This window comes from Aulonocara sp. 'chitande type north' Nkhata Bay, linkage group LG11 (genome assembly GCF_057382095.1).
Source record: "Aulonocara sp. 'chitande type north' Nkhata Bay isolate Kocher_YH1m ecotype deep benthic linkage group LG11, A_spYH_male_GT1.1, whole genome shotgun sequence".
Classification (NCBI taxonomy): Eukaryota; Metazoa; Chordata; class Actinopteri; order Cichliformes; family Cichlidae; genus Aulonocara; species Aulonocara sp. 'chitande type north' Nkhata Bay.
The window spans coordinates 35120688-35385734 of record NC_141354.1 but is presented as its reverse complement, the minus strand read 5'-3'; the positions used below and the strand labels follow the sequence as shown (position 1 = coordinate 35385734).

Sequence of the window (265047 nt, the reverse complement as noted above, 5' to 3'; positions counted from 1 at the left end):
AGCCTTGCAAGCTGCAGAGTTAACGTGTGAGTAATGTGTGCGGGCAGCGACGTTTTCGGGTCCACTTCTGAAGTTTGTCAATCAGAGTTTAGTGCTGACGTACAAAGAGAAAACGAAAGTCGGAGTATCAGGATAAGGTGATAACTAATAAGAGATTGATTACTGGTAATTTAGTGCAAAATACGTGGGAGGGATTTAGCCACGGCTGTCTGCTGTAACTGGGTGGAAAGCAACAGGGAAATTTTCACTAACTTGAAAAAGATGAATCATTGACAGAGACAGAGAGATGAGAGAGAAACCAAGGTAACTCCATGTGCTAATATTTTAGGGGGATTTTAACTGTGAGTCATTTCAATTCATCGTCAAGCATAAGCTGTTTCTGTCAAGAAATATTATTTGCTACTCAGTAGATTTTTAGTTGAGGAAAGAAGTAGCAGAAAGATGCAGAGTTGCAGAAACTCAGTTAAAGTTTGAACTCTCTCTGCCCTTGCATCTCCTCAATTTGATTGTGCACTCATTAGTCAATCACAGACAACCTAGACATGCAGGGCAGCGCTGCTTAAAACAATGGTCTGTCTATGTCTGAGTGAACCGAGGGCTTCTAATGAGCCACTGCAGGTAATATGGCTCTGATATCTAACTGGGTGGATGCCAGTTCAAATAATGAGGCCTCTGGTAGTTTCTTAAAAAGTTCACCAAGTTTAGTTCAATTAAATGACTCCTTTAAAACCCTCGTCTTTCAAAAATAGCAGAGTTCCCGTAGTTGAATTTTTTCCACAGGCTTCTCGGGTCAGGCAGTTTCAAAACGGTATAAATTCATCTACACACCGTCCTTAAAACAACAACTGTGTCATATATTTCCTTTCATTTATTATTTGTGTCGTGCACTACATTTTGTCACTCAAAGGATCCGAGAACAACCAATTCGGTACATTCAGGAAGCATCAAGGTGCTAAACTCCTCCTCCTCCTGGATAGTGTTTCTCTAACCTGAAGTGGTGTGCTTGGAGGAATATTTGACACCCAGAGGGACTGTGTTTGGGCTGGATTGGTGACTCAGTACCAATATTTTTGAATCTTGCTATCTCAGATTTAAAATTATTAAAATATAAAATGCTTTCTGGCAGAAGTGACCCTTGGTAAGGTTACTTACCAAAGTTTAACCTCAGTATCTTCATGACTTGGTTTGTTTTTAAAACTTGCTAACTGTAGATATGAAATGGTCTTTATATCGAAAACAACATACTGCTTTCCTCTATCTCAGCTTCTTCAATATGCAATAAAATCAGAGTAGGTGGATAGTAGCAACCTAGCATATGTTACAGGTATGGTAGCCTCCGCAGTGGCACCCTGCAGAATACACAACACCAGCGGAAAACACGAAACACCAATAGTTCGATGTGGAGAGTTTAGTGTTAGCCGAGGGGGTAAAAGCTGATTAGGAATTATTTGCATCATGACAAAAATAAATCTGATGTCTGGGTGGAATTTTGGCAGCCTCATGTAGCAGGGTGCAGAAACCATACTGGTCAAACCTGAACAAAAAGAGCATGGGGGCTTATACCATAACAACCTGTGAGCCTGGTTTACCAGCTGCTGTAAAAATGTTGGACATCATGATATTTCTTTAGCTGAAGAAAAACACGGACAGCAACAACAAAAAATAAATACACAAAAGTGGGAGTTTTTTGTGTGTGATCTAATATTTACAAACACAATTATGAAAAAGTTGAGACGCTGTGCAGAATGTTATTCACGATAACACACAGAAAACATCAAATGTCTGAAGAGAGAAAATGCACCATTTTAAGAAAAATATTAGCACATTTTGAATTTGATGCAGCAAAGGTGGAGGAGCGTATTACAACTGATTACGGTAATTGGCAACAGGTCTGTAAAACGATTGGGGTGTATAAAGAAAACTTGGAGAGACGGGCAGAGGTTCACTAATCTGTAGCACACAAATTGTGGAAGAGTTTCAGAATAATTTTCCTCAATTTAAAATTACAAGTCTTTTAATATTTAATAATTTAAACGTTTGGAGAATCTGAAGAAATCTCTGTGCGCAAGGCTGAAAATCAGTATTGGATCCCTCTGATCTTTGGGCCCTCAGGCATGAGTCTGTGATGGAAATCATGCACTGCATGAGCTCAGGTAACCTCCCAGAAATCACTGTCTGTGAACACTGTCTTCACGGTGCTGTCCACAAATGCAGGTTAGAGCTGCAGCTGACCCAAAGCTCATTTAAAAGGGAATGAAGCAAAGTGGGAAACTGTTCTGACGTCAACATGTGAAACATGGGCGTTGCACCCTCTGGACTAAAGAGAGAGGACCCATTGATAATCATCAATCATATCACAACAGTGAGAGATACAATGTGTTTCTCAATTATTTGTCCCTCTCCTGCAGTTACTGCCCTTTTTAACAGTAGACTCTCATCCAATAAATCATTCAGCCTTAACAATTTTGTCACCTCTCAAAAGTTGGATATTTTCTTTGTCACTGAGATCTGGCTCAAACTTGGTGGCTGTTGTGCCCTCTCACCAAGGGAAAAGTTCTTGAATTCCCAGAGGTGCTCGTCAGCTCTTTCAAATTATTGAAGGAAACATCCAACCCAGTTACAACCACAGCACTGAAACAGCATATTGAACATTACTAATGATATCCTTATGAGCTTGGATAATAGTGAACATTCCACTTTAGTCCTGCTCGACGTATCTGCAGCCTTTGATACTGTTGATCATGCTGCTGCTATTAGCAGATTACAAAACTGCTTTGTCATCACTGGTACTGCTCTCAAATGGTTTTCTTCATACTTATCAAACAGACACTTCAGAGTTCATATTAATCTATGAATGTCCTCATTTGCACCGCTCATATGTGGAGTGCCCAAGGGCTCAGTCCTTGGACCAGTTCTGTTTTCTTTAGAAATGTTGCCTCTGGGCCAACTAATCAATGGTTTTAATGGAATCTCCTACCACTGCTATGCAGATGATGCACAGTTATATTTTTTCTGTGAAGCCCAACAGCCTCAACAGCCTCTCCTGCTTCAATAAGTGTTTCTCTGATATTAGTAATCGGATGTATCCTAATTTCCTCTATCTTAATTCTAGTAAAACTGAGGTTCTAGTGCTAAGCCGAGGCAGTTTCTCCAAGGAAGTTAGTCAAGCACATCAGCCCCCTCAGCAATAACCTCGAATTATCGGCTAAAAACCTTGGTATCACTTTTGAGCAGCATCTGAATTTTGGAACTCTTATCTCAAAGGTTACCCAGTCTAGTTTATTTAATATGAGACATACTGCAAAAATCAAACCTTCTCTGTCAGTCAACCATCTTGAACTGCCCCTTACTCTGACTTTAATACCAGAGGTCATTGTGCTTTTGAGGTTGTAATGCCCAAACTGTGGAACAGCCTTACTCAGGCTGGCTGACGCTGTTATTTTTTTTAAGCCAATGCTGAAAACTCAGTTTTTCAGGTTAGCCTTTCCTTAAACTGTTGCCTTTCGTTTGTTGCCAAAGTTTGAAACCACACATGCAGGTATGTGTTCATGTTGGAGTGAATGTCCATCAGTATGGCTGAATATGTGTGTGATTATGTGTCTGTATGTTTTAACATGTACACTTATGTTCAGTTTGTGGCTTTTTAAAAAACAAACTGTGAAGCATTTTGTAACTCTGTGCTTTGAAAGGTGCTGTATAAATAAAGTTATTATTATTATAAGATCATCATCTTCTATTAAAACATTGTGCTCATTTAAGGCAATTTTATTTTAAAAAGGTAAAACTATAGATATATTTTTCTAAGCTGATATGGCTCATGTGACACTATATAAATATTACATATTGTTTGGTTAATCTCCTCCCTACAGTCATTTTCTTAGAAAGATTAAGAGAAGACACTCCCTTCTATATCGACAAAGAAGCAAACAGGAAGGATGGAGGAAGTATTTACTCTACTTTGTTTTGTTCAAGAACAATGTCATGGTACTCTACATAATTACATAGGGCAGGTAGGCATGATGAATCCATGGCAACATGTACAGTTTGTCGACACCAGGGAACACCTGTAATGATGTGAAAGGGAGCATTTGTGTGTGTGTGTGTGTGCGTTTGAGAGTGTGATTTAAAGAACATTACAAACAGCGTTAGTTTAAGCTTCACTGGAGACATGAAAACAATGAAGTAGCAAGAATGATTCAATTAACTTTTTGTCCAAGCGAGCGCTACTTTAACCACGGGAATGTTAAACTGCAGTGCGGCGAATGCGTTAGCTGCACTGTATTTATTAATTATTAACACATATCTATTCTGATTCATACCAACCACATAAATATGGGCTCAAGAAAGGTGGTCTGCTGCTAATGATAAATTAGCAATACACAATTTCTCTATGACTTGATGGTATTTATATATAGTGATTTTAAGAGCAAGATAAAGAGATTCAGCAAAGTTTTGGTGACCTCAAAGGACTTGAATGAGCTCTGGCAAAACTTTCTCCGCTTGTCTTCATTAACGTGGAACACAGAGGCAGGTTTATCTTGTAAGGGGGCTATATCTGTACTCAACCATTTATCCAGGCCTGCAACGCCATTTTGTACTACATCCATCACATCACCATTAAGAATTGGAATGCCTTTAAGCCTCTTATGCACATTTCCATTTTAGCCACCATGGCTTTTTTGATACCACTGCAACCAGAGGAATCTCTAATTCTGCATAATTTTTCAGCAAAGCTTGGCTAACCTAATTGTGTTCTTAATGTCTGGAGCTGTTCAAGTAAAGACACCGCCAGCTGTGCGAGGTTAAGAATTTATGGTAAGTTATTGTTTTGTGACTGAGTTGTAATGGCACCTGTGCAGGAATTCAAGTCCAATTTAATACCCACTGTTGAAATCGCTTCATTTCTGTTAGCGAGGCCGTGAACAAACCTACATCACTGTTACACTGAATGTGACGGGATGCGGTGGAACAAACGCTAAAAATGTAACCGTTTACAAGCTTAAAGCCTACAATAAAAGTTAATGCAAAAGAGCAGTTCAAAATGAGCACTGAGCTGCAGGATCGATTCACCCAAATTTCACAAATGTGTCTACTGATGTCACCCCATAACAGCGAGGTAAATTGAGTTTAAGATGAAAGATAGAAACCATGTCTTAGTATGTTTTTATGCCAGTGAAGCCCTTTGAACCTTTTACATGTGATATTAGACTAGACAAATCAAATTGAAATGAATTCTATGAACGTCTCATGTTTACAGCAACAGAAAAAAAAGAAAGCTGCAGAATTTCTAGAAATCATGAAGTTGTTACTCAAAAAGGAATCCACAAACCTACATCTCGCATGAAACTCACATGAAACTACTCTTAACTAGGTTTGAGCTGTTTTTTCCTTTCTTCTTTTTGAAGTAATGAAGTTGTGGTTTCAGGACATTGTTGCTGAGTTTTTCAAATGTGTTCTTCTGGCATTTGGCGGTCACCAAGTTTCGCTGAATTCAAGAAAATGCTGAGCTGAACCTGGGAAAGTTTGGGCGTAAACTGCACCTCTAAGTCCATTATTTAGCTGCAGCTTTAAGCACAAAAATAATACTTGTAATAGTAATCTTAAGAGAGTGCATATTATCGCTCTATTCAGCACTTTGGCTGACACTTGATGTCTTTTAAATGTGCTATATAAGTAAAGCTGACTTGACTTGACTTCTTTATATTACTTTTTGAGTAGTGATTTAAAGGTGGATGCTGAGTTTGCTAACCTCAGTTCCTCTGCTAAACCGCTAACAGAAAATGCCCAATTTCCTTCAGTAATGAGATGGTGCCGGGAGCAGTTTGGAGAATCTGACCCAGGCGGCATCTCGGTTCATAAAGAGTGACTAAATCTATAATGTAGTTAATAAGTAGGGAGTAAGGCCACGTAAGGCCTGAAAGGTAATTAATAAAAGTTTAAAATCAATTTGAGGTAGCCAGTGTGGAGACAATTTGTTAAGTCTGACAGCTGATTTTTAAATGAGATGAAGGCCGATAGGGACTTCTGGCTGAAGTTCAAGGAGAGAAGTTCACAGCAGACTTAAAGTGTGATGAGATGAAAGCATGGAAAGCAAGCTTGGTCCTTTTTTAATACTACATAGTGACTTTCACTGGGCTGTTTATACCTGGTAAATGTTTAGCTTGCATACAAAAGAAGGGCCTAGTCTGTGAATCACAGTTTTTGAAGCCTCAACCACAATATGGTTGTTAATTTTAGAAGTTTGGGCTGGCTTTAACCTCTAAACCAAAGGTAAATGCAGACCCATTAAGTAGCGAGTTATAAGGTAGGCCTGCTTATTGTCATGCTGACTGTTACAACCCCCAGCAAAATCCATCCTACGGATCCTACAGCTGGTTTTTACCAGCCTTGAGGTACTTCATGTTGCTCAAGTCTGTACACAGACATATATGTAAACTCATCATGTTATAGTTTTTATGTTTATTTTATCACTGTACATAGTGAGATGGCAAAATGAATAGTGATATCGTGTTGGTGTTGTTCCTGCGTTATCATAAAAATGTTAGTTCAGAATCAACATTGCAACTTATTGATCATGTTGTTTTCATGCCACAGTTGGAGGGGAAAAAGGCATTTTCGTTATTAATTTATTTAATGTACCAAATGTATCATCACATGGGGTCTATCGTTAGCCAAATTAAGGTTATTCGTGTCGGTTTGCTTATGATAGTTTTTAATAGCATTAGCTAACTTCTTGGCTAATCTCTTTAACAAGCTCTTCCACAGCCACAGAAGACATAAGTCATTAGATGAGGGTGGGAAGTCCTGATGATGCCAAGCAAACTGATTTTTAATATGTAAAATTTGTGCTAATTCAACGGGCGAAAAATACTTGAAAGGAATCACCCAGAAAATGTCAAAGGAGTCAAGTTTTCTAACTGCACATGGAAGCACTTCTCCATTTTTAAGTGTACGTGGAAGTGTCAGCAGATCATCCATCAATCCACAGACATCTCCATACGCTGTAATGCATCACTTCACTCCTAACAATCACTCATACAGTAAACCTCTAATCCAGCTCGTGCTCTCCAGTTGCCTTTGACAGCAGCTTAGCCACCCTGCCATCCAGTGTAACACAGCGGGTGTGGAAAAGCCCTCAGGGGGGAGATATCCTACGCCACCCCCTCGCCCCCTCCACCTCCTTCCCTGTTGCCCCCGGTGACAGTGACAGAAGTCTGTAATTGCCACCTCGTCAGACGGCTTCATTAAGACGAGCATTGTCTGCGCAGCTGAACGGCGGTGGATGGGGAAGAGAGGAAACTGAGCTGAGGAGAGGAGAGAGCCCACAATGCAATTACTGCATCGCAGTGACAGGTGGGGCCTCCAATCCTCTGCGTCTGTGGGGCCCTGATGCATGTTGGGGAGCCGCGGCAGGCACACATCATTTTTCACCCCCCCGTCATTAGTTGGTAATGATTGGATTATTTTGCAGATGAATCGCTGTACATGTCTTGCTCACAAACATTTCCTCGCCATATTAATCAAAACCATCAAGGCAGTGTAGTCAGAGCGAATTAAAAAAACAACATGTCTACATTAAAAATTACCGTAATCCTTCATCAGCGAGCTTTTAACCCTCTGATTTGAGGTGTGTTGTGGTGTGTGCCATCTATAATGAATGCCTTTGACATCATGACAGTTTTTTATGAATTGAATTTATGAAAACTCACAATGTTGACAATGTTTGAGGCTGATGACACTTGAAGAGTAGAAGGAGTAATACAACCATAATTTTGGTGTCTTTTTCCAGCCATATATCTCTGATATCTGTTCATTTTAAATTACACTGCCCAGCTTACATCCATTGCCAGTTATGTAAGGCTTGATTCACAGTAATTCATAGCTCTATACCATAGCCTACACTGTAGGCTAATGTGTACCTACCTTCCTTCCTGGTAGTAATATACTCTGTAACCACAGTATTGATAAAAACAAGAACAATACCTCAGAGAAACAAAGTGTAACTGGCTACAATTGTATTTAATTTGCTCACTTTGCTAATAAATAGCAGACTTCCTCCCAGCTCAGACAGTGGATGTATAGATCATTTCTCCTTCTTGTGTTTCAGTAAAAGTAACTGTTTATAAAGATCTTTTAGCAACAAGTCCACGTGATCAGCTTAGTTTCAGTCATAATGTGGGCACACAAGCCCACAATGAGGTCTTCCATTGCATCAGTCTCTATAGTTTACTGAGATTCAATGTAAGCTTGTAAGTTAAGTTTAAGACCAACATGTGTCCAACTCTGATAACAAATGAGATATTGCATCATCATAAACATACTTTATAATAATTGGCTGTTGTTTTAAGATCTTAGTTCTTGGTCACCTTTTTTAGTCTGCAAATGTATCTGCACTTGTAAACTGTGGCTCCTTAATTGTGAGCTAGAATTAGCTTGCCTAGTTTAACCAGTGTTTTCACTCATAAACTTTTTGTTTCTTTTTATATTTGAAACGTTATTTTCTTAACTGCAATTGAATAAACAGAGAGAGAAAAAAGTGAATTTGCTGTAGGTTTATGTGCTTTTTTGTCTTTTGTTTTTACAGGTAACTAAGTACAAGTGACCAAGATTCTGGAGAAATAGGCCTTTTAACTCTTTTGATGATAGTAATGAGCTCTCAAAAATTCCTCAAAGTTAAGTCTCAAAGTAAAGGTATGGAGCCTTCTTGACTCTCGGAGAACACATTCCCACCATGTGAACTTCAGGGGATAATTACTATTTCATTTATAATTCTTAAAACCATTTCTGCCTGGATGTAGTCAAAAATGGATCATTTATAATATTCTGAAGTTTTGTGAATATCACTGATGTTTTGTGTAGTGAATGTCCAATGAGAAAACATCTACCTCGAATAATATTTTAGCAAAAATGCAAAGAGCTTGTGGTAGTAACACCACAAACAAACCTTAGGTGGTTTACAATAAACAGTGAAAAAGTTTTTTACTCTTACAAGAACTTTTGCACAACCCAGACCTTTCAACAAAGGAGTAGAATGTTTTAATATGATTTCTATGAATGACCCTTGAAATCTTTTTAGGTACATTTCATTAAAAAAGAAGAACGCCTTGTTGTTTCGACTATGAGATGAGGTAATGTGTGAAGGCAGCAGTCTGATTCTCTCCTGCTCAGTCCACCCCCGGCGAGACACATTCTTTTCATCCATCGAAATTCCACATGATTGAAATTGCCCTCGGTGGAAACATATCATAGCCATCCACAGCTCTTGGATGGCTCCCATTGGGCGGTTCGGCCCATGCCAAGCATCTGGGTTGGCCGAGAGCCTCCAGGGAGGCCGGGGCTTATGTCTCCATGGGCCAGTAAGCCTAGAGGCCCCGTAGCCCTGGGAAACGTAGCAAATCATGGGTGCACCTTGGCAATGCTACCCCCCCCCCCCCTCCCCCCCATCTTTCCCCTTAGCCTTAGGACTGTCAAAGCTAAAAGAAGGCTAATGGTGGCCAACTGTGCAGCGAGAGGGTCTGGGGTGTTGGGAAGCATGTCTGTAGGTTCATCTGGATTGGCGTCGATAAGGATGTGCGCTCTTCGTCCTCTGCCTATCACTACCCTGCACAGGGTGTGATGCGTTTATGTTTTTGTGCGTTAGACAGTGTATGTGTGTTTGTGTGTGTGCAGTAGTGGCACAATGATGAGGGACTGGCAGACCATCTCCTGAATGCCAGCAGTGACTGATGCCACACCAGACATTCCTTTCAGAAGAAACAGCAGTGCGGTCAGCACCATGCCAGCTTCCAGGGGCCCTCAGGACAGCCCCTCCTCTCGTCTCTCCTCTTCTTTAAGCAAAGACCATGGCAGTGATGGCATGAACTTCCAACGAATGTGTGGAACCATGCAAAAGGGAAAACAAACTAAAAAGATGTGCTTGGTTTCAACTTCCCTTTTTTTGTTGTTGTTGTGCTGCAGTTTTACTTTGATTCACTTTTAATCAAACACATTTTACTGCATGCGGACCAAAGATTAAAAGAAATGTTTGATAAAAAAAAAAAAACTACAATTAAAAAAAGTGTCCGCTCTTAGAAATTCAGGAATCTTATTGCATCCGTTTGCCAGATTCAGCATTTGTGAACTTTAGTTTTTGACAAAACTAATCAGGACACTCCAACTTTCCAGATATTTGTGGTGTAACTTAAAACATGTGCATTTGCTGGCTTCTTGTTTTAACTGTACTAGTAGAAACCCACCCTTTACAGGGTGGAGTAAGAAGTAGGTTGGGCCACAGGTGTAGCAGCAAAACTGGACATTTTATCCAGGTTTTTATGGTTGGTGCCAATTATCAGACTAACAATATATCTGGATGCAGTTGATTTTATTACTGATTAAAATTCTTTATTAACATGTTACAGAAGACTCATTAGTAGGCATATGTCTTTGAACAGTGCAGCCATGCAGTTGGCAAAGTTTTTTAGGATTTGCTGATAACTTTTCCACTTTCTCCATCTAATACGGTCACTTCTAGGTCACAATTTATTGCTTAGGTTTTCCCAGGCCAAGGGGTAATATCATGGTGGCTACACCCATTTTTTTTTTATACAGTCCAAGTTATAATCACATGAAAAGCTATTAAATCCACTGCGACCTTTCTGCCTCTCACAGATAATGCATTTTGCATTGGCATTGAGTTGGACATTGCATGTGAAGTTTAATGTGCAGATTCCTTCTGATGTGTGTTATAAGACATCTCGGTGGGACTGATTGAGTCCAAAGACAAAGTCATTAAAATGCTGAATGAATATATTTAGAGATGATTGCAGTTAACAGTGTTAAAATTGTTGGGTGCAAACTCCTTACAAGCCATACAAAGTTTGAGATCAACTGTAATCACTGAGCTGGTTTTTGGATTTTTTTTTTTTTAAATGAATGAGTCTAATGATTACAACATTTGAGTTTTTGGGGAAATCCATTTTTATATGAGTGGTTTCTATGGGTTGTGGGTTTCAGTTATTTGTAGCTTCATCCTCGGCTATAAAATTTCTCTGATTACAGTCAATCAACAACCCACATCATTCAGGGGTGTTGAGCTAAATATCTGAGATATTTTAAAAACTACAATGTTAAACAAATGTTGAAAAATAAATGCTTTTAAAAAAATATTTTGGAGGTAAATTTTTTCATCTTTTCTTTTCCGAAAAGTAAAATTTAAGTATTAAAGCTAAACTCAAACCCACACAGCAGAAGATATCGTGAGCCACGGCTGAGCACTCCTGTCATACGAGTCGCTCCGTCACGTACCACAGATTATTACAGAGGTTAAGGGGGTATTCAATCGCCAGAGCCCCTCATGCTCCACCAGGGCTTAAGTGATGACACAGAATGATTATAGCACAGTTAAATACCTGGTCTAATGAGCCAATTAGCCCTATTGACATCCGTGGCTGTCTCAGAGGTGGAGCGAGCGCCATGTACATGCTCCTTAATCAGAACCGATAACACCATTTAGCCTTCAGACGCTAATCCTGACTCGCAGGCTCTCTCTGGAATCCACTGTGATTTCTCTATACTCACGCTGAGAAACTTCACGCCTGATTCATTTTCAATTCCAATCTTCCTGCACAGTTGTGACTTCGCTGTGGTTTTACAATCATTATGACTACTCAGTTTAGTTATGATTTTTTTTATTACTTGCTCAATAACTTCTAAAATAATTTGCGCAGAGAAGATCTTTTTGCACTCTTTCGGTCCAGAGGTGTTCACGTGGACATAAAAATATATTTTCTTTTAATGAATATGTTTTTAAGATGTAAAAGCAGGCAGTGGAAAACCTTTATTCTCTGATTTCCGTTTGATGTACAAAAAATGAAACTGAGAAACAGAAAAAAAAATGCACTTCAGGTAAATTTGGGGCATTTCATTAAAACGTGTGCCACAACAAAGACTCTGAAAGACAAACTTTTAGCCACGGGCACTTGTTGAGTCATAATGGAGTGAATGTTTTGATATTATTCATGTTACTGTAAAAATTATGTGTCCTCAGCCTTTCAGCACCGTGAGAATATGTCATATGAAACTTTCTTTCTTCTCTCAGTGTCGCAGTTTGTTTCTCAGGTTTATTTAAAAAACTGAAAAGAAAATCAGTTTGTCCACAGGCAGGAAAAAAAATCCTACTCCAGGGTCTCTTACAAAGCACTGAAATGTCATATTCGAGGAAACGTGCTGGTTTTATATCGAGCGCAGACAGGATGCAAAGACTTCAGTTTGACATGGAAGAAACAGAGCACCTTCTTCTGTGTCTTTGTGGTTGGAGTGAAGCGAGGAAAGAACGACTGAGGTGACAGTCTGCCGCTTGTCTGCTCATCCTCACTTCTGGGTAACAAACATCAAGGTCAGTTGCAAAAACACACATAAACACCAGACATGGGCAGATAAGCACACTTACAGACACACGTGACCAAAACAGAATTTAGGGCATTTTCCATCTGCTACATGTGTTGCACACAGTCCCTCCAACCTCCAAAGGAAGCAGTTGTGTACATACGTTCAAAAAATGCACACGCATGCAAGGAGTCAACAAATCTTACTACAGTGCAGTTACACACCTACATGAACTTTACACATCACCAGACATACAGTGCATGGGCACCCGCTATGCCCACAACAGAAACAACCTTTAAATCATCCTACACTTTCTCTCAGTATCGCTTTGTTTTCACAGTTGTGTCGCTCAAACACGTTCATACACACACACACACACACACACACACACACACACACACACACACACACACACACACACACACACACTTGTACTTCTTGAATTCTGAGGTCTAAGATTGAAATAATATATTACTTATACCACAACCCCCCCCCCCCCCCCCCCCAAAACCCCCATCACTCCCCCAAATATAGATCTGCATATTCCAACATTGTGCACTGTTTCAAAAAACAGCTTAACCCCCCAAAAGAGCCCTGCAAACTAAAACTGCTTCTGCTCCCTTTCTTAAATATTTGCACGTTCAAATTGCTTTCCGACTTTCCAAAAATGGCTTCACTTTTGAAAAGTGCTACAAAAATACCTTCACTTTTTTTTGTTTTAAACATCCCCGTCACATTGCGCAGAACCTATTATCACTCTTCCAAAATGTATCTGAATCAAAATATTCTAATTTTGCAAATATTTTTCACAAAGATAAGCACAAAAAGTCCTTTGGTGGCCTTGCTCAGAACCATCTGAAACAATTTGAGCTGAGAAGATTTCAAGTTGTTTTAATAAGTTTTTAAGGTGTAAAAGAGACATAGTGAAAAGCTCTGATGTTCTGGCATCACAAAGCTATGCACAAGATATCTTTTGGCATCACAGCCTTGGTGAATATTAGCAGCCAAGAAATAATCGCCCTGTTTTAAAGAGGTTGAAGGGACGGCACTATGGTTCATGCCATGTTTAAGGCCTTGTTTCTTCTTATTTTCTCCTGCTGATTTGTATCATTTGAGTTTGTTTTTTATTTGCATGCTAGTTTAGGACAGCTGGATAGGCTCCAGCGCCCCCCGCGACCCTGAAAAGGATAAGCGGAAGCGAATGGATGGATGCTAGTTTAGCTTTAGACACCAAAACTTTTGTATTCTACTATAGTGGAGTAGTTGCTTAAAGACTGCTTTAATCTATATGATAATTTGGGTTAACCCTACACGCTGAAAAATGATGCTTACCCATTGTGTTTAAATCTGGGACTTTAACTTATTTTCCATTGTGGACCACATACAGCTCATTTTGATTTCATTTTAGTTTCCTTTCCACCAGTATATAGAAGTCTAACCACAAATGTAATCCCTTCGATATAATATAAAAAAAAGAAGTGCTTTAACAGTAGGTCTCAGTTTTTCAACATCATAAAGAAATGCTCTTGTAGTAAATGAAAGTTGGAGTCTTTATTGGTCTGATTCTGGTCTCTGGGCCTTATGTTTGACACCCCTGGTTTAAATGAAGTGCTAAAGGGTTAGACAAGTTGGGAATGTGACAGGCATGTCACTATTGCCACAACTGTCACTTCTGTTAAAGGAAACCTTGTTCGTGCCTTTAACAAAACAACAGTATTTGACATGCTCATGTCTTCCTGTAGTTTACAAAAAACGCCCACAAGTATCCTTCATTGCATAAATGGCTCTGAAAAGTCTATGACTCAATTTGGACCTCAGAAAGACAAGAGCACATGCACGCACCAGTTTGAACAGAGGTGTTATCATCTAAAATCATGTTTCATCATGTTCATGAGTCTCTCTGGTCCCGATCCGTTTGTCAGTAAATCTGGTGTCCAGATGGTGAAGGAGGGAAACATCATACTGTCGTCCCTAAAGAAGCGATATACAGAGCCGCGTAGCTGGCGTGAATCTCTTTTCCACCAGTACCTCTGTGGACCCGCAGAAGTGTCTATCGGGCCACGTCTGCCTGCTTATCCAAGTGGCCACAGGGGAGGGCTAATTAGCAGTTCCCATGGAGAGACACTGTGGCCCTAATAAGAGACGGAGGGAGAAGGAGAATCAATTAAACCTGCGCTGACCCCTGGAAACATCATGGGAGAATCCGTCTCCACACAACCTTTAAAATGAGACAGCAATATGATGGCGGGAATTTAAGCCTCTTGCAGATGAATTTGACCACTCTGGCCTATTTGTGGAGGACAGGCAGTGCAATGAAATGAACACGAGAAAACGGCTTGTATGTGAAAGAAGGCCTGATCCTTATCCCATCTCCAACCTCAGTTTCCTTCTAAGACCTCGATGATATTCTGCTGTGGACATGGACAGCTGGAGATCACCTGTAATACTTCTATGAAGTCTGCTTCATAGAAGTATAACAGGACTCCACATGCACCCCAGTGGACATAGCCCACCTGGGGCTCGTGTGTAGTTGGTGCAGTGTAATGTACGTTCATTGAAGAGATGTCCTTAGGATCACGATATTCAAGCAGAACCTGCACTGATTCTCGCACATCTTCTGAACACAAAATGTATGCTAACTGGACTTGAACAGACTCCCAAACCCAGCCTATTTCTAACAGGTTAGACAGGCTACCAGTAAATGTAGAATCATGCTAACCTAACATAACAAAAAGAAATAAATCTTACATATTTGACCTAGGTCATTAAGTGAAATAGGTATGTAAGCATTCAGGACAGCTGACAGTATAAATAGGGATAAAGCGACTCACTATTTAGCAGTTAGCAGTTGCTGCCATGCTAGCTTTGACTTACGAAGCTAGCTATCAGCCTGTGGCACTTTTTCCTGTGTCATTTTTGAGAGCTGTCCAGTGACAAATTTGTTGCCACTCCTCACATTAGCACGAGTTGCATTTAAACAAACACTTAAAACAGATGCTGTTGCCAAAGTCCAAACCACAAATACATTTGTAAGTGTTAATTTGACTTGAGACAAGTGCATTTTCAGTTTGCCAGATCCCAACTGCTTGTTAAAGCAGTCAAACATGCTGCCTTACTTTCGTTTAAAAGAATGTTGTATCTGTATGAGTTGGTGGTGCTACATGGTTAACGTGCAACAACCTTTCACATATAGCCAGGAGTTAAAGTGACACCTTCAGTTAGTGAGCAATTAAATCTAATAGGCAGGTTAGTGCATATTACTGTTGAGTTCATTTTAATCCACCTGTTGTTGCTTCCAGTGGCAACATGGAGACACTTGCTCAGTAATCAGAAAATGATGACATCCCAAAACCTGGTTACATGGTTACATGTCAGCACTGGTTACATGTCAGCACATCTTTTTTTTTCTTCCTTCTCATCTTAGTGATGCGTTAAAGGTCCTAGTGCAACAGAAGATTTTTCAGTTTTTCAAAAAGCTCAGCAAAATATCACCAAAGAAAGAAATGTTGGCAAAGCTTGTCACACAGTGTGTTGGTAGCTATGGCTGCTGTATTTTCCAGATGTAAGAAATACAAAACAGGACTGGAGAGGAAGATGGGTGATTGTTTTTAAAGGTATGGACTATTCAAGTAAAATTTTATAAGCTGGAACTGATACTGTAAATGAGGCAAAGCATGAATCTTTATTTTTTTTGGAAGTGACTTCCAAAAAAAAAAAAAAAAAAAAAAAAAAAGCATGAATCATTTGCTTATATCTTGTTGTTTTCAGTTGTATACAAAATCTACTTCAATGCAGGTTTTTACACAACTTATTTCAGAATCATTTTAATTCCCACGCTGAATTGTTACACCCGATCTTTGGGTTCACTCACACATAATTGCTTGACACCAACAGCTTCACTTTTAGGAATTTGGTTTGTTCAAAATTTGAAACTGTCAGCTAAATCAATGGTGCATACACACTGGTACCAATACTGCGATACTAACCAGTCTGATACTGGAAACAATTTAACAAATTCTCAATATACAAACATAAAGCTGTTTCTACATTTCATTTATGCCCTTAAATTTCTGAAAGTGTCCTCAAATATTTAAAAATGTTTGCATTTTCTAAGTGTTACTGCTTATAAATGTGCTTTTACATTTCAAAAACGTTTCTTTCAAAGTATGTCTAGATACGGTCAAAAATACCTTCACTTGTGACATTTTATGCAAAAATGCACAAAATGCCACAAAATTAATTCCTATTTAAACTTTAAAGAACAGATTTTGTTGTTTGACTTGGATGCGCTCTAATGCAGAGGTCCGGTACCAGACCGTGAGTCGTTTGGTACCGGGCTGCGAGAGTTGAGGCTCGAGTGTGAAATTTATAGTTTTCAGGGTTTTTATCGTTATTTTTTATTGTTAATTTGGGTTCCCAGGGTCTTCTCCTTTGTATTATGAATAAATCATCTTTTTTTTCTACCGGTACTGTTTTTTCTTTTTCTATTTATCTGCAACACCTATGTTAAACATAATCCGGTCCGTGGCGCAAAAAAGGTTGGGGACCGCTGATCTAATGGTTATATTAACATATATCACTGATAGCAACAGTGATGTTGTTATCAGTGGTGTGGTGTTTGCTGAAAAACAGAAACTTGTGGGATCAATATGCAATGCATTGTGGGTAGCTTCCTCTCATTTATGTTTTGGGAGTTGAGAAACAAAGATCTAGAGCGAAGCAGCAGAGGCACCTCAGGAGGGAGGACAGGATAATGAAAAGTTTGATTATCTGAGTTGCACTCTGTTTTCAGCAGTAATTCATACCAGAAATTAAATTCTGCATAGAGTTCTCTTAATTTGACTTTAATTAAACAATACTCTATAAATGGTACTTTCAATGACCAAATGTTCCCATGTAGCCCGGTGGAGGTCCCCAGGCATTAAGACTGCTGTAGTTGGTCTCATGGGGGTGGACTTGAGTCTGATTTGCAAGAATGACAGCTGATGACTTCAAAAAGTTAATTAACTTTTCAATTAAGTCTGCATCTGACATCAAGTTTTGTTTGCTATAGAACAGCTAGACTGCTGTTCAGGGAGAAACAGGCTTGTGTAATGTAATAGATTGATGCACTTCAGTGTTTGAGCGATCGAATAATGGTTTGTAATGTGAGCACGTGAAGAGATTGTACTCTGGATTTGTTTTAATTTTGTCGTTAGATTGGTGCTATCGTTGTGCTTGAGGAAGTTTTAGATGGTGTGAGCTCAAATATCATGCAGTTCAATTTGACTCCATGAATATTTGTGTACACCGAAACGTAACAAAGTGAATTATTCTTGATGCAGTTATGTTGTTCGTGATCTATTATCCATTTTTCCTGTGTTATCCAGGGCACGAAAATATTAGCAACATGCTTGAAATTCTGTAAATAATCTTTTAAAACATTTTATTACTATGATTATATTATTAAAATTATGACTATTCAAAAAAAGTTGTTCAACAAAAATATATTAAAGAAGTTTTTTGTTAGTCCCCTCGTGTCCCAGTTTGGGTTCAAGGGGGCAAATTGACCTCTTTACTTACTTAGTTAGTTTAAGATTAGGCTTAAAACCTGCTCTGGGCTCCATCCCATATTGTGATACAGAGCTATTTAAATGAAATTGTATTGAAAATCCTTTGCAGTCGATGACTGCCTGAAGTCTAGAGCCCATGGACATGTGTTTCCTCCTTTGAGATGCTCTGCCAGCTCTTTACTGCAGCTGCTGCTTGTTTTGTGTCTCTCTGCCTTCAGCTTTGTCTTCAGTAACTGAAAAGCATGTTCTATTGGGTTGACATCAGGTGACTGACTTTGCCATTGAAGCATTTCCTATTTCTTTGCCTTGCGAAACTCTTGGATTGCTTTCCGTCATGGTGGATGGCACCTAGGGATGGGTATCGTTTAGGTTTTATCCAATACTAGTACCAAACCGGTACTTTTGAAATGGTGTCGGTGCTTAAACGGTGCTCGAACCAGTGCTTAAAGAATGAAGAACACAAACTTTGTCCAAAAACCTCTCATGTTCAGCTGGTTTTTTTGTAAAATGATAACAATATTAGCCTTTTCTGCAGCTATAGGGGATTTATGGTATCACTCTTGGCTGGAAGCAGTGCTTAAACAATGGGGGAAAAAAACACAAACTTTGTCCAAAAACCTCTCATGTTTAGCTGTTTCCCTCTTTTTCTTTGGTCATTTTAGCCTTTTTGGTCAGGGTGAAGGGAGTATCTGCCATCAAACAAGAAGACAGCCGCATGTAACTACGACGGTGTTTGCTAGTTCACCTTACATGCATTAATTTAATAACGTGGTGAGCCTACTCAACGTAAATTATACATGAACAACATTAAGCTACTGACCCAGAGAAGAACGGCTGCTGCTGCTGCCATCATCCATCATCATTTCTGCTACACTGGCAGGGCTAGGGGCCAGGACTCTACTCTTCGGGTTTTTGGGGGATGTTGCTAACTCCGGGTCTGATAACAGGCACCACACCTGCAGTAGATGTGCTCGATGTGAGGTCTCACAGCAAGCTATCAAATACGGTACATTTCTCGGCTTTTAAAAAAACGCTATGCGTCGCCAGGTGTTTCATCAGATTCGAGGAGTTACTTCCTTTGCACAGTATCACCTTAAAGCACTTGTTGCAGGCTGCTGAGTTTGCATATTTTGCTGTGAAGTACAGCCAGACTTTTGACCGCTTCGCCTTGGGCGTTTTTAATCTGTAGCTCTGCTCTAAAAGAACGTACGTACCTGGGCCCGCCTACTATCCTCGGAAAGGTAAAATGATTGGCTAGAATCCAAAGTGTATGACATCTCAGGAAAAAAAGCACTGAAATAAAGCACCGAAATGTGCGCTGCTTTTCGGTCTGGTTACTACCGCTTATGTCAGAACCGGTGCCGGATACCGGTACCCATCCCTAATGGCAGCCACACATGCTGAAGCCATAATACTGCCTCCAACATGTTTGACAGATAATGTGTGCTTCGAATCATGAGCTGTTTCGCTGCTTCTCCATCCTTTTCTCTCCCTGTCATTTTGGTGCACGTTCATCTTGGTTTCATCTGTCCAAATATTTCTTTTTTCAGAACTGTGCAGGCTCTTATGCGCAGTTCTGAATCTGGCCTTCTTGTTGTTAAGTGAAACCAGCGGTTTACACCTTGTTGTTTCCATTCACAAAGGCGGCTGTTGATTTTAGACCTTGACGATGATACGCCTACCCCCTCGAAAGCGTTAAAGACTCGGTTAAATGTTGTGAAGCTGTTTTTCTTTGCCATGGAAATAATTCTGTCATCGTGCACTTTTGTTGTCTTCTGTGGTTTTTCAGACCCTTTGGGTGTTGCTGAGCTGGCCATTGCATCCATTCTTTTCATTGCTGATTTGTTGATTTTGCCACTCCTACAGTGTTTACTTTCTCTCTGACCTGATAGGCCCTCATTTCCACTGACATCTCTTTGAGCCGTGTATTTAACACTACAGTGGAAAATATAAGTTAAACACATTAAGTGAACAGGCCTCAACTTGTCCAAATAATTTTGAGGATCTGAAAGTGTCTTTGTTCACATTATTGCCACTTAATATCCACACAGAAAAGCAGGTTTTCAAGGAGAATTAAAAGACTACAGCACATATTAATATGAGAATAAGTGATTATCGTATCCTTCTTGATATTAGATCAAATATGCTTCACCATTTGCTTACAGCCACTCTCTCTTTGAATACAGTATTTTCAATCAGTGCACGATTCCTCAATTTTCAGCTAATATTAAGGAGTGCACCAGGCTCTAATTGAAGTGGCTGTGTGCGCTGATGTGAGGACAATGTGCTAACGGAGAGCTACTCATTAGCCAGACAGTGCCTTACACCTGGGGTTCATTCAGAGCACAGGTCAGAGGGCACGGGAATTTGTACGATAATTATTGACAAGCAGATGTTATAAAATCATTTATGGTAATGCAGTCATAATAAATGGGCTGTGTGCAGCCGGGCAGATGAGTGTCGGAGGACAAAGTTTATGCAAGATGGAGAGAAAGGAGGGAAATTGACTCTAGTAAGCTTTTGTGGATGATGAAGAAAATCTATGTCGTAACGAGCACTTGCTTGCATCTCACGGCACACACACACACATACAAATCATCTGTACACTCAAGGATTTGACTGGTGAAGAATGGGGATAAAGCTATTTTAAGGTGTTTTATTGTGTGTAAATTTAGCAAAATAAAATTGTAAAATTTGAATCTTTCACTGGAGGCACATTTGAGTGTTATGTTGCTAAAATAGCATTTTCCGTATGGTTGCAGGCCGAGAGTCACACTTAAAATGTGCGCTTAGGTGTTTGCTACATGTCTAGTTGCTCTTGATCACAATGCCTCCATTTAATTATAAAAATAACCCCTATCCTTGGTGCAAGGAGGCTCCTCACAAATAAAATATTAGGAACTAAAAGGGGGGAGAAAGCTAGGTGTCTTTACATATATTGTCATTTGCTATAAGACACCCTATCTGTCTCTCGAAATGTGTCAGGAATTACCACCAATTCCAAAAACATGCATTAGCCCCCACCTTAGGTGCAATAGTTCTTTTTACAGCGGGCAAATATCGCAGCGAAACATGGCTGTGCGAGGCAGCTAACCTGGCAGCTGGCGGAGAATAACCCAGCACAGGAAGAAAGCAACCATGTTATCATGCACACACATGTGGCCTGGGTAAAGATTAAGCCGTATTCATCCCTGGCTGCTTCGCTCTCTCCTGCCTCAGTCCATCACAAGATATGGCAACCGTTCAGCCAGGAAGCCAGGAGAGGTGCCATGGATTTCACGGCGTTCCCAAATCAGGCCGTCTGGAGACTCGGGCGAGGTGCTCTGCCGCTCTGCAACTCGCCTTGGCTTTCCCACAGATCATAAGCTCTGTACTGATGCTGGGGGTTTGGAATTTTTCTGGATGGGAGTGTCTGCTAACAGAGGCTCCCATCCACCCACCCAAACACACACGCATACACACACATTGACTAAATACAATCCCCTGTTGTGTGCATGGAATTGGGAATCATCTGCTGATTCATGCTTTCTGAGGACTATTGTTTGACAGCGTGTTAATATTTTCTGGGAATTTCTTTTTAGGGGAGTGGATTTACGTGAATGAAAGAAAGAGTGTAAGAAAGGAAAATGATTATTTAGCATGGAGAAGTGAGGGATCATTCCATGTCCCTGCTGACATGTACATTATCACTGAATGGGACTGAGGGCTCAGAGTGCTGTTGGCCTTGACTTGGGAGAGAGGCTTACACCCTGAGATCTACTTAGAGGCCTCTTGTGGTTAAGCCCCTAATAATTCCTGCAGTTCCCTTAAAAAAAGAAGAAGAAACACAAAGGGGAAACAAAGTGATGAATGCAAGCTGTAGCTTAATATATCAGGAGGTGTTCTCAATGAGCTGGAAGCTTTGAGTAAGAGGAAAGGCCATTAACATGGGTCAACAAAAGCAAAGATTAAAAAGATATTAAGCAGCACTTTGATGCACTTGAAGCAAGTGCTGAAAATGATAGAAAGCAACTCTGCATAAGCAAAAAAGTGTCATAATCTACAAAGGCTGAGAGTAAATCTTCTTTTCATAATCAATCTGTCTCGAACTGTAGCAGCAGTCAGTTGTGTCTAACTCACACACACTTGCTTTGTTTGGCCAAGAGTCCACAACCCTAAATATCCGGTTAAATTTCATTCATAAGGGAAAAAAGTTTTGAACCTACTCAAAAATTTGTGTTAAAATCTTAGTTTATTTGTGTATATTCTGTGCTATGTTTGAGCGTGCTTTAGCAGCCTAAAGGCAATCACAGGAAATCTACCCCAAATTTCTCAAAACATTATACAAACAATTACTTTACAGGTGTTTGCAGGAGAGTATAGTGGGGAAATGTCCCTAACAACATCCAGCACCTTTGTATTTTCCATCCCTAGCAATAATGATAATACAATTACAATATTGTCCACTCTTAATTCAAATCAGTGATATAGCTTCTTTAGTATTAATATTATTATTTGGCCATTTTGCCTTTATTAGACAGAATAAGGGAGACAGGAAACGTGAGATCAAAAAGCAGACATGCTGGCCAAGAAGTGAGGCGCACAATCAGTGCTGGTGACATTTGTGTGCCTGCTTTACCCAAGTTAATGTAGGTTAGTAAAAACTACCGGGTATGATAACTGACACAGCTAACCTCTATAACAACAGAGCCACTTTGTACATTTACTGTGAATTGTGAAGCATATGTAACAATGTAGTGTTGAAACTGTATGTTATTTAATGAATTTCAGAGTATTCTATAAATGGAATGTACATTAAATTTGTGTGTGTGTGTGTGTGTGTGTGTGTGTGTGTGTGTGTGTGTGTGTGTGTGTGTGTGTGTGTGTGTGTGTGTGTGTGTGTGCAATACTTTCCAGTAAAACAGGTAGCTCATTATGCAACTGTTTTACTGGTCCAGTGCACTTGAGATAGACTAAAATGAGTCTGCAGTCATAATCTCAGAACTTCCCACTCATCTGGAATAAGCCACGACAATAACTGTTCACCAGATTTAATCAGTATTGGTGATTAACTTGTAGTTATTCTGGAAAGGTTTACTCGGAAATCTAAAGTCAGAAACAGGATGTGTTTGAAAAGTAGGCAGCAGAATTTACACATTATTTTATATTTTGCTTTCAAACTAATATATTCCGTTAAAGTTTAAATGATTTGCATGGGTTGTATTTAACTCCTTCCAAAATCCTTTTTACACTGAATAAGAAGATTTGGCAAAACATCATCAAACACTTGCTCATTTTCTGTTGATCAATTAATGCATTAACTGGCTAATTTGAGCCGGAAATTGGCAAAACAAAGAGCTCTGCAGAGCTGCAGCTAATGAAATAAAATTTGAAAATCACAGATAAAAATATTTATGAAAAGTAATGTGTGTGTGTGTGTGTGTTTTTTTTAAATAAAGTCATCCATAAATCAAACACTATGTATGAGTAACAAGAACCAAGTGATAAAATTGGTGTAAAAGTCTCAGAAATTTTGCTAATTTGCACCAGCTGTTAGGTGGTAAAATCAATCTTTTAAGGCACACCCCTCATTTAGGGTGTTTGCCACAAAAAAAAGTCAAGAATCAAAACAAAAATGAAGACTTGTTCGCACAGTAATCACGGGTTGCTAATGCAAAAGAAAAAAAAAGTCATTTATTGCTCTGAATTCATGCCGTGAACTTCAGTAATAAAGTCTCATTTTGCGCTCTGAAACTTTTTAATGGAAGCGCATGGAAACAAAAGGCACTCTGCATCGCCTTGAGAGAGCTCTGAAGTGAAGCCAGGTAATGACAACGGGTTATCCAGGCATAAACAATTAGCTTACCCATCTGAATATTCAAGGTGATGCCCGAGCCATTTGTGTTGTACTTCCTACATCTTCGCTTCAGCACACACAGATGATGGGGGGAGGGGCACAGCGCTGCAGTAGTGGATCCAAAGTGGTTTCCCTGTGTCAGTAATTTTTTATTTTCCAAAAAGCCACTGGTGCAGTGTATTAGTCATAATTTATGTTTATCATCCCTTGTACCCCGACTGACTTCAACAAACCGTTTAACGCTCCAAGCATATGTGCATATGGCTGCTTTAATAGTTATTCTGCATGGAGGAGCACTTTAAAGACTCTAAATCACTTCTTTGGACAAACACTAATGAATTATGTCACCACAAGTGCAATTGAAAAGTGCAGTGCGAACCAGTGGTAATTATTGGGACTCTTGGAGATTTTAATTATCAGGAGGAAGCTCCTTCAAAGTGTAACTAACAGGATTCAGAAGGAGGGAGATGATGGGACAAATCACTCCGAAGCACTTTGGTTACAAAAAAAGAGGACGGGCGAGACAAGTGGGTCCCAAAAAAATGTGATTTTTTTTTTTAAAGTTTAAATTAAAAAAAAAACCAACTTGCTGATTCTTCTGTAATTTAAATAAAATCATGCAGCCTTTTATAAATTAACTGCCAAGTGTTTTTTATTTAGTTTATTCATGAATGTGTTTGAGGTGAAAAAGTCATCCTCACCAACTGAAGGAAAAGCCCAAAAAGCAAATACAGTGCTGAGTTGATGCTCATCATGAATTATTTAATGCGTTGTTTGTTCCTTGCATGCGGAGCCTTGCGTCCTCATGCATGTTGGCTTTTAATAAAACATGACCTTTCCTCCAGTCTTAATCTCACATCTACTTTTTGCATTTACTTTTGAAATGTGAAAACGAGACAAAGCTGCATAACAGACTTTCTTATTTATCCACCATCATCTAGGCTTATTTTGTCATCAGCAGCACCTGATTTGTATTTTTTAAAAATGCTAAAATTTCAGTCTTTTCCTAATCTCTTTTCCCATGTTTACTGACATGTTATAAAGTTTGTTTACAAAGTCAGATGCAGCCGGTGTCATCGCACCGAGTGTATTTATGTCTGAATACGTAAGCACGACCATTATGAATGTCCTGAAATCAGGTTTATTCTAGTAAAAATATCCTCATTCCAAATCATTAAAAAATGGCAACGAGCTGTGTTTTTTTCTCCACACAAAAAATAGCTGAAATATGGCGTGTGAGAAATGTGCAAGGTGGCCGTCTTACAGAAGGTGTAGAGGTGGGATAAATTTAATTACAGCTTCAAATATTCATTTGGCAAATATATCAAGGTTGGAAACACAGGCCCAGAAATGGCAAGCCAGCCTGGCAGGCGCTCACAATAGTGGATGGCAAATGACAGTAATCCATGAAAAGAGACCAGACATTTATAGAATTTATAGAGAAGGACTCGCCATCCCAGATCTCTGATGTTTGTGGGATTTACTCACTGGCATGTTAAACGTAGGAGAATATATATATAATAATCCAAAATCCACTACTTTAGTTGCTACATTTCCAAACTGATTAGGGTTTAATTATTGAGATGTTTGAACACATTTTCAAACATCTCACCTGACTTTTCATGGGATTAGTCTAAACACTGAGAATATTTTCAGTTAAATGTGCAAAGCCCTCATTTTATTTTCATTTCAGCCTAATGAGCACATACTGACACTCTCAAAGAGCGGTTGCTAATTTCAGTTATGCCAGAAAAGAGCCGCAATCTCTGTGAGTCTTTTGTTCTGAGGCCTCAGACGGTCACTCGACACCGTCGCGGTAGCAGGAAACGCAACATGTGAGCTTCGCTGCTCTCTGATCTAACACGCTTGCCTTCTCGTCTCCAGCTGTGCAACGGGTTGTAGCAGCAGCAGCACCAGCGAGGCATCGAGCACAGGTGAAGGTACACTAGGGCACTTCCTCTTCCTGTGACAGCGAGCAAAGGCGGCCTACTTTGCCTCTGTTATCTCGCTTTGCCCTGCTTAGGGTTGATTTAATCAGCAGGTCGGAGCGGGTGGTAAAGGAGGAAGACGGCCTACCTCACCTTTCCCAAAGCCTGGAAATGGAGGAGAGCACGTGGGCGCTAAGTGGTTCTCCGAAGACCACACAGTCACAGAGTCCCAGTACCGGTGCCAAACATCCACCCTCCTCCCTATCATCTGCTCCTCCCACCCACAATCAGATTAGAGCAGTTCAAACCTCACCCGCCTCACCTCCACCTCCAGGGGGCTCTTTCTTGGGCACGGTTGGGGCTCGGAGCAGGAATCGCTTTCAGGAGGGGAACATGAGGCATCGGTGGGAGCTCAGGTGCAGGGTTTGGTTAAACTTTAATAACAAACTGGTGCAAAACAGTTTAGTCAAAGTTGGAAACTGACACTGACCTACATAATGGAAAGCCACAAAACATCTTCAGTTTGCTGCACGCAACATTGTTATTTCATACTAAAGTCACACAGACACTTCATTGTAGGATCCTGGGTAATAAATTCCGACGGTGAATATTTCTCACCTTAAAGTAAAGACATCGACTGTAAATCAAAGTTTCCTTAGTATCTCGTGTCACGCAACCTTCGGCTTATATTGCGTTTCATACAATATGAGCCAATTTCCGGGCAAATTAGAACAAATCAACATCTTGACTGTGTCATAAATCTGAACAGAAACTTTTGTTTGAGTAAAAACAAGAAGTTATGATGAGCTGTAAGAGAAATCCCCCATACGGGCTTATGTTTACGTTCAAGGAAGTCGCGTGAACAACAAGGAAACCGCTGTTCGGCAGTCGCTGTTGTTTTGTTTTTAAAAGATGACCAACATGATTCCTTAACCGTAACCGAGGGTTTATTACTGTAAAAGTTTAACCATTTGAAGCAGTCATATCAACCCACAGCACAACCTAAATATTATAAACTTAACCAGAAAACATGGTAACTTGCAAACTACTTTCTTTTCAATGGTTTTGAAGCCCAGACAAATTGATTTAGACCTGCTTTTAAGAAAGGACGATAAGGAGGATTGATGAATATAGAAAACTTCTTTTGGACAGTAGTGAAAATTTTTACTTTTAAGGCTGTGGTTCTGAAAACATATGTGTGATAGGTCTTGCCAAAGAAACCTGTCACACAGCAACATCAGTGTTTGTTTGGGATGAGATACAGAAACTTGCTAATGACTGCGCCCGAGCACCACCTACAGAGATTTGAATGTCATCATCGACAACAACAACGAAAAAGAAATCTAAGGAAAAAGATGTAGAAGTGTTGGACAGAGTCGTCTGATTCATGTTTGGTTGGTGCCATGGCAGAACCAAAGAAACAGACGAGGCGATGGGAACTTCTTGCAAAATCAAGACGCTGAGTTAAAATCGTAGTAGTCGGGCTGCTGCACCTTGAAGTTTTGAACAACTCCAACGTCTACCTCCACGTCAGCCCCTGCGACGTTACCACTACTGCTCAAATCAAAGACTCGTAAGAAGCGAGTAAATTTGCGAGCCAAATCGCAAAGCGACTTTCAGCTCGGCTGCTGCACGAGAACAGCCTGTGTGGAGGTATGGGAGACGGGAGGAAAGTAGAGGTGGTGGCGGTGGGGTGGAAATCAGGGAGGGAAGGAGGGATGGATGTAGGAGGAGGATGAGGGGGAAGAGAGGGAGGGAGGATTGATAAAGCCTGATCTGTGCCACGGGGCATTTATGGCTGTTGGGGAGGCAGGGGGACGGGGATAGGGGGAAACGGGTGGGAGGAGGCATTGTCTGCTGTGTCCGTGCGTTTATAGGATTGAGCTCAAGTTTCCTTTGTGTTTCCATTTTGTTGAGGGATTATGTTCTTTGAGAGAGTTGTGCAAGCAGGCAGGCACACAGAGTGGAGGCGGAGAGGGAGAGAGAGAGAGAAATGGGTGAGGCAGGGAGGGGGCATGAGGGAGGGAGGATGTCTTTGTTCAGAGCGTTGATCATGAACAAGACAGATAGCGGAGGGTGTGTGTCTGCAGGAGTGTGTGCATGTAAGTGAGCGTATCTGTGTGTGTTTAAATGCCAGAGAGAGAGCGTGTTTATGTGCGTGTGTGTGTGTGTGTCAGAGAGAGCAAAGCAAGATGTCAGGACATGTAACCAGCCATGTAACAATTTAAAATCAATTTGCCTCCCAAGAAGGAATTGCTCTGCGAACAGTTTTTCCCTCCGAGCGTTCTACAGGACTTTCATTCTATCTAAATAGATATCAATTACATAATCGCTTTTCTTCCCTCTGCCCGGCCGCCGGCTGCAAAGTTTGTCACACCGAGCTGCGGTGTAATTGCCCCTCAAGTCGTAATGTTTTGTGATTGCTTGTGACATTTGCAATGTCATTGATCAAACAGGGCACAGTTCTAATGAAGATGCAGAAAAGCTCTGACTGAAGCGAGGAAGTGGGGTGGAGGGGTGGGGTCGGGTGGTGTCTTATGCTTCTCGTGAACTATGTCAACTGAAGCAACAGTTTCATGTTGGAAACCACCTCCTTTCCCTCGAACCGTCACATCCAAAACCACTTTTCCCTCATTAATCGATTGGTGGCGGATGAAAGTGTGTGCCTCTCCAGCATTCATCATAAATTCAAAAAAAGAAAAAAGAAGAAGTAACTGGAAGTCTTAACTGGTGATAATCTGAGCACTGAAAGTTTTCCAGCTAAATACACTTACCTTGTTCCAACCCCACTGGGTAACCACGCGCCCATTGTGTTTTCCTCAACTTGTTAAAACACCACATGGTACATTTACATAGGATAACCAACATATAGCGAATCATTTGCATGCCTGAAAGTGCACTTGAGTAACCGTAATTACACGTGACACCAATTACTCTGTTACTTTGTATTAAATTATAATGGAAAATTCCACTAGAGAATTGGAGCCTAATTGCATCTTAATTTGCATAATTTTGCATATTAATCACATCTCAGATGAATAATAAATTTCAGCCGATTTTTTTAATTTATGCGCAGATACAAAAACAAGTTGAAAAATAATTTGTGAGTGAAAAAAAAATAAATCAGAAACTATTACTAAGAGCATTTGTGCTAATTTCTCTCATTACCCGACGTTTAAGTTAAAGATATCTGCTCTCTTGATCAACGAGTTCTGCATTTGGAAATTGACGGTTCACTCCGGCAGAAAAAAAGACACAAAAGAGGTGCGGAAATGTGAATTTTGGAAATGCCCGTGCGTCCGTTTTAAATAAAAACTTTACGACTCTATTTAAAGCTTTTTCCGCTGCAGCCATGCCAAATGTATTCTGCAATGATAATTCAAATCACTTTCCACCTCTACCTTTTCTTTCTTTCTCTTTCACTCTGTCTCTTTTTTTTCCTGGTCAACACCTGTGCCTGCTATTGTGTGTGGCTCCCTGCCAGCTCACACAAAATCCAATACCTGTGGCCCAGATTAAATTCAAATTTACAAAAACAACATATTTTCAGATTTAACACGCTATCCTTTCCAACACAAAGTTGACCAAGTAGTTCTAAAAACCGGATTATGAAGAAATGTAAAAAATAAAATAAAATTTGAAATTGCAAAATACCACTTTTGTAAAAAAAAAGAAAATGTAGATATAAATATATATATGAATCGGTTTTATATGAGCCAACGCAACCTCTTCTTGTGGCACAATGGTACAGGTTGTATCTGGCTTTTTTGGTTTACTGATTGCATTTTAAATGGCAAAGATTAAAAAAAGGATACATCCAAACACCTCAGCTTTACAAATATTAGGCGATAATGTGACACACTTATAAGTCATTACCATTTTGACTGTAATTTCAGCTTCTATGACTTTTGTTTCGTTTTGTTTCACTGAAACAATTTTGAGGGACTGCATATTTAAATTTCACTCGGTATACAGATAAAGTTCACTGGCATGCATGGCTGTGGGTGTGAATGCCAGAAAAATAAAGAACATATAAAGAAACTGATAAATTTGGCTTGTACAGTATATCACTGTGTGTGGTCAGTAGGGCTATAGAAGCACTGTAAATACCAGCTCAAAAAAATAATTACAGTATATATTGTGCGTTATAGGCAGCAGTTAACAGGTACTTATTTGGATAGCGTCATCATTTTCTTGAGCTGAGAAATGTTTCTGCTTTCTTGTCATTATTTGTTTTAATCCCCAGGTTAGAAACCACTGAGTTAAAGTGAGACGTTTCACCTCGTCCTCCCACGTGAACAGCAAAGCTAAAGTGCCATTTACATTCATTTTGTGACGTCTAAGATGTGCTATAGTTGTGATTCCACCCAGACAGCGTGCCCTTATATTTTATATCCACATGTTGTTTATTGATGGAGTTGTCTCATTGCCTCTGATGAACCAGTGTCCATATTTACTCTCAGTGACCTGCCTCATGCACTCTGGAGGGTTTGTTCAGCACGGTATGTTAGAGCACGTTACACCAGCGTGGAGCTCAGCCGTGGACAACAGTGCCTTTCAGTGGCACAACAGAGGAACGGACCCAGCGAAGACGCAGGCTGCAGTGTTACAGCTCACACACTGTGATACTGAGTGACAATAATAACACCCTGAGGGTCCGACACTACAACATTATAAGACTAACAGGAAATTAGATTGAATGAATTCAGAAAGAGCAGAAATACTGCTCGGCCTCGAAGGCTATAAATCTGCCAAATATTTTGGAGGGAAATTACCTTCATTTATTAATTTAGTAATTATGACTCATTTACAGTCCCATTTGAAGATACTGACGCCCGAAAATCTCAAAACCAACCTCAACTGAAGAAGGTACACTACCTTTAAGTCAAGTTCAGCTCTTCAAATGACCCCAAACGATACACAAGACTTTGATATGGCTGTATGTGATCACCTTTAAACAACATCACAATTACTTACACTTGCAATACAACAACATGAGGAGAGACCTGGGGACCTAAAAGTTTCACTAATGTGAACTTTACAAGAATTTGAGCAGCTTCAGATTTGTTATTTTCAGCTAAATAACACCAAAGTCCTTCTACAACCCTGCAAAGCTTACAGATTTATCTAAAAGAACATTTTTACCATCAAAATCTCCAGTGTTAAATTAACACTAGAGAGTGTCTATATGGGTCCACTCCTCTGAGTGTTAAATACAACACTGTTGAGTGTTAAATTAACACTTTTGACAGTGTTATATGTTTAAAAGTAACTTAGTCAGTTTTGAAGATTAACAAAGACTAACACTGAGCAGTGCTGATTTTCTAACACTGGAATATTTCTAACATTCTGAGTTATTTTCCAGTGTTAGAAAATCAGCACTGCTCAGTGTTAGTCTTTGTTAATCTTCAAAACTGACTAAGTTACTTTTAAACATATAACACTGTCAGAAGTGTTAATTTAACACTCAACAGTGTTGTATTTAACACCCAGAGGAGTGGACCCATATAGACACTCTCTAGTGTTAATTTAACACTGGAGATTTTGCTGTGTACAAGTGCAGGTATAGAATCTGTTCTAAATCTGATGAAAATCTTTCAAACTTAATGAACCCTGAATTTGCCCTCAAATAAGGCGAAATTTGCCCATCTGAATAATACTTCCACTCCAGTCTTTGCTACTTCTCCCACAGATTTCAAGTCCAGGATTCATTGAATTCCACAACTTGCTCTGATAATGTCTCTGATCGTGCCCTGCATTGTTAGTGAATAGCGTGGCCCTGTCTTGGGGACCTTCCCTGTGTCAGTTCAGACTGTGTATGTTTAATTTACCAATGGTGCAATAAACAGCAACCCGGACTCTAACTCTTCCTCGCTTGTGTATTAAACTGCAGATTCTCCAACAATTAATCCCACCCAGCGAGGAGTCGTTAATATTCTGCTCCACTCCACTGGCAGATGTAAAAAGCATTCTCAACTGACACATATAATTACTATGATACATCCCGGAAAGGTTTCCGTGTCTGAGCGCAATTTCAAATAACCAAGTGCTGCGCGGCTAATTATTGATAAATAAAATTAGTTGGGAGAACTTCAGGTGGGCGGGGCCGCGCGCAGGTGTCTGCTGAATGCGTGCGAGCGCGTGTGTGCACAGAGGAGGGAGAGCGCGACGATACAGCGGAGCTGACCTGCAATCACCGAGAACAGCGGGGACTTAATGATGTTTTGGTCTGCTGATCAAATTTCACATTTTCGCACAATCATTTTGGGCACCTGCTCAGAAAACAAAAGCCTGGCTAAAACTGCTGGCCCGTGTGAACAACTCAGTGTGTGTGTGTGTGTGTGTGTGCATGTGCGTGCGTGCGTGTGTGTGTGTTGCTGCTGCTTTTTTCTTTTACATGTTCTCTTTTATTGTTTTTATAATAGACTACATGCGGGCAGAGACACACGTAAAGTTTGTTTTCTAGTTCCCTTATTCGACACACACACGCACACACACACACACACACGCACACACACACACACACACACACACACACACACACACACACACGATAAATGAGTATTTATCTCCCTCTACTGGATCCTATCAGTAAAACCACTTTGCTGCCTTTAAATACCCCCAATGAGTGCCATTCACGCATAGAACTCTTACGCAGATCCAGTCTAGTTTTTAAAAAACAATCTGAATTCAATCTGAAGGACCGACTGTGTAAAATACGGTATAAATATGTAGTCACACATTTTGCCAGAAAATACTGAGCATTATCTGTCTGTGCTCAAATCGGTAATGAATATTATATAAAAAAACAGGAAATAAAATGTAGCAGATCGTTATTGAAAATGTTGCAGAAGTTGAATATGATCATTATATGTACTGTTTAGCATACTAACTTGTAGGATAGCATAGTTCAAGAGTCTAAGACTTCAAAGCAATAAAAACATATTTATAAAAATGTAACAATACTGTAGTGATTGTTCAAAGTAAACAGCAGCAGACCGAGTGCTAGAGTTCTGTGAAAGCGAAGACGAACCCCAGCACAGGCAAGGCCAAACACACACAGTCATTGGGCCTAACTGCTCCGATTGTTAAAATTTCCAACAGTTCTTGAAAGCAGCACTGTTATGTGTACGTCGTTTTCACCATAGGCATTATGGGTACAATATGGGGTGAGTTGCATAAGGTTAGAAGAGGCTGCAGTGTGGATGGAGGCTGTCGCCCCGGTCTGTGGTGGACACGGAGCCTTAACGCTGTGTCCTTCCCGCTCTGATGCAGCGGATCAGCAGCCTCGCCGCATGCCGGGAGTTCGGCGGCCTCGTGGCCTGTACAGCGGGGGTCTGTGCCCGCAAGAACAGCTGCAAGCAGCCGGCTGCGCACCGGCAGTGGGACGGTCCGGTTGTGCGTTCCGTGCGTCTTTACACCGTGGCGCCGGGCCGGAGGCTCGTGTTCGCCGGTGTGAAACACAGACTGTTCTGCTCGCAGCATGGAGCTGACGGGCCCAAGGAGAGCTCCGGCCGCCGGCCCGCTATCTCCGTGGTCGGCATTCCAGACCCGATCACATGGATCAGGTGTAAGGTCATCATGTTTGCACTTGATCTGTACTTTGAGTTAGACGTCAACTCTGAGGAGTTTGAAAGAGGTGTGAAGCAGGTAAATACCGACAGGCCGTTTTACTTTTTCATCAGTACTGTCAATAATAAAAAGCAAATTTTTCATGCTTCATATGGACCATTGTTTGAAAGAATTACCTTTAGTAGTAAATACACGTTTACATCTGATACATCAAGAGGTCATGGATTGGATAACGTAGGTGGGACAACACCACATTAAACTATACCTCGCTAAATAACATTTTGCTCTGTGCTAAAGTTTGCATCACATCACGTGACCTTCATCCGCCTGTTTATCTTCAGCTTTACTTTTTTTAATAGCAGTGTTGTCCCACATGTGCTTGTCCCCCCCCCCCCAAAAAAAGCATTCCCCCCATAAACAAATGCTTTCCACCTTCAGTGAATGCACACGCAGCCAGGGATTGAACCACCAACCTTCTGATTAGTGGATGACCTGCTCTTCTATCTGAGCTACAACCACCCCTACTGAATGAACCTGCCAAGGTGAAAACTGGGCAGGTTCATTGTGCTAATGAAGAACACATAACACGACTGAAAGCAGCAGAGCAGTTACAGTTTCAACTAGAGACTTTTAAGATTGTGTATTTATTTATTTTTCTGGTTATTACCCAGCCTGAGGCAACATGGCAGGTTGTAAACCCGTTTTAAAGATGCAAACACACACTTGTACCATCAGGAATCGCGGCTTTTTATTAAATACTGTGGTTAAAGAGAATAAGCCACCTTTTTGTTCCTCATCCATTCCAGGCCTTGGTTCATGTCTCCAACAAGATGTCCAACGGCAGATATCATGAGCTAAAGGGGATAGTGTCCAATGAGGTAACACATCAAAGACATAACAAAGGTGTATTTAAAAAAAGCTGACTTTGTTGAGACTGTCTCACACAGACAGTACAGGACTGTATCAAACTGTTAGTGTTAATAAAATCTAACATTTAGTATTTATGTCAAATTAAGACTTTTTTTTCCCACTTTCCGTCTTTTTTTTAGTAATGATCGTCTTGTTTTTCCTTCCAGATGTTGGAATATGTTGAGAAGAGGTGTGGGTCTCTCACTGATGCTCAGAGGAAGCAGCTCGGTGTCCAAACGGATGATATTGTATTTGTGCTTCCAGAGGACATCTCTGTCGTCTTTGATCAGTATGGTCAGTTTGTGAAATCAGAACATGGGATGAGGAAGTGATATGAACAGCAGGACGGACTCTGATTTCTGTCTTTTTTTCTTGCAGGTAGGAAGTTTTGCTATATCGTCATGAGATTTTGGATCCTGTCATCACATGAAGGACCCGATGACCCTGAGGGTACAAAAATCTTCAAAGTGGGATCCAGTGAAGACGGCGGCCCACAGAAGAAAATTGTAACTGCTGTTTATGAGTAAGCACTCATCTCGTCATCTGTCAACATCACAAACAAGCCAATCATCCAGAAGCATGGCTTTGAAACAAATATTTCCTCATTCAGCTCTGGCATGTTAGCAGAGCTGAAGCTATGTCTGCTCTTTCTTTGCTTAAAGAAAACTTTTGATCATTAATTTGCTGAAATGTGCCCAAATCTTTGTTTGTTTTACTTCTCCATATAGGCTATGCTGATGCAAAATTAAAGTGTACAAATATTTGCTTAGAGATAATCTTATGTTGGCAAAAGCTCAACGCTACCTGCAGGCCTTCCAGCATACAGCAGGTCTGTTTTTGTTGGGAGGGGAGCAGAGCTGCTGGTGGTGAGTTGAAGGTTTTTAAAGTAAATGCAGAAAGAATAACAGTGAAATGTTCAGAAGGATCCCATGGATGAGGGTCTGTGTTGTATTTAATGCCCCTCTTAAGGAAAGTGGCAAAAGTGACATGTATATTTCTACTGCTACTTCAGTCACTTGAAAGTAAGAAACAAAAATAGTACTGGTAGGAAAAAAAGGGTAAAACAATTATTTCTGCTTTCAATTTGCTTTAAAAACTCTTTTTCATTTTTGTTTTTAAAAACTTTTTAGAATTGTGGAATAAGACTATATAACAGATGAACATATTCACTGGGATGTCACCCATGGGTTGGTTGACATATTTTGAAGCCTTTTTGTTACCATTTGGGGGGGGGGGGTTAAACCAGAAGTGACCATATTTCATTGAGAAGGTGGAATTTTGCTTACTAGCTGGGTTAGCAGGAATATTTATGTAATATAGTTGTTAATAATATTTGACAGATAGAAGCTTCTTTTGTAGCTCCCTTATGATCGCCATAACAAATGGATCTAAATGTTTGATTTGGCTGATTTTTTTAGGCTGGATGTCCAGGTGTGCTTCCTCCCAGGAATTTGTGTGTGATCTTTCATTCATTAGGTGAATGTGTTAACCACTACACTAAAATCAAACCTGCCCCAAATCACCCACACAGTTAAATTTGAGCTTTACCAGCATCCAGAGATATATGAAATGGTAAAAATGGCCTGCATTTGTATAGCGCTTTACTAGTCCCTAAGGACCCCAAAGTGCTTTACACATCCAGTCATCCACCCATTCACACACCCATTCACACACCCATTCACACACTGTTGATGGCAAGCTACATTGTAGCCACAGCCGCCCTGGGGCGCACTGACAGAAATCTAATATCCCTGGGGTCAAATATCATGTTCTTTTGGAGCCAGCCACAGTGGCCATGTGAGGACCTGAAGTTTATTAAGTTTCTGTGTTGATTCATTTTAGACTCTGAATTTGCAGGTTGGTTTATGACCAACAGCCACACTACTGCGGTGCTTATGGACCTTTAAAACTGAGACTTTTGGAAATGCTGCTAAGCTACTTGGAGTTTGAAAATCTTATCAGCGTATTACGCTCTTTTCACAGTCATCATCTCCTCGTGCTTCTAGTCACTTTATGTAACCATTCTTTAAAATCATGCATCTAGGCAAAGGAATTCATTTATACCATCATGGTTCTTCCTCCCCATCAAGAAATCAAACAGTTTCAGCTTCCTGTTTACGATGGCAGATGCATGTTCAGTGTACTTGAATGGTCATGTGACTGGTTCTGCTATCACACAATGTGTGCAGGGATGATGTGTGAAAAAACAAACTGAGAGGCAGCAACTTTTAGTCCTCTGTCACTGTTGATATATGATGCATTCAGGCACAGTTGTGTCTGTTGGTCAGTGTTTAGAACAACACCCACTACCGTCACATACCTGAAATGAAGCAAATCAATCTTTTTTTTTTTCTTTGAAAGCAACCTGGCTGTGCAGAAATCTGATGCCACATCATAAACCTTTGTTATTCTGTGCTTGATCACTGACTGACTGTAAAAGATAAGCAGTAACTTGTAACTTTATTTTCTATTATTTCACCAAATATCAACAAAGAATTGTGGCTTCTTTTTTTTTTGCCTTAAAGTGTTAAGAAACGTTGGCATAACTGCAATTCCTTCACTGCAAAGGTCTGCTAACTTCCTGTAGTTTGGAATCCAGCTCTGAGTATGTTAAATTCTTCAATAAAGTTTGCTGGTTAAACAAAAAGACAAATCATTCCACACCCACACAGTGCTAACAGTCAAAGCCTCTTTCTGTTCTCAGCCAGTAATCCAGTTGTTGGACCACAGTGTGTGGCTATTCTACCTAATACCCACCTATCTAGTTAGCCAGATTCTCTGTCCTATTGTTCCAGGTCTTAAAATCCTCTCTGAGAAATCCTGTTACACTTCAAATGTTATCCTGAAGGCTCACATGAAACCGACAGTTTGGCATGAAACAGGCGCCATTTTCAGAATTATATACAATTATTTTCAAGGTGAGACAAGAACCAAAACTTAGTTTGAATGTCAGGGTTAGTCGGTCCATCTTTTCTTTCAGCACTTTCAATAAACTTGTACTACTAATCTAGGATGTGCATGATTAACAGTGTGGGAAGTTTTTAACCATCTTTGCTTCGTGTCGTCGCAGATTCCACCGAGAGCTAACGAGGGGAGCCTCTTCTGACTGGACTGTTACCACTGTTTGGCACTGGCACTGGAAACTAGCTGAATAATCGGACTCAGCTTTGCTCAGATTTGTCATTTTTTGCTTTCGCATGGAAGGCAACCTTCAAAGTGAGAAACTGTACTGATCATTTTCCATTTGGATCACATTAAATGGGACCCAGAGTGCTGGAGCTGTGCAGACACTGAGTACTACTTGATGGTTTTTCTTTGATGCCCCTAAAGCCTTACATGTCAGACTAGAAGTAGTGGTACTGTACAGTCTCTCTGATTCACCTGTCGACCCCCGTCAGGCGTTTTTAAATGAGATTCTGTATATGCTTCACCATTACTGTTCTTATGGTCTGTTGACTATCTCGTTTGTGTTTTCTTATTGAAAATGTTATCCCTTTAATAGACACTCCAAAGACAAAAACAGTATATGAACAGATTGAAGTTATTTTCTGGATCATTGACCAACTTCATGTACATGCTTATTTTTTTGGGACCTGTCAAGTACATGCTTTATTAAATTGAGTTTGGTCATTTGTCATTGTATTACAGCTGTAACCATGATATCTTTTGTCACGTTCCAAAAGTTATTTTTATTAAATCTGAAAAAGAAACTACAAATTATGATGGAGATACACAGGTATTTTTTCTAGAAACTAAGAAGTAATAATGATCTGATTGGTGTCTGAGTACCAGTATGTTCTATCTATAAACTGCATCACCAATTTCTGTCCTTTCCCTGATGAAAATCAGGACCCAACAGATTCCATTTGTTCTACACCAGAGGTGTCAAACTCCAGTCCTCCAGGGCTGATGTCATGAAACTTGTAAATGTCTCCCTGCTGCAACACACCTGAATAAAATTAGTAGGTCATTAGCAAGACTCTACAGAACTTGACTGCATGCTGAGGTGGCAATTCAGTCATTTGATTTATGTTGCAGCAGCTCATGAGTGAATGAGCATGGTGCAATAAAAGTACATTTTTACACTTACATTAGGAGCTGCCACCTCAGCATGCATTCAAGTTCTACAGAGTCTTGCTAAAGACCTGCTACCTTTTTTCAGGTGTTTTGCAGCAGGGACACATTTACAAGTTTGACATGACATCGGCCCTCAAGCACTGGAGTTTGACACCCCTGCTCTACACCAATGGTTGCCTCTGCAGTTTCTTATCCCCACATTAAAAAGCCTTAAAGAAAACCTAAGGGCTTATGCTCCTTACTTCCTGCCTTATATATACTGCTAGAGTGGCCAAAGTTTAAAATAATAAAGTCAGTGTATGTAAAAGTAATCCATGTGAGCTAATAGCTCAGGTTTCACACTGCAGTTCAGTTTAGCATTTCTTTTTCTTTATTCATTTCTGCTTGCAGCTTCATCAGCAACTAGAACAACACATTGAAATCCCACCTGTTAGTGGTTAAATTATTGCTAAAGTAGGTTTTGAATACTTGTGCAGACATGCAGTGCCAAATTTGTGGAGTACTTTGGTACTTTGTGGAGCACTGCAGAATAGTTTTTCCCACAAGTGACTATTATAAAGGCCAAGAGAAAACTTTGTTAATATTAGATCTGTATTCTGGTATTCAACTAATACCGGAATTCTGTTAGTGATAAAAAAAAAGCATCAGGGAAGAAAATCCACTTTCTGTAGCAAGCAGAAAGGGACATATGTTCTAGTAGATGGCTGCCAGCGACAAAGTTGAAGCCAGTTCTTGATGGGCCAAAGAGAGCATAACACAAATCTTGTACAAAATGAAAATAGTTATAATAGTATCGTTTTGCTCCAAGCAAGAATGACTAATTCTGCCATAAAATTCTCCACCTTAGCTTGTGTTTGTGCCCACAGTCACTGCCAGCAATGTGTCACTTGTCGAAGACATCACATTTGACAGGCTCGTGAATGTTGCGTGTCATCCAATTCTGTTAAAGCTTGCTGCAGTATTATTAATGTTGACAACATATCTGACAAACAGAGAGGATTCTGTCATTAGCGTCCGCTAATTCATGCATAATGAAACACGCTGAGGATTAGTCTAATTTTCCTGCATGGTAATACGCGGGGTCTGCGGAAGTTTGCGTGGGGGGGGGGATTTTTTATTTTTTTTATAGTTCCAGTCAAGCATCTCACCGAGTCATAATGGGATTAAATGAGTGTGGTTAGCTTAGTACGTGTCAATATGCTCATGGATATGGTGAGAGTACATTAAACAATTTAACATGCCTGTGCATCACTCACTTTAATGGAAATTAACAAGAAAACATAAACAAGTGGTGAATATACAAAAGCTAATGTTTTTATTAGTTATTTTATTGTTTTTTTGTATGTTCTGACGTGTGAATCAGTCCAGGCTAGACGCCAACTAGTTCATTAATCTGGTTAGCGAAGCAGATTGCAAACAATTCCTCATGCTTTCTTTAATGTGTATTTGTATGTTTGCATGTGTCCCAGCTCCAGGACGCTTCAGATTCATTGTGCTGTCTCTGTCAGAGTCTCATTATAAGGTTGATTAATAGAATTACGGGATAAATATGTGTGGAAATCAAAGTTAATACTACTTCTAGACAGAAAAAAAGAGATAAGATTCAGAGAACATACTTAGTATTTACTGACAGCTGAATTTTAATCATAACTGAACACTGCTTCACAGCAGCTTATTATATGCCAACAAAGGATGGCATGTTGTTTCCAATAAACAGAAAATGTTTGCTCAAACAAAGCACGCCTAAAAACACTAAACTTGATTTTCATTCACTTATTCATATACTGCTGCCATTTGAGAGGGTTGGCAACTACTAGGAGCAAGTTGCAATGTAGTAGTCACGTCAGCACATGAAGGGTCCAGGGACTGAAATACTGAAGCACCTGAACACTCTGATCAGTGGATAGAAACATCACTACAAACTTTTGACATAATACTGAAATGCTGACGTGGCAAATGTGCTGTTCCTATTAATGATGGGTGACATCAACTTCATACGAAGCCCAAAACATGATCAGTGTTTTTAAAACAAAAATCAAAACAAATTAATTGAACAATGAAGTATTTTTGATTAAAACTGTTTATGCCACTCAGCATCACAATTTCTCTGATATTCATTTGTGTGTGTGCACTTTTGTTATACTGATACAGACACGATATTCAGGCAAGATAAACAAACTATAGATCAAAACAAGTTTTGAATGGGACCCAAAAATCTGTGATGTTTGGTATGAAAAAGTACACCTGTGTGTGCTCTCTGAGGAAATCTCAAGAGTGCCTAAAGTAAAAAATGTGCTTAATAGCTGTAAAATCTGCTCTGATGCATAAAGGAGATAAGTTGTTTGTTGCTGTTCCCAGTGATGAAAATAGAGCTTCAAAGAACATCTCAGGTCTTCAGCGTAACATTGCATACGACCAATTCAATGACGCAAGAAATAATTCCATAGTGAAAAAAATAAAATACCACAGCAAGTGCAGTATGTCTCTTCACATAACCTCCTTTTTGAATGGGTGTTCTGCCAGAAACTGTTAAGTGGCTTCCAGCAAATTCATTAAATAACATAAAAGGCAGCAACCTACAAAGCCTTAATCCAAAAAATAGGTCAAGATTTTTAAAAACAGTTTCATTTCTTGCGTCCTTTTTATATATTTTTACATTTTAATTTTAATTCAGGTAAGTAGATCTTTATCCATAAAATATATAACACGCGACTGTGTAGAAGATGCAGTTTTCATCAGCAGTAGTTTTTGTTTTGTTGAAGACTGTAGCAGCACAGAAAGGATTCAAATTTAACTCAGTCTCTTTGGAATATTTTCATATCAATGCAGATCTTTCATAGCTGACTCTGAAATCATTTAAACAGCCTATGCACTGCAAGTTCCCCTGTTGCAAAGACAGAGGAAATGCAAACAGCGTTCTTTCCTGCTCTTAAAAAAGACTTTAGCTGACAATAAGCTGTGAGAATTATGAGAATGGTGGTTTAAAAAAAAGCTTTCCTAACAAACTAAAACAAATTTTTGTGAGAAGGACAAACTTCTATGGATGAGGAAAATTGTTAGTGTTAAAAAAAAAAAACCCTTCGGTATTACATTGCTTTTATTTCCCTGAGAACGTTGCGGAAATTCTCCACACAAACCTCCCTGGTCGGTTGCTTCATTGACGCGAGTTCCCAGGCTTCCTCAAACGTCTCCTCCGAAATATTCACACCAGCATTCCTGAAGATCGTTGCAATCTGTAAGAAATATGTCAGTAACAGTAAGAAAGATTCAAGCAATGAAGTCAAGCAGTGAAGCTGCTCAGGCACACTGTTGTCTGCCATTTCTTACTCATCACTGTCATCGCTCTGTTATTCTTTCATAAATGGAGTCTGGCAGCCCCCAACTCTCTATGGTAAAATATTTTTAAATCTGGCAGGCTGATAACAGAAAGACCATAATATGTATAAAAGACTGGACTGGACTATAGACGGTAACTTTGACGGATTGGGGTTGGTATTTTGTTTGTTGAATCTTTGGTTATGTGTTTGGAACCAGAATGGCTCGTAAATGGACAAGAGTGAGGGGGGGCTACGCTATTAGCTAAGGCTACCAACCTGACTTAGTAAGCTGCATCCACAGATTGTTAATTAGTGCTAACATAAAAAATTCTTGCTTCAATTTAACTGAAAACTCATGAGTGGTCTCTTGGACAGTCTTGTTCAGTAACTTGAATTAATTGAGGTTAGAAGAGTGTCTTGGCACCTACGTGACACTCAGAGCAGCCATGCGCTTAATTATTCCTACATTTGGCGTTTACAGTTTAAACTAGTTATTTTTAAAAATGTTCTAATAAAGCGGGAAATTAGCTGTGGACACCAAAATGGTTTATATCTGCTCTACTTTAAACATGAGATTCTAGAGGAGCTGACACACTTCTGAAGCCAGCCTTAAGTGGTCTTAGAGGAACTGCACTTTCTGGTACTTCTGTTCTGACTTTATTTTTCAGCTCTCTGGAAGGACTCCTGATTACTTTCACCATTTCATTTGCATTTTATACTGTATTTCTACACCTTCCAGGGCTCTAGACTAACTTGTTGCCAAGGTTGTGCTGGTGCGACTTTTCTTAGGCGCACCAGCACAAAATTTAAGAGCACCCAAATTTTTCAACTGCACCGCTTAACACCGCAGTTTTATACTTCGCACTTTTTGGGGGGGAAATTTTCTGTCCATACAGACAATATTGATTTGCAAATGATTAACTAACAATCTTGTCAACACAAAGTTCTTTATTTGGAGCACAGTTCTACAAGAAAGATAAGTTACTGAAAAAGTGCTTGTGCTTAAAATGCTTTGGCAATATTGTAGACAATGTTAAACTTAATCATCACATTGGCCTCCTTTGACGACCTGTTTGCTGCTGCCTGTCACTGAAAGGCAGTGGGGAGAGGGGACACTTGGACAGTGCATTTATCGCAGCATATAATGTGTTTTCTGGATACACTGTGCTTTTTCAGCGTTCAGAGATTGATGGCTCCGTGTCAGAGCACTGGCTATGAATTTCAGGCGGATCAGGCCTTAACTTAACAAAAAAGTTATCAATAGTTCTTTTCATCTTTTTTTATTACCCACACCTACATCCACTTCTGTCAGGCCTAGGCTACTCACTAAGGCTGGGCATCGTCACTGATTTCTATAATCCATTCGATTCCGAATTACAAGGTCCCGATTCGATTAGATTAATTTTTACCCAGACAGTCAGAAATATTATAATTCTGATCATTTATCAGTACTGATACATGTGAGGCTTTATCAGAGGTGTAGCATCACAGCAGCAGATGCCTTTGTATCAAAGTAACTGAGGATAAAACACAGAAAAACATGAAGGAGATTTTCCTGGCCTGGCTATATCTGGCTATATCTTTCAACGTAGCACTCTTAATTCTTATTCTCATGTATATATCTCATGTATATCTCATGCACATATCTTCCCACGTAGCACTTTTAATTCTTATCCCTACTTTTATTTTTTTCCATGTCTATTTAAGTGCTATTTATGACACTGTGTTTGCACTGAAGCACCGCAGCAATTTCCTAATGTTGTAAACCTGCTCAACATTTGGCAATAAACCCCATTCTGATTCTGATTCTGATTCTAGCAGATAACCTTGAAAATATACTGCAGTAGTAATTATGCATATTTTGCATAATTTTAAAAAGTTTAAATTTCTTCAGTATTGAACAGCAGAAATTAAATGACCTCTGATGAGAAAGCCTAAGTAAAAAAAACCCCCAAAAAAACAACAACAAACAAACAAACTAAAAACAACAGCGTGATTTTTATCGTGGTGAAAGCAAAACAGCAAAGGTAAGAGGGAATTCATGACGACATTTATTAAATGTGAAGCGTAGTTTGGGTCTTGTTTTGCTGCTGGTTCAGTAAATTTGGTTGGAGAGAGACAAAACCTGCAGCTCAGAATCTAGCACAAAAAAGACGTAAACACAAAGCAGACCGATGCTTCAGAATCAGCGAGCTGTTGGCTTTCAGCCCCGACGGCATGTCCATGCTGTCAGGTGAGAAAGCCGAGAAAGAGAAAGCTGATTCTGATGCGTCGGGTCCAAGCTCTGTGTTTACATCTTTGTGTGGAATCCGTTTACCTGCTCTCATTTACTGTTTGGTGGTTGTTCAAATAGTTTTGTGAGCTTTAACCTGAGATTCTGCCGCAAAATACATTTATATTTAAAACTCGATTCAAGATTTAATGAATTGATATCGCTTTATTCCAGCTACTCACCTCTCTCTATCCACCTGTACTTTCAAATGTACACACGAAATTGAAAAATTTGGTTGCTGGTCGCACTCTAGAGCCCTGCCTTCAGTAATTTCACATTTAGACGTATTTATGCATGTAATTCTTCCACCATTGTGGGGGGACACCAAGTCATTCCTAAGCCAGCCAAGACATGAAATCTCTCCAGCAAAAACTGTCCATAAAAACTGAACAGAATCAGTGACAAAAGGCAGCCCTGGCAGAGGTCAGAGTTCAGCATCCATGAGAATGAGTTTGACTTACTGCCAGCAAAGATTCTGAATTGATCTTTAAAAAAACAAAGAAAAAAGAAAAACTCAGACATAAGCCTTTCTTAGGCAGATACATTATATGGGCCAGACTTTGATGCAGTAAATGAGATTACCCACATCAGTGGTGTTTATTTTATGGAACAGACCCCATTGTTGTGCATCAACTGACCTATAGTGTAATAACTTTTTAAACGCTTATCTCACTTATCCTAACTTCAAAAGCACAATGCTGTAATAACTTTTTTCCTCTGTGTCAGAAAAAAAATGTAAAATTGTTTCTGTTGGCAAATAATAATAACAATAATGTTCTTTTTCATACAAATAATAAAAGATGGTGAGATTTGAAAGATAGACAGTGCCACCCCAGTCTCATCTATAGGCTGTACCTCCTCCTTGCTGCGAGGACAGAAGAAATGTTCCTCATAAACACCTTGCAGGGCATGAACTGATGGATGTAGAAGATCTCCAGCTGTGGATGTATCGCCATAATTGTTTTTGTCACTGACTCTTTTAATGCGAGGAGCTGGAAGATCTGAGCGCACAGATGGGATCCCGTATGTACGTCCATCTATTTAAAGAGAGACCAGATGATGTACAGGGAAGGGAGTAAAAAGTAAGCAAACTACGTAAAACATTTCTAAAATACAAAAGGATGTTTTTAAATATGCACAATCTAAAATATCTCATGTATTTGATTTTATTAAAAATGGCTGGTTTTGATGAGTTGGTACGACAGTGATTTGAACTGTGTCATGAGGAAGATCTGTGTTTAAGAAGAAGTGAATGACAGTGGATTCCTGGTATATTCCTTCCTTAATCTTGTCCAAAGCGAGAAGCAGCTTTAATAGCGCAAAACATATTTGTCAGCTTAAAGTCTCCTGACTTACCTGATGGGAAACGACCAGCGCCTGCAGCCCCGATGAGGGAGGAGGTAGTTCTGAAGTGGTCTGGGGCTGCCCTTGTCTGCCTAAGGCTTCTAAGAGTTTTCAGTGAGCTGCCTGGCTCAACAGGCTGCAAGTCCTCAAGATCAACCAACCGACAGGCATGAAGCTGTGCTGTCACTCTTTCTATGTCACCTGGAGCTGAGCTGGTTTGACGCTCTGCAGATAAATTAATCAGACCAAAATATAAAAACTACTTAAATCTGTCGTCTTTTGGCATTCCATATTGTCGGTGGTATCAGTGCAGTTTTAGTTCTGTGATGAAGCATAAAATCAACCGATAGATTAAATTGCCTTCTTCTTACCATTTGCAATAATGCACTGCTCTCGAATGTTGATGGGCATTTTGTCTTTCCAGTTGAGAAAGTTGGCAAACTCCAGAAAGTTGATAAACCCGTCCTTGTCTGTGTCACAGTAGTCCATCAGGTCATCCAGGACCGACTCACTGACGTTCAGCTGGAACTGATGACACACTGCACGCAGGTCCTCTTTGTCAATCATCCCCTTTCCTTTCTGGTAATTAACATAAAAAACAGATTCATAATCCCTATAAACACATTTTGAACATGTAGAATCTGTAGGCAATGGGCAAAATATTTGGTACTGGTTTCTAGTTTCATAAATAACAACCCTTTGAACCCATACAGACTTCGGTATGTGTTTAGAAGTGTGACACAAGTCTGCAAAATGAGAATTAAAGCTCTATTACTTTGAAAATCATCTTACCACAGAGTCACACATCACTGGCTTTATCTTAAAACCAACAGCTTGACTTCCTTACTACCAGCACTTTGACTTATCAAACACAAGTTGGCAACCTGTTGTGAGTCTATTCATACCTTGTCATAATGTCTGAATGCCTTTAGCAAGGAGGGGAAGTTTTCAAAGTTGACCTTCTTGAGGTGATGCCTCACTGCATTCACCAGGCTGCGCTGTCTGTCTGGGCCTCTCGTGTACTGCCGTGGACCTGTGGAGTAGATCAGCTCTCCAATGCCTGCAAAGGAAGTATTTGTTGTCTTCAACTGAAAAAGCTTTTTCTAAGGACACACCAAATATTCCCGTATGTAAGGCGGGAGAACATTTTTATACAAAATTTACCAAAATCATCCGGTGGTAAGACCATTCCAAACGTGTGATCAGGCAGAACAGGCAACGTTTTTTCTCTCCTGAAGAACATGAAAAGAAATGGGAAAATTTAATAAAATCTTAGTGAGATAATTACAGGTCTCATATGTTTCATTACAGACAGTTTAAAAAAAAAAAAAAAAAAAAAAAAAAAAAGTACTTGACGATGGTTTTGCCCATTTGTTGTGCTATCTTCTCTCTGTTCCCAGATCTCTTCCAAGCAGCTGGATTGTAAAACCTAAGAAAAAAATATGAACAATTCGAGTTGGCTTTCACTTTTTAAATTAGAAGGACAAGGAGCAGATATGCAGTGTTAAGGAAAAACAAAAGAATTTGCTGCATGGCCACTTTATTTCGGTGCTTACTTCTGTGATTCACCCAGCCAATGAAGAGTTTTGCCAAGATTACGGCCATCGTTGAAATGAGGTGTGAGGATCCCAAACCTGCTGTCTTTACTGTAACGAGTCCTGTCATAATTTCTATTAATTTGTTCACCTGGAATAAAGTAAGATAATCACACTGTGGTGAAAATGATGAAATGAATTCCAGAAATAGACCGTTAGTGGAAAGAGTAAAGACAGCATCAATAGTATGATTTTCTTCATTCTTACCAACAAAATAGGCATTACGGCTACGGATGTAAGCATCATGTGCCACCTCAGCTTCCCTCTCTACCTCCTGTGCTGTTTTTGCAGGGTTAATAATCTCACGCACACCCAAACCTTGATGAAAGGAACGGGAGATAGTCAGAAAATATATAAAGAAATATAAGAAAAATATATAAATATAAGAAAACTTAGAATGTAAAACAAAAAATGTAAAAGTTTTAAAATGTTTCAATGACAGCACACAACCATTACAAACTTAGCCTCCTGGGACCTGGTGTCCACATATGTGGACATCACATTTTGGGTTGTCTAGACCAAAATACTAAATTTTGCCCTACAAGAGCCCGATATCCACTTACAAGGACATTATACTGCCACTGTTCTATCAAAATTTAAAGTGAATGTCCTCATATGTGGATCACATTTTTCTTAGAAACAAAACTCAGGTAAAAAAATAAAAGAAAATCACGTAATCCTTTGTTTTTACATTCATCAGGTCCCAAATAGCTCAAATAGCAAAGAGAAATTAAAAATGCATGCCATGAGTTTCGGTCTTAGGAGGTTAAACCAACTTTCTTGTTGTTTTATTAGCTTTTGACTTATTTAATGTTATACATACCTTTTACTGTTTTTATGCCAAATGTAGTTTTCTCATTACACAATGGGGGGAGTTCAGAACGTTGGACACATGATCTGCCTAGAGGAGCCTTCTTATTTGAGGCATATACAGATTCACTTAGTTCTTGTAACTTCTGCTGGAACAAGGTCTTTGGGGATGGATTTAGCAAGCTTTCACTCTGTAGGAATGATGTAAAACGATTATTGTCAGTCAGTATTCTAAATGTGTCATTGTATACTTTAAATTTTCTACTCAAAGCAACATTGTGCACCAGCTTCCAAACACGGTGACATCACAAAACAGATGTGAATACAGAGAAAACTCCAGAAAGCAAATAGAAAAACCATCATCAATGTCTGCTTCTTAGGAAAATTCAATTTGAGGGGTAACATAAAATCATGAAAAAAGCAAATGACTTACTTAGGGAAACCACTATAATACAGCAGTACAATAAATGCGTCTGACAGGGGTAGATCGTTTTTACTTCCAACATACAAACGTACAAATACATCCTCTTGCACCGCTTCGCCTCTAATGCCATGTGCACACAGGCAGGTCAGAAAAGAAGGAAAATGGAAGAGAAGGTCCAATATTAGGCTTTTTCATTCTACGACAAAGCCAGTAAGTAGTGAGCCAGTGCTTTTTCAAGTGTTGTTGATCATTTCCTAAGTAATCCTACATTAATATTTTCCATCCCTTATAATTTGTTGATCATTATCAATCTCAGTTGATATGTGCTCAAGTCCAAAAGAGCATCCCAAAACACAGATACTGTATGTGTGTCTGTGAAGGTTCTCAGTCATCCAGGTCATTGTAGTCAAAGGAGCTTGGAAAGAAAAGGGTCTGGACTTCTTTAAGTTGCTTGAAGACGTTTCACCTCTCATCCGAGAAGCTTCTTCAGTTCTAAGGGTCAAATGGTGGAGAGTCCCAGATTTAAACCCAGTGGGAGTTTCCCCCCAAAGAGGGACAAAGGACCCCTGATGATCCTCTACCTAATCACATGAGCCAAGGTGTGAAAGCGGGTGTGGGTCACAATCAGCCAGGGTTTCGGGTGAGCTCATTGTGAAACCTGGCCCCACCCTATCATGTGATTTCCTGAGGTCAGATGGCCCAGGATGTGAGTGGGCGTTAAGGCGTCTGGGAAGGGATCTCAAAACTGGATTATAGATGGCAGACAGTTGGTGTCGTAAACCACCGCCTCTGTTCAAAGATGGTCGCTCACAGGGGACGTAAATGGCTTCTTTCACTCCTCTTTCAAACCATCTGTCCTCTCTGTCCAAAATGTGAACGTTGGCATCCTCGAAAGAGAACGCCCAATTAAGATAACCGCATGTTTTAAGTGCTTCCTTTACATGTGTGTGTTCCTTCTTTTTCCCTTCAGGCTTAGAGGGAACATGTTCTGCCCGGTGGTGTAGGGTCCTAATTACCCCAAGTTTGTGTTCCAGAGGGTGATGGGAATCAAAGAGGAGGTACTGGTCCGTGTGTGTGGGCTTCCGGTAAACTTCAATGTTGAGGTTGCCATTCTCTTCAATGTGCACAGCGCAGTCCTGTATACTGTATGTGTGTGTTTTGAATGTGCACAAAAGTAGCCTTATATCTGATATCTGCACTCTAAAGCTTGTCATAAATCATGAAGAGTACAAACAAAAGTAAATCATACACATTTGAACACAAACTTAACAGGGATAACAAAAACAGAATAAGTGAGAGCCTCACTGTATTTTAATCCAGGATAGTTTGAACTTTTGCCAATGTTTTTGACATTTTTTTTTATCATAAATTGATGTACAAAAGGTAAAAATTCACATATGAGCATCCTCCAAATCTTGAAATGAAATCTATTACTACTTTATCAACTGTAAGGTGGTGAGACTTCCTTCCTTCCATACTTAAGTCACTAAAGTCAAAGTCAAAGTCCAACTTAAACAACAGTACAGTTGTACACAGTTACATACAGGATATTATTTGTAGCAAGTGCTAGTTTAAGTGCTAGTTCAAGTGTAACTTTTTATTGTGATTGCACAGTCATACTTTGTAAAATAGTGAAGGAAATTGTAGTACTACCATACATCAAAGATGTACAGCAGTATAAACAAAACAAAATAAATAAATTCCATATATATGGAATAAAAAATATACAGTGTGTCCAGAAAATTTTATATACTATATTATATTTAATTTTCTGCACTGTATAAATGCCATTTCATTTATTGTGTCAATTCCATTTAAGTTATATGAGCCTTAAATCCACTCCCAAGCAGAGCAATACATGAGTCATTGGTCATGATCTAAACAAAATATCAACCTATCAAATTTCAGTTTAGTTAAAAACCTTCCCTGTTGTCCCTTTAACAACCACAGGAAGCTCATACTCACAGTGAGGGGTGCTTTGGTGATGACACCATGAACAAGAGTGCTGCCAACATCTGGGTCATTTGCCTTCCCTGTGTGGACTCGGATAGTTCCTGGTCCGGGCTGGTTGCTATTGCGGAATTTCCTCACCACCGGTGGAGTCGTGGGCTGAAATTTACAGGGAAAGAGTTAACCCACAATTTCACACATTTTGTCTAAAAAAATAAATAAATCTGATTAATAATCCCAACAGATGTAAAACAACTGTTTTAAACTGAGATAATAGATAGAGACATCCAAAGAGCTTCAAGTGATTTTTCGGGGGGGGGGGGGTTTCACTTGGAAGTTATACTTTCCAACAATTATCCCCACTTCCGGATGCTCTGAATGCCATGTCTAAACACATAAAAATGAACTCACTCTTTCCACTTCTCGTAAGCAGATTTTGACACTGTCTCCTGGAGGTATTAATTTCCCGGCCTGCATTAAAGAAAAAAAAAAAGTTCACTATGGTTAATATTAGAGAAATAAAGGTCTATTTTACTAAAACAATACAATAGCAGTACGATAGCACAGGATAAGCTATCTTAAAATAGACTTACTTTCGGTATATTTCGGATTCTGTCAGTACATTTCACTTCGCTAGACGTGTTAATGTCAGTCATAATGAATTTAGATAGAGCCTTTGTAAAGTTTGTCTCTAACTAGGTATGGGAAGTTTTTAAGGCCAAACGGGTTTCTGTCGTGCTCGGACGCAGAGCTGTGCACCTGTTTAAGTACCGTTGCCTAGCAACATAGTTCAGCAATTCAACTTAATACTCTGGTTTAAAATACCTTTCAAGCGAATCAAAGATTGTGATAACCAATGGGGAGACCATGTGAATGACTAACTTGTCCAAAATAAAACACATTGTCTAATGTATTTATTGCTTTGAGTCAGTGGCATTAACCTTGAACCGCAATCCCTGCTTTTAGCTCACTAGCTTAAAGATAAAAAAAAAAATGTAAATACTCTCTTTTGTTATTTTGGAGACAGACATATTTCAATAAATTTGGTATGAATCCTGGCGTGTGATTGGTTGGCCACCCTGATACGCAGGCGGATTGTGAATTCCAGTCATACGATCTGTCATCATCCTTCGTACAATGCGAAAAGGGAAGTTGAAAGAAGTGGGAGAGCGAGATCGCTGAGCCTTATGAAATCTAACGTTTCAGCAGCTGGTTGGATACTCGACACACTGTGAACATACGTTGAAGTACTGCAAATACTGTCCTGGAGATACCTTTACCATTAACTACGCTCCTGTTTTTGATAGGTAAGTAGCTAATATTAGCTTTAGCTGACTAGCTGTAGGCTATCTGGAGGGCTCCTCCCGATGCGGCCGCAGCTGAACAACGTTAGCCTGCCCAGTACCTATTATTTGGCTAGCTAACATTAGCTAGCCGACACTGGAAGGGCCGTACAACTTAGCCTAGTTAACGTTGTTCTGCTGATAAATCTGAAGGTATCATCACGTTTAGATCACCCACACATTAGCATTAATCCACTTTTACTCTCACAAACAGTTGCAGTTCTCTTTCAAACGCTGCTTGATAAGCTACTTCACTAATTCACCGTCACGGAGCTAACGTTAGCTAGCTGTCACTAGCTGTACACACCCAAATCTCCATCATCTGAGTTTGAGCATTTTCAGAACTTATGTAAGTGTCATATTTAGTGCGTATAAGCTTGATTGGTATGCTGCTACCCGCACTCACGCCAGCGTTAATCAAGCGAAATCATGCTTTATAACAAACGCAGATTGGGTTTTGGACTAGGCATTTTGAACTTATGAGCTAGCTATGTTGCTAACGCTAGCAGTTGCTACCAACTAAAACGATCCACTCGGCAACAACACAACAAGTTATTTGTGGTGATCTCTGTGTCGTAACGCGATTTCGACGCTCGAAGTTGACAGCAATTATTTTTGGAGCGATGTTCTGTGTTTAGTTTGATGGTGGAAATGGTTAATGTCTAGGTTACAGAGGTAATCTGTTGTTGTGGCTGTTGTTTGACTACAAAATCATGAAAGACAAACAACAAAACCACTAAATTGACCCAAATACTTTTTCCCACACATGTGTCCAGACTGGTGGACATGTGTCCTCTTTCTGTCTGCCTCACGTAGTTGAAGCCACACACACACACACACACACACGTTGTTTGTGTGTGAGTGTTGGGGTTTTCACTGCCAGAACAGTTGTTGAACTTGCCATTTGTAATTGTTGTTGAACTGGTACAGGGTAATAACGTTAGAGGCACAAGTATAAATATATGTATGACATCAGTTTCCGAAACTTTGAACATGCTGTCAGGCAAAGTTTTCTCTCTCTCTCTCTCTCTCTCTCTCTCTCTCTCTTTAAATCTGGTATTGCTGCTTGTTACTATAGCGGACATCCAACTAATGTTTGTAGCTGAATGAGAGTCCGGTAATTTGAAATTATGTGTAATGTGTCAATTTGTACCAAACTAGAGTAAGTTTCCATTCATGTTTACGGGATTAGCCGTGGCATTTTGCCTTTGGATTTGGACTTCTTATTTTAAAAGAAATATAGTTAAAACAACATTATAAAATTTAACAGATCAAATATCAATTGCCCTGATACGCAGCTCTATACGCATCTCTATGCATTTAAAAAAGTAGTTTCCAGGAGCTTTTTATGAAGAGTTCTAAAAGCGGTATTTTTAGATTTAGGAATAGTGGTGTGGGTCATTAACCAAAGGCTAAAGCTGAATAATTTAAAACACTGATCAATTGCAGGGTTTGTCCTGGTTCACAATCTGCCTTTTAGGGTTGACAGTTGGTCTGTGTATTGATAAAATGAGCATGTTACATTACTTAACCAGGGGGATGCATTTCCCTTTTTCTTTTTCTTTTTTTGTTTTTATTTTACTTTGGTGGCTTCCAGAGATTTTGTCCTCTCCCCAAAGTGTATTAAATACAGGAAAAACCCTGAACTGGCACTTTGGTTTTTGCAGGGACTAAATGTTTTGCAAAGGCAAAATTACCACATAAATTCTTATTATCTTTCATTTTTGTATCAGTTAATAAGATCTTCTTTTATAATGACACCTTGCTTTATTTTCTTTCTCCTGCTCAGGTGTTTTTCTACAGTTTTTCACATCCCGGGGACGAGACCAGACAGTGTGACATGGCAAGTAGAGGCGGAGCCACGCGACCCAATGGGCCAAACGCAGGCAACAAGATTTGCCAGTTCAAACTCGTGCTTTTAGGAGAGTCCGCGGTGGGAAAGTCAAGCCTTGTACTTCGTTTCGTTAAGGGTCAGTTTCATGAATTCCAAGAGAGCACAATTGGAGGTACGTAATCCTTACGTCATCATAAGTCAGTGTTGGCGTGTTTGTTTTTGCTCTGTGAACAGGCCATCTCTGAGACTTCCAGTAAACCACATAATGGAATATTTACTAAATGTTATGCTAGATAACATAACGGCTACATGCAGATAGCTGTACTAAGAGTCATAGTCCCAGAGCCTAAAGTTCATTTAAGAAGTAAGGCTATAGAATCATCAAGGTGTGTTGGAGTAAAACAGAGAAAGTATCACCAGGGGAAACTGGAACTCCTCAAAAGAGCATGTAGCCAGTATGAGATTCAGTTGGGAAAAGGGGGAATGTGAGGAATTGTCAATATAAAAATGCCTTATTAGAACAGGCAGCTATGCAAATATTTTGGTCCATTAGGTTACTGCGTTTTGGTTATCTTGATAATCTCACCCTCAGCGCCAGGTGACACCTTTACTGTACTCACTACTGAAAATAATCCAATCATCCTGCCATTCCACCACTACTAGTCTGTGTCCAAGGCTGTGTGTTAAGATAAAAAAAAAAGTCCTTTACAGTCAGTGGTCTGCTGGCATTAGCTGATTGGGTAAAAACAACATTTAAGTGTTATTCACAGTTCTCATTTCAGTTAAAACAGAGCATAGTTTTCAAACTAAGGTTTAACATGTGGTTTAAAAGTGCCTTTGAGCAAATCACACCCATTTTGATTTTGGATGTTTAATGTCATCCCCAAAGTCATTCCTTTGGTTTCCAACATTGGGCCATGTCACCTTGACTGAAACACATTTGTGTAGCTCAGTATTTAAAGACCCACTTGTCACTGGTCTGTCTGCTTTGTACCCCTGCAGCTGCCTTCCTGACTCAGACGGTATGTTTGGACGACACAACAGTCAAGTTTGAGATCTGGGACACGGCCGGTCAGGAGCGCTACCACAGTCTGGCTCCCATGTACTACAGGGGTGCACAGGCAGCCATCGTGGTCTATGATATTACAAATGAGGTTGGTCAGATTCCAGGCTTATGTCTGTGTAGCTGTTGGCACACCTGTTTTCATTTACCTTTGCTAGCTCAAACAACTTTGTTGTCGAAGATGAGGAAGTAGTGGGGCTTTCCACCTTAATATTTCTAAGCAGTGGTTAAGCTAAAAACAGAACCTTATTTTGGTATCCTGACACATTAAGAAATGACTCATCACTCAACAGACAATGTTTTGCAGACAGTGCTTAGACCTTAGATGTCTCCCGGGGGCAGCGTCAGGGACGCGTTATATGTCAGCATATTTTCATGACAAAGAGAACATATTATTCTCTGTTTAATATGTAGACAGTGTGCAGGTTAACGATTTGTCCTGTTTCCAATGTTTGTCTGCTTCAACAGCCCTAGAGGGAACCTATTATGCTAATTTCCAGCTTCATGCTCCTATTCTTAACTCAGAGTAGCTTTGTGTGATTCATAGTTCCAGATCCTCCTTGTTTACCTTCTGCGGACATTAGTGGGTGTAACCTCTCAGCTCTTGTCTAGTCTCAGCTGAGACGAGCTCTTTTAACTTGCTTCCTCCGCCCTTTAACAATAAGAACTTAAGTTGTGTAGCACCTGTAAATGCAGAGTTTACAAAGTGCTGTGACAGCCAAGCAAAAGCAGAATACCAAATTCAAACAGAAAGTTGGACATTAGGTGGAAAACGTTAACCTTAAAAATGGAAGAATTCTAACAAAAAATATGGAAGAAAATTAAAAAATGAATCTCAAACAATTCTCAGTCCTTGTAAACAAAACGTTCTAACAGCAGGTGGGTGGAGTTTGTGTTCAGTCAGAGCTGTGGGCCTGATGTGACCATAAGGCTGATTAATACTGACAACATACAGGGCCAAGAGTAGAACAGAGTGGCTGAAAGAGAGTAGCCTGAAGTCTGAGATTTGGGCTCACAGGGATTACTTTCACAAATGTCGATGTTGATTTTTGTGTGTACTGTGGAGATCCAGCATAACAATATCCAATGAGAGAAAAAGGGAAAAGCACGATAGATAGCATTTTAAACAAACTGATAAATAAATGAAACAGCTGCCAGTAAGAGAGCAGCTAATCTAGTTTTATCGTACATATCATATTACCTGAAAGTTGCATTGCTTCCTGGCCTGCATGACTAAAATGTGGATGTAGAGAGATTATTTTTCCTTTCATCTACTGTATGTATGTGGATAGGTGTGAGTCATTCTTGTGTAAAAGCTAATACAAGTCAAATCGAATATAGAACAGAGCAGAGTTTAAAGTCAGCATTATTCTCTCCTGTAGGTTTTACTTTAGTGACAAAGTCAGTAGTCGTTCCCCTTATCTTTTAATAAAAGCAAAGCACAGAAAGCTATAAAGCGCTTTGACATTTCTTTATTATTATTAAAGGTGGTAATCTTTTAAAGCACAGGTGTCGAACTTCAGGCCTCGAGGGCTGGTGTCCTGCAGGTTTTAGATGTGTCCTTGATCCAACACAGCTGATTTAAATGGTTAAATGACCTCCTCAACATGTCTTGAAGTTCTTCAGAGGCCTGGTAATGAACTAATCATTTGATTCAGGTGTGTTGACCCAGGGTGACATCTAAAACCTGCAGGACACTGGCCCTTGAGGCCTGGAGTTGGACATCCCTGTTTTAAAGAGATCGGGCTGAATGCAACATTTGTTTATTGTGCTGCATAAGTCATTGTAGTACAGCCTCTGCACACTGTGATGTTTACTGTAATATCTCATCAAAAGCATCACTATAATGATTGTGTCCCCTGGAACTTTTTTTAAAAGATAGACAAATCGGACATCATGGGAAAGTCTCCCTGTTATCGTCCATCACACAGGCCTTATTGCTATTTTCACTAATTGAGCCCCTCCACTTACCCCTCCCTGATCTGTTTTCCAGGAGTCATTTGTACGGGCAAAGAATTGGGTTAAAGAGCTTCAGAGACAAGCCAGTCCAAATATCGTAATAGCCCTGGCTGGGAACAAGGCTGATCTCGCAAACAAGAGAGCACTGGACTTCCAGGTTTGTCTTCTTAATTAACTTCAAGATGTGCGCAGAGCCGCAAAGTCATCTTCAAATAAAGTAGACTTTGTGGCAGGATTTGTTGAAGCTAACAGTAAATAATTCTTGGAATAATTGTCGTTAATAATCTGCCGAGAGAAAAACATCCTCTGCTTGGAACATGCCTACTTGGCTTTCTCTGCTGCTTCCTTGCTTTGTCAGTTCAAACTATGAAAAACTAATAATTTTGGTGTAACCTTCACAGGATGCACAGTCATACGCAGATGACAACAGCTTGCTTTTCATGGAAACATCAGCGAAGACCTCTATGAATGTGAATGAGATTTTCATGGCCATTGGTAAGTGTCTCCGCCGCAGGACTTCAAATATGAAGTGAAATACTGCTCGTGACCTTCAGAGCCAGTCACTAGCTGTAGTATTTAAGCACACTGAAATGTCTCTGAAGTATCCTTACTAACAGGAAATGATAGTGGCTGTGCACCTGTCGTGTTGTGTAAATATAATATTGTAGGATTCATCTCAGGGTGTGCATTTGTATGATAAAGTGCACAAGAGGCTCTTACTGCCTTCATCCAAGTGTGCATTTGAGTGCAGGTTGTGTAATATTAGGCTACCGGAATGCACTACTGGGCAGTCGGTTGGCTTCAATCCATAAACCTGGCAAATATTAAATGAGTGTGTGCAGTATTTATATGCAGGTGATCATCTGTCATTAATGAGCTGGATCAGTGAAAAAAAGCCGCTGCAGAGTGTTAGCAAGAACCGGCGGGTTTTAAAGTGAACTGTGTGGTTTGTTAGCAGCTGCTAAATCACTCGTGTATTCACAGATAAATGGTGGATACTTGTAACGCGGGATGTTTGCAACTAGGTCCATAGCAGTTAATCCATCAGGTTCTGAAATTATATGTTGTATAGTGCTCACTCAGTCGTCCATCTTTATCCCCGATTGTTGAAACTTTGTCAGCAACCTCGAGTAATGTTGCATTTGAACAGATATTGTAATCTGAATCTAGTTTTGGTCTCAGAGAGTTGACGCGCGGCTAAGCTTTCATGTTGCTGAAGGAAGTTTGAGAGATGCAGTCGGGACTGTGATGCAGCTTCTGAAAGCTTAACTATATTTAGTTGAGTTTTGTATTTATTTAGTCTACTCGGTGGAATGTCTTGCAGAATGTGGTGTGCCAGCTGGCACTGTAAAATGCAGTTTGAGGTGTAATCACTGAGGCAGTACACAGTTTGTCCACCAGAGAGCGCTGTCAAGTTATTTTTAAATTGCGAAAGGTCTTGATTAGTTGCTCTCAGTTCTGTGGAAGTGCTTTTTGCTTTTTCATCCAGATGTTTTAACTGATGATGGACACACACTGTGTGAGAAATTCTAAACATTTAATAGGCAAAATAATATATTATCAGAAAGTATTTGAGAAGACTATAAGCGGATCAGTCTTTATAAAAGGGAGGGGGAAAAAATGGAAACCATTTGGCTGTGAGAGCGCCACTGAGGTGTGGGGCCACACCTATCTTCCGACTAAACCTTCATTTTGATCCTAGCCACACTCCTCTAAAGTGTCATGACTAGGTCATGGCAAGTTATGACATCGTGTTGACAAAATCTATCCCTGGACAAATTAACACCCGCCAAAGTACTTAGAGACCTATTGTAAGAACTAGCACAAAGGTGGTTTTCACATGTGGCCATGATGAGACAATGACTCACAGAGTAAAAACAATACCAGTCATGTCTGCATGGCTGGTAAGAGCTGTTAGCTGCATTCCTGCCCTGACATTAGCATTGTTGCAACAGTTGGGGTGTGACTGTTCACACAGACATATAGGCTGTGCCAGAAATCAGTGCTAGATACTTTTCAGGGGTTTTCAAAAATACATTTTAGGGCTCATATTATTTGCTTAGTAAGTTAATTAATATCTCAAAGCGACTTCTCATAATGGTTCTTCACCCTGACACGCTGCTTTGGGAAGGAAATTTGGACTTTTGTGGAGGGGCAAAAACAGAGAGGGAGGTCGTGACAGCATTATTGCAAAACCGACTCGAACATGAAAGACATTTTATCTCGAATATATCTCTGAAAGCTAAAATTACAACTGGAAAAAATTATTAGGTATTATCTAAAATGTATCAAAAATAATGGGCTTATTTGAAGTTACTCTTCAAATAATTTTTGATGTAATCACCTGTCAGGTTGTGGTCTTTGCTTGTCTAAAATTTCTGTAGGTGCATTACTGATCCGCTGTCTTTCTCACTGCAGCAAAGAAACTACCCAAGAATGAGCCTCAAGTGACCGGAGCCAGCACCGGACGGAACCGGGGAGTGGACCTGACAGAGACTGCTCAGCCCACCAGCCGCCCATGCTGCGCTAACTAACCCAGCTCTTCCTGCTCATGCTCCCCACACAAATGCACTCTCCTCCTTCTGGCTCCTCCCTTCCTTCTCACCTGAACAACATCTGGACATCGGGCTTCTTGGCTTTCTGACGTCAGACCTGACTTCAACCTCACTCCCCTGGAATAGCTAAAAGACTCTGTATAGCTGCATTTCTAATACTTTTTTTTTTTTTTTTGATGTTCTCTCTCTTTTTTCTTTTTTTTTTTTAAACTTTTTTTAAGAAGTGTATATCAGTATAATGGATGCATGTATCACTACAACGCCTAAAGGAAAAAAAAAAAGACAAAAAAAGAAAAACACATTTTTATCTCATATTCACTTGGAAGACTAACCCTGGTTAAGAAAGATGAGCGAGCGAAAAACCCGTGAGCGTGTGATTATGTTTTGTATGAGTTTCTGATGAGAAGGTGTTGCCACTTGGCAGGGTCGGCTTCTTGTTGCCCGTGTGTGTGTGTGTGTGTGTGTGTGTGTGTGTGTGTGTGTGTGTGTGTGTGTGTGTGTGTGTGTGTGTGTGTGTGTGTGCGCGCGCGCGCGCGTATGTGTGTTAATCTTTTCTTTTTGGTTGGGTTTTTTTTTTTTTTTTTTTTTTTCTGTGCTCACTATTTGGAAAAAAACAAATTGTCCCCATCTTGAGGTGCCTGGATTCTCAGACTGTTTGTTGTGAGCCACTTGGGTGTCTCAGTGGTGCCAGGAAATGATTATCGTGCAAACCAACAACCCTTCCCTCCCTCTTCACATCTGTTACACAAGAAGATGCATCCCTCCAGGACTTCATTTAAGGGAGACTGTGGAAAATAAATTTGGGTACTGTTTGGTGTTTGAATAAATTCTAGCATGAAGAAGAAGAAGGAAAAAAGAAACTGTCTTTATAAACATGTGACTCCTGAGTATGTGCAACCATGCATAGAGCAACGCTTGTCAGATTTCTGTACATCATACCCAACAACAAGCCTTCGTGGTGCTGAAAATGTGGAGTTTGACCTAAAATTTGACCTAAAGAAGGCTCTTATGTTGTCATCACAGTGTCATAGTAAAAACTTGGAGTGACATAGAGAGAGAAATCAACAGGAAACCGTAAGAGTGCCGAACATTCTGTTTTGCAAAGACTTGAATGTATGACTAGCGATATGTTTAAACTTTCAGCTTATCTAACCTGCTCTGTTTCCATTCAGGCCAGTAGTCAACCTGCATCAGTTTGGGTAATGTAGATGAACGGAGGGGCGTGGTTTTAAAAATTCAGACAGCATACAAACAGAAAATTGGACTATCACCCCATGTCACGAGTCTGTGGGGGGGAAAAAACGAAAAACTCTAATGTTGTTATAGGGTGCAATGTCGCAATGTTGTCTTCTTCCTTTAGTACAGCTTGCAGAGCTCGCAAGCTCACCAGGAAATTTATCTAGAGATGCCGAACAATTGTACAGTTCAGTATAGGTCTGCATTTTTTTTCTTCTTTTATTTACATTCTAGACCTTGTCACAAACTGGTCAAATGTTAAGCAGTGGTGGTCTTTTTAGGTATATGTAGTGTTATTAACAAAATCCCTCTCTGGTGTCTTGTTACTTTTCTCAGAAATGGTCCATGGTCGTGTTTGAAAGGAACTTTTATTGCATTGCACAGTGTTGATCATGTTTTAATTATTGATGACTGCCCTTCGATTTTATATGATGGACTGTATTGGACTTGCTAACCTTATGGCTATAAGGAAGTAGCATAATTAACCTAACTGGTGGTCTCTCTTACAGCTCAATGAATTTTAATGATGTAAAAACAGCATTACTAGTGATGGGCTGATCATTTTGAGTGTCTGAATACAACTTAATAAATCCAATAAAGAGGTCTGTTGTACAGCTTTTTGCTCTGAACATGTTGTGATATGCGGAGCAGTCGGACACTGCATGTCAGGCCCATATCCTCGTGAGTATATGATGCAAAATGTCCAATTTGGCCACATGTCACATTGAGTCATAAGGAATCTCAACAAAAATGACTGGATCTATATAAAATACTTAATAACTCATAACGGTCTGTGTAATCCTAATAAACAGGCAAATCAGACCAATCACAATAACCTCTTTGGCCTATCTTAGCTTGATGTCAAACAGAACTGACATTACACCCCTCCCATTGTAGAAGAGTTAGTTAAGGTTGCGTATAATTACCAGGTAATTGTTTTCTAGCATGCCAAATAAACTAAACACAAGCTGTCAAGATTAAAATGATGGGTAGAATATCAACTTTGCAGGTAATTTTGTGAAATTAAAATACTGAATGCTGGATGTTATGGAGACACAAATGTCTGATGTGCCAGAAGACCTGACCAGTGTTCTGCATTATCTAAACCATTTAAAGTCCACACCTCTGTGGCCAAAGCATTTGGCTCCTTGTTTGCATATGCCATCAGCTTTGTTTGGTTTTTGTAGTACAACATGCACATGTGTAAAAATACACCTATATAAACATTACTGACACTAACATTCATATTTTTTCTTATAGACACCATATATACTAAAAAGTACTTTCAGCTGTTCCCTCATTCACAAGGTCAGCACAGCAAGCAGTGACATATTTGAGGTGGCAGAGTCCTGATGGCCTTCCCGACACACCTTCCAAGGAATTTGCATCTCCTCCCAGGATCAAGTGAGTAAGCTCCTGCTTGTATGAAGTCACTTGTATACTGTACATATTACTCATATAATTATTCTAAATATGCAATAATTATTATTCCGTATAGTGGATATAAATGATTACTATATAAGTTAAAAATTCCTGTGAATTTAGCTGTGCATCTTCCTTCTTTGCAGTGACCCACAAATCACTTGACATAGAAAAGGTAAAATAAATAAATAAATAATGCTGAGATATCCTGGTTTATATATTCTGTAGTACAGGTCAGCATCAAAGTCTCAGTCATTAAAATCACAAATTATTAAACTGATCTTAGTTAAGTTTAATTGCAATTTCAATCTAGCGGCAGAATGACTTGCAGCTTCTTCAGGCTGCAAGTCAAAATGATAAAGTGATACATTTTGATGCGTCATTGCTGTGTGAATGCTGCATCTTTAAAAAGCTTTAAAGTGACTGGTTATGTGTATGTGGCTTTTACTATATGGTTAATATTACCAGGAAAAGTGCTCATGCACTCATCAGTCCATTCATTAGCTACACTTTGCTAATGCCATGCTGGTTCTTCGTTTGCCTTAATTCTTTATAGCATAGATTCAGCAAAGTGTTGGAAACATTCTTCGGAGATTTTGGTCCTTCTTGACATGAGATCATCATACAGTTGTTGCAGATTTGTCAGCTGCACATCCATGAACCCCTGTTCCACCACATCCTAACGGTACTCTTATTAGACTGAGATCTGCTGAATGTGGAAACCATTTGAGTACAGTGAACTCACTGTCATGTTCAAGCACCAAGGTTTGGACGATATGAGCCACCACTGTGTTCATAAAGGCATAGACATGGTCAGCAACAATACTCACGTAGGTGAAATGATGCTCTTTTGGTACTAAGGGGTTCCAAGTGTGCCAAGAAAATATCCCCAACACGAGCATCCCCAATATTTACACCAAATTCTGATCCTACCATCCAAATGTACATACCTTAGGTTACTTGCTATCAGTTGAAGAAGTCCATGTCTGACCTCTGACATCCACAAGATATTTTCACCCAGAGAACTAACGCACACTGAATATTTTCTCTTTTTTGGGCCATTTTCTGTAAACCCTAGAGATGGTATGCATGGGAAAATCCCAGTAGATCAACATTTTCTGAAATCCTCAGATGAGCCGTCTGGCACCAGAAACTATGCCACTCTAAAAGTCCCTTAAATCACATTTCTACCCCCATCTGATGCCTAGGTTAAACTTGAGCAAGTCTACAGGCCTAAAGGCATTGAATTACTGCCATGTGATTGGCTGATTAGATATCTGCGTCACTAAGCTGTTGAACAGGTGCACCTACTAAAGTGACCGGTGAGTTCAAATGTAGTCTACTGAGGTCAACAGCTTGTTTTGTACACACATATTAAATTTCACACCTCCAATTTGTCACACTTGAGCTTTGAGTTTTGGTCTACACCCATCCATTCGCACCACCATCCAACCGAATTTTCTCACTTGAGCTCACTTCTTGTCACTTCCAGGCCCGTGCTTCAGTATATATTCCCATCTTCAGCCTCTTCTCTCAGCATCTTGCTCGATGACATCCTGACACTTCAACAATCTCTATCCTTAAAGTCCACATAGATGAGTCATGTGAACTCTCAGCCTGATCACGTTTGGATAGGACTCAAATTACAGTTCTTAAAACCTTATTAACAGCTTGTTCATCGAGTTCTGCCCACACACTGCAGAGACACGGAGCGGCAGATAGAGAGAAGAGTGGTAAGGCTGTATAATACAGGGATAAATATCCAATTAAATTGGAGGCTAAAGTGGCAAAAAACCTCTTGGAGAACTTGATGATGCTCCTCAACTTGACAGCGCTGTGATAAGAGGTTGATTGCACAAAATTACAAATCATTCCCTATTGGTACAAAGTCAGTCATTTAAAGATTTCAACTTTCACTACAACATCATGGAGAAAGAGTTTGCTTTTGCTTCTCACAGTATTTCTATAAAGTCTTGTCAGTCCACTGAACTGTCAGACGTTCTCAGAAGCACTGTTTCTCCAATTGTAGTAAAATTTGAAACAATGTATATTTTAAGATACTCCTGCAGGAGGTAGAACAAAGCACAGCCACATTTTTGCATATCCTCAAAGGTGTCTGAAGGAATTTTAAGCAAATTGTCATTTAAAAATATTTTACTGTACAATCAGTTGCATCAACAGATATTAAAAGAAAAGAAAAGAATAATAGATAAATACATAAGTACAAAATAGTGCCAAGCTGTTATGATGTGCTCTGTCTGAACTCATGTTAAAAATGTGGATAAACCAAATGATTCACACTACTTATGTCATTTCTAGCATACTAATTATACACTAGTTATGTATTTTACTTCATGTAGTAAATTATTTACTCAACTAATGTATAAGATAAGTAAGAGGTGGTTCATCTTTCGATTGGCTTTCAGAAGATGGGCAAGAAAGTGACTTGTCCATAGTGTTGGCAGCAGAATTGAGTCCAACAGCGTGGAAAAGTAGAACTTAAAGAATAGACTAGAATCCCAAATACAAAAAAGACATGCAGGCAGACAAGTGGAGGATGCCATCCTGTACCTCCTACATAGAGCCCACTCACACCTGGACAAGGGAAAAGGCACAGTCAGGATCCTGTTTCTTGAATTTTCAAGTGCCTTTAATACCATCCGGCCCTGTCTGCTTCGGGAAAAACTAAACAGGATGCAGGTGGACCCCTGCCTGGTCGCTTGGATCTCAAACTACCTCACCGACAGACCACAGTACGTCTGTCAAGAACCGAAGTTCAACACACACAAGCTGGACCCAGGAGCAGAACACACACACACAGCGGTACGAGAGAAAAAATAAACTTTATTATAACTGAGAGTGTCCCGGGAGAGTAGAAGGGAGAGAACGCACGGAACCAGAGAAACCGAGGGACCGGGAGAAGAATCGCGCAGGAAACGCCGAGAGCGGGACCGTGGGAGGCTGAAACAGAAAAAGAAAAAAGGATTATTGGGGTGCGGGTAAACCGGCAGCATACGAGGGGAGGTAGTGTACGCGTCTTACGATGATAGCGGGGCCAAGGGAACCGGAGGGAGGGGTGAGGGTCCGTGGGGAGAAGCTCCAGAAAGGGCGAGGGGGCTGGGGCTGATTGTGATCCAAATTCCGGACAGGCAGGTGGACAGGCTGGTGGCTCAAACACGCCGAGCTGTGATCTGAGTATACAAGGCAGAGTTAGTGTTAGTTCACACGGATAGGTTTACATAAGGGCTTTCCCGCAGGTGTACGTTACCGCTGAAGGACGACTACGGACTGGCGTGGAGCAGCAGGCTGGGCAGGATTAAATGGTCCACCTGGTGATCGCCTGGGATGGGATGCAGGTGTGGAGTCAGTGGCCACGCCCACGGGAGTGGGCATCCCATCAGCACCTCAGACGCCGGGCCGCGGACCATGACAGTACCCCCCCCTCAAGAGTCGCCCCCAGGCGACAGGCCGGGACCCCGCCTGCGGAGAGAAGCATGGAAAGCAGAGATGAGGCGAGGGTCCAGAACGAAGGAGCGCGGGACCCAGAGGCGGTCCTCGGGGCCGTACCCCTCCCAATCCACGAGATACTGCCAGCCGCGCCCGCGCCGGCGCGCATCCAGGATACGCCGGACCGCATAGGCCGGATGGCCGCCGATGAGCCGGGCGGGAGGAGGGGGCGCGGAAGGAGGGCACAGGGGGCTGAGGCGGACTGGTTTAAGCTGAGACACATGGAACGTGGGGTGCACACGCCGGGAGGCTGGAAGCCGAAGCCTGACCGCCACTGGGTTGACGACTCGGCCCACCTCGTATGGCCCGATGAAACGGGGAGCTAGTTTGCGGGACGTGCCCCGGAGTGGGATGTTCCCAGCAGCCAACCAAACCTTCTGTCCCGGCTGGTAGTCAGGGGCTGGGGCGCGGCGACGATCGGCGTAGTGCGCATGCCGTTCCTTCGCACGCAGGAGGGCGCTGCGAACGCTGCGCCATACACGTTGGCAGCGCCGAAGGTGGTGTGGAGCCGACGGGACGGAGAGAGTCAAGTCCTCTTCAGGGAAGAGCGGAGGCTGATATCCGAGAGACGCCTCGAAAGGTGATAGACCGGTGGAGGACGAGGTTAGAGTGTTGTGGGCGTACTCCACCCAGGGCAGGTAGGTAACCCAAGAGGAGGGGTTTTGACTGGCCACGCACCGTAGCATAGTCTCCAGTTCTTGATTGAGGCGTTCAGTCTGTCCGTTGGATTGCGGGTGGAAGCCGGAGCTTAGGTTAACCTTGGCGCCGAGAGCGGAACAGAAGGTCTTCCACACCTGTGAGGTGAACTGGGGACCTCGATCGGAGACAATTTCCAAGGGGATTCCGTGGAGCCTGAACACATTAGCAACCAACGACTGGGCAGTCTCAGCGGCTGAGGGCAGCTTGGCTAGTGGGATGAAGTGAGCGGCCTTGGAAAACCGATCTACAACGGTGAGAATGACACGCTTTCCGGACGAGGCAGGGAGACCGGTAACAAAGTCGAGGGAGATGTGAGACCAGGGCCGGTGGGGTGTAGTGAGCGGGTGGAGCTGGCCTGCGGGGCGCTGGGTGGATGACTTATTACGGGCGCAGACGGCACAGGCAGACACATAGTCCCTCACGTCCCTTATTAGCGTTTTCCACCAAAAATGTTTCTTGAGGAGGTGCGTCGTTCTGTTCACGCCTGGGTGGCACGTGAATCGTGCTGTGTGGATCCAGTGGATGACAGCTCCACGGGCGGCAGCAGGAACGAAGCGCCGTCCGGGTGGTCCGGTCCCTGGATCGGGGTCTCCCGGGAGAGCTCGGCGAATGGTCTCCTCTATCTCCCAGGTGAGGGCGCCCACCACGCAGGTGGCGGGTAGGATGGTGGCAGAGGGAGTCGCTTCGCTGTCGGAGGAGTACTGACGGGAGAGCGCATCGGGCTTGGTGTTCCGCGATCCTGGACGATAGGAGAGCGTGAAGTTGAAGCGGGCGAAGAATAGGGACCAGCGAGCTTGGCGTGGATTCAACCTCTTGGCGGTTCTCAGGTACAGGAGGTTCTTATGGTCTGTCCAGATGAGGAAGGGCTGAGCGGCCCCCTCCAGCCAGTGGCGCCATTCCTCTAAAGCGAGTTTAACGGCTAGCAGTTCCCTGTCACCGATGTCATAATTCTTCTCTGCGGGGGTGAGTCGGCGTGAGAAGAAGGCGCATGGCCGGAGCTTATTCAGAGGCCCAGACCGCTGGGAGAGAACCGCTCCCACTCCCGCATCAGACGCGTCAACTTCTGCAACAAACTGCTTAGCAGCGTCTGGGTGGGTTAGGATGGGTGTGGAAGTGAATAACCGTTTTAACTTAGCGAAGGCTGCGTGGGCTTCAGGGGACCAGGTGAAGGGCACTTTGGGTGAGGTGAGCTGGGTGAGCGGCGCTGCCACCTGGCTGTAGTTCCGGATGAAGCGGCGGTAAAAGTTCGCAAACCCCAGGAAGCTCTGAAGCTTCTTCCGTGACTCCGGAACCGGCCATTCCAACACTGCCTTGACTTTCACCGGGTCGGTCTTCACCTGCCCACCTGCTAGAATGTAGCCCAAGAAGGAGATGGATGAAACGTGGAACTCACATTTTTCCGCCTTGACGTACAACCTGTTTTCGAGCAGCCGTTGTAGTACGCTTCTCACATGGATGTGATGTTCTTCGGGTGTTTTGGAAAAGATCAGAATGTCATCTAGGTATACGAAAACAAACACATTTAGGAAGTCCCGTAACACGTCGTTGACTAGAGCTTGAAAAACCGCCGGGGCGTTGGTTAGTCCAAACGGCATCACCAGATATTCGAAATGCCCCAGTGGGGTGTTGAAGGCGGTCTTCCACTCATCACCCTCACGTATTCGAACCAGGTGATAGGCGTTCCGCAGATCCAGCTTGGTGAAGACTGTGGCTTCCTGGAGTGAGTCAAAAATAGAATTAATTAGTGGGAGGGGATATTTATTCTTGATGGTGATGTCGTTAAGACCCCGGTAATCGATGCAGGGGCGAAGCGTCCCGTCCTTCTTTCCCACAAAGAAAAAACCCGCAGCGACAGGGGAGGACGACGGCCTGATTCGTCCTGCCGCTAGCGACTCTTGGATGTAATTCTCCATGGTTTCTCTTTCGGGGCGAGACAGGTTATACAGTCTGCTAGAGGGCAGCGAAGCTCCCGGGAGTAAATCAATGGCACAGTCATAAGGACGGTGAGGAGGTAGTGAGAGCGCCTCGTCCTTACTGAACACCTGCCGAAGATCGTGATATTCGGGGGGCACGGAAGAGAGGTCCGGTGCGGGTGGCGGGGTTGAATTTCGTTTCGTTGAGGCGGAGGGAACGGCCGACCCCAAACAGTTCGCCAGACAGAACACACTCCAGCTCGCGATCCTCTTTCCGGCCCAATCGATGCGAGGGTTATGTTTCTGTAGCCAGGGGTAACCTAAGATAAGCGGGGTGTCAGGAGCGGGAAAAGTGAAAAAGGAAAGCTGCTCCTGGTGATTCCCTGATGTGACTAACTGTACAGGTGCAGTTTGGTGGGTGATATAAGCAAACACTTGATTATTCAACGTGGACGCAGGGATGGGCGGCTCGAGTGGCGTGAGGGACACAGCTAATTTCTTAGCCAGTCTCTCATCCATAAGATTCTGTTCCGCCCCGGAGTCTACCAGCGCGGAGCATGTAAAGGTCTGGTTATTAGTTACGAGGGTAACGGACAGTAATAATCGGGGTCTAGTAGTGCTTAACGTGCTGCCCACCCGTATCCCCGGACTTACCGGTGGGCCGGGTCGTTTGGGCGGACCGGGCAGACAGCGATGCGGTGACCGGGCCTCCCACAGTACAGGCATTCTCCAGCCCGAAATCGGCGTTCCCTCTCCTCCGGAGAAAGCCGAGAGCGTCCGATCTGCATGGGTTCGGGCGGGGGAGGCGACGGAGAGCGCGCACACGCAGCCGTGGGCGTGGGCGGAGAAACACTGATCCCGGGGCGCAATACGGAGCCCATAGGTTTAAGCCGCCGCTCGGCATCCCTCTCCCGCAGGCGTCTATCGATCCTACGGGCGAGGGAAGCCAATTCTTCGAAGGATTTAGTCTCTTCGTGAAAAGCTAGTTGGTCCTTCATCTGGTCGGTTAGTGACCGTAAAAAAAACCCACGGAGAGCTGAATCGGGCCAACCCACGGCGACCGCTCTGGTACGAAACTCGACTAGGTATTCCGCGATACTGCGCCGCCCCTGACGGAGCCCCAGCAACTTCTGTGTGGCGTCATCTTCCGAGACCGGAGGGGAGAACGTAGCCCGGAACTCCTCCAGGAAATCATCGTAATCGCAATCACGAATGGAGTGAGATGTTAAATAGGCCTCAGCCCACGTTAAAGCACGTCCCCGTAATAAACCCACAAAATAGGAGATTTTAGCTGCATCCGTGGGGAAGGCGTGTGGCGTGCGGCTGAAGAACAGGGAGCATTGAAAAAGGAACCCCCCACACAGGTCTAACTCCCCGTGGAAGGGCTCCAAAGGCGGAGGCGAAACGCCGTGGGGCACGGGATCAGGCGGCTTGGTTCGCAGCTGTTCCCGAGTGTCACTGAGCTCTTGGTAGCGGTCCTGGAGCGATTGAAGCTGCTGGTCGTGGCGACCGAGAATAGCGCCCTGCTTATTAATGGCGGAACGGAGTGGTTCTGCTGGGTCCATACTGGCCAGTCCGTACTGTCAAGAACCGAAGTTCAACACACACAAGCTGGACCCAGGAGCAGAACACACACACACAGCGGTACGAGAGAAAAAATAAACTTTATTATAACTGAGAGTGTCCCGGGAGAGTAGAAGGGAGAGAACGCACGGAACCAGAGAAACCGAGGGACCGGGAGAAGAATCGCGCAGGAAACGCCGAGAGCGGGACCGTGGGAGGCTGAAACAGAAAAAGAAAAAAGGATTATTGGGGTGCGGGTAAACCGGCAGCATACGAGGGGAGGTAGTGTACGCGTCTTACGATGATAGCGGGGCCAAGGGAACCGGAGGGAGGGGTGAGGGTCCGTGGGGAGAAGCTCCAGAAAGGGCGAGGGGGCTGGGGCTGATTGTGATCCAAATTCCGGACAGGCAGGTGGACAGGCTGGTGGCTCAAACACGCCGAGCTGTGATCTGAGTATACAAGGCAGAGTTAGTGTTAGTTCACACGGATAGGTTTACATAAGGGCTTTCCCGCAGGTGTACGTTACCGCTGAAGGACGACTACGGACTGGCGTGGAGCAGCAGGCTGGGCAGGATTAAATGGTCCACCTGGTGATCGCCTGGGATGGGATGCAGGTGTGGAGTCAGTGGCCACGCCCACGGGAGTGGGCATCCCATCAGCCCCTCAGACGCCGGGCCGCGGACCATGACAACGTCAGGCTGTGGTCAGCAGCACAGGAGCACCACAGGGAACTGTGCTGTCCCCTCTTCACCCTGTACACCTCTGACTTCTGCTACAACTCTGAATTATGCCATATTCAGAAGTTTGCAGACGACACAGCCATAATGGGGTGTATCTGGGATGATCAAGAAGAGGAGTACAGGAGTCTGGTGAGGAACTTTGTCACATGGAGTCACACCAACCACCTGCAACTCAACACCTCAAAGACCAAGGAACTGGTTGTGGACTTCGGGAGGTCCAGAGCAGGTCCACTGCCAGTTCAGATAGAGGAAGAGGAGGTGGAGGTGGTCAACACGTACGAGTACCACGGGCTGTGGGTGGACAACAAACTGGACTGGTCATGCAACAGGCGTATTGTCTACATCTATCAATAAATCCGTTTATGCGGTGAAATATTTTTATTCAAGAATACATTTCATAGTTGTTATAAGTTGAAAACTGCATCCGTAAAAAAACAAAATTATGTTCTTTTTTTCTGCTTCTTTTGGGCTTTCTCTTCATTTCTAGAGTCAGTGCGCGGCACTAAACCTTATTTACCTCACTGAAATGCTTCAACTCAAGTATTGATTTAGAAAAAGAAAACAAAAATGATTTTTTAATTTTGCATCCTCATCAGCCAACGGAAAGTGGTTGTCTATAAATCTATGACAACTGGAGGAACTCCGTCTGCTGATGAAGTCTGATTGTTTATTCGATCAATGTCTGTATAACTGCTATTGAAGGGACTTGGTAGTGAAATTGCAGTTTCCACTGGCACAAATTCACTTGAACAAAACTGTCGATATAGATAAATACAATTTAAGAAATTACTTTTTTTTACAACACATATATTTTAAAGCTTCTTATATTTTAAAGCTTAACCTTCTAATAATCTTTGAGTGTTATTCTCATCATTAGAAATTATTGACGTTTTCTGTTTCTTGTCATGTTTAAAAACACCATTACCGACAAAGATGAGTGGCATTCTGCTCTTGTCGCAGTGAAGCCTCGAGCTTTGCCAGAAAATCTTCAAACAAACGTTGGGCCAGAATGTGAGTCACCATGTCACATTCTGCTTCACTGGAAAAGCTGTCGATACACTTCATCCAGAAAGTTAAAGCCGAGCCCTTTGATAAAAAGTTCAAACATAAAATGAATATTGACCACAGTTTGTGATTGCAATCTTTCCACTGGGAGATTCTCACTCCTGACCTTCCACTGTCAATCAAGCCCACCAGATGATTCTGGAAATTTTATTTATGTCCAGGGAAATAACTTGAATCATCCTATGGAAGGAAGTTTCTCCCTCTCTGACCGAATTAACACGGACTTGTTACTGGTTCTCTGAGCTCTCCCTTTGAACAGGCCTTTTTAAGTGGGCCAGAATCTCTCTGGTGGTTTTCTTAGGAGAGGAAGTTTTGAAAAACTGGTCCAGAACTAATACTGTCACTTCGCTTGGAATGGAAGTCATAGCAGAGGGCCTTCCTTTAGTGTGTTACATCTTCAGTGAACCAAAGGGTTGTTTTGGTTTCAGTTTTCAGTCTAAAAAAGCAGCAGTTTTCACTCAAAAGCTGAGCAGCAACCCCCAGGGCTGAAAAATGAAGCCAACAGAGAAAACTGCAGTACCTCAAATGGCCACGTGAGGCTCACTCTAAACAACACGATTAAAGACTTACAAAAAGAGTTTTGGCTACTTGAAGAGAAGCAAACGTTCTTTCCTTTTTAGTTACCAACGGGCAGCAGGATGAACTACAAAAAGAATTCTAGTTGTATAGAAGTCTATACTCACTCTCAGTACTTACTTTCATGATGAGTACATCGTGTCAGTCGTTAGTTTCAAGCATGGCGTTCCCCTAAAGAACAGCAGGGTTTAGGGGACAGCTACTTTGTGATTGATGGTGATCATCGGATGTCTTCTGAGTTAGAACCATGTCTCGCGCCTCACATCAGGTTTGTAAACACAGAGATGGCGACAGCCAAAATGTGGAACTCGTAGATTCTCATAGAAGTTCTTTTTTGAATCTGCATTCCTGTCTAAATACTGAAAAATCACTCCACGTCATGCCTGACTTGATTCCCTGGATCCAGTCCATATTAGCCTGTGATGTTTTCTCAAGAACTTATTTTTATTTCATGTATATTTGTGAAGATATGATAGAAAATATCAAGTTTTGTATCATGTATTGATAAAGAAGTCTTCCAAAACTTGTGCATTCAGATCCAGAACAAGCTCAAATGTCAATTGTTATCGTTACATTTTCATGCAAATCAGTCCTTCAAAAACAACTTTTTTAAACGAACCACTATCAATATTGTAGCAGATGAAACGTGAAGGTGATGTCGGGACTGGTTTTTGTATCTACAGATATAATGCTCACTTCTCTGGCTTCAGTGAGGTACATTTCTTTTTGCCTAAAGACGCCAAAGTTTTTGATTGATTGATTGATTGATTGAATCTTTATTTTGAACATGTTGAAAAAGTACAACAAAATAAAATTAAAAGAGACAAATGAACAAAGCAAAACAAAAGGAAAATGAGCAACCACAACTCCAAATAACTTTCATGTTCAAAAAGGAGCAGGAAGAAGCACAAGCTTATTTAATCCCACCCCTTTCCCACTATCTAGTATCAATAGACTACAGAAATACCTCCTTGCAATTACATTATATGTCATGTGTATTTTTTTTTAATATATATATACATGTATGTTTCTATCTATCCATACATACGTATATACACATACGCACATATACACATTTTCAATAACCCCATTAACACCTCAAGGATACACAACCTACAAATATATATATATATATATATATACCCATACCAACATACCCGTGCACCCGCACACACATGAAAATATTAGACAAGAACACCCTATCAAATCTCTACCTTTTCCCTGTACCCTGTAAAAACCATATCCTTAAACCGCTTTTTAAACTGCGCCATGCTCGGACATTGCTTCATATCTTTACTTAGTCTGTTCCACAGCTTCACTCCACACACAGAGATGCAAAAACCTTTTAATGTTGTACGGATACGAGGATGTTTTAAATTTAATTCCCCCCTCAAATTGTATCCCCGTTCCCTTTTAGAAAACATTTTTAGAATATTGTCAGGAAGCAGGTTATTTATTGCTTTATATAATTTGTGCAGTGAGAAAATGAACCAGATCTGTGAATTTTAGAATTTTTGATTTTAAGAATAGTGGATTTGTATGATCTCTGTAACCAGTTTTATGGATTATCCTTATGGCCCTTTTTTGTAATATAAAGATTGATGATAGCGAACATTTGTAAGTATTGCCCCAAACCTCTGCACAGTAATTCAAATACGGTGCAATCAGGGAACAATAGAGAATGTGGAGTGATTTGTGGTCCAGAATGTGTTTTACTTTACTCAAGATTGAGACACTTCTTGAAATTTTGTTATGTATATGATTTATATGAGACTTCCAGTTTAATTTATCATCTATAATCACACCAAGAAACTTATGTTCAAGTACTCTTTCAATTTCCACACCATCTAAATGAATCTGCACTTGTGCATTTCTAAGGGAATTCCCAAATAAGATTATTTTTTGTTTTACTTAGATTTAGCGATAGTTTGTTCCTGTTAAACCATTTTTTTAATTTTGCACATTTCTGAAGTAATTGTATCCAGCAGCTCCTTTAGATTCCCCCCAAAACAAAAAATATTTGTGTCATCTGCAAATAATACTAATTTTAATATATCAGATGCCTTACAAATATCATTTATATAAATAATAAATAATTTTGGACCCAGTACAGAGCCTTGTGGAACACCACAAGCAATGTCCAAGCATGATGAGGAATGGACAACCAGCTTCACAAATTGTTTCCTGTCACTTAAATAATTTTTCACCCATTGCAGTACAACCCCCCTGATCCCGTACCGTTCCAGTTTATTAATTAATATGTCATGATTGATTGTGTCGAATGCTTTCATGAGATCCAGAAATACTCCAGCTGCATACTGTTTCTGATCAATAGCATTCGTAATCTCTCAATTGATTCGATTAATGCCAGAGTTTTTAAAACTGAATTTAGCTGTCAACCTTTCCACAGTTACCCGGCAGCAAAAATCACTTTGTGAACCATGCAGGATGTGACCATCTGCAGATTTCCAAAGCAGAAAATAAAGAAGAAGTAAAATCTTGGCCACAAACCTAAACAACATGTATTAAAGACTCTGTAACTCCACTGGCCCAACAGACGTACTAGTTTTTAGTGCTATTTGTAAGAATGTGAACTGATTGCGAATGATAGAAATCTGGCCCGTCATATTCTTTGGCGCTGCTCCCAAGGTAGAAATGGAAACTACTGCTCCATTCAGTAAAAGGGAAAACAGCTTCTTCTTATTTATTGAGTGATGGGTACTGGAAATCAAACTCAATTTGAGTGTAAACGTTTAATTCACAAGTGCAATAAACTATGTCAACAAAGAAAATTTGTCTTTAAAGAAAACAAAAAAATGCACATCTAATTTTACGTTGTTCACCAATTAAATTTTTAGACTTTGAAATGGAAAGCAGCAAAATGATTTTTTCTGAGAAATGCATTTAATAAAAAAAAGATCAATAATCAGTGCAAACCTTGCTCCACAATATCTTAATGTTTAACTTTCCTCAGTTAAACATCACCAGTTAAATTTAAACAGAAGTGTCACATAAAACAGGCAAAAAAGCCAAGCGATCTTGTATCAGAAGGATGGATGCGGGATTAAAAAAAATCTTGCTGGTTTAAAAACAGATCGATCCCCACACCAAACGGCTTCTATATAAGCTTTTTATTTGGTGTCTAACATTTAGAGCACAAGGCCCACCCTTAGACGTCTCTGAAGTCTGAACCTTTGCCATTTCATGAAGGGAAAAAAACACTTCAGAGAGGCCAATTTCAGGACCATATCTGGTAATCACCGCAAAGATCCAGGAAACAGAAAACTCCACAGCTCTCATAGGTATGTCCATCCCACACAAAGGATCCTGTAAATGATTGAACCTGTTATGGTCATTTTCAGCTCCATCTATTTTTATTTTTCCTCTCTAATAGAGTAGCTTTGGATGATTCTTCTTTAACCATACTGAAAAAAAAGTAAATTTTAGCTCCCTTTTAACTTCCCTGCCAGAGATGATTATATTTAGGTATAGTTGACTTGCAATCATCTCTATGCATATGCATATCTTATTATTTTAAACCATGTTTATTATTCTGACAGATACCAAGAACAACAAAATATCAGGAAGAAGAAACATGAGAAGCTCAAGAAGTACCAAGGGCTGAGAGAGGAGCTAGAGAAGATGTGGAGTGTGAGCAACAGTGGTCCTCATGGTAATCGGAGCACTCGGGGCGGACCCCCAAACTAGGTGAAAGGCTTCAAGGTCAAAGATTCCCTTCAGGGCCAATGGGGAATTATATAGGTCTGCAAAATGTATTTAGCACACAGTATTAATACATCAACTCGTTTTGTTCTCATTCAGTTAGACACACGCAATTCATCCTTTACCACTTTCATCCAGTACTGTCTTTCATGCTGGTGACCATGTGGGGGCAGCAATGCACTGTATTTATCTGCCATTATCCTCAGTCCACACATCCAAAAGGAATGTTTGACAATAAATACATTTACTGCATTGATATTCACTTCAGAGGCAATCTGTTTTAGGATACATTACGTCTGCAGTTTTTAAGTAGAGTAATTTACCGGAGCAATCGCGTTAGAAAGTCAGCAAGTACCTGCAACGAGAGAAACGTTCATTATTCACAAGACCTCTGAATTTATCAATAAGTGAAAAGACAGTATGTTCATATTGGGAAATTGCACATAAGTCCACAGGAACACAAGTCACTGCATGTCCTGGCTGCACTCATGGAGCAGGACGGTTTTGTCTACTATGTGTAGGTAAAGAACAAAAAACGATATGAAGTCTATTTGGTGCTGAGCCCAAGAGAAATCAGCCATTAAATTAGTCAGTGAGTTTGTTTATATAAGCCATAACATGAAACCGGTTTAGCAGCAACTTTGATTGACTTTGATTATTAACTATGTATCAAATATCACTTTGGTGCTATTGGTGTTGCCAGAAATATTAGTTTTCCCAGGGAAAATGTTTAGAAATGCAAAAGCTTCATGCTCTGACGGCAAAAATGTTTTCATTAAACCGGTCACTGCAGTGAACAGCAAAAGAGAAATATGAAAATGTTATGAAATATAATAGCAACCTTTTCCACCTTTTCCTGCCAATTAACAGAAATGTCATCAGACAGGAAACATCAAAGTGTTGTTTTCTTGCCCGCATTTCATATGCTGAGGCAGAGCACAAGGTGAGACCTCCTGAAAGTCACGGCTGTTGCCTGCTGTGATCTCCATAGCCGACGGCATGCGTCACCTGTCCTGGCTGTCACCGGTAACCCCGGGATGTCGCCACGGTGACAGCCTCATTACAGTGATAACTGTGCTGACTGAAAATATTTCCGTTATGTTCCTGGTGATGTTGTGATGTGCAGTGTTCCAGTGATGGCCCGGGAGGGGCACTTCTGCAAACTTTTAACCTCGGCTACAGGCTGTGAGATATTTCATCCACGTACAACCTGCAGGCTAAAGAGGGTGCAGAGGAAACTGTTACCACAGCGACAAACCACAGCAGCCCCGGCTCATAAGCGCCTGTGGTTTATCACTATGTGGATAGTGCTTATCTAACCCACCCAGCTCTCCAGTGTCTCCCACCTTGGTTACACACGGGCCACATGGTGACATATTTCCATGCCAAAAAAAAAAAAAAGTGTTTCATAATGAGACTGATTTGTTCTACCTGAGATAGAGTTTGCAAAATGTGTGCTGTCATAAGCTGAGATGGGTTTGGACAGAGTTAAGGGTTTGAGAGATGGAGAAAATGTATATATTATAAAGTACTTTTGAGAGATACGTTTTTTGGTTTCTGCTTTAATTTAAAAGTTGGCAACTGAGAGAGAAACTGTCATGATCCTGGGATTTTAGATGCTGTTGAAGTTTAGATTTTCCTGTTTTGGTAAGCTGAGTTATGGGTTCCTGTTTTGATGCCTTATCATTCTATTACTCTTCAACTTAAGTTAAGCTTAAGTTTGGTTTTTTCCTCTAATTTCTGCTCGTCACTTCTCCTGTTTCCAATCACCAGTTAGTCCTTGGTGTATAACTAGCCCTGCCCTCCCCTTTTGTCTTTGTCAGACCTATCATCGTGTTTCTGATCGTGGTTCTGTTTCTCATGGTTATTGTGTTTTTAGGAACTTTATGTTTCAAACTAAACAAACATGTACTAGAGTCTTCTTCACATCACTTCATAACAGAAGCAGGAATATGGTTACAAAGGTTATGTCGCTTTATGGACATGGCATGACTTATTGCACCCATGCACAATAACCTGTGATTTGGTCAAGACGGAGATCACATCAGCACCACAATAATGATAATAACACTGACTCAGTCTGCTATTATTTTGAAATTTAATGGAGTCAAGCTGCCAAAGATATCAGATTTTAACTTAGTAATTATTGGTGTCAACCATTTTTACAGTGATACAGGACATATCTACAGGACTTAGGAAAAACAAATGGCTAGCTAACCAAAGCTAACCATATTAAATACTTTAAAACATAAAACATACTTTTCTTATAAAAAAAAAATCAACATACCTTGGAGCTAAGGAGAGCTGTGGTTATTCAACCAGACCAGCTACAACCTGCAGAAGCCTGAGATTACAGACACAACTCACAGTTGCTCTCTTTAACAGAGCAGCTAACCTTAGCTCGAAGAGTAGAGGCAGCAAGCTGACCACAAATGGGTTATTAAATTAGCAATTAAGTTCTCAACAGTTCACTCAACTTCAGTGCTTCTTTCAACAAGCTTAACTGCAGCTCTGTCACTCAGTCAGGTTTAGTGAGTTTGCTGTGGGAAATGAGTCTCTCCTGCTGTGTGAGAAAAGTTGCTGCAGCAACAGAAAAGTGGTAATCGCTTTACTTTAGTCAACCAGAAAGTGTGCAGAGAAGCTGAGGGTGCACTAAAGTCTCCACTGAAAGAGAAACAGACAAACTAGGAAGATGAGAATTGTTGACATGTGTTTATTAAAATTCTTTAATTATCACAGTTATCATTAATACAGATGTATTATAACAAAGCACTGTTTGTTTGTTCGTTCATCAGAATTTTTAAGTTAAGAGACACTGAAAGTTTTAGTGTAAAGTAGGTGCTAGCATCTCTGTAAAACTGTATAACTGTTACAAGTTAATGTCCACTTTCATCCAAAACTCCACAAATTTGAAAGATGAGCACTCACTGTAGTACTAGTTGGTCCAGGAGGAATAAAAGCCTGAACTCTGAGAGCTTTAGTCCATCTCTCCACCAACTGACCTGACTGAAATAAGCTCCATAAGCCTTACCAGAAGATAAAATCACTCTCTAAGCTGAGCTGTTTTCACTCTGCAGGAAGGTTGTATTAAGAGATTGTGATCTCCCCGCCACCGCCCACCACTGCCACCTTGCATAGTACCAGTAGATCTTTCATCAAGTATTCCCAGCTCCTTAACAGATACTTTCCCTCCATATGGGCCAAATTAAATCTGCTAATGTCTTCTACCTGGGTACTTATTTGGTTCCTTGAGGTGAAATGGAGCAGTGTAAGTATCTATACCCATCCTACAGGCTGATGTATGAGTCAGTCATTGTCATGAAAGCTCTCCTTTTACTAGTTCCCTGTCCTTGAAATTTATAGCACCTCGCAAATGTGTTCATACACGACTGCTCATGGTCGGACGGTCAGACACACTCGCCGTGTGTTTATAGCTCTGTGTTATTCATCAGGGTCAAAGTATTCGTCTCGCTTGACTGACATCTGTTTGAGCCAAATATTAATTGCTTGATAATTGATGTGCACATCATATAGGCAGGGATATTACTGAGGGGCTTAGGTCACTCAGTAATGCACGTTAATGGTTACCAAATAACCTCTGCAGTACTTGATACTGAATGCTCAGGCATCCCAGAAATGATGACTGCTTCATGTTGAATGGAATAAAATAGCATTTTATTGTCATTGTACATGTGCAATGGAATTGTGGATTCAATAAATCATTGAATCATGTCGAATAATAACTCTTTATGTTCAACACTGAAAGCCATGAAGGACTAAAAGTGATAGGCTTGACTTTCACTCATTTGTGATCATTTACTTTGAGTACTCACGCCATAAATGCAGTGTACCACAGATAACTCCAACTATAAACACTTCATTTACTAAATTCCTTCGTTTTAAAACAGTTTCATTTGATATTTTTCCTACTGCTTGTGATTGTGTCCGTGATCCAGAATATCCATATTTAGATGAAAGGTTGGGATGCGAAGCTGCCGCTAACAAGCTTAGTGAGCAAAGTGTTTTTTTAAACTGACGGTGCACATACACCATCTTACTGCGTCCTACTGCTGGTGCTAAGTCTAATAAAATAACCGAATTTTGAGCACTTTCTCCTCCAGTCCACATGTGTCCTCTGGCATGATACTGAAATATCCAAGCTGCATCCATTAGAGTGTGTCTGTGTGTGGATAATTAAGGTAGAATATGCTTGGGTAGAAAAGTGCTTTAGAAGTGCTTGTGTATTTACCTATAGAGAGTAAAATTGTGAACCTGTGCGTTTAACGAATGAAGCTGGGGATTGGTCTGGTGTTGTTACTCCAAAATATTACATATTCTTACTTTTTAGAAAATTTATGCATTGCATTCATTAAATAATCCCTGGAGACATCAATTCACTACATGTGACATGACTTTAGCATTAGAGTGTTACACAGCCTAAAATATATTGTTAATTTTTAGTTAGCAATATAAACCCCTCTTCTAAATGTGGGAATGGCAGATCTTCAGTCCTCACTGGATCCTTGTCTCGCAACAGTTAGTGCAACCTGGCTTGAGTTTATGTTTCCGCTTCCCTGTGAGAGAGATCCGTACCTGTTACTTGAGCTTTTGAAAACTGTGGAGAGCCACAGGCGAGTCTGGGAGTGTCACAGCTGCTCTGATCATTTGGAAACTTTTGTTATTCGCTGTAAATAAACACACTACACTATGATTCAGAGCGCTGTGTGTGAGTCCTACCTGTGTCCAATCCATGATAACAACACTGACTCCAGATCACTGTTTCCTGCTGAAGATCAGGTTCTGGCTGTTTAGCAGGGTTCAACATACAGTGAGCTTTAACATCACTCTGGGTTCTTTGCTAACTTTGTACAGTGGAACACCGGCTTACGAAGACCCCATTTAACGAAAAATTCAAGTTACAAAGGCACTTAACGGCAATATGCCTGTGTAATGAAATCCGCTGGCTCTGATTGGCTGAGCCCAGAATGCCCAGAATGCCTTCTGAATCATGTGATAACCCCTTGGCTTTCGTACTTGCGTTTCACTGTTCCACGTGAAAGACGTATTGTTGTTGCAGTTAGTAATTAGCCTATCGTGCATTAACGTAAATGTCAATTTTAGTTTTAATGTTTAGAATTAAATTCCATAATGTTATGTACATGTACGCGTATGTATGTATGCATACGTATGCTTTCTTCAGCCTCCACCATCTCTGCCACCTCCTCCTCCACCAAGAACTTCGTCTTCAGCCAGCATCGCCTCACTCAAAAGGCGATGGAAAAAGGTGCTTCGACTTATGAAAATTTTGACTTACGAACGAATTAATTTTGTAAGTCGGGGTTCCACTGTATATATATATATATATATATATATATATATATATATATATATATACTGTATGTAGTTACTTTAATGTGGTGACGTCCAGTAAAAACAAAACTAATGCCTCAAGTCTTCGAAAGTTGTAGATTGCTCCTCCTCCCAGTGAGCTGATTGTATGTGCACGGATTTTTGTTTCTATCCACCCATCCTGCAGATAATTAAGTCAACTTTGCAACACAGGTAATAATCTAGCCTTGTAACCGTGATGTGATTACTGATTTTAGCACAATAATGGGTTACATTACTGTGTTGTAGCAGTGGAGCTGAAGTTGCCTGTTAGAGAAGATGATCATCTGCTTGTCCAGTCAGGGGATAACAGTTTGTTTAATGACCTCCTCTCCACCACAGCTTCATAATTGTCCTGATTGAAGCCAATCGCAAAGCCCAATCAGTAAGGGTGTTCCAATCACCAGCTTTGTCACATTGCATTGTGTGGCACTCCCTACTAAGGGACCTCATCTGGACTACTTAGGTCCACTTTTCAGGGTGACCGTGGCTCAGGGGGTTGGGAAGCGTATCTGTAACTGGAAGGTCGCCGGTTCGATCCCCGGGCTCTCTGTCCTGGTCGTTGTGTCCTTGGGCAAGACACTTTACCCTATTGCCTACTGGTGTTGGCCAGAGGGGCCGATGGCGCGATATGGCAGCCTCGCTTCTGTCAGCCTGCCCCAGGGCAGCTGTGGCTACAATCGTAGCTTGCCTCCACCAGTGTGTGAATGTGAGAGTGAATGAATAGTGGCATTGTAAAGCGCTTTGGGTGCCTTGAAAAGCGCTATATAAATCCAATCCATTATTATTATTATTACTCTCATTAGCTACAAAGTTACCATACCTGACATACATGTGAAATGAAATCCAAGGTAACATTTCATGAATAAATAAAGTTTCTTTAGATGGTCCAGTCATGTTTTTTTAATAGTCACAAAAAAAATCAAACAACCATCAGTTTTAAGTTCTTGCACTGGGTTTCTGTATGCCTTTGGTTCACCCTCAGTAATGATAAATTCTGAGGGTCTGAATTGATCAACAACCTCTGGATCCTACAATTCCCTCAATTTCAGCCCAGGTTCGAGTTTTGTTAAAGCCTCTTTCCTGGTCACTATTTTTCAGCTCCACATTATATCCTGTTCTTTCTGTTAAAATTCGATGAGTCCAAGTTGAGATTTCTCAGCGGAGTCATTCAAGTTAGGCATCAACGGGTAAAACATTTCCCTGTCATAACGTTCGATTGGGGGAATCGGTGCCCTGTCTTTAGATTTTTCTCAGTAACCAGAGCAGCTTAGAAATAAAATCTTATGTTTTTCCTCACACGGATGCATTAGCTCTGGGGGAGCTGGCTCATTCATTTTCCATTTTGTAAAGATCATATGCTTCTCAGTTTTATTTCGTTCCTTTTCCAGCTGGATGCCATTGTAAAGTCATCACTAAGAACTTCCATTCAAAGTCAGGAAGAATTCAACAGCAGCATTTGGAGCTGTTAGAGGACTTCTCATTCACTGCCCTCAGCAGGGTCTATGCAGCTCTTTTAGGCACCTTCAACATTGATTCACAGAAGAGCACAAAGCTTTCTTTACACTGCCGTGTGAAAAAGGTCTCATATGTGCTATGCGGCCATCATTGGTTGATTCTGTGCTATTATGAATGTACAGTTCGTGGGCTGCAAACACCACCAGAGTCAAAGGGAGGAACGTGGTTACACGTGTCAGTCACAGTTACGAGAGCAGGCAATGCTGTCTATATTCATGAGCACTGTGATAACATAGCTGTCAGACTAGGCCTTGAAACTTTTTTGATTGCACTCGTAGTGTTCATGTAGCTGCGTTGTCAGCAGAGATTTTTCAAGAGCCAGATGGAAGGTAATATCCAACAGGGAGACACTTCAGTACCTTTATGTTATTAAATTTAATCTGCAAGTCGGGTCTGTTTTTCAGTTTGGTTACTTTGACCAAAACACATTTAAGTTCATTTTAATTTATACTAAACAAAACAAAAACAAAACATTTACACATTCCTGAGAGCAAATTTATACAATAGTTTTACAATGGTGTTGATAGGGTTAAAAAATATATAATTTTGGGTCAAAATGTGTAATCTGTGATCATAAACATTTGTAATCTGACTGATTGTGACTGATGAAAAATACAATTGTGCACAGCTGACTTCTGCTTCTTTCTAAATTTATATTTTTCACATAAACATTTATGTTGTGCTTTGTGTTTGAGCGGTCGAAGTCACGAGAAGCCAAAAAATTGTAAATATCTCATTAGTTTTTAAGCTGATTGCTTCTGGTCATGAATTATTAAGTTTTCCTTTTACAAAGTTGAGCAAACCCTGTCAGTGGGTCATTCAAATGAACTCAAGCATCATTAACGCAGCCTATTTAAAGCAATCAGTGATACAACTTCCAGCCCTAGAAACAAATGTAAACACTTCTCTGTTTATAGAGTAAAACTGAGGCTTTGTCAGTGATGGAGAGGTTGGAAAGCCCCTGACCACACAAAAACAGCAACTACGCTGTTCATTGACAGCTTGGAGGCTCTCCTCTCCAAGGACATTTCCAGGACTTTTTTTTTTAATGGCATGAAAAATGTTTTGTATTGAATATATTGGCAAAGTGGTGCAGCAAGTACAGTGTATGCAGGCCCTTTACTCATAACAGCACACAGGCTTTGGCACAGACATATACTTAAATGTACACCATTTCAAATGCAGGGATGAAAACAGTTCGAAATATTCCAAAATTACCTAAAACCGTAAACATAAAGAAGCAACAAACTCTGTCATTATGTTCAGGCTAACCACTCATGTTATTATTGTGCGACAAAGACATAAACGGAAGTTAACAGCTAATGCTGCTCTATAGTACAGTGAGTCATTTTATATTGATATTATAAAGTCAGTTTGTAGCTGTGTTTGCACTGCAGAATTTGTGCATATCACAGGTTTATTGTCCTTTTGCAGTAAATGGCAAACACCAGAAAGGCTATTGGGATAGTATTAACCCAATATCACCAAAGGTTGTGCCTGATTTGATTAAATATGTACGAGTGTAATAAACTTTTCTTATCCTATAGGCGTGGTGATCTGTACATGACACTGCTCCATTTTACAAGTTCTACGCCAAAAAAACTTTGACAGCAGTGGCCTAAATTAGCTTCTTGGTACCATGGGAATTTGTTTTCATGGAAGGTTGGTGAACCCAACTCAAAATGAATGTATATAGGATGTTCTTATTGCAAATCTACCATTGAATACTGCAGGTGCTGCTATTAAAAATCATTCCAGTGTGACTGTGTGTGGGTGGATATGGATGGGTACATGGTTAGTGTGTGTGTGTGTATGTGCATGTGTTGTGCATTTCTGTGTTTGTACAGTTTGAGTGTGCGTATATTAAGTCACCTACCGTTTGCACTGAGCCTATTTTGAGCTTTAGTGAGTCTCTTGAAAAAACTGCTCTGAGAGCAAACCTTTCAGCGACTCCTCTGCACACTTCCCCTCTTGTTAAATCTTTATCTTTTGTTACTGGAGCCTAAAAGCACTCATCAAAAACACACAGGACACTAAAACCAGGGCGCTTTTAATGCAGGTGTTATTTCAGATTCACGAGCAGGACTGTGTTTCAAGAGGATCGCTGGCCGGGAGCGAGTGTCTTTGTAAACCGTGAATGTCCAGATGAAGTAAAAATGTCAAAGCCTTAATGGACTTGAATGTTAATTGAGGCATTTATCACAATGTTGAATCAAAGCTCTTACAAGGACATGGAAATGGGCTGCCCGGACCTCCCTGGCCCTGCCTGGAGTCCTCGAGGGATTGTCAGTGCAGCTCATGTTGAGTATGTGTTACAACATCCTGAGTGCTGTGGCCTTTAGGGGTTCTCCTCTCGACCGGCTGCAAATGAAAAATGAAAAACAATTCGATACAACTAATGAAAAGTAATGAACTTCTTTCGTGTTGGAGTGACAGGAAAACACAAAGTGATGAATCTGACAGCGTAACCTGGCCAGCGAGCGCACTCCAACTGTGCCAAGCAGGTAGCCTGGCTATAAATCACTTCCCTGTAGAGAGAATTGAAATAAGAGCTGAAGACCACATGCAGCTGAAGATGAAATCATCAGTTTAACAATTCCAAAAACACTGAATGTTTAGTTTGAAATTTCACTGTGATTAGTACCACTGATGCGATTCAGTTTAACACTTTCCTTTCTCATTATTAACTTATATTTATTATTAACTTTGTGTTTTATTGCATTTCTTGCCCCTTCTGTATTCCTGCTGTTTTTGTGCCATGACATTTTCCATTTTATTTTGTGAATCCCTTTATGTGCACGTCTTTGGTTGTTTTCTTTCCTTTGTTTTCTGCTCCACCCTAATCGTTTCCTCGTGTATAAATAGTCCTCGATTTTTGTTTGCCTGCTATATGAACCTATTCTGTATATACAGGATGGACATAGCTAACATGACAACAGCCACTGGTTTGTGAAAAGACCATTTAAAGCAGGGGTGGGGAAACTCCAGGCCTTGAGGGATGGTGTCCAGCAGGTTTTAGAGGTGGCCTTGATCCAACACAGCTGATGAAAATGGCTAAATTACCTCCTCAACATGTCTTGTAGTTCTCCAGAGGCCTGGTAATGAACTAATCATTTGATTCAGGTGTGTTGACCCAGAGTGAGATCTAAAACCTGCAGGACACCGGGGCTTGAGGCCTGAAGTTCCCCACCCCTGATTTAAAGCCTCAGCTTTGTTGCTATGACCATCACCAGTTTGGACGATGATTGGCTGTTGGTACAATTAACATCAAAGTTACTGTAAAAATGTTATTCATCAGATATTTGCATTAAAATTCTCCAAAAGGGACAAACACAGTAGTGAGATCAACTTCAGTGCCTGCTGCTGGCTTATCTGTCTCCTTGTGTGCCGCATTTAGGTTGTCTTTAAAACATCTCTTTCTGCTAAGATTTGTGTGTAAAAATACTGGGCAACAGATAACTGGACAAGTTATCTGTTGCCCAGTATTTAAAAACCAGATGTCTACAAACTTCTAAAAGTTACTGCAGGCTTGTAAATTTGGCAACAGCCATAAATAACTGTGTGGTTATTATTTTTTATAGGCTGAGCAGTCAGTACTTGCTGTAATTCAGTCATAAGCAGATAACCAAGTCGATGAGCTGATTCTTTAACTCCATTGTTCTCTTTGTATGACACTGTGAATAAGGAAATGTCAAATCTATCAAGGATAGCACTCTTTTTTTAATCACAGGAGCTGAAAATGTCACATCATTATGACTCAAGAGCCATGACAACCTTGCTGGAAAAGAATCCTTTTTATATTGTTGGATCATAATGAGCTGTGTGTTTTGCCTACAGCTTCATCAGGCCTGATGATAATGACATACAGGTTTTGCCCATTAAAAACTAATGAAACAAAGCAGATTTTTCTGTGCCAGTTCAGTTTTTCCAGGTTTTTAAGCTATAAATGTTCTAACCATTCTTGTTTCTGTTACCAGCATCTTATGGCTGTTAATTTCTGCATCAACAAAAAGTGAAAAGTATACTTACCTCAACTAAATACCAGTCATATTTTTAAAAACTATTATTACAGCTGAGGTGGTTCGGGCATCTGACAAGGATGCCTCCTGGGTGCCTCCTGGGGTTGGTGTTCCTGGCATGTCCCACCGGGAGGAGGCCCCGGGGCAGACCCAGGACACGCTGGAGAGATTATATCTCTCGGCTGGTCTGGGAACGCCTTGGTGTTCCCCTGGATAAGCTGGAGGAGGTGGCAGGGGAGAGGGAGGTCTGGGGCTCTCTGCTTAGGCTGCTGCCCCCGCGACCCGGCCCCGGATAAAGCGGATGAAGATGGATGGATGGATGGATGGATATTATTACAGTCAGATAATCAGAGCAAATTACCATTTTATTTCTCCCCAGTAGTGAACTGACACACAAAAATCAGCAGCAGCAGCTCAGAGGAATATAACAGTTTGTGTTTCTTTCTATTTGGTGACTTATTGCAGTGTTGCTTAAATTTAATCCCATTCACTTTGCTGTTTTTGTAGCATTTTTTGTTTCTTGACATTTTTGTGTGTAGAAGAGAAAAAAGATGTCCTCATTGTTAATGCTCCAAACAAAGCTCAGACTGTGCAGCACAAGCCCTGAGGGGCAAGTTCACAGGCAGGGTTTCCTTGTGTTAGCTGGCTTAATACAACCTAAAATCAGAAGTAATGGATATCATAGTTTGTGGTCGTTGCTAACCCAGGCTGTCTGTTCCAGGCTCTGTTTGCGGTCACACATAGCGACGCACAGTGCGCCCTGTGCTTCAGCTGAGAGGAACACGTCACACTATGAAAAATCCAAAACAATAATAACATGTCACAAATAAGGCAAGAAAGCAATATTTATTCATACTTCCCCCCTGAGTGCATGCTCAGTGCTGCTGTTCTAAAGCTGCCACGTTAAAAGCTCTGTGACTTTAAACTTGATACATTTGAATATGTTACTGCAGAAGCTCATTTAAGTCTGGCATTGTCCCAAAGTGAAGAGCACCCAGAAAATAAAGTAAAATTAAAGTGAAATCAATTTTCTGCCCCCTGTTCTGTTTGCTGCAGTAAAAGCGTTGTATTGTTATCAGGATGAAGCATAGAAATCTAAACAATACATGCATTTTCTGCATAGTTACTCAACACATGTGAATTCCTGCAGCAACCGTTTGTGCTGTTGTGCTGAAGTCACCAATCTGTGTGTAATATGGCAGACTGGTATCACCTGCAGTTGACTCCCATGTGTTTGCTGTGGGACATTGGCACTAATATGGCTGTGATTGGTTGGGTTGAATCAGAATCAGAAAGACTTTATTTATCCGAAAGGGGCAATTAATTGAAGGCACGTGCATTTAATTGTACTTATACTTTACTCTACTTATATTTCACACTTCAAACACTGCTGCTACATTTCCCTGTCTTTCTGCACAGGCCAGGGCCCATGCTGCCGCCTAAAGGTGGGATTGGCGGCCTACTCCAAATGGGGTCTGGGAAAACAACTGCTGTTCCCTGTTGCAGGTGTCAGCGTGTTATAGAACATAGCTGATCCTTGCCTTGGACTGTGCGTTTTGTTCTTTTTGGAAGTGGGACAGTGACGTGAACTGTTCTGCTTTCCAGTATCAAGGCAACTGTTTCCCCTTAAAGTCAGGTGTTCTCCTGAATGTTGGCCAGGACTAGAACCAGTGTGTTATCTGTGGCTCAGCTGGTTTTCTCATAAGTTAGTGCAGCTGCTAACAATCTATCCCACTCTATATAGGGGCCACTCTTAAAGCATATTAACAGGACGAGTATTAATGAAACGCTGGTGCTGATTTTAAACTCAAACAGCAGGTTAGGTGTTCAGCATGGGTTACACTGATGATTAGACTAGGTTAATAGAGAGACTTTGTGACATTCAAAACTGGCTTTAGGCTCAAAATACAAGTTGGGTCACCTGCCACTTTATTAGGTACATTTGTTCATCTGCTTATTTACTTAAATATCTGTTAATCTAGTAACGCAGTGCATGTAAACATGCAGGATGAAATTCAAACTGAGAATCAGAATGGGGAAGAAAAGTGATTTAAGTGACTTAGAACGTGGCATGACTGATGGTGCCAGATGGGCTGGTCTGAGCATTTCAGAAAGTGCTGAACTGCTGGGATTTTCCCACACAGCCATTACTGGGGTTTGCAGAGAAAGGTCCGAAATGGAGAAAATATCCAGTGAGCAGCAGTTCTCTGGGTAAAAATGCCTTATTGATGCCAGAGGTCAGAGGAGAATGGCCAGACTGTGTCGAGCTGATAGGAAGGCAATAGAAACTCAAGGAACCACTTTTTATAGTCAAGGTATGCAGAACAGCATCTCTGAATGCACAACACGGTGAATCTTGAGGCAGATGAGCTACAAAAGACCACACCAGGGGCTGCTCCTGTCAGCTAAGAACAGCAAACTGATGCTACAGTTCACACAGATTCATCAAAGTTGGACAATGTAAGACTTTGACCTTTTCCACTGAAACATTCAGAGTTTGGACAAATACCATTAAAGTATGGACCCATCCCAAGAATGGCACACTTTGGGCTCCTTATTTCTAGCTGAGCGTTGTTTAATGCCATGATGGCTTGGTAACCATGCAGATCCCTTTATGACCACAGTGCACCCATCTTCTGATGGTTGCTTTCAGCAGGATAATGCACCATGTCACAGAGCTCAGATCAAACGGGTTTCTTGAACATGGATTTAAATCTCTGAGGAATGTCTCCAGCACCTCGTTGCTGAAAAACACCATGAAGAATTGAGGCAGTTCTGAAGGCATGTACCTAAGGTGTACCCAACAAAGTGGTTATTGATCTTGTGGCTTCTTTTATTTTCAATAATTTGGTCTGTTTAAATTTGCCGACTATAAATTAAGTGCAAAAGTAAATAAAACACGTCTCCTGCAATAATTAGTGTAGAAAAGATCATTTGGGATACATTAAATGTAATGTTTGGTAAAAATGGAATTATTGGTAATGTATTGTTTTATTAAAGATAATATTTTATAGAAAGTTTAAAGGTAAGAAAACTGGAGAAACTGGTTGATTACTTAGTCCTCATTTTCTTTTCTGACATTGAACAACAAATAAAAACAATCCCGTTGCTGGGTTCACTTCCTCAGCCTGATGAGAAATGAAAATAAATAGATGCCGAGAGCTTAGATAAAAACAAATACCGAGGATGTTATTTTACCATTTTCATGCTAATTATAGAGTGTGCAGTGAATTATTAAAAATTCATTTCATGTCACTCTTTGTTGCTCATTATTGAATTCATTGTCTTGAAACAAGCCTTAGATAAGGTTCACTTGGTTTCAATCTGGTCATCAGCTAGAGCAGATTTTCTCTTTTCTGAGTCGCACTCAGACCTAATCTACATTCCAGTGCTCGCTTGGTTGGACGTCCAGCTGTTCGCAGCATTTTCCCCGCTGACAGAGAAGGAGCCAGGCGCTGTTTTCTGCTGATAGCTCTCTTGAACAGCAGATAGAAAAGCTGAGCATCCCACTTACAGATGTTTGTGATCATCGCTCCAGTGAGATTAAATGCAAGCGAGACGGTGGCCAGAGATTCAACTCACAGAGCAGCGGCCTGGTCCTCGGGCGGCCTGCTGTATTGGTTTTGGAGGGCGAGCAGAGCTTTGGTGAAAAGAAGCTCCCTCGTCTGGGTAGAGAGCCAGTTTTCATGCGTCAGGGAGTTTGGGGCTAGATGTGCTACAAACGAGGGGTGAACGAATGAGCTTATGGTTCTATGGAAAAGTTCACACACTGAACAACTGACTTTAATACCTAGTGCAAGAGTTATGGTGTTGTCGTGAGTTGCAGTCTCTCCAAAATGTTAAAGCTCTCAGCCCTGCTTTGGCCAGTGATTTTGTTTCTTGGATGGAAGAAAGCCATCGGGGCTTTGAGATGTCAGACCTCATTGGTGTATTTATGGTGTGTGTGCATGCATGCCACGCTGTCTGTGAATTCTGCACGCTCACTTGTTAATGCTTGTCTGCCACGTATATGAGTTTTTATTAAAGGATGCATTCGTTTTTATCACGCTGTAAAATGTATTTGTCTTGTTTATTTTGACAGAACCGGATTAATGTTGGCAGAAAAATGTTAATGGCCAGTTACTGTGGCTTTTAAGAACGTCTTAGAGAATAAAGATGGAGAAGTCTTGTCCAAACGGAGAGATTTAGCTCAGTAAGCCACAGCATTGCACTGGCTGACATATTCCTTCATTACCATAAGCACGCACACTCGAGTTTATTTTGACTCATTCCCACATTTGCTGCCCTGCTGCCACTAATGGTTAGAGAGTACCAAATGTCTAATTATTCATGGCTGACAATAGTCCCTTAAGGTGTCTACACACAGTAAGACTTCAGAATTTTGTTTAGTTTACTGTGAGCTCTGTGTGGCATAGGTCTAATAAACTTGTACATGTAGGCTGTACAATGATCATTTCTACTGAATGCTAGACTACGATGACATCATACGAACATAGCTCCTGCTGCTACAACTCAACTTTTTTTTTTTTTTTTTTTTTAAACATCCAGTCTGTTTGGTGTTGTTTTGGGCTGTTTGTTCTCAAGACCATTACAAATGACATGGGCTCAAAATGGGCTCTGGCAGGTGGAGGAACCATAAGATCCTGGTAGCGGTTCAGTTTTCAGTGAGGAAAAAAATGAGTCATCTCAAAACTACCAAACTTGTGAGCTCCAATTCACCCAGACTCTGAACAGGCTGTAGTCAGCTGACCTGTGCTGATCCCATAGATTGGCTGCTGGCTCTGAGGTTTAGTTCTCTTTGTGGATTTAGCCAAATACATTTCACGATATATAAGCAGATGTTGCATGAGCTATCGTGGCTACTTTCCGATTGGCAAGTACTTCTTGTGAGCATCATCAGTTTAAATTCAAACTGACGTCTGCCGCCCTTGAACTAACCCGGTATGAGCGACACCAGGCTGTGATGGCTCTGACGGTCGAGCAGGTTGTGTGCTAATTGGACGGTTTGTGGTTTGATCCCTGAGTGTGATTTTTCACAGTGCATAGAACACATACATATGTGTCTGAACACGGCTTATTCTCACATAGCATGAAATTATTATCATTCAGTTTGCTGTGTATGTGTGAAATAACCAGATCATTTTAGCAAAACATATGCAGAGCTGTGCAATATATGCTTGGCGATACTTACGGAGAGAAAAGTTGTGTGTTAAATTACTTTGTGCTTTTGCTCCTGTGCTCTACCTAGATGCTGAAGTGAGCACAACTTTATTGACAACTGAATGGACACAGATCAGGCATGAGAGGAAAAAACCAGATGTGTGTATAGCTTGCAGGTGGGACCATGAGATGAATTTACTTTCTGAGCTCTATGAGATCACTTAGAAGGACGTGTGGGTAGAAGCACATACAAAAGGAACTCAGTTTGTATCGTTATGTATTAAACTGCCTGATTTGATTTATTTGTTATTACTTCATTAATTGCTCCCTTTAACTCCAGACAGTGATCATTTTTACCCTCATTCACAGTATGATCGCAGCCAACAGCATCACCAAGATCCTTGGGCACCTCTGGACTAACCAAGAAATTGCATTGTGGATACTTTGCTTAACACGTCCTAAACTCACCAATGTTTCATTAGCATTTTATCTGGACTACAGTTTCAAAGTTTTAAAGTTTTCCATTTTAAATGACAAGAAATGACTCTGTGCCTGACTGGCTGGACTTTACATAACTACATTCAGCTAATTATCAAGATCATGAGCTTTGCTGTATTACTAGTCCAATTAATCATCTGTCAGTCACACCATAGCAGCCTGTTTGGGCAAATTTTTGCACTGAATTAATAAGTTTCATGTCACTTAAAAATAAATCAACTGTGCTCGCTAACCCTGGAAAAAAGCAACATTATATTTCTGATATTTCAGCAGAATGCAAATGTGCCGGTAGCATATTTACCCTCAGGATTATAGATATGTGTCTGCAGTAACACTCTATGCTACAAATAAGTTGAGCAAACATTCTTCAGAAACATATTTGTTTTTTGTGGGGATGGTGCTCTGCGATGAATTTCAATTCTATGTTTTCAGTTTGATTTTTGTATTCTGACTGTGTATGCATGTGCACTACTGTTGCTCTGTGTATCCAAACCTTGCAAAAACTAAACAATAATAGAGTGAATATCCTTCATTGCACCAGAGTATATATGTGGTGTTTGTTTTTTAGGTACAGTGATTTGGGATTTCCATTTACTCATTTTTGCTGTCTCTAGATCGTGTGTTCTGAACTTGACTTTTGCTCAGAATAGATTAAAATAAAGCGTAGAATTAGTTTAAAAAAGCCACAAAGTGAAGCTTAGCCCAAAATCCCAACAGATAGGTGATGACATTTATTTCCAACCCACATCAGCTCAAGGCTCAGGTAGAATATTTTTTGTTGGTAAATTTAATTCAAAGCATACTATTTAAGCTGTTTTACCAGGCCTACAGTTGCTGCGGCATCTGAAAGTCACTTTGCAATCCTGCTCATCTTCTTCATGATGTGTTTGGATCTTCTATGCTCTCCAAGCCTCGCACACTTTTCACATAGAATTCCACTGCAGCCACACTGCTTGACACCATTTATCTCGCAAGCATCAGTCAGCTGCAAGATGGAACCAACTTAGCATCGCTGTTGAGTTTGACAACATGAAATAGTTGCATTTCCTACTTTGTTCCTTGAAAACTGTTCGCTGTTTTTCAGGTTTCTCCAACACCATCATAAATAACCTCTTTATGTCCCTGTAAATTTTAATATGTGCACTATACGGCAGTGGCTGTTCTGCCAGAGCCAGAATTACATTTTCCCCATTTTGTCACCTTGAAGTTTAGCATGATCTCCAACTCGAATATCCAATATTCTTGATCTTCAACGTGGGTGGGCGTGTTCTCGACACAGCAAGTCTCTTTCAGGACCACGCCCGCTGGCTCTAGCACCACCCATCTCACCCGCCTGCTTTTTATTAAAAATGAATTAAATGCTCGTGACACTTTCCATGTGAGAATCCCATTATGCTCGTATGCGTGTGGAAGGCCTGGAAGGTCTCAGAACAGAGCCATAGCAGCACATATAAATTATTGCACATGGAAATAATCTTCTTTTCACTTTAGTGGTGTTCTTTAGAAATGTTTGAAAACTGGATGAATATTATTGAAATTACACAGCTGTACACTGGTTGATCAAATATTGTTAAGAATTATTCAGAACTTGCTGATGTAACTCAATGTTGTAAGCTCATATGAATACTATGACTGTAACTGTGATTTTATCCAATGAATTGGTCATGGCCACCAGCATTAACAAATTAGGGCTCTTTTATTTTAAACTGTTCACCTTTTACACATTGACAGTTAACACAGACAAGCCTTTGTGGTCCCTCTGGCCCGAGACATGGTCAGTGACAATGTGTGCTGGATATCGACTGGGATGGCTTATGGTGGATGGAAAGCTTTCTCTCTCTCTCTCTCTCTCTCTCTCTCACACACACACACACACGTGCGTGCGCACGCACACACACACACACACACACACACACACTTATGCAAGAACGGATACAAAAAACACAGTACAACATATACTAACCATCTAACATAGTCTAACCATCTAATGTAGACATCAACGGAGGAGGGGCTTAAAGTGCATACGGGAACAGAGGAGGGCTTTGCTCACTCCTACAATTTGTAACAACCTTTTAAATTATGAGTGACAGTAATCCTCCACCAAAGCAGTGATCTAAGTGCCACGCTGCATCTTTACAGAAAGCATATCCCCACCATATTTTAGCTCAAACGGCGCCTCGCTTCATGAAATAATGACACTGCATAGTTCACGGGGTTAGTCTTATATATTATTGCGGTACAATGTAGGTTCAAGTCTGGGGTCTAGGCATGAGCCATGGGCAGCAGGATGGCACAGAAAGCATGTAAAGTCCAGTGAGATTAGAGAAATAAATCCAGCATGAGAAAGCACCCGATGCTCTGAATGGAGGTTAATCCACATGAGGAGAGGTGAGAAACAGTACAGGTCCGATAATGACACGATGATGTTCAGTATTCTGGATGCATAGAAGGAGTACGTTTGCCGAAAGCACTCCTGGTCTGGTCTGGGTGACCCGTATGGTCAGTTCCTTGAGCAGAGGCAGAGTAGCTCCAGCTGGGTCGAAAGGGTCAATAAGGGGCAAATAGGACTTGTGGATGGGAGGTCCTGACAGGCCCGGGGGCTGGGCGGAGCAGTGCAGCAGGCAGGGTTTGTGTCTGAAAGAGCGCAGGGGTCGGGGTGTGATTAGTGGCGCTGTTCGTGCGGTGCGTGAAAGAGTTGCCGATGGCTGCGGCAGCTGCTGCCACTGCCGCCAGGTGAGCGGGTATGATCTGTGTGGTCAGAGGGTGACACTGGCGCTCCTTCCCCAAAATCAATTTTATCTGGTGGAGACAGGGGAAAAAACAGTTAATACAGCCTTATATGTGCACAGGATAGAGAGAGCAAGGGAACGGTACAATCAAGACATCTCTGCAAAGCTGTCACACAAAGTAAACGTATACTCTAAACCAGGCAGGATACAATTCCTAGTATGTTACGTTTTCACAGCGATACAAGAATGTAATATTCTTTCATTTTAAAAAAACAAGATGGCTTTTGGTTATTGAATGTGATCTAAAGTTAGAGCAAATAGTTTCCAGGACAGGAGCATAAATCTAAATTAAACTGCTAAAATCAAGACAAGTTTTGCTGTTTGTAAATTAGACAAACTACCAATCCTGCTCGGTCTGCTTGGACCCACATTTTACAACGTTCAAACATTTTATTCAACTGCTGGATAATTAAAATAGGTCCTGCATACCACATCAGAAACTCTTTGTATTTGCTCACTGAACATATTAAATTTACTTTTTCCTGCTTAAGTTTCTGTTTTTGTTTACAGGTTGGTTGTGAGACCAGAGGCCTTTATTATGAAACAGGATTTTATCTTCTCCAGGTAACTTCAGGGTTAACGTGAGATTTCCTGTAATAGAAGGGGGTTCCAGCCCCAAGTCACATTCCAGATTAGTGATCAATAGATATGAAATCATGACCTATTGACTATCAGTTCTCCAGAAAATAGCATCAATTCTCAGAGCTCTGCATGGATAGTGGACGTTTTTTTTCCCAGATGAAAAAAAGTAAAAATTTATTCCTTGATATTTTTTCCTCTGTTGGCTGGGAACTATTTTTTGTTGGATAAGCATGAACGTGATCCTAAAGCCGGACATCTATTTGCACCTCCTGAATTTGCACATTGACTAAAGTCTAATTATATAATGAAATATTCAATATTAATTCATCAGATTCTCCCAAAGTTTAATGATAGAGTTGTGATATTGATAACTTCCACATTCTGCATTTATGCTGGATTTCTTATGTGGCTTAGAATGGGGTAAACGTTATTAAGCTAATAGAGCTCTTCCAGTATCACTGACCAAACTGTTTAAAGGTCTCACACATTCATACAGCAATAGGCTAAATAAACTAAATGTGCAGTGCTTTTCCTCTCACACGCTCACACCGCTGTTCTCTCTACAGCCGCTGTGCTACTTCCAGTCTGTATCCTGTGTTTAAGCTCCTTATATTTTTCTAATATTCCAGTTTTATCTTCCTTTGTAAAATCCGCTGCTCTGCTGCCAGGAGGCAGAGCTGAAGTGGCTGGAGTTGAAGATGCTAAGATTCTAGTTTGAACGACAAGGAGAGACAGGATTTTCAGAAATGAGAGTATCAGAGGGGCAGCTCAGGTCGAGCGGTTTGGATTTAAAGTTAGAGAGGCAAAGCTGAGATGGTCTGAGCAGATACTGAGCAGGGAGAGCAAGTATGTTGGGCAAAGGACATTAATTATGGAGCAAGGAAGGGTCATGGAGCTACAGCGATGGAGAACAAGCAGAGTGGGTGAGACAGAGGCAGATGATGTGCTGTGGTGTCTGCAACATACTCAAACTCTAAACTGGGATAAACTTAACTGTAGTAAATAAAATGCATATAAGCAGAAAACTGACAGCATTGCTAAGGCTGTGAGATGAGGCAAGAGACTTCAATGGGGCATCAAACAGGTGTCAGAAATCAGCTGCTAATTGAAACAGTTTTGGCATTTGCCACAGCTGAGATGAGAGTGTGTCCAATATTGTTGAGCCGTGTTATCATCAACTCAACCTATTCAACTTACTAACCAGTTCTGCAGACCTAATAATGAGAATAATTCAGTGGCAGTGTTTCGTATAATCGAGATTATGTCCAAAAATGAGATAACTGCTTTAATAATATACTCTCACAGTTTTAACAGAGAAGGAAAATGACTAAAAAATGGAATTAAAGACAGAATATAAAACTCATGATGTGACAGGGACACAAACAGTGTCTGACCTCCAAGAAAAGCCTAAAAAAAGGGTTTAAAGGTCACCAAAGTTATCTGGCTTAATCTTCTGTATCAGTATTCTCATGGCACCAGTATGGCAGCACTTGTCATGGATTATCAATCACTGATTCAGGCACCGAAGCCCTGTGGGATGCATTCTTTACCCTGTGCTCATCAGAGAAGCTCCTCTCCGTTAACTCAGTCAATGATGGGTTTCAGAAAAAGTCATTTCCCCCACACTGGTAACCCCCATGCTTCGTCTCAGCAAACAGTGGGTGTGATGAATGCGCTTTTCTGGTGCCTCTTTTGTAAGATGAAAAGTTCGGCTGTCCTTTATCTTCCCCACTTTGATTCCATAGGGCTCATTATTGCATGCTGCTAATCATGTGTCATATGACACTCAAAAATCCTTTAGCAGTTGTCTCAACTCGCTGGGAGTGCGAGAGAGATCGAGTTTTCTACAAAATGCCAGAAAGTTAAACAATGACCTCAAGAAAGTACTTGAAAGTTTTCTTTTCAGTGCATTTCTCTTACTCTGCGGTTTGTCAGCTTGCCTGACTCTAATATGAACTGCTGTGATGCTGAAGACCACAGTCTGGGGCACTCCAAATAAGTTAAAACTGACATTTACAATCAAGTCTAAACAGCGTTCAACGCGAGCCTGCCTTCCACCTCCAGCACGCTGGCTCAGAAAAGCCTTCAGCCGTGCCATTTTTGTCAATAAAATATCAAGTTTTCAAATTAAATGGCATCGCACACTGTCACAGGTTTTTAATAAAAGCTGGATAAGGGGTGATCCTGTTATGAGAGCTGACATTGAGTGTTGGTTTGTTTTCTGTTCTTTCCCACAAAAACAAAGTACGACAACAAGAAGCTGCAGCACCTGGAAGAGGTTAGAAAAGGAGAGAAAGACAAAGGATCTACAAAGTGCTGCTCGTGGGTTGATGAGTCGGTCTTCCAGGAGCCCATTAGCTGGGAGTCACTTTGCCTGTTGTGTTGATACCGATGGCCTTTCTAACAAAGCAGGATCAACATACCCCGAGGGGTTAGTTGGAGATTAATGGGGTAGTAAGGTGTGCTGAGCCCAAAGCCAGAGATTTCACGATAACAGCTTTATTTATTTGCCTGGCTAGGTCGCCATGGTGACCTATGTTAAGCATGTGACATGGTCAAGAGCGGGTTCTGCTCATAGTTTTGTGCAATATGTTTTTATTTTATTTTACAGGGAGCTTGATGGGCTGCCGTTAGTAACACTGCTAAATAAAGCCATGCAGTAAAATCTGAGCAGCACAAACTGTCTGGAATTTGCATGCATTCGGTTGGTGATGCAGAAAATTCCCAATCTGCTGCCACGTCTGTTCTATGCTGCTGAAGTCGCAGCCACAAGAGCACAGATTAGAAAAATCAATTAGTCTATTATTTGTTGCAGAGAACATTCAGTCAATAACATTTATTTCACTTTAATCTTGTGAAAAACTAGATGAAGTGTTTTGACACCTTTGTCATTGGGCTAAAGGAGTGCGCCAGACCTGAACGCACTTTGTAGCTTTCACACCTTTAATATGCAGCTATCATGTATCAGAAATAAACAGCAGCACTGACAGTGGCAAAATCCATATATTAACTTGTGAATTCACAGGATTAACCATTTTCTGCCAGCACGACTCGATTTCCTTCTTTTTTTTCCATATATTATATATATACAGCGCTTTACTAGTCCCTAAGGATATATATATATATATATATATATATATATATATATATACACACATACATATATACACACACACACATTATATATACACATCTATATACATATATACATCTAGCCCGAATAAAAAAGAGAGCAATTTTTTGATTGATGTTTTGTTTCCTTTACAATATTATACATTAAAGTATAATATTGTAAAGGAAACAAAACATTAATCAAAAAATTGTTGAAAAACAAATTACAACATTGTATAAAAATTACAATCATCAACTCAAATACTTGGTTCTAATTGAACAGAAATTTCTATGAACTTGTAAGAACTGTGTAGGACATGAATCAGTCTGTGTCAGATCCTGAATTTGAAATTTCCACTGAAGTCACGGGTAAGAGACAAGTGGAACCAAGATCTAGGCCATTTGCTTTTTGAAGTTTGCAAAGACTGCTAAATTTTGCCAGCGGTAGTTCACTCTTTGCAACATAGTACGCTGTTCTAAACAGATTTTTCAGGTTTATTTTTAGTATGTTATTTGCAATTGGTGTTTGTTCTGGGAAAGATATTGCAGACTGAGCAATAATGCATTTCTTGCATTTTTCATGGGTTCTAATGGGGGCCTTTCTTAAAATGACTGGTCCCAGTAACAAAGGCGCTTGTGGACTCAGAAATCGAGAGAAAACCAACAACACACCCGGCAGAACATTATGTTATTTACACGGGTGCACATAAGTGGTCCGCATGTGCGCATTCGCTGTCAAAATAAAAGACGCGCACCAGATAAGAAGTTGCAACGCGCGTTTGCGTCCATATAAAAGGCTGTTTTTGTCCGCTAGAGTGGGATTTTCACGGCACATTCCGCACCACATCTCTGTGCGTTCATCATTTGTTTGAAGCCAGCTCACCTCCTGCAACCACTTTTCCGAGAATACGCGCTTCTTTTGTGGTTCGGACTCCTTCTGACATTTCTTTGGAGGTGGAGGAACATCACAGTAATTGCTTAAAGGAGCTTCTTCGACATCTTTAAGAGTTCTAAACAAATGTCTGTCCTCCTCCTGAAAATCTTATGTATACAAACACGCGTTGCAACTTCTTATCTTGTGCGCGTTTTTTATTTTGACAGCGAATGCGCACCTGCGGACCACTTATGTGCAGCCCTGGTTATTTAGCTCGTCATATTGCAGCCACAGAAATTCTTTTGTCCATGAAACCATAAAGCTGCACTTTCTTTTTGCCTTATAGTCTGATTTGTCATAACTTTTCCGTTTTGTGGTAAGCTTTTCTTTGGCTGTCACTTCTTCACCCTGACCTATCTTATTTGGCTCAGCAGAACTAAAATATATATCCTGCTGCTTTTACACACACACACATAAGCTCAGCAATTCTCTGCGCGATCAACCTCTCGTATGTTTAAGCTTGCTGCGGGAGATTTCACTTGTCATGTTTGCATAGTAAGCTAACGATTGATGAGACGATGTCAGAGGAATTGGTGCGCAAATTATCATCACTCACCAATCAGTAGGCCTACTGTCGCTCTCTATACACAGTTCGCGCGATTGCAAAGTGAAAGCAAAAAAACAAGCGCAAATTCAAACGTGATTTCAATATGTCACATATTGACAGTGGCTCATCGATGCCAACGACATAATTACCCAGCTACATTTCCGAAAGAATGCAAAAGCATTGACATATATTTTTCCTTCCTACAATAGCTCGATGGGCAGGGCAGAGATAGATTTTGGTAGCCCGACTGGAAAAATCGCTAGCCCCGGGACGTCGGGCTAGCGATTTTGCGAGCCCTGTATCTGATTGAGGAATCACTCATCTTTGGAAAAGAGAGTTTATTACAGAGAAATGGCTCTTTCCAAAATAAAAGCTATACTATACGCTTCTTCTGGGCTATATTCTCAGCAGCATATTGTAGCGGGTCAGGGCTGTTCGGGGTTCTGTTTGTACAGTTCTGTTTTGTTTATGTTGCCATAGTGACGGGTGACGCCCTCTCGCTGCGACGGTGTGTCCTTCCGGGGTCAGAGGGCGCCTTGTGTGTTGTTGTTGCTGTGCGGTTGCCGCGCTGAGCAGTTAGCTAGCGGCAGTGTTCTTCTGCAGATGTCAATAAACGGCTGTGCTCCCTGGCTAGCTCACGGGAAGCAAGACCAAACGACACCTCCGTCTCCTCCTTGTCTGAGCTCGCCACATTGGTGTCAGAAGTGGGATGATGGTGGCACCCCATGTTCTGACCCGAGTGACTTTTCCCCCGCCGGTCGTGACCGGTCGGTGCGCCAAAAGAAGGCACCTGGACATTTGGAGGACTTTGTGTGGGGTAATGGGGTCGTCGGGGACGACTGACCCCTTAGGTGGGGCTATGTAGCGGGTCAGGGCTGTTCGGGGTTCTGTTTGTACAGTTCTGTTTTGTTTATGTTGCCATAGTGACGGGTGACGCCCTCTCGCTGCGACGGTGTGTCCTTCCGGGGTCAGAGGGCGCCCTGTGTGTTGTTGTTGTTGCTGTGCGGTTGCCGCGCTGAGCAGTTAGCTAGCGGCAGTGTTCTTCTGCAGATGTCGATAAACGGCTGTGCTCCCTGGCTAGCTCACGGGAAGCAAGACGAAACAACACCTCCGTCTCCTCCTTGTCTGAGCTCGCCACAATATTAAACATATCAGGTCCCCATAAGGAGAATCATGTGCTAACGGCTGTCTAAATGACTCGGGTAAAGTTTGTAGCATGCATGCTTGTTGTTTTTGTCTGCTTCCACTTGTCTTTGCACTAGGATGATGTCTGTGTAAATGTGCAGTCATATTCGTTGTGTTCCCACTAGTGCTGTCAGCGTTAATCTCGTTGAAATGACGTTAACGCCACAACACGGCAATCTCCTTTAACGAGCTACCCCTGATCGTGGGGCTAGACGGCCAACACGTTAACGAGCTAACTGCGCTAACACACTAGTTCCCACCCATGTAATTGAGCATTGCGTGGCACATCCAACATACTGTTTTACTTTAGTCCATGATGCGCTTACCTTCAGAGTCATACGTCACATGAAAACCAAAATAATTCCAAACGCCAGATCTGAATGAGGGTGGGGGAGGTTCAATTTGTCATTTTGCAAGGAGAGCTTAACTTCTGTCTCGCTGGCTTGCCATGCGCTCTTCCTTCTGACGATGCTGTCTGTGTTAAGCGCTCAGTGGATCTGCGCTCGACAGTGCAGCCTAGGCGGAGTAGTCGAACGCAGATTCACTGAGCGCAGGGCAAGCTAGCGAGACAGAAGTTAAGTTAATGCTCAATTACATGGGTGGGAACTAGTGTGTTAGCGCAGTTAGCTCGTTAAGGTGTTGGCCGTCCAGCCCCGCACGGGGCGTTAACGGAGATTTGCCGTGTTGTGGCGTTGACGTCATTTCAACGAGATTAACGCTGACAGCACTAGTGGGAACACAACGAATATGACTGCACATTTAAGCTGACATCATCCTAGTGCAAAGACAAGTGGAAGCAGACAAAAACAACAAGCACGCATGCTACTAACTTTATCCGAGTCATTTAGACAGCCGTTAGCACATGATTCTCCTTATGGGGACCTGATATGTTTAATATGCTGCTGAGAATATAGCCCAGAAGAAGCGTATAGTATAGCTTTTATTTTGGAAAGAGCCATTTCTCTGTAATAAACTCTCTTTTCCAAAGATGAGTGATTCCTCGATCAGCTAGATTTATTTTTTTATTACTTTGTTGTTTCAGCAACATTAAATTTAAAAACTGTACTTTTGAGTTAAAATATATATTTATAATAATATATGTAGAATAAATGACAAATTAAAAAGGCATGAACATTTTTTTTGTATCAAAAAAATATTGAACCGTGACACCAAAGTATCGAACCGAACCGTGAATTTTGTGTATCGTTGCACCCCTTATATATATATATATATATATATATATATATATATATATATATATATATATATATATATATATGGTCCGTCGTGGTGAAGAGGGAGCTGAGTGTAAAAGCGAAGCTCTCAATTTACCGGTCGATCTACGTCCCTACCCTCACCTATGGCCACGAGCTGTGGGTAGTGACCGAAAGAACGAGATCGCGGATACAAGCGGCAGAAATGAGCTTCCTCCGAAGGGTGGCTGGCCTCTCCCTTAGAGATAGGGTGAGAAGTTCGGCCATCCGGGAGGGGCTCAGAGTAGAGCAGCTGCTGCTCCACATCGAAAGGAGCCAGCTGAGGTGGTTCGGGCATCTGACAAGGATGCCCCCTGGGCGCCTCCTGGGTGAGGTGTTCCAGGCATGTCCCACCGGGAGGAGGCCCCGGGGCAGACCCAGGACACGCTGGAGAGATTATATCTCTCGGCTGGCCTGGGAACGCCTTGGTATTCCCCCGGATAAGCTGGAGGAGGTGGCTGGGGAGAGGGAGGTCTGGGCCTCTTTGCTTAGGCTGCTGCCCCCGCGACCCGGCCCCGGACAAAGCGGATGAAGATGGATGGATGGATGGATGGATGGATATATGTATGTATATATATATATATATATATATATATATATATATATATATATATATTTAAAGATCTGCATCACTTTTTCCTCTATGTCCAAAGCAAGCAACACTTCAGTCCATTTTTACAGAGACTGAAATGACACGACAAGCACAACTTTTTTTAAGGTGGATTAACAAAGCAAGCTGATAACCGCCGTTGTGGTAACCACAATCTCAAACTGGGTTGTTAACACAAAGCTCGGTTGGTCAGGGTCACATGTATCGGTCTATAAGCTGAGCTTTGATTGCTGCAACCTGCCATTGTTACGCTTGGTAGTAATGTGCTGTGTAAACACCTAAATCGATACAAAAAAAAATGAATGGCACACAGATATTCCATAAAACACATGTAATACATAATAGTCTGTTAACGTCAAGGCAGAAACATTCAGTTTCTACAGCTCGACCTGCGTCTGCTTGTAGAAGACTTCCTTTATTTGTATTCCAGTAATTTCAGGTACAGTAAGTGTTATTCACCATTTATCAGCTGTAACTCTTATCAGTCAATAACACCACCACAGAGTAGCATTATGAGACAAACATGTAAAGCATGTTAGATCAGGTAGTTGCAGTTACTTCTTTTCTGCTCTGACTATTAACCAGAATCAGTTTATACCGAGATTTGTTTGAGTAAAAATGATAAAAGTTCCTCTAACCTGGAGCACAAATGGAGAAAAACTGATATGTTATCACATGATTAGTGTTTTACTGTGAATATAAATTAGAAATTCCCACAAAGAAAAGAAAGGTGTACGCTGTAAGTTATATTTCCTAAAATTAGGATCGGCCCAGAAAATTGAAGTTGGTGTATCTCTGCTAAAAAACCCAGGGCTAAATCTGGCTAAATCCTGCTTTGTAACGCAGCAGTCTGGACCCGTGTTGCTGATAAGATAACAGAGGTGTGCAGTGACTCACCGGCTGCTTGGTCTGGCCTTTCTGTGGTTTGCTGTAGGGGCTATATTTCGGTTTGGCTGGTTTACCTGCTGCTCGGTCTTTATGACGCCGGCTGCTGATGTGCTGGAAATGAGAGACAGATTCAAAACGAGTCACACTTTAATGTTGTCCTTTTACTGCGGTTATTCCAATATTAAAATGACTATTAAGTCATTTGTTTTTCTGACTTAATCATTAAACCACCTCCAACACACAGAGCAGGGAGTCCTCTTCATGCTTTACTGAAAAATATCCACATTCAGTTTCATAACAATCTGTCTGAGACAGCCTCTTACCCTAGAACTGCAGTACCGCAGCAATAAAATGTGCAAATGTGGTAAAGTGTTTTGAATGTGTGCACCAATCTGTTAATGTGAACATGGTTTGTACTTGTACAGAAACAGTCAAATGAAAATAGATTGGGAGGCATCACTCGGGGAACAGAAAAGGAGGTACAATAACCAAAAACATACCTCTTGACTCATGGCAAAAGATCTTACAGCTTTATGGTTTTCACACCTGTGGTGAAAATGTCTGCACTTCTATCGCTGCAAGTTACACTGCAGAGCTTTTTACTAAATGCCACAGTATATCCCATTGTTAAATACAATTCATTTTGAAACCCTTGGAGATTCGGGCCAGATCTGAATAAACCAATAAAACAGAAGACAGAGAATTACAGTCTGACCTAAAGCCAGCAAATTCAGAGTGGGTACATGCTGACAACAAAAGGAAAATTTCTGGCTGTGTCTAAATTTCACAAGTCCTTGCAGTGGGCTTAACAATCATACTTTTCTTCTGCTTTCAGCTCTAACTAAAATGTTTCATGCTGGATTCTTTTCACAGAGAATTGCTGCTGTTCAGAAGTACTCAGCAAAAGTCCTCGCATGAAAAATTCATACAAATCCCGTCTGTCTTCAGGGAGAGAACTCGAGGTTAGCTCAGACTAAACAGAGTGGTCTTCAGCTACTGTAGAAGACGTTCCCCACATGACAGAATGATCAGCACTACAAGAAAAGAAGATTTGCACAGCGTCCCACAGGAGCTATAAAGATACACACAAAGCTATTTCAGTCACAGTTGCATCTTTGTCACCTCTTATCGTACCTCACTTAATCTAAAATTAAAACAGGCAACTCCTTGACCGCACACTTTAACCAGCTTTTTTTATAAAATTTTTTAAGGATTTCCGTATTCATAAAGACCTCAGACAGATATCCAACAGGAATAAAGGCAAAACTCATTACTAGTTGCTCTTAAAATCCAGTCTGACTCGTACGTGACCTTATATAAGTTCGTTTTCAAAGAGGAACAAAATACCATTTTTCAGATTCAGACATTCAAACATCACAGAATAATAATAAAATAATCCTCAACTGAAAGAAACATCCATAAGCGGCAGGTTCATATCTCGAGGCGAGGATGAATTTGCTCTCCCAGCAGCTGCAGGTAACTGCAAGTTTTATAGTAATATGTTTAAAATAATAATGTAGTGTACTGTGCTTTCCTGCCTTCATCTGCAGTCTCAGATGGCACTGAAAAACAGACACTCACACCTGCGGCCAAGTTAAAGATCACCAATTAACCAAACAAGGACTTGTTATTTAATATATTCAGGTTTAAGATTGGTAGATGACAGGACTGCATTTCACACCAAGACACCCTGAAACAGCCAAGCACATTCTGCTTGTTGAACCAACGCTGCCTGTGTTGGTTGGGGTATGTTTGTCACATGGAGGATAAGAAGCTAGCTGTGGACAGCTAGCTCAGAGCACCATAAAAAGTCAGTCATCCCAAGCTATGTTTTAAGAAGGACAAAGGAAAAGCTCTTCCGCTGCCTGGTGATCTTTGGAGAGGTCAGGTCACTGCAGAGAGGATGCGCCCTGTGGCAACCACCTAAACCAGGACCTCCCAATTGATTTGCACCAACTGTAACACAGACTTCATGCGTCAGCCTGCAGTGCAGTAGCAGATGGTGTCAAGGCCCAATGACCATCTCGGTTTCTTAAGTCTGAGATGCCAATGGTAATTATTTTATAGTCGCAGTTTTCCCAGAGTTTCTCCCTCTCATACTGTGTTTATGAGATGTGTTTGTACTGTGTTTGTTTCCCGTCCTCGTATATCTTTGTTTAGAGTTGGTATTCATGTCTGCTTTGGTTGGTTCCTGTTTTCCTTCATGTCCTGTGTCACTTTTGCTTCCTTTCTGTCTTCCCCTGATTCCCTGACTGTTTTATCCTGTTGTTAATTGTGATCACCTGTTTTCCTCTCCCTCCTGTTTCTCATGAGTAATCAGTCTGCTGTGTACTGTATGTAAAGCCTTGTTTCCTTTTGTCCTTGTCGAGCTGTCTGCGAATGCTTCTCCATGCTACCTTGCTTACTATTTATAATCTGAGTTCTTGTGTTTATCTTCCAGGATTTTCTGCTCTTCTGTTGTGTCTTTGACCTTTTTTCAGCTGAAAGTAGTTTGGTTTTTGTTTGCGTTATCTGCATTCTGTGTTTCAGATCTTCAACAGTCCATATGACACTGTAGGCACAAGGAGAAAATGGAAGCTACGCACAACAAACTGACGAGGAGAGTCAAACCACTGACACTAACCACAATACCACTGTGGTACCCTTAGTGAAAGGCAGTCATAGAAAAATTGCACTTACAAGTTCTAATGTTTGTGTCAGTTTTCCAGTCTAGCCATCCTCCTTTCCCCTAAACTGTGAAATGACTCATTTGGATACACATTTATTCAATCAAACATATTGTTTTTACTTTAACTTATTATATATCCTCCCCCAGTCTGATCTAATAAAGTCACAATGGCATTAAAGAAAGTGGTAAACCTCCAAACAGACCTTTTTTTAATAATAGCAATGAAAATATGAAGCTAAGTTTCATTTAGCTATTGTATGTCATGCACTGGGTTTTATTTCCATTTCCAAATGCAGGGAATGTGTTTGACAGATATGGAAATAAAATCAATCCTTTCACAAATTAGAATATTTCGAGACTGCTCCCTCAAAAGCCAAATGATTCACTGAATAATAAAAAAAAGACGTTGATGACTTTTAATTTTCTTTGATATTTATAATGCACGATGAACATGATGAGTAAAATGCCATATTATTATAAAAATTTTGATTTAATGTCAGTCTAATCCGTATCCGGCTTTGCTTGTTTAATAAGATCTTGTGATCAATTTTACACAGAAATCCATTTTCCAGTTTACTACTGAGCGAGTGTCTCGGGCTCCGTTTATATCTCTCACCTGTTTTAGCTGAGTCTCTGAGTTGACGTGCACGTCACATGTCTCACAGTAAAACGTTTTGTTCTGCAGGCCTGTGGATGATTTGGAGGATGTAGCCAGTTTGCTTTTGACTCCTGCTCGAGGAAAAGACTTGATGGAACCCACACCGCTCCTGGCCTCGAGCATCGTCTTGTGCTTCGTACCTGCAGGTTCAAACAGGAAGCAGTTTGGTCAGTACATGAATCTGACTCAACAGAGGCCACCTGAGGAAAAGGGGTCAACTTTTATATTATCCTTATGTCACAGATCAAAGTAAGTGAACAGTCCTATTAAACGCACTGAAAGTTGACCTTTTGACCAAATACTCCTCAGGGCTAGAGAGTAAGGGCCCGGTTGTACGTCACTCCCTGGAACGATACCTCCCCGAGCACTTAGCTACAAGGGCCAAGACTGGTTCACTGGTTCAACCAAAAACTCTTCTGAACTTGTTTCAGTTTCACTCAAACAGAAGCTCAAGTCATCAACACAGATGTCACTAATATGGGGCACTTATGCAGTAAATTAGCATGTTAAGCTGTTCATTATTCAGCAGGAAATCACTACATTTCAAATTGAAATGATTTTTGGGCAAACTTCTGGCAAACGATGCAACCGCTATTTGAAAGCCATTCGTTTAATCCAGATATATTTAGGTCCAGCTCTTGTAGCTCCGTGGTGTAATCCAACAGGTTGAAGAGCTAAAAGAAGGAGATCCAAGTTTATGCAAAACTGTCACTGCCAATTGAACTCAAGCACTGAACCCAAAGACGGACTTTTCCTTAATCAAAAGCAAACGGAATATTTTAGCTTTTACAACTGCTTAAAAATACTGTTGACAACAATGGGCTGCAAAGCTGGTCGAATGTTTATGAGATGACCAAATACTCTGTAATGAAGAAGCTTGATTTGTGTGAATTCGTGTAGAGCTTTGTGGTCACTTGTGAAATCCAGCTGCCCGATGAGTATTTCAGTAAGTGTTCGGTGTTTTCATGGTGGAGAAACTGTTTAGAAATCTTTATTTGACTGTTTTATGTTGTTGAAACTTTAATGAAAAAGTCAATGTTTAAAACAAAGATATCGCAGGCAGAAGCAGAGGAACAACCTCAGACTGAAAGCAAAGATGACTCAGTGTACTGTCATTTCCCTGTGTTGTGTCTGTGTGTTTGTGTGTGAATGCAGTATGAGAAATTTGTTTGAAACAATGACTGCTTTGTTTTCAAAAGCAAGGATGTCTCACAATACCTGATTAAAGTTTGATAAAAGGTTCCTATGGAAACTACAGAAGGATAATTGAAGAATTGTGTTTTTTCAAGCCCCGGAATGATTGCTGAAGACAGCGGAGATAACTCTACAATAACGACAAACAAACGCTTGAACACTGAAGGAACCCAGCAATGAAACAATCATGCAGAGTCCGTGTTCACTGAGAAAAACACAACCAGCAGGTAAACACCTCATTCGTACAGCAGAGCCAACCTTACTTTTGTTGTTTTGTTTCAAGTTTGGGGGAGAAAAAAAAGGTCTGTCATCCACTCAAACTCTCCACGTTTGCGGCAAATCTTGGCACACGTCTCTCACCGCTATTGTGAGCCTCCAGCTGTGATGCGGAGTTGACTGCCACTTTGCAGAGGGAGCAGTAGAGAAGACGGCGAGCTTTCTCCTCCTCCGTTTCTGCGTCTGTCTCCGCTTCGGGTTCGGCATCGGGCTCCGGGAGGTCGGGTTCTGACGGGGAATCTAGCTTCGAGTGCCCCTCGTCTCCCCCAGCAGCTGAGGTAGTCTCTGGGGCTGCGGCCGCCGTGCTGCTCGGCACTGTCAGCGAGGCCACAGGTGCTGGCGACGGCGTGGTAGGGGTCGCCAAGGATGCCAGGGGTTGTGCTGTTCTGAGCACGGGGGAAAGCGCTAGGGGCGCTGTTCCAGGGAGGCCATCTGTAGGGAGAAATAAATCACACAAAGAAATGTCTTTGGTTTGAATCATATTGCTCCATCCATCATTCACGGACAGAAATGTTTTATTCATGTGGTGTTCACCCAACAGGTGGCTTAATGTGTTTTTATTGAGACTTCACAGGATCATTTCTATTTTTATTTGTTTGCTTTATTAAAGAACATAACATGAAATATTGATCTAAAGTAAAAGAGGTACTGCTGTACACTGCTATGCAGCCCATGCCTGCAGTGCTGCCCTACTTTTTTTGCCTCTGTCTCTCTCTCTTCTCCTTTTCTATGTTCATGAGCTTTGTTTCTTTTCTCTATCCTATTGCGTGCCGTGTCCAGCCAGAAATCAGTCTCAGTGTGCCATCCTTAAGGATAACACCCTTTGCACAATATACACAAACTAGGGATACATTGTTAGAGTATCTCCTAACTCCTAACAATATTTCATAACTCATTAAACTGGAACTAGTTCAGCACTAGTATTGACTGATACTTGAAGGCAAGGCATCTGTATCATATTGCAAATGGAAAACGCTGCATCTAAAAACCACGGTGAGAGGGGGACTCTGCAGATATGTATTCATGAGCTGTTTCAGGTATTTAAGATGATCAGCTGTGTAATCAAACTGTCTGCCCTTCACTGTTTGTGTGTCGAGGCCATATGTGTGTTTTATAAATTAAGAACATGAATTTATCACAGCTCAATCTTCTTGTCACAATTAGCCACGCTGTGAATTTCATTCATGGCAGGCCTAATTATATTCAGACATGAACAGTGCTACTCGCAGTGGTAGACGGTGTAGATGAGCCGCACGTCATATTTAATAGATTCACCTGAATCACTTTAAAATGATGTCTCTGAAGCTAGCACAGTTCGTTTTGTTAAACGTGCTAAAGCTCGACTCCTCTCTCCTTGCATCTCTTCCACTACTGAGTCTTTGATGAGAGGGACTAACACACATGGAGATGAGGTGAGGAAAGGAATCAAGGATGCACAATCTGAGAAGGTAGGTCAGTGTTTGTGTGCAGCCCTGGGTGTGGCTTTCTTCCACCGGCACCAGGACTGCCGCACATGGCTTCAATCAAGTACTCATCAAGCTGCAGTGTTTATATTCCTTTCACTCACTTCCTGCCAAACTGTTTGCATCACCGGTGTGGTAGCAACTCCTGGCCCTTTTATAAAGATTTTCTTAGTTGTAACTTGGCTCCGTCCTTCTTCACAGCTCACTGCCTGCTCCAGTCTCACACCAAAACAACACCGTTCATGTGCCCGTCCACTCTCCACCAGTTACTCCAGCTTCTTCCCCCTACTTGCTCCTGCTTTGCCAGCTCAAGACTCCAACATGGTCTGTTTTTGGGGCATGCCAGCTTTTAGTTCTAAAACCTCAAAGTATATTCAATTCATGAAAGCCGAGATTTGGAAATGATGGCTTATGATGGCTGGATTCAGATCAAGTTATTTTTTTCTATTAATTATATAAACAAAGCTGAACGGTACAAACTATATACAAGCGGATCCTTGAAAAACAAACATCCAAAAGCTTTTCCATCCAGACATGTTCGTTGTTTGGGAGCAGACAGACGTCATTTTGCAAAATCAGCACATACGGAGCGGTTGAGAAGCTACAAATACAACATGTTTTGTTGCTAAAACTTGGAGAAACAAACTGCACCGAAAGCAACAGCTCCACAGTCACAACAGCCTTAAACATATACTGCAGATAAACGTGGCAACATGACTTTGGCAACATAAACCCTGCTCGGTTTCGAGACATCTGTCATGAAACAGAATGGAAACGTGCACTTCCAAACACTTGTGCAAGCTGATGCATGTGCATCACCATCCAGTAACACACAGAACGCAAGTGCAAGAGTTTCAAATGGCAGCCTTCAGACTTGCTCTTGTCACTTGTTCTAGTGTTTCTCTCAGAAAAACACCATCACACTCACTGGAGACTCTGACATGATAACACAAATAGTGCCCTGAAGGATAAAACAAAAAGAGATTTTAACTGATGAATGAAAGTGACAAGATGTGAACTTCATAGCTGAGGGAATGTGTAACAGTTTACAAGGGTGTCAACCTCAGTTTCACTAAAGGCCACAGTGGGAAATAAGAATCACATGAAGGCACAGACATTTGTTGACTTGCTTTAACTTTATCGAAAGAGTAAACGCAATTGAAGTCCTAAAGTTGTTTAGCCATTATATCATTCAGTCAAGCAAAATAATGATAATGCGTTCTCATTACAATTATACAAGTTGGCTACCATACAGCCAACTCACAACACACCAGCCTGGATATGACTCCTGGGTCATTTATTAAACCAAATGCATCCATCCATCCAGGTGTAAAGCAAACCAGAGAATCTTTTCATTTTGTTCTTGCATGTGTGTCTGAAAGTTTTACACAGTTTGTTTCACAGGCCTGAACATGACAACTCTGTGTGGTACATTTTATTTAAAAAAAAAGACCTTTGATTACATAGATTATATGTACCATGCAGCCTTCTGCCACTAAAATAGACTGCTCATAAAATTTAAACTGCCTTTTGCTCCATCGCTTTATCTGAGCTGAATCTCATATTGTGCTGTAGTCAGTTTTTTCAAAACCTCGAACATCAATATGATGGCTCAGATTGTGTTCCTGCAAAACAGACATGTGTCATAGCAAATACATCACTCTTTCAGGACTGAATATTGTTTCTCAATCGAAGCTTATTTCCAACACTAAACATTTGTTCTTGTTTCTCTCTTTTCTTTTTTTTGGTCAAAATGTGGGATTATTGCAAATTTTATTTATTTTTTTGTGGATTTTGTGTTACTTTCTTAGCATTTGGAGTGAGAAACTTTCAGACCAACCCTAACACTATTTTGAGGTAATAACCCGAATTTTTGGACAAGCGTCTAGGAACCTCTTGAAATCACCTTTCCCTTTTTCCTGCCTTTTGTGGTAAATATTGCTGATGTCTACAACAACAGACTGCATATAAAAGATGGATTTGGCAACCATGCTGTCGCACACTGTTTTGCTCTGTTACATTTTTGAAACTTTGAGCTGATGTTTTTTTGCTATTGCTATCTTAGCTTGTTAAAACAAGGCATCAGGAGTACGGAGAGGATCCGACTGAGGAGAGGTGCTGCTTTGCTAATCAGAAGATTTGCCTGTCGATGAGCAACGTCATTATCATGTTTACATGATGAAGAATCAACGAGAACAAAAGACGATCAAGTGTTTACTGAGGTTACAGATCAAAGGAGCCGTAGACTTCTTTATGATCATTCTTTTTGCAAACACAGTAGTTATCCACTGCTGCCAAATGATTTCACTCTTTACATGTGGAACTGATATCCATTTTTCATATACAGGGTGTGCTTACAATTAGGGGGACCAAAACATTAAAAGTTATATACAGACTAGATTAAAAATTTTCAAAGGAGTGAATTGAGCTCTGAAGGACTAAGTTTGATGTCTCTGATTTACACAGTCAGCTCTTCTGGTTGTTTTTAGCTTAGTCTCTGTAAAGACGGACCCAACACACTGTTACGATTATGGGTTTTTAATAGCACTTTCACAGGTTGAGCCTCTCTGTTCGCAGCTTGTCTCGGCACACACATCTCCTGCTCCAGTCTCCGGCTTCACTATAAGAAAAGAGACGTCTTATTAAGCAGATCGTCACCACCTGTGGCCTCACCTGCCTTCCCGGCACCGCCCACTTAAGGTCTCTGTACCACCCCTCCCCTGCAGCTGAGCCAGGGACCACACCTCCACCACAGTCTCTAAGCTCAGTAACCAGGAATATAAATTTTATTGCTATATATTAGTACAGCCCAACACTGTAAATATACCACATTCTTCTGAACATGGAAAAACTTAAGTATAAAATGAAGACTAAAGCAAAAGAAAGAAAGTATTAAAGTTTAAAATAAAATGTTTACTTCATCGGCACAAAAACTGATTCAAGCCGTACAATCAGACTCAAAAGAACACACATGACTTTCTAGACCAAAGGCAAGAAGATCTGATTTCTATCTAAGGTGTTAAAATTGCTCCAAGATGAGTTGTTCAGGCGATTACTGATTACATGCCAGATCAGGCACATAAATATGAAACAAACTATGCAAGCAGTCGCACCTCTAATCTGCTATTTGTATGAGAGATCACATTAACGTGTACAAAGAGGCTGCTGAAAGACATGTCTGATATTTTTAGGAACAAACACAGCAGCAGATCAATATATTTGACTCCTAAAACAACATCACGTGTCACAGTATGGAATACAGAAGACTGCTGCCACATCTGCGAAAATGAAATTTTGCCTTGGCGGCTCCGTCTGATCGATGCCAATGCCTCACAGTTCCCCGCACTCCAGTGTCACAAAATGAAGATCAGCCAGCCAGGAGAGCAAATCAATAGTGAATTATGTCATGCTATTTTTGTGGGCCATTATATATGGTTCTTATTTATCCCAGTGGAGATGTCGCCAGTTGGCGCCACAAAACTCTCCGAACGTACATTGTGACTGAGATCGCTCAAGCCAAAGGTTACAAAATATATCAGAGTTGAAAGCAGCAGACCTCCAGCAACAGAGCTTTATATGCTTTACATCTAAAATGATTGCATCAGGTGAATACTGCGTATAATTAGTGAGTGCTGAATGGTTTCTAACTGTAAATTTTAGACAGTACACTTTTGTCCATTAAAGTATTGATTGGAAACCGCACTAATTTTCCTGGCATTGACTGTATTCATGCAGCATGTCTGTCTTCTCTGAACCACCAACAAAACCACAGACCACTCCATGAATCTACTTCTCCACAGCCACAAGGAACATCTATTTTTAAAATTGTGATTTTTTTTTTTTTAAATAAATGCTTCATCCAACCACTTTTCTCCACATTTTCACAGTTGTCCAAAGTGGCAGCCAGCAAAGCAAAGTGGCCAATATTTCCTTCCCCTGAGCCACATCTCTCAGCTCTTGCTGGGATGTGTAGTCCTTGGGGTGTTTGCTGCCTGAAGGCTTTTCTTCTTCTCCTTGAACATGCCTGGAACACTTTTGCAGGAAAGCATCTGAGAATCCGCTCAATCCTGAAGCACCTGACAGCATTACCTTACTAACAGGGTTTTTGCACACCAACTGAACACTGTGCAGAGAAAAGCCTCTAATTTTACAATGCTGTGTTGCATTTCCTCCTAATTTTACAGAAAAATGAACAAAATGAGGGGATTTAGAGCAAAATAGGGGATTTTAGAATTTATATGATTGTTGTTGATCTTGCTGAAGAAAGGAAAAAAAAAAAAGTAGGAAAGTTAATTTTATACTTCTGGATTCAGAGCTTTAGAAATCATCTTTCCTATTTTACAAGGAAAAATGCTTAGTGTAGCATCCCAGTCAGCCATTTTCTGCTGGTGTTCAACTTCCACGCCATTTCAGTATCCTACGAAAACTATTGGCGCGTTCTTGTTTCCATGGTGCCAATTCCTGCCATTCTGTAAAAGCTGCTTGCGTCTTCTTAGCATTGTTCCTGCACAACAGTGCACCGTGGGTAAACATGTTATTTTTCCACTGAGCAGATTTAATGTCATAAAAGATCACATTTCAACCTGAACCACACACAGCCAAGCAGCTTTCAGCGCCTAAAGAGAACCAACAAATGACAGGGCAATCTTCAGTCACATGCCGGGGCGGTATATGACGCCGTGAGATGAGAACACATTGAAGCTATTTTTTCTCGGGCGTCTGCTCTGAAGCCGTACACTGTTTGAAACTCATTACAGCTGCTCAGACCTTTGATCTCATTCTTTGGTTTTTATCAGCTCGTGACTGACAGATTGACACTGAAACTAAAAGCTTTGCCTGAGACTGGATTTATTCTTTACCCCGGCAGTCTAACCGAGCCGCTGACAACTCAGAACCAATCTGCTTATCAATCTCACACTCTTCAGACTCCTTCGCGTATAAATAACACCCCGCAAAATTCAAAGCAGTCACTCATTTTTAAAACAGTGTTTTCCAAAAAGCCACGCAGAACATCATTTAGATGCGCATCGCTAGCAGCTTTTGCTGTTAACAAATATCTATCCATTAATTTCTGTGAACCTCTAATCCAATTCAGGGTTGCAGGAGGATGGGTGACGGGTTGAGCTGCTATCATTGGTACACCCAATCCATCACAGCATTAACAATTAAATTATAAGAATTTTACTTTTTTTATTTCTATTTAATTTTGTATAATCAAATTATTTTATGAATTTCATTTTGTAGTATGTCTTTGATCAGAGCTGTTAAGAAAGAATAAGAATTACATTCGAGCCTGTTCTCACTGCATGGGCATCAAATAATACTGTTAGTCGAGTGTTTAGTCAAAGTTCTGTGTCACGGAATTCTGAGACCATTATCACGACATCATATGAGTAGTTAAAAACCAGCCAACCAGTTAGTAAACGGAAAGAAAGCAACGAGTGAAAGTTAAACTCAACATGAATCAGTTTCCAGGTGCACAATCATGTGGTTTGTATCACTGGCACATAGGGCTGGGTGTCGTCACTGATTTCTAGAATCGATTTGATTCCGATTCACAAGGTCCCGATTCGATATAATCCACGATTCGATTTGAATTGGAGAAATTTAGCCTCAGACAGCCAGAAATATTATAATTCTGATCATTTATGATTACATATCGATTTTCTATATCTACAAAAACAAAGCTGACACTTGTGAGACTTCATCAGAGATGTTAGCATCACAGCAGATGCCTTTGTATCAAAATAACAAAACATTAAAACACATGAAGATCGTCCTGTTCCAACTTTGTTATTACCCTTCAAATATTTGTTGAACAGTTATCCATCTATCCATTCTCCTCCATTTATCCAGTTCCAGTGGAGCCTATCCTAGTTACCATGGGGCACACTCAGGATAGGTTACCAGACTATCGTAGGGCCAGCACATGGAGACCGACAACCATTCACACCTACAGGTAATTTATAATCCGACCCCACTAACTGTTGGAGGAAGCCCAGAGAGAACCCACACATGCATGGGAAGAATATGCAAACTTCACAACGAGAGGCCACAGCCAAAAGGTGGATTCAAACCCACAACCTTCTTTCATCGTTAGCAGCAATGCTAACCACCGTGCTGTCCCCACATGTTTGTTAAACATGTGTACATCGTATTTTAAACATATTTAAGATCTTTAGACATCAGATAAGAGTCTTATACAACCAATACTTATAAATTAATATACAATTTTTTCATGAATAAAGTTTAAATGATAAAAGTGCCATTGATTAATTATAGCTATTATAAAGTGATACTGACTTAAGCTGCTGATTTTCAGCAGTTTAATCACTTTTGTGTTGCTGCAGTTCTTTTATCTGATCTGTCCTCTCAGATCTCAATAGATACCCTGGTTAGAGTCTATTGCTTGCCGACTATACTAACTTCACATTTTTGAGCATGGCACAGTGTGCACGTGAGGATATCTAAACTCTTCTGTTATGTCAGTAGATGCTTTGGATGCCTGCAGAGTGATTTAAGGAAGAACATCTGGTATTAAAAGACTATAATTTCCAGGTTCTGCAGTTATAAACATGACTTAAACATTTACTTAAAAATTTAAACTCAACTTGATAGGGGGAAATAACTTCACCAATTAGCTGTGTGTATATCCTATTTTCAGTGAAGCAGACTTTATACAAGGGCGAGAAAATCTACCCAGTCCTGTCAATCACAGCACAGTCAAAACACCACCATACCCAAAGAAGTAATTAATTTGTCAAAGAAGAAAAAGTCGATCTTGGGAGGAGACAAAACAATCCCTTTGGAGTAGTGTGAGTAAGGGCATCTGCTGCTAAATTAAACACGAGGAACTTCAACTGGTTTAACAGCAATTTTCAGCATGAATGTGGCTTTACATCGCATCCCATCAAGCCATTACTACAAGAACAATAATTAATTAGTTAACTATTTATGATATGGCTGACCCTCCCAGTCCAGATAAGTAATGTTTATGCCACAAGCAGAGCAGAAAAGCGACCTCTTTGCCCCCTGCAATTACCCACCACTTTCTCCCAGTCCGCTTGGGTATGCCAAGCGTCAAAACAACCTGAAATCACAGTGATTAACTCGGGCAGCCTCGCTGCGTTCACCAGCTACCAAAAGTCTGCCATCACACCTGCTTCTCTGGGCAGATTTTCAGTGGCGTGGTGAGCAGTCTGAGTGCAGTTTCAAAACAAGTTCACGTAAAGGTTTTAGTATTCTTGCGAGCCAGCAATTCTATGCCTGTGAGTTATCATTTAATTGATTTTGGCAGGGGTTCTCACAATTAGAGAGCTGAACTAGATGCACCACCAGAATCTGAGATACTCGGGTCTATACTGGGGATTTTCTGTCCTTCGTGTATCAGAAGTAACATCATCGTAGGAGAATAAATGTCTGTATCAGTCAGAAAACTGACAGGCTAATGAACAGCTTTGCAGGGTGCTTTTGTTGAACAAAACTTCAACATTTTGGCAACATCCTTGTGTTTTGATACCTCAGAGAGACATCAACCAGTTCTCTTTGTGAAGTTGGCAAAGAGACAGATCTGTTTGGTATAGTTTAAAACAGCGGCTTCAAGCAGAGGGAAATAATTAGCTTCCACGAGATAAAGCGCTCCTTTATAGAGTTCCAGTATTATGAGGTAGTGAATGGTGAGTGTCAGCTTGCTAACATCAGTAAAGACCACATTAAAGAACCACTAGGGTGTTGTTCAGATGTAGGAGAAAAAGTAAAGCCAAAACTTCCTCATGAGGTGAGGATGCTGATGTTCAGCGATTTCCACAGATGTATTTTGTTTGTGTTTCTCTTCACAAGCTTCTCCTCAGCAAATATTTTACTTGCCAAGTGCTTTGTGTGAAAGGTCAGTATTGCTTGCTTCTCAAGTGAGTGTTTAATCCTGCAGATGAACTTCACTTCCAGCATTGTGAATTGTTATAGTCCTGGTTCTGCTCTGCAGCAATGTGTAGCTCAGTCAGTGGTTTTCCACCTGGTGCAGGTTCTGGCTGGTATGGACCTCCACTTAGAGAGACTACACTTTACTACATGCAAGCTTCATTTAGGAACAGCGGCTCTGGAGTGCAGCCCCAGGTTAATGCTACCACAACAATTGGTAGAGTAACACAAGATATTATTGGCCAGCGCTATCTACTTAGCAGCAACTGAGCTTTCAAAATAAGAGCGATGTGTTTTCAAGTACATAAATCACATACAATGTTATTTTCTCCATAGAAAATGAAAACACTGCTAAAACATACACCAATATACTCGAGTGGCCATACCTGGGGAAACATAATATCTCATTTAGGATTGAAAGCTTTGGGTTGGCTCATTTCTAGTGAGCTTCAAAGATGTTGTTGGCATATTTTTTAATTTGCACAGATGATAGAAGTTTCCACCTGCTTCCAGTCTTTATGTTAAGCCTACTTAATCAAATCCATCAATACATTAAATTTTACTTAGCTGTGTGAATTATAGCTCGTGGATATATTTAACCATTAACGTTTGATAAAAATGCAAAGGAAATCTGTGAGGTTCTTCTTCATCTGCTTCCTATAGAAGCTGGTTGGTGAGCCCATCCCATGTTAAGTCATGCATGTATTTGCCCTTGTGTTGGGGTGAACTCATCTACCACGGTGTCATTAAAGAGCCATTTGCTGTTCGAGGACCAGGTGATTAAAGTGTACTTTGGCTGGCCTAGGACGCCCTGCTCTCCGGGAAGCCTCTTGTAATCCATATCCCCAGTCAGTGTGACCTAACTGGCTGTGCAAGGCCCAGTTAAGAACTCAATCCCATCTCATTAATGGAGGTAATGACTGTGATCAATCTAAAGTTGGTAAGGGCGAGCCGGGCAGGGTATGTGGGAGAGAAAGAGAGAGATAAATATTGAGGGCCAGGTAAAAGAAGGGGAGAAGAAACAAAAGAGCTGAAGACACAGAAAGATTGAGTTGGAGCGAGAGAAAAATAAGTGAAATAAAAAGTGAAATGAGAAAAGTAAGCAACCTGTGAGACCAAAACAATGGGAGACAAAGTGTGCGAAAGAAGGAGGACGAATGACAGACGGTGGTAGAAAGAGGGGCGTGTGAAGGTGAGAGGAAAGAGATAACATTAAAAGGGAGCAATCGAGTAAAGGACACAATTAAAGAGGGAGAATCTGAGAGGCTGAGAGTGGTGAAGGCAACAATGATAAAGAGAATTGAGCGAAAGGCAGATGGGGAAAGAAGCCGTGACCCTTCGAGACAGGACACAGCCTCTTTTCTTTCCTCTGTTTGTACCCCAACCTCTCCCGACTCCCCTGACATTTCCTGTGGCGATAGAGGAGAAACGTGGCTCGGAAAACTTTCCGCCCTGTTTAAGCTTTCGGGCAGTCACAAGACTCCCCAGAGATCTGATTACCTTCCTCAATGAAGCTGGATTAAGCTCTTTAATTAAAATGATTGGGCCTTATTATATGCTGTCACAATTTAAAGGACATAAATCCCTCATGGCCCTTGAGTTCTGTCAAATTTCATTTGACATCCATGATTTTTTTCCTCCCCTCTTGTCAGTATTCAAAGTGAGTAAGTGAGCAAGGCTGAATATTTCCAGCACAGAAGACTGATAAGATGACAAATTTGCATTTACAAATAAGTGTGCGTCAGTGCTTGCAGTCATCTTTTTTTGTTGTTGTTTTTGTCGAAGGGGAAAAAAGCTGGATTATCTCAGACACTTAAACACAGCAGGCGTTATTGATTTGAATTCATCTCTTTCCAGTTTCATTCTAAAGCAAATGATCCGTATCTAATTTCTATTGGAATGTTCCTGTGGTTACACGTTGGCGTGCAGAAACCTCACAAATGAGAACGTTTGCAGCGCTGCGCAGGTATGGAGCCAATCTGGTCACACGCTCATCAGGTATGCTGCTGCCTCTGACGTCTGTTAGAGGCTTTTTTCGAGCTTGCGCGTGTACATGGATACACAAAGGCTAGAGCAGGGTGGGGTGGAAGGGCGGTGGAGCTAGCCTCCTGCCTCCCTGCAGCCTGCCCCATTGTACAGCTGCTGTCAGTGCTGGCATGGCTCCCCTGACAATCTGCTCTTTAATAGCTAATATCAGGGTACATTTCCTCAGGCACTGGACTGGAACTGAGAGATGGCGGGCTGTGCTATGGGCATTTCTCTCTCTCTCTCCCACGTTGCCTTTCTCGCTTTACCACTGCTCTCTCTGGTGCTGGTGTAAAGACGCGCACAAACACACTTGCAGGCAGCAGCTGAGTCATCTGGCTAATCTGCTATCTTACAGTGTCCAGTTGCACATTCTTCTCATAGAGCACGCAGGTACAGTAACATTATGATGTAAAGATGCTATAAATGTAAGTACACACTTTGAAGCAGACCCGTAAACGATAGGCTGATGTTCTTTGAAATGTATTTTTTTAAGTGGTGTTTGCTTGCTCTGGTTATTAGAGAGGCTTTCAAAAAGCCTGGAAAATGTTATCCCTAAACTGCAAATACATTTAGCTAAACCAATGAATTATAATCACTAAATATACAAACATGCTTTTGCAATTTCACAGTAATTCAATGTAATATTTAGAGGTTTTAGAAAGATCTAAACATTGGTTAACCTGACCTAATTTGAAATTAGCAGTTGAATTATTGCACTGTGTTTAAAAAGAATATTTTCTTACATGCTGAAGGATGAAGGAACCCGATGCTCTCAGGGTTTAGTGCGTACAGATTGATGACAGAATTATTTTCTTTGCTGGATAACAGCCTGCAGTCGTCTCACACACGTCTCCGGAACAATCCTGGCCCATTCTTCTTTGGCAAATCTCTGAGCTCCTCCACATCGGATGGTTTCATATCATGGTTCTTTGTCCTCGGTTCAACTCAAAGACTTTCATAAGGATTGAAGTCAGGACTTTGTGCAGGTCAGTCAACAATGTTTTGGGTCGCTGTTGTGTTGGACACCAGAACAACAACCCAAAGCCAGTTTGGGTCACTGACTGCTTGAGGTTTTCTTTCAGAATATTTACTTCCGTCTTTCTTTAGGATTTTGTCCACCGTCATGAGATTACCGTGTTACAGAGGCACTGAAGCCTCCCTGCAGGGTAATATTCCCCCCACCGTGCTTCCCTGAGGCGAAAGTGTTCTCTGGGTTGTATTTCTCTCCCTTCTTTCTCCAAACATTGGCAGTGTCTCTGTGGCCAAAGAGCTCTTGTTTTGTCCACCCAAAGACCGGCTTACATTATGCATAATCATTATGCATAACCTTTCTCCAGGTTGTTCTTAGCAAACTTTAGTATAGCTTGAAGGTGTCTCTTCTGCAAATGTGCAGTTTTCCTTGGTCCAGGGTTCTACTTATTCTCCTTTTTTAAGATGACAATCCCTGCCTTGGCTGTGTCATTCACTAGTGTCTTGGCAGTTGTTCTGGGGTCTTTAGACACATCTCTCACTAGTTTTCTTTCCAGAATCTTTGAAATTTTTCACATCCTTCCTCTGCCAGGTTTGTTCTGTACAGCGTGGCTCTCTTTGAATTTATTGACGATACTTCTTACTTCTTAACAACTGGAAACGCTGTGATAACTTTGTGTCTCCTGCTTTGTAAGCATTAACATTTTTTTCCTATTTTTAAACTGATTTATTTCAAGTGACAGCTCAAACCCTTCCTGAAGTTTATATACAATTAAATCACAGCTGTGGTTTGCTGTGTCGATCAGTAAAAAAAAAGTTAATAATACTGATTATGTTGCGTTTTGTTTTTCTTTTCTAATTCTGTCATTGTGTGCACACAGATATAATTTATGTTTTTAAAGAAGACTAGTGTTTTTAGAAATGTTGTGTTAAAAATCACTTGCTCTGTAAAAAAACAACAAAAAAAAATATTTAAATTTCATAGGGAGGCTAATTATTTTGTCCTCATCTGTATGTAGAAGGGGTTAGTTACTTTTACTTACTGCTAAAATCTTAATTCACATGACACAACTGAACTTCACGCAAAACCAGCAGGCAGGGATGAAGTCCCTTACCATGTTGGCCAATCAGAAACACTGACACTTTTGGTCCCGCCCACCTGAGAAGCAGAGGAGTTTATTGCAGTGTCGTCAGTTTAAATCAGTGTCAATTAAATGTGATGTGGACCACAGCTGCATTACCTGTTGTATTGTTAAGCCTACTGCAGCTTATTTTTAATTAAATCCACAACATGGCAGAATGTGACGGATATCACAGATTTTTGTTTTAACACCCACCCACACGCGCACCAAAGGTGAAAGGAGGAAAGTGTGATTTTTGCAGTAAATGATGTTAATGGCAAAAACAGCTTATGAATACAAATGCAGAGGTTGTTCGTGGAGTCCTCCTCCCACTATTATTTGTATATTCCAGCTGTGCGTGATGTCTTTTATGCATCCACGCTCATAGCTCCTTCAGCACGCCTCCTCTCTCCTTGAGATGCATTTTTGGATTTGAGATATCCTTTGAGATGAGCAGTGAGATCAATTTCTGGGTCAGAGGAATCCCGAGAAATAGGGGCAGAGGAGAGAAATATCAAGGAGGGAGAAAACTGAAAATGGACCTTTTTTGGAAAATTCTTGCAGGGTGAAGATTTTCAGCTCTGACTCCTCATTTTCCTGCTATTTAAAGTTTGTGGTCGACAGGCAGGAACATGAAGAACAGGTGCTGTAAAAAATAACCCGGTGTATAAGTCGACAAGTTTAACCAGCTTCAAAAGTTTCATATTGTATTCGCAAACAAAACAAAACAGTAAAAAACTCTCGGCATTAATCAAATATTCACCCAACTGCAGAGCTCTCATTACAGAACACTTGCAATCAGATGTATTTCTACCAAACACAAATGAGCAATCAGATTACATTGTTTCCACCATGGATCTGTTGTACTGAAATTATAATGGAAATCATATATTTTTCCACTTGTAGTTAACAGAGCAAAACAATCTAATTGAAAGCCCACTCTGCAAACGTGCACCGAGCTCTGCCTCCCTTTTTCCACCGACTCTCACCACGGCCATTACTCTTCTGCGATCTCGGCATTTCATTAGCGCCAGCTTTGTGACCCTGATATACCATCAAATACTTCAGCCTTACAGATAATGCAGCATTTACCCGCCTCGACAATTAATTCTTTTGACATCTGAGTACATTAATATTCATTACCCCATGCCACTTGTGACAAACCACCACCCCCACAAGCTGTAGATATGATCGTGAGATGCTGTATAGAAATATAGTTGTTGTTTTTTTTCTCCCCTCTCTTTTTTTAAGGGCATTGAAATGATTAATAGCCATTTGTCTGTGTGGTTATGACAGCTTGTTGTTTAAGGTCCCAGAGGTCTCTGTCTGTGTATAATGTGTTTACAATTTTCCCCAGGCTTGAGTGTAAGTTTAATGTCAGAGCTGTGTAGAATCCATTACAGATGAGTATCTCAGTTCAGGTGCAGTGGGAGGAGGTCAATGTCTGAGCCCTACCTTTGTTGTTTGGCCTTTTTATTTTTTATTTTTTTTATCTCAAGAAAACGTGCTTTTCCCTCTGGCGTGCAGCGCTATTTCGCGCTTTAAATTGTTTCAGTGTCGGTTGGCCAGTTTTTAGAGATCCCTTTCTTCCCTTAAATATAATGCAACGGAAGGATGTTTGCCTTGTGATGTTCAAAGCACAACATATATAAGTTTGAAGAACTTTCTGATGACTACCAGCTGCACACTTCTTTTCAGCTAGCGCAAAAAAAGTGTACAGCTGGCGAACATTAGTAGGACAACTCACGTCAGCGAGCCATCATCGATGCTTTCATCGTGTCTCAGTGTCGGGAACATGAGACTGTTCATGCACACTTTCTTTTGCATAGTACTGCAGTTCTCACTCTGGGGTCGGTGGGGGAAAACGGCTCATTGCAGAGATTAAGACCTCAGAAATCTGCAAACTTTGTGGCTTAACTGTATCAGCTTTTCAAATTATTTTTTTTCTTTTTGTTTGGTTTTATTACTGTTGCAACTTTTAGCACAGCAACATAAATGATATTTAGTTTAATCTTATTCAAGAGAAGGCGACCATTACAGAGATATCTGCAAAACTGACATCAAAGCAATCCAGATGGCTTTTCAGGAGGAAGTATTCCTTTAAGGTCTGAATGTCTTCACATCTATCAGCTTTTTCCACTAAAGGCTGTATGATTTTATAGAAAAATATTCAATCACCGTCACTGCATAGCTAACTTTCATAGTTACTGTAGCTTTGGAAATATTTCAGTCAGATTGAGTTATATTGGTTTGATATGCTGTGTAGCAGGGCTCTGCACTGGGATTGAGGAGGTAAATTAGAAGTCATCTTTTCATTTTCAAGAAAGAATGAATCACAGATGTGCCACTTCTAAATGACTTTCTACAGGGTCATTTTCTACTTCACAGAAAAAAAACACACTGACTTTGATGATGTTAGACAATGATGGACACAAACGCACAGCAAGGAAACAGGCTATTGTGGCTAAGGTGGTCTTCAACAAGCATACGTGATAAATATTACAAATGATCAAACTGCTCTTACTTCAAAAAGCAACTTTACAATAAAAAAAAGTCTTTTTTGTTTGTTTTTTGGAGCCAATTTGACCAAAAAAATGTCGGAGCCACAAAATTTATTTGGGCCTTATAATGAAGGTGATACAGCCTATTAAGTATGAATTAGCCTATCAACATCACTAATAGGTGTAAATAATTAAGATCATTAACCACATGAGACTACTCTGCAATGCGATATTTACTACTGAACTACTAATGTTGAAGGTAAAGCTCTTCTGTTTTCCTCAGCTGCACATCGCAATCGACCTTTAGGTCTGTAAAAACAATATTTTGCTTGTTCTGGAAACATCTCACCACATTACTTTTTTCTGTTGTTTGCTAATTTCTCATTGTGGTTCAAGCGTGAGAGTAAGTCAGCAGCATTAGCACACAACTCTGTCCAAACACACTGTTAAAGTCTCTGTTTTTCCTCCCTGGATTTTCTTTTTGTGGATTAGGAATCCACAGCTAGAGGGACTCAGGACCAGCCATTTATTTGTATACATCCATGTGATCCACCAGTGTTGAGGTATATCAAAACGAATAGAACGTGGGTAGCTATGGACATTTTAATTGACAAAATATGAAAACAATTGGTAAAATTTAGGTTACACGTTTTTACAGCTGGATAAACATGAGGCGTCATGTACAGAGATGATAAATAAAGTCAAGAGATTGGACTCACTGCACAGCAGTCTAGCATGTCTAAACTTTTGGATGCTAGTGTATAATACAAAAAATAAATAAATAATAACTTTTCCACAATCACACGAGCCAAAGACGGCTCCATAATCACAAGTTGTCTACTGATACAGTCTATTAAATCTTATTGTCGAATTAAAAGAACAACATAACTAATCAGTGTTTAAAGACAACCTCGTTTTATTTCAGTCCATTGTTTCATGTTGATTCCAGCTGTGTCTATTTTAAAATTCCAGATTGTTTATTTTACAGTTTAATTCTTCCTCAGTGACCATTACATTTCAGAAGACACGTTTCATTGTGACATTTCATCAACGGGGCTTTAGTGCTTCTGTCTGCTGCTTTACTCAGATAACTCGCATAACCGCCGCTGCCATGTTTGTCCTGAATGACTGACAGAAATGCTCAAGAGGAAAAATTGTGTTATGAAATAAAAGCTTAATTGCTGAGTCCTGAATGCTCAAAGCTCCCACTAAATATGAACTTCCCACAGTTCACATGAAAAGAGTAAACAGTGAATAACTATTTAATTAAAATGTAATTCTCAGCAGCAGCCAGGGGGAAAAACACATTCAGTGCATTAAATATTTAGGAATATTAGATATAACATGTTTCCTATGTTGGTCAGAGTGCGTCGACTCTTTTGTGACATAAATACACGAGAAACTTAGATTTTTAGCTCAAAGTAAAGTTACTTAGCGCATAATATAAGTATTATAAATTTAGCCATAATTTCTGAAATGCATTTAAGATTTAATAACTACTGTCCCTTCAGATGTGTGACCTCCAAAGTCATAGCTTGACTTAGCATTACATCACATCACATCCCCTCTCTTACGGTAAATGTCGATAGACTGCAGTGTGGGTTGGCTTCAGGGAAGCTCGAGTGCAAATTGCTTCTGTTAATGGTTTGACATTTGTATAGTAGCTAAGTAACTCTGCGGGGTACGAGACAGACTGCAGCCAGGTGTGAAGCTCTTAATATAACTTAAAGACTAACACATGATGTGCACCATGTGAAATATATAAGATTAAACTGCCTGTTTGTTAATGCTCTTTTATGATACTGTTTTAGGGGATACAGAAGAAAATTGTTATCCGGCTTATTTGAGGACCCTGGATATTCCACTCATCCATTTTCTTAACCACCTATCCAATTCAAAAGCCACGAGGGGGTTGGAGCTTACGCAGACTATCATGGGGCCAAACCCTAAACAGATTCACAGGATATTCCTCCTGAGAATTGACACAGTTTTCAAACATTGCTATATAACGTTTCACCTCAAGTATTCTTTAAAATGCCCGTATGTGGCTTAATAACAGGTTCATTTTTTGTGAGTCTACTATAATATGTGCATGTTTCAATGTGAGGAAAAACATTGCTGCATCTCTTTTTTTTCTTTTTTTTTTAAATTTGTAATCTTTTCCTGAAATGCTCAGTTTTAGCTGTTGTGCCCTTTTGATCTCCCTCTGCTCTCCATGAGTGCACCAACAAAATTAGGTGTTAGTTAGCTTCTACAAGGTCTACAAATGTGGTTGTAGAGCACGTGGCTGACAAAATCCTTGAGTTTATTCCAGTTTGAACTCAAATCAGACCCAGATAAAGAAGAGAATCCTGCATTCATCCTTACATTATAGATTTTACAGAGATTTCATTCAATACTATTTCTGAAATTACTTATTGTGGCCTTCAAATCTGTATTTCTTTGTGTTTATGTTGTTTAAAAAAGTATCAACTTAAATTTCATGTGACCTGGTTGAGAAGCAAAATTTAAATCAAATGTTCTTCTTCTTGTTTTTAACATGTAACATCAACGAATAATAACAAAAAAGCTAAAAGGTTCCACAATTTGTGGTTGGCCCTAAAAATTACAACTTTAACTCACCTCTGACGTTTGGAAAGGGATTCAAATTAGTGTTGGGTTGTGGCTGAGACGTAAAGTTGAGGAAATCGCTCTGTCAAATCATCTAAGGCTCTTGGAAAAAAGCTGAACTGGACTTTTCATCTCTCATCTGAGAAGCTTCAGTTCTACAACCAAATGGTGGAGAATCCCAGGCATAAAAACCTGGTATAAATAGAAGTTCAGTCACTGTCCCTCCAAGCTCCTTAGAATACCATGAGAACCCACAGACTCTGTCAAGTAACTAAAAATGATGGGCAGTGAGGAAGCTTCTTTTTTGAGGGTATCTCAAAGTAACTGCAAGTTAGAATGCAGATGTGTGAGGCAGTGATGAGGCTAACTCTGTTTGGGAAAACCACAAAACATGTCACATGGGTGCTTTAAACTTCAGGCGTCAGGGCTGTATAAGGTTCTACATATGTATAGGTCACAATGCAAAATGCACTCCAGAAATGTGCTCCTAATTTAAATACTTTGGAACGTTGGAAGAAGACATGGTTTAAGGTTGAAATTAATCCCAGAGCAGAATAGCTCAATGTGTTTCTAATTACTCTAAAAAACTTCTATTGTTACAGTTGAAGGGGAAGACTTTCATTGGGCCAATTTTATGACATAATAATAGGCAGCTTAAGGAATATTACGCTTCAGAAGACAGAGAGGGCAGGGCTCCTCGGCAGTGCTTTCAGGTGCCAAATACGTTATCCTCCACAGGGCCAATATGGGACACAGAAGATAAAACCATTTAATATATTGTACATCTGGTTCCTGTCAGGCGCTGAAAGTTGCAGTTAGTTTGTGTTTATCTTTAAACATGTTTTAAGCAGACGAATACCACAGAGACCCAGACTCTAAACACCTGGCCAAGATGACTGGATTTAGAAAGCCACCTGGCTGCAACATGATGAATATTAAGATACACAGAGTCAGCACACAATAATGTGAACCAGAAAATTTTAATTAAAAATGGAATAAGGGCAGATGCAAAGTAGAAAGCCAGAAGAAGAAGATGCAAAAAAAGCAACAGGGTGCTTTGTACCAGGAAGTGAGGTGTAATCCAGAAATTACAGTCTAGATTCATCCATTAGAAGTGCCCAAACATCTCACATCTGTTTGTAATGTATCAGAGAGGATATTACAGCAGTGGAAAGTTATGGTGCAAGTCATTTCAGCTTTGGTTAATATATTGCAAGGTAAACAGCAGGAATACTGGTGTGCACGTAACAAAGTGCCTGAGCTTGATGTTTTCTTTTTTTTTGCCAGATTACCATGTAATGATTTCCAGTTGCCCAGCACGTTGCACCAATGGAATCATCTCATGCAAATGAGCGGGCATTACATGTTTTGTCACAAAGTGTTGTTGCCTGTCAGCACTAGATAACACAAAAAGCACACTTAGGCCCTACCTCATCCCTCCCATTGCCAACCCAGGCAACACAGGGCTGATATAATCAACAGTGAGTCTATCCAGGTCCTAAAGTGATTACAAGTTGAGTGCAGCAAATCAAAAATGCCAAATAGGAAGGCTTGGAGGTTTAATGATGATTCCCAACAGAAGGGCTCCATCTACATAAAGAACAGCAACAAAGGTCTTGCGTTAGGAATAGGCAGGAAAATACAAACCTTTCCTCTCAGTGTTGTTGGGGACCTGTGAGGTGTTGATGCCCTTGGCCATCTCCTGGTTGGCGGTTTCCTTGGTGACCACTGAGCCTTTGAGCTTACTCTTCGGGGCGTCCAGGGCTTTTAGCTTCTTGGCATGTTTGGTGCCCTTGTAGTGGGCCAGGGCCTGGCTCTGTGAGAAGAACAAATAACAGGCTGTGGGAAAGTGGCTACAAAGTCTGGATGAATTATTAAAATATGAAAACTAAAAGAACACAGACTAAACATAATTAGCAGGCTCAATATCCCTTGCAGCCAATTTTAGAAAATAAGTATTAAAGCTAAATGTTTAATACACCGAGGTACCACTGGCGTTCAAAGTTATTTATGTGGTTTATGACTGACTGAATAGCTACTACCTTTCCTCCACATGTACTAGTAAAGGGAGCATTTTTGGATTAAATATTAATTTGTTGTTCCACAGCCAATGACTAGTTTATAAGGCCTGGATGTCAAATATTTTACCTATAAGAGGAATTTTGCTAAATCAGCTCATTATATCAACAATATAGTTGCTGTTGCACCTCCTGGATAGCTGCTAAAGTTGAATTTTTCTGGCTACTTCAGCTATAGCCATAAAAGTTTGCATGAAATGATCATTAAGTCTAAATATGAGGCTACTTTCTCCAAATGGGACCTGTTATGATTATTTCCAGCTCCAGATTTGTATTTGTGGAATCTACTAGAACAACTTTGCATGAGTCACAGATCAAAATGTTTTTATTTATCCTAAACGGAGCCTTGCTGCAGCCCTTTAATTCACCCTCTCTCTGAATTCAATTTCATTTCAGTTCAATTTGTTTATAAAGCACTAAATCCCAACAGTGGTCACCTCAAAGTGCTTTATATAGCAATGTAAAGACCTTACAACAATACAGAGAAATCCCCACCAATCAAACAAGCCCCTGTGAGCAAACACTTGGTGACAGGGGGAAAGAAAAACGTCAGATTAGCAGGAAGAAACAAGCTCAGGGAAGGGCAGCCATCTGCCATGAGCGGCTGGGGGTGAGGGGAGGAAGACAGGACTGAAACAAGATGTTTTAGTTCCTCTTCTCTCCCTTGGAGCCATCTTTCATTTGATTTGCTGGACTTACAAACAGAAGGTTTGAACAGCAGGTGGGTGGGGCTTCTGTGCTCACCCACACCTGTGTGCCTGATATGATCGTCCTCGGGACATCCATTTTCACTAGAGTCACAATGGGGAGGAAACCTGGGCGTTTAGATCAGCTATTTATATCTAAATCCATGCATCTACATATCTACACTATATATTTTACAACAATAATAACTTGATGTCAGTGATTAAGAAATTTTTGTGACCCATGAAGTTTAATTTATGCAGTGGCCATTTGTTTTAAAGTCTGAGCACGTAACGCCACCAAGATTCACCTTCACAACAGATTCATCAAGTCGCACAGAAGGCGGACATATGCAAAGACTTTGAGCTGCCCTTGTTTACCTCTGCGCACTTTGCCTGTGGCAGGAATGAAGGTTTTAGGACGGATCCAATTGGAATAAATAAATACGCCAAGCATGCATCCCCAGAAGACACCGGTAAGCAGTTTTATTTATGCACCGCGGTGGGGATATTTACCAAAGACTGCTGGGATAGAAAGCCCTTTCCAGGTAGTATCTCTGGATTAGCATATTGTTTCTTTCTGTCCTTTTCAGTAATTAGTGTGCAGCGGTTTGGATTATTTTTAAATGAAAGGAAAACAAGAACTCGGGATCACATAACAAAGTTCTTGTAACATGCCTTTTGGGCATTCAGTATATTACCTAAAATGGTCCGCAATATAGTGTGCAGACTGTGAACTTTGGCGAATAACATGAGAAAGTGCACTAGAGTATGTGACAAGTTAATAGGATGAGACAAGTAAAGAGGTGTCATTACACTAGGTGCATAAAGTTGCCAAGAACTCATAGTTCAGTAATTTTGTTGGCAAAGGAAATTGCTGGAGTGCTTCGAACATTCCCCCTTCATCCTAGGAACCACTTTTGGATGAAGCCTCACTTTTTCAAAGAGCGTGTGCATCTTGTTCTGGCAAGAAACCATTCATTTTAGCCCGCATTCATCACCCTCCAGGTATCAAAGACATAAGTTACCGTTTGTCATGAGACACAGCTGATATGGATGGGTGTTTAATGCAACAACAGAAATAATTCATCTTTCATTAAAGCAATGAAGTGGAAGAATTGCCTGAACTCCGAGTCTGGCACATGCATGATTAAAACTAGAATGGAAATCATTTGTTTCCCTTTCAGGTGCTCTGCGAGGGGTGAAAACACATCAAACAAACCAGCGTTGCAGGGTTTCTTTAGGATTTAGAGAGGCTGCTGGAAACCGAAAGGTCACAGTTTAAATTCCAGTGTATCCATCAACAGCCGTGAACAATTCAGCCCCCTTGTGCATCATAAGTAAACCTCAATAAAAGTGCTGGCAAAATAAAATGGAAACTCTAAGCTTTGTTTTGCCGTGACATTAGGCTGGCATGTTGCCTGATTGTTTTGTCTACATAGAGCCTGAATAAGGTTCAGAGTCACGATGGGAAAAGTTATGACGAGAACTTTTCTGTGAAAGGTGTGCAACCATATTCATGGAAAAACCACAGCAGTAAAGGGTCAAAACACAAAGACACATCACAGTACAACTACTTTAACCAGTGTTTACACATTACACACGTTTTTCTTTTCTAAATATGTATATTTAGAAAGTACTCTTCTTATTAAATCCCTTGTTGACCCTATTAAGGGCAGCTTGAATAGCTAATTCAATAGCTAACTGAAAAGCCATCGCATTGTATTTGTATAAAAGATCTTAATTTTATTTAGTTTTGGTTTATTCTCAGACCTCAAATTAGTTTCATTTCCAGTTTCATTTTTACTCCACTGTAAAATTCCCATTTAACTTTAAATGGTGCGTCTAAACTCTAAAGGCCCAATTATCTCCTTTATTTGTTAGTGCAGTCTAAAATGTCGGTCCAGGTGACCAGAAATGTGATTTAAGATAAATGTTAATGCTCTCTGCGGCTACTAGATTTGTAGCCTAAATAAGAAACCAGTTGATAATATTTTAGAAACTTTAGAACAGTTTTAAAATTCCCCTTTGTGAGGAAAACAGACAAAAACATAACCTACATCTCAAAGATACTATAAATGTTCTTTTCATTCCCTTTTTGTGTTATATTAATTCTACTTTGATTATCTGTATGTCTATGCATTTAAAGCAATTTTAAATAAATCTTGTGAAGTAACTGTTATTTCAGCTACTGCAGTTTTTCAGTCATGTATGGGACATTTAAAAAGTTCAGCTGATTCAATTAAACATTTGTACAGAAGTTGGGAAATTCAAAGGAAAATAACCAGAATCCTTATACTGGCCACTGTCTCGCTGAAGAAGATTAGTTGGTTTTGACTTCACAATTCAATTAATTTAATATCATTTAAATAAGACTGACCCATTTCTTCCATAAACAGAAAAGCTGTTTTTGGTTATTCAGAGCAGATGAAACTTTAAATTCAGGGGAAAGTTCACAATCCAACATTAATGATTAATGTAATATTCAAATAAAATTATCTCCAAAGCCCAAAACTGATGCAATGGAGAGTAAATCTATTCATTGTATTTTTTTCATATGTAGATTTCTTTTTTAATGGAGATGGAACCATCTACCACTTTTATGTGTAGTATTAAGTTTATACACCATTTTTAGCCTGCCATAAATCTTTATGATTTGCACAGTGTGTATACGAACCTTTCTAGCCAGTAGTATCATGACGGTGCACGCTATGGAACTCAGAAAGTTTGTAGTGATGTTGTTTTAGGGGATTTTAAGTTCTTATTTTGAAAAGAGCTGAGTCTCTTACACAGTGCATGCAACCAGAAACCCACCCATTCACATTCCTGTGGATGAGTTAAGACCCCAGTAAATGACTCCAAGTCACAACAAAGAAGCACCAGTCGTTGTTTTAACCCATAACAGCCAGTGTGCGGGCCTCAGTCTGATGGGGAGCAAGGGCATGTCTCACAGCAAGAAGCCGCTCCCAAGTCTGATTCATAGTGTGACTCAAATGTGTTGCGACTTATGTCAAAACCAAATGAAAATAAACACATTCTTAAAACACATTTTCATCTGGTACCAGCCTGCAGCCAACACCTGGTTGCTGTTGAGTTATTATCAGATTTCCCTCAATAAAGTTAAATCCAACTCGATGGTTCCTGTTGCTGTAGGGTAGGGTCATAAATTTTTAAAGATTAAACTGATTTGTGAATAAATGTTTAATCCAAAGTAAAATATCTGTATGACATTCTTATGTATTATTTACTGTACTACATGTACAGGTCATCAGTAACTTTAACTACTGAAGTTAAACTTTTATTTTTGTAATAAAAAATAGGTTTATGTTAATAAATTATTCTAATACATCAGTAAATTGTGTTTCACTATTGTAGCTTGTAACTATGAAGCCGTTTTTTAAGACTAAAATAATGACTTTTTCCTTAGACACCAACTCATGTCAACCTCGGCCCTCATGATGAACAAAATGTGGCTGTTATTACTGGTCTTAATCAGGCAAAGCAAGATCAATGAAAAACAATGACACCCAGGATTATTAATATATATATGAGGGAGTCTCTTTCCAGTCATTATATATGACATACGTGAAGAAACTGTCCAAAACTGTGCAGATGCTGAGCGTGCCTTAATAAAGAGTTGAGTTGTCCCAATCAAGATGTCCAACAAGCAATCCAAAACAAATCCCTTTTTTCTTCCCAACTCTTAGAACAACTCCTGAAGCTTCTTCATTTGTTTGCTAAGCGGAAGAAGCTGCTTCATGTGTTTCCTCACCAAATCCTGGGCAGCTGCAGTTCTTGATTTCACTCCCAATGGTGCTGCAGCCAACACCATGAAGAACACTAAGAGCAGGTCCAGGAAGAACAGAGCCAGCAGGCAATGATTCTCTTGAATCACTCCACACCAGCCCAGGAGCCAAAAATCAGAGTCACAGCACCAATAAATAACTCAAGGTTTATGGTGGGGGTTCTGGGGTTGTTTTTTTGTTTTTTTTGTTTTGCTTTTTTTGGTTTGAGAGATTCTTTACTCCTGATAGGGATTAACACAACCCCAGGGAGGAGACACACATCCCTTTCGTGTTGTGTCAGAAAGGACTTTGGGGGAAAAATCTCAAATGGGTTCGCTGTGGCGAACTTTGTGAATAAGGAATCGACTGAAAGTATTGATAAAGTACTGAAACGTAAAGTTGAAGTATTTTATGACGCATTGTATAAAACCACTTGAAGCCAAAGTAAGTCAGCTATTGTTTGATGAAAACAGGTGTTCACCTGTTCCACAGGTGGGTCTTGCTTTGTGTTTCTGATGTCCTTTTTCTCTGCCTGTTTCTGTCAGTGGGTGCAGTCAAGTCGAATTTGTTGTGGAAGGTTTTTAACTGAGTGATGTGACCTAAACTGAATGACAGTCTTAAAAAGAACTGCTTAAATGAGCTAAGTACTAGGAAAAGGTGCTTTAATGGTTTCTTTCTTACCTCCTTTAGCACTTTGCTTACAAAAACAATCAGCATAACTGATGAGTGGCACAAATCTAATCCTTAAATATTAATTAAAGGTGCGCTTTCTATTTAATGCCATAACTTGTTGACAGGTTTTAAATTTTCACTGGCAGACTGTTAAATCAGCAGCTGAACTGTGAACATTATGCTGCTGTAACAAAATCTCCTTCTTATCAAGGCGGTTTCTTCATTGCCTTCTCTGTCTGCTGTTGTATTACTGGCCTTTAGAATTATCATGAAATTAATTTTTACCTTAGGCCAGATGGGATAAGAATAAAATGCTCTATTGGGATAATATCATACTCTCAGTTCTTGCAGATATGATGGGTCTGATGAGTCAGGATTTTGTATGTGAGAAGAAGGATTTTAAATTAAATTCTGGTTTCAATATTAAAGACCTCTGGTACTAACTAAGCCCCCCTAGTTCTAGTACTTTTGCTGCAGTGTTTTCAGAGATTGTTTAAAACAGCCAGATAAGAAGGAATTATAATAATCTACCAAAGAAGTAACAAATACATGAAATTGTTTTTCAACATCATTCTGAAGAAGAATGTTTCTAAATTTAGGAATGTTTTACAGATGAAAGAATGCATCTTTATTTGTTTAATGTAACCACCGAAAAGAATATGCTGGTCAAAAATAACTTTAAGATTCCTCATAGTGTTGCTGTGCAATGCCAAAGTAATGCCATCCGGAGTAAGCATGTGGTTGGACACCTTTCTGAGGGTTTTAGGACAAAATAGTATAAGCACTGAAGTACTGCTTATCCTTCTCTCTTTAATACATGCCTGATAGTAGTTTAACTAACTGATCTCTGTCATCTGGCGTCACTGATAAATAGAACTGGGTATCATGTGCAAAGCAATGGAAATGTAAAAACTGTCTTTTTTCATGCATCCCTAAGAGAAGGAAAAAAAAATATTGGTCCCAACACGGAACCGTGTGGAACTCCAAGAATAACATCTGTATTCAAGGGGGAGTCCCTTGAACTAGTCAGATGGATATGACTCAAAATAGTGCAACGTGTTTCCTTTAATACTGCGTCATTTAGTCTCTGTAGGAAAATGTTGTGAATAGCACTATCGAATGCTGCATTAAGGTCTATGAGGAAAAGCAGAGAGATGAGCCCACTGTCAGTGACCACAAGAAGATCATTATTTCATTATTAGTGTTGTTTTTGTTCTGTGATGAGCTTTAAATCTAGACTGAAAGTCTTCAAATAAAGTAAGATATACTTTACTTATCACTGACTTGGGAAATTCTTTTGTTACAGCATTTAAAAAAATAAACACAACAAAAATATAACACGTAGCTTTAAGAAGTAGAATGATGTATGTCAGTAAATAATACAATGTTGCAAAAATATCTGAGTCAGGTAACAACTAGTCAGAAACCAAAATAAATATGATAAAGCAAACTAATCTGGGTTTAAATGACAAATATTAAGTGTATATAATTAGCTAAAAGAATTCAAGATTCTGTGCTCCGCTTTTAGTCGCCATTCTGTTTTCCACCTCACTATTTCCAATTATATTTCATTTGTTTTTTTATCAGCCTTCTGGAGTTTGTTCTCTCTGACTTTCTATAAGTTCAGTAGGCTTTGTATTAAAGCTCACTTTTTGTTAAGTAGTCTGCATTTGGGTCTTCATTTTGGTAAATTATAATTGCTTTCCTTTTTCCTGAAGCCACGTAATAGTATTTTTTCAGGCATTATCGCTGCTTGTTATTCAAATTACAGAAAAATATGGAAGGGGGAAAAAAGAACAGGCTTGAGATTATTAAGCAAGGTCTCCGGAGAGGAAATTATTTCTCTTTTCCACAAAATAATGCCGATACAACTAATAACACAATAATGATGAAAACACTATTAAAGTGGTGACAATTCATGTTGCCAGAGCAGTGAATTAAAATGTCACTGATAGCTCAGAGGCTGCGTTACTGATAGTTTTTTAAAACTTGTTTTGCCATTAAAGTCTTAATTAATTGTCATCATGAGCACAAGGAACATTAAGCTGAGTTTTAATTCATAAGCTGTGCAAAGGGTTTTGGTGGATTTGCAATAACTTGCAAAAAAAAAAAAAGTAAAAGCAATAAGTAGGTGTTCCAGATTTCCTGTTTTTGTCTTCTTCTGCTATGATGGGAATATTATTTTTATTCACTGACGTGATATTTAAAAAAAAAAAAAATCTACCAGTTCACTCACATCTTTTCACCAATATTATTTTTGTTGTGCACGTGCATGATACAATGTCAAATAAAAAACAGTCCAAACTGTAGAGTTGTCTTTGTCTGCATTTATTAGAGCTAGCACAGCTGCAGCTTTACATCAATCTGAGAGAGGGCAATTCAATCTCATCTCCTGCCGAACTGCTTATGGAAATATTATTACTGTTGTGTTGCACCTAAAGAGACCACAGTGTTTATTCCAACATGAGACCGACATGTTAACTTGTCATAATAATAACATCAACGCCAGGGTTTGTCAGTATGAATTTTGAAGAAAACAGTAGCTACACAGGGTGGACTGAAAAGCCTTGTCCTTCATACTCAGAAAGAAAAAGAAGATGCCATAATTTTTTAAACCCTGGGATATCACACATTTTCAGACAGCCTCTTAATGAATGCATTTATAGTGTTGCTTCGGGTTACAAAGAAAAGCGCTAAGATCAAAACACAAATACAAAGCCTGACTCATCATCACAGCTGGACATTCATGGCATGGAGTGGGTGTGAATGTTGGAGTGTTGTTTTCTGAAAGTGACAGATGATGGGCGACACAGGCTGACCATACAACACGCAGTGCAGACAGAACAACAGAGAGAGCATCCTTCTTAACCCTCTGTTATAAAATACCAAAAGCACAAACCCAAATAGACTTATTGGAACAGCCAGTGCTGAGTAAAAAATCCCAATCAGTGCCACTCACAGATTTAAAGAATGAAAATGCACTTGATTTGGGAACAGCATATTTTTGGATAGAGTCCAGTGGTGATGCTTAATTTTCTGCATCCAACTGACACATTATCAGTTAAAAATCATTTTCAGTATGCCTCATAAACCTGGGAAAAGTAGTGAAGTAATAACACGATAAAACATCAGGTTTGTTCTTTAGAATTGTGAAAGCTGTATTCTGTATACGAGATCAGGGTCGAAAAACAATCTTCTGTTTACTTAAAAGTAGGCAACACAGAATCACTGTGTTGTCTGTGAAAAACGGAGAGAAAATAGCTCCAGAAGTGGAAAATAAGAGTGACCTCCACAGCGTGACTATTTAATTATGCTTTAGGACATAAACACTAGGAAACAATGGGCTCATCAGCATTTCCTAGCCTTTTTTTTTCCATGTACTGATTTTATGGAATATGGATATACATGAACACACATCAGCACACACCTTTCTTGCAGGTTATGTCTTTGTGCTTGTTTCCTAGGTTATATATTGGCAACCTGTCCAGACAACAACCCCCCAGAACCCTGAGATAGATACACTGTTAAGAAAATAAATCAGTGGATGCGTGAATGAATGTCCAAAAATGTTTTTTCCCCTCACCAAGGCCTTCACCAGGTTAAAGAAAGGATTCCTTGTCCAGTCAAATAAATCATTCACAACCTTTACTTCAGTCAGGACCACTTTAAGAAGATTGTGGTTTCCATCATGTGGAAAGCTGGAGGTGAGGACAGCAGCACAGAACACAGCAGAGTACTGACAAAGTCACGGTTCACAGCAACAGGGTTCGGGGTTTGAATCCTGCCTGGGGCCTGTCTGTGTGGAGTTTGCATGTTCTCCCTGTGTCTCTGTGGGTACTCTGGCTTCCTCCCACAGTCCAAAGACATGCATGTGGTTAACTGGTGATTTAAAATTGCCTACAAGCAGGTGGACTGCTTGATTTCCTTGTCTCTCATTTTTTTAAGGCTTCAAGGAGGCAAGCTTGATGTATCTTTCGTATTACATACGTGAAGCTCTCATTAAAAAAAAACACCCACCCTTATTCAAATGTTGCTCAATGTTTTTATTTGACCGTTGAGACATAAAAGTTCTCAGATCATCAATTCATATGATGTTGGGGCCCAATAAGTGAATTTACTCTGGTTTCTATGTAGGTCTGTTCCTCAGTGACTCCTGCTTTTATCTGAGCTCCCAAACACAAAAAAGTCAGCCCTGGTTGCAAGGCAGGCAGGCAATGAGCGAGACAAGAACCTAATAATTATTAAAACAGGCCATCCTCAGAGCTTGACAAATAACATTTGTCGTGTGGTCAGACAGATTTGGGTAACCTAAATGGAACAAATTAATCAAAACAAGAAAGTAAATTGTACTGTGCACACAACAGCATTCGTGCACTGTGTAGTAAAACAAGGTCGTGACATCTATAAAGTGTTTATTTCTCCTTAGTGCAAATAGCAGGATTTATAGATGTGAGAACAGGGGTGTGCGTGTGCGTGTAGCTGTTCTGTAACAGCCTGCACATCATCATTTGCACATCACTGAAAAAGGTAAACAACGTGGAAGATCATCATGTGTAATGTTACTGCACTTTGGCATGACACTTCTCAGGCCAGAGGCTGCAGACTTATCAACATGTGTTCTTCAGATGGCTGCAGGAATTTAATGAAGTAAAGGAGAGCGGTTTTCATTAAGCAGCAGTGGACAACAAATACTAAAATACCAGCGATTCTCTCTTCATTACCTTATTTGATTAAACCTCCCACCCCTTTGTTCCCTCCCTTTGCACTTGGCACTAAAATCCTGCACAGGTTGGCAAAGCAATTTTCAGTGGAATTTTTTTCTGCTTATGTAAACACCATCATCATGTGAATTAATAATCAGCAGCTTCTCTGTGTGTGTTTGGCTCACATTCTTTCTTGCTTGCTCTCTCTGTATCACACACACAAAACACTAACTAATGTCACTCATGATCATTTTGGTCTCAGCCTCTCCTGACACGCTTACTGTGACGTGTACATTTGTTCCTTTGTGTTTCAAGAAAGAATATTGAGAAAGAAAACCTATTAGCTTGTAAAAGGGCTAAAACGTTAACTGGATAAAATCCACAAAAACAAAAGTCAAGGTAAATAAATGAAGGACTTATTTGAAATGCAGTCGATGTAAACTGGAAATAAAGTGCTTCTTGTGATGGAGCAGATGAGACTATCTGGTGAATCACTCGCACTTAACAAATTGCAGACTTGAGGCATGTTTATGACCCTAACTCATAAACATGACTGCAAAGTAAAGCAGAAAGATCTTAAAATCCATTAAAGCTGAGAAGGTTTTTTTCTTTTTAAGATCTCAGGCCATTAACTGGTTTTTAACTCGACTGTCTTCCGTCCTCAGAATGTTTCAGTATTGAGTATGAAGGACAGGTCGAGCTTCTCTCCCTGCATCATCTCACATTTATGATAAACGATCACTGGAGCAAATTAAAACAATTCCCTGTTGTATCCTTGAATAAAATAGAAGAAAACAGCTCCTGAGTTCATTTTCAACCCCCTCTCTCTCACAGTGCTACCTGTCCACTGACAGCTGAACACAGGCTCTATTTCTCTAATGAAGCTTTAAATTAGCAGCTGATGGATAGTAAATATATACTAAGGCAGATTTCCCCATGTAAAACATAATAATCTCATTCTGAGTAATCACCTACCCATTCAGTGTTTGAAAGGAATTGATTACTCATTTAATCATGGAGCCACCACACTGCTATTTGGGGATACAGCTGATTTAACGGCGTGCAGTGCAGCAGGAGCCGTGATTTTCCTTTTAAATTTTTTGATTACTTTGAAAATGGTATGGAAATCAGGTGCAGGAAGAAATGAAACCCATCTGCCTGTCCGTCATTTAAATTTAGCGAGCTAATAGCATTGCCATGCATTTCATTACAGCATATTAGAGCGAGCACATATAATCTAATGAAGGCAAAAATACATTCGGTTTGGAACATATGATATATATTACTGAAACTCAGTGTGATGATGACAAACATAAGGACAAGAAATCCTATCATACTGAAGCTGTTATGAGCTTTGCAGAGCGAAAGAGAGCTACACGGCATTCTGAAACTCCTCAACGTGTCGAGACACTTACGTTTTGTATCCAATCTCTCCAGATGATGTGGAAACACAAATTTAATGATTACCCGTTTTAAAAAGGGTTGTTCCTATCCATGTTTCTAATTTTGTGTTGATATTTTTTGGACCACAAAAACTTTGCATGAATCACTTTTAATCATGTACATTACTTCATCCTCTGTCCATTAAAGCTCTTTTATTTCACTTTAAAACAACTTTACTGTGACTGGCCATAATAAAGATGTTATTAAGATCCAAAAACAGAAAACAGTTAGAAACCATTACCACCACTGTAGCCGTATATAGTTAGATCCATAATTAGATATTAATGCAATTTTTGTAATTTTCCCTCTGTACACCACCACACAAAATACTCAAGATATGATTAAAGTGCCGATTTTAAACTTTAATACAAGAGTTTTATCAAAAGTATTGAATTAACTGTTTCATAGGCTCAAAAGTAAAAAGCTTATTTCTATGAGTTCTAAAGATATGTTGATGTGAGTGAAGGACGCCATAACTGTGCTGAAAAACCAAAATAAACTATCAGAGAGTCAGCAAAAACTTTCAAAATAACCAAATCAACAATCTGGTACATTGTAAAAAGAAGGAATGCACCGTCCTGCTCAGCAACCCGGCCACAACAATCCAGTTCAGCAACATCAGAAGCCTGCAGAAAACAACAACTCTGAATAATCACAAAATCCTTTCTAGAACACTTTCAAGCAGGTCGAGTTATCATTGTCGATGTCTACAATTAAAAGATGTCTTCATCAGTGTAATCACAGAGAGTTTACAACAAGGTGAAAGCCAGTGGTTGCACTCAAGAGCAAGGAGATTAAACTGTCAGAAAACGCTAAAAAGAGCGGCACGCTTCTCAAACCAAGATTGACTCGTGCGAGAATGATGGGAAGAGAAATGCATGAAGAAACGCCAGCCTGGTCTCATAACCAAAATCTGTCCATAAAATGAACACAATTCTCTGTTAAATAAGGTTTCAACTTATGATAGCGATCATGAACTCATTAGGAAATGTTCTTGAGGCAATAATCAAGTGTTGCCCTTTAATGTTGCATTCACTTTTTAGATCTATGTGCAGTCTATGGGCCAGACTTACAAACATGTTACCCCAGTACAAACTGGGTTTTGGTGTAAAAAAGAAATGGTCGGTATTTACAAAAAACCCACAGTGACAAGGTTGTGTGTCTGAGGTGAGAGATCATTTTTGCAATGATCTTGTGGAAAATGTAGGGAGGAGAATATTTAAATCAAGCGTTGAGACTGATGTTTGCACCCATTTTATTGATGAGAGCACTGATATTTAAGGCATGTCTACTGCGAATATCCATGACAGTTTTATCTGTACATGTTCTGTTTCATAGGTGAGCTCTATGCTTTTTTCTTTTTTGTTTGGTACACAAATTGTTTTCTCTCCTTCTCTTCCTCACTATTTCTCACCTCTCTCACAACAAGGTAGTGAGGCTTTTAATTGTGTTTTTCAGTGGATAAATGGAGACTCTCCTGGGGTGTGAAGAGGACATTTCCTCCACCAGGTGTGCCGTGGATTCCAGCAAGTTTTCCCCACACAGGAGACAAGCCTGACAGGAATTATTATCAGGATTTAATCACAGGAAGTCAGCTGCAGTTTTAGCTGCTGAACTGTAGGTCAAACATGATCCAGAAGAGTGTCAGGTGGCTCTGACTCGAGTGTGTCGATTTTGAATATGAATATACTTTATAAAAAATTATAGGTTACATTTTCTTTTTCTTATCTAACTGTTGTTGTTGTGGGCGGTACACCCTATTTCAGCTGATATAGGGCAAAAATCACACACTATTCTATGAGATTTAGAAATATTCCATAAACCCTTTAAATTCATGCTCTCCATAGAGCCAAAGATGATGCACTGATGCAGGCTGTTTGTAAAGCAACGACGTGGTGTAGATGGAGCTTTTTTCTGGGTTTTTTTGCAGAATTAAAGCCCGGCTCAGAAAAATCAAAGGCACCCATCTGGTAACACTGGACTATGATTTACAAAATAAATGCCATGTTGTAGAAAAAAATAATACTTGCAACTCTAAACTCATCCTGGTAGGCATTAATTAAGAGTCAGTTTATCATAGACAATCTGGGCTCCATCTGCAAACCAAGATGAAACCTCCAGGGCTGAAAAATGAAGAAACATGGAAGCAGAAAAAAAAGCAGTTCCTCTTGGTGCCACTCGGGGATGACTTCAGAAGACACCATAGAGCTGTATGTTAAAATGCAACTGAAATATTTACAGCCTGGTTAGGGCAGTGATGGGCAGTTGTCGCCACCTGGTAAGTCTCATCTACACTAACTGGACTCACTGACATGGACCTTTCCACCATGTTCGTCCTATTGATGCAATTAATATTGGCTGCTGTGCAGTACCCACCATACAAAAAGCTTGTATTTTCTACTACAGAGAAAATGAGAAAGTAGAGTATGATATGAGGTGCATCTCAGTGTCAGCCATATATATTTACATTGAGCAATATACTGGGATAATCATAATTAGAGCTATTTGTATCTATTAGACATGTTTTATAAAATTTTGTATCTTTATAATATATTTTATTATTTATTATAGTTCCATTAGTTTCTGTTCTTACTGTCATGGAGCAACTGTGACCACATAATTTCCTCAGGTATTGATAAACTATTCTGATTCGGATTGGTGAGATGACCTCTTGTACTGCATTGGACCCATGCAGTTTATGCAGCTTGCTAACCCAGCGGTTCCCCACTGAAGAGCATTTAAAAGAAAGCAGGTTGTAGGCCCACCCACCCACACTGACTTCACTTTTCAGACCCTAAGATCAAGGCCATCTTTTTATATGCAGTCTATAATGATTTAATAATAAGTACGCAGTGGCTCGTAAGGTTATTAGAATGCAGAGTTCCTGTCATTATGTCCTGTTTCATTCATTTACATCACAAAGATATTTTTTATATCATCCTTTTGTCTTGTTCACAGCTAAAACCAAACCCTAACAGAGCACGACATGCACACACATTTAATGCACTGCTAAATCGCTCTTTGACTGTCCCCACGCAGTGAATGAAGAAAATTCCACCTTTTCTCTTTAAAACTTCTATGTTACCCTTTAATCTTACCCTTTAGCCACAGTGACAGTATGTGTTACCGTGTGCAATAGAATACCTTCAACTTCAACAGAGCATTAAGACAGTATGGCTGACAGCAGGGCAGGAAGAGTTTTAAACTTTCTCCTGTGCAGGTTGTGATGTGATGCCATTTTTCTCATGTCTTTCTTTTTCTTTTCAGTGTTCATCTCTTGCAGGAGTACTTGTGACTTTTGAACTTTCTTTCCTCTTCAGAAGAAAACTTCCTCACCTGTGAGTTGAACCTCAGTTGGCAAACGCTGCAGGAGACGTGCTTCCTCTTGGCGGTGGGAGGGAGTCCGAGGGTGTGATGGAGGACGGCTTTCTGCACCGGGTCCATCTGGAGGATGGAGAAAGACACACAGAGAGAGGATAATTAAAACGAGCTTCATTCCGCTCGCTCGCTTGACTGTGAAAAGAAAACAGGCTGCCTGGGGCTTTCTAGAAAGCCAGACATCCATCTTTCCCTTCAACAGGTGATTTCTGGCTCAAACATTAAAACTGAATTAATGGTCTATTTGCTTACTTTAGGCATACGCCACCACTCTTTACTAATCTTACAGTAATGGCTTTTGGCAAACTCCCTCAAGGGAACAGTTACAGGACACCTGTGGCTTTTTTTATACTATTTTTAACAGCATGTTCTCACCTGAAAGCACATTAAATTTAACTTGCTAGAAGGTGAGCGAGATCTTTCCTATGCCTACCAAATCTCAGATAATATACTGTTGTTGAATGGCCACTTGAGCTTGGCTCCAAATTCAAGCCAATCTCTGTAGACGACCATAACATGCAGAACTTAACAGCAAAAATAAACACAGTGGCTGTGTAGTGGTTAACACATTTGCCTAACAATCAAAGGGTCCCAGGTTTGATTCTGGGAAGAGACACAAATACCTTTAGTGCTGCCTCAGGAAGAACATCTGTTAAAAAAAATCTGCCAAATCAAATGTGGAACTACCTGCTGAGGTGATCGCTTGAGAATAAAGGAGCTAACACCAGAAATAAACATGTTCACAGTAGATTTGCGACCTGTCCAGGGTATATCCTGCCTCGTGCCCTACAACAGCTGGGATAGGCTCCAGCTTCCAACATTGCTGCTGCTTTCTCTACTTTCCATGTACCATACACATGTGAAAGAGACCAGAAAAAAGCAAATTGCTCTTTCACTTTCAGCTCAACTCATTAAACCCCAAAAGCACTGTAAAAACAAAGCAGTGTGTGTTACTCTCTGGATATTGGAAATGCAGCTGCTTTATTGTGAACTGCAATTCTTTAGTGTGTAGGCATAAGTGATATCAAGCTGTGCACAGATAATAACTGTTAGCACGATCAATTCTTTGTTCATTTGACAGAAGACAGAATACCAGTGCCCAAACCCCACAAATATGAGCAAATGCCCTTCAGCTGCACACCGACTGCACTTTAGAACTTGCACAGCTTCGTGTTGCTTGTCTGTTTGGTGTGTGTGTGCCTCCCTCTGTGTGCTGACAGAGCTTTGGGGAATGAACAAACACATCTGCCTCTCTCATGAAAAAGTCTGAATAGGCACCACTTGGCTGGGGAAAGTGGAAAGGTGCCGGCTCCGCGTGGGAGGATTAACTAACACACCTCGACAATTGTGCTGCAGAAGGTGGGCACAGTGATGTTATACTGTCGCTTTCTGTGGAAGCTGTTCAGCTGAACTGAAGCATTACTTTAAAAGTATTTGTGTGCAGAGGTAGAAAAAGAAGCTTGATGCATTTTTTATTGTGATTAGAAAAAAAAGAAAAAGACGAACAGCTGTGCCACAAAGTGGAACCAGGCAGTTGTCTTTTTTAAAAAATTCAAATCTTTGGTCATCTTTAAAAAGTTTTACCTCTTATTGGTCTATACTGACAATGATTACTGACATTTTGATCTTCACCCACGTTAGCCATGGGCAGGCAGCAGGAGTCAGACAAACAACTTGAAAAGGACTAAAACAGGAAGGGCAGTAATTGTGTGCAGGTGACAGCAATGACTGGAACGTTACAGCAGCTTGGCAGCAACAATCTGGAAAAGACCGGCTAAAAACTGTGTCTCTGCTGGGACTCAACGAATGCCTAGTGGGTGGGCAGAGTAGCCGCAAGGTCAGCTGTTCTCAAGAGGAGGTAAACTCTCTGAGGGCAACTTGAGTATAGCTGACGTAAGACAGGCAATGGAAAATTCCAGGGAAGACACAGGAAAAGTGGGAGAAGAAAACTGCTGAACAAAAGAGCGGAGGAGGAGTTCAGACATCATCCTGACAGAAATCCTGCTCTGATGATAGAGATCCCTCCAGGAACCTAGACACATGATGAGCAGGTTCACACTGACCTAATGGTGAAGCAAATATTCTGGAGCAGAGTAAAGCACTTTGGAGCAGTGAATTACACTTCTGATTTCTAACGTAGTTCACTTGAATTATTTCCTATTGATTAAAACCCAAGACAATGTCTGGGAAGCACGATTTGTTGAAGCTTAGCCAGAGGCAACAGGCTCAGAGCAGAATCAGATGTGCTGCTTTAATGAAAGACTATTGTAATGGGAGTTTGGTGCTTTTAGTATAGTTTTATAAAGTCACCAAAACCACAACAGAGAAATGAAAAAACAAGTTTATACCCTAGAATTGTGTGTTAAAAGATATGCCCTTTAAGTAAACTGTGAGGTCATGATCTAAAGTTTTTCCTGGAAGAGAAAAGAACTGCAGTGAGTGACTGCAAATGCACAACAGCAAGCACGACTGGGCTGTCAACAGCGAAGAGAATGAATCTGTGTTTCCTTATTTGAAAGAAATCTTATCAGAAATGCTGTTTTTGTTCATTTGAAATGCAAATATTTGCATTATCCTAGAGGAAAAGCAAACTCAGTCACCAAAAGTTAAGAATAAGAATATGAAAACTGCAGTGGATTTTCCTTTGGCTCTAACTTACACGTCTTACAGATTTGTCCTGTCTGTATGCAGGACAAATCTGTAAGTATTGGGGAGACCAAGACTACGGACATAGAAATGTCAGGACTATCATGAAGCCTAATGCAAGAAGTGCTTCACAATTGCCATCTTGGTGGAGATCATTGTAATACTGAAAAGTACCGCTTATTACCCACTGTATGGCAAACAGAAGCAATATTCAAAGCAGTCACATTACTGTAACTGTATCTACTTGCATAGCTTTAAAATATTTAGCCTACAGACTGTCAAATTTGTTTAGATGCTGAGCAGGCTGAGCATTCAAGGCAAAAATCTCTATTTTTCCATAAGATTTAACAACTATTCTAGTCATGACTAGATTTTAATTCTATTATGAAGTTAATAATATGTTTGACTCAAATGCCCTGATGACGTGTTACACTGTAACGAGCGTGTATTCTAGAGAACATCAGTATTAGATGGGGTAATTACTGGTTCTCTTGTTCAGTGTGTCTTTTGCTGCGTCTCCCTCCCCCTTACCCCCAACCGCTCAGCCTGGTTCTCCCAGACGGTTCTTCCTGTTAACAGGGAGTTTTTCCTTGCCACTGTTGCCAAGTGCTTGCTCATAGGGAGTCATGTGCGGGTCATGTGCTCATTGGAGGTTTCTCTGTATTACAGCAGGGTTTTTAACTTAGTAGTATAAAGCACAGATGACCAGATGACCGCAAGATAAAAGAAAGGTTTAAACACAACCATCTAAAGTTTAGGTAGTAAATTAAAAGAAAACTGCAGACCCAGGTCTTACATCAAAATCCATTTTGATTGCAGAGTACGTGTAATAACACATGCTTGCTTTTACTTTGACAAATTCAGTATTTTTTGCCCTGGTCAGCCCTGCCTTTGTAAATATAGTTTGTGTTGTTTGTATTTTCATGAAATGTTTGTCTCAAATAGAGTTGAAATCGCTTATTATTGTCGCTTTGGCAATCAAAGTCCTGCAATAATAATACAAGAAGAATTGTACCAGTTGAGCTGTCACAGAAATGAGGGTGTCTCTGACAAATTACTCACTATTGTTCACAGACAATCAGCAGTATCACAAAATAATCCTCAATCCACTGTAGCAATCATCAGTGAGGGGTGCAACTGTGTTTCATTATTACCATGATCAGACTCTGCAGTTTACCGTTATTGTCTTTGAACATCCTGTTTTGGGTTAATGTGATTTTTTGATTAACTTACACTGCCCTTATTTACTTAATTTCAAACCAGGGGCACTCTAACTGTACACTATTAAATATCAGGGAATCAAAATTAGGGACAAGGTGGTAAACACAGGGGAACAGTTAGGATAGAGCCAAAAGGAAAGTGAATAATGGACTTTAAAAGTTCCCACACTTTCCCTGTTTCAGGCTTGTGTGTATTTACAGAGCGTCCCTAAAGGGTTTGAAACATTTACTGTTGCCTAAAGATGAATGTGACACTTTTAGTGTGTTTGGTTGTTTAAAAGTGCTTCCAGACTGGCTGGAAAACAAAATGCAAACAGTCTAAGGTGCGAAATACCTAGGCAAAGTTGCTTTTCTTGTGTGGAAAAATACTTACATTTACATTGAAGTGTGCAGCTATTCTGAGTTTCACGACTTCTGATTATTCCGTGACAGAAGCAGAGAAGAGGGCAGACTAATAAAAGCTTTTCCATCTCCACCAGTATTCTCAGCAGGTAGAACGACCTAACACACCTACTCAACAGATGGGAAACTGGAATATGTTATCAGCTTTGATGAAGAGTGTACTGACAGAAAATAAAAAGAAAATTAAATGTTAGAAACACAAAGGCAGTTCTAACATTTCTGATATCAATAAAGAAACTCTTTAACATCCTGCAGCTACACAGCCCAGTCTACACTGGCCACTTCCATACATACATCTATTCAGCTGTATGTATTGAAGCACAATGAAGCACAGTGTGGCTGATCAGCCACATGGTTTGAACTGGAAGAAAGGGGAGTCAAGTAACTTGAACATGGATGGATGGAATGGTTGCCGACGCCAGACTGGCTGGCCTAACTATTTCCAAAAAAGCAGATCTACTGGGATTTTCCTGCGCAACAATCTGTAGAAAAACTGAAAAAGAGAAAATATCCTATGTCAGGTCTCTTGGTGAAAATGCCTTGTTGATGTCAGAGTGCCTGACAGCTTCAAGCTGACTGGAAGCTAACAGTAACTCACATAATGACTCATTACAACCAAGGTATGAAATCCAAACAACTTGAACCTCGAAACAGATGAGCTACAGCAGCAGGTGGCCAGTTAGAGGGAGGTCTGGGCTTTTATGCTTAGGCTGCTGCCCCCGTGACCTGACCCCAGATAAGCGGAGGAAGATGGATGGATGGATGGATGGATGGATGGATAGTTGCCATGACGTTATTACAACAGTTTTGTAAGGATTTCTGAGCATTTTTTCTAGACGTCGAGTCTAAAACTAGTTCCTAAATGAAAATGGGATCATTTACATAATGTCTGTCTGACGTCCACAACGGAGTTTGTAGCTAGGACAAGTCTGTGCAACTTATATTTTTCTATAAAAAGGTATTCCATCATGAGGCATCCTTGAACCTGTGATTCTGCAAACCAGTATGGGGATCAATATATCAGCATATAACAAGTATATTGTTAACATGGGACAGACAGACGAACGCTGTCATAGACTAATAAAGGAAACACACAAAAACACAGGTGCAAATGGTCACAAGTGAACATCGTATTAAAAACCAAATTTTAATGAATTTGCTTCCATTATTGCAATAATATCAATATTTATTGATTTATAAGAGAGGGTCTGACTCAACTACTGTTGTAAGTAGAATTAACATTAACATCTACAGTGCAGTGTTTGCAAACAGTCTTGACTGGGAAGAAAATGTCAACGTTTCAAGCATGTTTGCTGAAGTGCATTAGTCGTGTAGGCAATGTCAAGCAGGTAAAAGAAAATAATGGCCGCTTTTTTAACCGAAACGCACTCGGTATTACGCAGTGAAATGTGAAGCCTGGCTGTCATGGTCCTGGGCCATGTGGGCCCAGTATTCTTAGTTCCTTGTATTTTTGTATTTCGTTCCTTATTTAGACCATGTTTTCTGAGTTGCCCTGTTGTGTTGTTCCCTAAGTGTTTTCCCTTCATGGCTTTTACCCCCTGTGTGCCCCTCTGTGTATCTGTGAGCCCTCGTCTCTCCTTATGTTTTATTCCATGTTTCCCCTGCCCTTTATGTCTAAGTTCTCCCCGTGCTCTCTCTTCCCCCTGTGTGCCCTCTATGTATTTATGAGCCCCCGTCTCCCTTTGTGGTTGTTTCATGTTTCCCCAGCCTGTTATGTCTGTGTTTTCCCCGTGCTCTCTCTCCTCCTGTCTGAACCTCTGTGCCTGTACCCGTCAGTGTTATGTTCACCCCGCCCTGTCTCGTTATGGTTATCTGTGTCACCTGTGTTCCCCGTGTGTTCCCACTTTCCTCGTTAACCCTCTGTGTATTTCTGTCTGCGTCTTCCTCTGTTCGGCGTCGCGTTCTCCCTCATGCTGTGTGTGATTCCCCTGTGTTCCTTGGTGAGCTTTATGTTAGTTTTTCCCAGTTTAGTTTTGTATTGTTTCTCGTGGCCAGCAAAAAAGCTGTGTTTTTGAGTTCATCCCCGTGTGTGTGAGTTTTGCGATTGGGTCCTCATCCTGCCTGCCACACAGCCGAAACATGACAGAAGAACACGACCGCGACATGGACCCAGCAGTTCACAACCCCTCCGCGGACCTCCAGGACGACTTGATCTATACGGTGGAGTACCACTGTCAGGAGTGGGAGGCGCGGCCAGGAGACGAACACCGGGAGGTCGTAGCCGTCCGTCTACAGCGGATGGTGTCCGGACTCCCGTGGCTGTTCGGCGCGCTGCGCCCCCACATCCGGGACTTCCTCGTGTCCACCATAGGCATCCGCCCGGAACTGCCTCTCCGGTGGGAAGAGTCGGAGGACGTTCAGTCCGGTCCGCTGGAGGATTCGCGGCCCGGCTCAGCTCCTTCCCCATCCCGAAGAAAACGGCGTTCACGCCGCCGTCGCACCACCCCACAGCCGGACACTCGGACTTCTAATTCACCTGCTGTGGTGAGTGAGGACTCTGTGTCTTTTCCAGACATTGTGACTGTTCGCTCAGGGGCTGTGTTTTGTGTGGCGGATGTCAACGCGAGCTGCTTATCGCCTGTGCAGCTACCAGCAGCCCAGTTAGCTCCCTCGCAGCCACCCTCAGTTCAGTTAGCGCCCTCGCAGCCACCCTCAGTTCAGTTAGCTCCCTCGCAGCCACCCTCAGTTCAGTTAGCTCCCTCGCAGCCACCCTCAGTTCAGTCTCCAGTGTCACCCCCAGTGCCGCCTGTAGCGCAGGCCCCAGTAGCCCCAGTGCCGCCTGTAGCGCAGGCCCCAGTAGCTCCAGTGCCGCCTGTAGCGCAGGCCCCAGTAGCTCCAGTGCCGCCTGTAGCGCAGGCCCCAGTAGCTCCAGTGCCGCCTGTAGCGCAGGCCCCAGTAGCTCCAGTGCCGCCTGTAGCGCAGGCCCCAGTAGCTCCAGTGCCGCCTGTAGCGCAGGCCCCGATAGCAGTATGGTCCGCTGGTCAGCTTAACATTCAGCCAGGGGTCCCAAATCTCCCTGGCTCTGCATCAGCTCCTGCTGGGAGCTCGGATGAGCTCATCCAGGACTCCGCGGCTCCCACGCCGCCATCTACCTCATCCGCTGGAGGGTCCGAGGGGCCACTTCAGCCTCCTGTCTCCGCTGGAGGGTCCGAGGGGCCCGTTCAGCCACCAGCTGCTCCACCGGCAGCCTCGTCCACGTTCGCTGCAGCTCTAGCGGCTTCATCTTCGCCTGGCCCGGCTTCATCTTCGCCTGGCCCGGCTTCAGCCTCGCCTGGCCCGGCTTCAGCCTCGCCTGGCCCGGCTTCAGCCTCGCCTGGCCCGGCTTCAGCCTCGCCTGGTCCAGCCTCCGAGTCTTCAGCCTCGCCTGGCCCGGCTTCAGCCTCGCCTGGTCCAGCCTCCGAGTCTTCAGCCTCGCCTGGTCCAGCCTCCGAGTCTTCGGCCTCGCCTGCCGCAGCCTCCGAGTCTTCGGCCTCACCTGCCGCAGCCTCCGAGTCTCCGGCCTCGCCTGGCCCAGCCTCAGAGTCTCCGTCCTCGCCTGGCCCAGCCTCAGAGTCTCCGTCCTCGCCTGGCCCAGCCTCAGAGTCTCCGTCCTCGCCTGGCCCAGCCTCAGAGTCTCCGTCCTCGTCTGGCCCAGCCTCAGAGTCTTCGTCCTCGTCTGGCCCAGCTCCTCCTGGTCCAGCCTCAGCCTCTGCAGCGACGCCTGGTCCGGCCCCCGCATCGCCATCGGCTGGTCCTGCCTCGACTGGTCCTGTGCCCACCAGGCCATGGCCAGCACGCCTGAGACTGGAGAGCCGCCGCTGCCTTCCGCGCGGTCGGCCCCTTGAACTGCTCCGTCTCCCTCGCCGCCGCCGCTGCCTTCCGCGCGGCCGGCCTCCTGAACTGCTCCGTCGTCTCCTCCGCCGCCGCCGCTGCCTTCCGCGCGGCCGGCCCCCTGAACTGCTCAGTCGTCTCCTCCGCCGCCGCCGCTGCCTTCCGCGCGGCCGGCCCCCTGAACTGCTCAGTCGTCTCCTCCGCCGCCGCCGCTGCCTTCCGCGCGGCCGGCCCCCTGAACTGCTCAGTCGTCTCCTTCGCCGCCGCCGCTGCCTTCCGCGCGGCCGGCCTCCGGACCAGCTCTGCCACCTGTGCCACCCGCCTGGTCGGCCCCCCGACCGTGTGACCCGTGAACTCTTGTGCCTGTGGGCTCTGGGTCGGCCCCCTGAACTTTATTTTGACTATGGTCATGTGCTCCTGTGTTTTCTGTTGTTTGTTTTGTTTCCCGTTCTGGTCCCTCCGTCCTGGTCCCCCGCCTCCCGCCCTGGGTGGGTTGTTTTCTGTTTTTGTTTCTCGGGTTTGGGCTGTCGGGAGCCAGCCCTTTAGGGGGGGGTGATGTCATGGTCCTGGGCCATGTGGGCCCAGTATTCTTAGTTCCTTGTATTTTTGTATTTCGTTCCTTATTTAGACCATGTTTTCTGAGTTGCCCTGTTGTGTTGTTCCCTAAGTGTTTTCCCTTCATGGCTTTTACCCCCTGTGTGCCCCTCTGTGTATCTGTGAGCCCTCGTCTCTCCTTATGTTTTATTCCATGTTTCCCCTGCCCTTTATGTCTAAGTTCTCCCCGTGCTCTCTCTTCCCCCTGTGTGCCCTCTATGTATTTATGAGCCCCCGTCTCCCTTTGTGGTTGTTTCATGTTTCCCCAGCCTGTTATGTCTGTGTTTTCCCCGTGCTCTCTCTCCTCCTGTCTGAACCTCTGTGCCTGTACCCGTCAGTGTTATGTTCACCCCGCCCTGTCTCGTTATGGTTATCTGTGTCACCTGTGTTCCCCGTGTGTTCCCACTTTCCTCGTTAACCCTCTGTGTATTTCTGTCTGCGTCTTCCTCTGTTCGGCGTTGCGTTCTCCCTCATGCTGTGTGTGATTCCCCTGTGTTCCTTGGTGAGCTTTATGTTAGTTTTTCCCAGTTTAGTTTTGTATTGTTTCTCGTGGCCAGCAATAAAGCTGTGTTTTTGAGTTCATCCCCGTGTGTGTGAGTTTTGCGATTGGGTCCTCATCCTGCCTGCCACACAGCCGAAACATGACACTGGCGAAGATCAGCCTGGAAACATTAAAACACTGTCTCTGCACTGCATTAACAGAGAAGGGACTCTCCTCAGCCTTTGCCCTGACACACTTTGTTGCTGAATTGGACAGAAAGACAGAGTTATGCAACTGTCTACCTTTGTACTGTAAATCTTGCCCAAGTTATTTGGAAAGAGAGAAGAGGATGACACACGGATCTGGCGAGGCTCTCTGGCTCAGGAAACTCTACAGCAGAGAACCACACTCGCTGCAGCCTGCTGGGAAAGTGGAGCCTGTGCTGTGGAAAGCTAACACCAGTTAAAAACATCTGGGCCATAAGAGAATGGGTGACCTCTTACTAGAAACACGCACTGGGCGAGAAACATGTTATTCCTCTTTCATTCTGGCGCAGATGCTGTGAAATGAATCCGCAGTGACGAGGCCACAAAAAGTAGCATAATCAGTGAAGATTTTTGTAGCTATTCGTGGAAATATCATTAATCATCGGGCATAACGTGGTGAAAAGGAGACTCAGGACTCTTTATCTGAATTTATTCTTCTGTGCTGTTCTTGGCTGGGCTGTTAATTTATCAACAATTCTCCATCGAAAACCCCCCCCCGCCACTGCGCACGTATCTTTTTAAGAAATCCCCCTGTCATGTATCATTTAATTCCTCCCCACGCCGATGTGTACGGGGCTCGTCTGCAGAGAGCAGCTGCAATGCCAGAGCTATGTTATTCCTTTGCTCCCTTCAACCACCCACGGAGCCACACACTCCACATGGACCACGCCTGCCAGAGACTGAAATGTTGCCAGAGCAAATGTACCACGACCCACATATAATCCACTTGCAAAGCACAAACACCCACACACCAAAGGCATATCACAGGCAGACTCCCATTCTGAAGCCTGCAGCAGTGTGCAGTGCACCATCTCCAGCTGCAGCAAATTCAGTGTCATCTTTCAAATCACTTCCTAAAGCTCTAATATGCAGTTTTTCCTCAGCTGGTCGAGTTCCAGCACCAAAACCTGTCAATCATCCTGATGAGCTGTCTGCCTCGAAACAGCCTCTCGCCCCGGGCTGAGGTAACCGTAAAGCCACCACAGCCGATCAGTGAGCAGATGGCGAGCACAACCAATCTGCAATTAGAGAAAAAGAAATGTTTGCGGTGCTTTTTGAATAGGTCTTGCAGTCACGTAAACATCCCTAACAGGGTTGATAACGCAAATTTAGGTGACTGTTGCAGGTTTAAGATTGCAAGCCTAATGTGAGATTAAACATGTCTATATTTAAGTTTAAGAAAAGCCTTTTCTGTTTCTTTCTCCTGTTTACAAAAAAAAGTAAATGTATTTTTCTTCCCCCCGGCGTTCTGTCTGTTGGTGTCTCCTTTCATTCCTCGGACTGTGTTTGATTTCTACTGATGTCTTTGTGTCAGGGGAGACGTCGGCAGAGTGTCGACAGCGAGGGAGAATAAGCAGGTCATTTGCTGGATGCTATCTGACAGCCCACAGAAGGCCTGTCCATCTCAAAGTTCAGCACAGCATCCGACGCTGACGCTACCCCACTCAGCGCTGCCGGATAATGTGACAGGACATGACAGTGATGAGCTGAGATGGCGGTCGACACTAGCTGACGTTTACAGCGGACGGCTGGTAAAAGGGTCAGAAACACACACTGAGTGCTGTCTTTTCTGGCTTTGCAAGGATTCAAATCCCATTACTCGCCGATATGGGTTTGTGTGTGACAGCAGTTAGTGCCAGTCAAATAGGCTGGATTTGAAATACACACACAGAGCATCACATAATCAATTATTTGACATTTCGGATTAATTTGTCCCTCTGAGTTGTTTTCAGGGAGATTATAATCACTTTGAAGCAGCAGTATGTCACATTTTTACTGATCTACACCATAAAATGGCTGCAATGTAACTGCAGGAGGCTGGTACGTCAATACCAATAACTTACTGGCCCAGCAGGGAGATTCTTATATTTAATGTAATGTTTTTGTCACTGTTCTCTGTGAGCAACAGCATTTGTATATGTACCTTTATGTTGGATTAGAATCCTCACAATTGAGATAAATGAGTGTTTTGCATTTGTATGTTTTCATCTTTATTATGTCAAGACAGTTGAGAATTGGCATTGTTTTTACATGTGGTTCATTGCTCCCACCTGTGTCTTGATATTCAGTCAGTCCTCCATTTGCATGTAGCCCTGTCTGCCTGTGTTCACTTATATAAAAAGGGATGTTTTGCAGGTCATGTGACTTGCATACAAAATGATCCCTATGAGTGCCACCGATTCAGATGTTGATGATGTTGATAAAATGATTAAAAATATTTAAAGAACATAGAAATTTAACAGTAAAATGCAACACTGTTGCAAATAAAACAGAAGTTTAATGCTGCAGAAAATCATTAATCTGGTGAGTAGCTGCACAGAGCAATAAAATTAAGATTTTAGTTTATTTTTTTCTTTTCTTTTTTTTTTTTTTTTAGCTCTGAATGCTCCTACTTGTTTCTGAGGTCTTTGCTGCACATTACAGCTCTGAAGTGACCAATCATTTAAAATGCACACTTTAAATTTTATATTACTCTACAGTGCTTTTCCTCTCACGTGCGCTCACTGTCCTCTGCTTTGTCTGCAGCGACTGTGTTGCTTCAGTCTCTGTTCCAATTTTGTTTTTAATCTCTTGATTTTTCTCCATAATATAGTTTCATCTTCCTCTGCACAATTACCCACTTTGTTGCCAGTACACTTCTCAATAACTGTGACTGATCAGGTGCTCCCAACAACATCGCATTAGTGTGAATGCAGAGGGGAAACCCTGGTTTAACTTAGTGAGTGGATAACTAACTCTATGTCACCGCTAATCCTGATCTCCACTGTTAGAGTAACTAAAAATTACCTGGAGTACAAGTACCAGCTGTATAAAATACAGAAATATGTGGAATAGATAGACTGCTAATAGGAAGTGCAGAGGAATGAGAGAAATACAAAACATAATGACCTTAAAGAAATCACATATGAACAATAGAAATAATAAAATAAAAGTATATCGAAACATATGAAACAAATGAAGGAAAAAGATGAGCAAAAATGCTAAAAGCTGTATTCTAACTCCATAAACCGCAGCTAAATTCCAAGAAGCTTATTTTGTTCATCTGGACTGAGGGTTTTCAAAATGCTACGTCCAGATGAACAGAATCAACTTTTTGGGATTTTCTTACCTGGACGATTGAGCATGCATCAATACATCGAACAGCCAAAATATAAGGCCAGTGTCTCCAGGTGTAGTGCACAGAGGCGCTCTTTAAGAGAGCAGCTCGCTGTAGCTCAATGATGAGAAGCCTCAGCAAGGGCAGAGAACAAACTGGTAATTACATTAAGAAGTCCACAGTGCCTCACAGCCTAACTGCACCTGTGTGACTCAGTTTAGTAGATTTGTTGCTGGAGGTGAGTCTTTCCCATTGTGTGTGTGTGTGTGTGTGTGTGTGTGTGTGTGTGTGTGTGTGTGTGTGTGTGTGTGTGTGTGTGTGTGTGTGTGTGCACAATTGTATTCATGGGTGTGTGTGAGAGAGGAGTACTCACAACCACAGAAAACTGAAGGCTGTGAGTGGTAGTCACTTTACTTTAGTCAGCCATAAAGTGTGCAGATAAGCTGAGGCTGCAGTAAAGAAGTTACTGAAAGGGAAGAGAGCCGTTATAAACAGGACCGCGGCTCCCAGCTGCACCTGATTGTTTACCATAACATTATGTGAACATAATGTGATCATTTCTTTTATTTTAATTTGCATGATTATCATTAGTTTGGGTATAATACAATACCCCATTACAAATAACAAACACACACAGAGCACATATAAACAAAAAGTTTTTTTCTTTCCACATTTTTTCTGTGAAACTGATACTTTGTTAACACAAACGTATGTTTGTAAGCTTTATTTCAGATGTGTTGCAGTTCTGGCTGATTTACACCAGTAGAGCACGTCTCTATTTTGCTTTATCATCTTGTAAGCAAAAAACAAAATGCTGGTTTACTATGCAGTATAACTCAGACCTTTTCATTATGCATGTGGATGTATATACATAATTTATGTGAGCAAACAAATTACAGATTGCGGCTTAGAGGTTCTTATAGGTGGAAATCTGCTCTCTGTGCACAGAACTGGAAGCAGCATTCCTGGTTTTCAAATCCACCGACTCTGGACAGAAAAAGAATCGACTCTTCTGACATTACAGGCTCAATACTCCATACGTGAAGATTTTGGATTTAGTGCGTAATATTAAAATACCTGATTATGGCTTGGAAAACATCACTGTCCTAGAAACTGGAGCTCAACAGACAGGACTGGATCTGAATCTGCACTGTCCCAAGTTTTTGTGGTTAATGCTTTATTTGTTTTTTTTTTTTTAAAAAAGAACACACATCATGTATTAACACATGAGGATTGTTAAATCTTAATAGCTATAGTTTGATGTTATTGCTATTTTCACTATATTTGTAGCAGTTGTAGATGTGGATTCTTTAAAGTAATTTATATGCATATTCTTTAAGCAGCAAGATAGCACATAACTGCCCAATCCCACATACACAGTGCATACATAACAGAGGACAGGAGCTCTATGCACACAGTGTGCTGTATTTTAAATATGTTTATATGTTTAACATGGTGTTTAAACATGATACAGAGAGGGAGAGAGAATGACTGGTTAATGAGGTCTAAATGCTCTGTTCACCATCATTCAACTTGCTTACTATTCACTAAAGTGGAATGAATGACCTGTCAAACCTAATTCTTTTCTCTATGTGTCTCCCAATTACATCCAGCACCTGACCCAGTCCGTTACTTCATCATCAGACAACACTGTAAGTTGCTGCGACACAGAAAGGACTCCACTCCAGGCACTCATAAAAAAAAAAAATCAAAACAAAACAAAACAAAGGTTAAGCACCTAAAAATAATCTTGTTTGGTAAATTAATTAGAATGTGTAAATAGACAAATTAAGTGGTATAACTTTTCTTTATCTTCCAGTCATTTCTCATGCACGGGCATGCCCATTATCATTAGGTATGCATATGGTAAATAGAAATGTGGTGAAGAAAGGACATGCTTTGCACAGAAAATGAATAAGCAATTAAATGTGAGTGACTGGAGACAAAAATATATATTTTTTTATTTTATTATTTTTTATTATTAAAATGGAACACTAAAGAGACACGATAACCTTTTACTATATGTTTTGAAAACATAAAATGTATAAATATAGCAATTGCTGAGAAGGAGCAGAAAACGTTGCTCACACAGCTAATGGGTAACAGACGGCCAAACCTGCAGAAGAAACTCCACCAACCTAAGCAAGCTAACTGACAAAATAGTCCAGTAGCTTCTCACTCCAAAACAGAGCAATAGACAATGAGACTTTAGACCATTACACACCAAACATGTTTCTTTTTTGAGGAAAAAATTGTCCTCAAAAACAAACTGAAAAAGTTGAAGATTAAGCCATGATCAGCTGCTCCTCATGTTTCTAAACAAGAAAATTTAAGAAATTGAGAATCTGGGTTCATCCTATTCTCAAAGGAAAACAGCAGCAGGGAGAATTTCATGGTTTAAAATCCAGGCAGAGAAATCATTTGCTCGGAGCAGCATCTATGCGTGTTTAGTGCCATTGCGCGTTTTGAGATATGGGCCGGCTTGTTGCCAAATGCAGTAATCTGATTGGTCAGATCTCATTATTTAGGTGCAATACATCGGAAAAATTGAGCATGGTGGAAAAAAACGTATATCCCCAAAGTTTGATTCTGTTCATCTGGACGTAACGTTTTCAGTGGGAGAAACGTTTCGTCACTCATCCAAGTAACTTCATCCACAATCTTATAAACAGTACATTTGCATAATGACCGAAATTAGCACCACTGAAGGAACAATGGGCTGGCAGGTCAGTTCCTTCATCATTAATATGCAAATTCTCATGACCATTGATCAACAACCACTGACCAATGGCCATGAGTACCATTCACAGAGTTGGGGAATGGCTGCAATCACAGCATTTTACGTGTCTGGTAAGTAAAGGACTTTGCACCAATGTACGCACAAGCCAGGCCACACTGCAGACCTGCAGTACTGTTTGTACTGACCAGAGCCGGCTTGTGTTTTCTCCCAAATAATACAGACACTTGGTTTGGACACATGGACACATGGACAAAATGGACGATATTTGACCCCACCTGATTCACAAACTCCTCATTGCGTCTAAGTATAATCAGCCATTCCAAACTAAAGTCATCCCTTACTTGCCTTTCATCAAATAACATCTGTGTTACTATAGATCTGTGCCTACTGGCTGGTGGTCATTCGTTTAATAAGCTACTGTTTGCATAAGTTTACATGGCTCCCTACAGAGACTGACTTTGGCAGTTTGACTTTGTCCAGTGTTACCGTAGTGTTTCTGTTAAAGATGTCACTTGCCCACTGCACTATGTTCCATTAACTTCCCCGACTTGTTAAATGAAGTAAAAAGAGCACTATTAAAATGATCTTATTTATAATTTAATAACAAAAAAGCAGAGAGTTTTGCATGCTTTCATTCTTTAGATTAAAGTTATCTTTGTTCCTCCCAATTATCTGGAAGGCCGGGTGGCTGTAATGTTTCTGCCCGCATGTTTCTGCTGTACACATGCTCCATTTACTTATGTGAAGTCTAATGAATATAATGACTCCAACTGTAGATAGATAAAAGGGGGGGGGGGGGGGGGAACAATTTCATTGTTGAGGGCTTCACTGAGCAGGAAAATTCACACTTTGAATAATATTCATAAAAGCCACGTTCTGCCTTGATACTCTTTGTACATATTCTGATGGGATTAAACGGGTTACTAAAAATCTATTTGACCTTGTTAAAACTTTAAGCTTCCCCCTTTAAAGCCTTTGGGGAAAGTCTGTTTCCACTTGATGGTTATATTTGTTTACCTGCTTTTCATTTGAGTGGAGGCTCTTCAGACGGTAAAATCTCAACAAAGTGACTAAAATCTAATTTTCCACATTTGTTCTGCAAGTCAAATTGATTAAAATGGATTAACAGAAGTACAAGTAACTAAAAGTTCACTTCTTCCAATGAACTCATCACAGTTTTTAAAGCAAAGTTCCTTATTGATGGGATTTAAGCAGTGCAATTATGGAAAAGAAAGGCTCTTTGTGAGTGGATGAGTTTTACACTGAAGACCGAGCACTGCACTCTCTTTGGTTTCACTCTCCAAGACATATTGTTGCTTTTTCTTTGTTTTTGCTTGAACATATCTCCACCTTCCATTACTTCAGCTTTTTTCTCCATTTTTCGCTAACCCTGAACCTCGTTTTTTTCTGCACTCTTTTTCTTCCTCCCTGCATTTTCTTTGCAGTTCTCTCTGACAGACATGGTGTTATTCAGCAGGTATGCATGTTCTCTTCACATTTTCCCATTGCTCTTCCTCACTGACCCCTCTCAAACCACTGGCCACCTTCAGGATGAAATATTGAACTGGGCAAGCTCTCAGCAGGCATTTGGCAGCCTCACACTCCCTCGTGAGTCCAGGTGAGGTGAAATATAAAAATGTAACACCATAACCACTTCTGCGCCAAGTCCTCCCACAGCCTTCAGCCATTACATCCCACTCAGTATTATCACAGCGTTCTAGATTTCGTCTCTTGTGGCTATTTAAAGTAATTATGTTTGAATTTGTTTTTATTAGAGCTTTATTTGTATTTCTCAACAAGCCGACGAGCTTCCCTGTCTTTTAAATCAAAGCTTTTAAAAACGATTTCCATGTAAACAATATAAGTGCGATTTATTTTTTTTCTAATTTTTGGGCAACATTATGAGAAAACAAAAACCTTATTTTCTGTGCAGGTTCTGCAGGATCAATACTTAATCTTGGTCCTTGAATCAATGCAGGTCCTACTTTCATCTGCACATGACTTTTTAAAGCTATAATCTTTCTGCACTGAGCTTTACGGGTCAAACAATTAGATGGGCTAACATGTTGGCATTTTGATTGTTCACAGGTTTGAGTTTTTGTAGAAAAATATTAAATGCTCCAACGTACTTTCAAGAAATACTCATGGCATGGCTCCACCTCTTCTTTAAGCTTTGTTGTACTGCCTTTAACTACGTGTCTACAAATATCATAATTTCTTTGCACAGAAGCCTCCACTGTAGCCAGATTTAATTTAATTGCATGTTTAGTATACTACAAAAAATATATTGTGATTGTGTTTATCATTGATTGTCAGCTGATGGATTTTAGCTCAAATCACTGAAACGTCATATAGGGCTACTAGATTGACTGCAGACCTTTTTTTAAGAAGACCAGACAAATTCCAAAATTGTCTTCTTTTAAATCTTTTTCACCAGTTTTTGTTTTTTTACCATTAGAAACAAACACACCTGTATCATGATTAAAATTCTGGATTTAATAGCAATGGCATCTCAGACAGCCAATGTGAAGAAAACTACAAACATATAATGTTCAATATTTATCACTGAGATATATTTATTCAGTACCACCACAGTACCGATATGTAAATATGAAACATCTGTTAAAATATGTGGGCAGGGCTAGCTGCCATTTCAGTTTTGGAGCCTGACTAACACTGCACTGTATTTTGGGGCTGAAAGCGAGACCAAAAATCTTTAAATACACATTCATCACATATAATACTGAACGGACACATATATGTATATAAGGAAAGGTTTCATTCTCAAAGAACAGTGAACTGTCTACAAGCTAGTAAGCAGCTTACATGAAGATACCACTGACTCTGCACTGTCCTCAGCTGTGGTGCTTCTTTAGCACATTTGCTTCAGAGCTGACAGTATCATAAACAGTTAGAGACACTCTTCAACAAACTATGTTACTATTCAGTTCAAGTCAATTTTATTTATGTAGACCAGATTCACAACAACGATCACCTCAAAGCACTTCCTACTACTACTAAGTGACCCTAATAAAAAAGCAAAAGCACAGACTTTATAGTCGCCGTGACATGACTCTCGGTTTATGTACGCACATTTTAAAGTCTTGAGTTTCGCATTTTCTCTGTCGACGTCGTTTTATAAACCCTACATGTAAATGTGTCTTTTTTTTGAGTAAAGCTGTAAATTTTAGGGGAATACAATTTCAGTCCAGATGCAATTTTTAAATAAAAAAATGAAAACCTTATTGCTCCATATCAGCTAACATATATGCTAATACTGAAAAGCCAACGATGGAAAATTATTGTCCAGAATCATCAGCTATGGATATACCAGATATGCTTTATTGAAAAAGTGTATGAAGACGAAGTAGAATAAGTGTGTACTCAAAAACTGCATGTATTTACCTTGTAATATGCATCTTATTAAGCTAAAGAAAAGTGTAGCGTCAGGACAATGAAAGTCTTTTTTGCATATAAATGACCAAACTGGAACTGCTGTTCGATTGTGTTTTTGCTAAATTCCCTCGCAGGCAAATTTCTAATCCGTCATTCTGTCAAACTGCTTCAGCTACTCCCACAGAATGAAGGGGAGTGTCTCACTCGACAGCGTTCAATAAAATCTAAGATTAAACGATTTATCTTCTCATAATATTCCACCATGAATATCAAACAAGGTGGATTCTGTGGTAATGAGAGAGGAGCCCGAGGAGCGTGGCCATCTATTGGATTTCCAAAATCGATGCCCTCCAATATAAAAATACATGAGCCACCTGCAGACACTGAATCTTAACAACGCAACAAATGCGCCGTATTCCCTGTAACTCCTCAAAGGGCCTGTAGGGATTTAACTTTCTAATCCTACGCTCATCGATGTTGGTATTCTTTAGCGTTGCTTAATGCTGGGAACATTTGCTGAGCAAGCATGCTCTTTATCAAAGCCTCCCTGCTTCTCATTTATCCAGGTCTACATGTTATCTGTTACACTAAAGCCTGGTGCTATTAAATATGAACTGTGTTCGCTCAGAAGTTGAAATTTGGGGGCCTCCCCTGTGGTTGTGTGTTCTTCTCAAACTGCACACAATGTCAGCTGAGTATTGTATTTTCCCAGGCAAAGCAGGAATTTAAACCACTGAGTGTCTCAGCCCAGTTTCTTTAACTCCACAGCGACTGCCACCCTCTGATAGGAGCTTTGCAGTATGAATGATTTATTGTTGGCCCTTGTTTGAGTTCTCTGGGTCCGCAAGGGACACATTTTTGTGAGCTCACGGAGAGAAAAACAGTACTCAAAATTTATGTATGAGAACGGAGGGGAACTATCGCTACATACGAACAGGGTGTGTTCGAAGACCTCGTGTTGTTGGCACGAGGCTGTGCGAGCCGCAGGCTCCCTCATCAAAATTATGATTTAGTCCTGGGAGTCCGTCACACTCGTAAATCCCCAGTCAACCTTGTCTGCGTGCAAAAAAAGACACCGCTGAACTCTCCCTCTGGAACTCGTGTGCTTTTCATTAAAGGAACGATGGTGTTGCAGGTGCAAACTGTTCCCACTAGCGCTCCAGCTGGTTCTACTTTGACGATGAAACACGGTAAAGCACGAAGCTAACGCTAACACACACTGTGGAGGAGATTACTAAGGGACGGATGTTTGAATGACTGAATCTGAGAGGATGTTCAGTTCTTGGAAACTGAAAAACAGCTGTCTTTAAGAGCAGCAGCACTTGATTTACCAACGCTGTGTTTGCAGTGTTTGAATTAATAACGTTTCAATGATGCAAACACTTCTATGAGGCAGAATCTCTGGTTAAGTTTGAGCTCAGAGAGCAAAGAAAAAAACTCAAGTTTTCTGGCTAATTAACATCAGATTTAGGTCTGCAGGGAGAATCACTGTTAACGTGAGAGAGAATAATACTGTGACACAAATGCTCTTCCTTATAAGCTGATAAAATTCAATCGTTTGGTATTTTCCACATTTAATACAGCTGTGCTGAATCAGTCATCCACTGCATGTCAGTGGTGTCAAATCTTTTTAGATCGAAAGGAGCAGGTTGCACTGAGAGCTGTGAGAAGTTAAACCAATTATGTATCTATTTGAATATTTTGAATAAGAGTAAATTTAAAAATATCATATTCGATAAGCAAACGATAAAACACAGAACTACCTACATAAAGAGTTGAAATATTTTAAAAAAGTCTTCAAATCAAATAAGTTATTGATATAAATTATTTAGCCAGCTTACTGTGATGAAAAAAAAAAGTTTTACTTTTTGTTATCTACAAAAATCCAGTTGTTGTTCCTCAGTAGTATTTTCCCCAGTGACACCATTAGTTCCTGTCAGTTTTCATTTTATAATGTCACCGCTAAAAATAGCTCACGCTGTGAAGAGGAACCCCAGCAGATGAGTGGGCCATAGTCACTATGGCAACTTGATCTGATAATGTGAAAAGCGTGGCTGCAGGTATCGATAGTAAGACATCGCCAGTCGATTCATAAAGTTCATGTACTTTTTTTTCACTTTGCCACAGATTTCAGTTGCTGTTACTGCCAAATTATTCTGAAAACTTTAAAGGAGGAAAAAAAGATGATCAGTGCCAAATTTGACGAAGCTCTGGCTGTGTTTAAAGTATTTATGGTTTCAGACTAAGTGCAACAGAGTGGCCATATAAATCTTGTCCATATGAGAGGCTGTCAGGCCCAATCTGGATTTCCTAAGATAACAGTAGACAAAAAATACAAATAAAAAAAAAAAAAAGGGGGGGTGGGGTTCTGTAGTGCCTCCCAGTGGACAACTGTTCTAGATGTAGACATTATGACATCCCCCACTGGTTAGTTAACTGTAAAGACTTAAACTGCGTGTTTTGGCTTTCTTGACATAAGGGGTAAATCTGACACTGCATGCTCATACAGCGGTGACTTTATAATCATAACAAAGGAATGCCTTAAATCTTCATTATTCTTTTTGACTCTAATCGGGATCAAAAAAGGACCAAAATAATTTTAAAAAATGAAATTTATCTTGCAGTGAGTAAGACAAGAGTCCATAAAGTGACAGAGAAAGGGAGCCAAAGAGTCTTTTTATTTTGGGGGAAGATCAAAAATGTCAGTTATAGACTTCATTCAGTACCACCTGAATTCCCCACCAGTTTCACCAAGCCACTCATACAGTGAAGTGCATGAAACCTGGTGAAAAGTATCAGGACTTTCACCAATCAGTGACACAAAACTCAAAGTGGTGGTGTAGTGGTTAGGATTGCTGCCTTATAGCAAGAGGGTCTGGGATTGAGCCCTTAGTGGGGCCTGCATATTATCCCTGTAGCCCCTCTGGGTGCTCCAGCTTCCTCCCACAATCTTAATGTTAGGTTAATCGGTGGTTTTACATTGTCAGTGGATGTCAGATTACTTATTTGATAATTTATTTTATATATGAATCAGTTAAGCACTGGGTAAACATTCTTTCTGCTGATTATAACAGTCTAATTCTGTAAAATGAAATTCTTTGACTTCAGCTGCTTTTTGTCTTTGGTGTAGTTGGGTGGTTGTGTGCCTATAGTTTAGCCATTAACTGAACCATAGCATGGTCACATAGTTAAGACAGTAAATTTTAATGCAGCTTAGTTAGTTGAAGCTAATCATGATTAAATTTTATCTACATCCCCCGAGTCAAGAAGAGGGTTGTGTAACACATTGCTGCAATAATGATCCAAAACTGTAAGCATTCCCGCCTCCCAAAACAGCTGTGTCAGCATCGTGATAATCTGGTCTAGATTTGTGGTCATGCGTGCAATAACTAGAAATACAGACTTTGGAAAGGACTGCGGCATTTTCAGGTGCTTTTGTTGCACAAACATGAGCTCTTTTAAAACTAGTCAGGCAGTTTCAATGAACCTCAAATCCTTACATGTCTATTGCTTTTACTGTTGTTTACGGAAAGCCAGATACTCTCTGTGACTAACTTCCTCTAAAATCCAAATCAGAAACACACTCTGCCTTTCTTAACTGTTACATACGGTCTTGAATTCTCAAATTGAGTAGTATTCCTGCTTTTTAAGATGACCAGATGGGCAGTTAAAGTTGACATATTTTTGTTATCACCTCAAAGAGCCCAGGCACATGGCACCACCATCAAATCAGAAACAGATTGTACCCGTCTTCCATTTCCATTTATATCCTGAACTCTAAAACACAGGAGGAGAAACTGTCCTTCTTCTCAAACCCTGGCATTCAGTTGTTAAACAGTTGATACTTCCCAGAATTTAAACACTCGGAATTTAAACACTCGGATGAGCGTTGAGAGCTGTTAGGCCGACTGTAGTGTACAGTATGAGCAGGTCACTCAGACAACGAGGAGACGCTGCACTATAGCATCAGCTCTCCTGGGAAGCTGGCACTAAACACCTCCATAAAAAATCATCTTGAGCTCTTTGCATTCCACCAGAGAGAGCTGTGAGCTGGCAGCTACCCAAAAAGAGTGAAATATTATCGTGGGAGAACACATCGAGACAAGCTCTGCCAACATAAAGCTTCCACTCAGTTCAGGGGGTTAAAAAGCCCCAGAGCACGAGCTAAATGATAAGGACCGCTGTGCCACGCATTAAACAGATATGCACTCCACTCTGCTCCAGGTGTGACTGGCTGGAAGGCAGCGCCTGGCACTGTGGTGGTCCGCTCACTCTTTCTACCTTTGATCATTCGCTGTTGTTTTGCGGCCTTGCATGCTTCCCCCAGGAATACAATTTATAGAGTCCATTAGATGTTTATAGGACATGTATAAATCAAATGAGAGTCTGCAAAGCAGGCTTAACTCACCCTTTGTTCTTTTTATTTTTTATCACCATACAAAGCCTGCTTTGAACAATCGTTTGTCATTTATGAGGCAACAATTTTAATGAAAGTTGCAGAGTTGGAGTGGATGCTGGATCTTTAAGTGCGTTTTATCCCTACAATTCCTTTTTTTTTTTGTTTTAGAGTCCTGTATAGAACAATACCACATTTAGATTAGGGTAGATTATAACCTAACCCTTATAATCTAACCTAAGAAATAACATAGTTGTTATTTTTTAAATTATTTGTATCTCAAAGCAGAACATTGTTGTTAAATTGCTCAGGGAGAGCATAAGTAGCTGTAAACACCACAATATTATGACCTTTGAAGTTGTTCTAGCTAAGGCTTCTTTGCAGATGTGCACATGGACATCACCTGTACTTGTTCTTATACCACTGAAGGAGTTTCTGTTCCAACAAATCAGGAGTAAAATTCTCATTCTGTGTAAGTTCGGGGTCCTTGGTGAAATTGCAGGCAGACGCTTTTTCAATGTCAGATGCTTTGTGCACATCACAAGGTTTCTTTTGCCAGTATTAGTAGAGAGAAAGCTTTAAACTGTCTTAAACATTCTTCCCTAATATGTATATCTGCACAGGATTGTTTTTTAATGACATTGTCTGTGCAGCTGCTCCACAATCATCAGTTAAAAAGAGTAAATTAACACCAGGCTGAAATACAGTTTTGCTGCTGGTTGTCATTACATGTGTTCAGAAGTGGGGTTTTTTTTTTTTACAGTCTACAGATGCACCCAGCAGTGATGTCAAAGGTTTCTGGAGTGCACCTGTACAACACTGCAGCAAGGTGAAAAGGTCAGCAAAGATGGAGATTATGAATAAGCTGATAAAATGCAATTTGGAAATCTAAAATATGTGCAGAGATTTGGAGCTCGGGCCGGTTTGGAAGTCTTCCACTTGTCAGTCACCAAAAAACTATACAGAAAATAAAGAGGACTTTTGCCCAAATAAACAAAAGAACTCCTCCAGCTTTACTGCTACTGTGTTATGTGCTTTGTCAAAGAGCACATTTCCATTACAGTCACTGATGCTAACATTGACTTAGCGAGGGTAGGTACACATTGAAATGGACTGTGATGTTGTCTTGAATGCAGACGGAGGCCGGTGTGTCACTGCAGCTGCAGGACTACAAAGCAATTTCCCAGCGTGCAGATCTGTGCCCAGAATCGATAAATCACATTCCTGATTACTCTGCAGGGGGAAATAGAGTTTGTATTGTTTCTCCAAGACAAATGTACGCTCCAGGCAAGATAGATCTTATTTCCAGAGCCAAAGAAAGACAACCTAAATGCACACACACTGGCACACACACACCACCTCTTCGGCAGGGCCTTCCACTCTGTTAAACCGAAAACTGCTTCTCCCCCTTTCACTTTTCTCTTTCATTACGCTCCAAAACTCTCCCGTTTCTGTCACGCGCTCCCTCCTTTTCCCCCCTTTTCTTCTCTGGTTTGCTCCATTTCTTTCAAGGTAGCAATTTCAGTAACTTCTCCGTGATTGAATCAATTGAAAGTTGCAGAGCAATTCCAAAAACTTCTTCAAAGCTGTTTGCAAACTGGCCTTTTTGCTGAAAAGGAACTGTGTGTTATCTTCAACACATTTCTGTGTGTGTGTGTCAAGTTTTGTGAGGTGTCAGCTGTAACAAACAAACATAACAAGTGTACATTTGTGGAGCAAAAAAATGTGTTTGTTTTTTCAATTTGGGTGACATTTCTAAAGTTTCATATCAGTAAGAATGGTTGATATATTTCAGTGACAATTGGATGCAATGAAATTCTAAAGTGTAGCTTTATTCTATTAAAAAAACACAGAGGTGCCAAGAATCCTCCCAAAGTCGTTTTCCTCCTTTTAATCTGGGCCACGGTGAGCATGGTGGTAGAGTACTTAGGACTGTGGCCTCACAGCGAGATGATTCTGACTTCAGTGCTTCTGGCGGGTTAGGGTCTTTCTGTGTGGAGTTTGCATGTTCTGTTATTTCCTCCTACTGTACACAGACATGCACCAATGACTTTGGGTTCCCAAGCATGGATGGACTGATGGATTTTGGACCAAGTCTTACCACTGGTAAGGATCAGACAAAAGACAAACTGGATCATTCACATAACATCCTGAGTAGTAACTACACTCAACAAAAATATAAACGCAACACCTTTGTTTTTGCTCCCATTCCCCATGGGATGGACGTAGAGACCTAAAATTCATTCCAGATACACAATATAACCATCCCTCCCAAACAGTGGTCACAAATCAGTCCAAATGTGTGGTAGTGGGCACATCTGCTATATTGAGATAATCCATCCCACCTCACAGGTGTGCCACATCAGGATGCTGATCTGACATCATGAGTAGTGCACAGGTGTACCTCAGACTGCCCACAACAAAAGGCCACCCTGGAATGTGCAGTTTTTTGCGCTATTGGGGGTCTGGGGACCCAGAACCGGTCAGTATCTGGTGTGACCACCATTTGCCTCATGCAGTGCAACACATCGTCGCATGGAGTCTAACAGATTGTCAATTGTGGCCTGTGGAATGTTGGTCCACTCCACTTCAATGGCTGTGCGAGGTTGTTGGATATTCGTGGGAACTGGTACACGCTGTCGTATACGCCGGTCAAGCACATCCCGAACATGCTCAATGGGTGACATGTCCGGTGAGTATGCTGGCCATGCAAGAACTGGGACATTCTCAGCTGCCATCTGCCCTGAACAATGTGAACCATGATTCATCCGTGAAGCGCACACCTCTCCAACGTGCCAGACGCCATCGAATGTGAGCATTTGCCCACACAAGTCTGTTACGGCGACGAGCTGGAGTCAGGTCAAGACCCCGATGAGGACGACGGGCATGCAGTTGAGCGTCCCTGAGACGGTTTCTGACAGTTTGTGCAGAAATTGTTTGGTTGTGCAAACCAATTGTTCCAGCAGCTGTCTGGGTGGCTGGTCTCAGACGATCTTGGAGGTGAACCTGCTGGATGTGGAGGTCCTGGGCTGGTGTGGTTACACGAGGTCTGCGGTTGTGAGGCCGGTTGGATGTGCTGCCATATTCTCTGAAACGCCTGTGGAGACGGCTTATGGTTGAGAAATGAACATTCAATGCACGGGCGACAGATCTGGTTGACATTCCTGCTGTCAGCATGCCAATTGCACGCTCCCTCATTGCTTGTGGCATCTGTGGCATTTTGCTGTGAGACAAAACTGCACATTCCAGGGTGGCCTTTTGTTGTGGGCAGTCTGAGGTACACCTGTGCACTACTCATGATGTCAGATCAGCATCCTGATGTGGCACACCTGTGAGGTGGGACGGATTATCTCAATATAGCAGATGTGCCCACTACCACACATTTGGACTGATTTGTGACCACTGTTTGGGAGGGATGGTTATATTGTGTATCTGGAATGAATTTTAGGTCTCTACGTCCATCCCATGGGGAATGGGAGCAGTAACAAAGGTGTTGCGTTTATATTTTTGTTGAGTGTACAAACTACACTGCTCAAAAAAGACAATGGGATGAAATCCTTGGAGCCTACACTGGTGCAGTGGATCCTAGGATCCTCCTAATGCATGGCAATGTGTGGCCTCATGTGGCGAGAGTATGCAGGCAGTTCCTGGAGGATGAAAGAATTGATATCACTGACTGTCGCCCACGTCTTCCCTGACCTAAATCCGATAGAACACCTCTGGGACGTTGTGTTTCAGTCCATCTGACGCCGCCAGGTTGCACCTCAGAGTGTCCAGGAGCTCAAGGATGCTCTGGTCCCGATCTGGGAGGAGATTCCCCAGGACACCATCTGTCATCTCATTATGAGAATATCAGACACACACAAGTATGTAGGGACCATATGAACTGCTGAATACCATTTTGAGTAGGATGGACTAGTCTGCTGCATATTCTTTTCACTTTCTTTTAAATTCAGCCCTCTGATTGTTAATAATTTTCATTTCCATCAACCAGTGTGGCGTCCTTTCATTCCTTACACATTATCCAAACCATATCAGTATAGATATCAAGCATGATATGTTCCCCATTAATATCTGATGTTTTCAAAGTGTTCCTTTATTTTTTTGGAGCGTGTAATGACAATGCACCAGCTAAAACCTCAAAGAGTGACTGCATCTTTCACAATTTTGTCTGCAGACAGGCAGACAGAAACACCTCTCAGACTATTCAAAACCATCTCTTTGTTAGGTACCGGTATAGTAGGGGGTCTGCAGAACCACATTTTTTAAAACACACACATGTACATACAGGCACAGACATCGACAGCCCCATGAAGGTAAAACAATTTTGTTATATAGCAAGAAAACTCTCATGATAGAAAGAAAAGCGAACCTTCACTGTGAAATGCATCAATATACTGAACAATTAAATAATCTCACACGCGATTGTATTCAGAATAATCTTGGATATATTTGAATTATCATGCTGTATTAATAATTGCAGCAAAACTTGTATATTTCAAGAGCAAAATCAATAAAGAACACTACTACTTGTGCGCATCTTTTGCAGTTTTTGGATAATCAAGTAAATCACATCTGTATAGAATAAATGAAAAAATCCATATGCAAAATCAGTAATATGTATTAATTGTTGTTGCAACTTTGCTCACAATGGTACAAATATTCAAAAAAATAGCAGCTTTACCCAAGTGGGAATAGTATAGTAAAATATTATGTAAGGTGCCGTATATTACACCATAACAACATTCTCATTTTCACCCTTTTCTGAACTACTAACATCACTGTGTGTGTCTTAAAGCTCCTTATGAACCGGAAAACTTGCCCTAATAGAATTTCTCCCCCGTGCGTTTCTGAGCACATGTAGTTGCATGCATGAAGTCTTCTTCTATGGCTTGAAGCCACATATTTCCTGTTACATTTTATTGTATCAAGGCGCCCCACTGGGGGAAAAGAAAGTAGACGAGAGAGAGAAAACAAACGCTGTTTCTTCCCCTCTGGCTAAGGACTTCCTGAATGTGTCACTCATCCCAGAACAAGAATATACAAAGCCCCAACTAGAGACTTTGGTATTATTCCCTCTGCATGCAGGTGTGGACATGCAAACACTTACACAATTTCTTTTTTTTACTCTATCGCAATCCATCCAATAATACAAATCCTACCAAGAATGAGTGTGCTCCTACTGCTGCAGTGCGTTAATGGAAGAACTGTCATCATCACCTATAGGATCATGTCGCTTTTTTTTTTTTTTTTTTTTGAAAAGGGGAGCTTAAATGTTTATTGAGCCCCGGTGGCACATAAGAAGATCTGACCTCATCTGGGCAGATATAAAGCGTCTGCTTTCAGTGGGAGTACAGATGGAAACTAGCTTCAGCTTGATCCGTAACTCACTAAATCTGCTCCACCGAATCAAACAGCTGTTTGGTTTCTGTGCACAATTAAAATCAGAGCTCCTCTAATAATCTGCTTGAGTGAAGACATATCGTACATGTGCAGAAGGGGGAAAGCAACTTCTTAGTTAATCCTAACAAAGTTGCTTATGTAATTTACTTCTTTTTAAATTTCCACTTGTGCAGCTTAGTACTTAAAGTCTACAACTTTAGGCGGAAATGTTGTATTTGTACTCCTAATTTCACAGTAAACACAAGAAAATTAAAGGCAAGCATCATACAAAAGTGTTTGTGCTTTTAGAAACTACTTGAATTCAGAATTTTCCTTCTTCTTCTTCGATATTTTCAGCACTGTTTGTATAAGTTGAAAAATATCTCTTCCCACTCAGCACACCACCTGCTGTGTGACACATAAAGAAATCTGATCAGACCTGTGAGCTGGCAAACAGGCTCCTTTGTTGCACCTTTGAATCCAAACTTACACCGGTGCTGAAAGCGCTACAAAGGGATTGTATAGGCAGAACAACAGCATGCAGAACAGTATATGCATGAACTTTCTACTTGTTCTCGAACTTTTAAAAGCGCACCACATTCTTCTGGTGATTAAGAAATCAGGAGCTCAGAGCAAAGTCTGAAAGAACATGAGACATGGAGGGAAACAAAAGCTCGCAAAAGAAAAGAAGAAGGTTGAAAGACTGAGATGGTGTGTGTTAGTGTGTCTGTGCGACAGAGTGCAAGAGGTGATTACTTTGTGTTAATCTAGTATCAGCTTTCCACCATTTGGAGGCTTCCCAGTGTATTACTCATTATCTGCAGACAAGTCTGTTAAATACAGATTAGACAGCGCGAGTAAAGGGACACAGTATTCCTGAACTTTCTCATGAAACTCTCCTTGCAGAAACAATCTGTCTTCCCATGGGTTATCTGGGCTTTTCTCTGTAATGTCCCACTTTTTTCACCCTTCATGTTTTTTTTCCTCACTCTTATCCAGCTGTGCTCCATATTTCAGCCCTTTTCGTTTGAGCACATTTTGAATTGAGCTATCCCGGTGTTTCAAAAGGGCAGCAAGGAGAAAAAAGAAAAGAAAGAAATTAGGATAGGTTATCTATTTGAGTTTTTTTTTTCTTCCAGAAGTCAATGTATTTTTGTGATGACCTTGTTGATTTGAGCTGGTGAGGCCACATTTTTTTTTTCATAATTACTTTCTACTTTCAAAAAGAAAAATCAATAGATCCATACGGGTGTACACATCCTGCTACAGTAAGTGCACATCGGGTGAGTGCTCCATTTAGAAGGTGGCTCCTCACAGGTCACAAATCTAATAAGGTCTGTGCAGCCACATGCTATCACTGCATTCCAGAAAGCTGTTTACTACTGTTACTGTTTAAAAGGATGAGCTGTAAAGGAAAAGTATTAACAGATAAATATAGAGAATAGGTATACAGCAAAACAATCACTGAAGAAATTAGAAAGTGCTTTGAGTACCTGGGCATAAATTATATATTGTGTTTAGGTTTTGATGTGCTTCAGTTTGTCAAAACTAAACCTACAATCGCAACAAAAAACATTACTGATGAATAACGATCCTAAACCCAGAGATAATCAGTTTAACATCATAATAGAATTTCAAATTATGACTTGTTTTCAGGATTTCTGCTTGAAAATTGACTTCAGAACCAATATATTGTTGAAATGGTTGTTCTTGCATTTTCTTATGTTGATGTAATAATAATTCAGATAAGAATTATTCCTAGCAGATAGTAGGAAGTCTGTACACAAGCTTCTAGATTCATTGTCATAAAACAAGAGGCTACATAATTCCTTTCACATCAGGAGCCTGTGTTTTACTTTCAAACTAAGTGAAAGACAGGCTGGTTTAAAGGCACAGTACGTAATTTCTGCCTCTGGGGCTCTTTCAATCAGAAGTATGGGCGACAACATAAGCTATTTTTGTGACAAAGGAGAGACATTACCAAAGGATTATATTCCTTTTTGAATTTAACTGAAATGAATGTATTCACTGTGTAATTTAAAAAATGTATATACTGTATATTCTGTGTATTTATTATTTCACTCTTATTGCCTGTTCTTATTGTCCTTATCTTCAATGTTATGCTGCTCTGTTGTTTGTTAATTGCCCCTTGGGGATAAATAAAGTCTTCTGATTCTGATTCATTTTCACTGTACACAGTACAATGAGATTCAATGTGCAACTTCTCCAAAGAGCCACGTGTGGATACAGACCCTTACTCCAGGTCTGGGACAGATTTGTTTCTGAGGTGTACATGCAGGCAGCAGAAATAGTGACCACCTGTCACTATCTGTGGTTGAGGTAGGCAGTGCTTTGTAGGGATCTGTAATATTTTTGTATTTGCTAAGCGTGTTTGATCCCCTGGTGAGGTTTTGCAACTGGTGGGAAAAAACGTACGACCAAGGCTCAACAACTGATATAGTGGAAGTCCATGTAAGTCTGTGCTAGCTTAGCATTAGCTTGAGTGAGAATGTAGATAAGAACAGAAAACTCCCTCAGGAAGTAAAATCGCCTGTATCTGGGAATTACGTATACCAAATCTGGGGAGCAGTAAGTTCCTATAGTGACTTGGTTTGTGTAGTACTCAGTATTTAAATAAACATAGAGCCCCCTTCCATTGCTCTTGCCAGAGTTCGCTGTTGTATCAGCTAGTTTGCGCCACAACTCCATGGAGCTACTGAGACAAAATAACATGTTTTTGTAACAGTCGGCATTGCTTTGCCATCCATTCATCCATTTTCCTCCACTTTTTTCAATTTAGAGTCATGAGGTACATTTTGTGTCTGCAGTATATAGTTTGTAGGGATGTGTCACCCTGGCAACTGGGAAACCACAGCTTTACAAGGAAGTGGAAACTACTGTGTTTTAACTTTGTTATCTGGTGTTAAAAGTACATTGGTTCACCCCACCAGCAACCCTCCAGCTTCCAAATCTAGATTTTCTTTCCTACTTTTTAGAAAACATTAATGTCATGTACAGTACTGTGCTGTCATGTCTTTATATTTTGCCTCCAAGCAGCTTGCAATAGTTCTCCAGGCTCTCTGAAGGTCTTTCAAAGTTTATCTTTGGACATTAGTGGCTTCATTCTTTATTTTAACATCTCTTCGTATCTGTCCTTAATAAAATTTGTGGAACAGGTACAGGACAAACGACGTGGCAGGACTAAAAACACATCTACAGCAGATGAACTGTATGTGAAAGTCACATCTTTAAGAAATTGTAAAGAATCCAGCAAAAACCCGACAAGGACCCGGGAGGTGCTTCTGGCCCTGCAGCTGATCCATCTGCTGCTCACCAAAGCATCATCAGAAAGTGTTTCAGAAGAAGGATGGCTGTCAAGAAGCTGTTTTTTAAGAAACGAAATGGGGAGAAAAGGTTGAGGTATGCTAAGTTACACAAGAACTGGGCCAAAAATCTGTGGCAACAGATCTTATAGAATGATGAATCAAATTTTTCATTCAAGTCATCAACAGCAAGTGTCTATAGCATCTGTAAAACATGGTGAAGGGCCTGTCATGGTTTGGAAATCTTGCCAAAAATGACTGAATTATGAACATTAAAAAAGTATCAACAATACAATACCATCTGGAAAGTATTTGGCAATAGTTTCATTTTTCAGCATGACAATGATCCCAAACACACTGTCAGTGAAGTAAAAGCATACCTAGACAGAAAAGCACACAATGGAAGACTATCAGTCATGGACTGGCCTCCCCAGAGCCCGGACATCAATATTATTGAAGAAGCGTGGGATCATCTTGCCAAAATAAAAGAACAAAAGGCAGCTAATGCTAAAGAAGGGTTTTGGAATGATCTTCAAGAAGCCTGGAGAACTATTTTTGAAGACGTCTTAAAGAAATTACAACATAGCCACAGAGTTCAGGCTTTGTTGAAGAGTAAAGGATGTTATACCAAATATTGACTCGTTAAAATTCTACAAACTCTGTTTTTGATTTATTCATAGTGCTGTTCATGGACTCAAAATAGTACACGTGAGACTGGACAGATGAAAAATCACATTCGGCTACATGGAAATAAGGATGGAAAATAGATTATAGGTTGTAAGCAAGGTTATTATCGTTAACGAAAACTAACGAAAACTAACGAAATAATGAAAACTAGAAGTGAAAAAACATTTTCGTTAATGGAAATAAAAATAAAAACAAAAAAAGGAAAACTAACTAAAACTGTAATGAGTGTTCACAAAACTAACTAAAATTAACTGAATTTATAGCAAAAATGTGTTTAGTTTTCGTTGATGTGTGCGTGTCATACAATAGTCAAGGGTGAAAATGAAGTTTAGTTTCCAGATTTTTTTCTTGATGTCTCATTATGCCAGCAGGTGGCAAGTGCGTTAGTCGAGTCGTCTGTGTTGCTGCTCCGTCCACGCGCAGAATCGTGTCAGGAAAAGTCGGGAGAAAGCGCCAGAGTCCAATTTGGGATTACTTTGAATATGATTGTGTTTTGGATAAAGCAAGTGTCTTGTAGTGGAAAGAGACAAATTATGAGGGACATTTCTAAAGGGAAAAAAATCCCACAAACCTTAAAGTGCACTTGAAAAGCTCACACAAGAAGGCTAACCTAGCTTACCTTGAGAAGGTAAGGGAGCACACTCAACCCTCATCCCCAGAAAACAGAAGCTAACCCCAGGCAAGGCAGCGTGATGCATCCCGAGACAACAGGACGGGGACATCTACATAACTGTGTGAGTCAATTGCCTTCAAAAAGTTTATCAATTCACTTGAACCAAAATTACGAACACCCGGTGCTGTAAGAGTTAATAGTCTTATTGGGGCCAAGATATACATTTTATAGTTGCCTGGTATCATTGGTTGTTCATCTGCCTTTATTTATTTATTTATTTAAAGAACCCATAGGTGGGAATGTGAGTTGTCTGTCTCTGCGTGTTAGCCCTGCAACAGACAGGCGACCTGTCCAGGGTGCAGGGTATGGTAGCTGGAATAGCAACATACCCAAAGATAAGCAGAAGAGCATGACTGATATGATGAAACTGGGATTTTGTTACACTTAATTATTGCAAACAAAACTAAAACTATAACTGAAACTAATCAAAACTAAACTGAAACTAAGGATTTTCAAAAAAATAAAAACTAAACTAAACTAGCAAACAATTGGTAAAAACTAATTAAAACTGATATAAAATTGAAAATCTGAAGTCAAAACTAAATAAAAATAAAAACTAATGAAAATTGCAAAACTATTAAAACCCTGGTTGTGAGTGTTTGACAAACTGCCATGAGGCTGCATTGTGGGATCTGAACTGTTTTTTTGTTTTTGTTTTTTTACCACTTATGCAATAAAAACCGTATTTGACTCAAGTAGAAATCATGTTCACAGAAGAGGTGCTCGATTTAAATTTTAATTATTTGCGATTTTGTCATAAACTCAGGTTATATCGTTCCTATTAACTTATGCATTAAGTCCACTACATGCATACATATCTACGTAACAATTTGTGGTATTTCAGTTGTGTTGCAACCCACCACTGTTATCTGGCTTCAAAATAATGCTGCAAACTATACAGTGAATAAAAGTACAGATTTATCTTGTTTTCATCACTGTTGAAAGCATTTCTTGGAAAAGAGGTACAGTATACAAGTCTACAAGTATATAACATTGGTCAAAAATGTTAGATGCTTTGAAGTTTTAGAAGCTTTCAAAGGGGTGTTATGGATGTAGCCAGCACTGATTAAGAACAACAAAGAAAGAATGTGAGCCAAACACAGTGAAAAATGGACAATGTGAAAAACAATTGGAAACACTTTGAGTGTAAAGTCTTAATATTTTCTCTGAAGTTTTCTGCGAGTGATTCTGTAAGAAGTTACTAATTAGAGAGAAATTTCATGTTTGTCTGCTTCTAAACAAATTTAACAGTTTTTGATGTTCAGCTGACCAGCTGCGCATTGACTCTCGATCTGACAGCAATTACTCACAAATACAAGTCTGAAAAAGTAACCTCTCAACACTACGTCTGTTTTCCTATAATTAATAGCGAACTACACAGTTCTTTCCAGGAAACATCTTGGTGATTATCAGCAAACTATTTGGACAAAGACACATAAAATGAAGCCAAATTATTTGCAACATTTCTGCAGCCGGACCTTTGCTACCATTATGAGTGCATCTTGAAGCATGCTTGTGCAGGCTCACTGTGCTCTAAGAAATACTTAAGAAGCCATATTTTTAAAAGAAACAATGGCTGGTTTTGAAGACACATTTTGGATTGTGCCATTTTACACTGCTTGGATGCACACTAGTTTTCAGCATTTTCTACAGTAAGCTACATCGTCGTCTGCGTCTGGATTAAAAATAAAAACAGATGTGAATGTTAACAAGGAGATGAGCTGTCCTCTGCAGACAAATTCTTCCAAGAGAAGTAACCTCCTCTGTTTTTATGAGTTTTGAACTTGGAGCTTAAAGGCAGAGCTGTCTATAAATCACATAAAGATAAAACAGATTAGGTTAACTCTTAGCAGAGTAAGTGCACAATAATCACAATAATCACACATACAGAAATGCAGAAACACATTAGTGGAGCACTGAGAAAAGACAAAATGTGTGGTTCTATAATAGATATACAACGAAATGGTTGGAGATCAACGTAAATGGCTTCTATCTAAATGTTTGCATAATAAAGCATTTATTAATCCATAGACAGACATAGGCCTTTTCAGAGAAGTGTCAGCCACATTATACATACTCCTTCCCTTTCAAACTCACATTTAAGCTTTGAAAGAATCATCCTAATTAAATGGTTTATGTGCAACTGTGTGAAAGAGTGTTTGATAAAAAGACGTGGAAAAAAAGGTTGAAGCTTATTGCCTCAAAGCTAAAAGCTCCTCATTGTATCTTTTTGAAGCAGTAATAACAGCTTAAACAAACATGCTGACAAATATGGCAAAAACACAACTGAAATACAAAATCTGTCTCTGCTGCTGAGATCACAGAGGGTGTCCTTCACTGTGACCTTAGCAGGAGTCAAAGAGAATCTGAAAACCAGCAAGCCGATCACATGACACAAGGAGATAAGGATGACACTCACTGTGTTGAATCCTGGAAAGAGGCTGACCGCTGAGGCTGTATCCAAAGGAATAGGTAGAAACTGCTTCATGGCCAGCGAGGTCTGGACAGCAGGCAGGGTGGGACGCACCAATGCAGGCATGAGGCCATTTTGACATGTGTTACCTGCAGGAGGGAGAGCAAAGGCAACATGATGAACTACAGACAGCAACAGGGCAAGATGCACAAGCCGAAATCTGGAAGCGTACATTTAAATTAATCTTCAGTGCTTGTTTTATTCAGGTCTACGACATCATGATGCCCCTGCTTTCGGTTTGTACAAATCATTTAATCTACCACTTAAGCACCTCAGCCACCACAACTGCCAAGGCAAGACATTCCTGACATTGGCTCCAGAGCGTACAGTGAAAATTGATTGAACTTAAATTAATGCCAGAAGTAAAAAAGTATTTTTGGCAGCTTGTGAAATACATTGTAATTCATCTTTTTTTTTTTTTTTTTTTTTTTCGCCTGTCCCATTTGGTTCTTTAGCCATCAGAATTGTTGTCTGAAGACCAACAAGGATACCCAATGGATTTACTTTGCCAAATGGATCATCGTGGCATTGCCGTATTGGTCCATTTGGTCGATCTTTGTTTTTATTATTTATTATATTTTATTTTCAGATGTTACAGACGGGACAGACATGAGTGAGAGATAGGAAAGGGAGAAAGAAAGAGGAAGGAAAGGAAAAACAGAAGGGGAGAGGGACAGTGAGAAAGGGGGGGAGAAAAAAAATAAAAATCTCCTGGATCACCTGTTGAGAGAAGAATAGAAAACAAGCAAAAAAAGACAAAAAAAACAAAAAACAAAGCAACATACTAAACACAACACCATCGCATTAATCTAGCTAAGTGTAAACAGCAGTAAATACTAAATATTCAATGTTGTTGTGCAGCACGCAGGACAGATGTGCTTCGAAGTAGCAGCCAAGAAAGGTGTAATTTGGGTCTACGAGCAGTGAACACCCGTGTGCATACCTGTGTGGATCAGCGCGCTTGTATTCCAAAGGTTTCTCCATGTAACGATCTGCTAGGGAGTGTGGGGGGGCCACAGCCCCGTCCTCCAGGGTGTGAAGCAGGTATGGAGGAGATCAAAACTCCAGACATCCAGAGGCCCCCAGAACACAAGAAACCATGGAAGACCAACAGAGGGGCAGCCGCGCCACTGTTCCAGTAAGAGCTGAGGAGAGTCCCAGATGAGGGTTCACTCAGCAGCCGCGGAGCAGAAGCCAGGGGGAGTTGCAGTGACGCGCCCGTGAGCTCCGCCGGCCGCCAGCTGTGCCTGAGTGACCGAGCCCCAGGCCGAGAGGCCGGGGGCACCCCACCCCCGAAGGGGCCCGAGCGAGCCCCAGGCTCCAGACCCCGATAAGCGGCCGCCAAGGAGTGAGCCGGTGTGTACCTGGACGCCCACCCCCAGACACAAAGAACCACCAATGCACCGACACCTGAGGGAGTCCGCCACCGGCAGGGGAAGTGGTGGTAGGTGGAGATAGGCCTCCAAACCTTGGAGGGCCTGAGGTGTCCCCAGAGAGGTGGCGTCTGATACCCAACCTGACATATAGACACAGACATACAGGCACACACAGACACAAACATCCATTCCCACCCTCATGCTCTCATATGCACTCACTCCACACTCAACCAACGTGGAGACAGACATAAAGAGACGCTGTACACACGATCACACTCCCCAAGCGTACTCTACAAACCGGGTCTAGGTACCCTTGCTCCTGGAGGGGGGAACTGCACCCAGACCCAGGTGGTGTTACCCTTTTCCCTGCGGTGGGGAGAGGCAGACCACCCCGACTCCGTAGCAGCAGGGAGGCCCCACACTCCAGACCGCAGTCGGACAGCCAACTCCACCTAGCCCTCCCGCTCCAGCAGGCCGCAGAGAATGGGGGTGGGAGAAGACTCCAAACCTCCCTCCACCCGCTCATTGTAGTGTTGATGCATGTGTGTTCTAAGGTGCAATTAAAACCCAGGAGGGCATGGAGCTACCTGCCAAGGAGCAGCAGGTAAGCGCATAGTCCCTCCTGATAGCCCTCAATGTCTAAGTGCATTTAAAATTGAGAGGTGGGCAACGACGCCAGGGGTGAGGTGTACACCCTGATGGTAATTTGGACTCCGTGATTGTGCCCACCCCCAAGATCCTATATGTATGTGTAATGAGAGTGTGAATAATGTGAATGTCTAAGTTGTGGGATAAAATTGAGGCAGAGGCAGCCAGAAGGGGACAGAGGGGGGGGGGGGGGGGGGGGTAGCCTCCTCTGCACCCTGGTGACATACCCCTACTCCAAGGCCCTGCATGTGTGGGTGGTTGTGGTGGAGCGGGAAGAGAGAGGCAGCTGGAGATGGGGAGGGAAGGAAGGGAGGGGCAGGTAATTCATCTGATGGCATGGAAATCCCCCCAAATCTCCACTTGGGTTGGTTTTAATATTTTAAAGCTGGAAAAACCTTGATGCCCTTTGGGGGATTTCCATTATTTCAAAGTAATTTTTTTCATCATTATCTAGCAATGGTTTTATTATTTTAGTGCAAACTCATCGTAATCTAATTTCCTCTCTCCAGTTTTGAGGATTTTTACATTTTAACACTGAACTGTGATTACATTGTTTCAACTTCAGGTCCAATTGCAACCTTCTTTTGGAACTTTTAATCACATCTCAACTGAAGAAGACTATGAAAGTCTTCTGCTGTTCTGTGCTGCTGTTCTGGGCTTTAACCTCCGGGGGAAAAATGAAGACAGTCCAAAAGTTCTAAACAGTGCGGTTCTTCTGATGGCTATTGAGGCAAAAGATGTTTTGAGCCTGATACTCTATAGCCTATTTTCCACTAGCATGTAATGGACTCGACTTGACTCAACTTACCCTTGGTTTATAGGGTTTTCCATTAGGTTGTACTACCTGGTACCAGGTACTTTTTAGTACCCTTTTGGCAGCGTTTCCAAGTAAGCTGATTTGAGCCAAAAATCAACAGACTGCCACTAATTCTCCAGGGAGTGACAACACTGGATGGGGTCATGAGAGGAACTCCTTCACAAGAATCATTTTTGAAAACTGTCACTAACTGAAAAGGCTACACACAAATAAAAACTGTGGTCCAGCGATGAGGTGTAGAAACTTTTGTGTTTGGTGGCTAACGACAGAATCCAGAGAGAGCTAGACAGAACGACCGAAACGAGAAAGTGTACCAGGAGTTCGTAGGAAAGTTTGTTTTTAGAACTTATCCATCTAAATGCTGATAAACTTTAAAGTTAGGGCTGTGGCTGTTTCTGTTGGTTGGTTGCTCAACACAGAGATCTGTAACCAACGCCTGGGAATGATGATGACTTACAGTAGAACTCCACCTTCTCATCTAAATATGGTATCGTCTAGGTAAAGAAATCCAACATCGCTGTTGGATTTCATATATTGTCAATAGTGAAGACTGAACAATTTTTTAAAGAAAAACAAACGAATAAGATTTACAATTTCATTCTTTGGCAGGGCGTGGTTTGTTGCACGGCTGCCGGGGAGGCTGACACACCGGAGCTCCATCAGCTCACCACGCCTCCCTTGTATAAAACGTGCAGGGACCTGAGGTTGGGGTTGTTGTTGTTGTTGTTGTGTGTGGACGCAGCTGAAAAGCTGTGGCCATGTGTTAGAGGAACAGCAACCAGAATAAAAAAAGAACGAACTATGTGAGGTCTGTCATTCTTGCCACACATTCAGTTTTAAATATATACATCATCCTTCTCTGTATCACTTTGTTTTAAATCTTAAGTCAGCATTTTTCTTTTTCTTCAGCCAAAGCTAATGAAACTGTTACTACATGTCCCAGCCGTTTTTGCACAAGAGGGGTCATGCTCCCTGGATGCTTGCTCAATGAGCCACTAAATAGTTTAACGTCATATAACTGACAAGTACTCGCCATGCCCTACAGCCTCTTCTACAATTGCACCTGACTGGATGAATACATCTGATAGACTTTCTGCTCCTGAAATTCAAACTTAAACAAACACCATGGCTGTTTCACAGATTTTCTTTGTCACTGCAAAGAAAGTGTTCTTGAAAACCTTCAACATGAGAAATAATCCATGCTGATCATGAAGTTATGTAGTTCTCAGAGGCAAGTCAAGAAGTTTAAACCTCAACATTATGCAACTCGTTGCTCTATTGTTCAGAAATAAAATGCAGCTGCACCACAATTGCTCAGCTAGTTGCACAGATAATAAACTCAACGTGGAAATGATGGATCCTGTGGAAACTCACCATTAGGTATATGGCTGTTGATTTCAGAGTCAAGAACTCACCTCCATGATCAATATCATATCGACAATTCGCCAATAACCATTACAAGTTATATCATTATGGAAGGGTTCATTCTAACTGTTTTACTTACTCTAATCTTGCAAGTGCAGTCATTAATGTGCGTTACTACACGGTTAAGAGAACACTGTGAGTTGTTTCAGTGTTTCACTTTACTCATTCAGGTTGCAGTCTTGTGAATTCCCTGAATTCATTTCCTTCTTGTAATCACAATAAGACCAAAACTGTCTACCGAGAGCAAGCTTTATATGCAGATAACCGCCGTGTGATTCTGCAATGATGTTTATCTCTTCAAAACAGATGTTCTCGTTCTGAAATCGTCACCACAAATAGCTGACGTGGAATGACTGCAGCGAGCGCAATGTTTCAATCAGTCAATGGCAAGTGAGGTCTGGCCCACACATCTCTAGGAAAAACAAAAGTAAATATTTCATTTTTATTGTCATGTGAGCGCGCCACGCCAGCAGAGTGCTTTTAAAACCACCAATTAGAAACAGCACAGGACTGATTTCAGTACAGCCAGGACCGAACGAAAAAGAGCAGAAAAAACGGTCACAAGCTTCCAAAACATTAGGAATTAAAGAAGCTATTCCGTAAAGCTATAATGAAAACCAGAGGGATGATTTTTTTTAAATCACTGCACATTTAACAACAGTGGAACTCCGGGCCAGCGTGGCTCTAAAGCGCTGGCAGATACGATATCAAACCACTGTCTTGAGACAAATAAAAACAAGTTTTGCCACGTTTCAGTCCCCAGGCAGTGGTTAGGGGTAAATAAAAAGCAAAAGTCATAAAGATGAGAGGAGAAGAGGGGGAAAAAAACCCACAATTTGTCCCCCCTTCTCCCATTCTGTCTTCTGTCTTTTCCCTCCAGTTGCCGGAGCGCTGCCATCTGTTGGAAAAAAGAGCACATGCTGTCTCTCATGTGGAGGCACGTCCTAGTCCCAACTTTAACAAAGCATGTCCTTCTGTAGGGATCATTCAACCGTGCCATCTCTCAACATGCCGGCCTGACGTTAGCCTGCAGGCTCGCTTCACCTCTCTCTCAGCCAAAATCCGCCATTCATCAGCTCGACGCGCACAGTCAAAACAGCCCGCTCAAAGACACCGGGAATGATGTGTCAGATTAGTCTGCAGTGAGATGAGGAGTGACAAACTGCATTTTTTTGATAGGGTCACATTTGGTTTGCTGAGTGATAGGATATGAAATCTGACTTCCCACCATTGTTGAAGTCTGAGATTTTTTATATACAAGTAACTGATTTGTTCCATCACTGAACAGGAAATCGCAATAAAGTTGTGTTATTTTATTGACACAGTTACTAGTGGGAAAAAAATAGCAATTTTATTTCGAGACACATAAAACATCTCCATTACAAGCCTTTCGTAAGTGGTCACTTTTAGAGTGTTTTATAGCTCAAGATTTTTGAATTATTAGTACTTAATTAAGAGTAACAGCTTTAATATTTTGAACTGTAGCTTTATGCACTATTGTGAAATTAAATCAGTGGCACTGCCTTCTATTACTCGACCTTAAATGTTGAAGGGGAAAAAAATGACTGAAATGGATAAAAGCGAAATACTTTCAAAGGTGAGTAACTGTACTTAGCTTTCTTTCCACCATTCGAGATAGAATCTGTTGCTTATAAATAAAGCATCTTTAATCCACACTATTCAAATGCCTCACAATAAAAACAATATTTATTTTTCATGCAGTATTTTTCAGTCTCTTTAGTTTTCTTAAATTCTGTTTTATTTTTTGCCAACAACCTCTAGTATTCTACTGGTTTTTATTATCATTATTACCCCTCTCCTCAGCCTCAACTGGTTGACCAGATTCAGTTCAATTCAATTCAGTTTTATTTTTATAAATCACAACAGTCTCCTCAATACTTTTTAAATTGTAAAGAGTAAAAAAAAAAGTAAAAGAGAGAAACCCCGACAATTAAACAACTCTCTGTGAACAAGCACCAGAGGTGTGGACTCGAGTCACATGACTTGGACTCGAGTCAGACTCGAGTCATTAATTTTATGACTTTAGACTTGACTTGAAAAAATGTTGTAAGACTTGTGACTTGACTTGGACTTTTACACCAATGACTTGGGACTTGAATTGGACTTGAACCGGTTTACTTGAAAAGACTTGATATTTTACCCCAAATATAAAATTTAACATGCATATTATATAGAGATTGAAAATGTGACGTCATTCACGGGTAGAACCGCAAAGGATTCTGGGAACTCGTGGCAAGCGGTACTAGCGCATGCAGGCTTTCAATTAAAATCAGTTACACAGCGATAAAAAGAAACACAAAAATGTCAAGAAGCTGTTGTATTATTAACTGCAATAGCCGGTCGCATGACAGCCACGGGAAGCCGACGGGTAAAGAGATCGGTTGTTATCGGATTACGTCGTTGAAGAGAAATTGTTCAAGCCATGTTTCCGAAGTAACAAAGAGGCGACGGATGGCCTGGATTGCAGTCATTCAAAGACCAAATATCCGGTTGTTCAGTGATGACGCGACGAATCCTACTTCCGGGTCTAAAGTAGTCTGCGTTTAATATGGCTTTTGTGTTGTTAACATGTTTAATTTTATGTATTTTCTTCTATTTGATCTCAAAAAGCTCCTAAAACAGTCAGTGATCCCTGTTGACCTCCCTCGGCTTTTATTACTGCTAATCATTTATTTAAACTCAGTTTTTAAAACCTTAGGATGTAACTACAGCCCAGCCCATGCAGCAGTATATGAATGACTAATCTCGTATTGTGGATGGATTATCTCAGTTGTTCTCCTGGCTGAAGTTTGGTCCTTTTACAGCATCCTGCCATGCGATTACATTTGTTTCTGACCACCGAGAACACTCACGATAACTTTTATCGAGTGGGAAAAAAGTTAGCTTGTTTATATTATGCTAACATAGCTGTGTCGCTAGCGGTCACGTAGCACATCATTATATACCAGCTAGCCCAACTTCAGTAACCCTACAAACGTCGCTGCTGTTTAGTTTTCTGTCTTCATTTATGCTGGAAGTGATAGCAGAGCTGTACGTTTTAATTTGTTTCCAAAACCCCGCAGTCAGGACATGCTATATTGTATTTAGATAGAAGCTAGCGAGCTAACTCCCTGCTAACTTCTAACTCCGTTAAATGTCATAAATTCTGTTTTCATGGATGCCTGGATGTTAAACTCAATTGTTACACCTGGTAGAGCAGAACGCTGATCATTTTATTAAAGATGAAAGACTTTAGACAGTTTTTCAACTCTCAGTAATGCCATAGTGATCGTTTGATATATGGACCTGCAGCGGAGTTTAGACCCAGACACGGCTAGTGACGTCAGACTGAACAACCGGATAACGTCCCAGAACCCTCCAGCTCACAGGTTAGTCTGCTCCAAGCATTTACACAAAGGTCAGTGTTTTGTAGTAGTTAATACGTCATTTTCATAACATAATTAGTGATATAGGTTACAAGCAAGTCTGGCGCTGAACAGAAATGGTCGCGCTATGCTCCTTTGTTTATTGTGCATAAATAGTGAATTGTCCTGACACAATATTGCGTTTCGCTTCTGTTATTATGGTACATTGACAAAAACATATACTTTTATTCACAGGATAAAACAGTTGTTTTGTATCACTAATTGCCCAGTGCGATTACAGCATACAGTATTATTGTCACTGCTACATTTCTGTGATGCTACCAGAAATTATTTCCACTGCTAATTAATTACCATTGAGCTCAAAGGTCCTATTAATAAATGGTTAAGGAATGTGTATTTATGAAGACGATTTGTGAGACTGGTAAACTTATGATACGTACGATGGTCTTTACTTTCTACACGGTGCATTTCAAGGTCCTGCACCCATCCGTCGGTAAACTGTACCTGGGCTTGTTGCAGTGACCGGAAGTTACTAAACTTCATGAGTGTATGCGCTCACTCCAAGAAGTGTATAATTATAAATATGCATATAAATATGCTACGATGAGATAGCTGACTTCATCTAACTAGCAAATGTTTTCCAGGCTACGTTGGTGATGCAGTTTGTTTTTTTTTAATGATATTTTTAAAAAAATATCATTTATTTATGTATGATATTTTTGTCATGCGATTTTAAAGCCGGTCCTACAACCGCATCCAAGAATAACATGCAGCTTATCTCAGAACTGTCGGTGAAAATTATTCTTGGAGCTAGGTTTAATTGAGCTGCATTTTAAAGAGGTGCAATTTCACAATTTGTGTATATTTTCTAAGTTCACTATTTTGTCATGTGTTGAGAAAAACACAGATTTAAAATTACATGGTCTAATATTTACATTTAGCATATAACTGCAACATGCTTTTTTTCGTTTTTTTTTTAAAGACTCGAAAGGACTTGAAATTCAAAATTTCAGACTTGTGACTTTACTTGGACTTTTACACCAGTGACTTGAGACTCGACTCTGACTTGCCTGACATTACTTGAGACTTGACTTGAGACTTGAAGATAAAGACTTGAGACTTACTTGAGACTTGCAAAACAATGACTTGGTCCCACCTCTGACAAGCACTTGGCGACAGTGGGAAGGAAAAACTCCCTTTTAACAGGAAGAAACCTCCAGTAGAACCAGGCTCACGGAGGGGCGGCCATCTCATCATCCCCAATGGGTCGTGACAAATGGCTGCCCCTTTTCTTCCTGTTAAAAGGGAGTTTTTCCTTCCCACTGTCGCCAAGTGCTCGGATATAGGGGGTAGCTGGAATTTTCTCTGTATTACTGTGGGGTGTTTACCTTACAGATAAAAAGTCTTGAGGTAATGGGTATTCTGGGCCAAGCTAACCGCGCTAACATGTTGACGCTGTGCAGCCTCACGCACGGAGCGAGCCGCGGTAACTCGCTAACTGAGATTTGCCGCGTTAATGCAGTTATGGCGTTAATGTCATTTTAACGAGGTTAACGCTGACAGCACTAGTTTTGGAACTATATTAATAAAACTGAATTATTATTGTTAGTAGAAGTAGTAAAGACATCTAAAGGCATTTAAAGGCACTTTTTGGGTGTCAGCTTGTTGTTATTTGAAAACACGAGTGAGGGGTTTGACTATAAAATCAAGGGCATTTGATATTCAGTCACCTAAAAGAATATACTGATTCTTACATCATAGACCCTCTTCATAACTGCTGGGGTCACTGCCTGCTGGAAATGAGGAACAATACGGGTCCATCCATGGCTAGTCTATAACTTAACATTGCAGTGCTTTCAGCTAAATACTGACATCAGGGTCCAAACCATTTAATTTAATTTGTGTAAGATTCAAAATTTCCCTTTAGCATGCTAACATATAGGCAAGTATTCATTTTTCTGGACTTTCACTTATTGTGTAGGATTCCGTTTCCAAATCTGGGATTCAGATATTTTGGAAATATAAACTCTCTCAGCTTCTTCACCTGACATCCATCTGGTTCACATCAGTAATAATCACACTTCACTTCACCTGTTTGTTGTTGTTTTAGCAACTTTGTCACAAGATTTCGTCACTTTTTCATACACCTTTGGCAGATCACGTCTTTTCAAACAAGGCCTAGCAACAGCTTTAAAGCTGCACATCATCATGCTCTACGGGCACAGTAACGATGCGCTCTCGCTCTCTCCCCGTCTGATGTGCTCATGGGGTGGAGCGAGTGACAGAGAGCAGCGGTGCACAGAGGGAGACATAAAAAATAGAGACCTCCTGCTGCTCTCAGAGAGTTCACTTTACATGTAAATGTAAAACGTCTTTAGCGTGTGTGTATGGTGATTTTAGAGAATCAGACATGAGTACTTGTCCCGCTGTCGAATATCTGTAAATTTTACAGGAACTGATGCAATTATTCTGAGATATTTCTCACTCTGGTGCAATATGAACAGTAACAGGATCACCAAGGTCACTGGACAAATTCCCTGGGTTTTTTTGTGCAAAAATTCATGCCAATAAATTAAATAAACTTTTTATCTGGTCCACAGCATTGGATTGGTTTCCAGCCTTAATTCCACACATATTGTATGGCTAATAATCTAAAGAGCTCTGAGAGTAAAGAATTAAGGTCTTCCATAATTTCCTAAGCCTGAGGTGTAAAAAGGTAAAAGGTAATGCAACAACCACCAGCAAAAGGTCACCATAAAAGGCAACAAGGAAAGTAAACTTTGACCCCAGCTACTGAGCACCATACTCCTTTCATGATACTTTAACACAGTGACAGAAAAGGTCAGGTACAGGAGGCTGTAAAAGCACAAATGGGATACATGTTTCATACATGTCAGAGAACTTCTGTGTGCCTGACTTAGTGACTGAGTAAATCCAGGTGACGGTGTCATCTACTTTGCATCAAGGCTCTCTCCGGAGCCACTCTGAAAGGTCATCGGGTCACATTATATTGAATACTGAAAAACCTGCAAGTCAGAAATGACGAACTTTGCCGGGCCTAGTCGTCTATTTTCCTTTCAGGAGTATCTGCTGAAATCATTACAACTAAAGTAAACAAGCAAAAGCCAAACAAATAGAACAGTAAAGATCACTGGAACAAGAAGCCTGGTTATGTGTCAGGACAGTGGCCTCCAAACAATCTCTCTGGTACTGATCTGTTTACATAGTGCGGAAAGTGCTGGAGCTGAATGAAGACCTCTCTGTGAGCTTCTCGTGCAGGCAATGGCACCAAGTATGCGAGAGCTAAATGTAAGATTTATGAGTTGTTGAGGTTGCAAAATGTTTGTTTATGAAATGTAACCGCAAATTTGTACTTGATGCCACACAGAAAACTGCAAAGAGAGCTTACTGTCTCCCTCTGCAAAATGTGAAACCAATGAAATCAATCAAATAAAATATGAAATAAGATGCAATCGTTGCTTAAATGAAGTCTCAGCAAAGATCTGATAATAGGCTTCATTTACAGTGTTTCTGTGCAATTTTGCTTTAATTAGACCAATACTACTTTCTTTATTTGTACCCAACTATTGGTGCGCTGGATTTTTGATTTTGCGATATTAAAATGGAAACGTTTAGCTTTCTCAGCTTGTCCACCTGACATCGCTCTCGCTCTCAGCAGTGACCGTCACGCTTCAGTTCACTTGATTGTTGTTAATTTAGTATCTCTATCACTAGATTTAGCCGCTGTTCATCCTTTGCCACTTCTTGCTCTCTCAGTGTTGCTTCAACATCTGGCGCCGGGGGAGTGGCAGCCTGTTACAGCAGCTCCTGCTTATTACTGAGATTTTTTTTATTCCTATGCTTTATTATTTATTTATTCTGGTCTATGGGACAAATAACGGCTATCTTATCTTATGCATGAGAGATCATTTTACATGTGAATGCAGCTGAAATCACAGTACAGCCATTGGACTTGGATTTTTTTCCAGAAAAACTGAATCCAAGAACTACGCTCTTTTCTAATTTGTATTTTAAATTAACTGTATGTAAATGGATAAGTATCACTTACTGTAGAGTGATAATCTCATAGAGATTTGGCACTTGACCCTGCTTCCTCGAGCTCAACAAAGTGTTCATTGTTTTTGCCCAATGCTTTACTGTTTGGATTCACTGGGTCTCATCAAATCATTTCCAGCCACAACAGACAGTTCTGTTCACCACAGAAGGCCGTGATAAACACACTCGATGCTGCCCAGTGCCAAAATCCAAGCAGACAAAGTCGGCAATTTGTACGGGAACATAACAATTAAAAAACCCAAAGATTTCGCTGAAGAGTAGGCGGTGCCCAAAGCTGAGCTAAAAGAAAAATATTAGCACAGCTGTCATTTTTTCCCCACATCATGAGAGCAATCCAATGCTAATGATGCTCTGTGTCTGCAGGACATGCAAACACATCAGCATAATGCAACTTGATAACATTTTAATGTCAGCTGAAGGCATGCTTTAGGGCTTATTTTATTAAAACATAATTCCAATGAATCAAATTAGGCACAATCGAGCTGATACGCATTCAACCTCGGGCTTTTGAAGAAGCTTTTTTGCCCGCTTGGCCTACAAGCGTAAGGATGTAGAGCTGAGATGAGATCTGACTTCTGGAAACAAGATCGGAATAGATTCAAGTTTTCACCCACCGGCCTTTGCTTATCCATTCCTTTTGAGACCGTGTTGCTGCACACACAGTATGAGATGTTAAGAGCAGCTCATTGAACGAGATGTGTGTGTTTGTGTGGTTACTGTATCGTACTGTGCTTCAGACTCTGACTGTCCTCTGCATTGCCCTTCCTGAAGGATTTGCGTATCTGGGGCTCAAGCTTTTTTTACTCCTGCGGCACTATGTCGAGAGAGGGAGAGAGTAAAAATGATGTCTGGAGGACGCCGACTGGCATTAATAATGAATCATCTCGTGCTCGCTCTCCTCCACCTTCTGCCTCCTCTTACTGTCCTGAACCTGGCAGTTCCTCCGATAAGATCTGCCCAGAGAGACCAAGAGCCAGCGCTGCCAGAGAGTCTCAAAATAACAAGCTTGCTCTCGCGCGGCCATCTAGTTCTCTCAGCAAATATAAATCCAATTATTAGATAAATCTGAATTCCCCTAAAAACTCATTCATATGCTGATGACGTTCCAGATGTGATTAACACTTTTGTGTTTTTGCGGAGTTTCCTGATTGTATTCTGCGACCCTTAACATGCTGTGAGATCAGCAATACCCTTCAAGCACGCAGCATAAACTCATTTCACCCCCATTAAAATGAACAAAGTGAGTACAAAGGGTAGATTTAGAACATTCTTACTTTTTGAAAGCTACACATTCACCCATTTTCCAATTAACCTTTACAGGATAAACTCTCTACTCTTGAAATTTCATAAATCTCAGCGGCGTGTGGCATAAATCTGGCTTCCAGCTACATAACACATGCTACCTCTAGTCCCTTCAGATTAGTATACTGTAGTTGTCATGAGTTTAGCCCACTGATAAACACAGCTGTCTATGAATTGGCTCCAACAATCACTTCCCATGCACTCTGTAATCTGAGGTTAACCAAAAAGATGTTTATGTGAGGCTAAACGCCGACCACAGTGGCAAACACACCGGCTAGATATCTTCTGGGCCTCTGACTCAACAGCGCTAATAGCTTGTATGATTGCAGCCCACACTCAGCACCTATTACCCCACTCAGAGTTCATTTACTGATTGTGATGTATGAGAGATTAGCATTTGTTTCTGCTCTGTTTATTTTTATTCCTACACTACTGGAATCTTGTTTCGAAGAGGTCAGCATAAGTCACTTGATATTAATCACCTCAATGGAAAACAAGCTCCAGTTAAAACTGCAGCAATGCAGAGCGAGAGTACAAACAGCATTATTAATCTTTTAAGAGATACCATCCATTTTCTCCATACAGTGCACTCAGGATTGCGTTCATAAATGCTAAACCGATGCACACCCAGTATGCAGTGACCTTTACCCTTTCATTTGTTTTACACTGAGCAGTGGCGATGAGGTGCCTCTTAGTATTCCACCTGATGAGAATGAAAAGAAAACAAGCGTGACCTTCTGACGAAACCTCTGAGTTCTTCTTGGTGTTTTCACTTTCACTTCTTATGATTTTGGGTTAAACGGGCCCAAACTTGAAACCCACTCATCCAGCCCGACCTGCACTACCTTTATTTTTTCTTCGCTATCCAGCAGTTTCACACCTGACCGACATCGACTGTGGATCTCAAAGAGCTCAAGCTGTCTCTACACCTGACAGCTTATTCATTTATAAGCTTCCAGCTCTCCTTTCCTCCCTCCCTCCCTCCTCCTCCTCCTCTGTGTATGGCATAACAAGAGAAAATCCTTCTGATGCTTACAAGCCACGGTCTGTAACTTCAGATCGCTTTAATCCCTTGAATAGAGAAAAGTATTTCATTTAACAAATCGCCCCCTTAGAACTCCGGATCCCTGTGTAATTATTCCTCCGATGTGACTGTAAGCCAGCCGTGAGAAGAGCACTTGACTTGAAGTCGCTCGCGCATTAAGTCTTCTAAAGCCTCCTTCAGTCTTCTCCATAAAAACTAATGGAAGGGGCCTTTCGTCAATTTCTTTAACTAACCTACACTGAATATCAAGTTGCGCTCAAGCCAGGAGACTCCAGTCTTATTTAGATTCCTCCAGAGTGTCAGCTGGTTAAACATCCACAATGAAATCCAAAGCTTGGATTCTCAGCCACCCAGGATTGAGTCCAATAAACTCATACATGAGCTTTAGGAAGGCGTTTACCTGATGAGCAGGTTCATTCAACATTTTTAGGAGCTCTCCGTGAGCAACTTCACGCTTCCAGCGAGCAGCTCCCCTAGCCGCCTTTTTTTAGTTTCCAGAACAAGTAACAGGCAGGTTGTAACATATTTACATTTTGGAGAGGAGAAAATGTGCACTTTCACTCTGCATTTGACTGTGATAAAGCAGCGAAAACACACACGCAGACAAAAAGAGGTCTCTTAGGTTTGTAACTTCACGCTCTTTTCCTGCAAAGGAAACCTGTGCTTTTACTCCCATGCTTTTAAAGGAAGGACTTTGCACTGATTCTCACACACGATGAGGAGGTGCTCTGTGTAAACACTCCACAACCACACATAAATATAGACACTCACCAAAGAACATGCTGCTCTCCATAGCTCCTCAGGCTCGGGGGTTTGCTGTATTTCCTCTCTGGTGCCCTGCCAGTGTGTGTGTGTCCATGGACAGCAGCCTGGGCATGTCTCATACACTCCTCAGGGGTGTGTGTGTGTCCGCATGTGTGTTCAATCCAACAGCAGCGTCAGTGGCCAGTCTGCATGCTGCACTCTGCACGCCGCTGCTGTCTGTGGACCTCCGTATCTGCCTCTCTCTCCCTCTCTCCTCGTACTGGTCCTCCCTTGCCTCTTTCGTCCCCTCCCCTCCTCTTTAGCGCTTCCCTTCCCTCCTCCTCCTCCTCTTATCTTCCTCCTCCTTCTCCTCTCTGGCCCCTCCACGAGCTAAATCCCTGCTCTTCTTTCTTTTCTCTCTCCGAGGTGTGTATCTGCATTTTCCAGCAACAGCTTCTTCTCCACAAATGCCTCTTTCGCTCTCTGTAATTGTCTCATCTTTGTTTTATGTGTCAACCAAGCCTCTCCCTCTCCTGCGCTTTCTCACTTCTGGTTTCCCCCGCTGTCACTGCTTTATTTGATCGTATTCTCCTTTCCATGCTTCCATCTCCAGCTCGCTCCATTTACTTTTACTTTACTCTGACTTTTCCCATCTTTCTCTTTTGTCTTTCTCTTCATATCTCTCTCAGTGTTTCCACCTCTTTTAATGTCTTTGCCCCTTGTTTTTTGTTTTCTTTCCCTTTCTTGTTGCTTTTCTTCACATTTTGTCTTTTATCAACATCTTTTTCTTACACCGCACATTTGCATGCATACGAAAAACTTGGGAGAAATCAGGTTATGAAGGAGATTTAGCAACACGGAAGCAGACAAAAATGTCAGGCATCAAACTTCTCGATAAGCATTTCATGGAAGCGTTTCAGGCACTCAAGCATTAAGAACAAACTTTGCGATATGAACTAAATTGTGGCAGTCAAATTTCATTAGACCAACAGTATTTTTTTGTCATGTAAACAACAGTAAAATGCATGGGAAATATTTCAGTCAAGGCAGAATTAAAGCTCTGCAGAACATTTTAGTATCGTTTAGCTCATGTTTTGGCTTTTTTCCCATCTTTTTCTTATTATCTTTGGTTTCTTTGCCCTGCTGGTGAACAAATTAACTCCACAGCAGAGCAAGACGAGCCAAGTGCAAACTCTTTTCTGTATTTTGAAAGATACCAACATATACATGAATACAAATTGTGTAAAAACAACCACAAAACATTCAGTATATAAACCATTTTAAGATACCAATATCACAGCCAGTGGGATTTTCCATAGTGTCCTGGACGGAGCGCCCACTTACATTTTTTTTCTAGAATAAAGATAAAGTAATTTTATAATTCTTGATGTGTAAGTACAATCATGTAAGTTAAAAAAACACTTTCTCTAAATGAGAGTGCAGGTGTGCATGAAACGTCATACACACTGCACCTGCTGCACGATGGCATGTGCATGGACTCACACCAGTCACTACAACAATGTCAATACTTTATATAGAGCGATGCAAGAAGTAGTTACTTGTGCATTATGATATCGAACATAACATGAAGACATATAAAGCTTATGTTCAACAGACAACTGAAAAAAATACTAATTAATATCCAAGTTTTAGGACTCATTTCTGCAACTCTATAAAGATGTGGTAGTTTCCTACTTTGTTTTTTAATCTATTAATCATGAAACCATGGTGACCTATTGAAGTGCTGATTTGATTTTAACACTATTTCATTGTTTTTGGAGTCATAAGTCATTACATTTAATGGGAAGATGGAGTGCTAAGTTATCAGATAACATTAATAGCCTTCATTAGCAAGCTGCATCCATAAACTGTGTGGGTGCATGCCACAAAGACAGACATCTGCTAATTAGTAATAAGCAACATGCAAATGAAATGCTTTTATGTGACTCACCAAGACTGATGCACAGCCATCTTGGGCAAGCTGTTAAGAGCACAGCAGGACATAATATTAATTATTAAAATTGCTTCAAAAGGCACCAACACACACAACAAACAAAAAAAACTCCTGGATCGAGAGTCCAGTTCGCAGATCCAGGTTAGCTGTGCTTAACCCCGGAGAACCAATGGGGTCAGAGCCGACCCCATTGGTTTTCTAGGGAAACCATGGGGTCAAATTTGACCCCATGGGTTCTCCAGGGTTAAGTTTAGCAGGCAGCTAACTGCTACAGCCAGTATTAGGGTTAGCTTCCACTCAAAGCAGCCAAACACCTAACAATGCAAACTTTAATTCTTTATGCAGTTTAAAGAGGTGAGGTATAAAATAAACATACCCAGAACAGTTCAATAGCAAGATAAAATCTTGCTATTGAAATAAAACAGCTTTTGTACCAGTAACAACATTTTGTTTTTCTGCTGTAAAGTCGATAATTATAATATTGACATCTATCAAGAAGGATTCATTTTTGGAGCCAAACTCAATGGCAAGAGTTGTTTTAAACTTTATTGCCCAGTCATTGAGGTTGACACATGATCTAAAAGCACACACATATCAGCACTCAAGAGTTAAAATGTACCAGACTTTTTGGAAATTTTGTAAAATAACAACAACAACAAAATTTGCTGGTGGGGGCAATTGTGGCTCAAGAGTTGGGAGTTCGCCTTGTAATCGGAAGGTTGCCGGTTTGAGCCCCGGCTTGGACGGTCTCGGTCGTTGTGTCCTTGGGCAAGACGCTTCACCCGTTGCCTACTGGTGGTGGTCAGAGGGCCCGGTGGCGCCAGTGTCCGGCAGCCTCGCCTCTGTCAGTGCGCCCCAGGGTGGCTGTGGCTACAATGTAGCTTGCCATCACCAGTGTGTGAATGGGTGGATGACAGGTTGTGTAAAGCGCTTTGGGGTCCTTAGGGACTAGAAAAGCACTATACAAATACAGGCCATTTACCATTTTAAATATCCAGAGATTTTTCTCTGGGTTTTAGTTGCCTCATATCTGTCTAATGTTAAATAGGCCATTGTGTGCTAACATGTTTACCATGGCAACTTAATGAGGTGATAACATGTTGATGCTATGTTTACAGCTTGTTTGTTTTGACCCGCGAGTGAAAGAATGAATTAATGCAGGATTACCAGGATAAAAATGTTTGGCTGATGTAAAGCAGCAAAAAACATTATTTATTCTGACTTCCATTAACGTCAGACCTTATCAAATCAAAGACAGTGGGAAGGGATTTCTTTCTCTCACACTGACTGGCTCAGCAGTGCTCATTGCTGCCATGGGTGGCTAATTTATTTTAATCACAAGCTGAGTGCACTGCGCTTTTTTTCACTTCTTGTTTTTTCTCTCCAAGTTCCAAGGAAGATTAGCTACCACCTGGAGAGTTTGTATTTTTGTAACTGTTAGGATTCTCAGCACCTCCCATGTGCTGTGTTTATTTTAAGTTTGAATTTTCATTTAAAAAGGATATGAGGCGTTGCAGTAACGTAGGTAGACAGGCCATTAGTTAAAAACACACATGCATGCAGCAGGTCAGTAATTAGATTTTTTCCATCTCCTTAGATCTATTGTTTTCTTTTTTTGGATGATTTGGACTAATGGTACAGAAAGCTCAAAAGTAGTGCTTTCAGTTTTCAATTTTACAAACAGCTAAGATTCAAAGACTTCACTTTGTATCTATTTCAGCATTATTATTCACATGGAGCATATATGATTTTGAAACATTTTGCCTTGCTTCTAATGATGTCTCCACTCTGAAGTCCCAAAAGTCTGATTTCCTGACTTCCTAGTATTCTGCATATATGTCACACTTAGGTGTTTATGATCGTCAAACAAATATTAGACAAAGATAATCTGAGTAAATATACAATGGAATTTTTAAATGATGATTTCGGTGTTTAAGGGATAAAGGTTATCCAAACATACCTGGTAATCGCCCCTCTTGCTAAATCATGAATTAACTGTTATTTACCACATTTTTTTGTGATTACTGGCAGACCTGTTGAATCAAGAAATCACTTAACTACAACCAACATCATGCCATGAGCCAAAGAAACACTGGAGAAACAAACATCTATGACATTAACTACAGGGAGTGCAGAATTATTAGGCAAATTAGTATTTTGTCCACATCATCCTCTTCATGCATGTTGTCTTACTCCAAGCTGTATAGGCTCGAAAGTCTACTACCAATTAAGCATATTAGGTGATGTGCATCTCTGTAATGAGAAGGGGTGTGGTCTAATGACATCAACACCCTATATCAGGTGTGCATAATTATTAGGCAACTTCCTTTCCTTTGGCAAAATGGGTCAAAAGAAGGACTTGACAGGCTCAGAAAAGTCAAAAATAGTGAGATATCTTGCAGGAATGCAAAATTGCAAAGCTTCTGAAGCGTGATCATCGAACAATCAAGCGTTTCATTCAAAATAGTCAACAGGGTCGCAAGAAGCGTGTGGAAAAACCAAGGCGCAAAATAACTGCCCATGAACTGAGAAAAGTCAAGCGTGCAGCTGCCAAGATGCCACTTGCCACCAGTTTGGCCATATTTCAGAGCTGCAACATCACTGGAGTGCCCAAAAGCACAAGGTGTGCAATACTCAGAGACATGGCCAAGGTAAGAAAGGCTGAAAGACGACCACCACTGAACAAGACACACAAGCTGAAACGTCAAGACTGGGCCAAGAAATATCTCAAGACTGGTTTTTCTAAGGTTTTATGGACTGATGAAATGAGAGTGAGTCTTGATGGGCCAGATGGATGGGCCCGTGGCTGGATTGGTAAAGGGCAGAGAGCTCCAGTCCGACTCAGACGCCAGCAAGGTGGAGGTGGAGTACTGGTTTGGGCTGGTATCATCAAAGATGAGCTTGTGGGGCCTTTTCGGGTTGAGGATGGAGTCAAGCTCAACTCCCAGTCCTACTGCCAGTTTCTGGAAGACACCTTCTTCAAGCAGTGGTACAGGAAGAAGTCTGCATCCTTCAAGAAAAACATGATTTTCATGCAGGACAATGCTCCATCACACGCGTCCAAGTACTCCACAGCGTGGCTGGCAAGAAAGGGTATAAAAGAAGAAAAACTAATGACATGGCCACCTTGTTCACCTGATCTGAACCCCATTGAGAGCCTGTGGTCCATCATCAAATGTGAGATTTACAAGGAGGGAAAACAGTACACCTCTCTGAACAGTGTCTGGGAGGCTGTGGTTGCTGCTGCACGCAATGTTGATGGTGAACAGATCAAAACACTGACAGAATCCATGGATGGCAGGCTTTTGAGTGTCCTTGCAAAGAAAGGTGGCTATATTGGTCGCTGATTTGTTTTTGTTTTGTTTTTGAATGTCAGAAATGTATATTTGTGAATGTGGAGATGTTATATTGGTTTCACTGGTAAAAATAAATAATTGAAATGGGTATATATTTGTTTTTTGTTAAGTTGCCTAATAATTATGCACAGTAATAGTCACCTGCACACACAGATATCCCCCTAAAATAGCTAAAACTAAAAACAAACTAAAAACTACTTCCAAAAACATTCATCTTTGATATTAATGAGTTTTTTGGGTTCATTGAGAACATGGTTGTTGTTCAATAATAAAATTATTCCTCAAAAATACAACTTGCCTAATAATTCTCCACTCCCTGTAACATCTAACAGTATTGAAGCTTCCCAGGAGTGACCGACCTACCAAAAGTACCCAAAGAGCACATCAGTGGCTTACCAGGAGGTCACAAAAGAACCTAGAGCAACATTAAAGAACCGCAGACTTCACATGGTTCACGTAAGGTCAGAGTTCATGATTCAACAAAAAGAAAGAGACTGGGCCAAAATTGCATCAAAATGACATCAATGGGAGAGTTTAAGGAGAAAACCACTACTGACCAAAAGCAACCTAAAGGGTCGTCTCACATTTGCCAAAAAAACATGTGGAAAATATCCTGTTGACAAGACAAAAGTTTAACTTTCCAGAAGGTTTGATTCCTGTTATATCTGGCGTAAAAGTAACACAACATTTTGGAACATCATACTACCAGTATAATATGATGGTGTGATGGTCTGGGGCTGTTTTGCTGCCTCATCACTTGAAAGACTTGCCGTGGTCAATGGAACCACAAATTCTGCTGTCTACCAAAACATCTTGAAAGAGAATGTCTGGCCATCCATTTGTGACCTCAAGCTGAAGCACACTTGGGTTCTGCAGCAGGACAATGATCCAAAACACACCAGCAAGTCCACCTTTGAATGACTTAGGAAAAACAAAATGAAGACTTTGGAGTGACCTAGTCAAAGTCCTAACCAGAATCCAATTGAGATGCTGTGGCATGACCTTAAACAGGTGGATCACACTCAAAAACCCTAAATTACAACTATTCTGCCAAGATAATGAGGGCCAGAATTGCTCCACAGTGGTGTTAAAGACGCATTGCCAGTTATCGCAAATGCTTGATTGCAGTCATTGCTGCAATCAAGGGTTACCCAACCAAACGTGGGTTTAGGAGACAATCACTTTTTCAAACAGAGACATGAAGGTTTGGATTTTCCTAATCATTTAGAAACTGCATTTGGTGTTTACTTGTGTTATCTTTGTTTAATATTTAAATTTGTTTGATGATTTGAAACATTTAAGCGTGCCAAACATATGAATCTATCCATCCATTCTGTTCCATGTATTCTTTTCAGGGTTGTGAGGAGGCACTGGAGCCCATCCCAGCTGTCGTAGACCATTCTCATTCTCATTCACAGATATTTAATTTCCAAGTGGGAGAAAGCCAAAGTACCCAGAGAGAACCCACATAAACACTGGGGGAACATGCAAACTCACACAGAAAGACCCTAGCCTGATGGTGGGATTGAACTCAGGACAATGTTGCTGTAAGGCAACAGTGATAACCACTGTGCTGCTCCTCAAACATATAAGAACACAGGAAAGCAGGAAGAGACAAAGACTTTTTCCCACCACTGTATTTCCTGTTATTCAGGTTTCTCTAATCACCTGCTTTAATTGCAGGCTGTTTATTTTTGTTATGTTAAAGAAATCACTGCCGTGAGGCAACAGTATCACAGTTACTTATGTGCATTGAGTAGCCAGACTGATTATTGTTTGTCTTTCTCGCTCTCCTCTTTTTCCTCTTTTGTTTTCTCTCAAATACCTACACACTCATTCCTAGAAAGTCATTCTGTTGCATTTCTCTCACTTCTCTCTTGTTTTCCTTTCACTTAGTCACTCTCTCGATTACTTTTTTCATGATTTGTCTTCTTCTTCTTCTCCCCTTCTCTCTCTCTCTCTGGCTGGTTGTAATCAGACTCAACAGGAGATAATATGAGGCTGTTGCTCTGCTGCTTTCCTCTTTACTCTCCACACACAAAAAAAAACCCCCACACAGGGTCTCTAGAAATGAAACACAGGAACAAAATAATCTATAGATTACTCTACCCACAGTCAAATATAAAAAAAGACTCACTGTGACATATAGAAGGTGCAATCAGAAAGTTCCAGGTCTCCACCTATACAATAGAAAACCTGCCGGATTTAAGTTTGTTCCCTTCAAGGTCGTCTCCCTGTGTATTGTTGGACCACTTCCAGCACTGCTGGTATTTTTAGATCTCTCACCGGACTTTGCATTGCAGCGGTACCTCTGCAGAGCACCTTAGAACTGAAATTCATTTTAGAGAAATGGCTGTAGTTGCAGGGAACCAAAAATCTACAGTTGGTCCTGAGGGGTCCTTCCAAGGCCAGATGAGATATATATATATAAAAAAAAACACCCAGCATGCTCCTGCGGGCGGTTTATCCTTCAAGCTCGGGTCCTCTACCAGAGGCCTGGGAGCTTGAGGGTCCTGCGCAGTATCTTAGCTGTTCCCAGGACTGCGCTCTTCTGGACAGAGCTCTCCGATGTTGTTCCCGGGATCTGCTGGAGCCACTCGCCTAGCTTGGGAGTCACCGCACCTAGTGCTCCGATTACCACGGGGACCACCGTCACCTTCACCCTCCACATCCTCTCGAGCTCTTCTCTGAGCCCTTGGTATTTCTCCAGCTTCTCGTGTTCCTTCTTTCAGATGTTGCTGTCATTCGGAACCGCTACATCGATCACTACGGCCGTCTTCTTCTGTTTGTCTACCACCACTATGTCCGGTTGGTTAGCCACCACCATTTTGTCCGTCTGTATCTGGAAGTCCCACAGGATCTTAGCTCGGTCATTCTCCACCACCCTTGGGGGCATCTCCCATTTTGACCTCGGGACTTCCAGATTATACTCGGCACAGATGTTGCTGTACACTATGCCGGCCACTTGGTTATGGCGTTCCATGTATGCCTTGCCTGCTAGCATCTTGCACCCTGCTGTTATGTGCTGGATTGTCTCTGGGGCATCTTTACACAGCCTGCACCTGGGGTCTTGCCTGGTGTGATAGACCCCAGCCTCTATGGATCTTGTACTAAGCTGCAGAGCGGAAAACTAAAAGTGGAAAACTAAGGCTCCTTTTGGAGGCAGACCATGACAATATTTCAAGTAAAAGTCCCTTTGAGGTCAGGGGTTGAAATTGGACTTTTTAACCCTATATTTCCACTGTTTTTGAACCCTGTTAACTTATTACATACACAAAGGACTGAAAAAGTGCATTAAAGGCCTGCTGAAAACCACAACCAAATAGTTTTACTGCTACTGCTACTCCTGCTACTTTGAATATCAGTATCAGTTTCAAACCTCCACCAATTTAAAGTCTGTGATGTAGAACAACAGAAACAAGCATCAATAATTTGACTGTTGTATCTATTTTATGATGATTCAGTTGAGAAAACTTCAAAAATTGCCTTTCAAGAGTCATATCATCATGGTGGTAGGTGGACAGTCAAAACAAGTTATATGAAATGCCTCCCTTTTATCTGCACTTTGATATCAGATTCATCATCTAGTTTTGATTTCTTAAGTGACAAAATAACCATGGTAATGTTGATGTTAATGCTGATAATTTAAATTTTGAGGGGGTTAGTTAAGAACTTTTTCAGATTTGGTTGATTTTATACTTCGGATGATCCACTTGTGAGCATCAGTTGTGTTGATGTAAGGTTTAATAGAAGCTTGTGGTTTAGGTTAAAATGTGCCCATTAAGTATGTAAAGATTATTTATTAAGCGCTTTTCACAGACAGTCACAAAAAGAGTATTAACCCCGAGCACTGAAAGGAATGCTCAATTAATATATCTATATTAACTTAAAGTTAATGAAATCCTGTTTTGACTGAGCCCATAAACTCATACGGAAAGCATTTACTGAGGTCACACATCAAGGGAGCTGAGGGTCATTTTCTCAAAGACTTCTCTACAACTGAAAGTGTTTGTACAACCCGAGGAGTCACCTCTTGGTGCCATTAGAAAGAAAAGAACTTTAAGGTTCTTCTTGGCTCCACTTTTCACACCCAGAGGCTACACCCATCTTTCACATACAGTCTGGCTTAAATGTGCCACAGAGGGGATCCGACCGAGTGTCCATACGACAAGCTGTGAGAAAGCTTGATCTTACGATTGCACAGCACCGACACCAGACACCCTGTGCTTATTTCTGAGATGCCAGCAGCTTAAATAAAACTGGAGTATCTGACCCTGTGGACCTGAGAACAGGCTCTGCTCCGTTTACTACAGCCTAACCTACAAACACTCATATGTATCATTTTTACAGCCTTTTTTCTGCAGTCCAGGTGTGCTACTGTAAGGCACACACATGCATACACACATACACAGGTGTCCAAAAGAACTGTCATCACACACAGACCAAAATATACATAAACAACATGTAGTCAAACTCCGTGTAACATTCAGTTTGGTTGAAGTTCTACTTTAGCAGCAGCATAAAAGGCCCTGTTAGGTGAGGAGAAATCTCTTCTAAACAACAGTAAGTCCTGTCAAACAAAGTGTCTAGCTTTTCAAACTTTGCCTTGCATTTCTGGTGTGGTTCAAACGAAATCATCAGTGCACCCTACAGGCTGAGGGCTGGGGTAAAATTTAACATGTGATTGCTGCTTTCCATGTTTTTTGGTGTTTTCTGTTTTTTTTTTTGTTACTGTCATAAAATGTTGTAGATTTGTCTGTTGTAGGCTTTTTGTCAGCAGCCCCTCATAGGGGAAGTGGCAACAGACTGTTACACCAAAAATGAAAAACGGTTCTGAGACATCGGTTCTCAACCCAAGATTCATTTTACACCACAATGTCAACAACTTACTTTACACTGCCTCAGGCAAATTAACCTTCCACTTGTTTGTGTTAGACTACACAGATGAGCCAAGCTCATTTGGAAGCTGGGAAAAGAGAAAAAGGTTGGCGCATCTGACATCTGACTCATGGGTCCTGCTTTTACACCTGATGTCAATGTGTAAAAGAGTTAGGCAGGGCTTTCCAACACTAACAAACACGACTGTTCCCAGGCTGAGGCGAGCTTTGTGAATGAACATTGTTTGCTTTTAATTCGCTTTCTGCTGCTACTTATAGCTTTGCTGCCTGTGTTAGTGGAATAAGGTGGGACTCATCTTCCTTTTTTCTTGCTAGTGTGTAAAAATGTACATGATGCAGTTACACCTTAGTGATATCACAATGGAAGCCAGAGCTTAGTCTCACCTAATTGGAGATGTGATCTGCAAAACAACTTAATTTGCACCTCTGTTATTAGTTTCACAAGTTGCCTTAATTCTGATCTGTGAAGCATGTCAGCATTAAGAAAGAGAACTGCTGATTGCAGTTTGAGCAAACAAAATGACTCATTCATGCATGTCATAGGGCTCTGAGTAATATTTCATCATTCTTCAGATACTGTTAGCTCTTTGAGTGGCCTTTATTGTTGTTGTTGTTATCGCTCTCAAAGATATTTTGTTTTAAACTGCTTTTATTTGTTTTTAAATGTTTGTACCTCTGTACCTCTCTGAGCTTCTTCATCCATACATACCTTCCCGGTCCCTCAGGTTGGCAGACCAGCTCCTCCTGAGTGTGCCCAGGACTAATCGTAAGCTCAGAGGGGATCGGGCGTTTGCTGTGGCAGCACCAAAATTGTGGAATGAGTTGCCTTTACATGCTAGACAGGCACCTTCCTTATCTGTTTTTAAATCACGTCTTAAAACATATTTATTTACCTTGGCTTTTAGCACAGCAGGACTTGTTGACGTCTCTTAATATATTTTCTTATTAATTATATTATTTTTAATTTTAAGATATTTTATATGTAATTTAAACTGTTTCCTCTCTGTTTTATATTTGTAGCACTTTGGTCAACATTGTTGGATGTAAAGTGCGTTATAAATAAAGATGCTATGCTATGCTATATTACCAATGAGTATCCTTCTATACCTGTGTACCTGCACACATACACAAATGTTCCCTCCAGCAGAAGTCACTAGAGTTTTAAGACTATTACTGATATCTGGTGATATCAGCCAATATTTTCTTTTCTTTTAGATGCAGATTTCCCCAAAATTTGTAAACAAATTTTACACATTTTTTACTTGTTTATGATGTGGCCAAATTATTTTCCTTCCACACAGGTGAGGTAAGACATGACACTAATGTAAGATGAAATTAGCAGATAATTATTGGGGGGGGGGAGTGTGCTTCAGTGCTTGTGCTGCTTTATTTCTCTCTATACGCTACTTTTAGTAGCGTCAGCCAATTTAACACAGGATACGTCAAGGACACCATGCTACCAGAAAATTAACACAGAAGTGACGGACAAGTTAAGCGACTCATGTTGTAACTGACGTCAGACTCCGGAGATTTTGGCGGAAAATTAAAGCGAATGGTAGTTTAGAATTGAACAAATTCCTTTAAGCTTCAGTATTACCAAATGCACTTATCAATTGTCTTATAACTAACAATATTGTCTAAATCATCTCCAACACCCGGGAGAACAATGGGGAGAGTTTAGAGGCTCTCCAAGATTACATCGATCAGTGCTTCCAGGATCTCGTAATGAAGAAGGCTCAGAGTGCATCTTCCCCGGCCAAATCTGAGACGCAGTCGTCGAAAAGATGTGGCCCGGCAGATTCCCCCAGCACAACATCGCCAGCCGGCAAAGATATTGCCGACATACTGGAGTCAATTGGCAAACAATTGTCCAGTTTTGATGCAAGGCTGTCCTTGGTGGAGATTCTTCACCGGGAATTTAAATCCTTGCGAGAATCCCTGGAGTTCAGCCAGCAGCAGGTGGAAATGCCCGCTGCTGAAAATGGCTCTTAGGTGACGGTTTCCTCGTGGCTGCGTGCAGCGGGGCTAGGGGAGGGTCTGTGCTGATGGATGGGGCTTACTGACCTGGTAGCCTGGCTGACCCTGGGTGGGTCCGGGACGGGCGTGGGGTTCTGGGGGTGCTCCATCTCTGGGCTGGGGCCCTGGCTGGGCCTTGGGGGCTTGGGTCCTGGTTGGTGTGTTGCCGGGGTTGTGGGCGGTGGGTGTATGGGGGCCCAGCCCTGGCGCAGGGTGCCGCCAGTGCATCGAGCCACCTGGGGGGCTCTTCAACTGGTGCGCTCATACTCACGGGTATACACACGGGTGCTCACACACAAACTACACCCTTTTTGGCTGCTACCTCAAAGCAAAGTGCGCTGTCAATCTTACGTGCTGCACAATAATGTTTAATATTTAGTATTTACTGTGATATTCCCATAGATCATCATGATGTTGTTTATTATGTTGCTCTTTTTTTTCTTCTGCTTGTTTTCTCTTTTTTCTTTCTCAACAGGTGATCCAGGTGATTGATATATGTATTTATTCTGCTTATTTTGTTGTTTTTTGTTGTTTGCCTTTTAACACCTTTCCTCTTCCCCGCTGTTTTTCTTTCCCTCTTCCTTTCTCCCCTTTCTTTTCCCCAGTCAAGTCTGTCCCGTATTTAGCAAGTGAAAATAAAATAAAATGAACAATAAAAGGTGAATCAAATAGACCATAAAAAAAGCAGATAATTAGTGGTAAATGACAGGCAGGTAAATCATATTACTTGCCATTTAAATGCTCCAAAACACAAAAAACATATCACAAACGTGTTACAGAGTTGTTGACACCTATCAAAGTGCCCTTAACATTAAGCTTTAACAAAATCCAGATGGGAAGTTTGGTTTTTTTAAAGGCTGCAAACATGTTTTTTAGTGGTTCTAATTTGATTGACTCACTGTCAGAGACAACCTTCAGTGGTCAATCCTGGTAGCGCAGGAACCTATATTTGTGTTGTCTACATTATCCAGCTCCAGAGGTTGCTTGGTATTGACTTTATAAAATACTTTGTGACTGCTGCTACGGTAATATGTTTCACTTACTTGCCTCACTAAACTCATGTGGAAACAATTTTTTGAGCTGTAAAAACATGCCAGCAAAGACAAACTGTATATACATGTGCATGTTTGCACGCATGTGGCTGTGTGTTTGAGCATGGACTTCATACTGTATACAAGAAGCAGGCTTATTTACACCTGTGCTTCCTCACAGATGTGTCGTGTTTGTATGGCTTCACAGCTAAAGTTCAAATGTTCCCTGCGGTCTGAGCAGGACCGTACCAGTGTGTACGTGTGTGACTATGCATGTCATAGTGTAAGTGTGGCTTCTTATTCCCAGACATGCTTAACCTCTGCCTGGTTTTGGCTCTGCTCTGGCACACACAGACACACAAACGCAGACTGGCCCACTGTAACGCTGCTGCTGCTGAAGGTCAGACGGCATTGACCGCTCCTGAGCTCCGGCTGCCAGTATCGACTACAAATGAGACACTTTCCTTGATCAAAGCGATATCTGCCTACACACACCCACACACACACTATCTATCCAGACAGACAGACGGTTGGTGACATCATCAGCTGCCTCTTCAAGAGTGAAAAATAAATAAATAAAAACAGAATCAAATATAATAAATGTTCTCGAGTGCTGTGAGAGATTCCTCCCTGCAGTCACTGCCTTCAGGCTCTACTGCTGCAGCCATTTTGCACAGCACATATGTTTTCAATTAATCCTGAATTCCCTTTCTCCCCGTCCGCCCCCCCACCCATCTCCCTGATCCCCCTGCTGAGCCCAGTTACAGAAAATAAGTGTATTCTGTATCTGAAGCTGCTGCTCTCCCTTTCTGTTCGTCTTTGCCCTCCCCTGCCTTCTATCTTCCACCCCTTTAAGCATGTCATCCACAACCGCACGCTGGCTGTGGAGAATGTGTTTTTTAACCTTGACTCGCAGGTGTCGGTGGCAGAATGGGGCATTATTTGTCACCATAAATAGCAGTTAAGCAGCGGCAGCAGCCCTGCAGGAAAAGCCCCAGTGCGCCGCATGCGAGTGCAGCCTGGGATACTTCATTAATCTTGCTGTCAGTTCCGTGACGCTTTTCATTAGTCATAAGGGTATCTGATCAACAGGCGCACTCTCGACGTTTCAAAGCCGTCCACCAACAGCCAAGAGAGGAGTGAGGGAGAAGCTGTAGAAACAGAAAGGAGAGAAATGAGACCTCAACTGAATCAAAGGAGGACTTCTGATTGTGTTGGCCTCAAACAAATCAAAGTCTTGTGGGGAATAGACTCATGTGGCGCCACAGAGAAACCGACCGACTCTTAAATAGAAACATTTTGCCATACACTGAGTTAGTAAGTGAATATTTCGGCCAAGAGCTTAAATCCATGTGTGTGTTATTTGTTATAATTTGTTTGGGCCATTTGTTCTAAAACTCTATTTATTTTAGCAGAAACAATCCATGTCTTGAGATTTTCATGACATCAGACGTTGTTTTTGGTGCTATTTAAGGTCAGCACTCTTTCACCGAAAGCCAGATTTGCATTTATTATATTTATTAGTTTTTTACTTTGTGCTGATGCAGGCCCTTAGTTCATCCACCATCTGAAACAAGCAGTTTTAGCTTCTGTTTGTTTAAGACCAGCTTAAAGTGCTTGGAAATACACCATATAAAATAGACCGAATTGAACATGGGGAACTTTTTTAAATCATGCTGCAATAAAAACCTAAAACGTTAACATTGGGTACACGATGTCCCAGAGTAAGCATCCTTTGATTAGGATGTGCAGGATGTTGAAATCAAGGGTCAGTGTTCTTTCTGTTTCTTGTTTTGTGAATCTCTGAATCCTCCGTGCTGACAGTCACAGTATCCACGCAGTACTCTGTAAGGCAAGGCAAGTTTATTTGTATAGCACAATTCAACAACAAGGTGATTCAAAGTGCTTTACAGAGACATTAGAAACAAGAACAAATAAAAAGCATGATTTAAAATTGATTAAAACAAGCAAATAAACTAACTAACTAATTAACAAACAAACAAACAAACAAACAAAACAGTATATAAAATCAAAACAGATAAAATCAGAACAGTAGATAAAATCAGTAGTTAAATGTAAGTTTTGAAATTTAAGCTTAAAGTGTGGATTTGGTGCTTTATTCAAATGCAGCTGAGAACAGGTGAGTCTTCAACCTGGATTTAAATAAACTGAGTGTTTCAGCTGATCTGAGGCTTTCTGGGAGTTTGTTCCAGATATAAGGAGCATAAAAGCTGAATGCAGCTTCTCCGTGTCTGGTTCTGACTCTGGGAACTGATAAAAGACCGGATCCAGATGACCTGAGGGATCTGGATGGTTCATACTGGGTCAGGAGGTCATTGATGTATTTTGGTCCTAAACCATTCAGAGCTTTATAGGCCAGCATCAGAACTTTAAAGTCTATCCTCTGACGGACAGGCAGCCAGTGTAAGGACCTCAGAGCTGGACTGATGTGGTCCACTTTTTTGGTCTTAGTGAGGACTCGAGCAGCAGAGTTCTGAATGAGCTGTAGTTGTCTGACTGATTTTTTAGGTAGACCTGTAAAGATGCTGTTACAGTAATCAAGCCTACTAAAGATGAATGCATGGACTAGTTTTTCCAGGTCCTGTTGAGACATCAGATCTTTTATCCTTGATATATTCTTGAGGTGATAGTAAGCTGACTTTGTTATTGTCTTAATGTGTTTTTCTAAGTTTAGGTCTGCATCCATCACTACACCCAAATTTCTCGCCTGGTTTGTGGTTTTTAGATGTATAGATTGAAGTTCTCTGGTGACCTGTAATCGTTTTTCTTTGGCGCCAAAGACTATTACCTCAGTTTTGCTTTTGTTTAGCTGGAGAAAATTGTGGCACAACCAGTCATTGATTTCCTCAATGCATTTACCAAGAGCCTGTACAGGGCCTCGGTCTCCTGGTGACATTGTGATATATATTTGTGTGTCATCTGCATAGCTGTGATAGTTTATTTTGTTGTTGTTTATAATCTGTGCCAGTGGGAGCATGTAGATGTTAAACAGAAGGGGTCCCAAGATGGAACCTTGGGGAACTCCACATGTGATACTTGTCTGCTCAGATGTGAAGTTACCTATTGATACAAAGTATTTCCTGTTTTCTACGTATGTTTTGAACCAGTTTAGTACAGTTCCTGAAAGACCTGTCCAGTTCTCCAGTCGTTTGAGTAATATGTTGTGGTCAACTGTATCAAATGCTGCACTGAGATCCAGTAAAACTAGGACTGACATTTTTCCACTGTCTGTATTCAGACATATGTCATTAAACACTTTGGTCAGAGCGGTTTCAGTGCTGTGGTTCTGTCTAAAACCTGACTGGAAGGCATCGTAGCAATTATTCTGTTTTAAGAAGTAACTGAGCTGTTGAGAAACTGCTTTTTCAATGATCTTACTTAAAAACGGGAGATTTGAGATCGGCCTGTAGTTGTTCATTTGTGTCTTGTCAAGATTGTCCTTTTTCAGTATAGGTTTGATTACAGCAGTTTTTAGTGATTCTGGAAACACACCTGATAATAAAGAAAAGTTGACGATCTGTAACAGGTCTGACTCTAAAGTCTTTGAGACCTTTTTGAAAAAACTTGTTGGCAGGACATCTAAACAGCAGGAGGAGGAGTTCAGTTGACCTAAGATGTCCTCCAGGTCTTTGCTGTTAATAGGTTGAAACTGTTTCATGGTGTTTAAACAGTTTTTTGGTGGACACAGTACATATCCTGGATCTGCTGTTGATGTACCAATTGCTTGTCTAATTTTTTGGATTTTTTCAGTGAAGAATTTGGCAAAGTCATTGCAGGCCATGGTCGAATGAAGTTCAGCTGCCACTGGCACAGGAGGGTTTGTTAGCCTGTCAACTGTAGAAAATAAGACCCGAGCATTATGGCTGTTTTTAGTGATGATGTCAGAGAAGTAGGACCTCCTTGCATTCCTCAGTTGTAAATTATAATTGTGAAGTTTCTCTTTATAAATGTCATAATGAACCTGGAGGTTTGTTTTTCTCCATCTGCGCTCAGCTTTCCTACACTCTCTTTTTTCTTTTTTCACCAGTGTGGAGTTTCTCCATGGAGACTTTTTCCTTCCAGAGATAACCTTCACCTTAATGGGAGCAATAGTGTCCATTACATTTAACATGTTAGCATTGAAGCTATTGACGAGCTCATTGACTGACCCTCTGGGCAGGTCAGGTGTTAATGGGAAGACCTGGTTAAAAATTGCACTACTGTGTTCAGTTATACACCGTTTTGTGATCACTGTTGTTGATATATTTGTGTGGGCTGAGATTTTACTTTCAAAGAAAACACAGTAATGATCAGACAGGCCCACATCAGACACAGTAACCTTTGAAATGCTCAGGCCTTTGGAGATCAGTAGGTCAAGAGTGTGTCTTCTATTATGTGTGGCCTCTGTTACATGCTGAGTCAGCCCAAAGTTGCCCAGAGTGTTACTCAGGTCTTTAGTCCCTTTGTCCTGAGGGTTGTCCACATGGATGTTAAAATCCCCATGTAACGGTGGACCCAAGAAATACCAGCCGGAGCGATTTTGACAGTGCAGAACTTTTTATTAAGCTCGGGTTTGTACGTGGACACATATACTCCGCGCTCTCTTTCTCTGCTGTCACCTCCGTCTCCGTCTGTCACTGCCAACACATAAAGAGACACAATCACTGTCAGATCCCAGCACACCTGTTCACCCCGCCCCTGCGCCGCCCCGGGAGCTCACTGCGTCACGCCTCCTCTGCAGCTGGCCAAGGACCACACCCACGCCACACATCCCCACCGCCCGACTGAGGCCGGGGCCCATCCGGCCGAACCTACTCCCCCCCCCGCGAGCGAGAGAGGAAATCGGCCACGACCATCTGCGCGCCCGGCCTATGGATCACCTTGAACTTAAAGGGCTGCATGGCCAGATACCACCGAGTGATCCGGGCGTTGGCATCCTTCATGCGGTGGAGCCACTGCAGCGGGGCGTGGTCCGAGCAGAGGGTGAACGGGCGGCCCAGGAGGTAGTAGCGAAGGGAGTCGACCGCCCACCGGATCGCCAGGCACTCCTTCTCTACGGTGCTGTACCGTGACTCGCGGTCCGTGAGCTTCCGGCTGATGTAAGCGACCGGCCGGTCAACTCCCCCCACCTGCTGGGACAAAACGGCCCCCAGCCCTCTGCTCGAGGCGTCAGTCTGCAGACAGAAAGGGAGGGAGAAGTTAGGTGTGAACAGCAGCGGCTCTCCACAGAGAGCCCGTTTCACCTGCACAAACGCCGCCTGGCCCCGCTCCGTCCACTGGACCAGATCTGGGGCACCCTTGCGGGTGAGATCAGTCAGGGGGCTGGTCCGGTCCGCGAACCCTGGGACGAACCGCCGGTAATAGCCGGCCAGCCCCAGAAACCGTCTCACCTCTTTTTTCGTCTTGGGACGCGGGCAGGATGCAATCGCCGCCGTCTTCTCCACTTGAGGTCGCACCTGCCCGCTCCCCAAGTGGTACCCCAAATACTGTACCTCCCTCCGTCCAACCGCACACTTCTTCGGGTTGGCCGTGAGCCCCGCCTGCCTCAGGGACTCCAGCACCGCGGCCACACACCGCACATGCCCCGCCCACGTGTCACTGTAAATGATGACGTCGTCTAGGTAGGCGGCAGCATAGGCAGCGTGGGGCCGCAGCACCCGGTCCATGAGGCGCTGAAAAGTGGCAGGGGCGCCGAACAAGCCGAACGGAAGCGTCACGAATTGGTACAACCCATACGGAGTGGAGAAGGCCGTCTTTTCCCGGGACTCTGTAGACAAGGGAATCTGCCAGTAGCCCTTGGTTAAATCCAGAGTCGTAAAAAAGCGAGCGGTGCCCAACCGGTCCAGGAGCTCGTCGACCCGGGGCATGGGATAAGCATCAAAACGTGACACCTCATTCACTCTGCGATAATCGACACAGAACCGTATAGACCCATCCCTCTTTACTACAAGGACGATGGGGCTACACCAAGCACTGTGTGATTCTTCTATTACTCCCAGCCTCAGCATTTCCTTCAATTCCCGGAAAACAATTTGCCTTCTATGTTCCGGCAGCCTGTAGGGCCGTGAACGCACCGTCACGCCAGGCCGCGTCTCAAAATGGTGCTCAATGAGAGAAGTACGGCCGGGCAAGGGGGAGAACACGTCGGCAAAGCGCTGTTGCAACGCAGCAACATCCGCCCTCTGGGCCTGTGTGAGATGGTCGCTGCAATGGAGGGAGGCGGGGATGCTAGACTTTGGCGCCTCCGGCCCCAACTCATCTCTCCCTCTTACCAAGCTCACTAGAGAAGCGGTCTCCGCCTCCCTCCAGGCTTTGAGGAGGTTGAGGTGGTAAATCTGCGCGGCCCCGCCCCTGTCCGACCGTACCACTTCATAATCAACGTCCCCCACTCGCTGTGTGACCACGAAGGGTCCTTGCCACTTGGCGAGTAATTTAGAGCTGGAAGAAGGAAGTAACACAAGCACCTTATCTCCCGGTGAAAATTGCCTGAGTCTAGCCCCTCTGTCATACAGGCGTCGCTGCCGCTGCTGGGCCTGGAGCAAATTCTCCCGCGAGAGCCTCCCCAGTGTGTGCAGCTTTGCTCGCAGGTCCAGCACGTACTGAATTTCACTTTTCGCAGGGCTCGGACCTTCCTCCCAGTTTTCCTTAATCAGGTCGAGCACCCCCCGCGGCTTCCTGCCGTATAACAGCTCGAAGGGAGAAAATCCCGTGGAGGCCTGGGGCACCTCCCGCACTGCAAACAACAGAGGGTCTAACCAGCGATCCCAATTGCGTTCATCCTCGCGAATGAACTTACGAATCATGGATTTTAAAGTCTTATTCAGCCTCTCCACCAACCCATCAGTCTGAGGGTGGTAGACGCTGGTCCGAATAGATTTAATACCCAGTAATTCGTACAGTTCCCGCAATGTGCGCGACATGAACGACGTGCCCTGGTCAGTCAGTATTTCTTTCGGAATACCGACTCGGGAGATGACCTGAAACAGTGCCTGCGCCACGCTCTTCGCTGAAATGGTGCGTAGCGGCACTGGTTCCGGGTACCGCGTTGCGTAGTCCACCAGGACCAGCACAAAGCGATAGCCGCGTGCACTCCGGTGCAATGGCCCGATGAGATCCATGCCAATACGCTCAAACGGGATCTCCATCAGCGGTAATGGGCGCAACGGCGCCTTTGGCACGGCCGGCTGGTTAACCAGCTGGCATTCGGGGCACGACGCACACCAGCGGCGCACGTCGGCCCAAATGCCCGGCCAATAGAATCGGGCCATTATGCGCTCCAGAGTTTTCTCGCCACCCAAGTGCCCTGCCATGGGGTTCGAATGAGCCGCCTGGAAAATCATTTCCCGGCGGCTTTGCGGCACCAATAACTGTGTGCGGATTTCATTAGTGTGAGTGTCACGGCTCACTCTATAAAGCCGATCGTTCCGCAATTGGAAATGAGGGTACGTTCGCGCAGCGTCGGGGCGCACCGAGCGACCATCAATATCCATCACTTGGTCATAGGCTGAGCGTAGGGTGTCGTCCCGAGACTGCTCTAGTGGAAAATCTTCCGTGGGGTACACAACGGGAGGCGGCGGGGCTTCCGTGGAAGTCCCCGCCTCCTCCTCCCCCCCAGAGTCAGCGTCGGTCGACCCCGCGTCACCGCCGAGCGCCGCGCAAACATCACACGAATTTACAGACCGCGATCGCATCCCCGCGTACTGCCCCAGTAAGCTGTGGAACCCCGGCCAATTCGTACCCAAAATAAGGGGATGCGACAGGCGCGGGCTAACCGCCGCCTTCACTCTATGCGTTTTGCCCCTGAATTTCAGCAACAGTGACACTACTGGGTACTTGTGAATATCCCCGTGCACACATTTAACCTCCACCCAGTCAGCCTCCAACAATGCCCCGGGGCGAACCAAACTTTGGTGGACCAGAGTCTGCGTGCAGCCCGTGTCCACCAAAGCATGGCGAATACCCCCTTGACACCTTACCGGCACGCGGTACGTCACTCCTGGACCGGGGGCGGGCGCTGGAGCGCCGGCAACGCGGAACACCTGCCCCACCTCCATGAGCGGACAGTCTCGGCGCAGGTGCCCCGGCCGCCCACACTTCCAACAGTCCGGCCCCGGCGTCTGTGCGGCTCCCCGTGGCTCCGGGGCAACCTCGGCGGCCGCCGGGGTTCCGGCGGGAAGCAGCGGCCGGAACGGGTTCCTGGGGCTCCACCCTGCTGCCTGCTCCGTTCCCGCAGGGCCGCCGCCTCTCCTCTGCGACGCCGCCGCCGGTGGCCTGGGCGGCGGAACACGGGCGCCCCGCCGCGGCTCCTCACAGCCCGGTATCGGGTCGGCCGCCAGATGGTCCTCTGCCAGCGTCACCGCCGCCATCAAATCCGCCGGGCGGTGGCAGCGAACCCAACGAGCCGTCGCCTCGGGCAGGCCTCCCACGAACTGCTCGAGGACGACCATGGTCAGCATCCGCGTCTCCCCAGCCGAGGGGCCCGGTCGCAGCCACCTCGCTGCCGCATCCTCCAGCTGCCGAGCCCAGGCAAACGGCCGCTCCCCCCCCGACATCCTGCTGGCCCGGAACTGACGGCGGTAATCCTCCGGGGAGAGCCCCAAACGATCCAGCACCGCCCGGCACACGTCCTCGAACACCCCCCGCGAGCCGGGGGGCAGGCTCAGCGCCGCCGTCTGGGCCTCACCCGACAGAAGCGGCAGCAGCCGGGCGGCCCACTCCTCCTCCGGCCACCGACAGGCCACCGCCGTGGCCTGGAAAGCCTCGATGAAAACCAGCGGGTCCTCCCCATCCCGCATCCGGTGCAACGTCACCGACAGCGGAGGGGCGGGAGCCGGCGCGGCCGCATTCCCCAGCAGCTGCCCCAGAGCCGCGGTCTGCTGCTCCGATTGCAGGCGAAGCAACGCCAACTGTTGGTCCTGCGTGGCCGCCTGACGAGCCGCCATCGCCGCCATGTCCACCATCATCTGGCCCAAGATCTGCAGCGGCTGGGCGGGCGGTGGGGCGGGCGGCGGCGCCGCCGGGGGAGCAGGGGGAGCCGGCAGGGGACCGGACATCACGCGTGGGTTTCGGCACCAGTGTAACGGTGGACCCAAGAAATACCAGCCGAAGCGATTTTGACAGTGCAGAACTTTTTATTAAGCTCGGGTTTGTACGTGGACACATATACTCCGCGCTCTCTTTCTCTGCTGTCACCTCCGTCTCCGTCTGTCACTGCCAACACATAAAGAGACACAATCACTGTCAGATCCCAGCACACCTGTTCACCCCGCCCCTGCGCCGCCCCGGGAGCTCACTGCGTCACGCCTCCTCTGCAGCTGGCCAAGGACCACACCCACGCCACACCCCAGCAATAATTACACAGTCAAAATCAACACAGATCACAGACAGCAGTTCACTGAGGTCATTAAAAAAGTCTGTGCAGTATTTGGGAGGCCTGTAAACATTAAGAAACACAACTTTGGATGGGGCCTTCAGCTGTAAAGCCACATATTCAAAAGACTGAAAACTTCCAGGAGATAGCTGCTTACATTGAAATGATTCATTAAATAAGACAGCAACCCCTCCTCCTCTCCTGCTCACCCTGGCCTCACTGATAAAACTGTAGTTAGGAGGGGTCGTCTCGATGAGAACAGCTCCACTGTTACTTTGGTCCAACCAAGTTTCAGTTAAAAACATAAAATCAAGGCTGTGCTCAGTGATTAAATCATTAATTAAAAATGTTTTCCCAGCTAGAGATCTAATGTTTAATAAAGCCAACTTAAGTGTTTTAGAGGTATTACTTGTCCCCTCGTGTTTGGGAGCAGTCTGTGGCACACAAGGTATGTTTACTATGTTTAAAGATCTTTTAGAGTGCAGCTCTCTGTGTTTTGACCAGGCCACATGTCTCCTGTCACCTAAAAGTACAGAAATTTTAAAACCTTCTAGTAAACAGGGTCCCAGCTTCTCCTGGGAAAAGTCATCACTGCCATAATCCTCACAGCCCGGACCCTTCACACATCACGCATCAGACTGCGGAGACAGGGCATGAAGAGGAACTAAGGGGGGCGAGGCTGGGCAATGTGACTTCGATTGCTCTGTTGAGGGTGGGGCTCGATGGCGAACCTTTGGCCGCTCTGGTGGGGGGTTTATGGGGGACAAAAAGGGATTGGGACGGGGGGTAGATCTGAGCCCAGCATTGACCCGCTCCATCATCTCCTCAGTGAATTTCAGGTGTGGGGAGGAGGGAGAAAGGGAGGGGGAGGAGGGTGATGGCCTGTCAGGGGTTTGGGGGACTGGGGAAGGTCGTGGTCCCTTGTCCTGGTCGTTGGTGTTGTTGAGAGAGTTGGAGGCAAATAGGGACCCTTCTTCTTGCCTTAGATGTCTCTCCTTTCTGAGGCTCTTCCTCAGATGCCATGGATGTCTCTCCTTTCTGAGGCTCTTCCCGGGTGGGGGCAAATGGAGCTCCTCCTCAAGGTTTCTGCTGGGCTTTGTCTGTTCTTGGAGTACTGTTTGTTCCTCTTTATGAGATAACTCCTCGTTTATCTCAGCCTTGGCACCAAGCACGGATGGATGACGTATGGAATAAAACAAGTTGGAGGTGAACAGTTTCACCCCTGACTTGTTAAAATTAAATCCATTTGCTTTGAACAGATGCCTGTGTTCCCAAAAAATATTAAAGTTGTCGATAAAGTGCACTGAGTGGTCAGCACATGCTGATATAAGCCATTTATTCAGTGTAAACAACCTGCTGAATCTCTCGTCTCCTCCTCTGACCGGCGGTACAGGTCCACTGATGAATACAGCTGCATTCAGAGAGTTTACAGTATTTAATAATCCAGTAAAGTCCCGTTTCAGAACCTCCGACTGTTGTTTGGACACATCGTTTGACCCTGTATGCAGAACAATGTTTGTCACAGTTGGATATTCATCTGCAATTTGAAGAATTCTCTCCTTCAGGTTGTTGACCATATCGTTAGGAAAGCCGAGGACTTTAGTGTTCTTACCGCACATCCTTTGTACATCCTTTACGGCAGAGTCACCCACAATCAGAGTTTCAGGCCTAGCCTTTAGCTTTCCCTGTGGCCTTTCACTTTTCAACAGATTTTCAGACCTTATTTCGCTGCTTTTAGATGGATGGTTGTCCGATATAGATCCAGGGTCCTTTGATAGTGGAGCAAATCTGTTCTGCAGTTTCACATTCAGTTGTTTTGGAGGTTTGTTGTTAACCTTCCTATTCACGGTTGTCCAGTCCTGTTTCCTCCCGTATATAGGGGTAGAAGAGCTTCTCTGTCTCGTAGGAAGTGAAGGCCAGTCGGTTTCAGAGATTTCAGCTCGCTGTGCCCTGCCTGTGATACGTCCTCCCCCTTCCAGGAGACATGATTTATGTCTTGGTTTTGCACCAAGACAGTCTAAGGGGGGATTATCACTTGAGGATTTATAATAATGCACACAGTCTACTTTCTTGGTCATGTTATCTGTGCTCCTTAGCTGTGTACTAGCTTGCTCATCGCCATTGTTTTGAATCAAAGGCAAGGTTGTTTCATTTCCACACAGTCCATTTACCTCCACGTTTACTTCTAAGCGATGAATTTTTGTCTCCAGTACTGCAATCTTCTGCAGGAGGCTGTGGTAGTCATCTGTGGAGAGGGAAGGCATCTTGTTGCTAGTTAGCCTAGCGGTTAGCACCTTTCCAGGCTATTGAGGCTGCTCGGTGCCCAGACGCTGTAATCAGGCTTCAGCTGTGTCTAGGCCACAGACACACGGAGCGCTGAGGACAAGGTAACCATAAAATGTTGCTGTTTCTGTTAAGAACACTCTAGTCCTAATGATCTACAAGTGTCCAGAAGTTATCGCAGGTAAGCTCACACGGAAAAAAGGGAAAAAATCAGCATAAAAATCAATAAAAATCAATATAAGAAGCAAAGCATTCAAGAGCAAAGAGATGAAGCGTCCACACTCACAAAGGGGAGCCTAGTAACTACACTACACTATCTGTTTCCAATTACTTCAATTGTTAAAAGTGTGGGGTTGGTTGTGGAGGATTTTGAAAGGCGTTGCAAGGACCCTTTGATCTTCTCTGCTGAGAAATGTGAAGGCAAAAAAAAAAAATACATGGAATCAACAGTTTGGCAAGCGGTCGAGCATTAGAGAGTATGCAGACGCAGCATTTTCAGTCTGATTACCTGAAGCCCCATTTCTTTTCCATTTCCAATCTTACAGCAACCGTAAGTGTTGCCGCTGCAGTTTCACGTGTCATTTTATTCCTTAACTGCTGCAGGCTGACATCCATCGAAACTGTCTCTCAGAGGAGAAAAACAGCACATACCTTCGGTCAATACCTCATATAATATTGATGACATCCTCAAAAATACAATTATTCAGAGCAAAGAAGCCTTTGTGTGACTCATTGCTGTAACTGGAAGCAGTTTTGTGCTTTACTCTCATGCCAGGTTCCCTTCAAAGCATGGCCACTTGTTTTAGATGGTGTATATCAAATTCCAAAATAAAAGCTCCTCCAACTGTTTTGGTTAGCCCCTGCAGGTACGAGCAGTTGTCTCCTCGCTGTTTGCTGCTCACATAATGATGTAAAACACATGGGGAGGAAATGGTGGGAAACCAGATTCAATCCCAGCAGGCTTAGTGGGAGGGACGCAGGCCGCAATGCCTTCAGCGCACATGTCGGTGGGTTACACACAAGCCGCATTTGACATGGTGCAGTTTTATGTAACTGTGCAGTTCATAAACCCTCTATCACAGTCATACGCTGTCAGCGTAATACTCGGTCTGCAAACTAGTGCTGGAGTCGACGTGAGCCAGAGCGTTCTCATCTGGAGTTGAGTTTCCACGAGTGCAGTCATGACATTTCTCTCCGTGAATGACTCATAATCGCTCCAAATAAAAATGAAACGCTTCAGCTTATTAATTTTTGTTTTATTTTTTTCAGCTCTCCGTTGTCATGACATTTCAGGTCGGAGCTCTCGATAGGTGTGGCGGCAAAATGGATGTTGCAGATTGTTACAACATATTGCATTACACTGACTTGTCGGGGTGGATGAGTTGACACAAATATTCATCGTGCCTTTGCTGTGTGAGAATAGGAGCTGAATCCTGACACAAATGCAAAAGTATTTTTTTACTCTGCCTTTATACCCGAGTCAGGTCGTGTGACGATAGCAGTAAATGGATAAATCATCCCCCTTTTTTTAATTAAAAATTGTCCAGTTTGTTTTGGGGCATATTTCTGTGTGTTTTTGAAATACAAAGTATGATTCCCTGCATATAATTTGTGTCTTTACATTTTTAAGTGCAGTATCTGTTATGAGAGTTCCTCCTTCCTTCACATTGTGTATTTTAGATTGAGGGTTGTCGGCCGTTAAACTGTCATTTTGAATTGTTGTATGGTTGTTGTTTGTTATCAAAGTGTGTACATTTTTAGAGAACTTAAGGAAACACAAGAAAAGCTTTAAGAAAGTTTAAAACGATACTTACTATAATTAATCTACTTTAAGAGCACAACCAACACTTAACTTCCGTATCAGTATAATAACGTTCTTTTATAATAACAATAATCAGTGACAGCGCTACACTACAGGTAAATGTCTGGGTGTTTGCATTAAATACAATGCACACTCAGTAGTTCTGAGTCATTTTTCCATTAAATGGCCCAATAATTTTAGGTATACCCAAGTTTGTCGCTTTCCACACCCATATCTCATTTAAATCTTTTCTACACAGAATACATCAACACCAAGGTTATTTATTTAAAACTAAGGCTTTTGGATGTCAGATAAAAAAATTAATTGATTGTGATTTCTTGATAATCACAAATGTGGAAATGATGCTGCAGATAGTCAGCTTAAAATATGCCAAAACATTATTGGTAGTCTGGCATTCCTCCTGGGATTTCACTCTTTCCGTGTTGGTACTCTTTTCCCATGGCCATGACTTCTTATTGCCATGCTCTGGTACTGTTCTGACTTCCAATCCATTTTCTACCCATGACTACCTTAAACTCACTACTTAACCCAGGAATTCACCGAGTGTGTCTCTGTTACATTGTGTCTTACACTCAGAGTGTCTCTGAGTGGAGCATTTAGTCAGCACTTGGTCTTGACCAAAATTACTGCCCTAATCATCTGCTGTATGCACATCAAATGTTTAATTCTTTTTCCTTTTAATCAGCTTGAGTAAAGAGTTACTTCTGAGCCTGGTCAAATCACAAGTGTGGTCTTGAGTGGGTACAATCAGCTAGGGGTGGGCGGTATAAACGTTATACAGTAGAAACGATATGGATTTGGCCAATGGTAGAGATTTTGACTATACCTCTCTACCACGATAGGGAATGTTGATGATGTCATCAACCTGTGCCCATTTTGGTCAAAAGCTATCAAGCGGCTGCAAGCAATATCATCTGCAAATTATGCTGGGCAACAGTAATAGCGAAGAGACGAAGCACGTTTGGAATATGAGTAAAAGTCAAAAACTGCGCTTCCTACACTTCCGTACCATTGATTCATTAATGTTGAACTCTCTCGCAGCTGCTCTATTCCCATGTTGTTGCAGTATATTAATGACTAACCTCGTATTGTGGATGGATTGTCTCAGTTTTTCTCCTGACTGACATTTTGGTCTGTTTACAATTTCATTTGTCCCTAACCATCAGGAACCCTCACGCTAAATACTATCGAGGGGGGAAAAGTTAGCGTTCATCCTCCAGCTTCACTGTTTATTTTATGCTAACATATTGCTAGCAATCACGTAGCACATCATTATATACAAGCTAGTCCAACTTCAGCAACCCTAAAAATGTCACTGCTGTTTAGTTTTCATGATCTTAATTTGTTCCCTTAATTGTTCACTCCTCTCAGGAAGACTCATGCTGTGTGTGCAGTGATGAGAAAGAAGAAAAAGAAGGTGGAATAAAATAGTTGAGCAAAAGCTCTGAATACATAAATAGAGCAGGCGGAAATAGTCTTCGCTTGGTTCTAGTTGAATGCTTTTATCAGTCTGCAGGAGACTTCTATTACACTGAATGTTTTGGTAGTGAACCCTTCATTTAAAGGCCTAATCTTCTCCAAAGATTCCTTATCATACAATATATGATTCGCCCTCCCTTGACAAGCTCCTTATCTTTGAGGAAAAAAGAAAAGAAAAAAGAAGTCTGATTTTCAAACGTTGGCAATTCATAAATGCTTGCTTTCAGAGTTAGAAATCCCCGTTAGTCAGAAACATTTTTCAGGAGCATTTATTTTATAGAATTACAATAGAAGAGAAAGTCCGGTAACCTTGATCTGAAAACATCACATAGTGCAGGCAGAAAACATCAAGGAAGTCATGCTCCAGTAATAAAACCAATTCCAGATTTATTCTGCAGCTTGGCTGTTGTGATTCCCTCCACTTCTATTTCCCTCTCTCCTTTCAATCTCCAGCTCTCTCTTTCTTTTCACTTTATCTGTCTTTACAGCTTGTAAAGCTGAACAGCCAGAAAGAGACGAGCGGAGGTATTGATCTCTGGGGGAGGGAGAACTGCTGCAGTCTAACGAACACAAATTGATGTCAAAAGCTCATCACTCGCCCAAAAGACAAGTTTGCCTCAGATAAATGTTTACCACTGTTCAAAGGGATCTCACGGAAAAGAGGAGATTAGCCAAAGTGCTTAGACAAAAGGAGGCATCAAAGTTTGAAGATTATTAAGCGGGAAGAGCTTTCTGAGCTCAATGGAGCTCACATCTAAATGTCAGCTCTGGTGTCTTCATCTCATCTTCCACTTTTCTCTTTACTTACGTCTTTAGACATAATACCGACATGCATGGTCACAATCAAGAATATCTGTAATGCGGATGCGTGCAGGTCTTTTGCCATGAAGTAACTCAGTGTCAAAGGAAAGTCAAAACAAGGGCTCTAAAATGTCTGTAAAAGCATGGCAAGTCTGAGCCTGATGTGATCTAAGACAACAGGCGTCCAAAATTAATTTTGTTCAACTGCACGTCGACCGCCATCGCCCGTCACTCCCCAAGCTACAGCAGGGATTATTCACTCTCCACTCCCCCTTTGACACGAAAGCAGGAAAAAAACGGTTTAACCCCCTACTTCTGCCAAACTCTACACGCAGGGTTCCCAGTTTTAACAGCGTCTAATTGGATACTGATGTGTTCCTGACTTCCTGGCGACCTCCTACTTCATCCAGTCTCTTTTAAAAGCCATTGCCGGTACTAAATCAACGAAAGTCGCAAAGTGTGCTTGGGATGGCGACTATCTAAACATCTGTTTTTACGAGGAACAGAAAGGGTAAACAGTTTTTTTGTTGTTTTTTTAAAAGCAAGGCCTGCTGTTTGTAACCAGTGGAGATGCAAACACATTACAAACACGGACACTGACGCAAACTGTTGCCTTAATTAAGACAAAGAGCGGGCATTAAGGGTTATTAAAGCAGGTGAGATCTCTTCTGTGGTTGTATGGAGTGAAATATTACTGGAAGGCTACGTGGCCAATCATCTGACTCTTGTTATCTTTAAAGTAGAGGAGGTATTAGCGTCGGAATGCCATTAGCTAGACACTGGAGACGGCTTTACATGCACTCATGACAAAGTGCGTTGTGGTCATCGTGGCAGCATCAAGTCAAGCCTAATGACAATAACTTCAAAGGATTGTCTGCGACGCTGCTCTGTATCTTGCTTGATCTCCGACTGGGACTCCTTGCCCTGTTGTTGTTGGCTGTCTCAGCGCTTAATTAAAGCTGCCAGGAAGAAGGCGTTTCTGTGGGAATAAATCAGAGCCCTCGCTGAGTAATACACAGACCTGTGGCATTAAAGCCGATCTGGTGTGGCCGTATTGATTGCAGCCCGCGCGGCTCAACCGAGCCTTCAGGATGTCGGGTCAATGCAGATCTGATTTGCATCAATGTCTTATAAAACTGAGATGGAAGTTTCCCCTTAAAATCTCCAGATACATGCCTGGTGTGTCTGCTGAGTGTGTACTGAGGCTAAAGGAAATCAGAGCTGAGACAAACTAAAACTTACTTTACTGCGCTTACATCTGATTGTGTCGACAGGGCGTTCCTAAGTATCGGGAAGACATTGTGAAATTCCACTTGTTTGGTTGTTTGGCAGTTCGTGTTGTTAGCAGGCATCTCGCCAAACGACAGTTTATCCCTCTTTATGTTTCCCTGGAAAAGCTTCCTTAGCACGATCTGCTAAGTGAACTGGACAAAATTTTTGACACTCCCAACAACGTCATTGTGATGGAAATAAATTCTAAATTTTGGGTGTTTCTCTTTTTGCTCTTTTTCTCGTCTCTATACGCCACACTGTATTCATGGAGGGACACAGCTGCTTATTATTTTACGCTGAGCAGTATTAGAAACTAATTAGAGGTAACAGTAAAAACACAATGAGAACATCCTCTACCTAATTAATAATAAATGAGTAAAGGACTTAGGTTGCCAATAAATTAATGCTGGACACAGACTTATTTTCTCAGAACAAGTGTCCCATTTTTCAAACTGTGGAAATCTCATTGTGAGACAAAACCCAGTGGATATTTTCCTCACAACTAGTGCAGATCCGGGGCTTTAAAAGATCAATTTTCCTATCAAATCTGTCTTCATTAGATTCTCGAGAACCGAGAATTTCCTTGACACTAGGAATGCACGGGCCTGAGTAAGCACTTCGGGGCCTATACAAGCATGTCATACATCCATTTGCCGTGCTTAAAATGCATTTGTGATCCGATCCAAAATTTTCTTGGCTGGTCAACAAAGGCAGCCTTTATAAACCATCTGAGAAAATGTTTGCTGTATTTTCCAGCATCACTGGATTAGTGAGGCGAGAGGAGAGAAGAGGAGCTGCAGAAAATATTGCAGGAAGTCGATACTACAGCGTGCTTAGCTAACACGTCAGCGAGACCTGCTAATGAGTCATTTTTTCCTCAACAAAGGAGCTCGTGTAACAGATCTCTTTATATTCCATCAGAGAATTTGTACCGAGGTGCCCCAGAGCTCAGTGTCAAGACTGCTAAAATGTGGGTTTGTAGCTTTCATTCGTTGTGTAATTATTATGCTGTGAAACTGTGTAATGTCTGTTTTTCTGCTGAATCTATGATATGCCAGGAGAAATGCTTTGATTGCTTTTGCACACAAATCAGTAACTCGAGAGCCCAAACTAGCAATGAAATAATTGAATTCTTCAATTAAGAGTGTCAGGCTCCCGTAGCTGCAGTGGAAGAATGGTTTTTGTGGCTGCAATGGTCAGTTAACAATTTAAATAAAAGTTTAAGCCAGCAACACAAAATAGATTGCTAAATCAGACCTATTGTCAGTGTGCAGACAGTTTGTGGTAAGACAAGAGTGGATTCATATTTCTGAATTAAAAACACTGAACTATTTTAAACTAAAGCGTGAAAATATAAGCATATTTCATGTCAACAGCATATTACATTTTAAACTGGTTAGATTACAAACTACAGGCCTAACTATAAAACCTTTGAATTACATTAGTTTTCTGGTTTTTAAGACCAAATAGAACCGCAAAACATGCAGCTTATACTAGAGAATACTACACATGTAACACAATGAAACAAAAGCTGAGTTCCTGAAATGCTTTCTGATAAAAGACCAGAGACCAACTGTCATGAACTCCCAAGCAGGTTAAGTCATTACCTTCATGAGAACCACTGATTAGGACCTAAAAATGAGGAAGCAAAAAAGAGGCTCAGCAACCAATCCTGGAAAGAGGCTTAAGGCCATCACGCAGCACTGCAGGTTCAATGTTTGCATGATCCGCTGATCCACACCTGCCACAAACAGCTAGAAATTATGTAAATGTGATATTATAAACATAGAAACATGGAGCGTAATGTCCAAAAAATCTAACTTTTATGCTTTATGTCTATTCATATTATTATTATGTTGCACTGATGAATAATCAAGCACTGTGGGATTTAATAGTTTCTACTTATATTAGTATGTGAGATGTTTTATTCATCTTTTGGTATTTCCCCCTTTCACTGTCTCGTGGTTTTAGTGTTCCAGTAATCCTTGCATACGTCATGTTATCCAGTGTCAACACATAATTAAGTGCAAAGTAACCATGGATACACAAATTGCTGATAATCAAAATTTTGATTTTGGCAAGCGATGATGCTTGGTTCTGGCAATATTTTGCATCAGGTTTTTTTTTTTTTTTTTACAGGTCTTCTTGTGTTCCGCTCATCTCTCCGCTTTTGTTTTTCCGCAGATGTTTGTGGCTAACACTTGGCTTGGCAGCATTGTTTTCACATTATCACTGGAACAGCAAGCCGAACACATTTCCCCACCACCGTGTGTTCCATAGGACCTCAATCATAAATTTAACACAATGTATAACTCAATAAAAGACATAACCTCGAGGTTATTTACAGGGAGCCTCCAACTAGTATCATCTGGGCCCATAATGCACGGAAAGAATGTGCACCTTGTCACGGGATGACACCCAAAGCCCCATAAATCCTGCTGCCGTCACTGAACCACAAGATAAATGGAACCCCCCTCCGCTCGAACTACCTGCACTCCCCACCCTCCGGTCCACTCGCAGCTACTATCAAGGTTACCCAGAGCAAGCACTTTGAGAGGGATCAGCACTCTTTATTTTCCATCATCACAGCCCTGGGCCCTATTTCAGGAAGCCGGTTTAGTGGAAAAACTGAGTAAGTATACCCTGAGTTAACGAAAACTCTGGGTTTTCGGTTTCACAAAGCGAGTTCAGCTGAAGCCTGGGTGAGTCACTATGACGACACACGCCGTGAAGCTAACCTGCCCCCTAGCAGGTTTACTACAACTAACCCTGACTGTCCCCGCCTCTTTGTCGGAAACCTGACAGCAGGAAGTGTCAGACATGGCGTGTCCCTTCCTTGAAGAGCCAGTAGATCTTGAAGCCCAAATTCTCCGCAGAGCACTCCGCCGGGAGAGAGTGATCAGAGCGCGTATGGACATCTTATCATTACCTGATGATTTCCTGTGCGAACGTTACCGTTTCTCAGCACAATCAATAAGTTATTTGCATAACATCCTCAGGCCATATATTGCGCATGTGACACATCGCGGACATGCGCTCAGTCCATTACATATTCTTTGTACCGCACTCCGTTTCTTTGCAAACGGGAGCTTTCTGTACAATATCAGTGACGCTGAGCACGTTTCCAAGGCTACCGTCTGTCGGGCAGTCAGGAATGTTACAGTAGCACTGAAACGTCTCCTGCACTCGTTTGTGGTGTTCCCCGGTCACAGACCCACAAGATTCATCAAAGAGGGATGCCACAAAATTGCAGGTATCAGGATGAACAAAACTCAATGCATGATGTGGTGATACGTGAACTACCACTCAAATGGTACATAAATTTCCAGGGTTCCCAGGCGTGATTGGCTGTATAGATGGCACCCACATCCCAATCATTGCACCCTCAGCAAATGAAGGAGACTATGTGAACAGGAAGTCCGTCCACAGCATCAATGTACAGGTACATAATTCCCTGTAGCATTTCACACCAACAAGTGATGGCATCATGGTAATGGATGCTAATATGTGTTCTCTGCACTGGGTAGATCATATGTGATGCTGCCAACATCATCACAAATGTGGAAGCCAAGTGGCCAGGCTCTGTACATGACTCACGAATCTTCCGGGAATGTACACTGAGCACCAAATTTGGACATGGTGGGTCGAAGTAACTGTGAAATATACAGAGACCAATTGCCACAGGGACGTTTGCACTGACATGTATTCTTCTGTCCTAGGAGAGTTCACTGGCCACCTGCTTGGTGATAGGGGGTACCCATGTCTACCCTATTTGCTCACCCCTTACCCTGACCCTGAACCGGGCCCACAGCAGCATTATAATCTGGCCCATTGCAGGACACGGGGCAGAGTTGAAATGACCATCAGAATGCTCAAGGCCCGGTTCCAGTGCCTTCGTGGACTCAGGGTCACCCCAGAAAGGGCATGTGACATCATTGTGGCATGTGTGATCCTACACAACATTGCCACGATTAGAGGTGAACAGTGTCCAGCTGAACCAGACAACAGCAGTGATCCACACGATGAACATCCTGACCCACCCACGAACGTACAGGATGGAAGAGCAGTCAGAGACACCATATGCCACAACCATTTCCTGTGACCCGTCAACCCAACATGTTACAAGACAAATACACAGATACTGTGGTCAACTGCCTTTATTGGTCACCCTGTATGTCCTGTACACAAAGAATAAATGCGTATATTAGTATGTTGTACAAACACTGACATGATTCGTCCATCTATGATCACTCCACCCACCCTTAACTGTTGTTCCAGCAGTACAATCTCCAGCTTCGACTTTTGGATCTGCAGCTGGAGGTGCACCATTTCCATGTCGCACTTTCTTATCTTCCTGGCCAGATATGTCTTATACAGCTGCTTTACAGGGAGCTATTGCAACAAAGGACATAGCATTGGCATCCATAGTACATGCCTACTTAGGTTGGTTGTAAATCAGTGCTGGACAACCCACTGTGGTAAGGTTTGTTGTAGGAGTGGCTGGACCCTCTTCCTCTTCATTTCCAGCATCACTCTGCCGGGGACATAGTAAGTCCATGGTGTCATCATAGTACCACATTGTCGTCAGTTGTTATATTTTCCACTGTACACTGTATACCTCATAGTGTGGCTCTGTTGCGGCCTCCTCTGTAGCAGCTGTCACTGTTTCGTCATCATGTGCCTGTGGTGGAGACATTTAACAACATTGCTGTTCTACTGTTGACACATGTAGTCTGTGAAGTATTACGAGTACTCACAACTGCATGTCGGTCTGGCTCAACAGGGGGCTGCACCAGATGCAGTACACCATCACCGTCAACTGGAAGAATATGGGGTTCATACAGGTCACTCATGACTTATGTGGGCGCAAATGGCAATTACCAGACATACCAATCACCATACACCTCATTGTCAGTATGCTCTCAGAGACAACCGACACTGAGGGAAGGCAAAATCAGTAGGTGTCAGGGTGGAAACGCTTTTATGAGCTTTATGTTGCATTAAGGTATATGTTCATATGTTACACTTATTGGGAAAGGTACGGAATGTACTACTCGCTCTGTCTCTGGGAACAGGGAGCTCACCCTGTGAGAGGTTAACACACACACACGCATGTATGCAAAATTAAAGGACACTGCTATGCTCTTCATAAAGACGTACCACTGCAGCTCGGTGTGTGTGAGTCTCTCCCTGGGCCCTCACCCGTGCAGCACGTTAACAGTTTCCAAGTGTCTCAGTGTTGTTTATTCACCTGACTGTTTGATGACTGTCATTCTCTGTCAGTAGGACAGTAACTTCACTACGACATAGTTCATTTTGGTCAAGGTGACTGTGCAGAATGGATGTATGCACGCCATGTATTGTTTTGGATTTACCACTTATGTAGGCACTTGTGTCTTGTGGGGTTGTTGCCACAGAGGATGTCCCCGCAGAGATGCCTTCAGCCACAGGGCGCCCACTGTTTTGGCTGAGGGCCAACTGCTCAGCCTCTGTGAGTGGTGGTGGTGGAGGACCCCCACCTGTTTGTCGGGCCTCCGCTTTTTTTCTGTTGGCTGTGACGGCACACATTTGGGCATACAGAGTAGGCAAATGTGTACTTGTGATGTGCTCAGATAATTTCAATATGTGCTTACAGGTGGTATATTACTGTAGCCTCTAACTGCAATTGATTTACATAGGACACACAGACCAAGCACTATGGCTCATAATACAATTACACCTTACCTGTTTGGACTATGTTTTTATACTTCATTTTTACTTGCTGCCAGGAACGTTTGGGGCCTGTTGGGTTGCACCTGCGCTCACATCACATCACAAAATAAAATGTATAACATAATAAATAGAATGACATATGATAAAATAACGTGTTATATGGGTGGAAATCCCTAGATCAATGTTTAGATTAACACTCACGCATTGACTCTGTTGGTTATGTTTTGCCATGCATGCTCCCTTTCCTTTGCAGCTGCGGCTGTGTTACTTTTTTTCTGCATGATGTGCATGCTGTCGGCATATGCTGCCATCAGAATTTCCGCCTCGAGCGCTGTGAAATACGTCGACCGCGCCTTCTTTCCCTCCGTCTCCATGGTGACTCGCTTAATCTGTGCTCCACTGATCGGGGCTTTATGTATCCTCGTGCGCGTGCTTAACTTGGGGTTGTAGCAACTCCGCGTTGATTGAACTAATTGTTATCAGCCTTTCTGAAACGGAATATTCCGAGTTGGACAGTTCGGGGTTACTCAACCGTGAGTATCGTTTTTCACTCTGAGTTTTCTAAACCGGCTTCCTGAAACAGGGCCCTGAGCTCCATGCAGCTGGAGCAGAAGGTGTCTCGTTTGAGAGGGAGTGGGATCAAAGCATTATGTCTGGGTGACAACTGAGCGAACCGACTCGGCTACCCTGCAGGAATCACAGAAGAAGAAAAAATATTTATTTATTCAGGTTCTACTTTAATTAATGTTGTGCCAGAGGTTAAAAACAGGCTGTTTGAGAAATCCTGTGAAATTATTCTTAAAGTCTTCGTGCTCACGCTGTGATGAAACCGAACTTCCACAGTCATGTAATTTCTGCTCTTTCCATTGTTATATTTTATTGCGAAACAAATATTTAAAAGCGATGGGGTGACAATAAATCACCCTTCTTACTTTTATTCATTTGTTTTTCATTCCCCCGTCACACACAATATCACAGGCACAGATTTTTGTTATCCAAACACAGCTGCACCGGGAGCAGAAACAATCATTTTGGTTGGTTAAACCCCAGTAGACGGTGCCAACACACCATCAATTCCTTTTCAGAACTAAAAAAAAGATAAATGTCGATTCATGTAAAACTGGGGTAGGCAGCCTTTCTGATGATGAGTGCCATCTAAAATTTCCTCAGAAGTCGGTGTGCCATATGATTGCATTAGCAATAAATTTAATAACGCTCTATATTAACAGTTACACACTATATAGAACTACTTTAAAGGATTATATTTGTTCGCAGATGTTGGCAGCTATCAGCGAATAGTTATCAGCTATTTTGAAACCAAAAAAAAGACACTTTTTATCCATAACAAGAACAGCAAATGAACTGTATAACAGAAAATACAAATGCTATTTATGGTGTCCTCACAACAATGATAAGAAAAATAAACTGGGCCAATATGGCATGTTTGTTAATACAGAGATACACATGTTAATGTGATCTCTGGTCTCCCACTCAGAGACACAGGTCTCGAGTGTCCAACATTCAGACGGCTACCTGAGGACACTCATGTGAGAGAAAATCTGCTCACACAAACATGTAGAGCCAAATACTGTCAATAAGGCCTCTGAAGACAGTTAAACTTGTCAAGTAGTGATGTCCAGCAGGTGAAAATGCAAGCTCCATGAACACGCACAGCTGTGGATTCCAGCTGCATCTGTAGTTCTGCAAACGTTGACCCCCACAACATTTGAAGTGTTGGAATGTGGAAATTTCAACATCGCTTGAAAAAGCTAGTAACGTCCCTCTCAAGTTATTTTTAGCCAATTACAAGTTGAATCTGGTAGTTGGGGTTGTTAGCTAAGATACTGTCATTAAGAAGAGGCACAACTAATGTGTCTATGTGAGCTGATTTGCGATGTGCACCGCTGGCCCGGCCATTTATTTTTTAATGCACCTTCTCAGATTAATTCACTGCGTGTCGTGCCCAGGGCTGGACTGGGACAAAAAAATCGGCCTGGGCATTTTGACTAGAGACCGACCCACCAGGTATTATAGGAAAAGCCATAAAGCCTTTGAACGAAAACAAACACTGTTGTAACAGTGATGTACAGTCTTGTTGGTAAATGTATGATTTCTATACATTTTACATCAGATGACAGCTTTGGTTGTAAGATTCAGATAATTATTTTTTAAAAGCTAGACATTTTAAATGAGAATAAGAAAGTATTTCTTTGTGCCCCCTTTCCCTGTTAATGCCCTACCTGGCCCCCTGGCAAACCTTTGCTAGACCCGCTCCTGCACAGTTACCAGCTGTCAGCTACATAGAAAAGGATCCTGGTGTTATTTGTCTCTCAGAAACAGTTCATAACTTCCCTTCAACTCATTCATGTCACCTAAAAGGTAAACCTGTTTCTCCATCACCTGTTCAGCTCTGATGATTCAGTAAGGACATCTCCTGGTTACATCTTCATGTTTCCCTCTCACCAGATAACCAAACCGATATCATGACCAGCAGCTTTACAGCTGTGGCTCCAGCAAACATCAGCTGATACTAGAAATTAATATTAAATAAATTCTAACAACAGCTGATCAAGCTTAAACGTGATGCTGTTATTTAGAGCGACATCTGCTGGTTTGCTTTTTCTGGCGCAAAGTAGGAGATAAACAAACAAGAGAGAAAAGCCGATCAGCTGATCCTTGATCAGTTTCATGATTGAAGTAGCAACTGGAGAGGGAGGGGAGAGAATGAGAGAAGAAGCACCAGCTGTGGTAAATACAGATATAACTCCAGCTTTGTGTCTTTTCCATTGTAGCTGAAGTCCGGGACAAACTGAGAGGTGTGCTATCACTACAAATGGCTCCAGTGGAAAAGGGCAGAAGACTTCGTACTTGGAGTGGATGTTGACACAGCTGATGTGTCTGCTGCTGGCACAGAGTCTGATCAGGCCTCTGAGCCTCATGAAGGTATGTCAACCTGCCTCACTCTCTTCATAAAGGAGTTGGAGACCTGCAACAAGGAGCTGGATGTGCAAGCCATGCCCCTCCATATCAGGGCTCTTGACCTTCTTTGTTTCTGCCAGTTTTGATATAAGCAACATTGGTTACCCCATTTCAAGTCTGAGGTAGACTCTTATTTAAATGCATTTGAGGGCATAGCTGCTGCTTTGAGTTGACCAAAGAAGTCTGGTCCCTTTTACTTCAGTGTAAATCTGTGGGAAAGGCCCAAAATTTCTTTAGGTTTACATCTCTGAAGAATTTGTGCAAATCCAAAAAGAGCTCAAATGGACTTACAGAAGAAGTTGGCACAAGAGAAAGACCAAGTTCAAGCAATGCTAGTTGAGCAGGAGTCAGTACAGTGCTCAGGTTGACAACAGCTGACTTCTTCCCCAATACTGGGGTTGGGTAAATGGGCAGCTGAATCGATTTTTTTTTTCCCGTCTGTGCATTTGACTTTAGACCACTCCTGGGTAGGGTTTTTTTCTTATTTGAAGTTGTTGAAGGGAGTCTTTAACTTGGATGTGTGTCTTTAAACTAGACTTTCTGTTGTGTTGGGCATGGTTCAGTGATGGTGGAAGTGTTTATGGTTAAACTGTGAGTGTCCTGAGGCCAGGAATATGTGATTCCCTTCTTACAGTCCTTCTCAAATCTTAGGAATTCATCTTTTTTGAGGTCTTTTATTTGTGCTGTTCATTCTTTAATATGTCATCTTACATCTTACTCTCTTCCTCATTTAAGTACTTTATAGTAACAGCCATTAGCGCAAAGGAGCATTTATTAGGACACTGTTTCATGTGGATATGAAAGCTGGATTGTCCTTACCAAAAGATCGTGGCTCGAGAATAGATAGTCCTCTTGGAATCATTTCCTTTCTGATGTGTTCCAATAAGGTAATTGCATCCCATCTGTTGCGAGGTATCTTTTGGAGTGAGAAATAGAACTTCTTCAGGTGATCCATGGTTTCATGTTTAATGTCGAAGTCAAAAAGTGGGGTAGTTCAAACTACAGAAGACAGATGGTCCTTGAATGTCATTGATTCTCATGGTCGAGAGCAAGTGCTGTTAAACTGATGTTGTTGCTCCATGGTGATTTCCAAAAGTTTCCGACACAACTTCACCTTCTTCTCAGATGCATAGAGAAAGATAAAGAAATGGTCAGATGAAAACTCCAGCAATACTTGAAACACTAGGGGACAACTTCATTAACAGACCGACACGTTTCAGCTTGTGGCCTTCATCAGGCACCAAACAGTTTGTGTTTTAAAAAAGTATACTCCAGTATAATCGTCCATTCACACATAAATAGCCTGACCAATCAGCATTCAAGGGGATGATGCGTTCTGACTGGTTGAACTAAAGTTTAAATAGGCTCTGGACTGATGGATAGATGGATCCTCACTCACACCTGTGGGAAATAAACTCTTTAAATTAAAAATCTCCATTTTTATAATAAAAATGATATTATTAGCTCTTTGACTCAACTTAATGGCTTCAATGTCTATAAAGAATAAATGTGAGCTACAGTGTTTTTCATTAAAATGTTTTGCAACAGGACTGGTTAAATTATTCCTGTTAATTCAGGACGGGATGTTTCTTATATATATATGTTTTTGTTGTCCGTGTGTGTCCATGCAAGAACCAATTTAGAAGAGCCATCCTCCAAAAAAGTTTTTCTACTCTTTAGAAAAACTGAACATATTAACCAAGCTGTAATTACTCTACACTGGATTCCCAGTTGATTCTAAGACTTAAAATCCAAATTGCACAGGGACCAGAAAAGGCAGTCAAATGTTTTCTTTGAGTGATCTGAAGGACTCTGGCTTCATTAAAATCACTTTTAAACGTAATTTTTTACGGAATGGCTCTTACAAATGTTATTGTGTCTTTCATTCTTAAATTCAAATGTTGTCATACATACATACTACTATTTTAATTGACATGCAGAGTGTATTTTTAACTCAATTCCTAATGTTTGGTTATTATGTGTTCTTGGGAAGCACTGATTTGTACTTCTGCTATACAAATAAACTTTATTACTATTAACAGTAATACGTTAACGTCAAATGTCAAAATCTTGTGCCTCACATAAAACCTTTGATGTGAGGCACACCATCATCTTCAACACAAATATATTCTGTCCTGAGAATTAAAAACCCATGTGGCTGAGTGGCATGCAGCCCAGTGGTGACATTTCCACAACTAATAGTTGTCCACTCAGCTTCTGTCAACAACCCAGAACATAATGATCAAATTATTGAAAGAAAAATGCTTGTGTCTTTGACTGTGTTGGAACTGTCCACTAGTTCACTCCACAACATCGAAGACTGACTAGGAAGTAAGTGCTGAAAGCTGTTGGTACATTTTGGACACTACTTGCAGCTATATAATTATGCGCCAGCTGATGATCATTATCTCTGTCAATAAAACAAAGTGCAGAACATTTGCACCAAATTTAGGGTCATTGAAACAGCTTTTCTTCTTCTTCTTTTTCTTCTTCTTCTTTTTTTTTTCTTCCTCTCCTTATCCTTGCTACTCCCATCAGGGATCATTAGCAGATCATCTGCCTTCATCTCACCATACCCCTTGCTTCCTCTTCTAGCACACCAGCCTTCTACAAGTCCTGCACTACATCCATGAATCATCTCTCTGTTCTCCCTCATTTCCTCCAACATGGCAGCTGCTTATTTAACATCCTTTAAATTAAATCAAAAGTATCAAATATCCTTCTTGTGTCCAAATCATCCCACCCTCCAAAGCACTTGACCTGTATTGACCTGTGTCCCTCTGATGTATTTAATTCTGATGCTATCACTCCTCCCAGTGAAAATGTTAGCATCTTTGCCTCTGCCACCTCCAGCTCGGTCCCCTGTCTTTTTGTGAGTGGCACCATTTCCAAATCATGCATCATATTAGGTCGTACTACCATCATGTGAACCTTCCCTTTCATTTTTGCTGCTATCTTTCTGTCACAAACCACCCCACTCATCTCCACCCACCCCACCCTGCCTGCACTCCTTTCCTCACCTCTCTTTGGGTGGTTGATCCAGGTTTTTAAACTCATCCACCTTCACTCTGTTACTCGCTTTTTCACTGCTAGACCTGCCCCTCTTTCACGCACACATGTATTCTGTCTTGCTTCTGCTGTCTTCCATCTTCTCTCTAGTGCATACCTCCAGGCTCTTCCACCTGCTCCCTACTCTCACTATAGATGACAATGTCACCTGCAAACATCATAGTCCAGGGAGACTTCTGCCTAACCTCATTCGTCAGTCTACATCACTCCTACCACACACCTCACCAGTGTCTCGCTGTGCTCAGACAGGTCCTGTACCACCGTCACATACTTCTCTGTCACTCCTTCCTCATGCAGTACCATAGTTCCTCTGTTGCTATCCTATCATCTGCTTTCTCTAGATCCACAAAGACACAGTGCAGCTCCTTCTGACCTTCTCTATACTTCTCCATCAACACTATCACCTCTATTCTTAAGCTAGCATGCTATGTCTCATCAACTGTGTTCCTCTGTAGCTGCTACAGCTCTGCACATCGCCCTCATTATTGAAAATCAGTACTGATACACCTCTCCATTCCTCAGGCATCCTCTCACCCTCCAAAACTGTGTTAAACAGTCTGGTCAAAAAGCCCATTTCCTCTGAGACATCTCTATACCTCCAGAAATGTGTGAGCTACCTTTCCACTCTTCATCCTCTGTATAGCTGCTCTCACTTCCTCCTTACTAATCCTCTGCACTTCTGAATCGCTAACTATCCTCCATCTGTCCTCCTTTCTCTCTCATTTTCTTCATTCATCAGCTGCTCAAAGTATTCCCTCCACCTTCTCAGTAGACTTGCTCAGCTTGTTAGTACATTTCCATCTCTTTCCTTAACCGCTCTAACCTGCTGCATATCTTCCCAGCTCAATTTCTCTGCCTAGTCGAGTGTCCAGCCTTACATACTTTTCATTTGCCACCTCTCTCGTTGCTGTATGCCTAGTCTCTCAGTATTCACTCCTGTCTACTTTCTTCATCTTCCTATCCCACTTTTTCTTTGTTAACTTCTTCCTTTGAGTACTTTCCTCTACTTCCTCATTCCACCACCAGGTCTTCTTGTCTTCTTTCTTCTGTGCCGGTTACCACTAAATATTTTCACTTGAGCTGTATTTTCCCAGTCATCTGGTAATTCTTCCCTTCAACTCAGACTCTGTCTCAGTTCTTTCTTGAAATCTGTGCAATATTCATTGTTATTTAACTTCCACCATTTAATTCTTGGCCCTGCCTTCACTCGCTTTCTCTTCTTGATTTTCAAATTCATCCTTCAAAACTGCCATCCAATCCTTCTTTTTTTGGAAAGATGTATGTTGTTATTGACATTGGATCCATATCCACCTACACAAAAACCATGGCAACTATAGCTGTAACTGTGATATTATTGTGAATTCACATACTAGTGTCGCTGAACAGCTATTTTTTAAATATGAAAGTAATTACTCATCACCAACTGATAATTAATTTTATTAAGGGTAGGTAGCTGTATCCTCTGGAAGCTAAATTTGTAACCACAACTACTAAACTAAATTAATTCAATTTATTCAGTCAAGCTTTTCATTTTTTCCATGGTTACTCACAAGTTTTACAACTCTCTGATTTCCAAAACGCCCCCAGACTGCTATTATGAAAGAGACATTGGTAAAGCTGTTGAGGGCAATACTTTGTGCAATTTTAATGCTGGAACTTCACAGCTGGTGTTATTGGTTTGTAAAATTTGTGGTTACAGTTATGTGAGAAAAGTTTTACAGCATTCAGCAGCGTGGCAGCAACTAAGCATATCAATACTGCTTCCATAGGAATTAAGGATGTAAGTCTAGCTGCCAGATTAATCAAGTCCACTTGATTAACTGATCATCAGCAACTTAACAAGTCTCAACTATCTCTATAAAAGCAGAAGTTCCGACAGTTTGCTTGTGTGGAAAATTCAGGTGTTTTAACTCAATGCTATATTCTTCCCAGGAGTGGACGCCCCAGCAAATTCAGACTGTGCAATGCTTATCTCAGGCTCCACAGGCCTCAGTTAACATGTTAAACAATAAAGTTCATGAGAGTAAAATCAGAAGCAAAATGAACATGTGTTGGTTGTTTAGGACTGCAGGAAAAAAGTAAATAGCCACAATCTTCAGTGAAATGGAGTACAGCGTGTAAATTTAGGGCCTTGCATTATAATAAAGCACAAACTAGAGGACCGCAGTAAATGTTGTCATATGGCTCCTGTTAAGCAGAGATTTTAAGCTCTGAACAGAGGTAAAGAAAAAGAATCTAGAGGACTCGAATGATTCTTTAGAAAACACAACTGTAAAGACCAACAATGACACATTTCAATATTTGTTATTATTTAGTACTTTGGACATCAAATTTACAACAGGCTGTCAACTTAGTGACGCACTACAAAAAGCTCACCGCAAGCTTTATTGACGGAAAGTTGTTCACTTCTGGCTCCGTCAACACGGCATCCTGCCAGAGCCAGCTCAGCACTACTGAGAAACTCAAAGAAGAGGAAAATTAAAAACGGCAGCACACGTAATGAGAGCAAGAGGAAATTAGCAGCAAGTTCATTAAAAATTTCAGTTGTTCAATAGACCCTAAAGTTTGTGGCTTGTATGAGTTGAGCCAACACAAAATCCAAATAAACGGCACTTTTAGCCCCATTAAAATGTTTACTAAGATAAAAGCGCAGAGGTATGACCAAGAAGGTTTATATTACTGTTTAAAGAGGTTTCAGCCAATGAGACAATGGGATTTTCTGCCAGGGTTAGTGGCCTAATGATGCCCATTTTCTTGGATTTTTTAAAAATGATAACATTTGCCAGAAGGTAGAATTTAAAAACAAGTAATTTCAAAAGTAGGAACTGTGGCCCTTTGTTGTCCATTTAATCAAAAACTCACAAGCTGATGCTGAGCTGTGTGTAAATTCGCTATGCAACAGTTTAATCTTAAAGGAAAAAATATATTAAAAGAAGTACACTTATTTGTTTTCTGCAAGAAAAATGTAACTTGATATTGGTATTGCTGTCATATCTGAGCCTTTAATGCACAGTATGAGGCCAAACCGAACATCCTCAGGCCCTGTGGATGAAACAAACATGGTGCGTACTTTCATATGCGAAAGTCTCTTTATCCCCCATCAGGCCAGGGGCTGATTTGAAAAACTGAAAATTGACATTTACAGCAATTTAGTGCGTAACCTCATAGCAATGAGTAAGTGGCAATGATATTGTAAACATTTTAACTGCAACTTTACTAAATTACTGTCACATTAGTCGCCTACAAGGCAGAGCCTCTTCAGCCAAAGTGCCACGGTTGGCAGCACTCAGAAAATGGTGCTGGCAGTGTTTTACATACAGCCTGGCCCCAGTACAGAAACATCTAAAGAGGAGCAGTTAAATATACACATGCAGAGATGTTATAAGAGAAACACATGACGACTAAAGAATCCTGAATTTAAATCTATGGAAAGATGTATTTCTTCAAGGGAGGGAAAATGCCTTTAAATCTTAATTTACAACAAAATCTGCAAACCTTAGGAGTTTGGAGGGTTGTTTTTTTTTCTTGTAGCATTTATTGGTCTATAAATTTGTTTTTTTAATCATAGTAATAACAGAACTTAAACTCGGTGTAGATGGCACTTCAAACTGCCTAGATAAGTGCCCGGAAGCATTTCAGTATGGAAGATGAAGGACCATGCTCCATTCTTTAGTAATATCAGTGTCCCACAGCTCATCTAGAAGACATGTGCTAATATATTATATCTAGTTTGCTTAATCTACTGTACACATTGTCTGTTGTACAGTGGATTATGTACTGGACTTTCATAGTCTGTGATAAGTCTCTGCTGGGTGATAGCGGCACAGAGGTAAGAAATCAGAAAACATTACATTCCAGTTCAGCTGTGTCCCTTGTGCTGCGCTGACTTAACCGACTGTCTACTGCACAGCTGAGAGTGCTAAAAGTGTATAATATAGTCACATATTTATCTAACTAAAGTAACATTTATGTCAGTTATTGTATATTGTGAAATTTAAAATCCCCTAAGTTAAATAACTAAGTTAAATGTTTTTGCGATCATTTCAGCTTTTCCTTTTTAAAAATCCAATATCATTATATCTGCATTGCAAATTAAAGATCATTTACCCATGATTTAATATTGTTGCAACAAAATAAATGAATAAAAAAAATTTACACGGAGCTGTGCACTTCTAGACACCAGAAACTTACAAAGAGCTTTGCTGGGTATGACCTCATTGCATTTCATTTTTAATTTTAGATGGAGCTAATGTGAGTAGAAACTGGGGGGGAGCATACCAAAGCTTTACTGCTTTACTTTAATGTTTTCTTATTCTCCATATCCTCCTCTTGCTGTCTGCCAATTCATTCTCAGCAATAAGAAAAACACACTCTCACGCAGCTGTTCCATGCAGCATTTGGAGCATTTCACGTGTCATTTTCTTCCTATGACATATGCATTCCTGTGGTTAAGCATTCGATGGGCTCCCTGTGAACAGTTACTGGAATTTGCACATGAAAAAAAAATGTTTTTGAGGCTTTCCCATTTCATATATTCTTATGAGGCTTAGACCTCTGTTCACCTACAAAATGTTTAAATAGTCTTTGTGTGGTTGCAGGCGTGGGCGTGAGTCCAGCAGAATGATGAAACACAGATCAAGAAGAGGAGGGCCACTACAATCAAAGTAAAAATATGATGCTGTCTATAGATGCTATACATCCTGGAAACATAGGAATTAAAGAAGCACTGTGTGTAAAAGGAGCAGTCTTTTTTCCAGTCCTTGGGGAGGCTGCAGTGTCTGTGTTATCAACAAGACATCTAGTCTGTAGAATATCATTAGTCCAAAAAGCTTAGCTGCAACGAGGAGCCCTGCTGTTTCTTGCTATCACATCATCAGAATAAGTGGTGATAGAACAAAAGAGGAATATGAGAAGAGAAAATCTCAGAGAGGGACGAAACACAGAGATGAACTCACAGAGATGTGAAGCCTGAACGAGGTTTCTGCAAATCTGAGACAAAAGGAAGGGGCGAGATTTTTAAAGATCCTTTTTCCTGAGAACTGCTCTTAACAGCAGGGTAAGGCACCATCTTATTTCACCCTCCCATAAAGTGATGGACACAGCATTTCCCTGCAGCCTTATCTCCAGCGACGCTTTAACACACAGCATGCTGCTCCAGTTCAGTATCAGCAAGCATACAACCAGAGAAATGTAACAGTGCTGCATTATCACACAAACCATAGGTAATGTGTTTAAACACTGCCGCTGCTTTTGTGTTGATTGCTTCCTGTTTTATCTGCGGAATATGCCATCAAATTCCCAGACGTCAGTTAAACTTATGCAAAGGCTTAATGCGCTCAGTTTATACACATACACAGGTCTGGTAACCCCTCACAGAAAGGAGCTGATAGCAGAGAGGCTTATTCATTTATCAGCTGAGGGAAAGTGGAAAAAAACATGATATCAGTTTGCATAAAGATTGCAAAGCCTTATGGGAAAGCCACTCACCAAAGAGGCACATCTGTGATAATCTAAATCAAAACTTAGTGGTGCAGTCAACAAGTTTCAAGCTTGGTTTATTTTTACAGAAAGCAGATGTAAAAGTAAACTTTTGGCTCTTAACAGATTTTAAATTCTTTCTTTCTTTCTTTTTTTTTTTTTAAATGACAAATCGCCATCAGGCGCAGGCTAAGAAGAGAAAACAGAAAAAATAAAAGGCGACATGGTCTGTTTCCCATTTTTGATAAACTGCCACTCTGTTATAACACGTTGTGTTCAGGGGGCTGCATCGCATTTTCCTGATAGTGTAATGAAATCTCAAAGAACATCTCTCTGAGTTTGTTTCAAGAGTTTATTTATCAGGACGACATTGGCTCGGCAGTCTCCCACAGTTTCCCAGCACAGCCAGCACTCTGATTTCTGTTGTGCACAGAGCAGCTCTGATGGAGCTCTTATGAGGGGGCTGCTCGTTGAGGGAGTGGGAAACATTATTAATTTATTTTCCTCTAACTACATTTTCCCAGTCAGTCCGGGAACTGGTGACTCTCCAATCATAAGCCTGATCTTTAACCTCTGCAGACGGCTCAGTTCTTCTGTACGTGTGCTGAATTGCATTTAACGCGAAATAGCCCATTAACATTTTTAGCTCAGCTTGTATTTTTGCAGTATCCTCCCCCTGGGGCTACATACTTATACAACGCAAGAAAAAATCTGTGAAAAATAGAGTGTGCTCACCTCCTTCTGCTAATAAAATATATTTAGCATTTAGATATTAATAATTAAATTGATTAACCCACTATGATTAATATCAAATGGTGATGGTTTCATTATACTGTAAATGAGTTCTCTGGTCTTTAATTAATGACGCTGTTGAACTTTTTTGTCATATATCTTTAGTTTTGTGGAAGCCAAAAACTGCCATTCACACACACACACACACTCTCGTTTTCATATCTTAGTGAGGACATCTCATTGACATAATGCTTTCCCTAACCCTAACCATCAATAATGAATGCCTAATCCTCACCTTCAGCCAAAACTTTAACCTAACCGTAACCCTGACACTAAAACCACATTGTGAGCCTCAAAAATGCCTTCAAGCTTGTAGGAAGAGGCATTTTGTCCCCATAATGACTGTTGGTCTCCACAAGTTTACTAGCATGTCAATTTTCTGTCCTCACAAAGATGTCTAAAGATGTACACAGACACATACTCAGTTATATAAATAGTCTACTGAAGAAGTTATAAATACAAGAAAAATAGCGATATGTTTAATTTCTTTATAAACATGATGTAATAAATATTTTGTTTTGTTTTTAAACTACGTGTATTAATGCCCTAGTGTTTTCATCTCAAATTAATTTTTTTTAATGCAATTTTTTAATACAAAAAATATTAGTGCTGTGAGCGTTAATCTTGTTAAAAGGACGTTAACGCCATAACCACATTAACGGGGCAAATCTCAGTGAGTTAATACGGATTGCCCTGTGCATGGGGCTGGACGCTAATGCGTTAACGAGCTAACTGTGCTAATGCTTTAACGAGCTTAATGAGCCAAACGAGCTAACGCATTAACGAGCTAATGCATGAACGAGCTAATGCATGGGGCTGCACGTTGACACCGTGCAGCCCCATGCACAGGGCGATCCGCGCTAACAGAGATTTGCCGCGCTAATGCGGTTATGGCATAAATGTCATTTTAACTAGATTAACACTGAGCGCACTAAAAAATATATATTGACAAATACAAATAGCAACAGTGACCAATTTCAAAACATTATATGTACACTCACCTTCTGTAATTATGCAAAAAAAAAAAAAGTAAATAGATGACTGAATTAGCTAAATTAGCAAATTTCTGCTGTAAGCCTGGTGTCTAATAAATAAGTAGCCAAATAAACCTGACCCCATAATACACTTTAAATGAAAGGCCCATGTTTGCATAAAGAAAAACAAAGAAAAGAAAATGGGAAATGGTGAAAGGGTGATTGTTCAGACATTAAAAAACACAGGCTTTTAAAATGAGTGAATCAATTTAAAAAAAATACAAACAAAAAATAAAAGGTAATGCATAAAGAGAGAAATAAAGACAGAAAATCTATTCATATTGCATCTTCTAAAATTTTTAGTACCCACATGAAGCTTGTTTTATGCCTTTTTTCTTACTCTGTGTGTTTGTGGATTGAGGATTTTGGCAGGTTAGGTTCTCCGTACTTCTCAACCCCAGACTTTAGGCAGGACAATGGGCTCATTTCACAACATTGCTTCAGCGCTTACACACAGTGTAGACATGCTGTATTGCCTGCTGAGGAGGATTTTGAAAAGACAATACAGGAAAGTAGACAGCCCAATCCATTACAAGGCCTCTAGAATTACATTTTCCTGAGATACAGTGGAGCTTTGGGAGATTCAATACACCGTGTTCCTGGGGATGGAAACAGTTTGGCCCAGGTTGGCTAATTCTCAGAGACTATGTACTTACTCACAGCAAAAACAGTTCAATACACAAAAGGAGGATTTTGTGATAAACAGAGGGAATTTTCGTGTCTTAAATTTATCGGACAGGTGCTCATCCATAACCACGCAGACTCGAAACATCTGGCTGTATAACCTCTAGCACAGCTGATGAGCAAGTTTTAACCTCTAGCCCTTTTCTTACGCTGACATAGTGCAGCAGTTTTTTTTATGTCAGTGGATTGTGCAAATAAAGCCAGAGTTGTACGCCTTTTGTTCAGCGTTTCAGTTACAGAGAGAAAAACAGAGGAAAGAGGAAAAGCGAATTCGGGAACAGATGGTTCCCCTTGAGAACGGCTGAAGGGTGGGATTCAAATTAAAACAAAATGAATTATATGAGGTGTTTTTGATTGAATCATGCCCTAGCGACTCTTATCAAGGGAAAGTGGTGAAAAAATAATGTTGTGAAATGAAGAGCTGTTTTGTCAATAAATGTGCAGATATTTTGATTTATGAGTCCCCTGGGGGACTCGGGGGGCCAGCGGGCTCTTTAGCATTTCAGAGGTGACAAAATTGCAGCGAGTCATCGCAGAGTGGAGTCGTCACAGCAGCTCGTTTGCTTGGGATCAGCAAGAAGAAATACGATGGTCTGAAGCTGTAAGTGAATCCATCTAAACAAGTTGAAGCTAATTCGAATATATAGAGTACAGCAGTGAAGAAGAAAGCTGCTGTTCCAAATCAGTGGTCTTGAGAGACACATTATGAATGAGGTGCATTTAAAAGTGTCACAGATTGTGAATATCTGAAGCAAAAACTACAACTGCTTTAAAGCTGACTGCCTTCAAGGTAGTCTTCTTATCCATCCAACACTGGACCTCCACCTTAAACAGGAATATCATGTTAGAATAAGCCAACAAAGTCTCAGGGAGCCACATGGAACAAGTATCGTGGTGATAGATAATTGTGTGGGCTGGTTGTGCGGTTTCCATTGCACTTTCCCATCAGATGCTTCAGAACGTTACACTAGAAATTAGGAACCTGGGACATGTTCCCAGTCACACTCCTGAAAGGATGTGCATCCTTTGGGCTCAGACAGTGCAGGCTTTTCCACTGAAAACTGATATTTAGGCTTTGTGTTGTGGCTGAAGGACCAATTCTTGTCAGCAGTGATGATCCTTAACATGAAAGCTGGTCTGTTTGATGCACACCTGGAAGTGATTAGAGCGGGACTTTTGGGGAGCAATCTGAGCGTAGCAGAATTACTGAGAGCACTGATACACAAGTAGAAGGGGAGCCAAACATGAATCGGTATGGGTTTTGTGTTTTGATTGCATCTTCTGTTTCCTTGATGCAGTCAATTACGCTGTAGAAACAAGACTCGTGATCTTTATGTGGTACACCCAGTCTTTGAGCTAAATGCTAATGACAGTATCTTCAGTGGACCAAAGTTTGTGAGCAAGTTCAACCAGGCAATCTAATCTGCACTGAGTCATGCAGGCTAACATGCCTCCCTCTCCTCATGTCGTATACCAAACACACCCGCACAATTTATACTTCAGAATTCCCCATCTCTCCCACTAACAGCTGCCAGTGCAGCTGCATTGTTGCCTTCTGCTTAACCTCTCCACCACCCCAGCATCTACCTCTAGACTCCCCAATTTACACTCATTGGGCACTACACTAATTACATATTAATGCTAGTAGTGGGTTGGACCTCCTTTTTCATTCAGAACTGGATACATTCCTCAGAAACTTTGGTTCATATTGGGATGATAGCATCGCACAGTTGCTGAAGATCAGTCTGCTGTACATCCATGATGCAATTCTCCCAGTCCACCACGTGCTCTATTGCTGAGGTGGGGGAACTCCAGGCCTCGAGGGCCGGTGTCCTGCAGGTTTTAGATGTGTCCTTGAGCCAACACAGCTGATTTAAATGGCTAAATTACCTCCTCGACATGTCTCGAAGTTCTCCAGAGGCCTGGCAATGAACTAATCATTTGATTCAGGTGTGTTGACCCAGGGTGAGATCTAAAACCTGCAGGAGGCCTAGAGTTTCCCACCCCTGCTCTATTGGATTGAGATGTGATGACTGTGGAGGCCATTTAAGTGCAATGATACTACCATATTCAGTGAACTTGTTTGAAATTATTTAAGCTTTGTGATATGCCACTTTATCCTGCTGGAAGCATCCATTAACGGATGGACAGCAATAAAACTCAGGTAAATTATATTTTTTAAATCACGCCTGCTTGGTACTGAGAGTCCCAAAATGGGCCAAAATGGTATGCCCCACACTTATTTATCATCTATTGTCCAATTTAAGAGATGCTCTTCTGCATAACTTGGTTGTAATGAGTAGTTATTTAACATACAATTTCTGTTAAATCACCTCAAAGCACCCTAGCCATTCTCCTTAAACCCCTGACATCATCAAGGCATCATCAGCCAGAGCAGCTCCCTGGATATTTTCAGATCATTCTCAGTAAACCTCAGAGATGATTGTGTTGGAAAATCCCAGCAGACTGCAGTTTCTGAAATACTCACACCAGCCCGTCTGGCACCAATAACTGTGCCGTAGTCTAATTTCCTTAAATCACTTTTCTTCCATCTCTGATGCACATTTTGAACTTCAGCAGGTTGTCCTTTTCTACAGGCAGTCATTGATTTACTGCAATGTGAGTATTTGATTAGTTATTTGCATTAACAAGCAGTCTAACAGGTCTACCTAATAAAGTCTCCATAGGGTGTATATATGTAACATGCTTGAAGGCGGGTGATGATGGAGTCTAAATGCCAAATTGTAACAGCAATCTGCAGCAATAAATCAATCAAACCTGAGTTGTCTGACACAATTGCACAAGGTTTAATGTTAGCATGTTAACAAATTGAACACTGCTGAATGGGAATTAGTTTCTGGACATTTAACTCTAGACGGAAATACCAGCCAAAGTGATCAAATCTCATCCCGAGGAGAAGATGGATGCCTCAACCAACTTTTGTGACACACCATTCAGTATTTATGGACAGGTGCCAAATACACTCAACAAAAATATAAACGCAACACCTTTGTTACTGCTCCCATTCCCCATGGGATGGACGTAGAGACCTAAAATTCATTCCAGATACACAATATAACCATCCCTCCCAAACAGTGGTCACAAATCAGTCCAAATGTGTGGTAGTGGGCACATCTGCTATATTGAGATAATCCATCCCACCTCACAGGTGTGCCACATCAGGATGCTGATCTGACATCATGAGTAGTGCACAGGTGTACCTCAGACTGCCCACAACAAAAGGCCACCCTGGAATGTGCAGTTTTTTGTGCTATTGGGGGTCTGGGGACCCAGAACCGGTCAGTATCTGGTGTGACCACCATTTGCCTCATGCAGTGCAACACATCGTCGCATGGAGTCTATCAGATTGTCAATTCACTCGGCAGAGCATCTGTCATTATTCGTCTCAGGCATCGTTGGTGAGTGTTGCTTTATGGCCTTTAATTGGCTACTGTTGTCTCGGGGTTAACAAGCTGTGGTTGTGGTAACGGCCACAGGTACCGCCAGCTGACGTGATGTGCTTAATGCTCAACAGCTGCTGAAAGTAGTTACAGATTTGAAGCATAACCAAGCTTGGTCTACAGCTGAATGGGTTTCTCACCAGGGGAAGACTTTGTGGTGACTAGTTGTAGGTCAGCTGTTTTCTTTTTTCTCTCTGTTTGGCTTATCCACATTTGTTGAGAAATGTTTCACCACCAACAGACAGAGTAGCTCCCAAAACTAATTTTTTACTATGAACACACAGAGCGACGTGAGCATCCCACTGGACTCTTGTTTTATCACCATGTTTTTAATATATTCACTTTTGTTCCAACTTTGGAGATAAATAACTTGGTTTGGGTTTTCACTATTCATGTTTTATGCTGGAAGAGTGCTGGTAGTTGTGAAATTGGTCCAATTCAACCACAAAGAATAGAGTGTGGATTCTAACACCTGACATATTACATGGAGCAATTTCATTAAGTGCTTATCCCAAAAGCTTTCACTCCTCTTGCCACATTGTCTCAGGAGCCTGAAGTCTTTGCTAACTGTTGTTTTCATAGCCTAAAATTAGCTGTTAGCTAATAAACACACAATAAACAGAAGGTTAGCTGAATTCATGCAATTACCAACAAGTTCACAGAGAAATGTGATGTTTGTCTTATTCCATCTGTGAGGAAACTTCATACTAACTCTACATTCATTTTATTAGAATGTGTGGCAGATTTATTTACAACGCATGCCCAACCATAAACATACTATGGTTGGACGTCTTCATACGAATGGTACAGGTCACTTACTCTATTGTGCATCTCCCGTTTGAATCTCATGACATCTTAAAGGAGAAAAAAGTGATACATGAATGTGATTTCCTGTCAATTTAGCATTCCTCTGAAATTGGAGTCCAGCTACTTAACCCAGACACATGAACTCACTCAGGAAGACAAATCCACCGTTTAAATCAGAGTGATTCAATTATTGTATGTGCTCAAAAAGTATTCAGCACTGGCACAAGCAGGTAAAAGAGGATAAAATTAAATCTTGAGTGATTCAGAAGACACTGTGACTTTTCAGTGTTATCAGGATGGTGGATTTCCAGTGCATATCCTATTCACTCTTTTTTAAATGTTATCACCAAATCAAAAGGCTATTATCAGTTGTTATAAGTTCGATACACATCTGCACCTTCTTTGCCTGCAAGGATGGCGCCTCGCTTCTGTCAGTCTGCCCCGGGGCAGCTGTGGCTACAACTGGGGTTTGCCTCCACCAGTGTGTGAATGTGAGAGTGAATGAATAGTGGAATTGTAATGTGCTTTGAGTGTCTAGAAAAGCCCTATATAAATGCATTATTGTCTATCTTTCCCGCCAGTGTGTATGTGATTGGTGATTTACCCTGGGAAAAATGAGGCCTCCAAAACTGGTTGACCAGTGGTTGCTGGTTGTTTGGCTGCTGGTGCACCAAAAACCTGCTTATGATTGCTTTGGTCATTAGCAGACGTGGTCGCCCATATTTTTATGGAAGACACCGACTCATCTCAAGCACTCAACATCTACCCACCAAGCAGCAGTGAAGTGTGACACAAACCAGAAATGAAGACTGTTTGCCTTCAAAGTAAAACCAATGTGTTTAAAGGGTTTACATTTTTACTTTAAAGGCAAATAGTCTCCATTTCCTGTGTGCTTTTGTCACTTTTCACAGTGTCACTCCTGGTTGGTGAGAAGTTGGTGATGTTTGCAGATTAGTGGGCTAACATAGCAATCAGCTAGCACCGAGCAATTACAAGGTGTGTTTCATTGGCGCATGCTAGATCTCTTTGAAACTACTGTCACCTACTGGTGAGGAGGTGACAGTAGCTGATCCTGGGTCTCCTGTGCACTAGACCTTGGCTGTATCCCAATTCAGGGTCTGCAGCCTTAAAGGCCGCATTTTAAGGCCGATTACGTCACAGCGATGCAACGAAGGCTGTCCCAATTCGAAGGCTGCTCGAAATGCGGCCCTCAAATGTGTCCTTCATTTCCCTGAATTTTAAGGATGTGGCGGTGTAGACTTCGTGGCCCAACATATCCCAGAATGCATAGGGCGGCAGAGGGTGTGGATAATTTTGCCAATTTTGTGGATGAGGGGCGCCCGAAGAGTAAACTTTAAGTAAGTACTGAATATTATGTCACTTATTTATGTGCAAATGTTTAATAACGAAGAACATTAAAACATTCCTGTTGGCCACGTCGGCAAAGTTATGTGACATTAGTGACGTTTGTACTAACTTGGTTTTAAAGCCTTTACTTTAAAATATACGCCGTTCAATAGCTGACCTTAATCTTACAGAGAATGATCAAAGCTCATGTAGAAACAAACAAACAAATGAACAAAAGATTTTCTCCTTCATTTCTGTCAAACAAAGCTGTATGAAACGTTTCCAGCTGTTAGTATCATGGTTGCTAGGCAACCTGGGCAGCGCGACGGAGGCTAGACCGTCCCATTTCACAAGCCTCGCACTTCCGGCCTTAGCGGTCTTTGAGTACACGGCCCTTGTGGACCGTTAAGGCTGCGTACTTTAAGGCTGCAGACCCTGAATTGGGATACAGCCCTTATCATGTGCCACCTATTGTCTCCATTTCAAGTCCTCCAATTCTCCAACAACTTCCTTCCTTTGGATAATAATAAATACATTTCTGTAAATAACCTCCCAACCTGAATCAAGTGTGATGAACCAGAATCTTATTTTTGCAGTTCAAATATAACAGCAGGTTGTTACCACACAATTCTGTCCTGCTGAACAAGCTCATTCTCATTCCCACGGTGTCAGACAGTGTTTTGTCACAGCTTCTGCACATGGCGTCCTTTGGTAACAGAGTGTGACGCACTGGGTTTTTCCAGTAGTGAAACAGGTCTATCACTCCTGACACCTTATTGACTGGTGTAAAGGTAGATTTTAAACCCAATTTCTACACCTAAGCAAGTAGCTTTAAGTGCCTATGCATAAACAGTGAGGGAACAATACTAAAGCCTCCAAATTTAGGGTTTGTAGAGTTTTTAAACTGGACCAGTATCTTAACAGTCACCAAAGGACACCATGAGTACAGTGATGAGATGTAGGCTTTCTGTGACAACCTGGGATGAGAACGTACTAGTGGTCTTTGTGTTTCCTGGTTAAAACAGTTAAAAATTCTGGTAGTTGAAGACACGGTAAAGGTTTAATTCCCCTAGTATGAAATGAGTTTGAGACACATGACCTTTACATCTGTCACATAAAAGGTTTCTTTTATTTTCTGGGGCCAATTTGGGTTTAGGCACCAAAACTACTTCATTCAAAATACCTGGTTAGGTGCTTTATGATGATAACACAAAGAACATCCTACAAAGCTATGTTTGCTCGCCTAAAATGATATCAGCACCAAAAATATAATGTGCAGTTCTTGGCACGGCACCAAGATATCTGCATAAACTGTGTTCCTACCCGTTTATGACTAGTATATGCTGGACGGTAGACAAGGATGTGCATGGGATGAGATATTTTCTGTAACTATTTTCTGTAACCAAAAGGTAACGTAAAAACCATTTTAAGTCTCTCTTTTTCAAGACTGTGCCACTCAGTGATGGATGAATATTACAGGTAATTTTTTCCCCCCATGAAATAGCATTTCAAATCAAACTCCTTGAAAGACCAGTAATAAAACACATTTCACTAAATGTGCCTGTGGTTGAAAGACGTGTGTAAATGGTGGTCGAGCATCACGCTGTGCTTAGAGCTGGGAGATTTTCCAAGCCCAGCGGAGAGCTCATGTGCAGAAATGAAGGCGACGGGAGTTGTGGTGGAGTTGGCGGGGAAGGGCGGGGGTATGAGAGACACCATTTCCTGTGTTTCTAACCAGCACCAAAGCCCTGAGCTTGTCAAAGTGACAGCTCCATTGACAGGCCACTAGTGACACATTGAACCGGAGTGAATAATAACAGAGACTCAAACTGAAAAATAGGCTGCTGCAGTTGTCCTTTGTCAGTGACACCATTAAAATTCTGAGGAAAATAGCTGGCTGAAAGCCTTGTGAGCAATTACTTCTGTGGATGAACTGTAAGGAAAGTGAAAGTGCTAACCTGGTCTAGATCTGTACAGATCAACAGCTCAGTTCAGCTATTGTCATTTCCTATATACTTCATAATGCTGGGGTGCAGTGATTTCAACAAAAAAGACACGGAGGGAATAAAATCAATATAATGGTGTTTAAAATCCCCCTGTAAAAATCTCTCTGTCCATTTTTCACTCCAGCATGTATGTTTTTCTCCCTCTCTCATTCGGCTCATATCATCTCTCCAGTGGAATTCCAGCAGACTCTGGCCACAGGTTATTTGTCATCCCTCATTTCTCCTTTGATCCCAGGGCTTTCCAAGGCTCAGGCAATTCAAGCCATCGCCGTCACCCTTTTGTAATTAATAACAGGCTTCCTTCAGGGGAATTCTACTCATTTGTTTTCTTTTTCCCCATAACTATCCAGCTGCGTCTGCACAAGAACCACAATAATCGTTTTTTGGCTGGTGCAGACCAGCGGGAAAACAAGCTTGAATTCAGCTTGAGAGGGAACGAGGGGGGTGGGGTGGCTGTTACATTTTTGTGCCAATGGGCAGGGAAGAATTGTTCTGTTTCTTTACGGGTCCACCTCGTACCTTAGATGAAGTCATTTTGTATTCAAATAATTGCTCTTGATCAGAAACAGGAGGGCTTTTATATTCTCTTCATCCAAAAATATGAAACTAATTATTATTTGGAATCAAGTAGTTGCTTAGTTGGAAAATTCAAAAGGATATTGCTTCCTGCAGGGATAAATACTCTGTTATTGTTCACTTATCTCTTCTGCCTATTAATCAGAAACAAGGTTTTAATCAGGATGGAGGTATTAATCTGAAAAGAAATAAAGCTCAAAGAATACCAGGGGCCAGAAAAAATTAGCTGCAAGTGTTATGGTTGTTTTGTGGGAAGCACACCAGCTTATGTAAACCAGGGCTTTAGTTTTGTACATAGCATGTGGTGTTTAGCTGTTTCCAAGACTCTGGCTTTGGAGTGACATGAAGAAAAATGGAAGAATAATTTTGTTAGTATTTCTACTCAAGTGAAGTGCTAAAGTATATTAGATGATGAAGATAAGATTACAGGGAATGATTTGTAAACAATTTCTTCATCTGAACTGGAGCCCGTACCATGTGACACAGATCCTTCAGTGGAAATGGGTTAAAAGACCACGAAGCACCCACAGCGCTCAGATTTGGACCTGAATCTGGATGCGAACAGAGCAAACAAACAGGAGCACAGCTGTTTGGAACAGGTTTTATCTCCTGAGTCTGGTTTCACTGGCCTGCTTAGGAGCTTTGACATGTTAGCAAATACATGAGAACAGAAACCTGTTTGATAATAGAAGAAAATATACTTGTGATCTAAACCAGACCTGTTATACTCATTTCTATATCCACATTTTCATTCTTTGACTCTAATAACGTAGCTTTGTATGATTCACGGTTATATATATCTATTTTTATTTTATTCTGAACCTCTCTATAGGTCTATAGGTCCTAATCCACTTAACCCTTATATACTGTTAATATTTCTTCGCAGTATGGTTTGGGTCCACTTTTACCCGGGCTAAGAGTTCTCTCATAAAAATGTCATTTTTGAACAAAAGATCTATTTTGAATTTGTAAATTTAAACCTGAAGGGTTAACACTTTCCTTTTACTTTTACTTTAGTTTTTAGTAATTTTCCTTGTTAAAACTTGTAACTGAGATTCAACATCCTGTCCATCTGGTTGCTAATAGTTCTTCTCTTTCACTAGCAAGCCAGGTTGCAACAGTGGGATATCCTCTGATCTTGTTCAGTAGAACCATTTGGCGTCAGTGAAATCTAATATTAACTGTAAATCTGATTAAGTAGCAGGAAACTGAATTTTATTTGAATGTATTTTTAAGCAGGCTACAAATGAAAAGACCACTCAAATTCTGTTTATTATTTGTTACAAAATACGAAACATGTGTTAAAGGTTAAAAGTCAGGTAAAGCTAATTCGTACAAAGTGTTTTATGACCCAGTGCAGAAGCAGCAAAAGTAGTCCAAGACTGCATACCTCCACCAAGGCAGAAAATTCCCGCATTAGTTTGCAATATTTTATTCGCCAAATTTGTCTTTATTTCAATTTTACATGTTTTTGTGAAGCCCTGATATAGACTGGTGATCTTTCTCAGGGTGTACTCAGTCTTTCTCACCTATAACAGCTAGGATCAGCTCCAGCCCCAGCAACCTTGAACTGCACAAGAAGAAAGATGGATGGACAGATGTATTTTTGAAGATATGACACATATCTTCAAAAATACAGTCTTACAAGAGCAAAGAATATTTCTAAAAATTTCTGAATCCACTACTCATTGGTTCTCTGCTGGTTTTTTCTTTAAACTTTTTGAGTAATCCCTCTAAAATAAATAAAATCCCATGATCTCCTTGGTGGAGGTTAAAAGCATGTTTCTCCACATGGCCAAACTCCAAAGACTGTGTGAAAACCGTATGACTGCTTGTCATCACTGACACTAACAGCATACTCTGCAAGCAGTCTATCCTTAAACACGTTGTTGATCTTGCACTCAGATGTGTGTGTGAAAGCTGAGAAGAAATACACAGGTGATGGAAATTTTGCAAATGATGGCTCAGTTCCTTTAAGTACCCCATTAAGTCATTCCACTAAGCCAGCATGTACAACCCACAACCCAAAAACCTGCTCCCCTGAGTGGAGTACAGCCACTGTTACTGTAATTACAACTGAGAAACATGTCTAAATGTCTGCTTTGAAAAAGATCTGTATCAAGAATCTGGAACTACTTCAGCGAAATGCACGGCTGTCATTTTTAATGGTTCTAAAGGTATCAATTACACGTGTGCTTGCCCTAGCTGTGACAGGTTAAAATGACCGTTTAGAGAAAAGGCTGATCATTCTGTGAAGAGTGTTTGTCAGCGGACGTCAGCTTTGGAGTCTTTTAACATTGTCTGTGGAGTGCAAGAACACACACTTGGAACTTATTGAGTGTATAGATGCACTGAAGCATATTGGTCACAGTTTAAATCCAATAAAACGGCAACAAACCCATGCTCAAAACAAGTACTGTTCTCCACAGCAAATAAAACGTGAAATTTTTTGCTTGTTACTGCCTTTCAAACCTGCAGGGGATTCATGATTTGTATTCAAAAGATATATCTTGGCTCCTGAACATCATTGCATTTACAAGATTTGATATAAAATCAAGCCCAGAAGTAAAGCTATAACTAAAAAAAAAGGGATCGCATGAGTTGGGGCCCCCTCTGCAAATAGAAAGGCTGCTGATGATCGGTGTCAAGAGACTGGAGGTTTGCAGAGCATTGAACGCACCGGAGCACAAAAACACATGTCAGCAGCTAAACAATCACAGAGCAGCCCGCAGCAGACTTTTCAAATGAGATAACCAAAGAAAGCAAGGGTAGGGTTCTTCAACATCATTATAAAAGATGCAGAAGCAACAAAGAGGGGGAAACAGTGAACATTTCTTTCCACAGCCCAGATGATTGGAAGCACTGAAAGAGGGGAATTAGATGCAAAAATAAGACAAATGTGATGTGGCAAATGCTCAGTCTGGCTTATCCAACTGTTTCTCAGCAAACACTGATCTTTATTTACAGACTGCAGTAACTGAATCTCCATATATATATATATATATATATATATATATATATATATATATATATATATATATATATATATATTTATATTTATATATATATTTTTTTTCTTTTTTTTTTCTCAGATCAAGCCTCTGGCAATGCATTAGTAAAAATATAAAATGTTTCCGGAGTTGTTAAGAGATTTTATCTCTTAGAATACATTTCCACTGTAATAAAAAAAACATTCTTTTTGAATACTTTTGAATGCTGCACATGCTTATGTATGTAGATAAAAAAATATTAAAAAAAAATTAAGCTATGGTATATACTTAGACTATAAAATTGTGTTTTTACAATGTGAGAGAGCATGCACCCTGTGTACTGAACACTGAACTCTTTCAGAGGCCAGAGTTTGAGGCCCCCCCAACCCCCGGTTATTTACTGCCTGCCAGTAAAGACTCTTCATCTTCCCTGTATTATCCTGTCTCATATCATAATATCTCTTTTAAATATGTTATTGAAATTTTTACTTAGTTGCGAGTCAAGAATAACTGTTAGATTAAATAAGCAGAGTGGTATAAAGATAAATAGTAAAATATGACAAAACAAGAATATATAAAAAGTAATTTTTTCCAAAAGAACAAAGATGAAAAGCAGACATTAAAATAGTTTGAATAAAAAAAGAAAAACATAATAACTGAAAGGTAGTTTTAAAGTATTATAGTAACTCAAGCAGATAATAGCTTGAACTATGGACAAACATGTTCAAACCATTAGTATATCAGTATTCATTGTTGTTAGTATTACTATTCTACTCTCACCAAGTACTCTATTAGGTATACTTTACTCGTAGTGAATTAGACTCCTTTTTGCATTCAGAACTGCTTTAACTCCTCAAAGCAACAGATTTATAAGGTGCTGGAAACAGTCCTCAGAGATTTTGGTCCAAACTGATATGATAGCATCAGACTGCAGATTTGTCAGCTGCATATCCATGATGTGAATCTCCCATTGCATCACATCTCAAAGGTGCTCTGTTAGACTGGGATATGATGACTCTGGAGTTCATTTGAATACAGTGAACTCGCTGCCATGTTCAAGAAAGCATCTTGGGATGATCCGAACTTTGTGATATGGTGCATATCCTGCTGGAAGCAGGCATTAGAAGATGGATACGTTATGGTCATAAAGTGATGAAAACTGTCAGGAAGTGCCCAAAGTGTGCCAGGAAATTATGCCCCACACTATTTTACTACCACAATGAGCCTGAACGACTGATAAAATCAGGATGCCATGCTTTCATGTTTGTCCCAAATTCTCACCCTATCATCTGAATTCACAGCAGAAATCAAGACTCACCAAACCAGCAACAGTCACTTAAACTTACCTTTCCTCTCCATTCTAAAGATGGGTTTGAACTTCAGCAGGTTATCTTGGCTATGTCTACATGCCTAAATGCTTGGAGCTGCTGCTGTATTATTGGCTGACTTGCATTATCTAACAGTAGAACACCTAATAAAGTGGTTGGTGAGTGCAAATAACAACATAATGGCAATTATTAAGCTGATAGTATTACAGTTTAAAGTTCACAGTAGGCACACTATAACCTCTGTGCCAGTAAATCCAGGCGTGAGTACTTTACTGTGATTAAAGAGTGAAAAATGTGCAGTAAATTACAGTGGGCCTGGGGAGATAAACACAATAGCGAAAAGAAAAACAGCATTTCAGAAAACACGAGAGCATTTTCCCTTTACAGTAAGTGTTGGGAAGTCCCTGGTTTTACCAAGGACGTAGTTTCTGAACTGCTCCCAGAACTGTTTCTGACTCATTTTAAGCTTGTTTAAAAGGATTAAACACAAAAGTGGAATCACAAGAGAATATTTCAACAAACAGAAATGCCTACATGTGCCCCAATACACACTGTAGGAGTAACATCTGACCTCCACCTCCTGTTTGATCTTATCATAGTCAGTTTTGCTAAAAGATTTGACTGGAAACACAGAAGAATGATGTTGGAAACAGGTTGGTGGAAAATGACTGTGTGGAAAGTTTTCGGTGGAGGTGGAAGAATGTCTGCCCACATCTGCCGTTAGGTCTGATAACTACGGCATGACTTGTCAAAGTCACTCTCGTCCACCCGCCGTAACCTTTACATTATTTTTCAGAGACTGTGCGCTGCCACGTTTGAACAGTGCGACCTTGTCTTAAGCAGAATTGAAGTCATTGTTGGGAGATCATGATGAAGTGCATGGAAACGAATCAGAGACCTCCACTGTGATGAGCTATTATCACTCTCGCCACTCACCCTATTTCATTTCTACCTTGTCACTGACCTTCCTTGAACAATGAATCCTGCTGACTTAAAGGTTTCTCTGTCCTCTCTGCATGGGTGATGGACACCCCACCTGTCCTCTTTCACCCACCACAACAGCACTGAGGCAAGTGTCTCTGTCGCGGTGTGGAGACCTACACCACCGCCAATAAGGACCGTCACTGGCACTGTATTCCTCCTCTCTTCCGGAAATTGACTGCAGGCTTTTCAATTATTCACACTGTTGAATAATGTCGGTCTCCGTCTTTATCTGAGCTTATCCTGACTAGTGATCCTTATCTGAAGGTTGAGTAATGGCAGAGTCAATGGGAGGTGGCAGGATTTCAATAGGAAGTCTTTGTCATTGTTCTTGGATGTTTAAGCTGAATAACACTACAATTTAGGGCAAGAGTAGAGATGAGACGCTGGATAATGTGCTATCATGTAATGAGCTAAACAGGCAGGGTGACATTGAGACTTCCACACATCTAAACATGTGTGTGCGAGGCAGCTCAAGTCCCATAAATGGCTGAAATCATCACTGTTTGCAGTGATCCTATCTTAACCACTTCGACCCCAACCGTCAGCTTACCCGCCCTCGATGACCTCAGTAGCTCACATGAAGATTGGTTGATGACCGAGTGATGATAATGACCGACACCTTTTTTCATTCCTTGGCTCATGTGACAACTCACATGATTAACAATGGACCACCTCCAAAGGGGCGTGGCTTCTCATCTGTAGAGACCTCTCATCGTAGAGCTGTTTCAGTTGTAGACACAAATGTAACACTGACTACCTCTCTGCCTGAGCCTTTGTACCTTAAACATTGTTTCCGGTTTGTGTCACATTTTTCACAGTTTCAATGTCTTTTAATGATCTTCCGTGCAAGCTACAGGTGACAGTGGTAATCTGCTGGTAACCAAAGCAACTGCAAGTTTGTAAACACAGCAGTGAATACCTCTGTGCAACTAATATCAGATAATGATTGGCACCAATCTCCAGCAACCACTCACCGACCAGTTGGGCAAAAACATTTTTCTCTAGCAACCTGTAGTTGCCTAATGGTTGCTTGCTGGGCCTGTGTGACTTTTGGTATTGGGTTAAAATCTCGACCCATGTTTTGATGGATTGTTTACCCGGGCAAATTTTGCTTTTGGCTTCTCCCTTTAGACATCACCACTGCAGGTCATCTACCTCCATCTCACCTTATCCCAAGCACCTTCCTCTGTCACACCATCACTTCATCCATTCATATTCTCTGTTGTCTTCCTCATTTTCTTTTCCCCGGCACCTCTGTCTTCAACATCCTTTGTCCAGTATATCCACCATCCCTCCTCTGTAACCCTTACCAGTCATACTCACTACATTTAAGTCCCTTTTCTATCAGTACCTACTCAGATCAACTTAACGCCACGACTTAACTCAGATCGACTGGGTTTCCATTAGAACCCCGTACTTGTCGTCATAGCAACATGTCTGCACCTCCTGTGACATAATTAATTAACGCTAAAGCAAAGGTGGATGTTGAGGCAACCAACCAAAGGGCTTTAAATTCCATTCTCCCCCCCCCTCTTCACGCTTGCCTTTCCTTCTCTCTTATTGCCTCCAAATATGTCTTCACCCTCTCCTACTGTCTTCAGTCAACAGTAGCATAGTTTCCAAAACATAATCAAATCAAATCAGATTGAAAAAATAAATATTGGGAGATCTAAACCTGATCTGAAAATATCTCAGTCGGATCCAGATATCCTTCTGCATCCAGGGACTCAGTAAATGCTTTGCATGGAGAAACTTTTCAGCCCTGGGGAAAATAATCGCAGACTGCTCTTTTTATATATTATTTATTATAATTATTTTGACATATGAAGGCCACAAGAATGTTTTAAATGAGTTTTCAGATCCAAGAAAATATACATATATGCTATGTACAAAGTAGCTTTCCTTTAAAACTGTGGTTAGTTGCACCTAAATTTACATGTGCATTTTGAAAAGTGCAAAAGTGATCAAGAAATACATTTTTGGGATTATTTTAGGTGGCAGATCATTGATAAAATCACAATATTATTGTTTACATCAGTGCAGGTGCTCAACGAAGGTCTGAAAGTCATTTTTATAAGTGTGTCAGTGAAAGTGTAGGTCTCACTTTCACATAAAGGAGACCTACGTGACTCCGGAGGGATGTGAAAATTCAGTGATTTATAAAGATTTTGAAGGCACATTATCAACTACAAATGAGAGTCATTCTTCAATATGACAAGACAAGAAAGTACTCTTTCTACCTTTCGCCCTATTCCAAAGGAACGTTGACAAAAAAGTGCAATGCCCGTGTCTCATAAAAGACAGCACATTCCCGAGCTGTCATCACACCACAAGCACAGACAAACATAAACAAATCATTATGCTGCGGGGACGGATGCATGAGCGCGCACAATCGAGAGCAAAATCGAATATATTATCCCTACAAAACTTCCATTGTCTGCATGCATATTTTCAAACAAGTCCGTCATGGAAAGCAGTTTTCTTCTCTCATCCCGAGAAGATTAAATCACAGATAAAATTAAAATGTAAACACATTTAATTAAGCTACAGCTATAATAAATAATCTTTGAGTAAGGGAGGGGATGGCAATCAGGCAACAGTGACTCGCCCAAATGGGTGACATGACTCATCGCACAATAATTTAATTTTGAACGGGCATTTATGAGGACAAAAACAATCGAAGACTGAAAGACTTCCCAGAAGCTGGAGCTGGCCTCCATTAGCAGATTCTGCTCTTTGATAGTGGCATTGCCCTGAGACAGAGAGGGAAGCAGTGAGCCTCGTGACTAATATCTGACAACAATCTGTTCTCTATAAAGACTACACAATGTGCCGTCATTAGTCATGTTGCATGAGCCATATGTTTAGCTCGCTGACAATAATGGCAACAATCAGAATGAACTGGAGAAGCTGTGGAGGGTATCACTCTGACTAGAACAGATGTTGCAGTACATCTGCAGTTTGTATCTTTTCCTCCTTTAAAAATGATCAAACCTTTAGTTTTTGACTTGAAACTTGAATTCCATGCTCATTCAGGATATTTGACATTAATCTAAAAAGACTCACATGTAGAGTATAAGAAATGCAACATTGAAGGCTTTGCAAAAGATTCAGAATTTTCCCTTACATACGAGGAGCTGATCACAAAGCCTTGTGACTCCACCTATAAAAAGCAAAAGGCGGTTTTGGCCGCTGTCCCCGTAAAAATCATCTTTCTTATGAAAGCGTTCCAGTCTGCTGCTACATTTGGATCACTCCCTGGAGAAAACATCAACATCAGTGTCAAACTGACCTGACTTTATGACAAGGATCACTAGTGATGAGAGCAGGGTCTCTGGCTTTTATCCTGAGAGCCAATAGTAGACTAGAGGAGTCCACAGTGTCTAAGCCTGATGGCGGTGGATCGGGTCAGGGCCATGGCCACGAGGATACTCAGTGAGCTTTTTTAAACACTGCCATGGCTGTGATTTTATCCCCCAGGGTCAGACTGTCAATGCCAAGCTCTACTGTAGCGTCCTAAGAGAAAGCGTTGTGGCCGCAAACGACTTGAACTGTGCCCCTCACAACACTTTGAAAAGACACAAACACGACTTTCGCTCACAACCAACCCTACATGCCACATTTGTCTGCAACTTTGTCTGCTTCAAGTTCAGCGATCTCCATTTTCTGATCTAATTCAAACAGATGTGAGTGCAAGCGTTCAGAGCGGGACTTTCACAGAGTAGCAGTGCTGGAAGTGTTGCAGCGGTGCCCCAAGAGACAAACTTGAGGAGTGATTTGCCAATTTTTAATCAGACACAGTGTTTGCTTTTTTATAGGGTGTTGAACTTTTTGATTCCACTGCTCGTTTGTCTCACATAAAAGTGCAAATCTGGAGGGCAAGCTGGAGCCGGAAATATTTCAACTAGTCTCTATTTGTTCTTTAGAGTGGACATATTCTACTTTTCCTCATTTTCAGTCGAAAAATAAAAAATGCAGCATTGACAATGAGCATAAAAGCCACCCTTTAAACATCATCTTCAATGTTTATTAACATAGAAACACCAGAATTTCCCATAATCATTATTTCATAAAACTGTGTTTTTGGTTACTGTGGGGAAAAACGAGCCTGGGGCATTAATCAAAGACAGCAGATTAAATAGCTTAGAATTTTCAAAACAAAACACAGCACTGTAGCCACAGCATTTATCCTGAAATTAAACTGAATCCATCCATCTTTTCCTACTCTGGAGTTCAGGGGCACCAGGGATCACTCATACCAGCTAACTCCTGTAGGTCTTCACAGGAATGCCAGGCCAAGAGATGTAATATATGTCCAGTGTGTCCTGGGTTTACTCCAAGGCTTCCTCCGAGTTGGACACGCACAAAAGGCCTCATACGCCAGAATCACCCCCAAGCCGAGCCAGTTCAACTTAGGTTAAGTGCTAGCTTTCTAGGTAACTTATAGATCCAACCTACATTTTTCCTGTTTATTTTAGGAAATCTTTGACTTTTTCGAAGACTTCTTTCAAGTTTCTTTCTTTCAAGTTAACTATGGGAAACTACTTTCCTACAAATAAGCAGGTGTGTGACTTTCTTTCCTACTAAATCCGTAGTGGTTAATGTCCATGTGGTTCTGACATAGTAAGACATAGTAAATGTTTAATTTTTGTATCATCAAAAAGAAAATGCCTAATGAGGAGGTTTTAATGCAAGACTGTTTTTGAATGTGTTTGGGAGGTACCTCATATCAGAGCCAGTGATTTCCTGTTTGCTTTCTGTGCTCTTCCTGTTTTCTGTCTTCTGTCCAAAACCAGCTGATGGAGATTGCTGCCCTTGCCTGAGGATGGTTCTGCTGGAGGTTTCTAATATTGCAGGGTCTTTATATTAAATCATGAAACTCCTTGACAACAACAACTGTTGCAAGCTGGTGCTGTTTATATATGTGATTAAACACAACACAACTTTTAGTTTATTTATAATCTGTTTAATGTCAACAGTTTCAACCTCACAAGGATTTTATTTACAGAAAAAAAGAGACAGAACACTGAACTTTTCCTGTGAAAGTCTACCAGAGGGGCTTTGTGATTAGCACTAAACATCAAAACAGCGTGTTTTTACCCGTGTAGGAAAATAAACATCAACATTGTCTCGGAGCATATCTCAGAATAAGATCTGAGGATGCAGCATTAAAAAGTGAAGGGGAAATTTGAATGATGGAGGTAAAAACTAATCGGGGCAGATGTAACTTTCCCTGAGGAAAATGCCTCCCGTCTTCCCATCATCCCTCACCATGCACAGATGAATGTTTCCAAGGCTGCTGGTTGGAACACACCATGCTATCTGTTTTGATCATCAGATTTCTGACAGCACTACTGATTGTAGATCACATACCATGTTTGCAGCCTCACTACCTCCTCCGCTGCCTCGACTCTTGATTTGCCTCGCTTGCAGATTTTTCCTCCATATGCAGCACTTTGTTGGATGGCATGCATCGCCTGATGAATGGGGGGGAAGACCTTTGGCCCCTGCAGCAGTGTTTGAATACGAGTGGAAGCAATGAAAGTCGAGTGAAGCTGCAGGCTATAACTGGTATGCAATCATTCACCGCTGACATCAAATACACCCCCCTGGAACAAAAGAGGGTAAAAAATTGTTGCCTTACAAAAAAATAATAAATGTGTTAATTATCAAAATTCAAACAAAATTATCTGCATTGTCAGTGTTCACCACTTGATAATTAAAAAAAAACACAAACATGACAAAATAAAAATAAATACAGTTGCTCGCCTCATGTTGCCAGTTTTTGCACCGAGGCTATAAAAATCAATCTGGGCCTGTTTTCTCTTTGCATTGTTCCAAGCTAGGAACACTTTGCCAGATTCACTCAACCTGAACAATTAGAGCTGACCCGTAGTCAGTCGTAGCAGAGCATTATACTGGTGGTTTGGCCCCGTGCTTCAGCCTGGCTTTGGCACAGCGGGTAAAAACGAGAGAGTGCTGGTACTGCCCGGCTTTCCATCACCTCAGCTTGTTACAGCACACAGAATCACCCATATGGAATCCATATGCATGGCCGGCATTACTCTCAATGGGTTTATGCTGGTCATGGCCAGGTTGTCATACTTCAGAGGCAAAGAGGCTTTGATGGAGCAGCTTTTGGCTTAACAGCACAGCCGCCGGGAATCCGTCAGACAAACCCTTTCCTGGAACATCTGAGGTATGTTCAGAGCTTCAAGCTGTGATCTTGGAGGCATTGTGTTTCTTTTATGTTCTTGGCTTTGAGAGGAAATCTCCCCGCACACTAAAGGCCAAAGATAACTGCCTAAAGTTTTTTTTTTATTTTGGAGGTTGTTGAGATGTTTTGGTCTTTAAGTTTTGATCTTACAAGCATTTTTGTAGTTTTTTTTCCCCATTCTTGTAGTTTTTCTCTTTGTCTCTGTATGGCTTTTTCTGTTTTTTCATGTCTCTGTTTTAGTCACTTTACTTTCACGTTTCAGATGTTTTTGTCTGTTCACCTACACTGAGAGTGACTGTGGTTGAATAGTCAATTTTGCTTAGGACAGTTCCTAACTGAGTGACGTCACCCAGAACTTTCTTTGTGGACAAAATAAAGGACAAATCAAATCCTCTAAATACTTTGGAAAGGTGCTTCACTATTTCCTGTCTTTCTTCCAGTTAAGAAAACTGGAACACCCTTTACAAGTAAAGTAGTTAATGACATCCCACAATTCAAAGAACCAAAAAAAAAAACAAACACCCAACATAACTGACAAACGACACAGATCATCTTGTAAGTTACTGCTGCTTTTTTCATCTCATAACTATCTTATTTTCAGCAATCTCCACATTAACATTACACAGCTTTATTAAAGATCTTTTTTAATGGAGTTGTTCCCCTGGTGAAGCACTCTGTGACAGTTTTTATGCTCTGTAAATAAAGATAATTGGCTATAATTAAATAAAAAAATATATAAGTAAACCGAAGGCTGTAGTGTAGCTCACTTTGCACTGACTATGTTCTGATTTGGGGCATTGATGTATTGCCAGCTTTTGGGATTATCATAAAATTATTCAATTCCGAAGTCCTTCATAAATCCAGGAGTTAAAGTGAAGTCGTTTCTTAAACGTCATTTTTTCAGCGGGAACAAAACTACAAGCGGACAACACTCGCTTTGTTCCTGGGAAATAAGTTGCGTTATTCTTTGGGTTTTTCACATTTATACCACCTGCATAAAACAAGCCAGGGAAAGCACTTGGGGTGAAATATCTAAAATGACACCATTAAGCAGCCTCATGGTTCCTTGAACAGCTCTTCTCCTTATTCTCTCTCTCT

General features: G+C 41.4%; 5 protein-coding genes and 2 long non-coding RNA genes across 8 annotated transcripts; 3 read left to right on the top strand and 4 right to left on the bottom strand.

Annotated features, from left to right (window-relative positions):
• Window positions 1–32824: 32824 nt before the first annotated feature.
• LOC147319654 (m-AAA protease-interacting protein 1, mitochondrial) lies at window positions 32825–40380 on the top strand. Its single transcript, XM_086312335.1, has 5 exons — window positions 32825–33329; window positions 34058–34129; window positions 34328–34454; window positions 34539–34683; window positions 37231–40380. Exons 1-5 carry the CDS (start codon window positions 32949–32951, stop codon window positions 37313–37315), a joined length of 810 nt encoding a protein of 269 aa, XP_086168461.1. The 5' UTR covers window positions 32825–32948; the 3' UTR covers window positions 37316–40380.
• Window positions 40308–51248, bottom strand: efhb (EF-hand domain family, member B). The gene is made up of 13 exons (XM_086312334.1): window positions 50543–51248; window positions 50361–50420; window positions 49965–50108; window positions 47589–47766; window positions 46973–47083; window positions 46727–46856; window positions 46522–46599; window positions 46335–46402; window positions 46076–46230; window positions 45542–45749; window positions 45183–45395; window positions 44682–44863; window positions 40308–41470 (listed from the first exon to the last, which is right to left on the bottom strand). Exons 1-13 carry the CDS (start codon window positions 50603–50605, stop codon window positions 41324–41326), a joined length of 1737 nt encoding a protein of 578 aa, XP_086168460.1. The 5' UTR covers window positions 50606–51248; the 3' UTR covers window positions 40308–41323.
• On the top strand, window positions 50873–60544 carry rab5ab (RAB5A, member RAS oncogene family, b). The gene is made up of 6 exons (XM_086312336.1): window positions 50873–51256; window positions 53082–53298; window positions 54129–54280; window positions 56183–56305; window positions 56550–56643; window positions 58567–60544. Exons 2-6 carry the CDS (start codon window positions 53133–53135, stop codon window positions 58680–58682), a joined length of 651 nt encoding a protein of 216 aa, XP_086168462.1. The 5' UTR covers window positions 50873–51256; window positions 53082–53132; the 3' UTR covers window positions 58683–60544.
• An 8580-nt stretch (window positions 60545–69124) lies between these two features.
• Window positions 69125–69698, bottom strand: LOC147319651 (uncharacterized). Its single transcript, XR_015131422.1, has 3 exons — window positions 69570–69698; window positions 69344–69492; window positions 69125–69262 (listed from the first exon to the last, which is right to left on the bottom strand). It is a non-coding gene; the product is annotated as an uncharacterized LOC147319651 (long non-coding RNA).
• A 23724-nt stretch (window positions 69699–93422) lies between these two features.
• On the bottom strand, window positions 93423–194481 carry znf385d (zinc finger protein 385D). Of its 2 annotated transcripts, XM_086312330.1 has the most exons (8): window positions 194231–194481; window positions 179330–179472; window positions 143735–143842; window positions 128682–128850; window positions 108510–108857; window positions 106914–107095; window positions 103639–103740; window positions 93423–94529 (listed from the first exon to the last, which is right to left on the bottom strand). In XM_086312330.1, the coding sequence occupies exons 1-8, from the start codon at window positions 194250–194252 to the stop codon at window positions 94278–94280; spliced, it is 1326 nt and encodes a 441-aa protein (XP_086168456.1). In that variant the 5' UTR covers window positions 194253–194481; the 3' UTR covers window positions 93423–94277. The 2 variants fall into 2 exon arrangements, with proteins under 2 accessions (XP_086168456.1, XP_086168454.1); XM_086312328.1 differs by lacking the exon at window positions 194231–194481 and having other exon boundaries at window positions 179330–180889.
• A 22165-nt stretch (window positions 194482–216646) lies between these two features.
• On the bottom strand, window positions 216647–219400 carry LOC147319649 (uncharacterized). Its single transcript, XM_086309808.1, has 3 exons — window positions 218441–219400; window positions 217642–218326; window positions 216647–216668 (listed from the first exon to the last, which is right to left on the bottom strand). The coding sequence occupies exons 1-3, from the start codon at window positions 219090–219092 to the stop codon at window positions 216647–216649; spliced, it is 1359 nt and encodes a 452-aa protein (XP_086165934.1). The 5' UTR covers window positions 219093–219400.
• Window positions 219401–227658: 8258 nt separating this feature from the next.
• Window positions 227659–228300, top strand: LOC147319648 (uncharacterized). Its single transcript, XR_015131421.1, has 3 exons — window positions 227659–227927; window positions 228013–228124; window positions 228205–228300. It is a non-coding gene; the product is annotated as an uncharacterized LOC147319648 (long non-coding RNA).
• Window positions 228301–265047: the final 36747 nt, after the last annotated feature.

Bases quoted from the DNA above. Each gene is read 5' to 3' on its own strand.
- rab5ab (XM_086312336.1), top strand. From the start codon at position 53,133: ATGGCAAGTAGAGGCGGAGCCACGCGACCCAATGGGCCAAACGCAGGC. The intron at 54,281-56,182 runs GTTGGTCAGATT...TCTGTTTTCCAG, and splicing joins TCTATGATATTACAAATGAG to GAGTCATTTGTACGGGCAAA. The intron at 56,306-56,549 runs GTTTGTCTTCTT...TAACCTTCACAG, and splicing joins AGAGAGCACTGGACTTCCAG to GATGCACAGTCATACGCAGA.
- LOC147319649 (XM_086309808.1), bottom strand. From the start codon at position 219,092: ATGCCTTCCCTCTCCACAGATGACTACCACAGCCTCCTGCAGAAGATT. The intron at 218,327-218,440 runs GTAAGAACACTA...TTCTGCATACAG, and splicing joins GGATGTACAAAGGATGTGCG to GGTCAAACGATGTGTCCAAA. The intron at 216,669-217,641 runs GCGGGTCAATGC...ATGTGTTGGCAG, and splicing joins TTCACTGAGGAGATGATGGA to TGACAGACGGAGACGGAGGT.
- LOC147319654 (XM_086312335.1), top strand. From the start codon at position 32,949: ATGCAGCGGATCAGCAGCCTCGCCGCATGCCGGGAGTTCGGCGGCCTC. The intron at 34,130-34,327 runs GTAACACATCAA...TTTTCCTTCCAG, and splicing joins AGGGGATAGTGTCCAATGAG to ATGTTGGAATATGTTGAGAA. The intron at 34,455-34,538 runs GTCAGTTTGTGA...TTTTTCTTGCAG, and splicing joins TGTCGTCTTTGATCAGTATG to GTAGGAAGTTTTGCTATATC.
- efhb (XM_086312334.1), bottom strand. From the start codon at position 50,605: ATGACTGACATTAACACGTCTAGCGAAGTGAAATGTACTGACAGAATC. The intron at 47,767-49,964 runs GTGAGTATGAGC...TCATTCCTACAG, and splicing joins TCACCAAAGCACCCCTCACT to AGTGAAAGCTTGCTAAATCC. The intron at 47,084-47,588 runs GTATGTATAACA...CCTTTCATCAAG, and splicing joins TGGCATAAAAACAGTAAAAG to GTTTGGGTGTGCGTGAGATT.
- znf385d (XM_086312328.1), bottom strand. From the start codon at position 179,557: ATGTACGCTTCCAGATTTCGGCTTGTGCATCTTGCCCTGTTGCTGTCT. The intron at 143,843-179,329 runs GTGAGTGTCATC...TCCATCCTCCAG, and splicing joins TCTTTCCAGGATTCAACACA to ATGGACCCGGTGCAGAAAGC. The intron at 108,858-128,681 runs GTTTGTATTTTC...TTCTCCCTACAG, and splicing joins CAACAACACTGAGAGGAAAG to ATGGCCTCCCTGGAACAGCG.